Below are 288358 nucleotides of genomic sequence, written 5' to 3' on the forward strand. Positions count from 1 at the left end.
CAAAACTGTAAACAATTGTTGAATAAAACAATTATTATTATTATTACATAACACCTCCAGGGAGTCCAAAGGTGGGATTCAAACCCGCAGCCTTTTGGCTGGAAAGAGAGGATATGCTAATCACTCGGCCAACCAGGCTGGCAGCAATGTATAATGTAGGCATAATTACTATACAGGAAGAAAAGTCACAAAACAGAAAAATGTTCCTACAAAATAACCAGTTTCTAAATAACTTAGGGAATTGAAACAACGTAGATATGAATATAAATTAAATAATACTTTAATAGATATTTCCGATATTTCGGCAATGTCTCATTGCCATTTTCTAAAGGAACTTACAGAAAGGCAGGAGCACACAGGCCCTAACAATACAGTAACTGGAAATGAAGATGTCTTCATTTCCAGTTACTGTATTGTTAGGGCCTGTGTGCTCCTGCCTTTCTGTAAGTTCCTTTAGAAAATGGCAATGAGACATTGCCGAAATATCGGAAATATCTATTAAAGTATTATTTAATTTATATTCGTATCTACGTTGTTTCAATTCCCTAAGTTATTTAGAAATGCATAACCAACATATAAGCCTATCTACGAGAAAATAACCAGTTGTATTTACTTTTGAATGGGATCCACTGGTCGAGTATCCAGCAAGTCAGCAAATCTTTCCTTTCATTCTGCATATTAATATTATCGCATTGCAACTGATGGGAATTCTGTGTTTCTGTGGATTCGTTACAGACCTCTTTCTCTTCAGAAACCAAACACAAACTGTCATTACAAACTCGTTTTGTATTATCACTGTCATCCGAGCTATTTTTCCGTTTAAAGAAGGTACCAATGTCCTTATCCATAGTTGAAATACCATACTTACTCAAATATAACTTGCATCTCTGATTTTACTTTTCGAAAAAAAAATTAAAAAGTTTCGCACATACCTCACACATGAAAAAAAAGCTTAAATATATTCACGTTGGGTGATGGTAACTTGATTGCAGCAGTAAACATGCCATCCCCAACAGCTACTATGCTGCAGAGGCAAGAAAAACAAGCACCAAGCACTTTTATTATATCAGTGAATAAAGTATGAGCAGTCTGTGTAATATATTTCTCAACAAATAGTGCAATTAGAGAGTGCAAACGACACTAATTAATGAATCGCATGTCCCATCATACAGAAACTATGCTGTATAGACTCAAGCAAAACCATATGTTGCACCGGCAAACACAGTATCTAACTAAAAACTATTGTTATTAATTAGATGCGTATGAGTTCGCCTGCCCCAAAGCAGCAATAAAATTCAACCGAACGTGTTAAATTTCGTAAATGTGTTAAAACTAAGAAATATATATATAGTGAATGTTGTTATGGCAGTTTCACATATGGAATTCGGTTGAAGAGAGTTAGTATTTCAACTCAATTGTTGGCTATGCTTTTATCTTTTGGTTGTGCGATCATTTGGTAATACCACACCAATCATATGCAAGTCTTAATAACCTGCTATTTCTGTCTCTTTCATGTTAGGCTTAATTACCGTAAAGGGAGAAAAGTCACAAAACTGAAAAATGTTCCCAGTCCAGTGCATAAAAAAAGTTCCGTGGCAGAGCCCCGACTGAATTTACCCATTGGGGTTTTTTCACCTGGAAACTAAGGTTTTTCGTCCCCCCAGAACAGGCAAACCAGCCCCGTGAACACACATATACACCTACAGACACAGGGCTAACCACCTTATCTTTGGGACAGATACGGTTTGGAAGAGCTGAGGAGAGTCCCGTAAGAGGCCACTAGGCCTAATACATGAAAGGAAGAAGATATATTTTAATAATTGATATTTTCTTTTTTTTCCATACTTTTTTGTGTAATCTGAATTGCAAGCAAAGAGTGCTTTGTGTGGTAAATGTATAGTATTATTATTATGATTATTATTGTATGGGCACCTCCATGGAATCTGGGAGACCCACATTATCTACACAATATCTATCATTTCTCTCCATTAACAAAGCACTCACAACTAACTGGCAACCCATTCCATTTATTCACAACTCTTCAAGCAAAAAATGTAGTCTACACACCCCTACTAACCACACTTTTACTTGTAAAATTCGATTCACTAGAAATTATTTTCTTAACTTTGCATCAACTTTTACAGAGGTCATGAATATTGTATAAAGAAGGATAATGCAATTTAATACTGTGATTGTAAAATTTTGTTACGAATTGTGTATATAAGATATGTTGACACTGTAGTTGTAATAATTTGTGATTGAAAAAAAACATGCAAGTATATGTTGAAACTGTATGCATGTCAAACTGTATATTTCAAGAAGGCAGCCTGGCATTTGATGTGGTTCCAATTTAAAAGAAATAGCTTAGAAACTTTTCTTGTACAATGTAAAGTGCTTTCAATTGTGTTCGAGCTTAACCAAATGCAAGTCTCAAGGACAGTACAACAAAAGGCGGCGGACATCTAAGGATGTCTCGCATTTGGTAAATAAGATTGTTTTTGTGTTCTGTGGGAAACAGAAGTAATCGACAACTTTGAAGGTCACATCCCCTTTTGCATGGGAATATTAGGGGTTCTCAATCTTTAATCCAGGGACAGCAGGAGAAGTATAAGAAATCATCGGGATGAATCAAAGGGTGCAGTCTCCTCTTGTAGTGTCTTGATCCAGCATCATGGATGACGGTCCGTTAGAAGTCCGGAGAGAAGCAGTGGACGCCATGAGGCATCGGAGGGAAAGAGAAGTCGGACCAGCATGCCTTGCCAGTAAGATAGTCTGCCATGTGCATCGGTCACCGAAAGCCGTCGGCTGAATCCCCGGGAGTCCTCCATGATGCGACGCCGTTAAAGGAAAAAAGCCCGCAAATGTTGAGGCCCAGGATGGAAAAGCAGTCAGTGGAACCAGTAAAGAGATAAGAGAGCCAGTTAAGATATATGTGTCAGAGAAGAACTGTGAGTAAAATTTTATGTGTTTGTTTAACATTACAGAAGATAGACCGATAGTCCATGGGACACTTACAAAGTTTAATTGTGATTGTTTGTTCTGGACTAAAAAGCTGAAGATTAATTTGTATAATTTAGATATGTATGAGAAACTTGTTAATTGAAGTATATATTGCATGAACATATTAGTATTGGGATGAGAACATAGATTTTTGTAGGATAGTATTGATGTATGTTTTAATGTGTACAATTATTGAGATATTATAATTCTTAGCCTTAGATTTTTTTAGAAAGAGCCAATTCATTTAAGATACTGTATAATTGCATCGTAGTTAAATAAATATGTTTGTTATGTTAAAAAATGTATATTCACTGATCCTTAATCCAATGCACTGTTTCTAAATAAAAACGAACCTGTGAGCGAAGGTAAATAAGAGTAGCCACAACTGTCCATAAAGCTTCGGATAGATCTTGAGAGATTCTGCTGGTAATCTTAATTATATTTAATACCTATAAAGGGGAATCTTGGTGGCACAGTCATAACATTAAATAAATTTTCCAAGGTTCCCAAGGTATTAGAAAATAGATAACCTGTAGTAATCTATAAAATATAATAATCTACTGATGCCTTTTGTATCCCAAAGTGAGTAAGCAAGGCCATTTAGCCCTAACTAAATTTTTGGCTGTTGAGCAGTTGCATTTTTGATATGTAATATGATGTTAATTTATTTATTTTTGCTATAAAAAAACATATACGGGAATAAAAGCTGATGCCTTTTATTCCCTTATATGGAGTAGGCAAGGTCCTATCTAGCTTTTGGAGAATGCGTGAGCAGGTTAATCTCCAGCAGTAGTCAATTAGCAATAGCTGACCCAAGACTATTGCTAATTATAAGCAACAACCAATGAAGAGACTGGCAAACAAGTGCTTCCATCTCTTGGTACCTAACCCTAACAGGATATGTTAGTCTGAAATAGTATGAGTTCTGCAGTCAATTTTCTTGAATTTACAAGACGAAAAACCTGTTGCTTGTGCAAACTGGTTTTCTACAAGCAAACAAGCAAAGATTGACTAACTTGGGAACCATTCAAAGAAAGGCTTAGAAAAAGTTCCTCCATTCGGCGACTTGATTTAAACTTAAGTCTATCTTCAGGTGGCTTAGCAAAAAGGTTGCAATCGTCACTTTCACTAAGCTATTATGAATAAAAACTTTTCTAACCCCTTTTTTTTTTGCACAGGGGAATATATTTAATTAATATAAACGTCTGGATATGACTAGGCAAAATATAACAAGATGGCAGACTAACTCAAACTTATTCTAATCATAACTAGTATTAATTATATTATAGTATTGAATATTATAATATATTATTATTATTATTCAGGCCTCCATGGAGTCAAAAGACTCATCGTGGGAGGTCCTTCCTAAGAACATAAAGCCTGTCAAGACTCATCGAGGGGAGGTCCCCCCTAAGAAACACAAAGTCTATCATACCACTCCTTAAACTCATTGACCGATCTCGCTCTTACCACTCCACCTTCTTGCTCACAGTTTCCTTTCATAAATTCCAAGGATGGCCTCTTGTCATCACTCCTTCCTGCTGTTCAACCAAGCGAAAGAACTCCCCAGTGTCAACCCTGTAACCACCTCTCAACAGTTTAAAAGTCTCAATCATATCACCTCTCCTTCTATCCACCAAACTCTGCAGTCCACATTCGCTCAGCCGATCCTCATAACCAAAATTGTACAGGCCTGAAACCATCTTTGTACCCTTTCCACAGTTAATTTATCCCCTTCAAATTCTGAGGACCAAATCTGTAAACAATAGTCTAAGTGTGGTCTGATCAGTCTTATACAACAGAATGATAATTCTTTTATCTCTGCTGGTCAGTGTCCTAATTATTGCAGCAATCTTCTGTGTTACCTTCACCACCTTTGCAACATGTCCCCTAAATTTCACGTTTCTATCAATCATCAACCCCAGATCTCTTGTCTCCCCTACTTCCTCGAGTATATCTCCTCCCATAGAGTATGCAGCATCCCATCGATGTTTCCCAAACCTCAAGACCTTACATTTTGCTGCATTAAACTGACACCCCCATTCATTTGTCCATCTATCTAGCTTATTCAAATCCTCTTGCAGGGCTACCACATCTGCACTATTACTACTAATCCTTCTCAGCTTCGCATCATCCGCAAAAAACTGAATATCCCCTTGCAATCCACTGGCAATGTCATTGATATAAAGGTTAAACAATATAGGTCCTAGTACTGAGCCCTGTGGGACCCCACTTGTAACCCTCTGCCTCCTTGAAACTGTTCCACCATACACAACTCTCTGATACCTATCAGACAGCAAATCCTGAATCCAGTTGACCAATCTGACATCCAGACCCATGTGCTGCAACTTAAATATCAGCTTATCATGTGGCACTCTGTCAAATGCCTTCGTAAAGTCTAAGAAAATTGCAGTATATGCCTTTCCCTCATCTAATGTTCTTGTAACTTTATTATAAAAGGCTAGCATATTGCTAAAACAAGAGCACCCTTTCACAAATCCATGTTGACTCTCACAGATAACATTATCCTCATCTGCCCAATGCTGTACACGGTCCCTCACTACTTTCTCCAAGATCTTAGCAACTACTGATGACACACAAACTGGCCTATAATTAGACACTTCCAGTCTGCTACCACCCTTATGCAATGGCACTATCTTACCTTCTTTCCATTTCCTGGGCACCTATCCCGCAGCCAGACTTTCATTGAAAAGCGAGGATAAAGGTACTGTCAGTTCCCTAGCACATTCTCTCAAAACTCGTTGTGAAATACCATCCAGTCCCAAAGCTTTACTGACATCCAGAGTACCCAGTATCTGAAACACACTCTCCTCCTGTACCTCTAAACCTCGAACCTGCCCTATCCCTCTAGCATTAAAACTGACTCCTCTAGGATGAAATACTCCAATAATGTGTTCATTGAAGAATTCTGCTATGTCCTCTGCATCAGTCACTCTATTCCCATTTTTATCCCACAATATCATTCTTCCACAGTCATTTCTCCTCTTACTGGCCACATAGCTAAAAAATTCCCTAGGATTTTCTTTGGATCTTAGGGCCAATCTCCTCTCATATTCCAGTTTCGCTTTCCTTACCACACTAGTCATTCTTCTGGCCTGTCTGATATTCTTCATGCATATTCTCTTCACTTGTCTCCTTATATCTCTTCCATAGCCTCTTTTTTGCATGCAATTCCTGTTTAATATTGTTTGTCATCCGCTTTACTCCAAATTGTGTCCTCTTCTTTACTCGTGGTATTCAACTTACTATTGCTGCTAACAAATATTCTTTCACAATTTCCCACGCACTAATGATATCCCGGCCTTCCAATTCCTCCCTCCATGAAACTTCCCGAAGTTGACGTCTAAGACTATTATAATCACCTGCTTTATAATTCTACATAAGTTCCCGTCTCTTTGATATTCCTGCATGTCTATTCATTTTCCAAGTCAAAACCATATGGTCACTCTCTCCAACTGGTGGGAGAGATGTCATCTCAGTTATTATCAACTCTTCTGATGGTATAACCAAATCCAAAACTCTTGAACCTCTTGTTCCCTCTGTCACATATTGCCTAAGACATTTGTCCCTCAAGAATTCTAGAAATTCCATTCCCCTATTGCTACATGTATCTTCCTCTCTCCAATTTATACTACTGTAGTTAAAAATCTCCCATAACAATCATTCTTCTTGCACTTGCCAAACTTAACTGTCTAAACATCTCCTGGTCCCCATCCTCTGTGCTCCTGGGTCTGTAGGAACACACCACTAAATATCCTGTCTTTCCCACCCCTACCTCACACCATATGCTCTCAAAATCATTTGTCTCACTGCCTTCCAAAGTCTCCACTTTTAGAGGACACAGGTCGTCACTTATCATAAGCAGTACCCCACCACCACGCTTTCCCCTCCTATCCTGCCGAAAAATGCTGTATCCAGTGACTTCTATTCCTGTTATTATATCCTCTTCTGTCAACCACGTCTCAGTGATCCCAATAATTTTTGGCCAGGCTGATGCTATCTGCACCACCAATTCCTCTCCCTTATTCCGGATACTCCTGGCATTAGTATAAAGCATATAAATGCCATTGTTTCTATACCCAGCATTATCCCCTCTTGACTCCACTGGGCTCCGTGTTACCTGATGTCATCTCCCTTCTCCCAAGTATCCATTCCCACAAGAAGCCACCCATGCTATCGTCCTCCCTGGGACACACTGACTCGTTCAGAACAGCAATCTCTCCAGATACCTATGTACTTCCTCATTCAAATGTAAGCAGTCTCTCGCATACAATTCCTCTCTTTCCTCAAACGCACTCCAAGCATCCACATATACCAGTCCTCTCTTGTCACACATTCTAGCTATTATGTCATTCAATATTACTGCTCTTCTGCTCAGCTCGTCATTATCATACCTAGGCAACACGCACACTATTTTTCCCCTCTCTGTCTTCTTCCATACAGCCTGAAGCAAAAATCTCATATCTCTCGCTGCCCAACTTACATTACCACTCAAGTCATTTGTTCCTACCATCACAATCATCTCATCCACCCTTTCACCTCTCTTAATTGCCATAGCCACCCTTTCTATTGTTCCTCCTGGCAAACACTCCTCATGAATCCTATCTTGAACACCACGGATCATTGAGTCACCATACATTATACCTCTTACCATTCCCTCTCTCCTATTGTTTCCATTCTCTCCTCTTCTTTCATTCCCATAGGTCTCTCTCATTCCCTCTCCTCTACTGCTATTCTCTCTTCTAGCATTCCCATACATCTCTCTCATTCCCTTTTTCCTACTGTTTCCATTTTCTCCACCTCTAGCACTTCCATATCCCTCTCTCATTCCGTCTCTCCTACTGTTTCCATCCTCTCGTCTGCTAGCATTCCCATACCTCTCTCTCATTCCCTCTCTTCTACTGTTTCCATTCGCTCCTCTTCTAGCAGCCCCATACCTCTCACTCATACTCCCTAAATTCTCTCTCTCTCCTACTCTGATTCACCTTGCATTTATCTCTTCCATTCTCCTAATCTTATCTTTCATACTTCTGCTCTCATTCACAAGACATTCCACCTCCTCTTTCAGATCATCTATCTCCCTCTGCAGGTCAGTCACTCTTAATCTAAATTCACTCTCCCAAACAAAACCATCCCCTAAACTTTCACAGTCACTCACACCTTCCACACTATCGACTATTATTTTCTCATTCATATATATATTTTTTTCATTCTCTCCTATCACACTACTTGTCTTCCTACATTCATTCCCCGTTCCTGGAGCAACAAAGTCGGATATTGATATTTCTAATGCACTTATTTCCTCCAACTGCCTGCATTTTGCGCACATACGCTCTCTTTCACAAGCCACATATCCAATTCCCGAGACGCATACATGCCACAAAGTCCCTTATGATATTGCTTATAATAGAGTTCTTAAATGGCAGAGGACTTGGCGATACGCCACTTGTGACTGCAGCTGAATCCGCCATCATTCCTTACTCAAAATATATATATCATTATGGAAGTTCTGTTGTAGGCTTTTCCAGATTGCCAAGTAAGACAATACAATAATGGAAGAATTTGAAAGAAAAGAAGTGTAATGTATGGGGGATAGTTAAGAAATATTTGTTGTGAGCAATGGCAAATTGTATACTTCAAGTACCAAAAATAGATTTGGGGTGAAATGGAGAACTTGGAAATTAAAGAGAAATGTGAGATTCAAGCTAGAAAAATGTCCAGTATAGTAAGGAAGAATTTAGGATGCTGGTGGCATAGTAGAGTCGTTTAATGATTACTTTATCAGTGTATTTCATCCCTGAAACATGTTTTATTCCTAGAAGCATGGAGAGGATTAAAGGACTTGGAAGTGATGTATTAATTAATGTTAATTTAAAGTAATTATAATTATTAATTATTCAGTTCTTTGAGAAATTAATTTTCAGGTGAGTTAGATGAAGGTGCAGATAACTGAATATACAGTTACATAGTGCTGTCTAGATGTCAACGACATGCTACTCATTCAAGAATTTGTTAACTGAAAGTGTCTAGAAAGTTTTTTTCACTTGGTTACAGTCAATTATCCTTATCAAGAAATTGTATTCTTGTTTAACTGTTTGCCCAAAAGCAAACAAACATACATATTATACATACAAACAGTCATGCAAATGAGTTTGCATGAGATACTTGTCATACAAACTTTGCTCACACTTAAGTAAAATATTAAACTAGAATATAATTCCTTGGTAAGTGTTACACTTGGATAAAGGATGAAACCAGGAATATAACTTCTTGGCATATTTAATTTATAGTATAACCAAGTGGAAAAATTTTCAACAAATATTACTGAAGCTACTTGTCTGTTGTGGTGCAATCAAGATGAAGCTTCTTTTCACTTGATGCCTAATTAACAAAACCAGCAGATTAACAAAACATGCTTAACAAACTTGAAAAACATAAACTTAAAAACTTAAAAAACATGCTTCTTTCTCATCAGTCAGATGGCAGGTTGAGTCCCCTCTGAAGAAATATTTGTCATCTGGCTCTGTCTATGGTAATTTCTGTTATCTCTCTGAAGCTCAATAATTATGACCTTTCCTTCAAAGACTGTAACAAAGTTCTTTTTTGGTCTGCCTTTTTCCCTTAACATTTGCAGGTATTTTAATTTTAACAATATGTTTTGCTAATTTAGAGAATTATTTGGATATTGGCTGTCTGATAGGTATTAGCAAGTTAAGTATTGGGGAGCAGTATCCCAGAAGAGGAAAGTCACTAGTGGTGTGCCTCATCGGTCTGTTTTTGGGCCACTGCTGTTTAACCTGTATATTAATGATATTGGGGAAGATTTAGATTGGGATATTCAGTTGTTGCAACTTTGCAGATAATGCAAAGTTGCAACAAACTATGAGGAGTAGAGCACATGGTCTGGCCATACAAGAAGACTTGAATAGATTGAGCGAATGAGGTGAATGGGCATGGGAGTGGGGATGCCAATTCAATGTTGTGAAATTGTAAGGTTTTAAAATTTGGGAAACAAAGATGGGATGTAGAATTTATGCTTGGTGGGGATATATATTGTTAGAGGGCAGAGGAAATAAGAGACCTTGGGGTGATGGTGGATAAGGATCTAAAATTCAGAGGACACACTACCAAAATTGTGAGCACAACACAACAAATTCTGAGAACGATGAAGAGGACACTAACACTTGTAGAAGTAAAGAGATTCTGGTTCCATTATATAAGGCCTTGATTAGGCCACATATGGACTACTGTGCACAGATTTAGCCACCTTGTTTTCAAAAGGATGAAGATATGTTGGAAAGGGTCCAGAGGCAACTGACTAAGGTAGTTTCTGATCTCTGGGTTGAATATGAAGAAAGGTTGAGAAGATGCAATTTACAGTCTAGTGGATAAGAAGAAGAGGGACTAATATGATAGAGACATTCAAGTTGGTAAGGGGTCACTATAGGATTAACATTGAAGAGATTTTTCATAAAATGGTGGGAGATCAGGGAAGAACAAGAGGTCATCCCCAGAAGCTGTGTAAAGAGGGTGTGAGCAAGGTAGTGAGAAGCAGGGTTTTTTGCATGGAGAGTTGTGAACGACTGGAATGCCTTGCCTGAGAGTGTGGTGTCTTCAGGACTTCAAGACAGTTGTGTCGGCAGATTTTCTTTCCCATATAGCTCCAAACAAATCTGACAGTTTCACAAATCCAAATGGATTGATAATGCTTGACAGTGTGGTAATTTTACTTTTCATGGTATCATCCAGCACTTTTATTTATTTGGTCTTGTCTTTGAGCAGTGAGCCATACCCATTGTCACTTGAGATATCTAATTTTATTATTGTAGAGAATTTAGTTTCTTATTCAGATTTCTGATTGTCTTCATAAGTATTTTTCCATATCAGTTATGTTGGTCTTGATTTATGAGTTTCCTTTACATTCAATGTCCATGGTTTAGTCATATGTCAATATAAGATGAGTACATTAGTTGAAAACTCCTCCATAATACCATTGGAAGAACAATGGTACGTTGCGTCAATTAATTGGAAAGACCTAAGTTTGATTCTCGTCATGACGAGAGGAATCTTTATATGAGTGTTTTTCAATGGAAGGTGAGTTAGCCAATCTCATACCGAGGTAGCCATGTTTTTTCTCCTGGAAACTTGGGTTTTTCTTCCCGCACAAATCGGCCTTGAGAACACATGCAATTTATAGACAAAAAATACTAATGGTGGTGGGCAGTAGATGATGTTTGTGTAGGTGATGATGGTAGTGGTTCGCTGTGGTTGGCAGATTAAGTGGTGGAGATGGAGAGTTGTAGAGTAGATGCCCTCCCTCGATGAGTCTTTTTACTCCTTGGAGGTGTCACGTAATAATAATAATAATTAAATGAGGGATTTGGTTAACCAAGTGCCAGATAATTGATGTATGTAGAATGTAAAGAATTCCAGCTGCCAACAAGTTAGTGGGCTGGATAAGATTCACAACTTTTTAAGGAACATGAGTAGTTACGGAATGCTTTTCCATTGGGGATATTTGCCAAGCACACTGGTGTCAGAGAGGCACTAGTGGCAGGATATTTTACTGATTATTGAAATTATCACACTATAAAAGGTGCTTCGCTACAATTTTGTCAAGGGCATTAAAAACTTGCCAGCAAAGGTTGGTCGACTGGTAGAGTCTACTTGACTCACTGAGGACTGGCCATTCTCACAGGGTTAACTTCAGCCTGTAAACTGACGTATGTCAGACCTCTGTTCCCTTGGGACACGTGGGAATATGACATTTAAAACTTAGATATGCTGCTGGGAAGCATGCTAAGAGAGATAATGTTACTGATCTCATTGTTTAATGAAACTTGCAATGCTGGAAAAGTCCCAAAGGACAGGAGTAAAATGGAGACATCAAACTATAGACCAGTTATATTACTTTTGTAATTTTTAAGTTTTTTTTAATTTTTTTTTTATAAAATTAATAAGGACTCACATTTGGAAATGGACAGATGAAGGTAACATGGGATCAGCATGCATTTGTGCAGGAGTGCTTTTGATTTGCTAATCTGGTCACCTTTTATAACAAAATAACACAAACAATTGATAAGGTAAGGTGAGGTGAGTGCATATATTGTGATTTTCTAAATTTGTCATGCAGCTATCTGTCAAATACTTTTGCAGAATTGATACAAGTCGAATGGATTTCAGTATTGGGCTAGTGAACTGGATTATAACTGGCTGTCTGACAGACAGAGTATGTATGAGGAAACCGTATCAAGGAGAAGAAAGATTGCAAATGGTTTGCCATAAGGCTAAGTACTGGGATCATTCACAATTTAATGAAACTTTTGTCAATGAAACCATCAGCAAACTGCAGAAATATATTCATTTATTCATAGATGCCACCAAGCTGGAGAGAATTATTAGAATGGTTACAATGTTGTACACTTCAGGATTTTGAATAAGCTTGAATGTTGGGAGAATGAATGAGGATGCCTTTAATTTAAAGACACTAAGTGGAGTTTGAAGTTTGAGACACAGGAAGGTTCTATATATATTCTGCTGGAAGCAGGGGTGCACCAGTAGTATTCGGTGCCTGTGTGCAAAACTTTAGTTGGCGCTCCTATTCCCCCCTCCAATAAAAAAATCACTTTAAAAAAAAGTTTTTTTTTAAGTATTTCCTCCTCTTTGGCACCTTTACTATCCTGGTGCCTGTGTGCATCGCACACATTGCACATATGGCCAGCACGCCCCTGGCTGGAAGAACTATACTGAGGGAAGTAAGGATCTTGGGGCAATAGTAAATAGAAATTTAAAATCCAGGGAACATTTTGTAAAGATGGTTAAGCTGGAGGACTGCTGCAAAAGTGAAAAGGATGTCAGCCAGCAGAGTTAAAGGTGTGGTGGTTCCATTATATGAGGTCCTGTTCAAACATCACTACTCTGTTTCGATCTGAAAATGATGGAGAAACTTTACAGAGGGCTACTTACAGTAATTATTAAAGGTTATGAAAACAGTAGTAAATTTATTTGGAAATTTTAGAAGTTAATCTTTATGTATTTATATATTTTTTAAACATTTCATGTAATATATAGGAGACAATGGTTCTAAAGGTCTGTGACAGGAGAATGTTCAAAAGGGACACATGATTTATTGGTGATCGCTTAGTGCCTGTACTGTCTAATATCCAAAAAAATTGATGATTTTATACTTTTTTTTTTAACTAATCCAATGAAAAATCACAAAATCTATAACACAACAATCCCAAGTGTACGTAAGTGATTAGGGTGAGAGAAGGAATCTGTTGATGTGCTTCTTGAACACCTGAAGATGGAATGGACTGCATACTGATGTGCTGACCAGCAGCATGCATTTATTCTTATATTTTCATATATTTGGAGGAAAGTGGAGAAATGATTGATTATGGCTAAAAAGAAAAGACATAAAACATTACATGCATCCATAGCCTTATAAAAATTTGGTGTCTTCTTGCTTGTACATTATATAAATCCCAACTTCACCAGCTTTAGAAACAACTGTCACATTTGGGGTGGAGCACCAACTCTCTCCTAAGAATGCTTGATATTATGTGTTTGTGCTAGGAAAGGAAGACAGAGTTGGGTTGTTTTAGATTATAAACAGGCAATGCAGTCAGTGTATTCTGTCAGTTAAACTGCACATGCTCTCTAGTTGGTGTGTCTGTATTGTGTGATGAGCAGCAAGAGTTTTAAAAAGAAAAAACACGTACCACTTCTGTATGAAACTAACTCACTTCAGTTGATAAGTCTTTATAAAGGTGTTTTTCATCCTAGATGGGATTTGAATCCAGATCTTTTCACTTGAAGGGGATTTTCATTATTGACTGAGCAATGAGCTCACACATTCCTGAATGCTAACAATGGTAAATTCTTTCTTAACATCTTCATTTTTAACATAACTCTGCAATTAATGCTATCTATTCACTCCTTTAAATATCTCCAATATTTGATCAAGTTTTTTATTTCTACTCCAACTCTCAGATCCATATATTACAATTAGTTTCAACACTGTCTTGTATATACAAATAGTTTAGTGTTTAGGTTAATTTCTCTCTTATTCCACATAAATTTATTCTGTTCAACTCCCTACTATGTCAGCTGTCCTAATTTTGTTCTTTATTTCTATATTTAATTGACCATCTTCATTAAAAATTGAGCCTATATAGCTGAAATATTTTACTTGTTCTATAGGTTCTCCATTCAGAATGAAATTGATATTTTTAGTGTTCCTCCTCTTGTCATAATCTTTGTCTTTTTATTATTGATTTTCACACCAGATTGATTACAGCTGTCATTTGATTCAGTTAGGGAATACTGCAACTTTGTATTGGATTTATTCAGGAGTACAACATCATTTGCACAAAGTAAAGAACTGAGTTGAATATCTCCAATTTTGATATCAGAATTTCCTTCATAACGAGGTTCCATATAGATGATGAATAGCACCGGAGAGGAGATAATGCACATGAGACAAGATGAAGATGCCTGATTTAACATCGAACCATCTTCCTGTACCTCATTCAATTAAAAAAATAATAAAAAAAGCAATGTGGTTATTTTTATTTATTATTATTATATATATATATTTTTTTTTTGAAGAATTCACTATTACTGCTAAAAGTTCAGAAAAGCACAAAAAATAATGAAGCATGCAAGCCCTGTACAAGAGTGTCTCAAAATTCACCCAGTTAAGATTCAACTCTGGCTCACATGTAGGGCCGAGCTGTGCAGTTGTGCAGATTGTGTGCCGCACAAGGGTGCTTGAAGATAGGAGCGCCATTTCACCACGGGAAATAATAAAAAAAAATATATAAATTTTCTTATTCTTGATTTACATTATTTGAAGTGAAACGTTATCAATATTACCACAGATTTCACAGAGTAAGCATCGACTCAGCGAAAATTTTATAAATATTCTCGATTGTTTATTATATTTTTAGTGGAAATTGTTAGTTTAATTCAGACTGTGAATTCATTCTTATGCTGTGCTTCGCCCACTAACGTCGACAGGATGTAGCATAGAGGCAGCCTGCCTCACGGTGCTGCTTAAAAAGGGAACGCACTCGTTCAGCCGTATTACGGCAACAAGATATTTTACAAAAATACAGCATTTAGTTTACCAAATAAAAAAGGCACCATTTCCAATTGACAGTTAAATATGTGCTTATTATATTTTATTAATAAAAAAATTATAGTCATACATACTACAACTAAACATTTCAGAACCCACTTATTAGATACTTACGGAAACAATCCATAAAGTATCATACGATGTGAATTTCATAAACTTTTATTGCCTATATATATATATATATATATATTAAATTATATTATGCATAAATTCTCCTACTCAAATTGCGAGTCTCTATTGCCCCGAATTTCACATTTCAGCGATAACTCGCTCCCTGCAGTAAACAATATGCCATCCCAAACAGCCATTATACTGCAGAAACACGAAACTAATTAGTTTTTATATTGTTACTGGATAAGGTTCACAGACATCATTTGCAGACTGCGTAATATATTTCTCAACAAATAGTGCAATTACAGACAACTGGGAATATAAACACTAACTAATGAATCACATCTTCCCTCCAACAGAAACTGCTATATACAGCAGGTGCAACATATGGTTTTGCTTGACACTACCCCATCGTGTTAAAACTAAGAAATATATAGTGAATGCATTTCAGATATTATGGAAATCGGTTTAAGAGAATTAGCATTTCAATTCAATTGTCAGCTTGTTTTGTTTGGGTTGCACGATCTTTTGTTAATACTGCACCAATCATATGCACTTCTGAATAGCGGCTTTTTCTCTATTATACTGGCCCACAATCGCGCACATCTTTCACTTCTCATTAGTAATTTGTCAAAGATTGTTCATTACATATCTCAAGTCTTATATTACTGGTAATTTTTGCTTGATATAATGGGAAAGAAGATGACTCCATTTGGGTAGATAACTTTGATTGCACACAAGGAAACTGCTCTTGAGGACAGAAGAAGTGATGGAGAATAGAAGCTTCTTGGTAAGTCATACCCATTTTCATTTTTTTTTCTGAAAACTTTAGTTTCCGAAAATTCCCGCATATATCTCACAGCACGATTTTTTAGCTTTAATTTTGGGAAAAAAGTGCGAGTTATAGTCGAGTAAATACAGTAATTTTTTTAGCTTTCAAATTGTTAAGTATGGATCATTGGTTAAAGACTGGATTTATAAAACGCACAAAAGAGAGCAATATAGCAGATATAGAAATAAGCAATTTCACTCCTCTCATTGATGATAAATTATATATATTAAGTAAACATGTATAGTATCTTTATAAATTTTGTTCTATTAAAAATAAATCATATTTTTTTGTTTAAATGTACATCTAAATTCAAATAAAACAGACATTTACAATGAAAATTAAAGAAGGGGGTACACGGATATCTGAAGTTTCAGAAACACTGATCTATCCAAAAATATTTAGTCTGAAACATAGGTGTATATTTCGATGTTCGTTTTCTTAAATTCCGCTTCGAATTTGGATAGACGAAATAGTGCCTATCCAAATATGCAATTCTTACATTTTTTCGACATCATTTCAATTTTGAATGTGAAACATACTGAGTGTATTGTGTATTCTGTGTTCAAGTGACTTTGAACAATTCGACTTTGATTTTAATTGTGTACTTATTTTTGATAGACAAATAAAATTTTAAAGATAATAGTTTATCTACTCTATATTATAAAATGATAAGCTGAAATTGGAAACGGATGTAGGGTGTAACGTTTTTGTGTAGCTTTTTTGTCAAGTTATTTGAAACGTTCTGAAACTCAGGGGCTACCCTGAGTGTCGAGTCTTCAAAATTCGAGTCATTGGAATTCAAGGAGAACCGGTCTACCAGTCCGGAACACGGGGGGTTGGGCACCGTAGGTGTCAGGGGGCAGAGCCCCCTAGTGAGCTATAAAACTCTTTAGATGATCTTTGTTTACACATACTACAATTGGCCCTTTCTTGATACTTTTTTGGTGTATTTTTGCATAATTTCATTTTGTGCGTTACAGTAACAGCATTACTGTGCAGTTGCCTTTTGTTTTATAAAATATATTTATTGTTGTTTAGTAAATTTTTTGTGAATTTGGATTATTATTCACGTAAAGTAATTACATCTATTATATTTTTGCTAAGTTTGAAAATCAGTTAAATTTTCATTTTAGTTAATTATCTTATTTTGAAAACAAAAGATTTTTATGTTATGTTGGGTAGACATCTAGAAAATAAATAATTTTCAATAAGAGATTTATTTATATATTTGTTCTTGTTCTGGTTGGAAGACATTGGGGTTAGGATCCTTTTACTAATTTCTTTAATTATTAAACAATTACCAGAATGTAAAAAATATTAAATAAATATCACTGAGAAATCAATCAGTGGCTAATATCTCTACATGTTAATTTTCAAAAAATACCTAAAATGTAAGCATATTTATTATTCAAAACATCTGAAAAATCAAATTCTGTAATAAAAAAAAAATAGTCAGTCTTGGGCCATTCACTTTAAAAATAATAGTCGGTTAAGGGGTTAAAAAATAAGTTTAAGGGAAAATTTTAGAAATTATTATTTATTTTGGTGGACAACTTTTAATGCTCTTCTTATTTTAAAGTCTAACCAAGTGTGTTAACCCCTAGATGTCAGAAAAAAAGCCAAAGAAGTTATCTGGTACACAAAACAGGAAAAGACAATTGCAACAAGTACAACTGGAACATAAATTGGCTGGATCACTGAATAAATTTTTAACTTCAGGACCACATAAAAAACGAAGAAGAGAAAGTTCTGACGAAGCAAGTACTCCATGTAGCTCTACTACAGAAAAAGAGAGGACACAAGATAACTATGAAGAAACAAATGTTACATGGGAAAATGAAAATGGCCTGACTTGACTGTCTAGCAGAAGAAATATTGGATTCCGATTCAGCGAAACACAAAACTTCAAAGTTTACTTTAAATTTTAATGTTAATGATCCAGGTACTTGGCCGAATCATATAACTACCAAAGTTAGAGATTGTTTATTTGAGCATTGCCTGTGTCAAGTAGTTAATAAAGAATTTCCCAAAGATGAATCTGGCCGCAAGTTTTCTGATTCATACTATTATCGAACTTTAGCAAATGGAGAAAAACTTTTACGAAGTTATTTAGTTTATTCAGAATTGCGAAATTCGGTTTTCTGTTATTATTGCAAAATATTTGGTAATAAAAATTCCCAACTTTCTAACGAATACTAAAAATACATGAGACAAGTTTCGCACACATTAAAAACTGTTCAAAATACAGTGAACTTAAAATGTTATTGATTAAGAAATGCATTATTTATTGCATACAACCAAGATTATACAAAACTGAGAAAAAATATTGGCAATCTGTTATAGAACGGTTAATCTACATAACACAATATTTATCAAGACAGTGTATAGCTTTTAGAGGTTCTTCACAAAAACTTTTCGAAAATGATAATGGCAATTTTTTTAAAGTTAGTAGAAACTGTCGCTAAATTTGATTCGATAATGATAGAACACTTGCATCGCATCACAAAAAAGGAACATTGCTCATTATTTAGGTGATAAAATGCAAAATGCTTAATTTCTGAAGTATAAAACAAAAAATTTTAGAAATGGTTAAAGAGGCGAAATATTATTCATTAATTCTTGATACTACTCCGGATATAAGTCACACAGAACAATTATCTATTGTTATTAGATTTGTTAATCAAAATAAAGATACAAATATAGCAGAAATTCATTAACATTTTTTGGGTTTTCAATCTGTAGAAGATACCACTGGGAAATTGCAAAATTTCCCAGTGGATTATTTTCAATTTATAAAAAATTATTTTAAATTATTGAATATTAACATTTCGGATTTACGCGGCCAAGCTTATGATAACGGTTCTAATATGCGAGGCAAACATAATGTACCGCAGAAAAAAATCATTGAAATAAATTCAAGGGCTTTTTTTATTCCGTGCGCTGCTCATTCATTAAATTTGGTAGTTAATGATGAAGTTAAGATATCCTGTGAAACTGTAAATTTTTTGAGGTAATACAGGAATTATATAATTATTTTTCAATATCTGTGAAGCGTTGGGCTATATTGAAAAAACATATTCGTGTTTTAAATTTGAATCCACTTTCTGCTACTAAGTGGGAAAGTAGAGTAGAGTAGAAGCAATAAAGCCACTTAAAAATAACATCAAGGAAATTTATCAGGCTCTTTTTGATATTATGGAAGATGAAACTAAAGATACTGATTCTAGAGTTCAGGCAGACAACTTAATTTCAAAGATTTATTCGTTTAAATTTATTTGCTCTGTTCATGTTTGGTACGAAATCTTAAGTCTTGTAAATGTTGCAAGCAAAATAATGCAGAATCAGACATTTGATATAGGAAAAATTACAGAAAATCTTGATTATGTTATATAAGAATTAAATACTCGCCAAACAGACCAATATTTTGAAAATATTATTAGAACTGCAAAAGAAGTAGCAAACAATCTGAATATTGATCCTATTTCTCCAGACATTCACTAAAGAACAAAAACAAAAATGTTTGGTTACGAAGCATCAGATGAGACAACATGATCCTAAACAAAATTTTAAAATAAATTTTTTCTTCGCAATTTTAGACACGAATCCAAAGATCAGGTTAAATAAGCCAGGTATGAAATGGTGAATGAAGAGATTAAGCATGCAATGCAGAGAAAAAAAAAGGCATTGTGGAGGCAATTAACATAAGAGGAGTGGTAATAATCAATTCCATGAGGAATACAAAGAACAGGCAAGGAGGATGACTCGGTTAGTAAGGATATCAAAAGTTCAGTATGAGCAGCAGTTAGCTAATGAAGCCAAAAAGAATTCTAGGGAGTTCTTTTGATATGTAGCAAGCAAAAAAAAAAAAAGAAGAATTATTATGGAAGATGACACTGATTGGAGAAAATGGTATAAGGACAACTACTGCGGAAAATAAAGTGGAGATACTCATACTTAATGAGCAGTTCATAAAGGCCTTTCATTCTTGTGAATGTGACATCATGGAGAGATTGAGAGCAGTGGATGATGAGGAGTAGAGACTGACTGTGAGTGAGGAAGAGGTGTATGAGAAATTAAGCAAACTTGATATTGATAAGGCTGTGAGACTTGATGATATATCACGACATATTTTGAAGGAATATGCCAGGGAGTGAGTTGACAACTGCCTTGATATATTTGTTTAATATGGTATTATTTTTGATGACATTTCACACCTATCTTACATTGGGCCAAATTCCAAAGGAGTGGAAGGAAGGAAAGATTGTACTGCTTCATAAAGGAGGTGACAAAATCAAAGCATTAAATTATAGACAAATCTGTTAAAATGTTGGAAAGACTGGTGAGAATCAGGATCCAGAATTGGGTTGACAACAGTGGTATTATCTTTGATGAACAGCATGGATTTGCTGAAGGGAGGTTATGTTTTAGTAATTTATTTATTACAATAAAGTGACAGCAGCATTGGACAGAGCCTCCATAGCTCAGTCAGTCTGGACCACAGGTTCACAAACTTTTTTGGGCCACCGCCCACTTTGCAAGACATAAATTTTGTAATGTCCCCCCCATTATAACAGTTTTCCGCGTTCAAGCCGTTTGATATTTTTGACGTAAATAGCAACTAATGATACATTACTGCTTATGCCGTTAAATTTTTAAAAAGAAGTGGCCAATATGTGCTTCATCTTGAACACAGTTATTGCTATACCGATTTTGGTGAAACGTAGCTCAAATAACATTATGCACAGTTTCATATAATGGTTTAAAGATGAAAATATGGAATACAATTAAGAGATTGCATTGCATCAATTAGAAAAGTGGTTTTATATATTTTATATATATTTTGAAATGAAATATAATGAATATATTTGCTACTGTAAACATAACCTATTATACACACATATATACATGCTCTATTTTCTCATTGACATAGAAAATTGACATCTATTTCTATCTGACATGGTAAATTTTCAATGATTAAATAATTGAAATAGAAAATTGATAAAAAAATTGATCGTGTAAGACGGGCATAAGATGAATTATAATTAATTTTTAAATATATATTATTAATTTCTTCTATAAAGAGCCACCGACCCCTAGACCACCCCCAAATGCTTCTGATCCCGCTATAGCCCCCCCCCTAGAAGGCTTCAGCGCCCACTGGGGGGGGGGGCGGTACTGCCCACTTTGGGAACCTATGTCTAGACGAAGCCCTTTGGTCGGAAAGACCTGGGTTCGATTCCTATCAGTGATGCGAGGAACCTTTATCTGATCTCTTTCGACCAAAAGTGAGTTAGCTGGTCTCATTAATGTGGAGGTAAGGGTTTTTTCACCCAGAAATTTGGGTTTTTCGTCCCCCAGAATAGGCAAACCAGCCCCATGAACACACATGGAGTACAGTCGTGAATACGTCCCAGCCATATGCCGATCCTGAGCCCGGATAAAATTGGGGGGAGAGAAGCAATGGTGAACTACCCTGTAAAGATCTCCCCAGGAATACTTTTTGAGCAATGCCTACAAAGTCACCTATGGTCAGAAACGACTGAAAGGGAAAATCAGTCAGTCAGCATTGGACACGAGAGATGGATACACAGTGGTATACTTAGGCTTTTGATAGATTACCACATGATAAGTTAATAGTCAAACTAGAGTGGATGAGGTTGGATATTAGATTAGTGTATTGGATTGGAGATTGGCTGTCTGATAGGTATCAACAAGTTGTGTATTGGGGAGAAATATACCAGAAGAGGAAAGACACTAGTGATTTGCCTCAGGAGTCTGTTTTAGGAGCACTTCTGTTTGATCTGTATGTTAATGATATTGGAGAAGATTTGAATGGGGATATACAGCTGTTTTCAGATGATGCAAAGTTGGGACAATTATGAGGAGTAGAGCAGATGTTGTGGTCTTACAAGAAGACTTGAATAGACTGAGTGAACGGGCACAGGAGTGAGGATATCAGTTCAATGTTCCAAAATGTAAGATTTTAAAAATTGGAAAACAAAGATGGGATACAGACTTGGTGTGGATATATTGGAGGTGGAGAAATAAGAGATATTTGGGTGGGAGTGGATAAGGATTTGAAATTTAGAGGACATATTGCCAAAATTATGAGAACAGCACAACAAATTCTGACACTGACTTGTAGAAGTAAGGAGATTCTGGTTCCATTGTACAAGGCTCTGATTAGGCCACATATGGACTGCCATGAACAGATTTGGTCACCTGGTTTTCAAAAGAATGAAGAGATGTTGGAGAACCCTCTTTGACATCTCTTCATCAGAGGCAATTGACCAAAATAGTTTCTGATCTCTGGAATGTTGAATATGAAGACAGGCTGATACGATGCAATTTTCAGAGTCTAGTGGATAGAAGAAAGAGGGGTCATATGATAGAAATGTACAAGTTAGTAAGGGATTGTTTATAGGATTGAAGAGGTTTTTCTTAAAATGATGGGAGATTGGAGGAGAACAACAGGTCATCCATGGAAGCTATATAAGGAGGGTGTGAGCAAGGTAGTGAGAAGCAGGTTTTTTGCATGGAGAGTTGTAAATAATTGGAATGCATTGACTGAGAGTGACTATGGTGTCTGCAGAGAATTTGAATGTGTTTAAGGCTCAGTTTGATGATCTGTGTGTGTATGACAAAAAGGACTTGTTAGATGAGACTGTGATTCTATTGGGTCTTAGAATAATAATAGCCCTGTACATGAGTGTTCCAAAATTCAACATTTTCTAGGAGTCCATTCCAGTCAAATACTGGATCCTCCCATATTCAGCTTTTATAAAATTTTTTTGTTCAGATGTAGTGATGCATTCACAGATAAAAGTAGGGTGGAACTGTTTTAATTTCTCTATAGTGACTCCTTGAATTATTGGCTTTCTGAAAGATCTGGTGCAGTTATAACTGATATACCTACCAATAGCAGTTCAAAGAATACCACACCATTTCGTTTGAAAAATTTATTTAATAAATAATTAATACAAAGCTGACAACATAGCTTTGTTGTGTTGACAATATTTCAACTCTAACTTAAATTATATCATTAATCTTTAAAGGTACTTATGGCATAAGTATAAAACAACAAAAACAACATGTAACCATAGTAATAAACTTTAATGAAATGCACAGATATTTCAAAATACTGAAATTAACAGTACACCATCAGTGTGTGGAAACGACAAGCAGATCAGGAATACAGAATTGTTGTATTTACAAGGTAAATACAACAATCGGTTCACTAATTAAAAATGGTTGCCATGTGATATTTTTCTAGCACATAGCAACTATTTTTATCTGGTAAACCTATGGTGGTATTTAACTGGTATTCTTGTTCTATGATCTGCTTGCATCCACACACTAATGTACTGTTAATTTCAATACAAAATATTTGTGCTTTTCATTCAAGTTTATCATGTAATTTTTGCTGTTTTTAAATTATATCATCTCATTATCTTCAAAATGAATTAGAAAATATTTTATGACCAATCTGTGGGCTAATGAACGTAATGCTATTATTATACTTACAGGAATGCTACTATCCTTCAGTGAAATTTAGGACATAAATACAGCACAGGACTAAATAATAAATATCATATTTTGCTCATTTACCATTTGGAACATGTAATTTACACAATTGTTTAGCAGTTCATTAATTTTTAATATTTCCTATGTAATACTAATTAATAATCTTCAACAAGGAACTAAGAAAAAGACAGGATTAAAGCTACCATTATTATTCTAAGAAGCAAACAAGTGACTAAATAAATATTCACCTGCATAATAAACACTTAATTACATAATTTCCATAATATAATAGGATAATCAACTGTAGCAGGAAATTGGCATTTCCAGACCTATGAACTTTTTTTTGGGCTTGCCTGCGAAACAATGAATATTTGGATTCACTGAAATGTGAATTTTCACTGATTCTCTTAAGACAAGAAACAGTATGAATCAGTAAAAAAATTATGAATGTTAAAATAATTGTATAAGAACATCATTGTAACTACTGTATCTTTAACAACAAACCAATTTAAAGAAAATATATTACATTTAAGCTAGTCCCATAATTGTTGTCATGAAAGGAAGTGACCTGCTTTAAAGATGCATCACGTATTCAATTACAAGAAATACTATTCTCATTACACTTTTGTTAAATAAAATATACATGTAGAAACTAATAAGCAGGAAATGTTAACTATAAAATGAAATATTTTTATGTGATTAATCACATAAAATATTTATGTGATTAATCACATAATACAATACATAAATACAATACAGGATACAATACATAAAGTATTGAGTTTTAAATAATAATTATCATTTAGTTTCCTTGAACAACTTCTCTTATTCTTTCGGTATCACCTCTCAGCTTTTCATCATGAGGAGCTATGCGTAAAGCAGCTTTATATTCTTTAAGCCCTACAAAATGACAAATGTTGGATTTCATTTACATGAAATTATTTATTAATTTTAAGATATTCAGAATAATGTTAATCTTAATATTAAGAAATATCAACTAACAGAATAACTTTAAGAGAATTAAAGGAAGGCACCCACAAAGTAAGAAGGCAATGCAAAAGAGGTGCACAACAGAGGAATTATAGAAATCTATGTTGACAGTTTTATTACTGACATTTAGAAGACTGAAACAAGCAAGATCTTACTAAATAATCAGATGAATATAAAATAATATCTATAATAATAAGATAATTTATGCAAGTACTAAGGATCAAGGAAGGAAAGGTAATGGTTGCTGTAGTATTCAACACTACACATGATGATAAATAAATATCCCCCCCCCCATGAATGGGAGCAAATTTCAGGTAAAGTAATATGGACAAATTTCAAAGGAAAAATTAGATAACAAGATTAAGCTGTGACTATGATCCTACAGAAATTCTAGTAAGGAAGCAACAGAATTTCTAAGTCATCAGTGGGCAAGGTGATATAAAGGAAATGCTGGTGCTTGTTGGAGACCTGTAGAATCAAACAGAAATGTTTTGGGAAAATTTTGGAGAAATGGGCAGGGATAATAATAATAATAATGACAAGTATCTGAAAGATTTTTGCTTAGGACATGGACCAGTCATCACTACACATATTCTAATATAGCTGTGTATAAATTCAGATTAAAAGAACACACACAAAACAAAACAAAAAGTCCATATAGTGATTATGTACAGGATAAAAAAAAACACATTTTGAACTGAATCAAAGTCAGACAAATACAGATGTTAATTGAGATATAGAATGAAATATACAAATATTGCTGATGAAAAAGAGATGGCAGTGGAAAGCAACAACAGAACCTAAGTTATTTTTTATGTGAATCATACCTACAAAAGGATGTAAATCTATTATAAATTTATTGTTGTGAGTAGACAGGCTAAGAGTTATTCAGGGAACCCTGCTCTAGAAATAAAATAACTTTTTTTTTTCTCATGTACTTCAGAAGTCTGTTAAGCAGTGTGATAGCATTATACTGTTTTGAAGGAAAATCGTCTACCACCTAAAGTAGAATACATTTCTCTACCTCAGATGAATAAAATCTCAAGAAAACAGTAAATAACTTAATCAGGAAGGCATGTCATGACATTGCTTGCAAAGACAGAAATACTGATTCCAAAGAAAGTTAAGAAGCAATCCAAGAAAAGAAGAAATCACATAAAAGCTTCCTGGTAGTAACTTGCATGTGCTTTGAGGGAATATACAGAAAATTGTAGAAAAGCATAAATTCTGCGTAAAAGTAACTAAACAAAAGTGATGGAAAGATTTTGGGAACTATAAAAGATAAATAATAAAACAAAGGTGGCAAAATATTTTGAAGGCTATTAAAAAAACTTAGAGCTCGAGGAAAGAGTACCACAAAAGGAATCTATCGTACAGTTGGAAGAATGATGAGATAGTGTGCCTCTTGATTACAAAAGACATAGGTTTCATTCTTATCATGAAGAGAGGCATTTTTGTCTTTTTCAATATGGACTTTTTAATTAGCTGATTTCATAAGGCGGTAGCAGGGTTTTTATTCCCAGAAACTTGGGTTTTATTATCTCACAGACATAGGCAAATTCTAGGTCTTTTAGAGCATTTTTCCAAAATGTTTACAATAAATCACCATAGATGCATTTTAAAGTAGCTTGTGACAGAACTCTTCAAATTTTTTCACGTATATAAATTGGTAACAGGGGGAGATAGCAAGGAAACCTATCACTAAAATGCTAGTTATTTTAAATAGCACTATGATGCTGAAATCTCATTACTGCAGCTGAACTCCTTCATTTACTTACAATGTGATATTACTTGAATTAAAGATGCCAAGAAATTATATTCTTGGTTTCAATCTTTATCCAAGTGTAAGCAAACAAAGTCTGCACGTGAAGTATCTTCACAACTGGGCTACCTATATATATACAGAGGTTAATGGCTTCACATCAATTGCCTTAGTATTCCAAAATGCAAGCCACATATCCTTACAGAAATGTATAATGCTGTGCATTATGGGAAGAGCCACTACCCAGACTGGTTTCGACCTTTATTGAGGTCTTCAACCTTGGTATCTCTACTGGGTCTGGCTCCCATTGATGAGACCTCAATAAAGGTCAAAACCAGTTTGGGTAGTGGCCTTCCCATAATGCACAGCATTATACATTTCTATAAGAATATGTGGCTTGCATTTTGGGATACTAAGGCAATTGATGTGAAGTCAATAGCCTCTATATACCAATAGCCCAGTCGTGAAGTTACTTCACGTGCAAACTTTGTTTGCTTACACTTGGATAAAAGGATGCAAACAATAATATAATTTTTGGCATCTTTAACTTATAGCATAATCAAGTGAAAAAACTTTCAGTGTGATACAACTTGGTCTTCTAAAAGAGAGAATCTAAAAAAAAAAAACAATAATAGCTCAGATCACGATATTTCAATCACTACTAGAATATTCACATGCCAAATATACATAAAGCTGATATTCCTCTTTGCCCAATAGTAGATTACATAAGTTCTCTCACTTATCTTCTCTCTAAACATTTATCTAAGCTTCTCAAGAACATCAAACACTCAAAATGCTTTTGGAATCTTTAAGAAAAAACACCTGGATGATATCAAATATAAAAGAAAAGATAATAGTGCTTCTTTGCATGTTTTCTTTCCTTCACCCTTTATTATGAATTGGTCTATCTGAAGACTTATTTTTTTAAGGATGTTTAAGGAATTCTCTGAAGTGATAAGATATTGTGATGTTTAGGTGCCTCTCACTATGTTTAAGTAACTTGTCAGATCTCCATTTTGTTGACATAATGGAGATCTGATAAGTAACTTATCAGATCTCCATTATGTCAACAACCATCAAAAGGCCTTATACACCAATGAACATTTTACACTTAATATGTCAAATGATGCATGTGGCTAGCGTTATTACTAATGCTACATGTTCAAAAAATCTGCTGTTAAAAGTTCTTGGATTTTTTTTTGTATATTCATCTTCCTGAAGAAACTGTTAGTCAGTACACAGTGAAACACATAGAAGCTTTAGTTTATTTTACAATAGATCTGTGAGCAATCTATAGGTAGTTTCTGTTATTTTTTTCCCTACAGCATACTGCCAGTAAAGTGAAACTGACACCATCTGAAAATGATTTCGTTTTTCACTGATGGTAATTTTTGAAAGCATTATTAAACATTATTTTCTGCCATTTTCAATGTTTCACAATTACATTCATTTCATATGAACAAAAATAGCATTTTTTAATAAATGGCATTTTTTGAATGACTAACTAGAATAATGTGCAATTTGATATGATTAAATTTTTGTTACTGTTTTTGTTTTAGGTTAACTCTTCATACTTACTTCTCAGTAAACAGTAATCAGATTGCCATTATAGGTTATTATGTAGAACGAATTTTGATGAAATTCAATATGAAAAAAAAAAAAATTACCTTCTACATAGAGTTCCAACTGACAAAATGCAGTTCCTCTGCGAACATGACACTTAAGTCGTGCAGCTGCATTGGCATCTACTTCAGGTGTTAGTAACTCAAGTGCCTTAAATAAAAAGATATACTTCAGGAAAAAAAAGTATCTGTGAAATGTTAATAAGCATCTACTAAAATATATTTCAGATTATAAATCATAATAAATTAAAATGAATGACTTCAAAAACTGATATGATTAGTACTTTTATGTTACAAACTAACTACTAAGTTCAACTCAGAGAGAAATGTTAAACTATTCCAAAACAATAAAAATTTGAAGATTTAGCAGCCAACTTTTTAAATTGCATTATGATTCCTCAAAATTTTTATATAAATGAATAATCACACATTTATTCTAATAAGTTGATAATGACATGCATTCTATCAAATACTGTAATACGTTTACTGTGATAATACAGTAAATTTAAAGGCCACATAGTCTTCATGTTGACTTATAGACCACATGTTTTAGTTATATAAATTTTAGTTATATATGAGGGCATGAAATTGCAAAAAAAAATATGCCCTAATACACTACACTGCCAAAAGATGTAGATACTGGTCTAGGAAAATAATGCATATAAAATACATTAGTATGCACCATTAATTTTCAACTAAAGTGACATGTGAAGCAGAGCTTAATATAGAGCTAGTACTCCATTTTCAAAAATTTTAAAAAAAAGTAAGAAAAATAAGAAATTTGTACTTTTATAGTTAAGCTTTCAAATACCTTTCTTTACCACTAAAACCTTACCTAAGTTATAATATCTTCAAAATTCAATTTAATTTATTCTTAGTAAATATAAAATCTGCATTATGTTGGCATTTTTGGGCAATGTTTAAACTATAATTCTTGGTATAAGAGTAGAGTGCCAAAAAAGAAAACTTTCCCATAAAAATATTAGGAGTCCAAACATTAAAAGAATAGTAAACTGTTTAAATTTCATAGTTTAATATTCAAAAAAGAAGAGTTTGGTTTTCAAAAACACAGTTAGATATTTACACAAATATTTATTAATTACAGTTCTTAGCCCATGTTTTGAAAGGCAAAGAAGTCGTTTAGAAGAAGATTTCTGAATTAACATTTTTCTGTATTATGTATTAGGGAAAACATGTTCTCAGAGCCTTGGCATTTATTTCTAAAACAATTTTCTCTTTCTTTCTATCATTTATAAACTTAAAAAAGGAAGAATTATCCATTAAGTTACTGACAGAAATGTAGTTTAATAATTAGAAATGAAAATAATATACATTTATCCCAAATATAGTAGTATTAATGCCTTTATATTTTAATAAACTTTTACTTTTCCAGCTTCTGTTATCACACAACTTGCTTATGTGCTTATTTTATTTATTTTATTATTTTTTTTAAATTTTATTTTAAATGCTTTAATGGTGACTTATATCTCACTTGTTTTTAAATTTTTTCATGTTTTAGATTTAATTCCTTTATTTTTCAATATTTTTATAGCACTATGCATTTTAGAATTATATAGGATCAAGCCATCTGGACATAAAAGTTAAATATAAATTATACATATTACTGCAAATAACAAAAAAAAAAAGATGAAGTATTACTTTGGACAATTAGATTACAATGTCTTATCAATTCTTTCTCTGAAAGCTCTCTTAACCCTGAATTACAAACATTCCAATTCTTGTATAAAATAATTAGAAATACTAATTTCCCTTTTTCACTTTTAATATCTGTCTTTCATGTTTTAAAGTATTTCTTTATTCCAATAATCTTGATGATAGCATTTGTGAATTATATCCACACAAAGTGGAGATGTGAAAGAGAAATAGCAGCAATGGTTTTGAGGTGGATAATTATATAAATAATTATGTAAATTATTATTTATATAAATAATTAAATAATGGTTTATTTATGTAAATATATTATTTATATAATAAACCACCCTATTATTTATATAAATAATTATATAAATAATAGGGTGGTGATGAAGAAATGTATAAGCAACTTCGACCAGTGAACAAAGGAAGATTGATCATTATGAATGATTTTAATTATGGCAATATAGATTAGAATAAAGAGACAGCACTGAGGTATAAAGAAAATGAATTTCTTGAAAGACAACTATCTTAGGCAGTATGTAAAGGAGAGCATACAAGGATCAAGAGTCTTAGATCTAATAATTTGTGACCAAATGATTCAAATGTCACCCCCCACCCCACCCCACTCATCAGAGTCACATCTTGTGACTGTGATGAGTGGAGGAGGATCACATTTCCTCCCAGTTGGCAAAAGAGACTATGAAGTGATACCTGAGTGATGGCCAGTCATATGAAGACTGAAGACTACTGTGAGGAAAAGATATATATATGTGGAACTACAAGACTGGTAATTATGAAAAACTTAGGAAGCGACTTGGAGCTATGGCATGGAATGAGAGTCAAGCAGGAAGGAGCTAAATGCTGCATGGAAACTGACCAAAAGATATTTAACAACATCAATGTACGATGTTGTTAAATATCTCGATGTTGTATTCTGAAGGTCAAAAGGCTGAATAAGGTAGACATCGAATAAATGATGGGATTAAGGATTAATCTGGAAGAAGAGGATACTGTGGAGGCAGCACAAGATGAAAAATGGTAACAGTCAATTGCATGAAGAGTATAAAGAGCAGGACAGGAAGGTGACTCAGTTGGTAAGATAATGCTAATGGATGATAATTATTATTATTAAAATTACGGGCAACTCCAAGGAGTCCTTAGACTCATCGAGGAAGGCCCTAAACACCATATCAAGAACAACTATTCGGCATTCGCACAGTATCTATCATACTTTGCTTTGAATTCATTTACAGTCATGGCACCCACAACAAACTCTGGCAGCTTATTCCACTCATTCAACACTCTCCAAGTAAAAAACCTAGTTCTAACACCCTTGCTAACTACACTCTTGCTCAGTTTCCATGGATGGCCCTAGTTCTCCCAATACCAGACCTGTTCTGAAAAATTTTTTCTGAACAGGTCTTAATCTTGTAAAATCCTTCAGTAATTTGAATGTCTCAATCATAGCACTCCTTTTCTGCCTATGAACCAATTTTTGTAACAGAGAGATCTTCAACCTGTTCTCGTAAGGTTCATTCCATAGACCAGCTATCATCTTGGTCACTCGCCTCTGGATCTTCTCTACCTCCTCCCCATCAAGAAGAAACCCAGGGGCCCAGATCTGGCCAAACTAGACAAGATGGGGTCTTATCAAGGCTCGATAAAGAGGAATAATAACTTGCTTATCTCTGCTAGTCAAAGTATTTTTCAGTAACCAAGTGATCTGATGAGCATATTTAGCCACTTTTGCTCTGTGCCCCCTAAACTTCAACTCCCTATCCACCAACACACCTAAATTTCAGGCTTTGTCAACCTCCTGGACTACAGTTCCACCAATGTGATATACTGCTGCTAATTTTTCACCCCAAAATGCATAACCTTACACTTTGCTACATTAAACAGACATTCATTCTCATTAGCTCAGACTGCCGATCTATCCAAATCATCCACCAATTTTTTGACATCATGTGCATTCACTATTGCTCTACCCAACTTTGCGTCATCAGCAAATAAACGAACAGTTCCTCTCAGATCCTTTCCTATATCATTAATGAACAAATTAAATAGCAGTAGTCCAAGAACAGAACCCTGTGGCACACCACTAGTAACAGGCCTTCTTTTGGACTCCACTCCTGAATAAACTACTCTCTGATATCTCACCATCAACCACCCTCCTATCCATCTCATCAACCCTATATCCATCCCCATGTGCTGCAGTTTACTGATTAGAATTCCATGTGGTATCCTATCAAAGGTCTTAGCAAATTCCAGCAGTATCACTGTAAATCCATTACCCTTATTCAGTTCAGCCGTCACTGTATTATAAAACATGAGCAAGTTACTGAGGTATGATTTACCCTTCATGAAACCATGCTATCCTCCATACAGTATCCAATTTTCATCTATCCATTCCTGTATTTTGGTCTTGACTAATATCTCCAAAACTTTGACAACGGTTCCTGATATGCTGATCAGTCGATAATTTGCAACACCTTCTTAGAACCTCCTTTATGCAATGGAACTATCTTCCCCTCTTTCCACCCCCTTGGGACTAATCCAGAGCTGAGACTTAAATTAAACAATATGGTCAAGGGAGCTGACAATTCCTTTGCCACTTCACGTACGACTCGAGCTGGTATACCATCCAATCCCACAGATGTATTTACATTAAGGTTCTGTAATATACTATTCACCTCCATTTCATTCAACTTCAATTCCTGTTTCAGCCATTTGTTCTCTCATTCCTGCAATATCACAGCCTGGATGATATACTCTTGCAAAGTGTTTGCTTAGTAATTCCACTATTTCCAAATCCAAAAAAGATCCAAAGAAAATCCTAGGGAATTTTTTAGCTATGTGGCCAGTAGGAGGAGAAATGACTGTGGAAGAATGATATTGTGGGATAAAAATGGGAATAGAGTGACTGATGCAGAGGACATAGTGGAATTGTTCAATGAACACTTTATTGGAGTATTTCATCCTAGAGGAGTCAGTTTTAATGCTAGAGGGATAGGACTGGTACGAGGTCTGGAGGTACAGGAGGAGAGTGTGTTTCAGATACTGAGTACTCTGGATGTTAGTAAAGCTGTGGGACTGGATGGTATTTCGCCACGAGTTTTGAGAGAATGTGCTAGGGAATTGACAGTACCTTTAACGTGGCTTTTCAATGAAAGTCTGGCTTATGCAAAGGTGCCCAGGGAACGGACGGAAGGTAAGATAGTGCCATTGCATAAGGGTGGTAACAGACTGGAAGTGTCTAATTATAGGCCAGACTGTGTGTCATCAGTAGTTGCTAAGATCTTGGAGAAAGTAGTGAGGGACCGTATACAGCACTGGGCAGATGAGGGTAATGTTATCAGTGAGTGTCAGCATGGATTTGTGCAGGGGGGTGCTCTTGTTTTAGCAATATGCTAGCCTTTTATAATAAAGTTACAAGAACATTAGATGAGGGAAAGGCATATACTGCAATTTTCTTAGACTTGGCGAAGGCATTTGACAGGGTGCCACATGATAAGCTGATAAAAAAGTTGCAGCACATGGGTCTGGATGTCAGATTGGTCAACTGGATTCAGGATTGGCTGTCTGATAGGTATCAGAGAGTTGTGTATGGTGGAGCAGTTTCCAGGAGGCAGAGGGTTACAAGTGGGGTCCCACAGGGCTCAGTACTAGGACCTATATTGTTTAACCTTTATATCAATGACATAGCCAGTGGATTGCAGGGGAATATTCAGTTGTTTGCAGATGATGCGAAGCTGGGAAGGATTATTAGTAATACTGCAGATGTGGTAGCCCTGCAAGAGGATTTAAATAAGCTAGATAGATGGGAAAATGAATGGGGGTGTCAGTTTAATGCAGCAAAATGTGAGGTCTTGAGGTTTGGGAAACATCGATGGGATGCTGCATACTCTATGGGAGGAGTTATACTGAAGGAAGTAGGGGAGACAAGAGATCCGGGGTTGATGATTGATAGAAACCTGAAGTTTAGGGGACATATTGCAAAGGTGGTGAAGGTAACACAGAGGATTGCTGCTATTATGAGAAGGACACTGACCTGCAGAGATAAGAGGGTTATCATTCCATTGTATAAGTCTCTGATCAGACCACACTTGGGCTATTGTTCTCAGATTTGGTCCTCAGGATTTGAAGGGGATAAATTAACTGTGGAAAGGATACAAAGACGGATGACAAAGATGGTTTCAGGACTGTACAAGGATAGTTATGAGGATCGGCTAAGAGAATGTGGACTGCAGAGTTTGGTGGATAGAAGAAGGAGAGGTGATATGATTGAGACTTTTAAACTGTTGAGAGGTGGTTACAGGGTTGACACTGGGGAGTTCTTTCGCTTGGTTGATCAGCGGGAAGGAGTGATGACAAGAGGCCATCCCTGGAAGTTACGAAAGGAAACTGTGAGCAAGAGGGTAAGGAGTGGTTTCTTTGTGTGGAGGGTGGTTGAGCTGTGGAATGCATTGCCTGATGGAGTTGTGGGAGCGAGAACGGTCAGTGAGTTTAAAGAGTGGTATGATAGACTTTGTGTTTCTCAGAGGGGGACCTCCCCTCAGTGAGTCTTGACAGACTTTATGTCTTAGGAAGGACCTCCCTCGATGAGTCTTTTGACTCCTTGGAGGCCTGAATAATAATAATAATAATAATAATTTCAGCTGATTTGGTTACCTCCCTGCCATCGGCATTCCTTAGAATCATTTTGCTGTATACATTTTTTCTTTTGGTTGCCGTATATTGAGAGAACTGTTACTGGATTCATTTCAGCTTGCATTGCTAATTTCTTTTCATAATCTGCTTTTGCTTTTCTTACCATGCTGGTTACTCTTCTGGCCTGTGCTTTGTACTATTCGTGTGCCTGCAGATCACCTTTCTCCTAAAATTTCATCCACAATTGTTTCTTTTTTTTGCCGCTCAAGCTTAATGGTGTTATTCATCCATTTAACTCCCACTTGATTTACACTCCAGACTCTATGTATGCAGTCAGCCATTACCTCCTTCAAATGCTCCTTAACCACTTCTCATGCACTATCAACATCCAGCCCTTGCAGTTTAACATGACATGGCACTGATCCAAACAATCACCTAAGCTTGTCATACTTACCAGCGGAAGCAGGCCTGCATTGCAGGCAGGTGCCACTACAAGGTGGGTGGCGTTTCGAAGTGTTAGTATAAAGTTTCATTCTTTCTTTAAATTTTTGTAAAAGAATTAAGTAATAATAATTAGGTCTTCTTCTTCTTCCTTTCCAGGCTTATAGGCCAAGTGGCCTGTTCAGGCCTCAATTCCATCTTTTTAAGGGTCTTCCTCTGCATCGAGTACCTTTTGGGTGTAATTTAGAATTTGTTTAGGTGTTCTGCTTCTATTCATTCTTAGTATGTGTTCTTTCCATTTTTCTCTATAGCAAATAACTGTTTCATTTAGGGAGGTTGTAATTCCAAGTTTTTTTATGATTTCGCTGCTTTTCATTTTGTCTATTATTGTGACTCCTTCAGTTCTGTGCAGAAATTTCATTTCGGATGATTCAATTCTTCTTTCATCTGCTTTTTTTATTGTCCATATCTCACTACCATAAAGTAAGGTTGGTTTAGTTACTGTATTGCAGATTCTTATTCGTGTGTGTTTTTGTACATAATTGGGTTTAAAAATTTTATTTATAATGCCTGTTACTTTTAAAAAGTTTGATATCTTTGGTTCTATATCAGCTACATTTTCATATGACATTGTGCAACCTAAATATTTGAATGCATTTACTTGCTCTATTATTTTGTTGTTTATTACTATTTTGCTTCTTATTGAATTAGCACCTTTGAAGGCCATGACTGTTGATATTTCCATATCAACAGTCATGTTTTTGTCTGTTGATATTTCCATACCATATGTTTTTATCAGATTATTTAGACTGCATAATGATTTTTGTAGTTCATCTTCATTGTTTCCAAGGATTATTTGGTCATCAGCAAAAAGAAGAGTAGCTAATCTGGTGTTACGGTTTATCTTGAATCCTCCTTCATTAGTCATCTTCCATTCTTTTATGATTTTATCTATGTATATTAGCCGGCCTGGTTGGCCAAGCGGTTAGCGTATCCGCTCTCCAGCCAAAAGGCTGCAGGTTCGAATCCCACCATGGGCACGGATGTTTGTGATTTGTGAATGTACTAGTGGTGGTACTTGGCAGTAGATGGCACGTTGGTGTTAGATAATGAAGGTTGGTGGAGTAGTGAGACGAAAAGTTGTAGAGTAGATGCCCTCCCTCAATGAGTCTTTGGACTCCCTGGAGGTGTGATATAATAATAATAATATATTAAATAAAACCGGTGAGAGAGGGCAACCCTGATGTACTCCTCGATTTATTGGTTTCCAGCTTGATGTTGAATTATTGTACTTCACGGATATTTTATTATCTTGATATATATATTATATAAGGCTCGAAAGAGTTGGTTTGGTAGTTCATATTCTTCTAAGATTTCCCATAGTTTTTCTCTGATAATTTTATCAAATACTTTGGTGTAATCTATAAAAGCAATGTGTGTTTCTATGTTCATTTCTCTGTGTTTTTCAATTAATAATTTTTACGTAAATGCAGAGTCTATGCAAGACCTGCCTTTTCTGAATCCATATTTTGTTCTTCTATTAATTTTGGGTCTACTATACGTTTAAGTTTATATGCTAAGATTTTTGCATATACAGGCAACCCTCGCATAATGCGGTACTTATACAATGCAGTTTCGATATAATGCGGTCTACAAATTGTAGTATCCCTTGTTGAACGTGGTACTTATACAACACGGTTTCTAAATAAGACGGTCTACAAACTGTATAAATCTTTATCTTTTCATATATATTTTTCACCATGCGACTTAAAAATCAAATTTTATCTTTGTTAAATTTGCGTCTGCCTGTATCGCACATGTAGTTATAAGTAGCGAATTTATATTAGGGGAAATACCCTTTAGCACGCATGTACGTCAATTGTTTACCTTATAAAGTGTTTATTGTCGAAAATTGTCTTCGTTTTCTGCTAGAAAAGTGCATTAAAAATCATGTGTGTTAATCTCAAGCTGAGCACTTTATTTTCTGGTGAGTTACATACAATATGTAATGCTTTTTTTTCATGTAAAAAAAATTATTTTTATAGTAATGGCGATGTAGTTGAAAACAAAACGAAATTGATGTGGAAATAGATTTAAATGAGGAGGAACTGGTACAATTAATAGACGATGTTGAACCAAATGGCGGGGAAAGTTCTGCCGAAGATTCTGATTGCGATGAATTCGTTAAAGAATTCTGTTTAAAGAAATTAGCAGGATTGAACTTGACAAGAAAGTTATTTTATGGATAATGACCTCTCAATGGTGTGCTCCTGAAAATTCACGAGACAATTGGATGTTTGTTTAGCTCAGTGTTATGAACTTAATAAAAAAATTGCAGCATAGTGGTAAGCAATGTCTTATTACTGACTTCTTGATAACTAAATCAGCTTAAGTATGCAATGAGAATTATACAAATGATGTCCAAGAGATTTCAAGTGATGACGACGTCCAGCCACTCATAAATAAAGACATGTATGAAATGTTAGTTTTGAAGAGAGTGATGACGATTAAAATATACACTTTATTTTATTTTGCCTGAAACATTTATGCATTATGTGCAATGAAGGTTATGTACAATTTATAATTTTATACTATGTATTTGTTTGTTTATATATATTTTGTTGGATATGTCATTGTTTATATAATCTTAAAAAAAAAAACGATTTCGGAACTTAACCCTACTTTTTCTATGTGATCTAAGTCTTGCATAATGCGATTTCTATAACACGGCATTTCTATGGAACCTAACATCTGCGTTATATGAGGGTCACCTGTACTTTATAACAGGTACTAAGTAAGCTGATTTCATGATAATTGTTACAATCAGATTTGTGTCCTTTTTTGTAGATGGGGATAACTATTGCTTTGGTCCAATCTTGTGGGCATTTTCCTTCTTTCTAGATCATATTATAAAAGTTAATATAAGAGTGAGAATTCAATTCCTGCATATTTGATAAGTTCCAAGTTTATATTGTCTTCTCCTGGAGCCTTTCCTGTTTTGCTTTGGGTTAATGCTTCTGTTAATTCTTCTAAAGTGATGTTTTCAAAGTTATCCGAGATATTTACAAAGGGTAGTTTTCTGTTTTGAATGTTTTCATCACACCATAGATCTTGGTAGTAATTTTGCCATGTTTCTATTTTAATGGTATTAATATCTGCTTTTTCTCTAGTTTCATTGCTTAGATCTTTGAGGATTTTTTTTCTATGCATTAGGTCTTTTGAGCATACAGTCTTTCTCTAATTTTGTTACAAAATTGTTCCATCTGTTTCTGTTTATTCTCCTGCATGCTGCTTTTGCTATTGCTTTTTTTCTGCTGTATTCGATTTTGGATTCTATTGTTTTTAGGTTGAGACAGTTTTTATATGCTTTTTTCTTTTCTTCAATAATGCATTTAATTTCATCATCCCAGTCGTTAAATTTTTCTTTTCCACTTTTTCTCTATTCCTAAACTTTCTTTTGCAGCTTAGGTAAAAAAACTAATAATAATTAGGTTAGTCAATATAATTGCTGCAAATTTACATATTCTGCATAAAAATAGATCAGATTTTCTCCCACTATTGTAATGAATGTGCCTTCTTAGGCAGCAAGCGCACTGCTTCGCTCGGCTCAAAGTAGCCCTGTGCAACGACCCTATTCCATAATGTATTTTCTACAGGACCTTAAAGTCTCATTCTGCTGAAGCGCTAGTAGTCATTTGGCCCGGTTCAACCGGTGCAGAGCATGCAGAACTCTGTGAAATCATCATGTCGCCAATGTAAGTAATTCTAACAATTCTAACCGATTCTAATCATTCTAACCAGGTGTAATGTGATATAGGATTTTAAGATTGACAACGGCCCATATTCATCGGGGGTGGTTTCTATTTTGAAATGAAAACAATAAAATTCAGTGACATTTGCTCTGGTTACTGTTGATAAGTAGTAGATATCATTTACTACCATGCTGATTTCGCCTCTGGAAGTCCTTTTCGGCCCTTGTCAGCAGAATAGGATTTTAAGATTGACAACTGAAACGGTCCATTTCATCCACATGACTCAGAGTATTAAGAATATTATAGATAATTTTGCTAATATCAAAACTAGGAAATTTAAATTTTAATTAATAAAATGTTTTCAAGAACAAATGTGTAATTTAATTTCTTTCTTGTAAATTCTTTCCACATGATTATGACAAAAGTAAAAATAAATAAATAAATTGCCATTTGTTTGGGGGTGCCCATTTCAGCTTTGCAGGTGGGTGACGTCCAGCCTAGAGACGGGCCTGCTTACCAGCCCGGTAATTCCACATGCTTAATTGAAAATTCCACACATTTAGCCCCTTCTCAGGTCAAGACCTTATGATCACTCTAACCCATTAGTAGCAATATGGTCATATTCATAATAGTCAATTTCTCAGATGCAATTACTAGGTCAAGCACTCCCGAACCCCCTAGTATATTCCATTACATGTTGTCTCAGGTAGTTATTCCTTAGTAACTGCATAAAATTCATCTCCTTCCTCCCATTTGTCCTCTCCTCCCTCCAATCAATGTTACCATAGTTGAAATCTCCCATAATAATTACCTGTCCTTCACTCATTGAGTCTATTTGCCTATGCATACCGTCTCCATCATCTATTCCATCGCCTGGTCTATAGCAGTACCCAACTGTAAATTTTGTTCTGCTGACCTCAGTCTCACACCAGATAGCCTCAAATTTGCTATTTTCACTATCCCAAATATGAACTTCTATTCTCTTTGACTGCAGTTCATCGGCTATCATCAATAACACTCATCCCCCCCATTCTTTTCTCTCTGTCTTTCCTGAACACATTATACCCCTCACATTCTATCCCACTAACTATATCATCTTCTCACTTGTTAGCCATGTCTCACTAATGCCAATAACCTGTGGCCAGGAAGAACTAACCAAGGCCAAAAATTTCTCCTCCTTATTCCAAATACTTCTGGCATCAGTGTACATAAAGTGCAGAAGTCCCCTAGCCCCACCCCTATTATGATGCCTTATACTAACTATCCCATTTTGGTTTGTTATCCTTCGTCCTAACTCAAGCATGTTATACACATTCTTAAACTCAACTGCCTCACTGATGTCTGCATGTCCACTTAACAGCATTCCAACCCTCCCTAAAAGCTCTAGTTTCCCTGATTCTGCACATCCACTTTCACTTCATTCAGCAACAATTTTTCCAGTCTCCAAACACCAAATCCATTGAGATGCAAATCATCCTTCTTGTATAAGTCCTTTTGCCCATCAAACTCACTCCACACCACTCCTCCTGCATAACCTACGCATAGTCATTCGCAGTTATGGCCCTCCTTCTCAACTCTACTGTGTCATACTGCAGCAACAGACTATCTTAATTCTCTCACTCTTTCCTTTTGCTAGCGCTAGTAAGTCTTTCAAGTCCTCTCCCATAGCAAATTTTTCACCTTTTAAATCATTCATCCTGGCTACTATAATTTCTTTCACCTCATGCTTGTGCTCTAATAGCCTCACTTACATTATTAATTTTTGCACCGGGAAAGCATGTTTTTGCCAAACTCTCATCTATTACACCTTAACACTCGCTCCTTAATTTTTCTTTCATTCCCGATCATGTTCTCATTTATCTTATCATGCACTTGCTTCTTTTTGTTAGCTGATCCACTCAGTAAACATTTTTGTCATCGCTTCAGCTGCTGCTTCGCCCTATGTATCCCTACTGATGATGGTGGAATAGTAACTGATGCAGAGGACATAGTTGATGTGCTCAGTGAACAATTTATAAGGGTGAGGAAATAGGAGAAGATGGCTTAACTGTGAATGAGCAAAATTTGTTGTGTTCATTTTTTTATGTTGTTTATTAGTAAATAAACCTATAGTATATTTGTACAGTGCATGAGCTAAGGATTGTTTTTTCCATTTTTATCTATTTTATATAGTTTTTTTGTAATTTTTTAATATACAGTGGTATCTCGCTAATCCGAATCTCTTTAGTCCAAACTCTCCAGTAATCTGAACTGCGGTTTGAAAAAAAAAGTTTTAATTATTACGTAGTATTATTTTGTGCACTATTATTTTTAATTAATAATTATTATTTTAACTATTATTATTTATTTTATTATTATTACGGTAGAGTATTTTTTTCATACTGTCAATTGTACGGTTATACTGGAGGACTATTTTGATTTATTGTGTATTCATGTTTGCTTTTTTATACTGTACAGTATGTACTGTATTTTCGGCATGAATCACAAATATACACAAAAAGAGGAAATTCAAAACGTGCATAATTTGGTTAAAAATATAAATCCAGATGTTGAAATTTCACAAACAGATATTGCAGAATGGATTACAGATAGAACCGAAAGTGAATTCGAAATCAAATCAATTGATGAAATTATAAATATGATGCTACAGAATGAATTAGAAGACGACGATGACGATGAAGAACTCGAAGAAAAAAAAGTAAAACATGAAGAGGCAGCTGACAGTTTTAATATGTGTATAGAATGGACTAAGCAGAATGATAAGCCATTGCACAAAATTTTGTTGCTAATGCAGCTCCGAGAAGAAGCATTCGAAAAATGTTTAGCTTCAAAGAAGCAAAAGAAAATCAGGGACTTTTTACAAAGAAATAAAAAAAAACTTTTTTTGTGCTATTTTGTGAAACTTTTTTGTGTTGTGCACAAGAAAGTGATATTTTTTACGTAAATTAAGTTACGTACTGAACTATGCAATTTTATTAAATCAGAATCCTTAACAATACAGGTACATACATAGTCCAGAAATCCTGCTCTAGAGACTAAACATGGAACTTCTTCATGCCTCCAATAAGTGAGGTGGTGGTTTCACACTGGGTGATGAAATTCATCTCCCACCTAAAAACAATCACAAACAGCTATGACCATGGCGGGATTTGAACCTGCAGCCTGTTGGTTGGAGAGTGAGTATGCTAACCACTCAGCCAGCCATACATGATGCAAAATAAGCATGATGTCAATAAAGCAATAGGATTTAATGACATGTCACCATGTATTGTAAAGGAATGTTTGTTCTAGGGAGTTGGCAGCATTGGCATGACTGTTTTAGAAGTCTTACAACAGTACAGGTGCCAAGAGAATAGAAAGAAGGCAAAACTGTTCCAATGTATAAAGGTGGTGAGAACCCTATGACTACAAATTATAGGCCAATCTGTATATCTGGAGTTGTAGTTATGGTACTGGAGAGATTAGTGAGAACTGGGGTGATAACAGCAATATTCTTTGTGATTGTCAGCATGGCTTTGTTAAAGAGAGATCATGTTTTACCAACGTACCAAAGTTAACTCAATCAATGAATAACTTCCTTCCATTGTTGACAAATGTCTTGGACAAGAAAGATGCATACACAGTGGTATACTAGATTTTGCAAAAGCTTTTGATAGATTGCAACACAATGAGCTGTTAAATAAATTGAATGAATGGGACTGGATAACAGACTAGTGTGTTGGATCAGTGACCATCTCTCAGATGGGTATCTGAAAGTTGTATATGTGTGTTGGGGGGGATGCACAGTATTCTGAAAGAGGAAAGTCACTGGTGGTGTGCCACAGGAATCTGTAATAGAGGCATTATTGTTCAACTTGTATGTTATTGTATATTAAACACATCCCAATGTCTCAACTGTTTGCAGATGATGCAAAATTGGAGAGAACAATGCAGACTGAAGCAGATGTGGTTGTCTTATAGTAGAACTTGAATAGATTGTATGAATGGACAGGTAAGCAGAACTATTAGTTCAATGTTGCAAAGTGTAAGGTTTGAAATTTGGTAAGCAACAATGGGATGCAAAGTATACACTTTTTTGGGAAACTTTGAAGGAGGAAGAAGAGATGAGATTTGGTGGACAAGGATCTGAAATACAAAATGATGCAAAATTGGAGAGAACAATGAAGACTGAAGCAGATGTGGTTGTCTTACAGTAGGACTTGAATAGATTGTATGAATGGTATGTTGCAAAGCGTAAGGTTTGAAATTTGGTAGGCAACAATGGGATGCAAAGTATACACTTGTTGGGGAAACTTGAAGAAAGTAGAGGAGATGAGATTTGGGAGTGGTGGTGGAGGACAAGGATCTGAAATTTAGCAGCCACATTGCAGAAGTTGTGAAGTTGTCAGTCATCATATCAGATAATGGCAGTGATGCAGAGGATCTTTCCATACTGAAATAAAGAGGTTATGATTCCATTTTAAAAGGCCTTGATCAGGTCTCATTTGGATTATTGTGCAGATTTGTCATCTTGTTTTCAAGGTGATGAGGATATGTTAGAAAGGATCCAGAGAAGATTCACAAAGGTGGTAACTGGTCTTTTGAATGTGGAGTACAAATTCTGCTTGAGGGAAATGTAATCTGAAAATCCTTGTGACTATGAGAAGCGGGAGGGAACATACAATTGAGACATAAGTTGGTCAAAGGTTGTTACCAGGTTAACATGGAAGAAATATTTTATAGAATGAAAGGGAGAGGTAGAACATGAGATCATCCTTGGAAACTGTATATTTAATGGTTTTAAGGCATGGTTTGATGAGCATTGTGTGTGCGAGTGTGTACCTACTATGATGACTCCATGGAGGTCTGATGTTAATAATAATAATCTGATAAATTTTCCATTAAGATTTGCACATATTGTGATACTGCAAGTGAGTCATAATGAGAAATTTAGTGGAGCAGAAATGAACATCAAAGGTTATCAAGCTTTGCACACTATAGAAAAAAGTTACTGGAATAAAGAAATATTGAAAAAATGAAAAACAGATATTAAAAGTGAAATTATTAGAACAGGTACGCCATCAATTTTCCAGCAGCACACCCTTGGTTCCAAAGCCTTGCCATATTGAAGGTCCCTTTGTCATACACACAGCTCATCTTATTGTGCCTTAAATGCACTCTCAGGCAATGCATTCCAATCATTCACAACTCTTCATGCAAAAAACATGTCTCTCATCCTTTGCTCACACCTTCCATATACAGCTTCCAGGGACGACCTCTTGTTCTCCCCCAGTCTCTGACCATTTTATGAAAACCACTTCAATGTTAATCCTATAACAACTCCTTAACAACTTCCATCATCCTTACCATCATCTACATCTCTATTATATCATCTTTATTCCTCCTATCGACTAAACTCTACAAATTGTATCTTCTCAATCTTTCTTCATACTCAACATTCCAGAGATCAAAAACAATCTTAGTCAATCTCCTCTGGACCCTTTCCAATATCTCTTCATTCTTTCAATAACCAGTGACCAAATCTGTGCACAGCAGTCCATATGTGATCTAATCTAGGCCTTATACAATACAGCCCTACAAATCCATGTTCTCCACATCATTGCTAGACTTTGTTGTGTTGTCCTCACTATTTTGTCAATATGTTCCCTAAATTTTAGATCCTTATCCACCATCACTCCAAGATCTCTTATTTCCTCCACCTCTAACAACATATCCCCACCGAGCATAAACTCTACATCCCATCTTTGTTTTCTAAATTTTACAAACTTACATTTTGCAACACTGAACTGGCATTCCCACTCCTGTATCCATTCATCAGTCTATACAAGTCGTTTTGTAAGGCTACACCATCCACTCTACTCCTCATACTTGTAGTTTTTCCCACCTTTGCATCATCTGCAAGCAATTAAATATACTCATTCAAATATTCTCTAATATCAGTAACATACAGGTTAAACAGCAGTGTCCCTAAAACAGACTCCTGAGGCATACCAATAATGACTTTTCTCTTCAAGGATATTGCTCTCCCTTGTACACAACTTGCTGATACCTATCAGACAATCAATCTCCATCCAATGCACTAGTTTAAAATCCAATCATGTCTACTCTAGTTTGACTATCAACTTATCATGTGGTAATCTATCAAAAGCATTTGCAAAGTCTCGGTATACTACTGTGTATCCAACTCCCACATCCCCAGTGCAACTGTCACCTTATTGTAATAAGTAAATTACTAAAACATGACCTCCCTTTAGCAAATCAGTGCTGTCCATCAAAGATAATACCACTGTTGTCAGCCCAATTCTAGATCCTGGTTCTTTCTATCCTTTCCAACACTTTAACCACAACAGCTGACATTTTAGCCTATAATTTAATGCTTGAGTTCTGTCACCTCCCTTATGAAGTGGTACAATCTTTCCTTCCTTCCATTCATTTAGAATTCGACCCAGTGTAAACTCGTATTAAACAAATATGGTAATTCAGATGTCAACTTCCTGGCACATTCCTTCAAAATATGTGATATATCATCAAGTCCTTATTAATATTAAGTTTGCTTATTTCCCCATATACCTCTTCCTCACTCACAGTCAGTCTCTCTCTCCTTCTCCTCATCTACCTTTCTTCTCAAACTCTGTATGATGTCACGTTCACAAGGATGAAAGACCTTGATGAACTGCTCATTAGATACTACCTCAACTATATCCTCTGCAGCAGTTGTCCTTCTGCTATTTTCTTTATTTAGTGTAATCCTACTACAATCTTTTTTTTTTGGCTCCATTAGCTAATTTCACTCTCTGCAGACTAATGTGATGGGGTACAATATTAGTTGAAATGTACCTCGAAATTATTATGACAATCAAAAAACAATTCTTAATATAACTTCTTGCTTTCCAAAAAGTCATGATCTTGTGTTTAATCACGAATTTTGTGTCTTTTCCTCAGCATTTCATAATCTGCAAATTCATCACCGCTACTTCTGATTTAACATAATCTTTACACTTATATCATTAGCATGTAATTCAATTTATTCAATTTTTAGATTTGAATACAGATCTAAACATTTTTAGAAGTTCTTCAATTTCAGCTTGTATAAGCTCATGTGAATTCTCAGCTGTTGTTACTAGAATGAAGTGACAAAACATATAGTCCTTGTTTGGCTACTTGTAAAGGTTAATGTAAAAATCCCAAAGGAAAAATAGAAGTATCTCAGTTGCATTTCAAGGCAATCAATTTATTAAATATTGCACTCTAATCAAACAAAGTGATATTGTTTAATTTTGATGGTATATATCAGAACACAGAATTATAAGTAAATAATTATCAATATAGCCACTCTCAAACCAATGCTTTGGCTACACTATGTTGATGATGTGCTTGCTATTTGGTCACATGGTCCAGGCACATTGGATACATTTTTAGCACATTTAAATAGCCAACACCCAAAAATCCACTTTACAATGGAACTAGAAGCTAATAACTGTCTGCCCTTCCTGGATACACTAATCACACGTCTTCCAGATGGTTCCTTATCACTCTCAGTTTTTAGAAAACCCACACATACAGGGAGATATTTACACAAACAATCACACCATCACCCTTATCAACAGTATGGTATCTTAAAAATGCTAACCCACAGAGCGAGAGCAATCTGTTCCAATGACAATGCTCTTGCTGCTGAACTGGCTCACTTACACCACATCTTGGCCAATGGCTATAATCCACATAAGATAAACAAAATACTAAATGCTCCTAAGAAACTCCTCCCACTATCCACCATGGAGAACTACAACAAAACAGTTACCATCCCATACATTAAAGGCACATCAGAAAAGATATCTAGAATTCTCAATAAACATCAACTATGCACCGTATTCAGACTATGTGTCAAATTAGCAACTCTCATCCGTTCACCCAAGGATAGCATCCCTCCTTTATCATATTGAGGAGTCTACGAAGTACCCTGATTGTGTGATCAAACTTACTATGGTCAAACAGGAAGAACTGTGGACATCTGCATCAGCAAACATAAAAGATACATCTGGCACCATTGCTATGGCAAGTCGGACCTAGCAGACCATGCTTTGGATACCCCTGCACACAGGATCGACTGGAAGAAAACAAAAGTACTACACAGAAGCTTTTATAAGTCAGAGAGATTGTTCTTAGAAGCAACCAAAGCCTTGGAACATACTCTGAATCTCAACAAATGTGGCTGTATAAATTTGCCTAAGATTTGGGAGACAGTCATCTTAAGACATAACTAGGACCTGCTTTTTTTCTCTCTTTTTCTTTTTAATACAGAAGGTGCCTAAATAGGACTTTAGCCTTTGTGTTGTTGCTACAATTTTTTGTAAACTAGTCCCTTTGTTACACCATGTTGTTGTTGTTGTTGTTGTTGTAGACTCACGTACTGTGACAAACTATGTTTTTGTGCTTTGAAGATGCTGGTTATAACACGAGCAAAATATCAGCAATAAGTCAATAAATAATTATTTATTGATAATTCTGTGTTCTGATATATACCATCAAAATTAAACAACATGTATGACGAACACATAAGCCTTTCTACACATCAGACAAAGTGGATGCTGAGATTTTTTGTGCTTTCCTGATCCCATCCATAAAACACACACACACACACACACACACACACACACACACACACACACACACACACACACACACACACACACACACACACTTATACATGCATATATATGTAGGAATTAAAAAACTATGTAGTTTCTGTTAAATAAATGCTTATGGAAGCAGCTATATAAGGCAGAGACTGCAAAGATTAATGAAGGTGATGATTAATATATAGATTCCATGTTGTACTGTGAATGGATAGAGACCACTACTTGCTGAGTTTTAATAGGATAACAAAGTTCAGTTAATTGAAAATTAATACTAAGGCTATGAGGCAAGTTATTATGCATTATATTTGTCAAATGCATGTTTTTATCATCTGGCATCTGTTTAACAGAAGAAAAGAACTCTACTCACTCTGTAAGTTTTGAGGAAGATGACAGAAATACAGCTACCAGTTGAAATGAAAATTAACTGCAGAAGGATCCATAAAAGAGGCAGAACTAAGCAATTGTACAATAGCACGGAGATTCTGTAAAAGTGTGAATATTAATCAAGTACTCGGTTCAACGGAGAATGATTTTTTAAAGAGATTCTGAAGGCACTTTCAGAAATGGAAATATTCCATAGAGGAAAGATCTGATATTTATTAAAGAGTGAGCAGTTGTTAGAGGTAATGCTTGGAGTAGAAGTCATTTAGGAGATGGTAAGAACAGCTATATATGCACATACTCATACCAAGAGGAGCTCAAGGGTTATTATTATGTTGATAAAAAACTTCATCTTGTATGAGAACAGGTATTATCGGTGATAAGATCAGGCAAATTATTCTTAGGTTTGTCTTTCTTGGAGAATGGTTTGAAGAAGAGCATTCAAGGAATTGGTCAGATATTCTTGAGATCTTGCATTTAATTCTTTCCATCCAAACACGTATACACTGTAAGTACAGTGTATACGTGTTTGGATAAAATATCAAAATTATGGTAACAATTTTTTTAAAATTAAACATGAAAAAATATTGTTTATTATCAATAAAATTATACAGTTTGGTATAATTCAAAATTACTTAAAAATAAAATATATTCTTCTTGTTTTGTTTCATGAATAAATATTGTTTATTATCGATAAAATTATATAGTTTAGTATAATTCAAAATTACTTAAAAATAAAATCCATTCCTTTAATTGTAATTAAAGGAATGGATTTACAATTTTTGGACATTACTTAATTGTAATTACATTAATTGTAAGAACACTACGAACACTCTACTATTGGCACAAACTGCATATAAACAACAGTGGAACTGCACAACGGACAGTGCTACATTACGCTAATAGCTCGCATCTTACTATGACGTGCATATGCTTGCATGCATAGTAATATGACACTGTGGTAAACACAGTGCTGCTTAGTGTCCTTCGCCCTCCTAAGTGCTACAAGATGAATTTTTATTATTTTTTGTACAAAATAAGAGGATTGTTGATGATAAAATTAAATATTACAAGCAGATATAAATAAATTAATAAATATATTTATATATCGAGAAAACTTGGGGGTGTTGCAGTTCTGCAGTGTCTATGCACGAGCCACCCCTGAACAAATGACTATTCATTATGTAATGATAATCAAATAATGAACAAATATATAAAATATAAGAGAAAGTAGAATAGATTCTATACTTTTATTGTATTTCTTTTAAGAAAAAAGGATTGAATATAATTACCTTTGATGTATCCTGAATAACTTTATGTAGATTTCTCAAGTGTAAGTGACAGGCTGAACGATTTGAATAAAGGCTTAAAAAAAAAAAAAATTACTTTATACTTTATTTCACAAAATAAATAGCAAAGTGCAAAACTCCATCCCATGAAGTATATTTACATAAAGCTATATTTATTGAATTAAAGAGAAAAGTACACTCCTTCTTATAATATATATATATATATATATATATTATTATTATTTATTCTCAGACAAAGCTGAGAATATGCTGTGGCCTTCGATCTGGCTATAGCTAACACATGGTTCAAGAAGAGAGTTGGGCATCTGATAACCTATAAGAGCGGGGATAGAATGAGTCAGATTGACTATATTATGTGCCGTAGGAAACATCTGAAGGAGGTGAAAAACTGTAAAGTGATTAATGGAGAAAGTGTAGCAGCACAGCACAGGTTGGTTGTGGTAGACCGTGATATAAAAGGAGAAAAGAAGAATAGACGGAAGTGGTGGGTACAGAGGAGAATAAAGTGGTGAAAATTGGCAGAGGAAGGACCAAGGAATAAGTTTAAAGAAGAGGTATTGAAAGAAATGAAGTTACCAGAGGATGTGGAAGAATGGTGGGACGTTAATAGTCAGAATATTAGAAAAACTGGAGAAGAGGTGCTTGGTATAACATCAGGAAAGGGACCACCTGAGGATAAGGAGGCATGGTGGTGGAATGAGGAGGTGCAGTTAGAGATCAAGGAAAAGAAAGAGGCAAAGAAAAAATGGGACATGACTGGAACTAGAGCCGACAAGGAGGCATATAGATTAGCAAAGAAAAATGCTAAGAGAGCTGTGGCAAGGGTGAAAGCGAGGGCAGTTGATGAGGTTTATGAAGAACTGGAGAGAAACGGTGGCGAAGCTCAGTTGTTGAGAATAGCGAAAGCCAGAGATAAGGCTTCAAAAGACATAACATCAGTCAAGCAGATAAAGGATGCCTCAGGAGTAGTATTACAAGACGAGGACAAAATCAGAGGAAGATGGAAAGAATATTTCCGAAAACTACTAAATGAGGAGAATCCAAGAGACAGGTGCGAGGATGGAGAGGTAAATGAGAGACCGGTGCAAGACACAAGTAGAGAGGAAGTGGTTTGGGTACTGAGAAAAATGAAGAATGGAAAGGCTGTGGGAGCAGACCAGATACCTGGGGAAGTGTGGAAAAGTTTGGGCAGTGAGGGCATGGATATGTTATGGGATCTGATGTGTAAAATAGCCCAACAGGAAAAGATACTAGAGGAATGGAGGAAAACTATTCTCGTCCCAATCTACAAAGGAAGAGGAGATGTTCAAGACTGTGGCAACTATAGAGGAATCAAGCTGATGTCACACACGTTAAAAATATGGGAAAGAGTAATTGAAGCAAGATTACGGCAGGAAACGAAAATTGGTGAGGAGCAGTTTGGATTTATGTGCCAGGAAGAGGGACAACGGATGCAATATTTGCACTAAGGCGATTGATGGAGAAATATAGAGAGATGCAAGTGGATCTGCACATGGTGTTTATAGACCTGGAAAAGGCATACAACAGAGTGGCCAGGCAGGAGGTATGGAGGTGTATGAGGAAGAAGGGGGTGTCGGAGAAGTATGTGAGGTTGGTGAAGGAGATGTATGAGGGAACAGAAACTCAGGTCAGGTCTAGTGTCGGCATGACAGAAGGGTTCCCTATTGTCGTAGGACTACACCAAGGGACAGCTCTGAGCCCCTACCTCTTTGACCTGGTCATGGATGTACTAGTGGAGGATGTCAAGAAGGAGGCACCATGGAGCATGCTGTTTGCCGATGACATTGTTCTATGCGAATCATCCCGAGAGAAGCTTGAAAATACCCTGGAAGAGTGGAGAAAGGCATTGGAGGAGAGCGGCATGAGAATTAACCGGGTGAAGACTGAATATATGTCAACGGGGAGTGACGAGGATACCGTCATACGACTCCAGGGTGAAAGGCTAATTTCAGGGAAGAAATTCAAGTACCTTGGGTCGGTTGTCGAAGGGAATGGTGACCTAGATGAGGAAATACAGCACCGAATAACATGCAGTTGGATGAATTGGAGGAAGATGAGCGGGGTCCTGTGCGACAAGAGAGTGAGTTGTAAGAGGAAAGGAAAGCTCTATAAGATGGTGGTGAGGCCAGCGATGCTCCATGGTGCGGAGACGTGGCCTATAACCAAGGCACAGGAGAGGAAGATGGAGGTAGCAGAGATGCGGATGTTGAGATGGATGAGTGGTGTGACAAAGAAGGACAGGATAAGGAATGACTACATCAGAGGGACGGTTAAGGTGGGACCAATTGGCAAGAAGATACAAGAAAGTAGGCTGAGGTGGTTTGGACATGTTGAGAGGAAGGGTGAGGAGTATGTTGATAAACAAGTGGAGTATATGGAGTTGGAGGAAAGGAGGAAGGCCCAAGCTCAGGTGGAGGGATAAGATGACAGAGGATCTTAGGGAGAAAGGATGGAGTCCGAAGGATGCTCTGGACCGGAGAACTTGGAAGAGGAAGGTTAAAGATTGGTGCGCCGACCCTGTTTAACATGGGATAAGGCAGAGTGAAAGAAGAAGAAGAAGATTCTCAGACAAAGCTGACTTTTCACTGTTCACCTTATTTTCTGATGAAACCAGCAGGAGCTTTATTTAATCAAGTGACAGCATCCAGCTAACTTGATTTCTTTACATGTTTTATCTCTCATTCTCTTCTATTCAATATTCAAGTGGACACATAGTAATGGAGTCATGGGAAGGTGAAGCTTAGAAATCGGATCAGGAGAGGAAGTCCCAATCATTTTCCTACATTCAAAGATCTCCCAGTTATCTATATTTAAATAAATTTAAATTTAACATTTATTTATTCCTTTTATTAATTTATTTTATTTGTTTATTTTTTTATCATATTTTGTATCCTTTCTTGCCTTTCCTACTACATACCAAGTGCTGTTCTTATCTCTCCAACTTCCATTTAGCATTGTGAAATACTTGTTAAAGACTTGAGATTTTTAGCATTATGACACTTCCTCTTTCTTTTCCACTACTTTCATTCTACCTGTTTCACCTGATACTTACCTTACATTCTATCTGATATCACCATCATGCATTTTACCACTTCCATTTATGCTTGAAGTCCTTCCTACATGCATGCATGCCACTACCTGCTACAGCAATTCATTTAATTCTTCTTCGAAATCCCACTCACAAGCAACATCTCATATTCTACTATCTGTTTTAATCAGCACACATTTCTGACAGACTACTCATATTTACCAATGAACACATTACACATTACTTTATCTAAAAATACAACATAGCAATGTTAGTTAATCACTATAAGAGATTTGAGCTTAATTCAGTTTAATTTTATCTAGTGTTTTCTACAAGGTAGTAGGAATATTGGAGATCAGTAAACTTAATCTATGTAAATTATTATTATTTATTTTCAAATGCCTGTTTCGTGTGTCTAATAATATAATACTAGGGGAGAATGTTCTCCTCTAGCATTACATCATCCTGTATTTACGTAATTTCAGTAGAATATATTATTATTGCACCCTTCATGGAGTCGGCAGGCTCATCATGGGAGGTTCATTCAACTGACAATGCATTTATCATACTGAATCTTAAAATCCTTAACACTCCTTGCATTTACAACATATTCTGGTAATGCATTCCATTCACTGATGATTTTCCATGTACAAAAATCTACTCCTCATATTTCTCTTCACCACACTCTTACGTAACTTCCAGGGATGGCCTCTGGTTTTTCCCCTCTTACCTTCCACTCTTTTTATAATCCAATCTAGATTAATCTGATAAAATCCTCTCACTAACTTTAATGTCTCTATCACATCACCTCTATTCCTCCTATCCACCACCAAGCTCTGCAATCCACATTTCCTCAACCTCTTTCCATAGTCAGCATTCCAAAGTCCTGATATTGTTTTAGTCACTCGTCTCTGGATCCTCTCCAATGTTTCCACATCACATTGAAAACCAGGTGACCAAATTTGAGCACAATAGTCCAAGTGTGTCTGACCAGTGCTTTATACAGTGGCACAACCACTTCCTTATCCTTACATGTTAGAGTACTTCATATTATAGCAGTATTACGATGTACAGTCTTTGCAACTTTCAATATGCCGTCTAAACTTCAGTCTGCTGTCAACCATCACTCCTAAATCTCGAATTTCATCCTCTTCCTGCAGTATGGCACTGTCAATAAGTACACAGCCTTACATTTTTGCAATCCAAAATGCAACACATTGCACTTATTAAAATGACGACCCAACTCCTTTGTCCAAGTGAAAACTCTATTCAAATGTTCCTGAAGGGAATTATCAGCGGTACTACTTATAATTCTCCCCAACTTTGCATCATCAGCAAACAACTGAAGATCCCCAGTCAGTCCACAAGATATATCATTTACAAACAAGTTAAACAGCAGGACCCAGGAACACAATCCTGGTGCATGCTACTGGTTACCCTCTTTTTTTTTTTTTGAGAAACTGCTCCATCATACACTACTTGCTGGTATTTCAGAGAGCCAATCTCCAATCCATCTAACCATTATGCTATCTATTCCCATCCTCTGCAGCTTGTACACTAACTTATCATGTAGTAATCTATCAAATGCTTTTGCAATGTCTAAGAATATAGTTGTGTATGATTCTCCCTTATCTAACACACTCATTACCTTATCATAAAATGCAAGTAAATTGCAAAACAAGACCTACCCTTTACAAATCCACATTGACTATCATAAAGAATGCTATACCCATCAACCTAATCCAGTATTCTATTCCTAACCAATCTCAACACCCTGACCACAACTGCAATTATACAGACTAGTCTATAATTGGAAACTTCTCTCCTAGAACCATGCATGTGGAACAGTACCATTTTGCCTTCTTTCCACTCCTTAGAAACCTTACCCACTGCAAGATTTTTATTAAATAGCCAGGTCAAGGGCATTGCTAACTGTTGTGCACACTCCTTAAGAATACGTGGTGATATGTCATCCATTCCTACAGCATTATTAACGTCTAACCCAATCAACACCTGATTGGAAGTGAAAGAATCAGAAGTTATCACTTCTGATTCTTTCACTTCCAATTCTACTAATACTTGGCTCCCTTCTATATATTGCAATGCATCATTTACACCAGCATGATATACACTGGTAAAGTGCTTGTTCAATAATACCACTATATCTTTTGCAACTGTTACTCTGCCGCCATGACTATCCATCAGTGTCAACTAGACAAATTTTTTCTTTCTCTTGCTTGCCATATAGGGAAAAAATTTGCTTGAGTTAACCTTGACCTGACCAGCTAATCTCCTCTCATACTGCACATTTTCTTTCTTTACCATGCTCATCACTTCCTAGCTCGCACTTTATACTATTCATGGATCTGATCACCACCAACTGTCTTGTACCTCCTCCACAGCATTTTTTTTCCCAATACAGCTTGCTTGATTTCACTGTTCATCCATTTCACTCCTACTCTATTTATTCACTTAACCCTTGGTATGCAGTTATACATTGCTTGTGTGTAACTGCATTTCCATGCACTGTCAACATCTTTTCTGCACAACTTATCTGCTTTATACCTCCACATATAATCATTTTTGACAGTAACCTTTTCTTGTTTCACCACTGCCCAAACAAGTACCTCATGATCACTCTCACCAACTGGCAGCAGTGTCAACACCTCATTAACAACTACATCTTGTGAAGTTATCACCAAATCCAAAATATTAATTATTATTATTATTATTATTCAGGCCTCCAAGGAATCAAAAGACTTATCGAGGGAGGTCCTTCCTAAGACATAAAGTCTGTCAAGACTCATCGAGGGGAGGCCCCCCCCCCTGATAAACACAAAGTTTATCATACCACTCTTTAAACTCACTGACCGTTCTCGCTCCCACCACTCCATCAGGAAATACATTCCACGGCTCAACCACCCTCCACACAAAGAAACCACTCCGTACCCTCTTGCACACAGTTTCCTTTCGTAACTTCCAGGGATGGCCTCTTGTCATCACTCCTTCCCGCTGTTCAACCAAGCGAAAGAACTCCCCAGTGTCAACCCTGTAACCACCTCTCAACAGTTTAAAAGTCTCAATCATATCACCTCTCCTTCTTCTATCCACCAAACTCTGCAGTCCACATTCTCTTAGCCGATCCTCATAACTATCCTTGTACAGTCCTGAAACCATCTTTGTCATCCGTCTTTGTATCCTTTCCACAGTTAATTTATCCCCTTCAAATCCTGAGGACCAAATCTGAGAACAATAGCCCAAGTGTGGTCTGATCAGAGACTTATACAACGGAATGATAACCCTCTTATCTCTGCAGGTCAGTGTCCTTCTCATAATAGCAGCAATCCTCTGTGTTACCTTCACCACCTTTGCAATATGTCCCCTAAACTTCAGGTTTCTATCAATCATCAACCCCGGATCTCTTGTCTCCCCTACTTCCTTCAGTATAACTCCTCCCATAGAGTATGCAGCATCCCATCGATGTTTCCCAAACCTCAAGACCTTACATTTTGCTGCATTAAACTGACACCCCCATTCATTTGCCCATCTATCTAGCTTATTTAAATCCTCTTGCAGGGCTACCGCATCTGCACTATTACTAATAATCCTTCCCAGCTTGGCATCATTGGCATCATCCGCAAACAACTGAATATCCCCCTGCAATACACTGGCTATGTCACTGATATAAAGGTTAAACAATATAGGTCCTAGTACTGAGCCCTGTGAGACCCCACTTGTAACCCTCTGCCTCCTGGAAACTGCTCCACCATACACAACTCTCTGATACCTATCAGACAGCCAATCCTGAATCCAGTTGACCAATCTGACATCCAGACCCATGTGCTGCAACTTAAATATCAGCTTATCATGTGGCATCCTGTCAAATGCCTTCGCCAAGTCTAAGAAAATTGCAGTATATGCCTTTCCCTCATCTAATGTTCTTGTAACTTTATTATAAAAGGCTAGCATATTGCTAAAACAAGAGCATCCTTTCACAAATCCATGTTGATTCTCACAGATAACATTACCCTCATCTGCCCAATGCTGTATACGGTCCCTCACTACTTTCTCCAAGATCTTAACAACTACTGATGACACACAGACTGGCCTATAATTAGACACTTCCAGTCTGTTACCACCCTTATGCAATGGCACTATCTTACCTTCCTTCCATTCCCTGGGCACCTTTGCCAAAGCCAGACTTTCATTGAAAAGCCATGTTAAAGGCACCGTCAATTCCCTAGCACATTCTCTCAAAACTCGTGGTGAAATACCATCCAGTCCCACAGCTTTACTGACATCCAGAGTACTCAGTATCTGAAACACACTCTCCTCCAGACCTCAAACCAGTCCTATCCCTCTAGCATTAAAACTGACTCCTCTAGGATGAAATACTCCAATAAAGTGGTCATTGAACAATTCCACTATGTCCTCTGCATCAGTCACTCTATTCCCATTTTTATCCCACAGTATCATTCTTCCACCTTTTCTCCTCCTACTGGCCACATAGCTAAAAAATTCCCTAGGATTTTCTTTGGATCTTAGGGCCAATCTCCTCTCATATTCCAGTTTCGCTTTCCTTACCACACTAGTCACTCTTCTGGCCTGTGTCTTATATTCCTCATGCATCTGTTCACCTGTCTCCTTATATCTCTTCCACAGCCTCTTTTTCGCATGCAATTCCTGTTTAATATTGTTTGTCATCCACTTTACTCCAAATTGCGTCCTCTTCTTCACTCGTGGTATACAACTTACCATTGCTGATAACAAATATTCTTTCACAATTTCCCATGCACTAGTGATATCCCGGCCTTCCAATTCTTCCCTCCATGAAACTTCCCAAAGTTGACGTCTAAGACTATTATAATCACCTGCCTTATAATTCCACATAAGTTCCCGTCTCTTTGATACTCCTGCATGTCTATTCATTTTCCAAGTGAACACCATATGGTCACTCTCTCCAACTGGTGGGAGAGACGTCAACTCAGTTATTATCAACTCTTCTGATGCTATAACCAAATCCAAAACTTTTGAACCTCTTGTTCCCTCTGTTATATGTTGCCTAAGACATTTGTCCCTCAAGAATTCTAGAAATTCCATTCCCCTATTGCTACATGCATCTTCCTCTCTCCAATTTATACTACTGAAGTTAAAATCTCCCATAACAATCATTCTTCTTGCACTTGCCAAACTTAGCTGTCTAAACATCTCCTGGTCCCCATCCTCTGTGCTCCTGGGTCTGTAGCAACACCCCACTTGCCTACCTCTATCTCACACCATATGCTCTCAAAATCATTTGTCTCACTTCCTTCCAAATTCTCCACTCTTAGAGGACATAGGTCATCACTTATCACAAGCAGTACCCCACCACCACGCTTTCCCCTCCTATCCTGATGAAAAATGCTATATCCAGCGACTTCTATTCCTGTTGTTATATCCCCTTCTGTCAACCACGTCTCAGTGATCACAATAATTTTTGGCCAGGCTGATGCTATCTGCGCCACCAATTCCTCTCCCTTATTCCGGATACTCCTGGCATTAGTATAAAGCATATAAATGCCATTGTTTCTATACCCAGCATTATCCCTTCTAGACTCCACTGGGCTCAGTGTTACCTGAAATTGTCTCCCTTCTCCCAAGTATCCATTCCCACAAGAGGCCACCCCTGCTATCATCCTCCCTGGGACACACTGACTCGTTCAGAACAGCAATCTCTCCAGATGCCTACGTCCTTCCTCATTCAAATGTAAACGGTCTCTCGCATACAATTCCTCTCTTTCCTCAAACGCACTCCAAGCATCCACATATACCAGTCCTCTCTTGTCACACATTCTCGTTATTATGCCATTCAATATCACCGCTCTTCTGCTCAGCTCATCATTATCATACCTAGGCAACACGCACACTATTTTTCCTCTCTCTGTCTTCTTCTGTACAGTCTCAAGCAAAAATCTCATATCTCTCGCTGCCCGACTTACATTACCACTCAAGTCATTCGTTCCTACCATCACAATCATCTCATCCACCCTTTCACCTCTCTTAATTGCTATAGCCACCCTTTCTATTGTTCCTCCTGGCAAACACTCCTCACGCATCCTATCTTGAACACCACGGATCATTGAGTCGCCATACATTGTACCTCTTACCATTCCCTCGCTCCTATTGTTTCCATTCTCTCCTCTTCTTTCATTCCCATACCTCTCTCTTCTACTGTTTCCATTCTCTCCTCTTCTAGCACTCCCATACATCTCTCTCATTCCCTCTCTCCTACTGTTTCCATTTTCTCCACTTCTAGCACTTCCATATCCCTCTCTCATTCTGTCTCTCCTACTACTGTTTCCATCCTCTCGTCTTCTAGCATTCCCATACCTCTCTCTCATTCCATCTCTCCTACCGTTTCCATTCTCTCCTCTTCTAGCACTTCCATATCTCTCTCTCATTCTGTCTCTCCTACTGTTTCCATCCTCTCGTCTGCTAGCATTCCCATACCTCTCTCTCATTCCCTCTCTTCTACTGTTTCCATTCGCTCCTCTTCTAGCAGCCCCATACCTCTCACTCATACTCCCTAAATTCTCTCTCTCTCCTACTCTGATTCACCTTGCATTTATCTCTTCCATTCTCCTAATGTTATCTTTCATACTTCTGCTCTCATTCACAAGACATTCCACCTCCTCTTTCAACTCATCTATCTCCCTCTGCAGGTCAGTCACTCTTAATCTAAATTCACTCTCCCAAACAAAACCATCTCCTAAACTTTCACAGTCACTCACACCTTCCACACTATCAACTATTATTTTCTCATTCTCTCCTATCACACTACTTGTCTTCCTAAATTCATTCCCCGTTCCTGGAGCAACAAAGTCGGATATCGATATATCTAATGTACTTATTTCCTCCAACTGCCTGCATTTTGCGCACATACGCTCTCCACTCTCTTTAACAAGCCACATATGTAATTCCCGAGACACGTACATGCTGCAAGTACTGCATGCCACAAAGTCCCTTATGATATTGCTAATAATTGAGTTCTTAAATGGCGGAGGACTTGGCGTTACGCCACTTGCGACTGCTGCTGAATCCACCATCATTCCTTACTGCCGAGTAGCGTAATCTTTAATAATTATTCAATTAATAAATAAGAGGGAAAAAAAGTACAAACATCAGAACATTTAAGTACTAAATATAATTAAATAAAATGAAATATAAAGCCTCCAGTTGCTTCAGTCACATGCTGCTTAAGATGTTTATCTCTCAGAAATTCAATAAACTCACTCTCCTTGTTCCCATACACTATCTCCTCCTTCCATTCTATATTCCTGTAATTAAAGTCTCCCATCAGGATCACTTTCTTTTTACATGCCCAACTAATTTATCTAAACATTTCACAATCAGTATTCTCTGCATTCCCTGGCTTATAATGGAATCCTATCAGACATACCAATCTGTTTATATCGACTTCACACCACACAGATTCAAAATCTGTGCATGTACTATCAGCACAATTCCTCTCAATCATTAACAGCACTCCCCCTCCTCTTTTCACATTCCCATCCTTCTGGAAAATTATATATCCTTCCGTATCTATTCCAGACATCATATCCTCCTCAGACAACCAAGTTTCACTTATTCCAATTACCCTTGGGCATACTGATTCAATCAACGCAACAAACTCAGCTCTCTTGTTTCAAATACTCCTTATGTTTGTGTACAAACATAACAATCCTTGTGTCTTTGAGGCCAGTCTATCAGAATCAACATTCTCTATTTTAGCTGCTATACCACACCTCTCTTTCTCTCCCTTTGGTTTGACCACTCCTATTTCCTTGATCCTGACTCTGATTTCCATTCCTGCCTGTCTTATCCTCACCTTTATGCATTCCATCACCTTGTGCTGTTGCAACTTCTTCAACCTCATATCCATCTTCTTCCTATTGTACAATCTATTTAGTTGTGCTATCCTGCTTCACAAGTAGACTCTGATCATTTACTACATTAACTTCTTGACTGTGTGCCATCTCAGAAAATGATAACCTTTCTAAATGCCAGCACCAAACCCATTCAAATGCAATCCATCAACTTTAAACCATCCCAACTTTCTTTCAAATTCACTCCATAGATTTACAAACTGAACCCCCTTTGATTCACACAACTGAGCCATCTTACTATTCATTATCTGTGCTCTCCTTCTCAATTTGCTATTGTCAACATTCACTATCTGGCAACATGTTAATGGCTTTTCCAACAACGCTATTATCCTTTACCTGCTGCAACAACTTCCACAAGTCTTTCTCGACATTCTTTTTATCCCCAACTAAGTCATTTGTACCTACGACTACCACTAATTTTGATGCCCGTTCTTTCCTTTTATATATACACAACTTGATTTTCAATCATTAAAATTCTAAAAAAAAAAAAGAAAGAAAGAAAAGAAACATACTTGAAAAAAAGTATATTAAAGGATTTTATAAATATAAATATATATGTGGACAGTTAAGTCAGTTATACATAACTGTATATGTGTATAACTTGAAAAGTTTACCAGAGCATCCATTTCTAAAATTATTCTTACAGGTTGATATATATCATAATCTCTTTTACGAAATACAGAGTATTACTGAACTAATTTATGTATGTATTAAAAACTGCAGAAAGCATATTTATACATTTAGTAATTCAAATTATTCAAATATGTAAATAATATAGCTTTATAAACTATACTTACCTATACATATCTGGACACATACTTATAGCTAAATTGTATGCATTTACAGCAGCCTGATAATTACCTTGTGAATAAAACTGACTACAAAAGGAAGAAGATAAGTAATTATACTTAAACATTCCTGCACTATACAAAATTAACATCAGCTGTATATCTAATGTAGTTACATTTTTCTTGTAATAAAAAAATAATAATAATAATTTTTTTTTATTACAAGAAAAATCCCAAATATGATAACATTTATCATATTATTTAACAAGAATATGATAAATATTATTAGTATTATTATCACAAAAACATCTTCATGGAGTCTGAAGGCTCATCATGAGAAACTCGTACTAAAACTGATCACAAAATACCTGTCATACTTCTCACTGTGCTCATTCACTGACAAAGCACTCACAACATTGCTCTGCTACTGTTTGTACTACTATTGTTCTTAATTTTGCATAATCAGAAAATAACTGATTCAAACTGATCAGCAAAAAATATTCTTCAAATAATTTTCTATATCGTTACCATACAAATAAAAAGCAGCAGTCTAAGCAGAGAGCACTAATAAGCAGCACACTGCAAGTTGCCTTTTTAGCCATATCTAACTTTTTTAGAGACTGAGGGAGCAGTTCAATCTCCATTGGTAGCTAATCAGAGATAGCTGGTTAAAGACTATCACTAATTATAAAAAACATCCAGTGAAGAGATGGCAGATATCATAATGTTATTATCAGCCTTTCATTAAGAGATTTAAGTCTAGAAAGAATACATTCCATGAGTTACCAAAATTCATATTTATACCTGGATAGTATAATGTAGCCAAATATGTTTGAAGTCAGTTTTCAGTTTCTGAGGAGAAAACCGAAACAACCACACATAGAAATTTGACCCCACAACCATAGTCCAAGACTGACTAACTCAATGCTAAAAACAACAGGTGAACTATATAATGAGTAATCATCACTGTGGTCACACTGATATCCATAACACATGATTCATCACCCTTAGTATAGCTGGCTTATGTGTATTCACTTATAGTTTATCCTTTCTCTCCTTTATATGCTCCCAAATACTCTTTGGAAAGCATGAAGGAGAGGAAAAAAGATGAGTTTTTAAAATATTATTATTATTATTATTATTAATCCTCCAGGGAGTCCAAAGACTCATCGAGGGAGGGTACCTACTCTACAGCTCTCTGTCTCTGCCACTCAATCCACCAACTACAACAAACCACAACTACCATCATCATCTACACCAATGCCATCTACTGCCCATCATCATCATCACCACCACTAGTATTTTCACAGACAATCACAAACATCCATGCCCATGGCAGGATTCGAACCCCACAGCCTTTTGGCTGGAGAACAGATACGCTGACCAATCGGCCAACCAGGCTGGCATGTAAATGTGTTTGTATTTTCATTATTTTTTTAAAATTTTTATCATTTTTTTATATTTTTACATGCATATTTATACAACGCACACAACAATACTGATGTGTTTAACACTACTAATTAGATAATAATCATACATAAATTTTAACGAAATTATTCATCTACACAATCTACACAAAGTTCCATTATGCCTCTGCGAAACTAGAAAAGACAAATCATTTTGTTATGTATTCTAATTTTTTGAGAAAGAAAGGTTTTTATTTTACTAAAATGCCACATTTCATGATCAATAACTCTGATATGGCACAGAAATTGTGTTAAGAGTCTGAAGTAATCTGAACATGCCTTCTTTCTCTGAAGTTAAGTTTTGAAGAAACTCTTTAGTTCTGGAAGTATTAAGACTAAATCAAGAAGTGGTATACTTTTAACAAGTAGAAGAGCCTGTTATGAGATCACCATCATTCACTGTGTAAAACAGCATCAGAACTTGAAATTGCATGGTCATGAAAATCGACCTAAAATTGCATCCATATTGGTATATATTTGTTCAAGAATTACCTGATAGGAAAACATAACTTCTGAGAAAGAAGGCATGTTCAGATTATAAGTTCAGACTCTTAATACAATTTCTAAACACATGCTTAAAAATTGGGAAGGAGGAGGAGGAGGGAACACAAGTGAGCCTCCTAACCGAACAGAGACCTAATAACTAGGACTGCAGAGCTGGAAGAAAATTTTGCAGCTCCATCTCTGGCTCTTTTAATTTATCAAAATCCTAATTTACTTTTAAACTGTTGAAATTAATAGTGGAATGATGTTTACATTATAGGCTGAAAATATATAGTTAACCCTTTCACGACCATGAGACATATGTGTCCCCCACATAAAATCTTGATTGTGTACGTAAACCAAAAAGATGTCAATGTTTTATTTTCCAGCAAAATGCGTAATATGGAACGTATTTTTGATAATTTTATTACTGGAAACCCTACGTTAGCGCCACCTGTCAAAAGAAAGTTTCACGGCAAATCGTACGTTCAGAGCACGCCATATTCAGAACTTTTCATAAGTGTTTCTGCATAGAATATTGTTTGTTATATGTTTATGGTTTAATATTTTCATTTGATGATAAGTAAATAATAGTATTATTATGTTTTGCAATATGCAATATGTTTTGCATGGGGTGCTTAAGGGTCAAAGCTATATAACTGAGAGGAGACCTCCACATAGCCTTTAAAGGAATGTGGAGAACCGACCAGGACTTCTGAACTAATGTCCAATCCTCACCTTCTCGTGGTGCACTCTGTTGGGTATCTACTTGGATACTGAACGAACGAGGATGGGCTGGCAATTTGGGATTTAGCCGACCAAATTGTATTCTTATTGGTTAAACCAAAATAAAAAATGATGATACAACATGACAAAATTTCATGCCGGCTGGGGTGTCGCCCAGTTAAACAAGGCCCACGTTGTTTTCGCCAGGGAACCAGGGCGAACAGCGAAAAGTCAGCTACTGGAACAAATCTGAAAGCAAACCCCAACTCAACATCACCAGAGTTAAAGATCAGTACTATCAACGTAAGAAGCCTGAATGGCAAAGAAATGGAGCAAGCTGAGGAATTAGATAAGTACCAGATCGACATAATAGGGGTGACTGAAACAAAAAAGACCAAAACTGGTGAACTCTTTCTGAGCAATAAATACAAAATGTTATATTCAGGCAATGACAATCAAGGAAAAGAAGGAGTAGCCATAGTATTCAACACAAAATATGAGGCTAATCTTCTTGAATGGCAGTCAGTCTCAAGTAGAGTAATGTGGGCAAATATGAGAATGGGGAACTGGACAATGAGACTTATTTGTGCCTATGGTCCAACAGAAGGTTCTACTAAGGTAGAAGTGGAGGAATTTTTTGAGGCTTTAGAAAAATCAACTGACACAATGAAAAAGAAAAAGTTTGTCCTTGTTGGGGATCTAAATAGCAGAGTAGGAAATGATTGTGAGACATACAAAAATATTTTGGGAAAATTTGGAGAAAAGAGCAAAGCTAATAATAATGGCAAATATCTGTTGGATTTCTGCTCAGGACATGAACTGGTTATTACTAACACCATGTTCCAACATAAAAATGTGCACAAATTCACATGGAGAGAAGAGGCTAGGAATAAGAAAAGTCTCATTGACTATGTTATTGTTGATGGTGATGTTTTCTCTGTTGCAGGACACCAGAGTGTACAGAGGATTTGAAATTGGAAGTGATCACTATTTAGTCTTGAGCAGGATAAAATTGAATTTCATATTGAAAAGAATAACATGTAAGAAAGTTTTAAAGTGAATAAAAGTTGAGCAGCTCTCAGATGTGAACTGTAGACTAAAATACACAAAGATTATTGAAGAAAAAATGAAAGAGTTTGAGAACAGGAATCAAACCTTGGAGATTCAGTGGCAAACTCTGAAGAAAACATTGATTGATTCTGCCAGAAAGGCATGTGGTGAGGTTGTCTGCAAGGATAAAAAAATCAGAACTCCCTGGTGGACACAGGAAGTTAAAGAGGCAGTGAAGGAAAAGAAGAAAGCATATCAAAAGTTCCTGCCAAATAAGTCAGCTTTTACTCTTACAGAATACAGAAACAAATGTAAGAAAGCTAAACAGTGTGTAAAACTAGCTAAACAAAAGTCATGGGAGGACTTTGGCAATAATATAGAAAATAAATATCAAGAAGGTGGCAAAATATTCTGGAGGTTGTTGAAGAAGCTTAGGAATGGAGGAAAGAGTGCTGTAAAAGGAGTTAGAGATGATAAAGGTGACATGAAAATGGGAGAAAAAGATATCCTTGAGGTATGGAGTAATTACTTTGAAAAACTGTTAAATGAAACAAGCAGTGATGACAGCACAGTGGTAAAAAACACTGACCAGGCATGCAGTCAGGAATACATATCCATACTTGAAGTAGAAAAAGCCATCAAAGGCTTGAAATGTGGAAAGGCAGCAGGAGTAGATGATATTTGACCAGAAATGCTGAAGTATGGTGGTATAAGAGTCTTACAGTGGCTGCACTGCATAGTTCAGAAAGCCTGGACAGAGGGATGAATTCCCAATAATTGGAGTAGAGCTCTCATAGTACCCATATATAAAAAGGGAAATAAAACTGAATGTGAGAATTACAGAGGTATTTCCCTACTGAGTGTTCCTGGCAAGATCTATGCAAGTATACTTGAGAAGCGGTTGAGAAGAATTGTGGAAGAAAAGCTTGGTGAAGAACAAGTTGGATTCAGGCCAAATAGAGGCTGTCAGGATCAGATCTTCACTTTACGACAAATAATCGAGAAAGCATGGGAATATAACAAAGATCTGTATTTAAGTTTTGTCGATTTGGAAAAGGCATATGACAAGGTGCCAAGAGAGAAGCTATTCAATACGCTGCAGTTATATGGTGTCAATGGGGCATTATATCAAGCAATACTTAGTCTTTATTTGAGTTGTAAGTCAGCAGTTAGAATTGAAGGAAGTACAGGAAGATGGTTTAATGTTAAATCTGGTGTGAGACAAGGATGTACATTATCCCCTCTGTTATTCATTATCTATATAGATCACATTATGAAGGAAAGTGGTATTAAACATGATATCAAAATTGGAGATGTTAATTTTGTCAGCGCTTTGCTTTATGCAGATGATGTTATACTTCTAAATAAATCTGCTACAAGTTTGCAAGATTCTCTGACCAAATTGAATAGCTGTTGTAATAGATATGGTATGAAGGTCAGCAATAAAAAGACAAAGACAATGAAAATAGGCAGAATCATTGAAAATGTCAACTGTGTTGTGAATGGAGAACCTGTGGAACAAGTAAAACATTTCAGCTACTTAGGCATGATTTTTAATGAAGATGGTAAATTAAATATGGAAATAGACAACAGAATCAACAAAGCTGGTATGGTAGGAAGTCAATTGAATAAATTCATATGGAATAATAGAAAAATTAGTCGGAACACTAAATTAGCTGTATACAAAACAGTGTTCAAACCAGTTTTAACTTATGGATCTGAGAGCTGGCTCAGAAGTAAAACACTTGACCAAAGACTAGAGACCGCAGATATGAGAGTCCTGAGAAAGATTAGAGGCGTGAACAGATGGCATCAATGGCAATATCATATTAAAAATGAGGATATTAGGAAAGAACTTGACATTGTCAGCATCCAGGAATGCGTTAGCAGAGCTAATCTCAGGTGGTATGGTCACTTAAACAGAATGGGTGAGGAAAGATTAGCAAAACAAGTGTTCTCTGCCAGGTTGGCAGAAAAATGACCCAGAGGAAGACCAAGATATAGGTGGATTGATACAGTACAAAGTGCCTTAGATGATAGAATTATAAGATCTGATAATGTTGGAGTCTTGACAAGTAACAGACTGATTTGGAAGAAAATTGTAGATAGGTAGTTAGTAATGATGTAATTTTTTTCATGTAGCACTATCATATCCTGTACACCCCTTGAGGGTACATGGCAGAATTTGATGATGATGATGTTTTGCAATCAAATTTTGAAATAATATTCCATAAAAACTAGTAAAAACATAAAGGGACACTGTTGTCCCTGTCTATGTAAAGGGATGCATTTTACAAGTAAATTACCTGTTGTTGTAATCTGTGTTTTTTTATTTATTTTACCCACTTTTGTATTTTTTTTGTCTTTTTATGATTACATACATGTCGAGAAAAGGGTGTAAGCAGTTTGAACTGAAAGATAACGAAATTTTGCAGTATTTAGTAGCAGAAAATAGTGATGATGAAGATGCGCTAGAACTCGATGAGGAAGATCAGGTATTTATAACTCAGGATGTGGTTGCAGGGATTTTTATGGTTGAAATTGAAGACCCAGCACAAAATACATTGTAATTATCAGCAACAGAACCTGAAACAGAAAATAGACCGCAAGTAAATGGCTCTACATTCATATGAAAAAAAATACATACTTACCAAACAGCTTTCCTGATGTTGATTATATCTTCAGAGAAGTTCAGATTTGTGGAGACAGAGATGAAGATTCATTATTGACGGCCATTGAAATTTTTTATTTGACTACTAACTTCAAAGATTTAGTTAGAAAAATAAGAGTGGAATCTATAAGGTATGCTGAGCAGAATGGAACACAATACACGCTCGATGATGATGAAATGAAAGCCTATCTCAGTATGAATTTGGTGATGGTTATCATGTTTTGCCATCATTGAGAGATTACTGGTCTATTGATCCAGATATGGGCGTTCCCTACATTGCAAATGTAATGCCTAGAAATTGGTTTGAAAATATCTGCAAAAACGTATACTTTTGCAACAATGAAGACCAACCAGATAGAAATAGCGCTAACTATGACAGAACATATAAAATCAGGCCTGTAATGGATCATCTGAACAGTTCTTTTCAAAAAGCAATGAATAACACCAAAACATAATCCATTGACTAGCATATGATAAAATTCAAGGGGCACAATATTATGAAACAGTATATCAGAAATAAACCTATAAGATGGGGTTTTCAAAATGTGGTGCAGAATTGATGCTAAAATGGGCTATTTGTTTGAATTTGATCTGTACACGGGAAAAAAATCATCAGAAACTGAATATGGGTTAGGCAAATCGATTTTTGTTGATTTATGTACTGTTATGTTTAGTAAAATGTAGTTGAAGCCAATACATAAATGTTAGTAATTTTAATTTATTTGTAACCCTTAACGTCCATTGGGACACATGTGTCCCATGAAATTCTATAAAACCTACGATTTTTTCCTACATAATGATGATGTTTTATATAAAAATGAGACTTTTTGTAGTTATGAGACCATCAGTATTTAAAGTCTCATTTTTAAGTATTTTATGACCAAATATGTATTATTTAAATAGATGATGTTTTATGTTATATAGATACCTAATAAAGTCATTTTAATACCTAAAAACTTTGTATTACTTCATAAGTCCTGGTCCTGAAAGGGTTAATTTGATTTTCAGTTTAATGAACAAAAGGAACAAAAATGAATGAATTATTATTAGTATTATTATTATGTAATACCTCCAAGGAGTCCAAAGACTCATCGAGGGAGGGCACCTACTCTACAACTCTCCGTCTCCACCAATGCACCAACTGCAACTATCATCATCTACACCAATGCCATCTACCGCTGATCACCAACACTATTATTTTCACAGACAATCACAAACATCCATGCCCACGGCGGAATTTGAACCTGCAGCCTTCTGGCTGGAGAGTGGATACGCTAACCACTCTCCAGGATAAAATAAGTTGTTTTCAATTATGAATTGAAAACACTTGTTGTATTACAGAAAAAAATATTGACTTATATTTTCTATATTAAAATATGCAACTTAACTTTAATTCCCTTAAAATTGAATTTTCAAATTTTTAATGTATAGCAACTTTTCTTAAGAACAAGACAGCCTCAAAAAAGTACTCTTTTCATTGATACCCTAAAATCTGATTTAATGATTTTTAGAGCTCAAAATAAATGTTCTCTACTGGCTTGAATATGGAGCAATACAATTACCAGACATTTCTGAAAGAATAAAATGTGCATTAATAACTATCAGGTTTCAACACATATTTTTTTTTATTTATGCTAGATGTATTTTCTCTATATGTTTCACTGTCCATATTGCTAACAGCATCAATCAGGAGTTGCTTAGCAAGTAAAAACCAACAACAAAAATAAATAAACGTTTTTCAACAGCAGTTAATATCTATAAATTGAAAAGATTGAAATGATAGTTTTAATCATGAGTATCATGTATAAATTACTGATTTCCAGATGTCACGAAGGATCATTCCTTGATTTCTATTTAGTGTGCCTTTTTGAGCAAATGACCTCAGAGGACTCCTTGAACAACCTGTTTTCTTCTAAGTAAGGCATGGAGGATGCTTTCCAATTTACTGTGTAATGTTATTTTTAGGATGTACACTACAAGTCCACTTTTTTTCTTCCCTTTGTTTTCAACATTGCCTATATGTTCTTTGTTGCAGATTTCAAAACTTCTCCCACTTTCTTTTGAAAATCACTCTCTGGTTTAGACATTAAAAAAAAAAACAGTAGTAAACAAAAAGAACAAGGAAATGAAAACTATGAAGCATGAGAGCACATGCATGTGTACTGACTTCATGATTATGACTGACCAAGCTAGTTTGAACCACTGATTCTGGCTCTAGGTCCAGCTCCATAGAAATCTCTGGATCCATGACTCCACATATATGCTAATGACAGTTGGCATAAACTGATACTATTTTCTTAGAACTGTAAATTAAAGAAATATGGCACAATATACAACAAGTCTCAAATTAAAATGTCTCAAAATTGGCCAGAGAAGAGCGCTTAAGAATACAACTTTTGGTATCAGAGTTGACTTGGCTTGCAAGTCAATCAATTTACTTAACTATAAAATACTGAAACGCTATTTTTGATGAAGTTAGCATCAGCAATGAAGCACACCCCCAAAACCCCACTAATTACTTCTGCATTAATTTATGTAACATACGGCAGACAATTATTTTACTACTATCTTCCATCCATTGTCAGCTGTAAATTCCTTTAAATCCAGCACTGGAGTGTAACATGACAGGACATTGGTTCTTCTGTCCATTTCAATTTAAAATTTTTTCCAGTTCCTTGATTGTTAGTGACAAGCATTTCTTTGTGTTTTGAGATTGATGGTCTAAAAGCCAGCAAAATCTCAATGACTTAATTTTTATTACTCGAGTCTGCTAGAGGACAACATGAGTATGGCAGGGGATTAGTTTATCTTTCTGTGGTGCAAAAGGTAAAGTGTTTCTTTGAATTTTGTTAATAATATCAACTACATTTTTTTTTTTGTTTTTTTATGAGTGTGATAGAACAAGTTGTTTAGCTAATTGTAAGAAAAAAGTTCGATATTTTGTATTATACTAGATTTGTAAATATGGAGCCAATGCATATAGAACAATAACAGTCAAGATATCTTTGTTAGGAGAGTTTAAGATGAGAGGTTTTTTTGGGTGCAGTATATGTGAAATGTATTCATTATGAAAGGTGAAAGATTTGTGGAAGGAAAATGACAGTAGTGAGTGAATATGTAAGAAATGTTTGAGAGTGCATTCCAGAGTTTTACAGTGAGAGTAAAACACATGATAGAGTGGAGAATACCGACAAAAGGTGGGAAGATGTGTCAGTGTGATTGTTGAAAATGCAGTTGCAGAAAGTCAAGAGAATAAAGAGGAACTGATAGAAGAAACAGTATGCTCATGTGGAGATCCTCACAAAATAAAGCAAAAGACCGAATGATTGCAGAAACATTAGGCAAATGGTAGAGCTGAGAGGAGAAAGAAACAAGAGGTGTAAGGTAGGAAACAGGAAGATATGATAAAGCAAGATCAGGAGAATAAAGAGAAAAAATTTTAGGATGATTCTATGATAAGAGGAGTGCTTAATGAGAGTGTGATTAAATCTTGTTTCCCTGGCCTGCTGCAAAACTTAATATTAGCAGAGCTGTTAGAATGGCAAAGAGGTAAGGTGAAAGAACTGATTGTTTTGGCAGGTTTTAATGAACTGAAAGATCATTTTCAAGTCATTAAAATTTCAGATTATGAAAGATCACTTGGAAGAAGGTGAAAAAGAAGAGTGAGAGCAAAAACTGTGAATCTGCTGTCATGGTATTATAGAGGTAAGTTATGCAGAAGGAATAATATGCTGTTGGTAGACCTAAGCATTGAATTTAATAGATGGAAGAGCATATATAAATGCATTTATAGTTATGCATTTGTCATGAGAAAGCACTGCTCACTGAAAGTGTGGAAGTACAAAATCAAGGAAACTAGAGCAATGGGGGGGGAATGCAGGTAGGGGTGCACGTGTGTTGTGTGTGCAGCCACCCATGAAGTGAGTGTGAGAATAATAAAAAAAAAAAGCCAGATTCTTGTCTCTTATGTGACAAAACTAAATGGAATAGTTAGCAAAGTGTAAAGATAGTTGTTGTGGGCCTTCAGTTTATGTAAACTAATATAGTAGTATCAGGAATGAGGAGAAGTTCTTTGCATTGGTTGGTATAACCTCACCAAAAGTTATAGACATTAGTGAGACTTGGTTGTCAACAGATGATGTAGTTCCAGACATAGGATGTGAGGGTATAGTATTTTTTAAGAGGTGTGAGAGAGAACATGATGAGGGAGGATTAGATGAACTGGCAGCCAAAAAAGAGCAGGAGATCAGGAAGACAGTTGTCTGGCAATCTAATGTGAGATAGAGACCAACAAGATAAAATATGCAATTGGTTGTAGGTATATGCCAGGGGATGCAAGGGAAAATATGGAAGGACAACCAACAACAAATTAGCATGTGAGTGCAGGTTGAGTAATCATTATGAGAGACTTCAACTATAGGGAAAGCTTGAAGGAGGAAAAATCACATGGTGGGAAGGAAATGAAATTTATTCACCTACTAAGAGATAATTATTGTAACAGCATATGATAGAGGAGACTTGGGTTTGAGAGTGCTGGATCTAGTCATAGGATTAGAATATCTAGTCATAACTGAGGTATCCACATTGCCTCCTGACTGGGGAGAGTGACTATGCAGTCTTGACTTGGGAGGTTGCCAAGCATGGAATTTTCAGTTAATAAGGGATATACGCAAAATTATAGGCAGATGATTACAACAAGTTTAGGAGATTCTTATGCAAGAGAATGGTTGTTAGCAGTGCTTGGAAGATGGTCAAGGGATGTCTGAAGAAAGCAATATCATACTGCATATGCTAGGTAAGAAAGATAAATCGTGTAGGAGTTAAATGGATGATCAGTATCACTAAAAAGGAGCCAGAAAAATAAAGAAAATGTTCTGGAAGGTGATCAGAAAACTCATGAGCAGTACAAGACACAGGCCAGGAAAGTGATCAGAATAGTACGAAATCCAAAATCAGATTATGAGAAGAAATTAGTTGAGTAGACCAAAGGAAATCCCAGAGTTCTTTCGCTATATGGCAAATAAAAGGATGAATAACTATGCAAAGATAACATTAATGAGTGTCAAGATGACAGAACCAGACAAAACATTTGAGTTACTGAATGGCCAGTTTGTTACTGCAATATTTTTACCAACAATAGTGAAGATATTGCTGTGACAAAATCAGTTTGTAAAGGTGTTTGACAGGATACCAAGTCTGTTATGCAAATTGGAACAAATAGGATGGATACGAAGCTGATGATATGGATAACAAGAGTAGCTGATGGACAAATACTACAGAATATAGAGGCAGAATCCAGGAGAAAGCAGGTGTGCTGCAAGGCTCTGTGCTTGGACCATTACTGTTTAATTTGTACATAAATGATAACAGGAAATGATTTGAATGGAAATATTACGTTGTTTGCTGACAATGCAAAATTAAGTAGGATGATAGTTAATGAACAGTGTGCTCAAGAGCTTGCAAAATGACTTAAATGGGCTGATAGTGTGGACAAAATATAATGGATACCAGTTTAAATAAATAGACTGACAGTATTATATGTGACACCTACAAGGAGTCCAAGGATTCATCATGGAAGAACAATCTACCCTACTACAACTCACTGTCTCCCTTACTTAATCCTACAACACACAACACTACTATCATCAATACACAACACCATTTACCACCCACTACCACCAGAAGTATATATTGTCCATAAATTGTGTGCATGTTCTCATAGCTGATTTGCCTGCATTTGGGATGAGTTTCTAGGAGATAAAACCCTGCTACTTCTGTATGCCGGCCTGGTTGGCTGAGTGGATAGCATATCCGCTCTCTAGCCAAAAGGCTGTGGGTTCGAATCCCGCAGTGGGCATGAATATTTGTGATTGTCTGCGGAAATACCAGTGGTGGTCAGTGGTAGATAGTGTTGGTATAGTTGCGATCAGTTGGTGATTGAGTGGTGGAGATGAAGTTGTAGAGCAGGTGCCTTCCCTGGATGAGTCCTTTGACTCCCTGGAGGTGTCAAATAATAATAATAGTATGAGATCATCTAACTCATCTTCAATTGAAAAAGCCTACATAAAGATTCCTCTCATCATATGAACCTGACACACATCTGAAAGGAAGTGTGCTGTGAATTATAAGGCACTCAAGAAATATGATGTGATGTCAAGTGCTTCTATACACAAGTAGTCTAGCTGTGAAGACACTTCATATGTAGACTTTTGTTTGCTCAAGCTTGGGTAAAGGATGAAAACAAGAATATAATTTATCAAGTATAATTCATTTAGTCCCAACAAATATATTACACAATCTCAAATTCACTCAGTTTTCTTGATTGAAAATGCATATCTTTACACTTTGCAACAGTGAACTGATAACCATTATTCATTGCTCACAATATGTCTAAATCATCTAGCAGGATCCTTATATTCCTTTTATCAAGTATTGTCATTTCCAATTTCATCAGCAATCATCAGTTAACAACTGATGATTCTAAATTGATGGATATCCTTCTAAATCATTAGTGTAAAAATTAAAAAGCAGTGGTTGATTAATAAAAAAAGACACCCTCTTATCCAGGGAGTAATCCATAGAGTATGATATCCATCCTTTCCCAAAATTTTGGCTGACTTTTCCAGCACCTTAGCTACCACCACTGAGATATTCATTGGTGTATAATTTGTCTCCTCTATCATGGAGACCTTTAGGTAAAAGAATTATCTTGCTCTCTTTCCACACCCTTGGAATGTGCCAGTACTGAGACTTAAACAGCCTGGTCAAGGGGAACTGCCAATTTTCTTGCACCTTCTTGTTATACATGAGCCAATATTCCATTTAATTCCATGGCATATTCATAATCAGGGTTTGACAAATTATGCAAACCCTACTTGCCATGCAAAAAATTTACTTACCCAAGACCCCCCCCCCCAATCCCAGCATTTGTTAATGATGTACCTCAATAAGTCAACAGGAGTTTCATAAAATGATTAATTGTGCCATGCCATAATTGAAGAAGTTATCCTTATTAAGTAAAAATATTCTTGAACAGTCTGCAGTTACTCATTAGCTAGCAAAATCTACTCATCACAGGTGAGTGGTCAAGCATGTTTGTCGAGCCCTATTCATAATATTCTATAAATTATCATATTTATTTTGTTTGTGTGGTGGTGGTGTGATTTAATACCACTGAATCAATAAAATGAACGAATAAACAGAAGAAAAGAGATATCATAAAACTGTATTTTTTATACTACTCACTCTCCTTTATCTTTCAACCACTGTGGATTTCTTTCTTCAGGTTTCAAGTCAGCATACTCTCTCTCCAAAATACGACGCCCTTCTGCTTGATTCTGCAGCCACTGGAAATTTAATATATTTTATGAGAAACTTCATATGGTTTCACTTTTTAATACTCTATTTCAAGTCTATACAGGACTGCACTTTCCTGAAACAAATGCTTTCTAACAACACAGTAAACCAAGCTTAAGTGGATTCAAAATTATAAATTCCAGAATTTGCTATATTCAAAAATGTATAATTATTGCTACATGTATTTGTGTATTCAGCAATGAAAAATATCCATTATACAGACTTACACTAATAGGATGGAAACAACTGTGTATGGAGAAAGGAAACTGCGTTCAAAAATGACACAAGATTAAAAATATATATATATATTGAAATACTTATTTTTTAAATAGGATGTGAAAATGACACAATTTTCAAATTTAAAAATATATATTTTCCATAACATGGTAAGTTCAATAGCCTGTCTTGATCAAGTGACCTGACTTCATATAAATCTAATTAATACTATGAGAGGTTAATTAAAAATACATAAGCCAAATACATGGACAATCTTAATTTTATGAAAAGGATGCATCACTACATAACAAAAATTCTTAAAATGAAAATATTTTCCTCATAACTTTAAATGTAGATGTTTGAATCCACTCCAAATATGGATTAATGTGCACAGATTTGGTCACCTGGTTTTTTAAAAGGATGAAGAGATGTTGGAAAGGATTCAGACACGATTGCCTAAGATGGTTTCTGGTCTGTTGAGTTTGAAGACAGAGGGAATACAATTTGCAGATTTAGTGGATAGGAGGAGGAGATCATAACTGAGACATACAAGTTGGCAAGGAGTTATCAGATTAATGTGGATAAAATTTTTTATAGAATGGGTGGAGACAGGGAGGAGAACAAGAGGGTAATCTCTGGAAGCTGTATATGTGGTCTCCACTCTTGATTGATCAAGTGTTTCATTTCTAACCCAACTCTCAGAACCATAAATTAAAATTCATTTGAACTGTCTTGTAATCAGCTAGCTTAATGTTTTAACTAGTTTCCTCTTTATTCCATGTCAATTTATTCAGTCGACTTCCTATTATGCCAGCTTTGCTAATTCTGTTGTCTATTTCCATATTTAATTTGCTATCTTCACTGAAAATCGTGCTAAATAGTTGAAATGTTTTATTTGTTCTATAGGTTCTCTATTGAGAAGCAGATGATGTTTTCAATGTTTCTGCCTATTTTCATTGTCTTTTTATTGCTGATTTTCATAACAAATTTATTACAGCAGCTATTCAATGATACTGCAAGCTTGTGCTGAATTTATTTAGGAGTATAACACAATCTGTATGAAATAAAGAGCTGAGATTAAAATTTCCAATTTTGATATCTAATTTAATACCAGTTTCCTTAATGTGATCTATATAAATAATAACACTGGAGATAAAGTGCATCCTTGTCTCATACTTGATTTAACATCAAACCAGCTTCCTTGCCATAAGGAAAACCTGTTCAGTTTGAACAGCTTTTCCTTATGGCACTTTATGAAAAGGCACCTTATCACATCCTTTTTGAGATCTACAAAACTTAGATACAGGTCGTTATATTCCTATGATTTCTCAACTATTTGTCTTAAAGTGAAAATCTGATCCCTACAACTTCTATTTGGCCAGAACCCAGATTGTTCTTCTCCAAGCTTCCCTTCCACAATTTTTCTTAGCCTTTACTCAAGGATATGTGCATAAATCTTACAAGGAAGTAGGGAAACTGCTCTGTAATTCTCACATTCGGTTTTATTTCTCTGTTTACAGATGGGTACTATGAGAGCTCCACTTCAACTCATCTGGAATTCAACCCTGAATTATGCAATGTAGCCACTGTAAAACTTTTATACTATTTGATACCATTTGAGCAGTTCTGGTTGAACCTCATCATACATCATCTACTCCAGCTATCTTTCCACATTTCAGGTTTTTGATGACTTTTTTCTACCTCAAGCCTTATTATTATTATTAACATCTAACTTCCATGGAGTCAGAGACTCATTATGGGAGGTACTTAAACTGATTCAGTGTATCTACAGTCACTCAGGCAATGCATTCCACTCGCCAACCATTCCCCACACAAAGAACCCACTCCTCAGGCTTCACCCCCCCATGCACACCGCCTCCAGGGATGACCACTTGCTCTCCCCCCACCTCCCATTATGTGAGAAATTTCTTCCATGTCAACCTGATAACAGCCGCTGACTAACTTATGCCTCAGTCATATTACACCCCCCCCTCCTCCATTCGCGAGGCTTTACAATTTATATTCTTTTAATCTGTCTTCACACTCCACATTCCACCTTTGTGAATCTTCTCTAGACCCTTTCCAACATATCCTCATCACCATGAAAACTCAGTGACCAAATCCCTGTACAACAACCCACATGAGGCCTTATCAAAACCCTATTGGGGAGGGCATGTTGTTTACCACGGGGAGCGAGTTATCGCTCTGGCTTGAAAGTGGTTAAACTTTATTTTTGTGTGCGATGTATATGCAAAACTTAAAATTTTTTTTTTTTGTGAAGTAAAATCAGGGGTGCAAGTGATACGTGAGAGCGAGTTATATTCGAGTAAATATGGTATTTCTGTTTTATTATAAAAAGCAACCACCCTTTTTTTTTCATCTTTCCTTGAGGCATCGTGGGCCACAAGAAATTGCTTTGGGGGCCGCATGCAGCCAAGGGCCACCTGTTTGACACCCCTGCTCTAAATCAATAACATAATTGTGACGTATGAATGTAAGAGTAGATATAATTTTTTTTAGCATGTGTTTCACAAGTGATGTATAAAATTGTAAATTAACAGGTTATTATTATTAAGAAGGTTATTAAACCTTTTTACTATCCGGTGATCCAAAATTATACATTCTTTTTGAATTCAAATTTACAAGGATCCCACTTAACATTTTTTTTACCGAAACCAATAAAGCCACAAACTTAAACACAGAGCAGTTCATAAAAGTTAAAAAGTTTCTAACTTTATAATTACCAACTGATTAAAGAAAAGATTCTAAAATAGTTATAACCAAATTAGCATTTCAATATCAATTTCAGGAAAATACCAATTCAGATTATGCATGGGAATTTCTACTAAAAATTTCAATGATATATTGAAATTTTTTTTTTAGTTTATATAAAATTAACAAATTTATATATTCATATTAGATATATGAAGAGCCAAAGGCTTCAATTCAGCGACATATTACTTGTTTAAGTTAAGGGATATTACATCCCATATCGTTTCTTAGCCGAATAAGAAACTCAAAGAGTTTCATGCCGAATATAGTAGATAGTAGAAACTATATAATCTTCGGCGATTCCAAGCGTAACCAAATACCTGGATACTGCAGCAACTGACTCTTAATGTAGTGCAAGCTGAGGCAACTCATGTCTAAGGTGGAGCAAGCTCCGATCACTATTCTTGATATTTACCCATAATGTGAATTTAGCTCCTAGGAGCTGTATTACTGTTCTACATTATGAGAGAAGGTCACTACCCAGACCAGTTTCAACCTTTTTTGAGGTCTCATCAGTGAGTAGGTAGACCTAGTTAATATCAAGTTTGTAGCGAACAGAACTTACAACCCTTCTATGAGTATTGCCGAGAGGTGTCCTAATAATTATTAGATATATGAAGAGCCAAAGGCTTCAATTCGGCGACATATTACTTGTTTAAGTTAAGGGATATTACATCTCATATAATTTCTTAGCCGAATAAGAAACTCAAAGCAAATATCAAGAATAGTGATCGGAGCTTGCTCCACCTTAGACATGAGTTGCCTCAGCTTGCACTACCTTAAGGGTCAGTTGCTGCAGTATCCAGGTATTTGCTTACACTTGGAATCGCCGAACGTTATATAGTTTCTACTATATTCGGCATGAAACTCTATGAGTTTCTTATTCGGCTAAGAAACAATATGGGATGTAAAATCCCTTAACTTAAACAAGTAATATGTCGCCGAATTGAAGCCTTTGGCTCTTCATATATCTAATAATTATTAGGACACCTCTCGGCAATACTCATAGAAGGGTTGTAAGTTCTGTTCACTACAAACTTGATATTAACTAGGTCTACCTACTCACTGATGAGACCCCAGTGAGGGTGGAAACCGGTGCAGGGCAGATCTGGCTTTGAGAGGCTCCACTTAGAGGTAGGTTTTTGCCTGTCTCTGAGTGGGGCCACCGCTGAGATTATGGCTCTGCTTGGTGGTGGTGGGGTGAGCCTGCCATTGGGTAGAGCCAATGCTGAGAAGTTCTTCTCGGTGACGGGGTGAGCCTGTCATCAAGCGGAACAACGCTGAGTTGGGCGATCTTTCGATCGTCTTATTTTTTAGAGCCTGCTTCATCTATACATAAGGTTGAAACTGGTCTGAGTAGTGACCTTCTCTCATAATGTAGAACAGTAATACAGCTCCTAGGAGCTAAGTTCACATTATGGGTAAATATCAAGAATAGTGATCGGAGCTTGCTCCACCTTAGACATGAGTTGCCTCAGCTTGCACTACCTTAAGGGTCAGTTGCTGCAGTATCCAGGTATTTGCTTACGCTTGGAATTGCCGAACGTTATATAGTTTCTACTATATTCGGCATGAAACTCTTTGAGTTTCTTATTCGGCTAAGAAACAATATGGGATGTAATATCCCTTAACTTAAACAAGTTATATATTCATAGCTTATATAAAATCAGCTATGAATAAGTGATATATCTAGTGTGACTACAGAAAGAATATCTAAAATTCCTATAAAAACTACTAATACTTTTTCTTTAAAAATCTAAAGAACATCTAGTATCACTAAAAACTTAAATAGTATTTTATGCTATAGTACAACAGTAGCCATTTTTAAAACAATCCTAAAACATGGAAGAGCAAAAATAAATATATTTTTAATTGATATTTACAGAATACATAGTAATCTGACATTGAACAGGCAAACCAACCCCATGAACATTTATACTCATAAGATACATATACTTAATCCCACATTGGGTGGGCTCAACCCCCCCCCCCCAAAGGAATGAAGAGAAAGAGGGGGAACCCCAATACAAATAAATAAATAAAATCTGATATTATTTATAGAAAACATGACACCAGGATGTTCACAATTTTAGTAGTCTCATCCATCAAGCTGAAAAGTCAGATAGGATGCAGTAGGATCCACTGGGCAACATAGGTTCTCCAAAAAATATACATTATGCAAAAGCAAGGAGGATTTATAAGAATGCAAGTTTTGACCTGCTATGAGCCAAAAAACAACCAGATTGGAACTGTTCTTCACAGAATGAAAAGCATATCACCTAGAAAATGTGATATGTACTGACAATTTCATTATCCCAGAATATAGTATTATTATTATTATTATTAAGAGAGACCTCCAGGGAGTCAGAGACTCATTGAGGGAGGCCACATACTACACACACCAGCTATCATACTTATTCTTGAATTCATTCACACTGCTTGCACTCACACCATCCAATGGCAATCCATTCCAATCATGCATCACCCTCTGAGAGAAAAATCTAGCCTTCACACCCTTCTTGGCGGCCTTCATTCTCAGCTTCCAATGATGCCCTCTCGTCCTTTCCCCACCCTCCATAAATTGACAAAAGCCATCAATTGAAATCCTGTATGACCCTTTCAGAAGTTTGTAAGTCTCAATCACATCACCCTCTTTCTCCTGTTTGCTAGTGTCTGCTGTCTACAAATTCTCAATATGTCTTCATAATCAGTATTCCACAATCCTGATATCATTTTACTCTCCCCAATATATCAGAATCACAATGGAAACCAGGAGATCAGACCTGCGCATAATAGTCCAATTGAGGTCTTATCAAGGCCTTGTAAAAATAACATCCTTATCTTTACATGTGAATGTTTTTTTCAGCATTGCAATTATCTTTTGAGTTGTATTTGCAATCTTTGCCACATGGCCCCTAAACTTCAACTTCCTATCTACTAACACTCCAAGATCCCTAGCCTCATCAGTTTCTTCGAGCCTAATCCCACCAATATAATACGACATTAGATATCTAATCATGCCGAAGTGAATGACTTTACATTTGCTGACATTGAACTGACACCCCTTTTGCCATGCCCACAATTCCAGCCTATTCAAATCATTCTGCAAAGACTTCATATCTGCAGCATTCCTGATTACCCTACCTATCTTTGCATCATCAGCAAATAACTGTATGTCACTTATCAAATCCTTCCCAATATCATTAATGTACAGATTGAATAACAGTGGACCAAGTACTGATCCTTGTGGTACACCACTTATTACCTTAAACCTTGCAGACTCAGATCCCCCTATACCACTTTTTGATATCTGTCAGTCAGCCATCCTCTTATCCATTCTAATATTGTATAACCCAAACCCATTTTCTCCAATTTATGCAGCAATCTGCCATGCTGTATTCTGTCAAAAGCCTTAGCAAAATCGAAAAGTATCATGGTGTATCCATTCTTCTTGTCTAGTTCAATCAGGGCTGGCACTACCATTTAGGCAAACTAGGCAACCACCTAGGGTGCAAGCCATGAAGGGGTGCAAAACTTCAAGTTATGCTTTATTGATACTTTACTAAAATATCAAAATTAAATAGTGATATATGATTTAGGTATCGATTCTTTTTCCTTATCCCCCACACATCACGCTATTTTACTAAAGTCCATAATTTCTAAAATGAATGCTGATCACCGTGCAACACTAAAAGAAAGGATTGTTACAGAATGTGAGCAAGTTGCTAAAACATGACCTTCCCTTAGTAAACCCATGTTGTTCATTGCAAAGTAGAGATTCACTGTCAACCCATTTCTGAATGCGGGCCCTAATCAATTTTTCCAAAATCTTCAACACCACTCCTGAGATACTAATTAGTCGATAGTTGGATACATTGGTCTTTGCACCACCCTTGTGCAATGGAATTACCATATATTCCTTTAAATGGCCAGTTCAGCTGAACACTCTTTTAGCACACGTGTACTGATATTACATCAGTCCCTATTGCTGAATTCTTATTTAGTTTGTGCAACAGCTCTAATACCTTGGCCTCACACACCTGCATTTCCTCATCTAGTGAAGAGGTAACAGTGAGCTCAATGTTGTGTTCACCAGGTTGATAGCTTTTAACGAAATGGGCACTCATTAATTGAACAACCTCTTCTGCATCTGTAACCCTCACGTCATCTGGATTTAGAAGAGTTATTCTTTCATATTCATTCTTTCTTTTACTTGCAGCATATCGATAGAATTCTTGTGGGGTGTCTTTAGCACTCAGAACCAGTTTCTTTTCATAATCAGACTTTGCTTTCCGTACAACAGTTGTGACTATTTTAGCCTGCTACTTATAATGTTCATAACAGACATCATCCTTAGGCATTCCTTCCACATCGTCCTTTTCTTATGATCTCTTGCTTAATAAGCTTACACATTCATTTGACTCCTACTCTATTTATTCTTCGAACTCTCGGGGACACAATCTGATATCGCATCATTTAAGTATTGTTTAAGTGCTTCCCATGCACTGTCGATATTCTTTCCATCCAGCAACTGATCCCATTCCACTGAACTCAGTATACTCCTCAGTTGGTCATAATTTCCTGCTTTGTAGTTCAGCATGTAACCTTTTCTGAGTGGAACATTCATAAACTTAGTCACTTCGTAAGTGAGTACCGCATGATCACTGTCACCAACTGGAGGCAGAATAGTTGCATCTTTAACTGAAACGCCCTCTGACACTATAATCAAATCTAAAACTCTTTGACCTCGAGTTCCTTCTGTCACACGCTGCTTGAGGAAGTTGTCCCGCAACAGCTCAATAAATGCATTTTCATTCTTCTCATGAGATTCTACTGCTACCCAATCAATATTTGGATAATTAAAGTCTCTCATTATGATTACTCTTTTTGAGCTCATCTTTTCTATTTGGTGATGCATTTCTTTATAACCAGCAACTGATCCACCAGGTCTGTAACAACATCCCACTATGTAATTTGTCTTGTTAGATTCTGCCTTACACCAGATGGCTTCAAACTCACTGCCACATGAAATATTGTTAGTAGTATTACTACATTCATAGGTCTCAACTCTAACTGGATTTAAATTATTATTATTACGGGCAACACCAAGGAGTCCTTAGACCCATCAAGGGAGGCCCTAAACATCATGTCAAGAACAACTATTCAACATCCACAGTATCTATCATACTTTGCCTTGAACTCATTCACAGTCATGGCACCCACAACAGACTCTGGCAGCTTATTCCACTCATTCACCCCTCTACAAGTAAAAAACCTAGTTCTAACACCCTTGCCCAGCTTCCATGGATGACCCCCTAGTCCTCCCACTACCAGTCCAGTTCTGAAAAATATCCTCTGAATTAATCTTATAGAAACCCTTCAGTAATTTGAATGTCTCAATCATATCACCCCTTTTTTGCCTATCAACCAATATTTCTGCAACCCACAAATCTTCAACCTGTTCTCATAAGGTTCATTCCATAGACCTGCTATCATCTTGGTCACTCGCCTCTGGATCCTCTCCACCTCCTCCCCATCAAGAAGAAACTGTTATACCCTGTTATTCTTTCTTACATTTACTTTATTTTATACTGTTAACTTATTTTCCTTATATGTTCTGTGAGCCGTTTACTCTCTACTAAATTCTTTCCCCTTTATTAATAAGCAGTCCTATTGGCCTCTCTATAGTTTAACCACACAACATTCTGAAAGAGTTCACCCGATAAGCATTAACAAAATTTATATTATAACTGCGCCAGCTAATACCTAGGATAGATGGAACTCTTACCCAGGATGGCTCTCTCAGAATGATACACGATGATTAGACTAAAATAAACTTTGTATCTCCGTTCACTAATCTCTTTCATACAGTCATGGCTTGCTTTGTTTATTCATACACGTGGGTTCATCCTGCTAAGTTCGTCAATATTTTATGAGCAGCTGTTTGAATTCATGAATTAAAAACAGGTCAGGCAGGTACTTAAAAGAACGAGTTTAATAAATTTGAGAAATTATACAAGCAAGCATTACTAACATATTATCGGAAATATTCTCAAGTAAGGTCCTAGGTTCAATACTAATTTAACTAAACACACAAATAAACTTGCTTAGACCACTAATATAAGTAACTTAACATTATTTCTTTGGCAACTACCACTCTTTCTACACTCACGTGGTCATTAGTTATATTAATTTACACATTACTATTAGCACATACAGAAATAAACCTGGCCTTTGGGCAGACAATTCTTAAATAAATGGGCTTGAGCCAAATCTTAGACAGTTCTTAAAGTTCCATAATATTAGTCCATTTCACAAATTTTCTTAGGGGATCACATTCTTTTATAACTGGAATTCACAATACAAAAGCCTACTTTACCATCCCTGATTGGATGCTATGTCTTTCTTCTTGCCTTGTCTGGTCATCAAGGCTTCCTCGCTCTGCTTTCCATCTGATTACCTTCGATCAGCTATACGGATAGACTCTCGACAGGAAAGAAAGGATATGGCATGGGAATATCACCAGAATGGACGGCATCTGCTTGGTTCCTCCATCGCATGACAATGCACAGCTATCCTAGTCCAAGGAAATAGCTTGGCCCATTTCAAACGCTGCGACAGATGAACCAATGCCTTCCACCAGCCAGGAACTTCTCCGACGGAGCGGACTGAACTTATGTCCGAGAGAGGTTAGGAACCAGGAACCCAAAAAAAGCCTTGAATGGGGTTTGCATGGCCTTTTTGTTTTCTTTCTCTTCTCGGTGTTTCTCAGCCATCGCGATGCCCGCAAATGCGGTCACGTGGATTTACGTCATTGTATTCAGCTCCCTCTATTACATCGCACGTGCACTTGTTTTGCTCTTCTTGGAAAGCACTTTAGTTTCTCTTTCCAGTAACTACCTTCCCCCCTTTTTGCATGCATAACACAGGACGGTTAAAGGTGATCCTTGAACTCTGGCTCACAGGCTTTGCTACTTTAGTACATGAAATAGGGTTCTTAAGTAGATTTAACAGCTTACATTGATTTCTATATCTGACCCACATGCATTACAGATTATGTCATACAAACATTTTTATACAATTTTGTACAATTTCTTGCTCTTAAATTTGATTTATATACACAAAGTTATCTTTTTAATCTATTGCCAACATTCCACATTCTCTGCCTAAGTTAAATTAAAGTTGTGTCCTGAATAATACGTGTTAAAGCATGTCTTAGTTTATTCAAGACACAACAAAACTCTGGCACCAGATCTGGGCACAGTATTCAAGATGGGGTCTTATCAAGGCTCGATACAGAGGAACAATAACTTGCTTGTCTCTGCTCGTCCAAGTATTCTTCAGTAACCAAGTGATTTGATGAGCTGATTTAGCCACTTTTGCAATGTGCCCCCTAAACTTCAACTCCCTATCCACCAAACACTCCCAAATCCCTGGCCTCGTTAATCTCATGGAGTACAGTTCCACCAATGTGGTATACTGCTGCTAATCTTTTCACCCCAAAATGCATAACCTTACACTTTGCCACATTAAACTGACATCCATTCTCCTTAGCCCAGTCCTCCAATCTATCCAAATCATCCTGCAAAATTTTGACATCATGTGCATTCACTATTGCTCTACCCAACTTTGCATCATCAGCAAGCAAATGAACAGTTCCTCTCAGATCCTTTCCTATATCGTTAATGAACAAATTAAATAGTAGCGGTCAAAGAACAGAATCCTGCGACACACTACTAGTCACAGGTCATCTTTTGGACTCTATTCCTGAATAAACTACTCTCTGATATCTCACCATCAATCACCCTCCTATCCATCTCACCAACCCTATATCCATCCCCATATGCTGCAGTTTACTGATTAGAATTCCATGTGGTATCCTGTCAAAGGCCTTATCAAGGTCCAGCAATATCACTGTAAACCCATTACCCTTATCCAGTTCAGCCGTCGCTGTGTTATAAAACTTGAGCAAGTTACTGAGGCATGATCTACCCTTCACAAAACCATGCTGTCCCCCATACAGTATCCCATTTTCATCTATCCATTCCTGTATTTTTCTCTTGACTACTTTCTCCAAAACCTTGACAACGACTCCTGATATGCTGATCGGTCGGTAATTTGCAACAGCAGTCTTGGAACCTCCCTTATGCAGTGGAACTATTTTCCCATCTTTCCACCCTCTCGGGACTAACCCAGACCCGAGACTCAAATTAGACAAAATTGTCAAGGGTACTGATAATTCTTTAGCCGCTTCACGTAAGACTCAAGCTGGTATACTATCCAATCCCACATATGTATTCACATTAAGGTTTTGTAATATACTATTCACCTCCATTTCATTCACCTCAATTCCAGTATAAGCTATTGGTTCCTTCATTCCTGCAATATCACCACCTGGATGATATACTCTTGCAAAGTGCTTGCTCAGTAATGCCACTATATCAACTGATTCAGTTACCTCCCTACCATCAGCGTTCCTTAAAATCATTCTGCCGTATACATTTTTTTCTTTTACTTGCAGCACATTTGCTTGTACACAGGATGAAAAACCCAAAGGTTTTTCTGATTTCTGGGAGGAAAAAAACCTGCTACCTCCCCTCCATATGAGATTGGCTAACTCACCTTCAACTGAAAAAGTACTTATAAAGATTCCTTTCATCATGATAAGAATTGAACTCAGGCCATTTCCCACTGAAGGGTGCAATGTACCCTCATTCTTCCAAGAATGACGATTATTATTATTAATTTAGATTATTATTATGTTACACCTCTAAGGACTCATCAAGGGAGGGCACTCTACTCTACAACTCACCATCTCCACCAATTAATCTACCAACTACACACAGAAATGATAATACCATCATCATCTACTGCCTACTACCACCACTAATATTTTTTGTCTGTGAACTGCATATGTTTTCAAGCCACGGGATGACGAAAAACCTGGGTTACCAGAAGGAAAAAACCTGCTACCTCTATATGAGATTGTCTATCTCACCTTCAATCAAAAAAATCCACATAAAGATTCCTCTTGTCACTACGAGAATTGAACAGGCCTTTTCCAACTGAAGGGAGCAACTTACAATAATTTTTCCAATTGTGCTATGGACGCACTTAATATTAGTATAAAAATGTTCTTATCAGCATTTTTCAAGGAAATGAAGGGTTTTAATCTTTTACAGCAGAACGAATAATAAATGCATACACACAAACACACACACAAAAATGAATAATGAATTAGCTGTTAATTGCTATAAGCAACTTTTCAAGTTTTGCATTTAATCGGGGGGGGGGGGGGAGAAGCAATCAAAAAGGGGGAGGGTATTTTGTTAACTTAGACAAGAAATTATTATAAGGCATGGCATGATACATTTTTGGACCTAGAATTGACTACCTGTTATGAATCTCTTGACACTATGAAGGTTAGTGTCTCTTGACACCACTATAACTTTTGCAGCAGTCAGTTGATTTGTAAATTTGCTGGTTTAGATTCATATGTAGGAAAGAATTTATACTCAACACTTATACCATTACGCAATGTTTGCATTAATTCAGATGCCAACATCACTTTGAAAAGACTTATATTCAAAAGATCAAAATATACTCTTTTACCTCTTCTTCTTTTTCATACTGTGATTCTCTTGCAGCTGTTGGGAATACTCTAGGTGTAAAAGTTACATCAATGTGACCAGGTGTTCGAGGAGGAGCATAAGATGGTTCTGAGACAGTCTTCTTTGTATGCATAAGTCTATTATTTTGTTTCATGTTGACTTTTTTCCTATGTGCTCTAAAATTTTCAGGACATAAATTATTAGTTTTTTTGTTTTTTAAGTTTTCATCTGAGTGAGTTTTAGTAGATGTTTTTTCATCTCTTGCAATATCATCACATTTCCTGTTAAAAAAAAAAAATCTTAAAATTTTCATATTCACAATCTAAATAATGTGAAACCTGAATTTTACTGTTTTCATAATACTACCTAAAATATACTTAAAACTAAAGAAATGTATGCCATAACTTTAGGAATTAATTTAATAGCTATGAATGTCTGAATGCACAGAAAAAGAAGATCAAAATATATGAATTCTTTCTAAAACAGTAACTACATAAGATGACTAATTCAGACAATAAAGATCAGAAAAACGAAGCAAGCTAGATATTGAATCTTTAATTATACAAGCAGACGAACATCACTTAACAGAGTATGCAGTGTACTGCATACATCATTTTTATAAACTGCAAAAAAATGATAGCTATTTGACAGCTACAAGCCTAATTACGAGTCTCCATAGCTCAAGTCTGTATTGATAATGTCCCTCAGCTGGAAAGACCTGGGTTCAAATCCCATCTGCAATATAAAGAATCTTTATTAGGACTTTTCAAGTGAAGGTGAGTTAGTCTCATACAGAGGTGGCAGGATTTTCCATCCTATAAAACAGGCTAACTGGCCAGAAGGACACATGAAATTTACAACAACAGCAGACAACACAGATAAGATTAACTTCTTTATCATAAACAGCATCAGGTTTTTAAGAAAGTTAAGCAAATTAGACCACTGAGGATGCCTATTGAGCCTAACATGAAAGGCAAAAATGTAATGGGATGCCTAATTACAAAGCAAAGAGGATATCAAAATAAGTAAGATCTTTCTAAATAATAATTAAATAAGATGATTAGTTCAAACAAGAAAGATCATTACAAAAGAGGTTAATATAGGTCAACTGTTAAGTATATTGACCAGAGTCACTTAATGAGCATGCAAAATATACTTTACTGTACACACACATCAATTTTTAAATCGTAAAAAAACCTGCAGAAATTTATAAAATATGAAACCCATGGGAAAATCTAATGGCATCTACTTTCAAAATAATAATAATAATAATTATTATTATATTGAAAGTTGATAATAATAATAATAATAATTATTATTATTATTATTATTATCAACATCAGACCTCCATGGAGTCAATGGAGACTTGTCATGGGAGTTCTCACTCTCACATGCACATCTCATCATACCTTGACTTAAATGCATTCAACTGTCTCTGCATTCACCACACTTTAAGGCAATGTATTCCAATTACCCACCACTTTCCATGCAAAAAAACCCTACTTATCCCCCCCCCCCCCCTTATACAGCTTCCAGAGATGGGCTCTTGTTCTCCACCCATTCTATGAAAAATCACATGCACATTAATCTGGTAATTACCCCTTACCAACTTATATGTCTCAATCATGTCTCCCTTCTGCTTTATATCCACCAGGCTCTACAATTTGCATTCTCTCAATCTGTCCTCATATTCTACATTCCAGAGACCTGAAACAAACTTAGTCAATCATCTCTGAATCTTCTCCAACAACTCATTATCCTTTTGAAAACCAGGTGACAAAATCTTGACAGAGTATTCCATATATGGTCTGATCAAAGCCTTGTACAATGAATTCATAACATCTGCTCTTCTACATGACAGTGTTCTCCACATCATTGCCATAATCTGCTGTGCTATAATCAAAATTTTAGCAAAATCGCCAAATTCTCAGGTCCTTATCCACCATCATCCTTAGATCTTTCATCTCTTCCATCACCTTTAAGATACCCCCCACCAATCTTATACTCTCCATCCTCTTCGCTTTGATTTTGAATTTTTCCTTCCCAAATTTTAAAACCTTACACTTTGCTACATTGATATGACATCCCCACACACTTGCCCATTCATCCAGTCTATTCAAGTCCTCATACAAGGTTACAACATCCATTCTATTCCTCATAGTTTTCTCCAACTTTTCATCATATGCTAATAGCTGTACATCAACAGTCAAGCCCTTTCCAATGTCATTTACATACAAATAGAACAACAATAGCCCTATAAAGACCCTTGAAGCACATCTTTAGTGACATTCCTCTTTTGGAATATCACTCTCACCATACACAACCTGCTGATACCTATCAGACAGCCATGCTTCAATTCAACCCCATCTGTTCCAATTTGACTGCAAGCTTGTCATGTGGCAATCTATCAAGGGATTTTGTAAAATCTAGATATACTACTGTCTATACATTCTTGTCCAATGCACTTGTTACCTTGTTATAATAAGTAAGTTGATTTAAACACGATATTTTCCTTTAGAAAACCCATGCTGTCTATCAAAGAGAATTCTACTGCTGTCAACCCTGATAGCAGCAGAATGCTGACTGCTCTCAAAGCAATCCTGCATTTGCAAGAAATAATGGTGGTTTTATGTAACTCATCTGTAAATGGAAAGAAACATAGCTTCACTCTTTGAGTTATGACAGTTGTTGAGCAGTTTTCAGTAAACTAAGTGGTAATGCTGGGTATAGAAACAATGGCATTTATATGCTTTATACTAATGCCAGGAGTATCCGGAATAAGGGAGAGGAATTGGTGGCACAGATAACATCAGCCTGGCCAAAAATTATTGGGATCACTGAGACATGATTGACAGAAGAGGATATAATAACAGGAATAGAAGTCGCTGGGTACAGCATTTTTCGGCAGGATAGGAGAGGAAAGTGTGGTGGTGGGGTACTGCTTATGATAAGTGACGACCTATTTCCTCTAAGAGTGGAGGCTTTGGAAAGCAGTGAGACAAATGATTTTGAGAGCATATGGTGGAGGTGGGCAAGACAGGATATTTAGTGGGGTGTTGCTACAGACCTAGGAGCACAGAAGATGGAGACCAGGAGATGTTTAGACAGTTAAGTTTGGCAAATGCAAGAAGAATGATTGTTATGGGAGATTTTAACTACAGTAGTATAAATTGGAGAGAGGAAGATGCATGTAGCAATAGGGGAATGGAATTTCTAGAATTCTTGAGGGACAAATGTCTTAGGCAACATGTAACAGAGGGAACAAGAGGTTCAAGAGTTTTGGATTTGGTTATAGCATCAGAAGAGTTGATAATAAATGAGATGACATCTCTCCCACCAGTTGGAGAGAGTAACCATATGGTTTTGACTTGGAAAATGAATAGACATGCAGGAGTATCAAAGAGACGGGAACTTATGTGGAATTATAAAGCAGGTGATTATGATAGTCTTAGACGTCAACTTCGGGAGGTTTCATGGAGGGAGGAATTGGAAGGCCGAGATATCATTAGTGGGAAATCGTGAAAGAATATTTGTTAGCACCAATGGTAAGTTGTATACCACGAGTGAAGAAGAGGACACAATTTGGAGTAAAGTGGATGACAAACAATATTAAACAGGAATTGCATGCAAAAAAGAGGCTATGGAAGAGATATAAGGAGACAGGTGAAGAGAAGATGCATGAATATAAGACACAGAATATAAGACACAGGCCAGAAGAGTGACTAGTGTGATAAGGAAAGTGAAACTGGAATATGAGAAGAGATTGGCCCTAAGATCCAAAGAAAATCCTAGGGAAGTTTTTAGCTATGTGGCCAGTAAGAGGAGAAATGACTGTGGAAGAATGATATTGTGGGATAAAAATGGGAATAGAGTGACTGATGTAGAGGACATAGTGGAATTGTTCAATGAACACTTTATTGGAGTATTTCATCCTAGAGGAGTCAGTTTTAATGCTAGAGGGATAGGGCAGGTTTGAGGTTTAGAGGTACAGGAGGAGAGTGTGTTTCAGATACTGAGTACTCTGGATGTTAGTAAAGCTTTGGGACTGGATGGTATTTCACCACGAGTTTTGAGAGAATGTGCTAGGGAACTGACAGTGCCTTTAACCTGGCTTTTCAATGAAAATCTGGCTGCGGGAAGGGTGCCCAAGGAATGGAAGTAAGGTAAGATAGTGCCATTGCATAAGGGTGGTAGCAGACTGGAAGGGTGGTAGCAGACTAATTATAGGCCAGTTTGTGTGTCATCAGTAGTTGCTAAGATCTTGGAGAAAGTAGTGAGGGATCGTATACAGCATTGGGCAGATGAGGGTAATGTTATCTGTGAGAGTCAACATGGATTTGTGAAAGGGCGCTCTTGTTTTAGCAATATGCTAGCCTTTTATAATAAAGTTACAAGAACATTAGATGAGGGAAAGGCATATACTGCAATTTTCTTAGACTTAGCGAAGGCATTTGACAGGGTGCCACATGATAAACTGATATTTAAGTTGCAGTACCTGGGTCTGGATGTCAGATTGGTCAACTGGATTCAGGATTTGTTGAAAGTTTATTTTTCACTTTATTAGAGTACCACCTTACCCCAGTCCTGAAGATACTTTCAGGTGCAAACTTTGTTTGCGCACACTTGGATAAAGGATTAAACTAAATTTATTATATTGGATTCAAGATTGGCTGTCTGATAGGTATCAGAGAGTTGTGTATGGTGGAGTACTATCAAAGAGGCAGAGGGTTACAAGTGGGGTCCCACAGGGCTCAATACTAGAACCTATATTGTTTAACCTTTATATCAATGACCTTGCCAGTGGATTGCAAGGGGATATTCAGTTGTTTGTGGATGGTGCGAAGCTGGGAAGGATTATTAGTAATGGTGCAGATGTGGTAGCCCTGCAAGAGGATTTGAATAAGCTAGATAGATGAGCAAATGAATGGGGGTGTCAGTTTAATGCAGCAAAATGTGAGGTCTTGAGGTTTGGGAAACATCGATGGGATGCTGCATACTCTATGGGAGGAGTTATACTGGAGGAAGTAGGGGAGACAACAGATCTGGGGTTGATGATTGATAGAAACCTGAAATTTAGGGGACATATTGCAAAGGTGGTGAAGGTAACACAGAGGATTGTTGCAATTATGAGAAGGGCATTGACCTGCAGAGATAAAAGGGTTATCATTCCGTTGTATAAGTCTCTGATCAGACCACACTTAAACTATTGTTCTCAGATTTGGTCCCCAATATTTGAAGGGGATAAATTAACTGTGGAAAGGGTACAAAGACGGATGACGAAGATGGTTTCAGGACTGTACAATTTTGGTTATGAGAATCGGCTGAGGGAATGTGGACTGCAGAGTTTGGTGGATAGAAGGAGAGGTGATATGATTGAGACTTTTAAACTGTTGAGAGGTGGTTACAGGGTTGACACTGGGGAGTTCTTTTGCTTGGTTGAACAGCGGGAAGGAGTGATGACAAGAGGCCATCCCTGGAAGTTACGAAAGGAAATTGTGAGCAAGATAGTGAGGAGTAGTTTCTTTGCATGGAGGGTGGTTGAACCATGGAATGCATTGCCTGATGGAGTGGTGAGAGCGAGAACGGTCAATGAGTTTAAGGAGTGGTATGATAGACTTTGTGTTTCTTAGGGGAGGGAGACCTCCCTTCGATGAGTCTTGACAGACTTTATGTTCTTATGAATGACCTCTCATGACGAGTCTTTTGACTCCATGGAGGCCTGAATAATAATAATAATAATTAGTTTACTGAAAATAAATTTGCTTCCCTAACATAATGTGTAGCAAATAGAGGAGGATCTTATTTACTGTAGGTTTCACATTAAATTTGATTAAGTATGCAAAATGGCTTGATCCACAGGAAAGTTGAATAATAGATATTGAATTTCTGTGTCTATAAAAATAACATTTTTGTAGTTAGTTTGAACTAACAAAACAAAACAAAAATGTTTGCAGTTGTAGTATCTTCATGACTAGACTTTGTATATAGAAGCTAATAAATTCATATCAAGCACATCGAGCAGATGTCCTCCCTCGATGAGTCTTTGGACTCCCTGGAGGTGTGATGTAATAATAATAATAATAATAATAATAATTGCATTGATGATCCATAATGTCAAGGACCACTACACCAGACTAAGGCAATAGATATGAAGTCATTAGTCTCTATATACAAGTAGTCTGGTCATAAAGATACTTAAGGCATAAACTTTGTTTGCATACACTTGGATAAAGGATTAAATGAGAATATAATTTCTTGACAAGTTGAATGAAAAATTTACATTTTCAGAAATAGTGGTGAGGAGATTTTGGATCCTATAAACAACAGAAACTTCATATTATGCTGTCATTTTTTTGAATATTTGTGAATTTGGACTTCAAATGTAATAAAATATTTTCCCATAAAATATGCCTTCTAAAATCTTAGTGTCAAAATCACTTTACATTCGAAGTGTAATGCAGTCACATCACTTTATATTTTTTTAATGAAAATATTGAAAACTAGTCAAAAATTTCTGCTTTGACTTGAAGCAAAACTAGCGAGTATCAATTCATTTTTCATTGGAATATGAGACCCTAAAATTTCACCACCACCCTGAGGTTTTTCAGGAATCAAAATTTCTCTTGACTTATTGGCTGGAATAGAAGCTGAACTGCTTGTCACATGTCAGCAATAATAGAATACCAGAAAATCCGTATCATTCTCTCAATATCCAGATCTTTTCTTAATCAGCTCTCCCTATAGATATTGCAAATCACCCTCTTACCAGCCAATTTCAGCCTTATATCCTATGGCACTACAATGCACTAATTGGATTTCTATGCCACTATTTCTTGGTCTGATTCACTGTCCAACAAATTGTAACTTTTTTTGTTTGTTTTTGTTTTCTTTTCTTTTCCAGCTGTGTATCATTCTTACTCAATTTCTATTGCTGATTTCAAATGTGTTTTTAATTTTTTCCTATCGCACATAGTTTTTGAGAAACAAGTTTATACATTTTTATGATATAAACATTATTAACAATATCATACATGCAAATTGAAAGTCAATTAGAATAACTGTCCTAACACCTTTCGTTTATAAGATGAACCTGGTCTTTCCCATTTCTGTAATCAGCTAACATAGAATGGCTCTACTTCCCCTTATACTTGTCTTCCATCCTCATAATCTGCTGATGAAACCTCTCGCTGTGTTCATGACATATGGACCCGAAATTTTCTGGGGAAAGAGTCCAGATATGAGTCCAGAAAATGTATTTTCAGGGACATCTTGCATCCCATATCATGATATGCTTTGAGCATAGAAGAAATGATTTCTTTGTAATCTAAAGATCTGTGGTTGGCTAAAAAGTTTTCTGCAACTAACTTAAAATGAGTCCATGCATTAGCTTCCTTGTGGTTTAGAACTTGGTTAAACTTGGGATCATTCATTATCAATCTAATTTCTGGCCCAATGAAAATGCCTTCCTTTACTTTTGCATCACTTATTTTTGGAAATATTTCTTTCAAAAACTGAAACCCTGCTTTTTCCTGATTCATTGCTTTCACAAAGTTTTTCATAACTCCGAGTTTGATGTGAAGTGGTGGCAAACAGATTTTTTCTGTCTCTACCAATGGTGCATGTTTAACATTCTTCTCTCCAGGTGTGAAATGTGTATGCAAAGGTCACCATTTAACAACATAATGGTTACGCCTGTTCCTGATCTTCCATTCACATAGAAAGCAACAGTACTTAATACTTGTATCCTATTTGTAACCCAAGCAAAATGGCAACGACTTTAAGATCCGCACAGATGTTCTACCTGTAGGCATCATAATTAATGTTTCCCAGCACTGTTTTCATGTTTTCGTATGTTACCTTCATAGTAATTGAATGGGCTATTGGGATGGATGAATATAAGCCGTAACTGTGAAGAAGAACAGTTTTCAATAAAAAGTCTCCACAATGTTTTTAATGCCATTAGGCTCAAAACATCTATGCACAAAAGGTCAGGGTGTCACTTTCACTGAAATAATGGAAGTACTCACTTTGACGGTGTCTGAAATATGTGACCTTAGATCCTTCAGCTAGGAGATTCCATCTTTGCAGTCAAGATGCTAACAGTTCTGTGCGATCCTTTGTAAGATTATAATCTCTTGCAAGATCATTAATTCTTCTCAGGTGATTAAGTGTGAATCACTGTTTTTGACTCCAAAATCAGTTCTGTGTCAGATATTTCCTCTGTTTCTCCACCATCACTCTCAGAGGCAGCATGTGTTGGGTGTTTCAGTACTGGCACAACAGAATGAGGAACTGGTCGCAAAGCCAATGCAACATTTGAGTATACAAGTGTTTCTTATTTTTTGATGAAAATCCTGAAACTTTTGTAAGGCAGAAATAACAGTGAGTAAAATGATTGGTTGATTCTCTCCAAATCATTAGAACAGTAAATAGCATGCAGGACTTGGTTTCTTTCAATCAAGCCTGCAGATTAACCACACAACTTAAACAACAACACACATGTAGAACCCAACTTTTATCTTGATCACCTACATTTCAACCATTATAATGTTGTAGGCTTCCTTAATTAACTTCATAAATGGTCTCTGCTTCTTCTTTGGGGTGAACTCTATGCACACAGAGCAAAACAAATTAGGAGAAATGACACAATACAAGGCATTTTTCTGTCACAGAGAGAATATGACACAAGCTATATCTGAGACTCACACACCGAATAGACTGTATAACTAATGTGGAACAATGTAATATGTTGTATCACTTTATACAATAATTACATACATATTGCGCCATCTCTTGTTAATTAAGCAAGATTGATGCAATAACTGCAGAATGTGATTGCATCATAACAGACAACAATAGCTCATATAGGGCCTATTGATTTTCTCCAGAATGGTACATGATAGAAAAATTTTAAAAAGATATTTAAAATCAGCACAAAAAACTGATTCAGAAATACCTTTTCTTGCAAAGGAAATGATATGTGGATCAGATATGTGTGTGTCGCTATCAAATGCATCATATGCATCTGACAGCATGAAAACTCCTTTAATCTAACCTGTTCCTTAAAAAGGGAGATAAAAGTCAGCCATAAAACTATCATCCCATTGACCTTATCCACCTTAGAGTATTCCTGAATTAATAGGTAAATCAGATGAGAGGGAATCATCCTTAACACACAGTGAATGACTAGAGAAGAAGCCAGAAATCCACTCACAAAGAGCAGGAGGGAAGAGACCATAAGATGGCAGCTTGATAAAAAGGCTGAAACTCAATCAGATGTCTTGAAAATATATGAAAAGCGACTATATGCGTTGCTCTAAATCTTTCCTAGACACAAGCCAAATTGCACCCTCTCTCTTTTTTTCTAGTATTGCTTACTATCTAGCCAATCCCAGCATAAATATATTCCATCCATCCACTCTTCAGCCTCCAAAAAAACTTGGAATTCTTTTTTTTGATCCAAACAATATTTCTCTTCTACCTGACTCTTAACACTTTATAAATTTCAAATCCACCAATCATAGAATATTGTTCTCACAATTGGAGTGATACACCAAAAACTCTTCCAAATGCTTGATTGTGTCCTGAAGAGGGCTGTTTGCTTAATTAATGCTGCCTGCCTTCCAAATGACTACAACCAACTGCTTTCCCACAGACACTCTGTTTCTGCATTATATAACTTCTGTAGGTATTTTCATAAATGCTGCTGCACTATGCTGGCCACCATCATTCCTCCACTTTCCTCTAATCATATATGAACAATCAATATATGGTCTTAAGTACCAAACTCACAAAACTAACTTCTCATCCTCTTCCTTTGTTCCATACCTTTCTCTCTCTCTATTCTTTGGAACAGTCTTCCTCATACTACTGTCTGCAGTGAATACGATCCCCAGCTCTTCAAGAATCACATTAACTGATTCCTTCCCTTCTTCTCTTTAAGCATATGCCCCCCACACAAAACACTATCATAAGTTTTGAGATCTCTCATGTATGGAATTGATATATATAAAAAAAGAATATTAAAGACAAGTTGCAAGAACAAAGAATGGTGTATAAGCCAAGTGGAAATTGGTGAAAAATGGAAAATCTATCAGTGTTTGTCTTGAAGAACACAAGTCATATATTTACCACCACAATTATTGTTAATCAGGTCTAACTGACCATGTATTTGAACATCTTGCATGGATTCAAATCATCAACAAATTGTGTTGCTTCACCAGAGCAAATACAAACATTATTATTATTTGTTTAAGTTAAGGGATATTACATCCCATATAGTTTCTTAGCCGAATAAGAAACTCAAAGAGTTTCATGCCGAATATAGTAGAAACTATATATAAAGTTTGGCGATTCCAAGCGTAAGCAAATACCTGGATACTGCAGCACTGATCCCCAAGGGTAGTGCAAGCTGGGGCAACTCGTGGTAGAAGTGGAGCAAGCTCCGATCACTATTCTTGATATTTGTCCATAATGTGAACTTAGCTCCTAGGAACTGTATTTTTGTTCACATTATGAGAGAAGGTCACTACCCAGACCGGTTTCGACCTTTATTGAGGTCTCATCAGTGAGTAGCCAGACCTAGTTAATATCAAGTTTGTAGCGAACAGAACTTGTACCCCTTCTACGAGTATTGCCGTGAGGTGCTCTAATAAATTATTAGATATGTGAAGAGCCAAAGGCTTCAATTCGGCGACATATAACTTGTTTAAGTTAAGGGATATTACATCCTATATGGTTTCTTAGCTGAATAAGAAACTCAAAGAGTTTCATGCCGAATATAGTAGAAACTATATATAAAGTTCGGCGATTCCAAGCATAAGCAAATACCTGGATACTGCAGCACTGATCCCAAAGGGTAGTGCAAGCTGGGGAAACTCGTGGTAGAAGTGGAGCAAGCTCCGATCACTATTCTTGATATTTGCCCATAATGTGAACTTAGCTCCTAGGAACTGTATTTTTGTTCACATTATGAGAGAAGGTCACTACCCAGACCAGTTTCGACCTTTATTGAGGTCTCATCAGTGAGTAGCCAGACCTAGTTGCACTACCCTTTGGGATCAGTGCTGCAGTATCCAGGTATTTGCTTACGCTTGGAATCGCCGAACTTTATATATAGTTTCTACTATATTCGACATGAAACTCTTTGAGTTTCTTATTCGGCTAAGAAACTATATGGGATGTAATATCCCTTAACTTAAACAAGTTATATGTTGCCGAATTGAAGCCTTTGGCTCTTCACCTATCTAATAAATTATTATTATTAATATCTGACCTACATAGAGTCAGAAACTCATCATGGGAGGTACACACTATCACACACAAAGTTCACCCAACCCATGCCTTGGGATTCAATGTGTCTACATTCACAACACACTCAGGCAATGCATTTCACTCACCAAACACCCTCCATGCAAAGAACTTTCTTCTCACTCCTCTGCTCACATCCTCCTTATATAGTTTTCAGGATAGCCTGAAAACTACACACACACACACACACAACATCTCTCTCATTCTATGAAAAATTTCTTCCATGTCAACCTAACAATGACTCTAACTAAATTATGTGTCTCAGTCATGTCTCCCACCCAACCCTCCTACTATTCATGAGGTTTTGCAATTTACATTCTTTCAATCTGTCTTCATACTCCACGTTACAAAGACCACTAACCACCCTTTGTGAATCTTCTCTGTACTCTTTCTAACATATCCTCATCACCATGAAAACACAGTGAGCAAATCTGTGCACAATAATTCATATGCAGTTGTATATACAGCTGAAACATAATCTCTTGTGTTGCTTCACCAGATTCTGCATTCTGCACATCAGGGTTCTACACATCATTTCCATTATCCGATGTGACAATATCATAACCTGTGCAATGTGTCCCCTGAATTTCAAGTCCTTGTCCAATACTGCTCCCAGATCTCTCATCTCCTCAATCTCCTTCACAGTTCCCTACCAAGTGTATACTTTGCATCCCATCATTGCTTACCAAATTTCAAAACCTTACATTTTGACACATTAAATTGACAACTCAATGTTGCAATGTTGCACACTTACCTATCCATTCATACAATCTATTCAAGTCCTCCTGTAAAGACATAACATCTGCTTGACTTTGCATTGCTCTCTCCAATTTTCCACCATTTGCAAACAGTTAAATCCCTCCCGATATCATTAATATACAACATGAATATTTGTTGGAATCAGAAGCAGATTAAGAAAATCTTAATAAATATGATCGTATACAAATGCTTAAGATTTGGGAAACAGTAATTCTTAGACCTTCTACTCAAAGACCACTTACTAACACCCACAGGGTTCTCTCCCCCCACACCCACCCACCCACTCTTGAGACTAAGACCTCCAGTCTAACATTTTCACTTATTTTTTGTGTGGTTCGTGTATATTATTACACTTCTTATATAGTATTCTAGATGACGTCACTGTGACAGAGATGAAATATCAAAACCATTAAACTATTGAAAAATAAATGTATTATTTTCATTCTACTAAACTTTAGCATGAGCTCCAACCAGAATCTAAGCCAAAATATCCTCGTACACAGTCTGTTAACTGTGTACGAGGATTGTAAATAAAGTAGTGGCAACATGCGCACAAAACAAATGTAAAATGGTTTATTTATCAAGTCTATATAATTACATCCCTTCAATGTAATCTGCCATGTTCTGCACCTGTTTCCAAATTTGTGGGAGCCACTGGATATCATCAGCAGAGTGTTTTCTGTTGATATCAGTGATAGTGTGACCCACTGCTGCTCAAAGAACCTCTTGTACATTACAAAACCACAAATCTCTAAGAGGTTCTTATTTTATTTTGAGGAACAAGACAAAGTTGCAAGGACTCATATCCAGTGAATACAGAGGATGTTCCAATACTTCCCATTGCCACCTGTCCAACATCTTTATCACCAATTGCAACACACAACATCATGCATTGTTGTGCCAAAAACACAATGGAGAACCTGTGAAAATGGGGTTTCTTTCTCCTTAAAGCCAGACACAAATGGTGCTCCAGAAATTGTCGATAGTACTGTACATTAACAGTTTGCCCTTCGGACACAGAATGATGAAGAATGACACCTTGAATGTTGCAAGCGATTATCAGAATGACTTTTTGCAGGGTTCATGGCAAAGTTTTTTTTTGGACAGGATGATTAAGTCAGAAAATCCAATGAATGGCACCATTCAGGTGCCATTAAAGATGTAACTATTCTGCTGGTGACAGTGATCATGCGGTACTCACTTGCAAAGTGGCTAAGTTTATGAATGTTCCATTCAGAGAAGATTACATGCTGAACTACAAATCAGGACATTATGACCAACTGAGGAGTATACTGGGTTCAGCACAATGATATTGGTTGCGGGATGGGAAGAATATTGGCAGTGCATGGGAAACAACTGAAAAAATTGCTTAAATGATGCAGTATTAGAATGTGCCCAGAGAGTTCAAAGAATAAATAGGGTAAGAGTGAAATGGATGTGCAATCTTATCAAGCAAGAGATCTGTAGGAAAAGGCTGATGTCTGCTATGAAAATTATAAGTAGCAGGCCAGAAGAGCCACAACTGTTGTACAGAAAGCTAAGTCTGAGTATGAAAAGAAACTGTCTCTGCACACTAAAGACAATCCCAATTGTCTTTAGCATTAAAAGAATTCTGTCGTTATGCTGCAAGTAAAAGAAAGAATAACTCTTTTGAATGCAGATGGTGTGAGGGTAACAGATGCAGAAGAGATTGTTCAATAATGTGTCCACTTTGCTAAAATCTATCAACCTGGTGTATAGAACATTGAGCTCGCTGCAACCTCTTCAGTAGATGAAAAAACTGAAGTATATGGAGGAGGAGGTATTAGAGCTGTTGCACAAACTGAATAAGAATTGAGCAATAGGGACTGATGGGATATCAGCATGGATGCTAAAAGTACGTTGAGCTGAACTGGCTATTCCTTTGAGTCTCAGAACAGGGAATATTCAACAGGAACTGAAAGAATGTATGGTAATCTTATTGCATCAGAGTAGTGCAAAGACCAATATATCCAACTATCAACCAATCAGCAATCTCAGGAGGTAAAATTTTTGATGAACTTTTTGCTCACATTCTATAATAATGTTACCATTGAGTTAGATAAGGGGAATGGATACACCATGATACATTTGGATTTTTCTAAAGCTTTTGACAGAATACAGCATGGCAGACTGCTGCATAAATTGGAGAAAATGGGTCTAGGTTTAGAATATTAACATGGATAAGAGGATGGTTGACTGACAGATATCAAAAAATGGTATACGGGGGATGTGAGTCTGCAAGATTTAAGGTGCAGTTGAAGATTCTTCAAGACTTACTGGACATTCTCCTTTCCAGTAAAGCAATACCACTATACCTACGGGCTTCAAGAACTATCTTCATTCCGAAGAAAGAAACTTCAAGCTGTGCATCAGACTTTAGACCTATTACCATCCCCCCTGTAATACTTAGACTCTATCATAAAATCTTAGTTAAACGACTTCAGCAACATATACAGCATGATTATAGACAGAGAGCTTTTGTCCCTTCAGACAAAAGCTCTCGGCACCGCCGTGGGACGATCCCATGGCACATATACTATTTGTGTCTGGCTTTAAGGATGATCCCACGGTATATATATATTCTCGGCACAGCATTGGGACAATCCCACGGCTGTGCCAAGAATATACATCTTCTTTCTTCTCTTCTCTCTGATTCCCGACACCACCTTAAGCCTCTATGGCGTCGCTGGACCTCCAAAAGGCCTTTGATAGCATCTCCTTTCTTGCGCTGTCTATTGTTGGATGTCCAGAACCCTTTCTTTCCTATGTTATGGAGCTATACTTGGGTAGCTTCATCACTATCACTACAGGGTCCCATGTGACTTCTATTCCCGCAGTGTGGGGTGTTCACCGGGGTGATCCTCTATCTCCCCTTTTCTTTAACTGTGTCATAGATGAGTTTCTTCACTCTCTTCCTAGCCATATAGGCTACTCTCTAGGTGCTTCCTCCTTTAATGCTATGGCCTTTCAGCTATAAGCCTACCTTAGTAGAGGCTATTCTCATAGCCTCTACTAAGGTAGGCTTGCAGGAACTCTTTGAGCGGGCAGTTGACTTTTTCTCTATTCGAGGCCTTTCTATTAATGTAGAGAAGTCCTGCTCTTTAGCTCTTGTCCCCTCTGGTCATGACAAGAAGCTTAAGGTCAAGACTACCCTGCACGGGAGGCCGTTGTATGTTTTGACCATCCTGGAAGAGTGGAGATACCTCGGTATCATGTTCACCCCAAAGGGAAGGTCTTCTGTCCCTTCTATCCTAGAAGCTGGGATCACTTCTTTGAGGAAAGTTCCTCTCAAGCCCCAGCAAAGACTGTTTCTCCTTTCCTACTATCTCCTACCTCGCTTTTACCACAAGTTGGTGCTTGGTAGGACATATATCTCGGTACTGTCCTGAATGGACAGGACTATCCATTCAGCCATGAGATCATGGCTCCGACTGCCACCTGACACCCCTACTGCATATTTCCACATGACGGTGAAGAACGGTGGGGGTTCCATCACTTAGATAGCTGATCCCACGCCTGTGGCTGTCCAGAATCACGAAGTTAGAACTATCTTCTTCCCCTATCTGCCAAAAGGCTTTCTATAGTCCATTAATACCTGAATTGAGTCAGCACCCACAGAACATAAGAGACAGGTATCTCTGCTGCACTGTTCTGTAGATAGTGCTCCTTTAAAAAAGTCAGGATGAGGATCAATGCCCTGCCCACTCAAGCCCACACAGCTCGATGGAATAGTGACAACTCAAACTGTAGGGCTGGTTGCCACTACAGTGAGACATTGTCTCATATAGCCCAGTGTTGCTTCCATACCCATGGGGTCTACGTGCAGAGGCATGACGCCGTAGTCTCCATTGTGAACAACTGCTTTAAGAACAAAAGTTGGGAGACTGCGGTGGAACCACATTATAGGACCTCTGCGGGTTTGCGTAAGCCAGACTTAGTGATTAAAAGAGATGGTGATGTTTGGGTAGTTGATGCCCAGGTGGTGGAAACAGGGCACCCACTAGCCTATAGCCATAATAATAAGGTAAACTATTATAAGAATAACCAAGATCTAGTTAGTAAGATACAGGAGGAGCATGGGGCAACTACGAGATTTACCAGTGCCACCATCTCTTTACATGGCGTATGGAGCGCAGATAGCTATAAGGACTTAAAACACCTTGGGTTTATAAAGGATATAAAAGAAGGATATAAAAGTTCTTTCCTCAAGGGACCTATAGGGCACACTGGTAGCATGGAGTTGCCGCCAGAGAATGACCACAATGTTAACTAGAACAGGCATAGGGTAAAACACTTGAAAAGGCTTAGGCCTATATCAAGTCTGGACAAGACGTCTGGACGTGATGTAAGGGTAGTACTGCCCATAACCAGTACAAAGATTAATAAAAAATAAAAAAAATAACTAGTGGTGTACCATAAAGATCAGTGCTTGGTTCACTGTTATTCAATCTGTACATTAATGATATTGGGAAGGATTTGACAAGCGACATACAGCTATTTGCTGATGGGGAAAAAACAGGTAGGGTAATCAGGAATGTTGCTGATATGTAGCACTTGCAGAATGATTTGAATAGGCTGGAATTGTGGGCATGGGAAAATGGGTATCAGTTCAATGTCAGTAAATGTAAAATCATGCACTTTGGTGTGATTAGATATTCAATGTTGTATTATATTGGTGTTATTATGCTAAAAGAAATGGATCAGGCTAGGGATCTTGGAGTGTTAATAGATAGAAAGCTGAAGTTCAGGGGCGACGTGGCAAAGATTGCAAATACAACTCAAAAGATAATTGCGATGCTGAAACGAATATTCACGTGTAAAAATAAGGATGTCATTTTGCCTCTTTACAAGGCCTTAATAAGACCTCACTTGGACTATTGTGCTCAGGTCTGGTCTGCTGGTTTCTGTTGTGATTCTGATATAGTAGAGAGAGAGAGAGAGAGAGAGTGTGCAAAGGAGTATTAAAAATGATATCAGGATTGTGGAATACTGATTATGAAGATAGATTGAGAATTTGTAGACTACAGACACTAGCAAGAAGAAGAAGAAAGAAGGGGTGATATGATTGAAACGTTTGAACTTCTGAAAGGGTCATACAGGATTTCAGTTGATGGAATTTTTCATTTTATGGTGGGTGGAGAAAGGATGAGAGGATATGTTTGGAAGCTGAGAATGAATGCCATCAAGAAAAGGTGTGATCTAGATTTTTCTCTCATAGAGTGGTGTACGATTGGAATGGATTGCCACTGGATGTTGTATGTACATGAATGAATTCAAGAACAAGTATGACAGCTGATGCATGTAGTATGTGACCTCCTCCCTCGATGAGTCCCTGACTTCCTGGAGGTCTCTCTTAATAATAATAATAATAACGTCTTTCCTTCTTCACTTAACTTTAGCACTGCAATTTCTAGTTACTCTTCATCTACAAATCATAAATTAATTTATTTTTGTACTTTGAATTGAAATCCACCTTATATTATCATATATGACATCCACTGTTCTTTCCAAAAGCATGATAAAAATACTTGGGAATATTGGGTTTCCTTGTCTCGTGATTAACTGCATTTTAAACCTCATTCCACAGTATATCTGTTTCTCCCTCTGTGCTTGGTGGTCTTATTTTCCTCAATTCATCAATTAACTTTTTTTGGACCTCAATATCTCCTCGTGTCTTATATAACTCTGAGCAGTATCGTGTCCATCTCTCTTCAATTTCTTCTGAGTTCATCAAGATTTCATCTTTTTCATCTTTTATAATTATGCCTTGTTGTTGATCATCTTAAATACTTCTCTTCTTCTGTATTGTTCTCTTGTTCTATAGAAAATACTACTATTTTCTATAGTATTTATTGATATCCTTGTATTGAAGAGACAAATCAAAAAACATTTTGATTTGTCTCTTCTAACAGTTTTCTTTCCTTCTTTGATTTTGCTCTACACTGTTCTTCCATTTCCACTGAGATCTCCCTTTCCTAATATTAAATGTTATTTTTTGAAAATTATCTTTAATGTCTCCTGAGATCCACTGCTTTTTTGGCTTTTCTGTCGTGGGACTGTTTGTTCCACAGCTGTTCTGAGTGCAGACACTGTTGTGTTGTTTCTATCCTCCAGTTCCTTTTCTGTAATGGATTTCAGTTCTTCCTTGAGCACTTTCCTGTATACTTTTCCATCTAGGATGTAAAGACACCCTTTATCAGGAATTTTCAATAGAAGGTAAGTTAACCAGTCTCATACAGAGGTGGAAGGATTTTTCCTGCCAGAAACTCAAGTTTTTCATTTTGCAAAACAGGTAAACTGGCCAGAAGAACACATGCAAATTATGGACACAACAGACAATGCAGATAGTATTAATCACCCTATGAGCAGTAATCAGGTTTCAAATATACCAAGTTACTTGGCTGTGACAAGTCATTGAACCCTAAACATGAAAAAAGAAGATGGGATGGGATATAAATTCAAAATTATGAATAACAAAAACACATAATTATGTGTTTTTGTTATTCAGAATTATTATTTCAGAGTTATTAATTATAATTAAAAAATGCAGGATCTGTGCAGAGCATCAAAGAACTTAACAGTAACCAATCTAATTACGCTGCTTATGCTTGGAGAAAGTGATCATGTAGTCTTGACCTGGGAGATTGCCAGCAATGCGAAATTTTCCATTAAGAAGGGATTTATTATCATTATTATTACATGATACCTCCAAGGAATTCAAGGACTCATCGAGAGAGGGCACTCTGAAACTCTCCATCTCCACCATTTAATCCACCAACTACATAGAACCACTACTACCATCATCATCTACACACAACACCAACTACTAGCCATCGCCACCACTAATACATTTTGTCTGTAAATTGCACGCACGTCTTCTCAAGGCCAATTTGCCTGTATGAGGAATTAAAAATCTGAGTTTCAGGAGGAAAAAATCCTGTATCCCTGTATGAGATCAGGGATAGCAGGCTAACTCATCTGCAATTGAAAAATTCCATATAAAGATTCCTCTCATCAAGTCCAGAATCGAATGTAGGCCTTTTCCGAAGCAACGTACCATCGTTCTTCCAATTGCACTGTGGAGGCACTTTAAGTGAAATTACAAAGCACGTGATTATGACAAGCTAAGATGTCAGCTTTCATCAGAGCCAAGGTAGAAGAATTTGTAGGGGAGAGATGCTGGTGGGAGGGAATAATATAAAGAAAAAGATGATCAGATGTCCATGAGTAGTACAAGGCATAGGCAAGAAGGGTGGCCTGTATGGTAAGGAAGGTCAAAGCTAATTATGAGAGAAAGCTAGATGATGAGGCTAAAAGAAATCCTAAAGAGTTCTTTCACTACTGAAAAGTAAAGAGAAGGCCATGGAATGAGGACTTGAAAAAATGCTGATTGTAGGGAGGTAGCAGAAGCAAACAGTTGAATTGCCAAGTGATCATTTTGCAAAGGGGGGGTACCATCTAGGTGGTGATATTGCAATGCCAGATATGACATTGACTGAGATGAACAGAGGGTGAAGAAATGGAGGTGCATAGAATATTGCTGAACCTCAATGTGAATATGGACATAGAATTAGACAGCATATCAGCCCAAGTATTACAAGAATGTGCAAAGGAATTATCAGCTCCTGTGACCAAGCTGTTTAATTTCAGCTTGGTCAAAGGTGCTAATGGAGTGGAAAGAGGACAAAACCAGTCCCACCTATATAAAGGAGGCACCAAGACAGAAGTAGCAAAGAAATTGGTAAAAGACAGAATTCAGGACTAGGTGAATAGGAATATGATAGTTTATAAGGGGCAACATGGTTTTGTGAACAGTAGGTCTTGCTTAGTAATTTGCTTACTTTTTATAATATAGTTGGATACAATGGAGTTGAATAAGGGAAATGGCTACTTAGTGATGCTGCAAGACTTCGCAGAGGCATTTGGCAAGATTCCACATAGAACTCTGTTGCATAAATCAGAACAAATGGGAATGGATATGAATCTGGTGATTTGGATTAGAGGGTGGCTGATGGACAGATATCAAAGAGTGGTTCATGGAGGAGGTAAGTCGAGGAGAAGGCAGGTGACTAGTGGTATACCACAGAGCTCAGCACTTGGTCCTCTGTTATTTATACATCAATGATATATGAAATGATTTAATTGGAAATATTCAGTTGTTTGTTGATGATGCAAATCTGGGAAGAGTGATAGTCAGTGAAGATATGAAGAGATCCTGCAGGATGATTTACATACACTGGCAGCATGGACAAAGGTAAATGGCTGCCAGTTTACCATGGACAAGTGTAAGGTGGTAAGAAGAGAAATTGATGAGGCAGGAACTTGGGGGTGACTGTATACAGGGAGTTGAAGTTTAGAGGGCATGCAAAGGTAACCAAAACAGCACATCAGATTACATGGCTGTTGAAGAACATACTAACAATCAGTGATAGAGACATTACTGTTTCTCTTTATAAGGCCACATCTGGACTGTGTGCAGATCTGGTCACCTGGATTCTATGGGGGGGGGGGGGGGGGGGGGAAAGAAGTGGTGGAGAGGATCCAGAGGCAAGTGACAGATTGTGGCAAGTCTAAGGAATGTTCCTATGAGAAGAGATTGAAGGTCTGTGGGCTTTAAAAACTAGCTAATAGACAGAAAAGAGGAGACATGATAGATGCACATCAGTTATTAAAGAGGTTTTACAGGACTGATACTGAAGACTTTTTCCAGTAATGGCAGGAAGAGAGAGAAAACGAGGAGTCACCCCTGGAAACTATGTAAGTGTAGTAAGGCTTGGAGGGTGGTAAAGGGGGGAGAATGGGTTGCCAGAGATAGTTGTGAGCACTTGATCAGTGAATGAGTTCAAGGAGAGGTATTATAAGTATTGTGTGAATAATGGATTCTCCTGCAATGAGTCTTTTGACTCTATGGAGATATCTGTATAATAATAATAATTATTATTATTTCAGGTGTTCTTTTTTTGGATACCGACTACCTAAACTATCAAGCCATGTTTAGGTAGATATCTGACCACCAGATAACAGCAGGACAACACTTCCATGTCATATTTCCTTTACATTTTTGAGATTATGAAAAAAACATTATGAGACCTTACTAGATCATTCTGAGCCAAACAAAACACGTCAATATTAGTAGTTTCTTGCATTTGGGAGAAATATGAACATATAAAACAATCATATGCATTAAAATTTTGAATTTATAAAACTGTTTCATTTACTTAATTCATTTTATACTTTTCTTCTACCTCCCTAATAATTTACATATTTGACTTCATCTGATTGTTGCTTGACAACAGTAATATAATTTTGAAGATGCTAATGCTAAGGAGAAAATATGCTTAACAATTATATTTTACTGAATCAGTGCAAAACTTGTTGCAAGAAATCTTTATATGAACTTTTCAACTAAAGGTGAGTTATCCAGTCTCAATAGAAGGGTTCCCCCCCCTCCAGGAAACTGTCCTCTCCCCCATAAAACAGACAAATCAGTCAGAGAATCCATGTAACTATGAGACATAGAAGACTATGTTATCATGGCATTAATTGCTTAATTAAAACAAATTTCATTACTTGACTGAGACAGGTCATTGAGCTTAACATAGGGGGAGATGGGAAAATAATAACATATCATTTAGGTAAGTAAGAAATTTATCATTTTTGAATTAGAATACTGCAAGGCTTTAAAGATTAATATACTTACTCATCATTTTTAATAGGATTATATGTCATCAGTGATTCTTTCCTGCATGACTTACTTAGTTCATTTATTTTCCATTGCTCCAAATCTGCTGTCAATTGCTGTTGTTCATATTCTTTAAGCTCTTCTATTCTCTTTCGCTCTTGTGCGTCCAACTAAATGTACAATACAATAATTTAATTTGAGAATATCCTTTGTAGAAGCAATAATAATAAAAACTAACCAAATTTTAATGCTTATGACATAACCAAAAAATTTAATGTAGAAATATAGAAAATTTTAATGTTTTTTTTTTTAAAGAATTCTGCAAGTGTTGAAGAATACATGGTTCAGTGTGCCAACATTCCTACTTTTGTTTCGCAATGCACACTGAAATTATTATATCTTCATGTTTTCCATTAGTCTTTCAAGAAAGTTTTTATCCACATGACTAGTAGTCAGCAGTGGCTGAACTCTTCTTACATATCCGCAATGAGTCTTGACTCCATGGAGGCACCTTATATAATAATAATAATACTGCCACTGTGAAAAGAAAAAAAAATGGTATGTATCTATGATAAGTCTTATGACTCTATGGAGGTATTATGGCAGATGCCACAACAATGCTCACTTGACTCCTCATTGTTCTCTCCCAATTTTTTTTGCAAGTGGCATGTTAGTTAATCTTGTATAATTTTCAGTTCTCGTGTTTATATTATTAGTTTGTTCAGAAGTTGAATTATATTGATGGTATATGTGTGATCAGACATTCTCAGGATAAATGAAGTCAGTAATGTGATGTGATTTTTTATTGATTGGAGTTGCATATATGCATTGAGTTAGGTCTAATTTACACATGTATGATGATTACCATTGCATTACTGGTGAATACATAACAATTTTGGGTGCTAGTTGCATTTTTACAACTTGTTATTGGTTAACTTTAAAAAAAAAAAAAAAAAAAAAATTGTTACTAGATTATGAAGATGGAAGCTCAGCAAATCTGTTTGAAAAGGAATCAGCATATCAATGTATTAACTGCTTTTAATGAAAGCGGGAGTTTAGTATGTGAAGGTAAAAGACTTAAAGCACACAAAATAGTGCAGTTCTTTCTTTTATGGCATATTTCTTGAAAACTCGTGTAAACATCCAGTTATTCTCAAAGATAATAAATACACAGATTTAAAGATGATAACAGATTTTATGTACAAGGGTGAAGTGATAGTTTTGCAGGACTGACTTTCTATGCTATTTAGTGCTACTAAAAGTCTGAATGTTCAGATCTGTATAGAGGCTGCACATTGGGATACTTCCAATATTGATATTCAGGTGAAGAGTGAACATGACTCAAGTAACTAGGCCTTGTTACTTGCTGAGGTGCAACCAAAAAAACACAGCACAGAATTACCACTGTTAATTAAGAGGAAAAGAGGAAGACCTCAGAGGAGATATCTTCATGGTTCTAACAATACAGACATAAAGACCAATATATCATCAAAAATAAATGAACTAGACACACCAGAAGATACCAATAGGCCAATAAAGTCATTCACAAGTGAAGGAAGGTCAAAGCTGTCAGGAACTGATGATCCATTAAGTGAGATTTCTGTTTCCTTCAAATATTTCAAATATATATCTTAGTCCAATTCAGAACTTACTTCCATTCTGTGTGCAGAGTTCAATGATGGTAAAAGAACCACAACAAAGTGAAGATAGAATAATAGAAATGAAGGAATCACAAGCGCCGACAACATCTTTTGACAGTTTGCTCCAAGATCCAATGTTACTCTCAGTAATGAATACAGCACCTATTCTTAATGCTGTTGAGTTAATTGAAACTCACCCAAATAACATAGAATCAGGACCATGTTGAGATAGCCAAATATTAGTTCAGTGTTCTGTATCACCTGAATTATCTACTTCTTGTCCAGTTGCACAAAGTGTGATAAAAGATATCAAACCCAGTCTTATCCTCACTCTTATTACCTAGAACTGCAGTTTTGCCTTTTGCCAGTTCTCACATCAAGATAGTAGTAATAGTTCCATGATGATGTCTTAGGATACATCCAGGCCTATTGCTGTAACACCAAATTCAGAAAATACATGATCAGCAGCTTCCACTATAAGATTAGAATGTCACTCAGGAGAAGATACATGAGTCAATTAATCATCCTTGGATATCCTTGTCAGAACATATGTATGAGGTTTGTTGCAGATGCTGCACAACTAAAAATAACCAAAGACATAACATAAAACTACATGAAAATATCAGACATGAATCTTCGTGTTATCATATATTGGATCTGAACATGAAAGCAGAGTTGATGATGATGAGGTAAGAGATGAAGTGCATGCGAAAAGAAATGAAAAGAATTACGAACCTACATGGAAGAATGAAAGAGTAGAGGGAAAGATGGCCATGCGAAAGAAGTAACAAATGATTCGAGGGTGGCTCTATGGAGATTCCATAATTAGAGGTGTGGTGAATGAGAAGGCACATAAGGTTTGTTTTCCTGGTGGTAGAATGAGCAGAATGATTGACGTGTTGGACACGAGAAATAAGAGAGCAAAAGAGTTGTTGGTTGTAGTAGGGATGAATGATTTGGATGGGAACCAGGAAAATGCCAGATTGGATATAAGGAGATTATTAAGGAGAATAAAAGATGACAGTGTAGTAAGAAAGGTAATCAGTGTGTTGCCAAGGTATGATAGTGATGAATTGAGGAGGCGAGCAAAAATTATGAATGATATGTTAGCGCAGTTACGTGAAGAGAAAGGAGTGCATTTTGTGAATGTGTGGGTTGAATTTGAGGGATGGATGGATATAAAGAAGATGGGCTGTATTTAGATGGTTTTGGTGTGAGTCAGTTGAAGAGCTTGTTGCTGGCAGGAGAGGTAATGACTGTAATGAATAGATCAGAGGTGATATGAAAGAGCAAAAATGCAGAGTAGTGAGAAGTATTTGCTTGCTTGCAAATGGAGAGGTGAATGTCATGAATGAAGTAAATGAGAGAGTGGAAGCACAACACAAACAGGGAAACAGGGGGGGGAGGCACTTTATGAAATGTGGATGCTGGATTCAGGGGGATGAGTGAGCAAAAACAGATCGAGATGGTCTGGGATGGGATGAGAGGGAAGAGTTTGAGCATGAAGAAAGTTGTAGAATTGGTGGTAATATAGAGGAGGAAGAGAGCTGGAGAAGGTATTGAAGAGTCACATCGAAGAAGTGATGTTCCCCAAAATTGTTGGTATAAGCGAGACACGGTTAGATGATGATGACATCCTGACTAGAATAGAGATGATATGATATCTTTCGTGAAGGGAGACAGAAGAAAGGGAGGAGGAGTACTGTTGATGGTAGCTGATAAGTTGTGCTCATTTAAGGTGGATTTGTAAGGTGCAAATAGTGGCCATGGCACCTCATTTATAATAACATCATCTGATGAGATGATCAAATTGTTGGTATAAGCGAGACATGGTTAAATGACGATGACATCCTGACAGGAATGTTTCCCTGTTTGTGGTTGTGCTTCCACTCTCTCATTTACTTCATTCATGATATTCACCTCTCCAATTGTAAGCAAGCAAATACCTCTTGCTACCCTGCATTTTTGCTCTTTCATATCACCTCGCATCACCTCAGATCTATTCATTACAGTCATTACCTCTCCTGCAAATAGCTACTTTTGAGGCAGTATGGTGTGAGGTGGAGGTAAACAGCATGAAATATTTAGTTGGGTGCTGCTATAGATCTAGTAATATGGAGGGTAACGAGAAGGAAATGTATAGGCAAATTGGCCTAGCAAGCAAGAAATGAGTGATTATTATGGGCAACTTTAATTTGCTAATATAGACTGTAATCAAGAGACTGCATCTGGGGGCAAAGAAAATGAATTTCTGGAATTTTTGAAAGACAATTACCTTAGGCAGTACGTAACAGAAGGTACACGAGGATCAAGAGTATTGGATTTGATCATCTCATCAGTTGATGTTATTATAAATGAGGTGTCAAATCTTCCACTAGTTGGTGAGAGTGACAACAAGGTGATCACTTGTAGGGTGACCAGTCATTCTGGGACATCAGTTAAAAAGGGATATATGTGGAATTATAAGGTTGGTAATTATGAAAAGCTCAGGAAACAGCTTGCAGTAATAAATTGGAAAGAGGAACTGGATGGACAAGATATCAATGCTGCTTGGGCCCTACTCAAGAACAATTTGGTGGAGGCAATATCAGAATGTATTCCAAAAGATAAGAGGGTAAATAGAGCAGGTGTGAAATGGATGAATCAAGTGATAAGGTATTCAATTATGTAATGCAATCTGGAAGAAGCACAAGATAAGTAGTTATACTTATCTTGCATGGGAAGTACAAAGAACAGGCAAGGAAGGTGGTGTCTTGCTTGATAAGGGTAGCAAAAGTGCAGTATGAGTAGCAGTTACCAAAGTGGCCAAAAAAATCCCAAGTAGTTTTTTTCGATACGTGGCCAGGAGAAGCAAAAATGATTATGGTAGGATGGGATTGATTACTGAAAACAGAGGAATGATAACCGCTGTGGAGGATATAGTTGAGATATTTAATGAGCAGTTTATAAAGGTATTTCATTTTTATGAATGTGAATCATGCACAACTTGAAAACAGTGGGAAAGGAGGAGGAACTGTTAGTAAGTCAACAGGAGGTATATGAGGAATTGAATAGATTTGATGTAAATAAGGCTGTGGGACTTGATGCTATTTCACATGTGTTTTGAAAGGATGTTCCAGAGAGTTAACAACAGCTTTTACATATCTTTTCAACATGAGTCTTGTACTGGGTCAATTTCCAAAGGAGTGGAAAGAAGGTAAAATTGTTCCAATTCATAAGGGAGGCGATAAGAGTAAGACTTTGAATTATGGTAGGATGAGTCAGAGAATCATCGTGGGAGGTCACACTATTGTACACACAATGCTCATCCAACATACACACTATTGCACACAGTGCTCATCCAACTGTGCCTTAAACTGATTCAATGTGTCTACACCCACAACACACTCCGGCAATGCATTCCAATTACCAACTACCCTCCATGCAAAGAACCAACTCCTCACTCCTCTGTTCACATCCTCCTTATACAGTTTCCAGTGATGGCCCCTTGTTCTACTCACTTCTCCCCTTCTATGAAAAATTTCTTCCATGTCGAGCCAATAACAACCCCTGACTAGCTTGTATGTCTCAATCATATTCTCCCTCTTCCTCCTATTTACGAGGCTCTGCAACTTATATTCTCTCAATCTGTTCTCATACTCCACATTCCAAAGACTACTGACTACCTTTGTGAATCTTATCTGGACCCTTTCCAACATATCCTTGTCATCATTAAAACCTGGCAACCAAATCTGAGCACAATAATCCATATGAGGCCTGATCAAGGCCTTCTACAATGGAATCATAACCTCTCTATTTCTGCATGTCAGGGTTCACCGCATAATTGCCATTATCCGATGTGATGTCTTCATAACTTGTGCAATGTGGCCCGTAAATTTCCTTGTCCACCATCACTCCTAGATCTCTCATCTCCTCTACTTCCATTAAAGTTTCTCCACCAAGTGTATACTTTGCATCCCATCATTGCTTACCAAATCTCAAAACCTTACACTTTGCAACATTGAACTGACAGTTCCACCTACCTGCCCAATCATGCAATCTATTCAAGTCCTCTTGTAAGGCAATAACATCCAATTGACTCTGCATTGCTCTCCCCAGTTTTGCATCATCTGCAAACAGCTGGATATCACTAGTTAAACTCAACCCAATATCATTAACATACAAATTGAACAATAATGGCCCCAAAACTGACCCCTGAGACACACTACTGTTACCTTTCTTTTTTGGGATATTACACCCCCCCCACACACACACAACTTTCTGATACTTATCTGACAGCCAGTCACTGATCCAACTCAGATGTCTGTTATCCAATCCCATCTGTTTCAATTTATTTAAGCGCTTATTTTTTGGCAGTCTATCAAAAGCCTTTGCGAAATCTAAGTACACCACTGTACATGCATCTCCCCTGTCCAAGGTATTTGTTACCCTGTTATAGTACATAAGTTAGTGAAACATGATCTCCCCTTAACAAACCCATGCTGATAACCACAGAGAACACTACTGTTATCGACCTATTTCTGTATCCTACTTCTCACCAATCTCTCCAGGACCATCGCCACAACTCCAGATATACAGACCGGCCTATAATTTGAAGCTACAGCCTTATCACCACCTTTATGCAGTGGAACAATTTTACCCTCCTTCCGCTCCCTTGGAACTTGTGCTATTGTAAGACTTATTAAACAGGCATGAAAATGCCACTGCCAATTCCCTGGAACATTTCCTAATTGCATGGTGATATGTCATGAAATCCTATTGCCTTATTGACATCAAGTTTACTTATTTCCTCGAATACCTCTTGCTCACTCACAATTAATCCATCCTCTCCTATGTCCTCTACACTTCAGTTCCTCATGATTCCACCCTGATCAGGAGAAATACTCTTATAAATGCAATCTATTCAAGTCCTCTTGTAAGGCAATAACATCCACTTGACTCTGCATTGCTCTCCCCAGTTTTGCTCTCCCCAGTAAAGGTGTAGAATTTTCAATTAAGACAGGGTACATGTGGAATTATCGGGCTGGAAAGTATGACAAGCTTAGGAGTTTGATTGGTTCAGTGCCATGGCATGTACAACTGCAAGGACTAGAAGTTGATAGTGCATGGGAGGTAGTTAAGAAGTGCTTGCATGAAGCAATGGCTGACTGTATACCTAGAGTCCGAATAATAAATCAAGTAGGGGTTAAATGGATGAATAACACCATTAAGCTTGAGTTGCAAAAAAAGAAACAACTATGGAGGGAATTTAAGGAGAAGGGTGACCGGCAGGCACATGAACGGTATAAAGCACAGGCCAGAAGGGTGACGAGTGTGGTAAGAAAAGCAAAAAAGGATTACGAAAGAACATTGGCCATGCAGGCTAAAGAGAATCCTAAACAGTTTTTTAGATATGTAGCAAGTAAAAGGAAAAATGTACATGGCAGATTGATTTTAAAGAATGCCGATGGTAGGGAGGTAACTGAATCAGTTGAGATAGTTGAGTTACTGAGTGAGCACTTTGCAAAAGTATATCATCCAGGTGGTGACATTGCAGAAACGAATAAATCAGTAGATTATACGGGAATTGTGGTTAATGAAGTGGAGGTGAGTAGTCTATTGCATAACCTCAATGTCAATACATCTGTGGGATTGGATGGTATACCAGCTCGTGTTGTACGAGAAGCAGCTAAAGAATTGTCAGTACCCTTGACCATTTTGTTTAATTTGAGTCTCGGGTCTGGGTTAGTCCCGAGCGGGTGGAAAGAGGGGAAAATAGTTCCACTGCATAAAGGTGGTTCCAAGACTGCTGTAGTAAATTACCGACCGATTAGCATATCAGGAATCATTGTCAAGGTCTTAGAGAAAATAGTCAAGAGGAAAATACAAGATTGGATAGAAGAAAATGGGATACTGTATCGGGGACAGCATGGTTTTGTGAAGGGTAGGTCATGCCTCAGTAACTTGCTCACGTATTATAACACAGTGACGGCTGAACTGGATAAGGGTAATGGGTTTACAGTGATTCTACTGGACCTTGCCAAGGCCTTTGACAGGATTCCACATGGAATTCTAATCAGTAAATTGCAGCATATGGGAATGGACATAGGGTTGGTGAGATGGATAGGAGGGTGGTTGACGGAGAGATATCAGAGAGTGGTTTACTCGGGAGTAGAGTCCACAAGACGGCCTGTGACTAGTGGTGTGCCACAAGGATCTGTTCTTGGACCACTGCTGTTTAATTTGTTCATAAATGATATAGGAAATGATCTGAGAGGAACAGTTCATTTGTTTGCGGATGATGCGAAGTTGGGTAGGGCAATAGTGAATGCAGATGACGTCAAAATTTTGCAGGATGATTTGGATAGATTGGAGGTCTGGGCTAAGGAGAATGGATGTCAGTTTAATGTGGCAAAATGTAAGGTTATGCATTTTGGGGTGAAAAGATTGGCGGCAGTTTACTGCATTGGTGGAACCGTGCTCCAGGAAATTGATGAGGCACTAGATTTAGGAGTGTTGGTAGATAAGGAATTGAAATTTAGGGACACATTGCAAAAGTGACCAAAACAGCTCATCAAATCACTTGGTTGCTGAAGAATACGATGACAAGCAGAGACAAGCAGGTTATTGTTCCTCTGTATCGAGCCTTGATAAGACCCCATCTAGACTACTGTGCTCAGATTTGGTCACCTAGGTTTCTTCTTGATGGGGAGGAGGTGGAGAGGATCCAGAGGCGAGTGACCAAGATGATAGCAGGTCTGTGGAATGAACCGTATGAGAACAGGTTGAGGATTTGTGGGTTGCAAAAATTGGTTGATAGGCAGAGGAGGGGAGATATGATTGAGACATTCAAATTACTGAAGGGTTTCTATAAAATTAATTCAGAAGATATTTTTGAGAACAGGGCTGGTTGTGGGAGGACTAGGGGACATCCATGGAAACTGGGCAAAAGTGTGGTTAGTAAAGGTGTTAGAGCTGGGTTCTTTACTTTTAGAGTAGTGAATGAGTGGAATGCGCTCCCTGAGTCTGTGGTGGAAGCTGTGACAGTGAATGAGTTTAAGGCGAGGTATGATAGATACTGTATGAATGTCAAATAGTTGTGATGAATATGATTTGGGGCCTCCCTCGATGAGTCCAATGACTCCCTGGAGTTGCCCGTAATAATAGTAATAATAATAGTAATAAATTGATCACTGAATACCTCAACAATGTCTTCTGCAGCAGTTACCATTCTACTACTGTCATCCTTTAATTTCATCTTACCATGATCATTCTTCCTTCTACTTGCCACATATCTAAAAACTCTCTAGGGTTTTTCTTTGCCTGATTTGCTCATTTCTGCCATACTCTACTTTTGTTTTGCTTACTAACTGAGTCACTCTCCTGGCTTGTTCTTTATACTCTTCATGTGACTGATTATCACCATTATTCATCTTGTACTTCCTCTAAAAGTACCTTATTTTTCTAGGTTTCATGTCTCCACATTCATCCATTTTACACCTACCTTATTCAGCCTTTTGGCCTTCAGAATACAGTCGTACATTGATGCTGTTATGTATTTCTTTGTCAGTTCCTATGCAGCATTTATATTTATTTCCTTATCACTCAACTCCTCATTCCACATTATAGCTTCAAGCATATCATTAATCACCAGCCTTATAATTCCACATATACCCTTTCCTCACAAAAGTCTGCATATGAAGTAATCACCACAACACAGGTGATTACTTCATTATCACTTCCACCAACTGGAGGAAAATGTGAAACCCCTCTAACAATTACATCCTCTGACAACAGAAAAATACTCTTTGAAAGCCAGCATGGATTTGTTAAAGGAAGATTGTGCTTTAATAATCTGCTTACTTTTTATAATAAAGTGGCAAATGCATTGGATAAGGGTATTACATATACAGTGGTATATTTAGATTTTGCAAATGCATTTGATAAATTGCCACATGACAAGCTGGTAATTAAATTGGAACAGATGAGGCTGAACAGTAGATTAGTTCACTGGATTGGAGATTGGCTGTCTAATAGGTATCAGCGAGTTGTCTAAGAAGGAGCGATATCCCAGAAGAGGAAAGTTACTAGTTAGTGTAGAACAAGGGTCTGTTTTGGGTCAATTGTTGTTTAATTTGTATGTAAATGATATTTGTAGAGGTCTGAATGGTGATATACAGTTGTTTGCAGATGATGTAAAGTTGGGGAAAGCTATCAGGAGTAGAGTGGATGCTGTGGCTTTGCAGGAAGACTTAAATCCACTGGCTGAATGGGTAAATGATGGGGATGTCAATTCAATGTTGCAAAGTGTAAGGTTTTGAAATTTGGGAAGCAGAGATGGGATGTAGAGTATACAATCGGGCAAAATATTTTGGAAGAGGTAGAGGAAATAAGAGATCTGGGAGTGATTGTAGACAATCACTCCCAGACCTTTGTTGTACACCACTATTAATTTTCCTCTTCTGGGATATCACTCCTCCTTAGACAACTCGCTGATAACTATTAGACAGCCAATCTCCAATCCAGTGAACTGACCTAAAACTTTTGGGACATGTTACTAAAACTTTGAGGAGACACAGTGGATAATAGGAATGATGCAGAGGGCACTGACTTGTAGAAGTAAGGATGTTATGATTCCCTTGTATAAAGCTTTGATTAGGCCACATATGGATTACTGTGCACATATTTGGTCACCTGGTTTTCAAAAAGATGAAGATATATTGGAAAAGGTTCAGAGACGATTGACTAAAGTGGTTTCTAGTCTCTGGAATGTTGAGTATGAAGATTGACAAAATGCAATTTGCAGAAATTGGTGGATAGGAGGAGGAGAGGGGATATGATCGAGACATATAAGCTGTTAAGAGGTTATTATCAGATTAATGTTGGGGAGATTTTGCACAGAATGGGTGAAGATAAGAAAGAGGTCATCCCTGGAAATTGTATAACGAGAGTGTGAGCAAGGGGGTGAGGAGCAGGTCTTTTGCATGGAGAGTGGTGAGCGATGAATGCATTGCCCAGGAGTGTGGTGAGTGCAGAGACAGTGAAAATATTTAAGGTGCAGCATGATAAACTGTGTATATAACAGTGAACCTCCCATGATGAGTCTTTAACCCCATGGAGGTTTTTTATAATAATAATAACAGTAATTTTACATAATCTGCAAACAGTTACATATCGCCAGATACCTATCCAATATCATTATATACAAGTTAAACAATAATAGCCTCTGCAGTACACCACTAGCGACTTTCCACTTTAGGGATACTGCACACCCACATATCCACACACCCACAGAGGAAGAAAACACCACTGCATCATGTAATTATTACAGATCAGACTAAATTGTTGCATGGTTATTGTACTTTATATTACCATTTAATAATTTTTGAATATTATATTTTGCTCTCCTTTTTATTTTAAAAGCAATCAATCAAATATCAGTAGATATGCTACATAGGAGGTTTTCCATTGTTGCTAAGTTCCATAGGAGGTTGTCCATTAATATGTAAGTTACACAATATAAGAGATTTCTGTTAGGGGTAAAAATAAATTTAGACTTATCTGAATGAAAATTAACTCCCATTATATTTTATTACTATCATACATATTATAAAAATGCAAAAAATAATAATTTAAATTATTACTGCTGTGAAAAAAAAAAAATTATGAACTTCAATACTGGTCTTTACTGTTTCTTCTTGTCCTGTTTGTATTTCATGCTGTTTCATATATTTTCATGTATTTCATCTGTTTGCATTTCATAAAATACATTAGTCTTTTCCTATTACATCCTTCATATCTTGTAAATGCTTAAATTTTGATTCTGTAATTACAAGCTGAGACGTATAATGGCTTTGTGCAAGTTGAAGCTGCCCTACTTTGCATTTCCTTCTTTGTGACAATATAGCATACTAACCGTATCTTCCATATGGTTTGTTTGAACAAAATTTCACCATTTGGAAAATATTTCAGTACTCAAATATCTGTCATGACATGATCTTCATGTTTTCATCCAGGTCTCAGGGAAGGAATGCTGTTTGTAGATACTTCCTTGAAGTTGGAAAAAATATATGGTTCAGAACTTTTACATCATGAGGGTTTTGTGGCCTGTGACCCCCCAACATTAGCTTTATGCCAAAAATACATGTCATATCACCTTATTCAGTTCATAAATAGTGAAATTATGACACTGTAGTTTTTGTTTATAGTACAGTTTTGAAGCCAAAGCTTTAGGACACAATAGCACAATTTGCAAGTCCATTGTAAGGACTACTGTTTCATTACTTGCACTGTCTTTAGTACTATTCTTTGCTGCATGGGCATCTTCCTTCTTTTTTAGATGTTCATCACAGGCTGCTCTGCTAATAGAGCCAGATTTGAAACTGCAGCATGCATTACCATATCACTGTCTAATCTTTAAAGGTACCTGTGGCATAACTATAAATAATAAATTACACAATAACCATAGTAATTAACTTTAATGAAATAAAGGTACAAATATTTTGTACCTTTATTTCACTGGTTGTCTACACTGATGATGTACTGAAATTAACAGTACATCATCAGTGTAGACAATAAACAGTTCAAAGGAATGGAATAAAAAGTACATAACAGTTTGGTGGATTACTAATTAAAAACTGTTGTAGCATGCTAGAAATTAATATTAATAAAATATTATTAAATTAAAAACTTTGATGGTTGCATAAGATAAGAATCTCCCAAACTTTTGGGAGAGAGAGACAATCATTCCGATTCAAATTTGGCTGATATAAAAGGGCTTTGCAACGTTCTTTGAAAAGGCGTTCATATTTAAACTTGCATTTATGGAGAAGATGAGCTTTATCCCACTGGATATTGTGTTAGTCAGTTTTGATATTGTTTCCCTCTTTACCAATATTCCATTATTTAACACTGTCAATTTACTATATGATGATTACCCTTCGGATAATGCAAAGATTTTTGAATTTGTTATACATTCAGGATATTTCAGCTGGAAAAACAAGATCTATAAACAAGTTGAAGGTACTGCCATGGGTAGCCCTCTGTCTCCACCTTTGGTAAACTATTTTTTGAACCATCTGGAAGACACTTTGTTTTCTCATCCATTCATCCATAACCCTCTCTTTGGTTTTGTTATGTTGATGATGTGTTTACTATTTGGCCACATGCTGAAGAGGAACTTACTACATTCCTACAACAGATAAACAGCCTTTACCCACGCATTCAGTTCACCATGGAAAAAGAAAAGGCTGGTAGTTTACCATTCTTGGGCATCCTTCTTACATGCACAGCCTCTGGTAATTTATCAACCAGTGTTTATCGAAAACCTACCTTTATTGGCAGATACATTCATCAAAATTCTGCTCATCACACCTCTCAAAAAATTGGTGTTATCAAGTCTAATTAATAGAGCACATAAAGTGTGCTCCTCTCCCTCAAGCTTACAACAAGAACTTTTCACTATCAAAAAGTTAATAGAATTTAATGGTTACAACCCTAATCAAATCCAGCAGATAATTGACTCCTATGTTCCAACACCTCAGGATTCTTAAACAGACCACAGGGTTTCAATCCCTTATATTTCTGGCATCTTAGAACCAACCTATTGGCAGAATTTTGAAGAAGTATCATCTCATTCTCACATCTTTTCCTATCAACAAAATTTCTCACTCGTTGCCATCTACAAAAGACAGAGTGGCACCTCTATCATTAGTTGGCATTTACCAGATACCATGTGAATGTAATTTAACATACTTTAGACAAACAGGCCATTCTGTGGAAAAAAAGAATGAAGGAACATCAGTATTATATCGAATACATGAAACCTCAAAAGTCTAGTCTGGCACAACATAGTATTGACGCTAAACACAATATCCAGTGGGCTCGTCTTCTCCATAGATGCAAGTTTAAATATGAAAGCCTTTTCAAAGAAAGTTGCAAAGCCCTTTTACATCGGCCAAATTTGAATCAAATTGATTGTCTCTCTCTCCCAAAAGTTTAGGAGATTCTTATCTTATGCAACCATCAAAGAAATAGGTTTTAAGAATTATTTAATAATATTTTGTTAATATTAATTTCTAGCATGTAGCAACAGTTTTTAATTGGTAATCTACTGACTGTTATGTACTTTGTATTCCATTCCTTTGAACTGTTTGTTGTCTACACTGATGATGTACTGTTAATTTCAATACATCATCAGTGTAGACAACCAATGAAATAAAGGTACAAAATATTTGTACCTTTATTTCATTAAAGTTAATTACTGTGGTTATCATGTAATTTATTATTTATTACCATATCATTGGTCTCTTTTCTTGGCATGTGTATGTCTGTTCTCTCCCCATTTAATATTACTTAAAACAATTGCCTTCCAATCCTCTTCATAAACATTATACATGTGATGGAAAGTTCAAAAAGTTGATTCAACATAGATCTTATTGATTGAAGACCTACAGTAATGGCTGGGAACTTTTGGGAGACATTCTAACCACCTTTTTACATTTTTTGTCTCCTAATTTTTCTACCTTTTCAAATCTTCACTACTGCCTGTTAGTCTCTGTTTTTTTGTTGAGAGCTCATCTCTTCCCATAACTTCTTCACTCTCACTTTCATGGAAGTTTTCTGATTTCTTTACCCACCTCACCTCTTAAAAGAATCCTCACTAATACATAATGTATTAACAATGTCCTGCAGAAAAATGTCATGACCTTCCATTTTCTTATTTTGATCTATTGTTCCTTTCTTCTTACTGGTATTCCTACAGGTGAAACAATTAATTTAATTTAATTATTTTCATTTAAACAATTTAAGTAAAACATTATAATAATTTTTGTTTTTGCATTGTTATTATTTTTTAAGATTCAGGCAGCATCCAACATTGTGGTGTGCAAGTTAGGCATATTCATCAAGATTGTGAGATGAGGTCACAGTCTAGGCTAAAATGAAAAGATAAATAATGAACAAGTAAATTACAATGAAGATTTAATGCTCTTACCTATTATTTATTCTTGCAGTATTAATAACTAGTAGTAAGATGCAAAATGTAAGATAAATATTGGCAATATTCTTCAATGTAGTTCACTATTTTATATCACACATGCACCTCAGAATTCACATCGTTTCAAGGTCTCAAACTTGTCTTGGTCTGCGCCCATTTGGAACAGTTGGAATACCTCCTATTGTTGGTTATCAGCAGACTAGGTTGCACATGCCCCCTATGAAAACCCTCCTATATGGCAGATAACACATAGGTGATATGCTATCATCAGGAAAATACATAAGACTGATAGGGGAATTTCTATTTTCTACTTGAAGAACACAGTTTTTTGTTCACATAAGTTTTCTTCATCATACAAAAGAAGAAAAATTTTGTGTCCATATTGACTTTTCGGCCACATAAGAGGTGGTTTATCACCAACGACGATATACAACGTGCTGAAACCCGTATGCCAACTAGCCATCTATCCAATTAATGGGAAGAACTTATCCATCACCAGAGAAAGGTTCTTCATCTTTAATTGAAAAGCCCTTTAACAGGCCTTTTCAATTAAAGGTGAGTTTTAGATGGTCTCATACAAAGGTGGTTTTTTTTTTACCTCCTAGAAACTCAGATTTCTCATCCTTCAAAACAAGCAAGCTGGTCTCATAAATATAATTTTCACTTAGGGAATGCAGCAGAGGAGTGGCAAGCTAGCTGCATTAATTGCCTAAAATCCCTAATTAGGGGATTCTAACCATCTCAGATGGACAAGAAATGGTTGGATGACAATATAGAAGCATTTCAATTGACCATGAGAATTAGTACCACATATAATAAAAACTGGGGTCCCTGTAGTGAATGTAACTCTAAAATGTTATTCTAAAAGGGTGTAAACTTTAATGTTGTAAGACAAAAAAAAATATTTCTCAGGACAGGGAGAATTTTTTTTCTTACAAGATTAAATGTTACATTTTTTTACAAGATATTTCATTCCATTTTTAGCAATTTTTCAAAGTAATTAGTCCAGACATCCAGAATATCTTTGGTTTTCACCTCCCTTCATCCCTGATTCCTTTAGTGATTCTTTCCTGCATGTCTAAACTTTTTTTTTTTTTTCAACATCCTCCAGAACATCATCTCTATTCTTATCAAACTCTTTCAAACTTTTGTTCAGCTACTTGTACACTGTTTGCTTTATTTTTCTTTCTTTAAGAGCACATGCATACTTACCTCAATACACTTTTTTTACACACTTTCTGCTAGCTGAATTAATCATTGTTTTCTTCAGAGTCTGCCACCAAGTCTCCAAGGTTTGGTTCTTGTTTTCAAACTCTGAATTTTTCTTGAACATTAGCATATTTAAGTTTGCCAGTCTAACTAGCCAATGGTTAGCATATCTATACTCCAGCCAAAAGGCTGTGCATTCAAACCCCAGCTTAGGTATGGGTGCTTGTGATGCTCTTCATTCATACATACATATATACAAATGGGCACTCTTCCAACTGGATCATCATGGGAGAAGTAGACCCAATCCTCCCCCATTAGGGAAGGAGAGACCTTTCTCAGCATTGAGAGAGATCAGACTTACCTCATATTTGAGTATACTATTCACATACAAAAGCTACTTGACTTTCATTCTATTTAAAACTTTCTTATACAATTTCTTTTCAGTATGACATTCAGTTTGATCCTACTCAAGACTAAATTGTGATCATTTCCTATTTCAAATCCTCATGATCATTCTAAAACTTCTTATACAATTTTCTTTTTATGATATTCATTTTTTCCTAATCAAAACTGTATGGTGATCATTTCCTATTTCAAATATTCTATATATTATTATGTCCTGAACCAGCATGAAAATATCACTAGCAACAATGGTGTCATGAGTAACACTTTTCTTATGTCTGTCTTCTCTCCATGTGAATTTGTGCACATCTTTATGTTGGAAAGTGGTGATAGTAATAACTAGTACATGTCTTGAACAGAAATCCAGCAGGTTACTTACTATTATTAGCTTTGTTCTTTTCACCAAACATTTCTGTATGTCTTGTATTCATTTCCTACTCTTCTGTTTAGATCTCTAACAAGGATCTGTTTAGATCTCTAACTTTTCCTTCTTCTCTGTATTGGCTGCCTTTTCTAATGATTTAAAAATTTCTTCCATTTTTCCTAAGCAGAACCTTCTGTGGGAACTATAGGCAACAAGTCTGATAGAGACCTACAAGTTGGTAAGGGGTTGTTATAAGATCAATGGTGGAGAAGTTCTACAGATAATAGTGGGAGATCAGGGGAGAACCAGAGGTCATCCCTCGAAACTGTATAAAGAGGGTGTAAGTAGGGGAGTGAGAGGCAGGTTTTTTTTGTGCAGAGTTGTGAATGATTGGAATGCCTTGCCTGAGAGTGTGGTGTCTGCAAGGAGTTTGAGTGTGTTTAAGGCTCGGTATAATGAGATGTGTGTGTGATAAAAGAACCTCCCAGATGAGTCTTTGACTCCATGAGCTCTTGGGGTAATAATAATAATAATGATAAAGTCTCACTCTCCAATTCTCCATTTTGATGTTCACCCACATCACTCTACTTGATACTGCCTACCATTCAAGAATGTTAATTGTTGAAAATACTATAGGTTCTCCTTCCTTTCCTTGATCACTATTTCTTGAATATAATATCGTGTGTTTGTTACTTAACAGAATCTCACCTGTTTTTTCTTCTTTGTTTCAGTGGCACCAATCATGTCAATGTTGTACTTCTCTAATTCTTCTGCCAGTTTGACTTCTTTTTCAATGATATTTCTTACATTGATGATGCCTATCTTGAGTTGGAGTTTGTTTCTGTAGATGACTTTTCAAAAACAGAAGAGAACTTGTTAATCAAAGCTTCAGCCAGCATGAAATTTCATGATATTTTACTATCATTTTGTTTTGATTTGTTAAGCCAATAATTTTGTTTTGTTAAGCCAATAAGAATACAATTTGGTTGGTTAAATCCCACTTGCCCATTCTCATTCATCTGGTATTCAAGTAAATACCTATTAACAGGGTTCACTATGAGAAGTTGAGAATTGGATGTTAGGTCAAAACTGTTGATTATTTCTTCACATTCATTAATTAGATGAACTCTGTTGTAAAGGCTATCATTAACACAGCTATTTCCATTAATTTTATCTATAATAATAAAAGAGTGAATCTATATGCTTGTGGCAACCATAACTCATTCAAAAAAAAAACCCATCAAAGTCTGGTAGGACAGGGATTTTTAGGAACCTCAAAGAAAGGTTTGAGTCTTTGTAGGCATTTCACTTATTAACTTTTCATTTATTACCCTCTTGTAACTGCATTGCATTCTCTATCTATTGACAATTTTGAACCAGTTTACTGGAAACTTCATTTAGCTGGTACTAAATAAGGTATACCTTTTTTCAATGTATTTAATATAAGCAGAAAAAACAGAGTACTATGTGGTTAGCACAGTCCTACTGAAAATTAATGTATGCAATAAGAATGCCATTTTTTTTTGTGCAAATGCCTATATAAATTCCTTATAGAAGGACCAGCTTTCAGCAGGCACTGGTCAACCAACTGCCATATTTATTATATAGGTTTTATGGTATATGAAACTAAACAAAAGTTCTCTCACCATTCACCATCACAAAAATTGAAAGTATGGAGTGTTAATTCTAAATGGAATTATAAGCTCCTGGTATCACACTAATCTGACAGTGGCACACAACATAGTGAAATGAATGGATGTCTGCATTTGAGAAAGAGAGGCAACCAATTTCAATGTTTCTTCTAAAAAGTATGAAATACAGTTAATACTGTTATATAATGCTATGTTGTTTTGTGCAAATATTACACACGATTATATTGTATCAAAATGTTAGGAAATGAAATTTAATAAAAGGATATTTCACTAAAATTTTGTGACATCAATTGCTAACCTCCATCTGTTTCTCCACCATAAATCTCCTCTTTTCATTTTTTAATTTATTTCTTTCAGATATAATTTCCTCAGTCACCTTCTGAATTTCCTCTAAAGCTTGACTTCTTTGTTGATGCCGAAATGCTTCATCTCCTATAAAGATTTAAGCTGTAATCACTAAAGCTGAAATAATATTTTATATTAAAGTAAACAGTCAGAATATTCAAATAGGATATATCTATTTTCATTCTCTATCTAATCTAAAGTTCACAACTTTATTTCCTTATTTTTTTTTTTTAATTTATGATTACCATTAGAAAAGATAATACTATCTTCACTGTTAGGCATGATTGCAATTTTTGTCCAATTCCATGTCATTTATTTCTCATCCAAGTACTACTGTATCTTAAAAGAAATATGTGGCCCTTTAGCATTTTATTTTCTCCTCAGCTCTTGCAATGATAAGTTGAGAAACCCCATTCCTCGTACACCTAAAATGATGCATATCATAACATTTCACCAAAGATCAGAAGAATTATATTTTATCATCATCATCATCATTATATGAGCAACTCCAGGGAGTCTTGAAGCCTCACGAGAGGCCCACACTAGACATTATTCACACAATGTTTATCATACCTTAAACTCAGTTAAGGAAAGTATGATGAAATAAATTAAAGCAGTAATATGAAATATTCATGAAAACACAATTTCCTTCTCCATCCTAAAGCTTATAACTCTTGTTAAAAAAAATGCATATTTTCTAATAGTTGAGTCTTCTAGTTTGTTGCCAGCTTGATCAAATGGATAGCACTACCCTCTCCAACCAACAAGACATGGGCTCAAATCTTGCTGCAGGCATGGATGTTTGACAATGTGAAATTCACTAGCCAATTTAAAACTACTATTCTGCTTACTGAAAGCCTTAAGAGGCTTGAACCATGCTTGACCTTAGAGTAGGGGAATGAGAGTATCTAACCATTAGCACACAAATGAATAGGATTCACATAAAAAAAAAACTTTTGTCCACTTATGCTGTCATCTCTTCCTCTTCTAAATGTCATATACTATTAGATCACAAAATTATAAAAAAAGGTGACCACCTCCCCCAGATTTTATTATTTTTTTTTTTTCACTCCTGCTACTGCAGGATGACATGAACAAATTCTTCCCTGCCACACTTACAATGCCATCATATCAAGAGTTCTTTACACCAAAAGGTAAGAGGAATCTTATTATTATCATCATCACCATCAGAGTATTTCCTTGGAATATGAAGATTCATCATTAGAGATCCACACTAACCATTATTTATGTAACGCCTATCATACTTCTCATTAATTTCCTTCTCTGTCAAAAGAAACATAACTACCCCCTGATAACCAATTCAACTCATTCATCACTCTCAAGCAAAACAAATCAGCCCTCAAGCCCTTCCTAACTACACTCATACAAAATTTTTCAGGAATTAATGCTTCTTTTTGTTTCTCCTGTCATATACTAAAAATTTTATGCTGCATGTATCCTATAAAATCCCTTTGCTTACTTATATGTTTCACTCATATCCAATCTATTGTGTGTATGAATAAAATTTACACACATTTTGTAACCTGATCTGTAGGCTTACTACTAAGAAGGTAGTTGATGATTATGTCTAAATACAATTTTTTAGTGAAGATGACAAATTTACCCTTTAAGCAGTAAGTTCAAAATATATATCTCAACTTCTATGGCATATAAATATATGGGGAAAAAACATTAGGAAGGTTGTAAGGATTGCAGTATCTTCCTGCAAAAACTCAAAAATTGACATAAATTTATGACTTTACTATAATTAAAATTTGAATGAATATGTATACATTGATACTGTTTCGGGAGCAGAAGCATGGCAACATATATTATTCTGTTTTACTGCTCAAAGAGTTAAATATAAAATAAATAATCAATATAAAATAAAATAAAAAATAAATAAATAAGGCTAGTTATGTCAGATGTCAGAAGGCAGCTGAATAAACTTATATGCAACATGAGAGAGAAGGGGGGAGGGGGGGAGAGAGAGAGAGAGAGAAATCACCCAATAGAAAACCAAGTCAGTTGTACATAAAAGAGTATTCAAACCAATTTTACCTTATTAATCTGAGAACTGGGTTAGAAATAATGCAGCTGATCAATTGGAGACTGCAGATGCAAGAGTTCTGAAGAAAATTAGGTTAGGAAGTGAATATATGGCAATGGAAGAACAATATTAAAATGAAGACATCAGAAAAGAACTTGAAATTGTTAATATTCAAAAATATTATTATTATTATTATTATGTGACACCTCCAAGGAGTCCAAGGACTCATTGAGGGAGGGCACCCACTCTACAACTCTCTGGCTCTACCACTCAATCCATCAACTGCTCATCTACATTAACAGCATCTATTGCCCACAACCACCACTAATATTTTCACAGACAATCACAAACATCCATGCCCATGACAGGATTTGAACCTGCAGCCTTTTGGCTGGAGAGCGGATACGCTAACCTCGGCCAACTAGGCCAGCACATAGGACTAAACCAATATGTAAGGCAAAGCTTGTCTGCGATGGCACTCGCTAAGTAGTAGATGTCTTTCATCACCCTGTGAAATAACACAACCTTGCTTATTAGATATCTGAAGTGGCTGCAGCCATGTTTGATCACTAGAACAAGGTTTCCAGTTTCTGCCCCCCACACACACTTCCCGCATGCAGTGAGAGTGATACCCTCAATGACATACCAATCTCAATGTAGAGGGCCTGGACCCTCTCCCATTCGAGGGTACAGCAGTAAAACAGTTCTGCAAGCTGGCCGCTGGTTAGTACACAGGACTGAACCAAGTAGTGACGAACCTGGAGGCTTCCATCAGCTAGCAAGAAATCCTGCAACTACATATTTTGCCAGTTCGTGACTGGAGGGAGACCAAATATTGTGACTACAGGGGGAATTATCGAGGCCATGTATGGACAGGAGACTGACTCCCTCTGTGTGGGAGGTATGTTTGTGAGTCTGTCACTTCTCATTGCATGTCCCCACTTCCTTTTTATCTCTTCCTCACCAAACACAATGCATCACAACCAATCTCAAAAATTCTCCCACACAAAACAGTTTTAAAAAACCATAAAAAACATCAAAAATTCAATAAAAAAAATCATAAAAGACAACAGAAATCCAACCAAACAACCCACCAACAGTAATTCTTACCAAAAAAAAAAAAAAGTTTCCATATTCACTTCACCAATATCTGTGGCCTAAGCAGCAACATAAACGATGCTGCTTAGGCCACAGTCATCTAAACAGAACTACTATTCCTTTCAAAACCCCCAACTGGCAACCTCAACAGCTATTGTACATTTCAAATGCCCAAACTACACATCACACAGCTCTTTCTGCCAGAAGGATAGCACTTATGCATTAATCAGAACTGACATACTATGCCAGAGACTGCAAATCCTTGAATCCCCACTGTTTGATCTGCTTTGGCTCAAAATTTCTCAACCAAATGAACCTACTTTTTTCATATGCTTTCTCTATCACTCTCCAAACTCTGTCAACTACTCTGACCTCTTCAACTTTCTCTCTCTCTCTCTCTCTCTAAAGCTCAACTTTCTGCAGTCTAAATACCCCAATAGTGAGGTCATCCTTCTTGGAGACTTCAATGTCCACAACTGATATTGGCCCCCCTTCTCCAGTTTCTCTGATCAAGCAAACAGGGATGCTGAGGTGTTCACCATCAGCAATGACTTATCTCAGATCATCCAGACAATCCCCTCCAATTTTCCAACGCACTTGATCTCTTGTCGGTTCTCCTCTTGGAAACTCGGACCACAAACTCATACAAGTCTCTTTTGCCATAGAACAACCTTCACCGACCAGTTCACAGCCTCGTGTCCTTTGGCACTACAAGGGTGCTAACTGGGAGGACCTTCATGACTTCTATTCCTTCTTCCATGGTCTGATTACTGCTTCAATTCTTCTGATCCAAATTCCTGCTCAGACTGAAAACAGGAATGAAGGCTGTCATCCCTTATTCCACCCCAAATTCTCAGCCACCATCCAAGCCTTGGTTCCCAAAAAATTGTGCCAATGCTATAAAAGAAAAAACCTCTGCTTACCACAAATGGCTCAAGACCAAAACTCCAGCTGCCCTCTTTGCCTATACTGCAGCTTGCAATAACTACAAAAAATCATCAAGTCCAAGTCAGACTTTGAAAGGGCGAAATGCTGCAAACTTGCCTCCTGCCCAAATAGCAGTCACTTCTTCTGGTTCCTAGGCCATTGGGCCCACCTTCTGCCCACCCAGGTTTTCATCACTCTCCCATCCCGATGGTACTATAGTCACCTCACCAAAAGACAAGACAAGACCAACTTACTGGCATCACTCTTCTCTTCCAATTCCTGCATTGATGACCTGAGCAAAGTTCCCTCCACTCCACAAAGAATGGCTCAGGTCTCCCACAGTCTTCAACAAAAAAGAAATCTGAAGAATCCTTAATAACCTGAACACAAACAAGGCATGTAGTCCTGATGGTATCCCACCTATTGTGTTAAAAAATTGTGCCCCAGAACTAACACCTATCCTGTATCAACTTTTCAATCTTTTCAATCTATCCTATTCAACTGGCATCTACCTTACAAGTTAGCAGGTAAGAAAGTTGCTGACTTGCAACTTAGATATAGACTATGCATTACTCTGTATATTATTCCATTTACACCATACAATTGTAATATTTAGAAAAGCTTTTCTCTGGGCTTTTTTATATGCCTTTTCCAGCTCTATGAAACTTAAGTACAGATCCTTGTTATATTCCCATGATTTTTCAACTATTTGTCACAAAGTGAAAATCTGATCTTGACAACCTCTATTTGGTTTGAACAGGTTCGATTCTCATCAGTAACGGGAATCGAACTTGTCTTTATCTGGTCTCTTTTGACGAAAGGTGAGTTAGCCAGTCTCATACAGAGGTAGGGTTTTTTTTTTTCCACCTGGAAACTTGGGTGTTTTCATTCCCTAGAACAGGCAAACTGGCCCCATGAACACACACATCTACAGACACAGGACACACCGGGTACATAGAGCCAACCACCTTATCCTCGAGGCAGTTATGGTTGTAAGAATAAGAAACCTTGACACTGTAAAAAGGTAGAAGAGGAGGATTAAGAAAGAAGATCTATCCTACAACATGGAAACAGGTCCACATCCAGCCCATCCCAAAGAATGGTGATAAAAGTCAACCGACGAACTACCATCAAATTGTTCTCATTTCTATTTAATTATGGAGAAGGTCATCAAAAACCAACTCTTGAATCACCTAGAGACATATCAACTAATCAGTGACCAGCAGTATGGATTCTGCCACTTGCAATCTACAGGTGATCTTGCTTTCACCACCTGCCTATAGATTCAGGCCACAGAGAAATTTGGAGAAACTCACATGGTTGTCCTCAACATTTCAAAGGCATTTCACTAAATACCATCCTATGGTCTTCTTTCTGCTCCTTATGGTCTTCTATCTGCCTTCTTCACTCTGCAACTGGATTGCCAACTTTCTCACTGGTCACTCTCTACATGTCATTGTGGATGGTTTACTCTCCTCAGATTTCCTCTTCAATGCAGGAGTACCCCAGAGTCCTATTCTTTCATCCACTCCTCTTCCTCTTGTATATAAATGACCTGCTCTCACAAACTTCCAATCCTATCCACAACTTTGCTGACAACAGGACACTCCATTCCTCCTTTTCATTTGACAAACCTTGTAGTGCTCAAGTATTAGAATCTTCAAGATCTACCACAACCAGGGACCTGAATTCAGATCTTCTAGCTATATCCCAGTGGAGCAAGGACAACCTTGTGAGTTTTGGTGCCACCAAAACTCAGTTCTGTCTGATCTCTCGCAAGAAAGAGCTCGCATTCCCCTTACCTTCCGTAATACTGAGATATCCAAACACGATCAGATTTCTCTTCTTGGACTGACCTGCACCTCTGATCTTTCCTGGCACAACCATATTTCAACTATAGGTTATGCAGCTGCCAAAAAACTTAGTGAACTTTTTCACACAAGACACTACTTCACACCTTCAAGCTGCTAATTCTATACTAAGCCCAAATCTGCCTAGTCATGGAATATTGCACCCATATTTGGGGTGGTGCACCAAAATCCTCTCTAACCTTGCTCGATTCTATCCAGAAGAGGGCAATCCAGTTAATTAACAGACCCTCTCTCACACAAATCCATTTCAATCCCTCTCTCACAGACATTCAGTTTCTGCCTTGTGCCTCTTCTACAGATACTTTCATAGACAGTGCTTTACTGAATTGGCCATTATTATTCCTCCACTCTCCTACAAAATTATTAAAACAAGAGCCACTGCTAACCAACACCTTTTTACAGTCTATCTTGAAACTCACCAAACCAAGTTCACTGCCTCCACTTTCATTCCATCTATTTCTGTCCTTTGGAACAGTCTCTCCCACTCTGCCTTTCCCAAAGATTACAACCCTCAGCTGTTCAAGCAAAATGTGAATAGACTCCTCCTCTCTTCTATTCCTCTTGCTCATACATGCCATTAATGTGCTATAGGTCTTGTGGCCTTTCATGTGTGGATCAGATATTTAAAAAAAAAAACAGAATGAGAGATGAAAGATTGTGCTTGAAGCAAAAATGGCATGAAAAACAGCCATAGGAAAACCAAGCTAAAAGTGAGTATGCAGTTAAGGATATTTTATCATCATCAACTTTTCTCATATGTACCCTCAAGGGATATACAGGCTACTATGACAGTACTACATGATTAAATTTATATTATTATTAATCTCCTATGCAACAATTTTTCTCAATTTAGTCTGTTACTTGTCAGCACAACAATACTGTTATATCTATTATATTTGGGTATTCTAAAACACTTCTGACTGAATCAATCCACCCAGATCTTGGTCTTAGTCTGAGTTTCTTTTCTGCCATCAAACATCTGTTTTGCTAACCTCTCCTATTCTGTTTAAGTAACCATATCCCTTCAGATTAATCCTCCTTACACATTCTTGAATGTTAGCAATGTCAAATTCCTAATATTTTTCATTTTTAATATGATTCTATCATTGATGCCATTTGTTCACTCCCCTAATATTTCTCAGAACTCTCATATCTGCAGTTCTAATATTTGATCAAGTGCTTTATTTCTAACCCAACTTTCAGATCCATAACTTACTAGTTCAATCACTGTCTTGTATACTGGTAGTTTAGCATTTTGGCCAATTTCTCTCTTATTGCATATAAATTTATTCAACTGGCTTCCCAACATACCAACATTGCTTATTCTGGTGTCTATTTCCAAAATTAATTTGCCATATTCACTAAAAACTGTGCCTATATAGCAGAAACATTTTACATATTCTATAGGTTCTAGGTTCTCCTTTGAAAATGCAGCAGAAATGTTCCATGTTCCTTCCTATTTTCATAGTTTTGGACTTTTTATTGATTTTCATACTAACTTTGTTACAGCTGCTATTTAATTTCATTAGAGAATCCTGAAGATTTGCACTAGATGTGTTTTGCTTTACGCATCATCAGCATAAAGCAAAAAGCTTTATGCTGATAATGCTTTATGATATTTAAAATTCTAATATCAGGATTAATCTGCTGACTTGCAACTTAGATATAGACTATGCATTACTCTGTATATTGTTCCATTTACACCATACAATTGTAACATTTAGAAAAGCTTTTCTCTGGGCACTTTTTTGTATGCCTTTTCCAGATCTATGAAACTTAAGTACAGATCCTTATTATATTCCCATGATTTCTCAACTATTTGTCATAAAGTTAAAATCCGATCTTGACCACCTCTATTTGGCTTGAACCCAGCTTGTTCTTTTCCAAGTTCCTCTTCCACAATTTTTCTCATCTTCTTCTCAAATATGCATGCAAAATATGTTATCCAGAACACTTAGTAGAGAAATTCCTCTGTAGTTTCACTTCAGCTTTATTCCCCTTTTTTTTATAGATGAGAACTATGAACAGTGGTGTAGCTAGAACTTTTGCCGCTTGGAGGGGTCCCTGAGTTTTCCGCCCCTCTCAATACACACCAAAAATACTACAAAAAATCAAAACGACATATAGGGAAATAAATTAAAACACTATGTTTATTTTTGAAGTAAAACTTTAATTTCACCATTCAAAAATGTTATTTTTCTTGCTTTTTTGTTAGCAAAATCATCGATGACATTGGCGAAGTCTATTTCATAGTAATGTAGGTAATTCTTAATCAATTTTATTTAAAAAATTCCTCTCACAACTAGCAACACTTATAGCAATTGTGAGGAAAATTCACAGTAGTATTACAATATTTGGAAACGAGTTCTCGAGACTGTATTTTAGAATTAACTGCAAAAGTTCAAAAAGGTTCAGAGTGCTGAACGGGGCGGACTCCCCCCCCCCCAGCTATGCCTCTGACTACGAGGGTGATCTGAAAAGTTCTCGGTCTAACGATGAAAAAACGAATTTATAATTTCAAAATTATTTTTATTTCTCAACATAATCTCCCTTAAGACTAATACATTTATTCCAGCGATGCTCCAGTGCCATTATCCCGTCCCTGTAGTGATTCTCAGTAAGATCTGCAAAATACCCCTCTACAGCTGCAATCACCTCTTCATTCGAAGAAAAACGCTGACTAGCGAGGAAGAGTTTTAGTTTTTGGGAAGAGATAGAAAGAGGGAGTCAAATCTGGGACATAGTGTAGATGTTCCAACAATTCATAGTGCAGATCCCTTAATTTTCCCATTGCCAAAACACTTTGTGGGCAGGTGCACTGTCCTGAGGAAAGATGATTTTTTCTTCTGCAAACTGGGTCTTTTCTGACGAATTTTTTCATCTAGTCTGGTTAAAGGATCGGAATAATATTACCCATATATTGTTTTACCCTTTTCAAGATAATTAATAAACAAAATGCCTTTAGCATCCCAAAACACCGATGCCATGACCTTTCCTGCTGATGAAATCGACTTTGTCTTCTTTGGTGCTGAACAACCAGCCACTGTCCACTGTTTTGACTGCTGTTTGGATTCTGGTATGTAATAGTGAATCTAAATCTCATTCATAGTAATAAATTGATGCACAAAATCAGTTTTCTTCTTGTTAAAATGCTCCAAGATTTTCATGCAAGTGCATCTTTGATCTGCTATGAGCAAGTGCAGCCCATCTTGCACAAAGCTTTTTCCATTTACAATTCTTCATGCAAAATATATCATACACATTCTTTTGAAATCCCAATATTTATCATACACATTCTTTTGAAATCCCAATAGTCTCAGCAATTTCATGCACTTTGACTTGCCAGTCATCCAATACCATATCGTGCACTTGATCAATGATTTCTGGTGTTGTTACACTTTTTGGACGACCTTTACGTGGATCATCTTCAAGGCTGGTACGGCCACGTTTAAACTTGGCAGCCCATTTCTTAATTGTCAAGAATGAAGGAGAAGAGTGCCCATAAACTTTTATGAACTTCGAATGAATTTCTTTTGGCATTAAGCCTTCTTTTACAAAGAATTTTATAACCGCACGATACTCAATTTTATCCATTTCAAGGGATACAGACAACACTTTTGCTTCAGACAGCTGTATAAAACAAACTACTTGATAGAATGACTTGCAATTTCACATGGATGCTTATGACAGATGTACCAACTTAGAAAGAAAAAAAAAATCCTGCTGCTAGTGTTGCCATCTATGATCAAAGCCGACAACTTTTCAGACCACCATCGTATAAGAGCTCTACTCCAATCATCTGGAAATCGACCTTTTGTTCAGGCCCTCAGAATTATGCAATGTAGCCACAGCAAAACTTTTATACCTCCATGTATATGAGCATTTCTGGTCAAATATCATCTACTCCAGGTGCCTTTTTACATTTCAAAATTTTGATGGCTTTTTTTATTCTAGCTCAATTATTAATATGTTATCAATATTTTTAACTATTGTTTTGTCACTGCTTGTTTAGCTTAATAGTTTTTCAAAGTAATTACTCCAGGCTCTAGAATATCCTTATTTTCAGTTTTCATGTCACCATTATCATTTCTGATTCCTTTCACAGTACTGTTTCCTCCATTTCTATACTTTTATATAAAATGAATATCAATGTGATATTCATTTTTATCCTAAGTACAACTAAATGACGATCATTTCCAATTTCAAATTCTCTGTATACTCTTGCTTTCTGAACCAGTATGAAGATACTGCTATCAACAATAACAGTCAATGAAGCTTTATTTTATTTCTTGTGTCATCTCTCCATGTGAACTTGTGCACATCTTTATGTTGGAACATGGTGTCAGTAATGAACAGTCCACATCCTAAGCAGAAATCCATTAGGTACTTCCATTATTATTAGCCTTACCCTTATTTTCCCCAAATTTTGTCAAAACTTTTCTATATGCCTAGTGGAATTCATTTCCTACTCTGCTGTTAAGACCTCCAACAAGAACAACATTATTTTTCATCCACCTGCTCTAATAACAAAAAATTTCTCCATTTCTTCCTTAGGAGAACTTTCTGTGGGACCATAGGCACAGGTATGTTTCATTGTCCATTTTCAAGTTTTGAAGTTTGTCGCCATAACCCTTGAAATTGCCTTCCAATCAAGAAGTTTGTCTTCATGTTTGGTGTTGAATGCTATCACTACCCCTTCCTTTCCTTGATTATTGTTGTCTAATATAACAGCCCATACATATTATTTAGTAGGATCTCAGCTATTTTTGTCTTCTTTGTTTCAGTAACACCAATTATGTCCACATGGTACCTTTCCACTTCTTCTGCAAGTTCAATTTCCTTTTCAAAAAAAAAACCTCTTATGTTGATAATTCCAATCTTCTGATGTTGGGATTGCTCTTCTTTTTCGATGTTAAGTTGGAGTTTGTTTCATTATCTGACATTTCACTAGTCATCCTGGTTCCCTGACAAAAACAAAGAGGGTTTTGTTTAATTGGGCAATGCCCCAGCCAGCATGAAATCTCATCATGTTGTACCATCATGTGTGTTTCTGGTTTAAGCCAACAGAGTACAATTTGGTTGGCTAAGTCAAATTGCCAGCCAATCCTCATTTGTTCAGTACCCAGTGGATACTTACTAATGAGGTAGGTATCCACCAGCTATCCATCATGTGATAGTAAGGATTGGACATTAGGTCCCAAGCCTCATTTGGTTCTCGGCATTCCTTAGAGGCGATGTGGATATCTCCTTCCAGTTAGCTAGCTTTAACTAATAAGAAACCCCAGGGGTGTTTCAGAAGATCGAAATGTAAGACCTAATAAAAAAAACAACCTGACAAACAATAGACCATATAAAAGAACTGTTGACTGTAAACTAATTACAAAAAAGTATGTTGAACAATATATTATCTGGTATACCCACTGAGGTGTACAACATAAAATGATTACGATAATGATGAAATGTAATATATACTCACTCCTATAATAGGAGAAGTTTGGTCTTATCCAGCATGTTATCCTGAAGAACCAAGCCAAAGTGATTTCAACATTATTTAAATCTGAGAGACTTCTGAAGAAACATGCAGGATTCAGTACAATTTAACAGGATCTGGTTGACTCTCTCATTAAGATTGTGAGTGCTAGCCAATTTTGTTAGGTCACACTTTGTTCAGTATGATAGTTTCAATGAATAGTGGAGTTTATAATGTGTGTCATAATATATGTATACAGTTTATTGTACATCCTGAGGATGTCAATAAGAATTGATAAAGCTAATCAGGTTATTAAATTTAATATAGTGAGCTTATTCTGCATAAGGAAAAAACAGTTGAACAGTTGAAAATGGTTACAATTATTTCTTTCAAAATGCAAGGGATTTTATAATTTCAACAGACTGTACTTAATGCTATGATGACAAAATTACTGTTCACAAAAATAGAGTAATTCAATATGGATGTGAGTAATACAATACAACCATTTCAAATCAGCAGTTTTGTATACTGCATTTCAACAATCATAGACAAGCACACATAATGAAATACAGTAATCTCAAAATTAACTAATTGTACTGGGAAATCAATTTGCTAGTCAGATAATTGAGGGTATGGTTAATGAAAGAACAATTACATGGAACTATACCAGAAGGTAGGTGACATATTAACCTGTAAGTGGAGGTTTCTGTGGTTTAGAAGTTTTGTTAAAAGGTAACTGAAAGTTAAAACAACAAAAAAGAGATTAATAGTTCCTACTATACAGTTGTAGCCATCTGACTATTCATAAAATTAAAAATCAGAATGCAGATTCAAAGCAGTGCTGGATTTAAACAGTGCTGGATGATGCCATGTTCTGTTATTCACGTTCATAATGTCCGAGGTCTGACTGAGGTATATTTTTTATTAAAGCTGACCAAACTTGGTGGAGAATTAGTCCTTGATTTTTATTGCATTGTGTTGGTATTTTAAGCACGTTTGCAGCTTCTCTAAATTTCCTTATGTAACAGTTTTTTTCCTATGTATGATATGTTTGTATTCTGCCATAGTACACTGTGGCCGGTGGAAGTGGTATGGAAAGCTAGACCTGATTTTTGTTCTCTTCTGTTTTGTACATCCTTTTGGTGTTCGTTCATGCGAATTTCTCCAGATCTTCCTGTTTGTCCTACATAGCAGATGCCGCAAGAACAATAAATTTTGTAAACACCTGATTTTTTAAAGGATGATGAGGAGGTTTCGGGGGATGTAGAAATCTCAAAATTTTTTCCAGCAGCAGAGAGGCTACTTTGATGTTATATTTGTTAAGTAATTTAGCCATCTTGTCTGTAACATTTTTGATATATGGAAGCGTGATAGTGTTTTTGAAATCTTGTTTCTGAGAGATGCTTGTAGGAGGTGTGTGGAGGATTCTTTTGATAGTCTTGGTTTCATAACCATTCTTTTGAAAGATCTGTGTTAGATATTCTAATTCTTCGTTTCTCTGTTTCTGTGCTAGAAATAATAAAGGTATAATAAAAACCCTAAGGGACAGAGCGTATAACATTTCCAGCACAGAAAAACAGAGAAACAAAGAATTAGAATATCTAACACAGATCTTTCAAAAGAATGGTTATGAAACCAAAACTATCAAAAAAAATCCTCCACACACCTCCTACAAGCATCTCTCAGAAACAAGATTTCAAAAACCCTATCATGCTTCCATATATCAAAAATGTTACAGACAAGATGGCTAAATTACTTAACAAATATAACATCAAAGTAGCCTTTCTGCCGCTGGAAAAAATTTTGAGATTTCTACATCCCCCGAAACTTCCTCATCATCCTTTAAAAAAACCAGGTGTTTACAAAATTTATTGTTCTTGTGACATCTGCTACATAGGACAGACAGGAAGATCTGGAGAAATTCGCATGAACGAACACCAAAAGGATGTACAAAACAGAAGAGAACAAAAATCAGGTCTAGCTTTCCATACCACTTCCACTGGCCACAATTTACTATGGCAGAATACAAAACTGTCGTACATAGAAAAAAAACTGTTACATAAGGAAATTTAAAGAAGCTGCAAACATGCTTAAAATACCAACACAATGCAATAAAAATCAAGGACTAATTCTCCACCAAGTTTGGTCACCTGTAATAAAAAAATATACCTCAGTCAGACCTCGGACATTATGAACGTGAACAACAGAACATGGCATCATCCAGCATTGTTTAAACCCAGCAATGCTTTGAATCTGCATTCTGATTTTTAATTTTATGAATAGTCAGATGGCTACAACTGTATAGTAGGAACTATTAATCTCATTTTTGTTGTTTTAACTTTCAGTTACCTTTTACCCCTGAAGATGTAAGTCAAACGCCTTACGAAACTTGTGGAGTCTTTTCATAGTGTTTTATATAGCTTATTAAAAAAATGTGGTCCAATTACCGGAATATACCATGTGACGTATTAACCTATTATATGGTTGTTTATTTTGAAGGTTGGATAACTGAAAAATCACTGTATATTAAATTTTTTATAGAATGCATTACACAATATACTTTTTTAAGTTAATCCAATTAATAAAATACTTGTATGAATCATATATATTCTTTTATCTAAAGAACACACAAGAGATATGAGGAGCTGCTTGAGGATAAACAAACTTCAACCACAAAACCACAAACAATATTATAATTATAATTATTGTTATCAGACCTGCACATGGTTTCAAGATCTACTGAAACTCTGTACAGGTGTCAAAGTATGAGGTCTCACTGTATATTGTAACTACTCTTATCACAGATAAACAGGAATGCTTACCACTATCAGGGCTACAAAGATCGCCCCAAATTCCTGTTTCCTTCTTCACTAAATGAAAAGTAATCAAATTATCCTCAATTCGTGCAATACTCTGTTCTGCAATAATAGATGATTTTAGAAATGCTTCCCAGATACAGGGAGGATGACTTGCCTGATGAAAATAATCACATTAGATTAATTAAGTTAAAACTCACTTTAACATGCATAAAAACACTATAGTATTTTATTTTACTATAAAATACTTCGCAAATTACTGTATAATATGCTATTCATAAAGAACAAAGATATTCTTAAAAACAATTCAAATGAATATGATTCAATTAATTTTTGAAACAGCTTGCAAGTGCGCGCACGCACGCACACAATTTTTACATTATCTCATAACAGCATATACATGCTGTTATAAGATAATGTAAAAAAGCATAACTAATCTCATGTATACCTGAGCAACTCCACATGTAAGATACAAGATGATATAAAATAGTCTAGAATTAAGGCTCATGTGCTTGTTTAAACTAATTATTAGGTTTAATGGAATGAATACAGCACAGAAGAAATTCATTTCATTAAACCTAATAATGAGTTTAAACTAGCACATAAGTCTTAATACTACAATGTTAATTCTTCATAGAGTAGGCATAGCATGCAAAGCTAAACAATACCTTGATGAGTCTTGACTCCAGGAAGTGTTTGTATAATAACAATAACAATAATAATACAGTAAGTGCAAACTCCCTTTATCCAGGAAATTTAATCAGCTAGCCTTCTTATTTCCTCTGTGCTATATTCATTCCATTAAATCTTTGATAAAGGATAAAAGAATGAAAGGCAATGATAAAGGAATACTAATAAAGTGCACAAAACATGCTTTCCTGAAAACAGAAAAATGAAGCAAATAACTGATGTGTTGGAGAAAAGGAAATACCAGGCATCAAAATTAGCAGTAGTCATGGGCACAAATGACTTAGTTGGGGAGAAAAAAAATGTTGATAGAAACTTGAGGAAGTTGTTGCAGCAGGTAAAGAAGGATAGTGTTGTTGGGAAAGTCATAGGCATGTTGCCCAGATATAATAATAGTGAATTGAGAAGGAGAGCAGAGATAATGAATAGTAAGATGGCTGAGTTGTGTGAGGTAAAGGAGGGAGGGGTTCAATTTGTAAATCTGTGGAGTGAATTTGAAGGGAAGTTGGAATGGTATAAATCTGATGGATTACATTTGAATGGGTTTGGTGTTGGGCATTTAGAAAGGCTATTGTTTTCTGAGAAGGCACAGAGTCAAGAAGTTAATGTAGAAAATGATCCAAGACTACTTTTCTTTTGGTGTTGCACAGTGATTGGCATTCATTTTAGAAATTATGGACTTGACAACCGTGTTATAAATAACTATTTTAATTTCCCGATGTTTCGACCTCCATATTAAGGTCATCAATTAGAGTATATACAAATATACAAGGACAAGCTGAGTTACATTTCACACAGTAAGCTAAAGAAAAATGATTTGATCATCAGTTATTCTACTGGCATGACCGCACTACGCTCATTCCCCAAGAATTTACGGTCTACCAAAGATACACAAACAAAACACACCACTCTGGCCGATAGTCGAAGGTATAGACAGCCTGAATTATCACATAGCCAAGAAATTAGCAGCAACACTCAAGGAGATGGTAGGTCATTTCCCCTCCTATATCAGAAACACACAACACTTCATAAATATAATCAAAGACATTACATTAGAAAAAGATGATTTATTAGTCAGTTTTGACGTCTGCCCTCTTTACGAATTCCCAATCAATGACACAATCATTCTTTTACAGAACAAATTCCCTCTAGATATCACGGAGCTCTTTGAGCATGTGTTATGTTCTGGTTCTTTTGTATGGCAAAATGCTTTCTACCTACAAAAAGAACCACATGGGCTCGCCATTATTCCCCCCCCCCCCACATTGCTAACTTTTATATGGAACATTTTGAGCAACATGCTCTAGATTCCTCTCCTTTAAAACCAAAAGTCTTGCTTAGATACATTGATGTTTTTGCGATCTGGCCCCATTGCTTCTAGACACTAGACACCTTCCTTAGCCACCTAAACAAACAACACAAATGCATACAGTTCACAATTGAGATTGAAAAACAGAACACACTTCTGTTTCTAGATACACTTGTCACACGTCTTCCTTCTGGCAGTCTTTCCTTCACTGTTTACTGGAAACCGACACATACTGGCCAATAAAGCAGTTTTATTCGATATGTTGCAAGTAAAAGAAAAAATGTATATGGCAGAATGATTTTAAAGAATGCTGATGGTAGGGAAGTAACTGAATCAGTTGATATAGTTGAATTACTGAGCGAGCACTTTGCAAGAATATATCATCCAGGTGGTGACATTGCAGAAATGAATGACCCAATGGATTATACGGCAATTGTGATGAATGAAGTGGAGGTGAGTAGTCTATTACAAAATCTCAATGTCAATACATCTGTGGGATTGGATGGTATACCAGCTCGTGTTGTAAGTGAAGCGGCTAAAGAATTGTCAGTGCCCTCGACCATTTTGTTAAATTTGAGTCTCGGGTCTGGGTTAGTCACGAGGGGGTGGAAAGAGGGGAAAATAGTTCCTCTGCATAAAGGAGGTTCCAAGACTGCTGTTGTAAATTACCGACTGATTAACATATCAGGAATCGTTGTCAAGGTCTTGGAGAAATTAGTCAAGAGAAGAATACAGGATTGGATAGATGAAAATAGGATACTGTATGGGGGACAACATGGTTTTGTGAAGGGTAGATCATGTCTCAGTAACTTGCTCACGTTTTATAATACAGTGACAGCTGAACTGGATAAGGTAATGGTTTACAATGATTCTAATGGACCTTGCTAAGGCCTTTGACAGGATACCACATGGAACTCTAATCAGTAAACTGCAGCATATGGGAATGGATAAAGGGTTGGTGAGATGGATAGGAGGGTGGCTGATGGAGAGATATCAGAGAGTGGTTTATTCAGGAGTAGAGTCCAAAAGACGGCTTATGACTAGTGGTGTGTCACAGGGTTCTGTTCTTGGACCACTACTTTTCAATTTGTTCATTAACAATATAAGAAAGGATCTGAGAGGAAGTGTTCACTTGTTTGCTGATGATGCAAAGTTAGGTAGAGCAATAGTGAGATGCACAGGATGTCAAAATTTTGCAAGATGATTTGGATAGTTTGGAGGGCTGGATTAAGGAAAATGGATGTCAATTTAATGTGGCAAAGTGTAAGGTTATACATTTTGGGATGAAAAGATTAGCAGCAGTATATCACATTGGTGGAACTGTACTCCAGGAGATTGATGAGGCCAGGGATTTGGGAGTGTTGGTGGATAGGGAGTTGAAGTTTAGGGGGCACATCGCAAAAGTGGCTAAATCAGCTCATCAAATCATTTGGTTGCTGAAAAATACTTTAACAAGCAGAGACAAACAAGTTATTGTTCCTCTGTATCGAGCCTTGATAAGACCTCATCTAGACTACTGTGCCCAGATATGGATGTCAGGCTTTCTTCTTGATGGGGAGGAGGTGGAGAGGATCCAGAGACGAGTGATCAAGATGATAGCAGGTCTATGGAATGAACCTTATGAGAACAGGTTGAAGATTTGTGGGTTTGCAAAAATTGGTTGATAGGCGGAAAAGGGGTGATATGATTGAGACATCCAAATTACTGAAAGGTTTCTATAAGATTAATCCAGAAGATATTTTTGAGAATAGGACTGGTGGCGGGAGGACAAGGGGCCATACATGGAAGCTGGACAAGAATGTGGTTGGCAGGGGTGTTAGAGCTAGAATTTTTACTTGGAGAGTAGTGAATGAGTGGAATAAGCTGCCAGAGTCTATTGTGGGTGCTATGACTGTGAATGAGTTCAAGGCGAGGTATGATAGATACTGTGTGAATGTCGAATAGTTGTTCTTGACATGATGTTAGGGCCTCCCTCGATGAGTCTGTCGACTCCTTGGAGTTGCCCGGAATAATAATAATAATATACACATAAACCCCTACCACCACCACCACCACCCAACACAAAAACTAGGTGTCATTAATACTCTAAAAAACAGGGCTTTGAAGATCTGCTCCAATGAACAAGAGCAGAAAGATGAATTTAAAGTTATCAGCAATACTTTTCTAAAAAAATGGTTATAGCCAGAACAATATTAACAAAATTCTCTACAAGACCTGAATAAAAAAAAAAAAGATAAACCAGACTACAATAAAACTATAACCATTCCTTACATTAAAGGGACATCAGATAAAATAAACAGAATACCAGAAATACAACCTCAAAGCCACCTTTTAAACCTCCTGCAAAATTAAAAAGCTTACTAAACTCATCCAAAGATCCACTCACTCTGCTGGCCCACCCTGGAGTACACCGTATTTATTGCACCTGAAACCTACCATATATAGGGGAAACAGGATGCACAATTCCAATCAAACAAAAGGAACATAAACGACACATAAAATATAATAACTATGGTGAACCTTTCTGATCATGCCCTGAACACTTTACATAGAATTGACTGGAAAAGCACCAGTTGTTTACATCACACCAAAACATGGTATGAATGAAAATTTAAGGAAGCCTGTGAGATTCTTATCAACCACCCCAATCTGAACAATAATGATGGTCTAAAAATCCCAAGCATGTGGAAGGTACATATTCTACCTACAGAACCTTTCTCCCTAAGAGTTAACTATTAACAGGATTGTAGATAATCCAGAATCCTAAATCTAATATAACAATTGTAATGATAAAAATAGGACATCATTGTTGCTGTAAGAAAACTATATATAAGAAAGAATGTTTCTCTCATATTATCTTAAATAGAATTTAGCTTTGATGTAGTTTCTAAATAAATAATTAATTTGTAATTTTATCTGTGTATATATTTTTTTCCTTTCACTAGAGGCTGTGCCAGTAGAATAACTGGTGATCAAGTCATTGTTTCTTTAGCTTACTGTGTGAAATGTAGCTCAGCTTGTCCTTGTATATTTGTACTAGGGGCTTCTGCCCCCTGGCGCCTACGGTACCCCCCCCCCCCGTGTTCCGGACTGGTAGGCCAGTTCTCCTTGAATTCTGATGACTCGAATTTTGATGACTCAAAAAGGGGGTTCCTCCCCCTGGCACCTACGCCGCCCAACTGTTCCAGACTGGTAGGCCGGTTCTCCTTGAATTCGGATGACTCGCATTTTGAAGACTCGACACCTCCTGAGTTTCAAAACTTTTCAGATAACTTGACAAAAAACTTGACACAAAAACATAAAATGGCTTTCCATTTTATATATATAGGGTAGATATACTCCAGATGATGACCTTAATATGAAGGTTGAAATGTAATGTCAGGAAATTAAAATAGTTATTTATAACAGGGTCGTAAAGTCCATAATTTCTAAAATGGATCCAAGTCTATCTGTGAAACAGGATAGCACAAAAAAATAGATTGTATGATAGGAGGAAGATGGATATGAGGTTGAAGATGTGGTTGCAGCAGCACAAGGTGATGGAATGTATAAAGGTGAGGATGAGACAGTTAGGAATGGAAATCACAGTCAGGATCAGAGAAATGGGAGTAGTCAGACCGAAGAGAGAGGAGTAGTATAGCAGCTAAAATAGAGAATGTTGGTGCTACTAGAATGGCCTCAAACATGCAGTGATTGTTATGTTTATACACAAATGTAAGGAGTATTTAAAACAAGAGAACTGAGTTTGTTGGATTGATTGAGACAGTATGTGCAAAAAAAAATAATTGGAACAAGTGAAACTTGGTTGTCTGAAGAGGATGTGATGTCATGAATAGAGTTAGAAGGATATATAATTTTCCAGAAGGATAGAAATGTGAAAAGAGGAGGAGGGGAGCGCTATTAATGATCGCAGAGGAATTGTGTCTGTAAGTGGAAGTCGGTAGTGCATGCACACATTTTGAACCTGTGTGGTGTGAAGTTAAATTAACCAGGTTAGTATATCTGATGTGATGCTGTTATAGGCCAGGGAATACAGAGAATACTGATTGTGAAATGTTTAGGCAAATTAGTTGGACATGCAAATTAGTTGGTGATCCTGATGGGAGACTTTAATTACACGAATATAGACTGGAAGGAGGAGATAGTGTGTGGGAACAAGGAGAGCAAGTTTGTGGAATTTCTAAGGGATAAGTATATTAAGCAGCATATGACTGAAGCAACTAGAGGCTTTAATGTTTTGGATTTGGTGATAACTTCACAAGATGTAGTTGTTAATGAAGTGTTCACACTGCTGCTGGTTGGTGAGAGTGATCATGAGGTACCTGTTTGGGAAGTGATGAAACGAAAAAAGGTCACTGCCAAAAATGGATACATGTGGAAGTATAAAGCAGGTGAATATAGGAAGCTCTGTAGTCACTTAGCATCAGTACATTGGGTAGATGACCTGCATGGAAAAGATGTTGACAATGCATGGAAACTTACAAGGCAGTATCTGACAAAAGCAATGTATGACTGCATACCAAGGGTTAAGCGAGTAAATAGAGTGGGAGTGAAATGGATGAAGAGCAAAATCAAACAAGCTGTGCTGGAAAGGAAAATGTTATGGAGGAGGTTCAAGAAAGTTGGTAGTGATTAGATCCATGAAGAGTATAAAGTGAAGCTAGAAAGGTGATGAGCATGGTAAAGAAAGAAAAGGTGCAGTATGAGAGGAGATTGGCTGGTCAGGTCAAGGTTAACTCAAGGGAATTTTTCCGTTACAAGGCAAGCAAGAGGAAGAATAACTATGGCAGATTAATGCTTGTGGGTAGTCACGGCAGCAGACTAACAGCTGCAAAGGATATAGTGGAATTATTGAACGAGCACTTTATCAGTGTATATCATACTGGTGGAAATGATCTAGTGCAATATACAGAAGAGAGGCAAGTATTAGGAGAATTGGAAGTGAAAGAAATAGAGGTGCAGCAGATGTTGGTTGGGTAAGATGTGAATAAGGCTGTGGGAATGGATGACACATCACCATGCATTCTTAAGGAATGTGCACCACAGTCGGCTATGCCCTTGACCTGGTTATGGAATGAAAGTCTTGCAGTGGGTAGGGTTCCTAAGAAGTGGAAAGAACGTAAAATAGTACCATTTCACAAGCATGGTTCTAAGACAGAAGTCTCCAACTATAGGCCAGTCTGTGTGACTGCAGTTGTGATCAAGCTGTTGGATAGATTGGTAAAGAATAGCACACAGAATTGGGTTGATAAACATAGCATTGTTTATGATGGTCAGCATGGACTCGTAAAGGGTAGGTCCTGTTTTAGTAATTTACTTGCATTTTATGATAAGGTGACAAGTCCATTAGATAAGGGAGAATCATAATCAGTAATATTTTTGACTTTGACTTTGCAAAGCCGTTTGATAGATTACCACATGATAAGATGGTGTACAAGCTGCAGAGAATGGTATATTGGTTAAATGGATCAGAGATTGGCACTCTGAATGATACCTGCAGGTGGAGCAGTGTCTCAAAAAAGAGGGTAACCAGTGGCATGACCATTGATATTATAACTGCACTTCTGTTCTTGGGCCATTGCTGTTTAACTTGTTTGTAAGCGATATATCATGTTGACTGACTGGGGATCTTCAGTTATTTGCTGATGATGCAAAGTTGGAAGAATTATAAGTAGCACAGCTGATGTTAATTCTCTTCAGGAAGATTTGAATAGCTTTATACTTGGACAAAAGATTGGAGTTGTAGTTTTTATATCAATAAGTGCAAGGTGTTGCATTTTGGAGTGTTGAATAAATTGAATAATGAATGCCAGTTGAATAAATTTATATGCAATAAGAGAGAAATTAGTCAACACACTAAACTAGCAGTATGCAAGACAGTGATGAAACTAGTTTTATGTTATTATTATTATCAACAGACATCCATGGAGTCGAGACTCATCGTGGGAGGTCCCACTCTCACATGCACAACTCATTCGACTTAAATGCATTCACTGTCCCTGCACTCACTACACTCTCAGGCAATGAATTCCAATCACTCACCACATGACATGCAAAAAAAAATCTATTCCTCACCCCCTTGCTCACACCCACCTTATACACCTTCCAGGGATGGGCTCTTGTTCTTTTCCCGTCTCCAGATATTCTATGGAAAAACTCATCCGTGCTAATCTGGTAATTACCTCTTATCAACTTATATGTCTCAATAATGTCTCCCTTCTTCCTTCTATCCACTAGGCTCTGTAATTTGGATTCTCTCAATCTGCCCTCATATTCCACATTTCAGAGACCAGAAACCAACTCAGTCGATCGTCTCAGGACCCTCTCTAATATCCCACCATTATTTTGAAAACCTGGTGACCAAATCTGTGCAGAGTAATCCATATGTCGCCTGATCAAAGTCTTTTTTTTAAATAAAAAATTATGATCAAAGTCTCTTGTACAATGGAATCAAAATATCCTAACTTCTACATGTCAGTATTCCCTGCATTATTCCCATAATCTGCTGTGTCATCCTCACAATTTTAGCAAAATCTCCACAGTGTAATATCACTGATATTACACCACTCCCTCAGACCTAAATCTCACCCCCACATCCTTGACTGTCTTAATCCTTTCTCTCCATAAATTCTTAACTATGATTGCTGACCACCGTGTAACCTTAAAAGAAAGAATCGACATGTGGATTGTCTTTGGATCAGAAAACACATTTTGTAAACAGTTATCGCAGTATATATATTGCACACTTGCTACCAAAAAAACCTTTTATCACATAGTAGCACATAACCTTTTCAAGCATTTCCACAAGGACAGTTCAATCCTTGATGATTTCTTTCATAAGCAGTGGGCATACCATCAATGCATTTGCCAGTCTTCATTTTAGGCAAATTCATATATTTCTTATACTTCCTCTCTCCAGATTGTGTCTTATTATTTCTTAAGCTCAACTTGTAATAAATATCCATGTTTATTTTTTACTGCCAAGAAAATTATTAAATATATATCATTTAGTTTTAGTGTAGTATTTTCATTAAGTTTACATTATTACTCACCTGCTATCAATAATTTTCCTCCAGATTAGTCTGTTATTGTCAGCACTCCATATTGTCATATCCAGCATTTATTTTTATTATTTCATTTTTGTATATCCCCTACATAAGAGGTAAAGAGACCTATAAGCATGCATATCAGTTCCACATGTGGGATGCAGATGAGGACTGAGATAAAAGTTTATTGATTTTTTTTTTTTTTTTTGAAGAGCTGCAAGTTGTTATTGTTTGGGAATACTTCATGAGGAAGGCTGTTCCAGAGGACAGAGGTGGACAGAATAAAAGCGGAAGAGTAGGAACAGGTTTGGTGTGTTTGCAGTTACACAGTAAAGGGATGCAGGGCAGATGCTGCTCTTGTATTAACAGGTGCAACTGAAAGTGAAGGAATGATAGTTGTCAATTCACTGGAGCAGTAACCATGGAAGTATCTCTAGAATAGACAGTGCTGAAACACTCTACATCTGTGAGATAGAGATGAATCTGTAAGAGAGGGATCATCAATGAGACTAATTGCTTGCCTCTGGAGAATATCAAGGATTTTAAGGGAAGTTTTAACTGTACCACCCAAACATGTGAGTAGTATGGGTGGATTTGGGATTTGTATATAAGTTAGGAGTTGATTGGGTGTAAAATATTTTATGGTGTGATGTGTGATTTTATGATGCGATGTGTTTATGCAAGGAGAGACTGGAGCTAAATGTTGGTCCAAGCAGAGAGAGATCACATCTTGTCTGGTGATTTATGTGTTACTGAGAGTAAGGGTAGGTGAGCTGAGATCTCTCTGGCAAGAGAAAAGGCAAGATTGTGTTTTAGTGGCATTAAACATGACAAAGTTGTCATCGCCCCATTGAAGGATAATATGAAGAAAGCACTGGTTGTAGATGATCTTGTAACCTGGGATGCCAGAGTCAAATGAGTAGGATGAGTGGAGAGTAATGTCATCAGCAAAGCTGTGGATAGGATTAGTGGTGATCGTGAGTAGGTCATTTATGAACAAGAGAAAGAGAGTAGGTGATAGGACAGAGTCTTGAGGCACTCCAGCATTGATGGTGAAGCTTGAAGAGAGCCATCAACCATGACTGCAGAGAACAACCAGAGAGAAAGCTGACTATCCAATTACAGAGGGTGACAGGGCGATCAAAGGATGGTAATTTGTTAAGCAGGCCACAATGCCACATGTGGTAAAAGACTTTGGAAATGTCAAAGGTGACAGCACAAGTTTTCTGAACCTTTCCATGGCACATGTTCAGTGGTGGGTGATGTAAGCCATGAGGTCAACTGTTGATCTTGAAAGGCAGAATCCATACTGGTGGTTGTTGATTAATTTGCAGGCCTCTAAGTAGTGGAGGAGTTGGCTATTGATGACTTTCGCCATTATTTTGGAGAGGACTGAGGTGATGGCAATTGGTTGGTAGTTTTGATAGTTGACTTCTCTCATCCTTTTTAGGAATAGGATGGATATGAGATTGCTTCCATGCGTTAGGATAAGTACCAGATATGTATAGTAGATAGAGACAATGCAGGATAGCTTCTGGAGCACAGCAGTTGAGAACAACTGGAGAGATATCATCAGGACTAGAAGACTTTATAGTATTCAAGTTTTTTAATAGTTTCCTTATTTCTTTTTGTCAAAAAACTAAATGGAGGATGCATATGGTGCTTGAATTCCAGCATGGTAGGAAGTGATTCCACTCGGTCATCAATGCAGGAGTTTGAGGAAAAGAGTGACACTAGGAAGTCTGCTTTATCTTTGGTCAGGATGAGAGAAAAGTGGAAGTGCAGGAGATGTATCCAAAGGCCTTAGTGAGAAACTAGAAGGCATGGTGGCTTCCATTTGGACAGGAGGCAAGTTTTTTGCTGTTGGCCTTTATGAAATCAGATTTGGATTTGCTGATGACTGATCTGCCTATGTTGTGTGCTTTGGTGTAGAAAGAGTATGAAGCTGGAGTTCTTGATGTGAGCCACTTGCAGTAAGCTAAATTTTTTCGTTGACTGCTTTGGTACACTTTTGGTTGAACAAGGGCTTGGACAGTGGATGAGGATTATGCCTTGAATTAGAGATGAAGGTCTTCATGCCAGTGAGAATAATTTTTGTAACTCGTTCACAGCAGGTGTTAAGGTCAGATGAGTGGAAACAATAGTCAGACCAAGAAAAGGAGTAGAAATTCTGGAGGTCATTCCAGTTGACTGTTTGTAGTTCCAGTGGATGTGAGGTTGGGAGTGGTACAAGACTCCTTTCTCATTCTATAAGAGAAGAGACTTGTGCAGGATTGTGGTCAGAGTAGCTGAGAGAGGAGAGGTGACTTCTACAATGTATCTGGAAGGGGAAATTGTAGAGGTAACCTCTCCTCTCTCAGCAACTCTGACCACAATCTTGTACAAGTCTCCTCTCTTATAGAATGAGAGAGGAGTCTTGTACCACTCCCAACCTCACATCCACTGGAACTACAAAAGAGCCAACTGGAATGATCTCCAGAATTTCTACTTCTTTTCTTGGTCTGACTATTGTTTCCACTCATCTGACCTTAACACCTGCTGTGAACGAGTTACAAAAATTATTCTCACTGGCCATCTCCAATTCAAGGCATAATCCTCATCCACTGTCCAAGCCCTGGTTCAACCAAAAGTGTACCAAAGCAGTCGAAGAAAAAATTTAGCTTACTGCAAGTGGCTCACTTCAAGAACTCCAGCTTCATACTCTTTCTACACCAAAGCTCTGGTCCAACAAAAAAAGATCCAGAGTATTTGGAGAGTGAAGCGGTTATCAGGAATTCGAGAAAGCAGATATGTACGATTAGTGTTAGGGTCATTACTTATGGCAAAGACTTTGTCTAGCTTGGTCAGTGGTGTTGGAATAGGGGAGCCATTTGGAATTGTGGTCATCCAGGAAGATGACCTCACTATTTGGATAGCTGGATTGTAGATGTTTCATGGAAAGGAATGCAAAGAGGTCAGAATGGTTATCAGTGTTTGGAGACCAGTAAATGCAACAAATGAATGTTACTAAATGGGGCAAGAACCTTGAGCGAGAGAATGTCAAAAGCAGGGGATTTTAAATTAGCTGTTCTCTGGCAGGCTACGTCAGATTTTACAAAGGCATAGGTGCTGCCCTTATGCCAAAAAGAATCATGAAGTACATAGTTTGGACCTGATGTAGTTGCAATCTGGGTTTTGTCAGAAACAGGATGTCTGGTGTGGAAGACTGCAAGTGGTAATGAATGTCATTTATGTTTGTGTTAGAACCACAGATGTTAAGTGGATTTGAAAGAGAGTTTTTAGTGAAGAGATTCTGGCTTGGCTTGTTTGTTGTGTCTGTGATGTGACTTTTTTGATGGGATTGGTTTATGAGGGAGATTCATTTTTGTTGCAGTGTTACTGTCATTGTTTGTAGGATACTTCATAAGTTTAATCATGATTAGCTGGAAAAATATAGTGGGAATGTGCAGTGAGAGAGACAGACTCTTGGAAATAACTTCCATACAGAGCCAGTTTCCAAACCAGTGCGCCTCCCCACCATCACTACTTGGACTCCCTCTCCAGGCATGATCTAGCATAGTATGTGGCAGTGGGATTATGTGCCAGTGGACTTTGACTGGGAAGCCTCCGGACTCTTTACTGACAGGTTCAGGCCTGTGCACTAATTGGCAGCCAGCGTGCAGTACTACCATTTTAACTGATGTACTCTCAAAATGCAGGAGGTTATGGGTCTCAAAGTATGTCTGTCATGGCCTTGAAGAGCATCACCCACACTGCACGGAGAAGAGAGGAGGGAGAACATAAACTGGAATACCTATTCTGTAGACCAAACATGTCATTTGCCACTTCATACCTTCAATAAGCTTGGTGGTGGTATTTCACTGGGTGATGAAGAATATCTACCACCTAATGTCTAGTTGGCATTTCCTTCAACTAGGAAAGTATCCTTTTGCAGCAGGAAAAATGCTTGCTGCAAATGCCAGAATCCCTTTTGTGGAAATGGGTCATACCATGGGAAGGCAGGGTTGACTTGACACAGAGAGGCTATATATATATTGCTCATCCCTTCCCATTATAGGCCCCAGTTTGTCTGCTAAGACATTTCTGATCATTCCACCTGGATCTTGGTCTCCTGCCACTTGGCATCATCAACAACAACAGCAACAACCATGGGTTCAACGCCCGTAGGTGTCTGATGCCATCTTGATAAGATTCTTCCACTGCATTCTATTTTGTGCAAGATGACTCAGTTCGTGTATAGAGTTTCCACACCATTTGATGATGTCATCGTCCTATTCTCTGTTTGATGTTCCTCTTTTGTTCTTTCCTTCAATCATTCGAAAGAGCAATGTTTTTAATTTTCTCTCATCGTTCATTTGACAGATATGGCCAAATGGATGTAGTTTCCTTTTGATTATTTTCTGTATCAGGTTTTCTTTTGGTTGTATTCATCTATAGATGTCCTCATTGAAGTGTTATAGAAAGATCCTCAAGATCTTTCTATAACACTTCCTCTCGAATGCTAATATCCTCCTTTCAGATTCTCTCAGGAGTACCCAGGCCTCACATCCATAGAGCATGCTGCTGAAGATACAGGTTTCCACAATGTGCATCTTTATAGCTCGGATCTTCCATATTTTGTCCATGGCTTTTAAGACAGCTGTTGCTCTGGCTATTCTAATTTTTACCTCTTTTTTGGGGTCCAAGTCATGCATCATGTGGCATCCAAGATATGCGAAGTGTTCAACATTTTGCAGTTGAAGTAACTTCTGCTGTCCAAATATCATTGTTTTAGTTTTTTCAAAATTGACATTTAGTCCATATCTTTTTCTTTCTGTAAATGATTGGAATGCCTTGCAACTGTGCACGAAAAAAACCTGCCTCTCACTCCCCTACTCACACTTTATACGGTTTTCAGGGATGACCTCCGGTTCTCCCCTGATCTACCGGTAATGCAGAAAATCCCGATATGGTTATCGATACAAATGCAATATGTCAAAAAATATCTGGACTGCAGCTCATTTCTGTATTTATTCTGTAATTATTATACATTATTATATATATTATTCATTATATTTATTCTGTAATTATTATACAGGACTTCAACTATGGGAACACAGACTGGAGGAAACACTCTCTCAACCCAGGATTTTAGAGTACTGAATCTAGCAAGAGCATAAGCAGATTTAACCATAATATAGCTAACTTGGTATAACTGGTATAAAATAGTATAACTGATGATGAGTAGGAGACTGATGAGGAGTAGTGACTCTTCCCATAATGCATAGCATTATACATGTCCATAAGAATATGTGCTTTGCATTATGGGATACTAAGGCAAGTGATGTGAAGTCATTAACCTCTATATACAAGTACAAAAACTTTGAACAACAAAAATCAAGTGAGAGGTCTTTCTTTATAATCCCTCCACATTGTGGAGGGATTATAAAGAAAAAGGTGATTAGCATTCCCATGAGCAGGGTCGTCGCCAGATTAGATCGTGCCCTGAGTCAAACAATTAAATATCGCCCCTGATGGATTATAAGACAAAAATATAAGAAAATCTCCAATTGGTGTTTTGTTTTTATTACAAGAGAAACATTAATGCAAAATGATTACATAATAATATTAATTAAATGTTTGCTCTACAGGGATATCGCACAATAAAACTGTTTATAAGCTCTTTTAAATTTAAATTATAAGCTATGTCCATCTCTATTGATATAGTTGCTAGACAACCAATCTTTCTTGGGTTATTGCTGTTCGCAAATAATTTTTAATCAGTTTAAGCTTTGAAAAACTTCTTTCTGCACTTGCTGTGCTAACAAGTAGTGATGCTGCCTGCCACAATATGGCTGAACGAGCGCCCTTATTAAGCCGTGCCGTGCCGTGAGGCAGGCTACCTCTATGCTACACCCTGTTGACGGTACTGCCCATGAGCAATACAAAAGGCAGGCAAGAAGGGCAGCTAGTATGGTTAAAAGAACTAAATCAGATTATGAGAAAATTAAGTGGGCCAAAGAAAATCCTTTAAAGAGTTTTTTGCTATGTAGTAAATAAGAGGAAGAATGATTATAGAAAGATAATGTTAATCAGCGCTGATGGTAGGAAAGTGACAAAAGCAGAAATAGTTGAGATACTAAATGATCATTTTGCAAAAGTGTGTCATTCAGGTGGGAGATACTACTATTGCTGAGATGACAGAGACACACGAGACTAGAGGTAGATGAACTGCAGGTGTTCAGCATATTGAGAATTATTAATGTGAATAGCAGTGGGATTGGATGGCATGTCAGCCTGTGTATCATGAGAATGCACTGAATGGGAGGGCAGTACCTCTGACTAAGCTGTTAAGTTTTGGCTCTGGCAAGGTTTCAAGGAAATGGAAATTTGTAAAATAGTTCCATTACATAAAGGAGGCTCCAAGCAGAAGTACATATTGGAAAAGTTGGTTAAAGGTAAAATTCATGAATGGGTGAATAGGAATACAATACTCCATGGTGGGTAGCATGGCTTTAAAAGGTAGGTCCTGCCTTAGTAATGTACTCTCATTTTATAATCTTAATCTTATTTTTATTCGATAAATTTAATCTTAATTTTATTCATTTCCAATTATCTGATATCTATCATAAAGCCAATTACCAATCCAATAACACTAACCTGATATTTAAGCTCATATGTTGCAACTTAAATATCAGCTTATCATGTGACATCCTGTCAAATACCTTTGCAAAATCCAGTATCTTATTAATGTCAATTAAAATAGGGCAGATGACAGCAATTCAGGAACCCCACTTCAGGCCTCTAATAAGCAGAATGGTTATACTACACTATGCAATGAAAAGCTATTTTCAAGTTAATAATATGGATTTTTCAAAATCTTGTGCAGTGGGATTTAAATCCACAGCCTTTAATAGGTGTCGAAATGCTGATTTTATCCATTCACTCTCCGTCCCTCCCCAAGGACATTAAATGAGTTAAAATCGCAATAAAAATATTTCATAAAAAATTAAAAATAGCAAAATACTGAAATAAACATTTTGTGATCATGTGAAATTTAACTTTATGCTGAATGTGCTAAATTAAATTAGTCAAACAAGGATATGTCAAAAGAAAATAACTGGACAATGCAGATAAGCTTTCTCTTTTCAGCCAGCTCCTAAATACTGTCTTATATTTAAAATGAGAAGGTGGAGGCAAAGAGAAATAGATCTGTTTTCTAGTCTGTATAACTGTGGAGGAAAACATCCTTATGTTTCTCTCAACAGTTGGGAATGTTTAAAAGGTATAATTATTCACCTTCTGAGCCCATATAATAGAGATATTCATGAGGGTAATGTTATCTGTAAGAATCAACATCGATTTGTTAAGGGGCTCTTGCTTTAGAAATATGATTGCCTTTTATAATAAAGTGACAAGAGCAGTTGATGAGGGAAAGGCATATACTGCCTTTTTTTTTTTTTTTGGATTTTGCAAAGGCATTTGACAGGGTGCCACACGATAAGCTGATACTTAAGTTGAAGCACATGGGTTTAGATGTCGGGTTAGTCAACTGGATTCAGGATTGGCTGTCTGATCAGTATCAGAGAGTTGTGTATGGTGGGGCAGTTTCAAAGAGGCAGAAGGTTACAAGTGGGGTACCACAGGGCTCGGTACTGGGACCTGTATTGTTTAACCTTCATATCAATGACATTGTCAATGGATTTCAAGGGGATATTCAGTTGTTTACAGATGATGTGAAGCTGGGAAGGGTTATTAGTAATAGTGCAGATGTGGCAGCCCTGCAAGAGGATTTGAATAAACTAGACAGATGGGCAAATGAATGGGGGTCACTAAGATGAAAAGCCAAACGGCTATTTTTCTGGTGAGGTTGATCAGTTAAGGGGATAAAAATCCCTTATTGTTTTTTCAGCCAATAAGCGAAACTAAGATCGAAAACTATCGTCGGCATGAAATGTTCAGATCGTAGTTTTCGATCTTAGTTTCGCTTACTGGCTGAAAAAACAATAAGGGATTTTTATCCCCTTAACTGAATGGGGTCAGTTTAATGTAAAGCAAAATGTAAAGTCTTGAAGTTTGGGATACATCGATGGGCGGCTGCATACTTGATTGGAGGAGCTGTACTAGAGGAAGTAGGGGGGGGGGAGACAAGAGATCTGGGGATGATGATTGATAGAAAACTGAAATTCAGGGAGCATATTGCAAAGGTGGTGAAGGTAACCCAGAGGATTGCTGGAAAACTGAGAAGGAAGCTGACCTGCAGAGATAAAAGAGTTATGTTATCATTCCATTGTATAAGACCCTGATCAGACCACACTTAGACTATTGTTCTCAAATTTGGTCCCCAGGATTTGAAGGAGATAAGTTAATTATGGAAAGGGTACAGAGGCAGATAACAAAGATGGTTTCAGAACTGTACAATGTTAGTTATGAGGATTGGCTGAGGGAATGTGGACTGCAGAGTTTGGTGGATAGAAGACAGAGAGGTTATATGATTGAGACTTTTAAACTGTGGAGAGGTAGTTACAGGGTTGACACTGGGGAGTTCTTTCACTTGGTGGAATAGCAGGAAGGAGCGATGACAAGGGGCCATCACTGGAAGTTATGAAAGGAAACTGAGCAAGAGGGTGAGGAGTGATTTCTTTGCATGGAGTGTGGTTGAACCATGGAATGCATTGACTGATTGAGTAGTGAGAGCAAGAATGGTCAATAAGTTCAAGTAGTGGTGTGATAGACTTTGTGTTTCCTAGGAAGGACCTCCCACGATGAGTCTCTTGACTCCAGAGGCCTGAACAACAATAATAATAATAATTTATAATAAATTTAGTTTAATCCTTTATCCAAGTGTGAGCAAACAAAGTTTGCGCCTGAAAGTATCTTCAGGACTGGGGTAAGGTGGTACAACACCAGGTAACTCGTTGCAAAGGTGGAGCAAGCTACCAACACTCCTGTCTCAGTATTTCCTATAATGCAAAACACATCTCCTTGCAGATATGTCTAATGTTATGCATTAAGGGAAGGGCCACTACCCAGACTAGTTTCGACCTTTATTGAGGTCTCTTCAGTGGGAGCCAGGCCCAAGTTGAGATACCAGGCAGAAGCATTAGCAGGTCATCTCTACCTATAGGGGTTGCAAAATGGTTTCCACCCTTTTTTAATAAATTACTCTGGATTTAGAGAAAGATGTTGAAAGTTTATTTTTCACTTGGTTAGAGTATAATAAATTTAGTTTAATCCTTTATCCAAGTGTGAGCAAACAAAATTTGCACCTGAAAGTATCTTCAGGACTGGGGTAAGGTCTTGCTCCACCTTTGCAACGAGTTACCCTGGTGTTGTACCACCTTACCCCAGTCCTGAAGATACTTTCAGGCGCAAACTTTGTTTGCTCACACTTGGATAAAGGATTAAACTAAATTTATTATACTCTAACCAAGTGAAAAATAAACTTTCAACATCTATCTCTAAATCCAGAGTAATTTATTAAAAAAGGGTGGCACACCATTTGGCAACCCCTATAGGTAGAGATGACCTGCTAATGCTTCTGCCTGGTATCTCAACTTGGGCCTGGCTCCCACTGAAGAGACCTCAATAAAGGTTGAAACTAGTCTGGGTAGTGGCCCTTCCCTTAATCATAACATTAGACATATCTGCAAGGAGATGTGTTTTGCATTATAGGAGATACTGAGACAGGAGTGTTGGTAGCTTGATCCACCTTTACAATGAGTTACCCTGGTGTTGTACTACCTTACCCCAGTCCTGAAGATACTTTCAGGCGCAAACTTTGTTTGCTCACACTTGGATAAAGGATTAAACTAAATTTATTATACTCTAACCAAGTAAAAAATAAACTTTCAACATAATAATAATTTATAAATGCATTAATTAAATATAATTTTTCCCCCTAAATATCAACCTTATAAGTGGTTGCAAAACCTATAGTACATCATTACCATGGGTCTGCTATGGATTAGATAATTTTGGAATCCTGTTTTATAAACTAAACCTGATAGTGGCCTCACATAGACTATGAAATTCATCTATCACCTAATTTTTTTTTTATGTTGAACCCATTCATGTGTGTGTGTGTGTGTGTGTGTGTGTTAATGACATATTTAAGCAATGAAACTACAGTTTTCCACATCAAAGTGGTGTTAATTTTTTACCCCCCCCCATCCAGCAACATGTTCAAACGTTTGGCTGGCTACAGTGCTATATTATACATAAATAAAATGTGTATATACATAATTTATTTGTTTAAATATAAATCCTACTTGATTAAAAATAAATAAATAAATAAACAGACCTACAGTCTCTCGTGCATGATAATTAGCTTAGACTTAACGGTGTTAATGCATGATAGACTTAGTGTATCATGCATTAGCACTGTGAAGCAGACTAAGGTTACATAATTCATGAACCCTGCTCTATACACTAGATATGGTAATTTTTCAAACCACTTCAAGTTTCTAATAAATAAAGCAGTAATTGCATATTGGGTGATCAAAATCATCTACCACCTAAAGACATTCTTAATGTCTTTAGGAGGTAGATGATTTCAAGTAGTAGTAGTAGTAGATGATTAGGTGGTAGATACCACACTAGATTTTAGATCCACAGCCTGCAGGTTCAAGAGAGAGAGAGAGAGATTTTCCACTGAGCCAAACTAGTAGAGGATTTGTGAACTAATGCAAAATTTCTGATTCGATTCACTTAAGTTATTCTATCCATCTATAATTATTATTTTGTCTGTATATTTTTTCTTCAAAATGGATTGATTTACTAATTCGGTATCAATCAGATTATATTTTATGCAGTCACCATTTCTTCTTTTCTTATGATGAGTAGGTGTTTCTCACAAATTTGGCAAAGTGCTTTACCTTTTCTCACTGATTCCATGCATAACTTCTATTGCTCCCCCACAGAGTGTGTGGAGAGATGGAAAAAGATAGATAGAAGCTTAATGTGATATACCCTCCTGAAGTATTCTGTGCACTAATCAAATTTTCAATCTATCCTTTCTCAGCTCTACTCAGAAAGATGAGAGTTTCCATAATTGCGATGTATTTTTTTGTGAGATGCCTTTGTACTTTTCATTCCCACTATTCAATCCTCATCTTGACTGGGAAGGCCAGATCTCAACATTTATTTATCTGCTTATCTTCAAAAAAAAACAGCCAGAAAGGGAAAATCCTGTAATCACAAAATTCATAATATAAAATACTTACTTGAAAAAAAAAAAAAAAATGACAGTAAGTCTAAATTGGCTATTGCACAATACGTTTGGGCAACAAACGATCACTTTTAGGTACTTTTTTTCTTTCTTTTTTTTTTTTTTTTGGCACATACTACCTTTCATACAAAAATTTACTAACATGATATTTTCTATTAAAACATTCTAAAAAAAGCTATTTTCATTAACGCTTACACCTAATTAAAGTCTGGAGGATATTTTATATTAAAATAATGAACAATTTATTCATAGATAAATACCTTTAGATAGTTAGTAGAACAATATATTGAGGCTTTCTTTTTTGTTACACCTTTAATGGGTACGATTATAGTCAATCCAGTCTCATTTTCGGTCCACTCAACATCCTGTGAGCCAATAATAAGTGGCATTTTTTTTTTTTAATATAAGTTATTATACAGAGTCAATGGCGACAATTTATAGAGAGTAAATTGCAAGCCAATTATGCATCCTCACTAAATTATTTCATCCTTAAATGATATATCGGATAACACTAAAAGGGTTTTCTGATTTTAAGTAAAATCGTGGTCTCTTCTTTGATGCATTATTCCCTATAAATGTAATTCAGGAAGTCCTTAGTATTATAACAAAATGAAAACAAGAGTAGGTTATTTTTTAAAATAAGAGAGCGTCAGTTATACCGTATTTCATTAATTTTATAAATTGATTTCCTTTGTCTTCAGATTAATTTGGAGATATTTTTTCTTGTACACACATTTCAAACTTTTCAATCTTCTTTGATGCATTATTCCCTATAAATTAATTCAGGAAGTCCTTAGTATTATAACAAAATGAAAACAAGAGTAGGTTATTTTTAAAATAAGAGAGCGTCAGTTATACCGTATTTCATTAATTTTATAAATTGATTTCCTTTGTCTTCAGATTAATTTGGAGATATTTTTTCTTGTACACACATTTCAAACAATACGATGATCACCATAGCAACACATAGCCAAGTCCACAGTTTCCCATGACTTCAGGCGCTCAACGAGATAGATTATGGTTGACAACACTTTATTATAGCACAAAAGCGCTAAAACAAAAACTATATACATGCACACAACTAGAAAACAACATAGTTTGAATAACAAGGTTCAAAGTAGTCAGTTCTGGGACGGGGAGGAGACCCACTCTTACTAGGCGCGTTCATCAGATGGCGGATGAAGGAAACCCTAAAGGTGGGGTTTCCGTTCATACCGTCTTAACCTACTAAGCAACTAATGCAATGCCTCGGAGCGACAAGTTTAGAGGGCGGCAAAGACCGGAAAATTGTACCTCAATCTTGTAAACACCTTTATTTTTTGTTTTTAATTTTACATGTTTTCATGAATTCGAAAGCGGCAAAATAGTACCGGCAAATGGGTGATATATACCCAAACAACGGTCATGTCTAAAAGGATTGCTTCGAATAAAGAATAAGAAACCTTGGACAATGGGATCAGTGGGTATTTCACCATTCTGCAGCCCTATCACTTATTCTTGCAGTGACCTCACTTCAAAACCTAATACGAATGTGCTTTACAACGAATCCTAAGCTGCATCAATTGTCACGCAGAATAATCAGAGTCGCGATCAGGACTTGTTGCTGAGGGACCTGTTGAGGTATATTACACTATCCAACAGAGAACACGATTATTGCGAATGAGGGATACATAAGACACAGGATTAACCTCAGAGATAAACTTTACACGGACACAAATGAAATGTCCAAATATATTTCAGATGGGCCTTCATTTTAAAAATTTATGGAATTTACAACCGTGTTAAAAAAAATTTTTTATTATCCCTACGTTTCGTCTTTACATCAAGATCATCATCTGGAGCATACATCAATATACAAGACAAGCTGAGTTACATTATTAACTGTAAGCTAAAGAAACAACGATTTGATCACATGTTATTCTACTGGCATTACATCTAGTGAAAAAAAAATTACATCAAGCTAAATTCTATTTACGATGACAGGAATAAGCATTCTTTCAGATGGTTTCTCAGAAACAATGATGTCCTATTTTTAGTATTACAATTTTTATGTTTGCTTTTAAGATACGGAATTTTCTACAGTCCTGTTTATAGTTTTCTTAGTGAGGAACGTTCCGTGGGTCCAATATATACCTTCCACATGTTTGGGATTTTTAGACCATCGTTATTGTTCAGATTGGGGTGGTTGATAATAATCTCACACGCTTCCTTAAATTTCCGTTCATACCATGTTTTAGTGTGATGTAGACAGATGGTGCTTTTCCAGTCAACTCTGTGTAAGGAATTCAGGGCATGATCAGAAAGGCCAGCTTCACCATAATTATTATATTTAATGTGTCGTTTATGTTCTTTTTGTCTGATAGGAATTGTGTGTCCTGTTTCTCCTATATATGGAATGTTGTAAGTACAATAAATCCGGTATACTCCAGGGTGGGCTTGTGGAGGGAGTGGGTCTTTGGATGAGTTGAGTAAGCTTTTTAATTTTGCAGGACGTTTAAAGGTGGCTTTGAGGTTGTATTTTCTTAGTACTCTGTTTACTTTGTCTGATGTTCCTTTAATGTAGGGATTGGTTATAGTTTTACTGTAGTCTTGGTTTGTCATTTTTTTTTTTTTTTGAAGTTTTTTTAGACAATTTTGTTAATAGTATTTTGGCTGTATCAGTTTTTTTGGAAAGTATTAAAGATAATATTAAATTCGTCTTTCAGCACTCGTTCATTGGAGCAGATCTTCAAATCCTTGTTTTTTAGAGTATTAATGACATCTAGTTTTTGTGTTGGGTGGTGGTAGGAGTTTATGTATATATATTGTCTCGTATGTGTCGGTTTCCGGTAAACAGTGACGGAAAGATTGCCAGAGGGAAGACGTGTGACAAGTGTATCCAGAAACGGAAGTATGTTGTGTTTTTCAATTTCAATTTTTAAAACGGTGTAGGGACAGCAAAATCCTAATATTGCTGTCCCTAATTGCATCAGGCTAAAGAGAAAGTTCACCTCAACAAAAGCGCAACGAATATACCACCGCATGGAGAAAGCACTTCTCAGAGAGCAGATCCAAGCTACCAGAAAGAACCTAGCCGCTACACAAAACCAGCTACTAAAAGATGAAACTGAACTTTCAAGCTACGTAAACGAAGTTATCTGGATGATCCTAGAAAAGATTACAGACAACTCAGCAAACCACATCCTCCAAATAAAGAAAGTAAACCTAATTTTCAAATTCCAAAGACTAAAAGAACGACAAAACCAGCCGCCATATTCAAAGTTCGCCACAGTGAACAACAACAACCAACCAGAAGCAAGAAACGATAGGAGCCACCAACCACCCAAAGGTATTGATAACATAGTCAACCTATCTAACCACGCTCTAAACAAAGACGAAATCTCTATACTTAACAAAGGTTTAAATTTTGCTATAGCACCGAAATCGATAAACAAACTTGAATTTATGTGTAATATTGAAAGAGGCTTAAGATTCATCCCTAATAACATAGCAGACAAAATACGTTTAGAAACTGGCAACATTTTAAATCACAACAAAACAATAACAAGCAACATTACTAAACACGTTAGACACGTTAGAATTAACAACGATAAAATCACTTGAAACAAATCCGAACATAGTAGTAACCAGAGCCGATAAAGGAAATGCCACCGTTATTTTAAACCGTACCACTTACGTAGAAAAAATGAATCTGCTGGTCTCTGACAATAACACATAAAAATTAGTTAACTACAACCCAACCTCCAGAATAAAAAACAAAACAGAGAAACTACTTAAGTCAATTACCACTTGGCCCGAAGATACGGTCAAAAAACTATTTCCTCACTACGCGCACTCCCCAAGAATTTACGGGCTACCGAAAATTCACAAAGAAAACACACCGATAGGATCTATAGTTGAAGGAATTGATAGCCCGACGTATCACTTAGCCAAAAAATTAGCGGCAACACACAAAGAGTTTGTAGGTCATTCCCCCTCCTATATCAAAATCACACAACACTCATAAACACCATCAAAGACATTACATTAGAAAAAATGATTTATTAGTCAGTTTTGACGTCTCTGCCCTCTTCACGAATGACACAACCCTTCTCCTACAGAACAAATTCCCTCCAGCTATCCCGGCGCTCTTTGCGCGTGTATTACGTTCGGGTTATTTTGTATGGCAAAACACCTTCTACTTACAAAAAGAAGGCACAGCCATGGGCTCGCAATTATCCCCGCTCTCCTATTGCTAACTTTCCATGGAACATTTTGAGCAACTTGCATTAGGTTCTTCCCCTTTAAAACCAAAAGTCTGGCTTACATACGTTGACGATGTTTTCGCGATCTGATCCCATGGCCGCCAAACATTAGACACATTCCTTAGCCACCTAAACAAACAACACAAACGCATACAATTCACAATTGAAATTGAAAAACACAACATGCTTCTGTTTCTGGATATACTTGTCACACGTCTTCCCTCTGGCAGTCTTTCCTTCACTGTTTACCGGAAACCGACACATACGGGACAATATATACACATAAACTCCTACCACCACCCAACACAAAAACTAGATGTCATTAATACTCTAAAAAACAAGGATTTGAAGATCTGCTCCAATGAACGAGTGCTGAAAGACGAATTTAATATTATCTTTAATACTTTCCAAAAAAACGGATACAGCCAAAATACTTTGGCTGTATCCGTTTTTTTGGAAAATTAACAAAATTCTCTAAAAAAACTTCAAAAAAAAAAAAAAGACAAACCAAGACTACAGTAAAACTATAACCAATCCCTACATTAAAGGAACATCAGACAAAGTAAACAGAGTACTAAGAAAATACAACCTCAAAGCCACCTTTAAACGTCCTGCAAAATTAAAAAGCTTACTCAACTCATCCAAAGACCCACTCCCTCCACAAGCCCACCCTGGAGTATACCGGATTTATTGTACTTACAACATTCCATATATAGGAGAAACAGGACACACAATTCCTATCAGACAAAAAGAACATAAACGACACATTAAATATAATAATTATGGTAAAGCTGGCCTTTCAGATCATGCCCTGAATTCCTTACACAGAGTTGACTGGAAAAGCACTAGCTGTCTACATTGTACTAAAACATGGTATGATCGGAAATTTAAGGAAGCGTGTGAGATTATTATCAACAAGGCCGGCGGAAGAGGACATGCGATACATGCTGGCGCAGCTACGAAGGGGGTGCCGCAGGCGGGGCACCGTTCATTAGTTCATTTTTAAGAAACAAAATTTTTATCATGAAAACAACAAATTCTTAGAATGATCAAGATTAAAATAAATAAGGCCGGATACACCGAATAAAAATCTAAAAAAATTGTATATTTCCGCCTCTTTGATCAGCCGGCTGTTTACAAGTTTGCAGCGAGAGTAGGCTAAATGCTTGCCTGCAGAGTTGTGTCTACTGCAGTCTATCTAAAGTGAAACGGTGAACGGTTTTTATGTGCAGAAACGAATTTTCGTACAAAATATTTGTTGCTAGTTAACCAGTCATATGGTACGCATATCAGTAGGCTACCGACAGTAGCGCAGTGCAGACTATTATTTCGTCTCTGTGTCGTGTTCTGAAATAATTTCTTGTGGGTATAAAATAGAAATGGAATCAAAAATAAAAAAAAAGTTATCCGGTGCACAAACTCGTAAGCGTCATACTGCGAAGGAAGCAGATGTTAAGAAACAAACTGGGGCTCTTAATAAACTTATTAATATATTAAAATATTCTGATGCAGATTGTAACCAACTCGATACATCAGAAACCAGAGTTGAACACCGTGCACATCATGCAGTTTGTATGAAAACACTATTGCAACTATTGAACAAGATAAAAAGATGCATGATTTAAGTAAAAAACAGTTAGGAGAAGATTTAGTTGTATATAACTATGAAACTAACACATTGTTAGTCTCTGTAAATTTAGAAGATCCAGGTGAATGGGGAAATATTGATGAAAAATTACGAGTTGTTTTAATTGAAATGAGGCCTGTTCAAAAGAAATATATAATATATCCCAGAGATACATATGGTCATAAATTTGGCGACACGTATTAATATAGACCTACCGAATCAAGTAGTCTTGTAGAAGGAAATAACGATTGGAGAATGTAAGTACAACTTTGCATAGACATGAGACTAGTTTAACTCACATGAAAAATTTCTTAAAATGCAAGGAAGTTCATAAAAATTTAAAAAAACAAAACTACTATTGATTGCCAGACTCAATGGAAAAGAAACATTGGACGAGTGGTTTAGAACGCTTGATTGAAATTATAAAATTCCTTGGTAGCCAAAATTTAGCTTTTAGCGGATCATCTGATAAATTATATGAAAGAAATAACGGCAATTTTTTAAATTAGTCGAACTGTTTGCGAAGTTTGATCCCGTTATGGAAAATCATCATGTTGAAAGGAGCCTACAACGAAACAATAGAGTACACTATTTGAGTAAAGACAGTCAAAATGAAATATTGGAAACTTTAAGTAACGCAATCAGGGATACAATTTTATTATCAATTCGAAAATCTGAATATTATTTTATAATTTTAGACTGTAAAACAGAACAAATGACCATTATTATTCGCTTTGTTTCCTGTGACAATGGAATTGTCAAGATCAGGAAAAACTTTTTAGGTTTTGCAGATATATCAGATTCCACAGGACGTGGTTTATGTGCAACAATAATGAACAACTGGAAAAATTGAACATTCCCATTGAAGACATGCGAGGTCAAGGGTATGACAATGGGGCAAATATGAAAGGTAAAAAATGTGGGCTCCAAAATTTGCTTTTGAACAAAAATCCTCGAGCGTTTTAAGTGCTATGTGCTGCTCATACTCTAAATTTAATCATTAACGATGTAGCCAAAGTGAATACAGATACAATTAGATTCTTTGCAATTATTCAAGAAATATACAATTTCTTTTCATTCTCTTACAAACGTTGGGCAATCCTTTAAAAGGATTGCCCAACGTTTGTAAGAGAATAAAATGTCCTTCATGCTGAGTTCGTAAAAAAATTAACATTGAAACAGCCATCAGAAACGCGACGGGAAAGTAAAATTAATGCAATCCGCCCTCAACGATATCAGTCAGGAGAAATCTACGATGCACTTTTTGAAATTTTAAATCATGAAAATTTTAATAAAGAAACTCAGCAGGAAGCACAAACATTATGTGCTAAAATAAAGGACTACAAATTTATTTGCTCTCTTATACCTGGGCATGATTTACTTAACAGAATAAACCCTGTGGGTAAAATGCTTCAAGACAAAAATATGAACATTACACTTGCTTTAGAATCTATCAAAAACTTAAAAATATTCTTACAAGAGTATCGATCAGATACAAATTTTAAAGAAGTTCTAAAACGGCAAAAGAACTGAGTGAAGAGGTGGACGGAGAACAAGAATTTAAAACTGGTATGGAAGTCCGACGACGAAAGAAGAGACCACAATTTGACTGCGAGCTCATGACGAAACGCCACAATCGCCAGAAGATACATTTAGAGTGAATGTGTTTTATACACTTCTAGACGTTGCAATTTGTTCGTTAATAGAACGTTTTGAACAACTAAAAACATATTATGATAATTTCAATTTCTTGTATAGATTACTACAAATTAATAACGAAGATTTATGAAAAAATAGTGACGATTTAGAGATTCTCTTGAAGGACGGCAACAATAAAGACGTAAATGCAATAGAACTATATGACGAGTTACGTCCTTTCCGGGATATTTTTCGGAAGGATAATTTAAATATTCAAAACCTTTTCGATATTCTTAATTTTATGGTGTCCAATAATTTATCTTTCCCTAACTTTTCAATTACTTTAAGAATACTATTAACCTTACCTGTTAGTCTAGCGAGCGGTGAACGTTCCTTTTCCAAGTTGAAATTGATTAAAACCTACTTAAGAACAAATATGTCACAAAAAAAGGCTTGTTAGTTTGGCGTTAATGGTTATTGGAAATGATAGATGTGCGGAATTAGACGTTAAGACCATTATTTCTAATTTTGTGAATATGAAATCAAAAACCCTAAAATTTTAATTAAAAAAATTTCAAGTATATTTATGTAATTTAATTTTTTTTCTGTTATTCTGAAGATGTTATTTTTTTTGAATACTTATATTAAATGTTCTAAGTAATTCTGAACTATTTTCTTATTTTCTCATCTATCTTGAGTTTCTTTTATTTTCCTAAAAGATAGTTCCGCTTATAAAAATTTTTTCAAGTTACTTTTAAATTTTTACAAGTTACTGGCGTTTGCATTCTACAGCGCTTGACTGCACGAAGAAAGGATTTGGTGGTTCAAATCTAGTCGCCGACTAGAGGAAATTTTTCTAAGCCTTTTTTCGACCGGTTTCCGATTTAGTCGATCTCTGGCACTAGCTAGCGGGTTTTTTCTCCCGGAAACTCGGGTTTTTCGTCCCGTAAACTCAAGAAAATCGACCGTCGAACCCACACTATTTTCAGACATTAAAAATATTGTGTTAGGGACCACGAGATGGCAGCACTAGCTTGCCGCCTTCTTCACTGCGTACCGATGAATCAGTGATAGCCTTGGGCCAGCTATCTCTCTGAATGGCTACCAGTGGAGATTGAACTTAAGCCCACTCAGTCTCCAAAAGTTAGATGGGGTAAACGGCCCCGCCTGCTCCCTATACGGGAATGAATAGGCGTTAGCTGATTTTTTTTTCTAAAAATTTAGTAACTTGTAAAATGCAAGAATTTTTAAACCTTAGTTCAAATAAATTTTAACTTTAATTAAAATTCATTATAATTTTGTTAGCGATTCGGGTCGGTGAGAAGGCTATATATAATCAACTATATATAATCCCTGTATCATTATATATTCAACGATTAAAGTGAAGTAAATTTATCAAAATTTGCTTTAACTTTTGAGGATTTTTTGAATATTCAGGTTTTTAACGATTATCCTGCCTGTCAACAACCCCGGTTCGTTACATTTAGGGAACCAATGTGTGGCTGTTCTGTCAAAATATATTTAAGAAATTTCAAATAATTTAAATTTTTATTATCGTAAAAGAACCACACACGCCCAGATCGTTACAGGGGCGCTTAGATAGACATTGCATGCGGGCGACAAAGACCTTAGGTCCGGCTCTGATTATCAACCACCCCAATCTGAACAATATTGATGGTCTAAAAATCCTAAACATATGGAAGGTATATATTCGACCCATGGAACGTTCCTCACTAAGGACAACTATAAACAGAACTGTAGAAAATCCAGCATCTTAAAAGCAAAAATAAGAATTGCAATACTAAAAATAGGACATCATTGTTTCTGAAAGAAAACCATCTGAAAGAACGTTTATTCCTGTCATCGTAAATAGAATTTAGCTTGATGTAATTTTTTTTCCACTAGAGGTCGTGCCAGAAGAATAACATGCGATCAAATCATTGTTTGTTTAGCTTAGCTTACAGTTAATAATGCAACTCAGCTTGTCTTGTATATTGATGTATGTTCCAGATGATGATATTGAGGTAAAGAACGAAACGCCGCGAAAATAAAAAAAAAGTTTTTTTAACACGGTTGCAAATTAAATAATTTTTAAAATGAATGCTGATCATCTTGTAACTCTAAAAGAAAGGATTTCAGTGGGCCCTTGATTGTGGAGAGAGACACATCTAGTCTCTTTAATGAAAATTATAGAGACTAGACGGAATGGAGAAGAGCATTTTAAAAGGCAAGATGGTAAGCTAAGTGTTTACTTAGGTGTAGATATAAAGCACCATATACTACTGAAGAAAAGTGTCTCTTCTTGGTTAAAACTCAGCAAATAACAGGGTACTTTTTAATTAGACTTAATTCTCATCTTGCTAATATGTCAATCGTGGTTGTTTATCTTCAAATTCAGATAGACCCGATTAAAAGAGTAAGGAATTCTATAAAAAAATCTACAGAAGTTTTTGGACTGCCTACCAAAGAGAGAGAGAGATTTTCATTCTAGGAGAATTCAGTGCAAAAGTGGGAAAGAGTTTGACATTTAGGCCTGAGTAGGTGAGTCTGATAGTAAGAATCAGATTCACCTACTCAGGCCTAAATGTCATACTCCTTCCCACTTTTGCACTGAATTCTCCTAGAATGAAAATCTTTTATTTGAAGTACATTATACTTCAAATAAAGAACATCTAACCTTTTTGAAAGTTTCTTCAATAAACATTGTTAATTATACTGACATCTTGTCTCGTAAGATGGGACTGACTTTGAAGGTTTCGATGTCTCAGTCTTACTCTGGCTCTTTCTTGTAGGTAGTTTGTGTCACAGTTTGGTCCTGAACAAGTGTGTCCCAAAGAGCCTGGCAGTGAAACCATAGAAGATAAAATCTCTGTGTGACACAGTTGTTCAGGACCAGACAGTGACACAAACTACCTACATGAAAGAGCGAGAGTAAGACTGAGACACCGAAACCTTCAAAGTCAGTCCCATCTTACGAGACAAGATGTCAGTATAATTAACTATGTTCATTGAAGAAACTTTCAAAAGGTTAGATGTTCTTTAGAGACTGAGGAGAGCACACTTGAAATTCTTTGGAAGAGGGTCAAGATTATAATTCAAGATATAGCCAAGAATCATATAATAATAATAATAATAAAACCAAGAAACAACTAGACCCAATTAAATGACTAAAAGATCCACGTACCCTCAGAATCACATAAATCTGATCAAAAGAACGAGATTGGTTCTCTAATCAAAGAGACACGCGCGGACTGAAGAATAAAAGTGATTACACTGAGAAGTCAGAAAATATGTAAGGCAGGACAATGATAAATATTATGTTAAGAAATATGAAGAGAGAGAGAGTTCCAGATGAGCAGGCCTCGTCACAGTCTCGCTAACTCCCTATGTGGAATAAAATGTGCTACAGGTTTTTTTTTTTCCCAGAAATATTGAAATTTTAACTAAATATATGTAGAGCCAAAGGCTTCAATTATATATCCCTTAACTTAAACAAATTGAAATTTTAGATATGTTATGATGATTTATGGGAACAAAGGGACATAATCGTTAAAATTAACACTGTTCAAAACATTTCAGGGATCAAATTTACTTTAGCGGCTTCAGGAACCACCAAAACACACGCGAAACACTTGACTTGCAGTCCTTGAAAACTAACGTGATCTCTTAAAGTCATGGGATTCCAAATACCTTACTGTTATGGAACAGTACCACACACAAGATAAGAATGCTGCTATCACAAACCAACAATAAATACCCAAACAAACTTATCGTTCCCGTGGACATATCACATTTTATGTAACCCCGAAGATCAAACTGCATGTCCGAAGGTAGGCGTTCATAGCTACTGATCATTAATACTAGTCTCGTTAGAAAAGTTATGTAAGTGATAATAATTTTTAAAACTGATTTTTGGGGGGGGGGGATTTACGGTTATATTTTATCTTCTGTTACTTTATTACAGATTTTTATTTCTTATTTAACAAGAAATACTGATATTTTGTCCACTTTTAGTCAGAAGCAGTTAAAGTAAATTTAATTCCAATTTGGGACACAATCAGTATAGCTGTATGTACTGTTAATGTGATATACAAAAATAAATAAAATATTTGTACCTTTTCACAAACTGTCTGGGCGATTATTACTTTTAAGAAAAATCCTACTTTTTCCAACTCTCTGATACCATTGACGTCTATGGACGGGCTCGCTTGAGCTAAGGAATGAATTCATGTGATTTTATTTAATTTTCGCATGCTTAAGACCTAAAATACAAAATCGACAGAATGACAAATACTGAAAATTACGCTGCAATAAGTGGTATCCAATGGCGCACTCAGCATTTAATCTTGGAGGGGGCCGAGCACTCAAGATTTGATCTTGGGCGGGGGGGGGGGGAGAGCGAGTTAAGTATACGATTTGAGAATACACACTACGCATTGCATACGACCTATGACTGAGCATGTGCAGTGATCGCCAATACATGATACCCATGATATCCTTTGGCCGGCTCGGGCAAACGGGGCAATACTTCGTTCGCTTCGGATTCAACAGTGCCCGTGATTCCCGAGGGCTATAGGGTATTCCCACCTTATGTGACGGCTAATTCATAAGTAGTATACATATAGAGGACACGACAATATAAATAAAAAAAAAATCATTTTAATTAGGAAAATATTTTTGGAAAATTTTCTAGTGTTTTTTCCTTTTTCTTTTTTTTTTTTTGGGGGGGGGGACCTTCCATGGGTGCGCCACTGGTGGTATCCATATGATCAACCTATGTACTGAAAGACTGCAAAACCTATATCACAGCAGTGCAGTCAGATGGTTGAGAAGAAAACCGTCGATGTTTCTTGAACACCTAGAAGTTGTAGTTCGTGGGGTAACAGTGAGGGGAAGGCTGCTATAAAGAACAGATAAACAGAATGAAACAGAGGAGAATGAGGAACAGATTAATTTAGCTTGAAGCTGAATTGTGTATAGTTGGTGGCCAACTGCTACTCTTGTTATAAGCTTAAAAGAAAGTGGATGATGGATGCCAGGCCAGTTTATCAGAACAGTGAATATGAAAATATCTGAGAGTAGGATAAGACAAAAGCAGAACATCATTGAAAAAGAGACTGGAATAAATTTTGTGACCTGAGTAAGCCATTACTTCACTTCTAATTCAGACACTCTTAAGCTACTTATTTCAAAAAGTTGATTTCATACAATCAGATTTACTTAAACTGTGAGATTATCTTCTTATGAGGCTAACATTCATAACACAAACTAGCTCACCATTTCTGACTTCACAGATCAAGTTGAATCATTTGCTATCAGTGATGCAAATTATTTTTTCATTTTATTTTCTTTCTGTACTCTGAATCTTTTCTTAACCAGCTCTCCTTCCAAATGCACTGTAGATGCTTGCTCTTTTCTTAAAAACTGACCATAACATGTTTCCTTTTTTATGGATTGATCTCTTCCCAACTAGGAACAAATGGACCTGATCAACTGGCAGTCAAGCCTTCTAGTCCTTCACTAAGGCTGTGGGTGTAACTTCTGCCCTTTCTTATTTCCACTTCTCATACATTGGGTTGTGCGAGACATCAGGTTTAGTAACATCACTAAACCTGATAAAAGCAGACCTCTTGGCATCAGTCTTTTATTCCAACTCTTGTATAGACAACCAAGGCAACTCACTTCCTACAATATCATAAACAGCTCACAGTATGCCTCTTTGCCTTTGCTTAATTTAATAATAAGGTGAGACACCTTTTGGCAACTTGTATAGGTAAATACGACTTCTCCATTGCTTCCACCTTGGGTTTGGCTCCCACTGACGAGACCTCAATAAAGGTCAAAACTAGTCTGGGTAGTGGCCCTTCCCTTAATGCATAGCATTATACATCTGCAAGGAGATGTGCTTTGCATTATGGGAGATGCTAAGACAAGTAGTGATGAGATCTTGGTCCACCTTTACCACGAGTTGCCTCAGTCCTAAAGATACTTCAGGCGCAAACTTTGTTTACTTACACTTGAATAAAGGATTAAACTAAATTTATTATAAATCCTAGATCTAACTGACCTTAGAATATTGTTCTCCATCTTTGGGATGGTGTACCAGAAACCTCAAGAATTCTTGATTGTGTACAGGAGAGCGCAGTCTATCTTTTAAGTGCTCCCTCTCTCATGTATTCCCTCCTGTCGCTTTCTCATAGGCACTATATATGAATGTGTGGTGAATGAACCTATGTTGCTATCTTACTCGATAGTGCATCACAAGCTGTAGCCTTAGTGCTTTGGCCATAATTCAAAAAAACAGCAGCAGCAGCAAGCTGATGGTATTGGAGGAGTTTACATGGCATATTAGATGCTAGTGACCAGTGGAATGACATGAATCCATAGCTTGATCAGTTTTGATGATGCCCTTTAATTGGAAATACCTTGGTTTAAATCCCATCCAGGACACAAAGAACCTTTATTATAAGGACTTTTCAATTGAGAGTGAGTTAGCCAGTCTCATATAGGATGGGAGGAAGGGGGAAGAAGAGTTGTTCCTTACAGAAACTCAGGTTTTTCATCTCATGAAGCAGGCAAACTGGCCAGAAAAACACGCATCAGTTGAATAACCATAATACACTGGTCTCATAGCTTTTAATTCCTTCATTTGTAATTCTAAATAATAATGATATAACATGGGAATGTTACACCCTAATTTTTTATTTATTATTTGTGAATTCTGCTCATGAAATACTGTAACCTACAGCAAATTAGTATCATGGTTGAACTAGTGTCAAGCAGTATGGGAAATCCTCTGGAAACCAAACACAATACTTTTTCATCCCATATCAGAACCTCCTGTAAGCAAGACTGCAGGTTTACACCAGCAATGAAAAAATCAGGTACTACTATCTTAAGACATTTGCAAACATCCATGGCAAATTGGGATTTGAACCCAAAGCAGGTTGGAGAGTGGAAGTGCTATTTACTCATTCAATCTAGTCAGCATATATATATATATATATATATGTATGTATATGCTGACTAGATAAGTAGAATAAGCTCTTATCACTAATCTTAATATTTACCCTTAATGCAAAGCACATCTCCTGGAGGAGATGTATGATGCTTTGTATTAAATTAAAGGCAAGGGGCCACTACCCAGACCAGTTTCAACCTTTATTGAGGTCTCATCAGTGGGAGCCAGGCTAGAAATACCAAGATTTTAGTAATACAGAGCTTATAAGTATTTTACCAGAACAAGTTACCATAAAGTGTTTTAACCTCATTAAATAAAAATCTCAGGAGGAGATATAAATGTAGAAAGTATTTTACCTTGGGTATAATAAATGTTAAAGATACCAAGCTATTTTAAACCTGGTTTTACTCCATTTCCCAAGTAAGCAAACAGACAAACAAGTCAAGTTTGCACCTGCAAGTGTTGCAAGTCTAGCTGACCCTGCACTTCCCCTCAAAGTTTGTACGTGGAATTTTGAACCACCCTGTGTATATATATATATATATATATATATATATATGTGTGTGTGTGTGTACAAAGTTTTTTTTTAACCTTGGGTATGTTATATATTAAAGATACCAAGCAATATATATATATACAGGGTGGTTCAAAATTCCACGTACAGACTTTGAGGGGAAGTAGAAAACATCAAAAATCAACCATATTCACATAGGAAAGCATGACCGGAAGCGCCACTGGAAGGTATTAACAGGGACACAAAGATACAGAAATAACACAAGGCAATAAGTAGTGTCCTCTCGAGTATTCATCAGTCTGTCCGTTTCCGTTCCTCTGTCATATAACAATACTTGCCGCTCTCCATATGGAGGAATTTTATTCTGACTTAGCATTTAAAATCTTTACTCAGATCTGTCGAATTATTTCATTTTTAGGCAATAATTGAGCTTTGCGTTGTGTATCGAAGGCCGATGCTTGCTCGTCTAGTCAAGGCTACCTTGGCTTGCTCAGTTGTAGGAGCTTACAGGTCCTCGCAGCAGCATTGCGATTTCATGCACGTGCATAGCCATTTCATGTCATCTCACTCTGTTGCTTAAACACAGGCCATATGCAGTCAACGTAGCTCTAGCCAGTGAACTTCAGCAGCCTTTACAAGTGTGCGTGTTGCTTGAGAAAATTAAGTTACAACCAACTTTTTATGACGATGTTATTGATTAGTTCATAAAGAAGAACCGTAGGGTAGAATGTGTATTCAAGTAGTTAAATTGAAAATGATAGAATATCATTTGTAAAATAAATGTTATATTTGTATGATTAAATGTACATAAATTTCTAAATATATATAGTTTTAAATGGTCAGTACAGGTAACCCTCGTATAACGCGGTATTTATACAACGCGGGCTACAAATTGTAGTAACCCTTGTTCAACGGGGTACTTATACACGGTTTTGACAAAAACACAATCTAGAAATTGTAGTAACCCTTTATCTTTTCATATATTTTTTGCCGCGCAACTTAAAAATCAAATTTTATCTTCGTTAAATTTGTGTCTGCCCATATCGAGCAGGTAGTTATAACTAATTTATATTAGGGGAAACACCCTTTAGCATGCATGTACGTCAATTGTATCAAAAATCATAAGTGTGTTATCTCAAGCTGAGCACTTCATTCTCTGGTGAGTTACATACATAATTAATATGTAATGCTTTTTGATGTAAAAATATTATTTTTATAGTAATGGCCACAAATTATATTGAAAGGGAAAAAATGAATATTGAAAAAAAAATTCGTCTCGAAGAAAAAAAAATTAAAATCATGGATCGGTTGAAAAATGGAGAAAAACCAGTTGTTGTAAGGATTTTGAATTTAATGAATCAAGAATTCAAACAATCGAACACAATGAACATAAAATCCGAGAAAGCGTTTATTGCTGGGTCAACAGTAAGTGCAAAGCTCATTGCTCGTGTACCCAATTTTCTAAGAGAAAAATGAAGAAATCTCTAATCTTATTAAACAAAAAAACTCTCAAAGTTTATAAACATTTATAATGCAGAACCAGGTGTTCAATGCTGATGAATCAGGGTTATATTGGAAAAATATGCCAAAACGCACCTATATTTCGAAAAATGAAAGATCAGCTCCTGGATTCAAAGTTTCTAAAGACAGAATTACTCTACTGTTTTGTAGTAATGCATCAGGTGATTACATGACAAAACTAATGTTTATTAACCGATCCTCAAATCCTCATGCTATGAAAGATTAAAATATGCGCTTATTTTTATTTTGCCTAAAACATTTATGCATTACGTGCGATGAAGTTTAATTACAATTTGTAATTTTTATAATTTTATATATGTATTTGTGTCATAGTTTATATGTTTTCTTAACTTACATGAATTACCTGAATTAAATAAAAATCTATTTTTGTTGGATATGTCATTGTTGTTTATATATAATTAAAAAAAAAAAAAACGATTTCGGAACATAACCCTACTTTTTGTATGTGATCTGAGTCTCGCATAACGTGGCATTTCTATGGAACCTAACATCCGCGTTATATGAGGGTTACCTGTAATTCATTATTCTGATAATCAGATTTCAATCACACCTCTCACTCCCTGAATGATAACAAGAGCAAGCGTGAATTTCAAGACCAGCATTTGCCTCTGATTACTGCCACTTTGTCATGTGGCAATCTTTCAAAGACCTTTGCAGTAATTATACCACTGTATGTGTCTTGTCTGATACATTGGTCACCTTGTTCTAATAAGCAGATTGCTAAAACTCATTCTTTCTTTAGAAAACCCAAATGCAATTGATCAAAGAGAATTCTGCTGATGTCAATCCATTCTGAGTTGGTTCCTTACTAATCTCTCCAACATTTTAAGCACAACACACAGGTTGCCTTTACTTCGAAGCCTTAGTCTCATCACCTCCCTTATGAAGTGGAACAGTTTTGTTCTCTTTCCCTTCCTTTGGAACTTGGTCCATCATAACACTTATATTAAACAAATACATCAAAAGTTGTTTTTAACACCCTGGAACATCCCTTCAATCCCTACATCAAGTCACACAATTCCCCATATAACTCCTCCTCACCATCAGTGTAACTTTCCAACAGAAGGACCCTGGCTTTCTGGGTGAACATTCTTACTGTCAAAGGATATCTTTCTAGTTGGAGGAAATGCCAGCTAGACATACCAGGTCATAGATCACTTTCATTGCTGACTGAAGTACTCACTTTGCTCATTCCTAAAATGACTGTACCATGTTTGGTCCCCAGAGCAAGGGGCTCTGGCTTTCCCCTCACTCTTAACACATGTAGTATGAGTGATATCCTTCAAGGGCAAGTCAAACATTCAGAGACCCCACCTCATTTTTGAAGGTATAGCAGTAAAGTAGTTCTACAACCCAACTGCCAAATAGTGCATGGGATTGAACCTAATGGTACCATGATGTTTGGGAGGCTCCCTGATCAGCTAGTGCATAACTTTACATCCATCTGCAATGACATGATGTATGTCATGAGGGAGATTGTGTAACGTGTGCATGACTGAAGCACTGTAAAGCCCACAGGAATGGAGATTGGGAAAAAATCTCCATTCTTGAGAAGGACGGGTTCCATGTCTAAGTATTTATCTCCTTTCACTGCATATCCCCATAGTTTATCTCTGAAACACCACCAGCAGTAAAATACATATAAATGTCAGTATGACATTTATATATATTTCAGAGATCTCCCTCAAAAATTCTCCCCAAATTTTATAACTCGAAATACTTTCCAAAAAAATACCTATAGACATTCAAACTCATTTTGGAGGCCACAAATTACAGCTACAACTATAGTTCAACTCATAGTTAGGTTTAATGGAATGAATGCAGCACATAGAAAGTAACTATGGTCAGTCAGTTCCAGCTGACCATGCCTTGGATACCTTACACAGAACAAAAATGGGAAAAAACGTGAAGGACTTTTCTTAGAATCAACAGCAGATTTAAAAAACAATCTAATCTTAATAAATATGGTTGAGTTAAACTTCCCAAGATTTGGGAAACTAATTCTTAGGCCTCCCATGCAACAGCTAAGGTTACCCAACATCCTTTTTCCACTTATTGTTTTGAATGTTTTTTGTGAGTGCTTTTATAATTTTAAGGTTGTATTCATGATGATCTCACTATGACACCATTAAACTTTAATTGTTTCTCTGTGTTGTATTCATGCTATTATGCCTAATAATGATTTTATTATTATTACATGACACCTCCAGGGAGTCCAAGGGCTCATCGTGGGAGGATACACTGCTCTACTTCGCTAAATACATCTTAATACATCATACATTTTAACTGGCACATAAGCCTAAATACAACCACAGTCCAACTCAACTGTCCAAATTTCATTCTGTATGACACTACAAGGATGATACGCTTTTCTGTGGTCTTATATTCCTTGCAGAGGATGCAAAATCTTGAATCTCCTCTTTTTGACTTTCTCTGGCTTTCTAGCTTAAGGTTTCCTTACCCTGTTATGTGTAATTTATTCACATTTTTTATTCTTGAAGCTTGATAAATTGCAGTCCAACTATCAAACAACGCAAAGCAATCTTCCTTGATAACTTTAACATCTGCATTCCGAACTGCCACCTATTTCCAACTCTACTGGAAGAGAAGCTGAAAAAAACTCTTCCACATTCACTTCACTTCAACACTCTTGGTCTAAATACTAGCTTAACCACCTTACCGGCCATTAAAGATCAAATACGCATCCTCAAAAGCTTTGTATTCATCATAAATTTCAATGTAATATCAATGGTATTAGAATTTTAATATGCACTTCGCATCCATGAAAATGTGGACATATACGTCCTGGCTGGTAACATGGTTAAATGATTGCACCACTCTAGAACTTCATTAACCAGTTCTCCTTCTGGGTACACTGTTGGAAGAACCTCTGGAACTTCTTTTTATTTCCATTTCCAGTAGCATCCAGACACTTGATGTGATTGTGTTATAAAATCATCCATGTTGAAATGGGGGCTTTCATATCCCACTCCATTCAAAATTCTTGGTTAGCATCCAAGTCATGGTTTTTTCAAGAAGTGTACCAATGCAGTCCTTGAAAGAGCTAAATACAGGAAACTCACCTCTTGTGTGAATAGCAATCATGTCTTCTAGTCTCTTGCAAGCATCTCTCTCTCTCTTTCACCCAAATGAAATTTTTACAACAACACTTAAAACTGACATCTAGCATTGCTAAATTGGTAATTGCAAAGAAGGTAATTAAATTGGGATAGGTGTGGTTTGGTAATGATTGGGGATTGCTGATACCTATCAGGCAGTCAATGTTAATGATATTGGGAAAGAAATTGAATGGCAATATGCAATAGTTTGCAGATGATGCAAAGTTGGGAAGAACTGTGAGGAGTAAAGATGTTGTGGTTTTACAAGTAAACTTGAACAGACTGGGTGAGTGATGTTGTCATTTCAGTATTGCAAAAGTGAAATGACAAAACCATTTTACTTTGCATTTGGGAAGCAAAGATGGGATACAGAGTACACATTTAGTGAGGATATTTTAGGAGATAGTGGATAAAGGCCTAAAATTTAAGATAAATATTGCTGATATTGTGAGGACTGCACAGTGGATTATGGAAATTATGTGGAGAATACTGATATGGAGGAGGAGATTATGATTTCATTATACAGAGCAGTGGTGTCCACTAATTTTTACACAAAATCTATTTCTCCACTAAATATCCATCTGTGATTGACTGTTTACCATGTGTTATGCTATCATTATGATGACCACCACTAAATAGCAACTGCATATGGGCATACATTTGTCTTTGTCTTTTTTCATAAATCTTGAATAGTGGGAGTGATTCCACTCCCATTGCAACTGATACTGTTCCATCCAATCCTATGAAATGAGATGCAAAAGAAATGCCAGAATGACAAAGAGCTGGAAAAAAGATAAGACTGTCACCATATAATATACAAGTATTTGCAGATGTCTTGCATCACTTGGTGAAACATGACCTTGCTTATTGAAGCTTCAAATGGCCTAATGCCATATTTGGTCTTCCTCGCTCTCTCTCTCTCTTCTCATTTGTAGTATGTGATACTCTTCAAGAAAATTTTAAATGCACTGTAGGAACCTTCTCTTATTTGAGGATACAGCAGCAAAAATGCCTGGATGGCAGAATGGTAGTATGCAGGGGAGAAACAGTCAAGGTTGCACATAGACAGGAGATGGGGTTCTTTCTGTGGGCTTTGTCTGTGAGTTTTTCTATGTCTCTATTTTGTATTTAACTCTACTTCCCATGTATAATGAGAAAGACAACTTATTAAAATACTGTTTTACTCCATATAACAAAAAAACAAGCATTAAAAATCGAAGCAACACAACAACAACAAAAAAAAAACACCATTGTGGCTTTGTCAGCAATATATTGCTATTGAGGCCACTTGCGGTCATCAAAACCTCTTATTATTCCTAATAGAACCTCAACTGGCTACCTCAGAAACTACTGTGGCAGCTCAAATGGTCAAACTACACTTTGCATACAGTTTCTTCTACCACGAGGGTAGCACTGGTGCATTCATCAGAATTGATATTCCCATATCAGAGAATATGGGATATCTCCCATTGGATATGCTCTGGCTGAGAATTTCCTTTTCAACTCGGTACATTTATTTGCTGTCTCTATTGCTCCCGAAATTCTGATAACCACTCTGGCCTCTTTGTATACCTACAAGATACCTTATTTCTAAAAGTTTGTTCTAAAAATTCCCAAATAGTGAAATCTTCTTCTTTGGGAGACTTCAGTACCCACAACTCAAATCGGCTTCCTTTCTCAAGTTCCACTAATCAAGATGGCAGAGTTGCTAAAGTATTTGCCATTAGCAATGCCTAAACACAGACAGGCTATCTTCCTACCAGAATACCAAACAACTCTCACCATCTTGCTAACACCCTTCACTCTTCTAAGGAAGAGTGAAGGGTGTTAGCACGCTTGCAAATACTCTGTAAATATCAATTCTCTACTTGGTAACTCAGACACAACATGATTCAAGATTCCTTCACTTTAGAACAACCTACACCCAACCATTGTGAGTCTCATGTTCTCTCACACTATAAGGATGCTGAGTGGAACGATAATCCTAACGAATGCAGACCTTCATCTCCCAGTCCATCCTAAATTCCCAACCACTAAATCATTTGGTTCTCCAACAACTGTCCTTCCAAATCAGTCCATGAAAAAAATTCATGGATGGCTTGAGCTAAAACTTCAGCATCACAAAAGTTGCATCTGATGGCCTTGGCTGGGGATCAAACTCAGCCACAGTATAGGCTGAGTTCACACTCAGTCCACACTGCAGCTTGCAACAACTACAAAGAAGAAAAAAAAAAAAATCAATAAATCTCAATCTGATTTTGAAGGACCAAATGCCATAAACTTGCCTCCTGTTCTAATGGCAGTCGAGCCTTGTGGTACAGAAGTTGCATCCAATTTTGTAACATTATCCAATCTATCCTATAGAATGGAAATACATCTGCATTTACATCAAAGAGAAAAATGACAAAAGTCAGCCAACAAACTACTGTCCAATTGCATTTTCTTCGACTCTCTGAATAACTATCCAGAAGGTCAACAGCCAACTTCTACATCACCTGGAGACCCACCAGCTAATTAGTGACCAACAATATGGATTTCAGTACTCTCAATCCACAGTTGATCATCTAGCATTTGCTGCTCACCTCTGGTCAAGCCACGAAAATGTTTGGAGAAACTAACATGCTTGCTCTCAACAATTCTAAGGCATTTGATTGGGTTTGCCACAGAGGGCTGCTCTGCAAACTGCCATCCTATGGTCTGTCTTCAACCTTTTGCAACTGGTTCACCAGTTTCCCATCTAGTTGCTCACTACATTTCATGCCAGATGGTTTCCTCTCCTCAGATTTTCCCACCAGCAGGAGTGCCACAGGGCTCTGTACTTTCACCTACTTTCCCTCCTGCACCTAAGTGACCTGCTCTAATTGACTTCAAACAATATCCAAAGCTCTGCACTCTTTCTTCTCATTTGACAAACTTTGTAGTACCCAGTCAAAAGTCTTAAGATCTTCCAAAAGAAATACCTTAAATTCTGATCTCCTTACTATTCTTCAGTGGGGATGAAGATAATCTTGTGAACTTAAATGCTATCAAAACACAATCCTGTATAATTTCCCACAAGAAAGATTTCACATCACTTCCCTTTACCTTTGACATTGCTCAGATTTGTCTAGATATCTGAGTGTTGTCAAAGATAAAAGAAATGATGCAAGGTGTCTCTTGTAGGAAATTATTTCTTGTGTGGTGATATCATCCTATCACTACACAAGGCACTACTTTTCACTTATACATTTGTGCTAAAACTGTATAAATCTCAAATCTGCCCAAACATGGAATACTTCTTGCACATTCAGGGTGGTGCACCCAAAACCTCACTAGCATCACTGAATGCTATTCAGAAGAAGGCAGTCAGATTAACTGAGGACCCCCCCCCCCACTCTCTCTCTCTCTCACACACACACATAGAATCACTCATTCAGTTTCTGTCCTATGCCTCTTCTACAGGTACTTTGATGGTCAAGCTCTGCTGAATTGGCCACTGAATCGTGACTAGCAGAACAAAAAACCTGCTAGTCAATCAACACTCATTTACCACCCACCTCCAAACTTATCTAACAAACCCCCTCCTCTTTCACTTTATCTGCCTCTGTTCTTTGGAACAGCCTCCCTCACTCTGTCTCCCAAAAATACTATAACCTTCAGCTATTCAAATAACATGCCAACAAATAATTTCTGCTTTCTTCTTATTCTTTTACCCATACTCAGCATGGATGTGTAGTAGATCTTGTGACTTTTCATTTGTGGGTGAGATATATAACTAGCACCATGAGGCAGTTGCCTCTTCCACAACTATTGTGGTATTCCTTGATGAAGTACTATACAATGCACTCATGTAAAAACTTTTGTAAACAAGATATTACTTTAAAAGAAAAATAATCAATTTATGGTTTACAAAATCATGCACTTTTGCTTGCCAGACATACTAACAGTAATCAAGAGAGGCACATCCCTATTTAAATAGTGACAGAAGAGGTGGCAGTTTTAGTTGTTCTGCCAAGTCAGTCAGATGCTAACATGTTCTGATGCTAGAGGTAAAAAATAATTCAGCACAGTTTTAAATTCAATTTTTTGTAAACTGAGGCATTTTAAAATTATATTCTTGTAAATTAGTGTTTTTTTTTAATTCGCTAGACATGGAAAATGCTCCACCTGTTTCCCACTGCATACTAAAATGCCTTAAAAAATTATCACTTCTTTACTATTTTTCTCTGTAAGAAATGAAATGAATAAATAAATATGAAAATGCAGATAAAAATAAACAAACCAAGTTTTCCTGTTATTTATATGTCGATATTATTAATAAATTACATATTAAGAAATGAGCAATAATTCATTTACAATTACAGCACATGGTCTCCTGCTCAGAGCTAATGTACAGGGTGGGTCAGAAGTTTAGTTTTCTAAAACCCCTAACATAAAAAAGTGCAAAAATCAACTAAGTGTTTATGCTTTTATTTATTTTTCATTTAACTTTATGGATTAATGTGCATAGGTCTGGTCACCTGGGTTTCTTGGGAATGAGGAAGTGGTGGAGAGGACTCTATGACAGACCAAGGATTTATGGGTTGCAGACGTTTTTGATAATCAGGAAAGAGGGGATGTAATAAAAATGTAAGTTACTAAAAAGGTTTATAGGATTGATGCAGAGGAAATTTTTCACCACTTGGCTGGAGAAGGACAGAAGAAAGGATCATCCCTGCAAATTGAATAAGTGTGTGACAGATAAGTTAGGCATTAGGAAGTGATTTTTTGCTTGGAGAGTAGTGAATGAATAGAAATGGATTACCAATGTAGAAATGGGTTACCCTTTTCTATTAGACACCTCCAGGGAGTCCAAAGACTCATCGAGGGAGACTGTGCCAACAGCATCGAATGATTGATCCCTTCCAACTACTAACTGCACTCAAACTTGCTTAACTTTTTTTGTGAGCCATTAGTAGCAGAGGCTCTACCAATCAACCAATCTTTGGGTGAAGCTGCATAAAAAAAAATATAAATAAAAACTTATTTCTTTTGATATCACATGACAAAGACTGCCTATTGTAGAATCTATAGTATAACATTTTGATCTTCTCCACTGCAAAATTTTTTGAAACCTTATTAACACAGCCCTAAAATACTTTAACCACTTCTAGCTGAAGAGATGAAAAAAAGCATTTCATCTGAAATTTTATGAGCACGTGTACCCATAAAATTTCTAATCATACTTCTGACAACCTTGATTTTTTTATTATCTAGTAATCTCTCCCAGCAGCAATTTCAAAACTTGGTACCGATTTCTCCTTAAACCTCTCATACAACCATTGTCACTTTTGTATCATATGGCACTAACAGCATCAAAATTTTACTTTTCCTTTCCTTGGCCAGATAACTGCTTTCACTCTTCTGATCCAGCAATTGCTATGACTTCACACTGTAATAATTTTCACTGTTTAGGAGTGTTTTGATTCTTTATTTCATTTTGAATTGCCATCTAAGCCATAATTGTCCAATTAATTCAACCAGCTGTTCCTTTTGTTTGTAATAGCTATAGGTATGCACAGCATCTTAGAGGCTGTGCACACATGTAGTAATAAGAGCTCATTCTCCAAGTGACATATAATAACAAATATTCCATTTAACTTGAATAAAAAAACCATTTTGATATTAACTGGAAAAAATAAAGGTGTCAATTTTAACTGTATGTTATGAAGAAAAATAAACTTTTAAACATTTACAAACTTTATTGGTATCTGTAGCATGCTTTATTATAATAAAGAGAAACAACAATGTGAGCAATGATTGTCACAAGAGTAAACAGATTAGTGCACTTATGAGCAGTGATCTTCAGTATACTAATTCTAAGTGATTTCTTATCGGTATACCACAGCCCAAAACAACTAGCACTCATTTTATACATTGCAAATTACATATTTGTGCATAGAAATTATGTAAACATAAACACAAGCCGACTAGCAAACAGAGGTACTGATGTTTTAGCTGTTAAGGCATGTCATTATATAATTATTTAGAATATGATTAACAGACTATGAAAATGATAAAAATAAATATCTTTAAATTCTCTTTAGCAAACACACAATGGGTAACAAGCAGCTATAATCTGGAAAAAAAAAAAAACTGATTTCATACATCTAAATATTACAAAGCTATTTTATCAATGAAAACAAATTTACTTAGTAAATATTAACAAACTTTACTAAATATGGGAATGATTAAATACAGAATTAATGTTAAGCTAATGAATATACTATTATCACATCAGCAAAACTTAATATTCATTCTCAAAATTACTTCATTGGACAATATGTGCACTCATAGACTATACAAAATATTACAAGTATTTACTGCATTTTAGCCTCAGAGTACATTTCTGGATAAAATATAAAGCGATTAATAATCACTTTTATGATCAAGAATATAAATTAGTTCTTGATAAAGGCAGGAAAAATAACATACAAACTCTAGAAAAGTTCTATAGTGAATGTGGTCCCATAGACTTCCTATTACAGCTTTTTTTTTTTTTTTTTGTGCAACTTGGTCATTTTTTATCACTTAAAAATGTACATAAAGCATAATTTCTATATATATATACAGTGCATGTGAAAAAATGCCTTAAAATTTCTTTTAATGTCCTTCAACTTTTATTATCTCTGTCATTTGCAATAAATCACCTCCTGAACTTTCTTAGCTGTACAAATATTTTGTAACTTTGACATATTTGAGGTATTGAATAATTCTAAATCATTGCATTTCAGGAATTCCATTATTTTTTTCCTCATATACATATTTTTAAATAATAACTTTGATAATAAAGGCACTTAATCCATAAAAAAAGCCAGTATTATGTGATATGGATATTTGATATACTGCATATATAAAAAGAGGAAATTCCTGGTAACTATTTCTGTTTTAATGGATAACAGTATGGACGGCATCTGTTTAAATGCATCAGTAGTTTCAAACAAAATATCAAAAGACAAGCCTTACTATTGTATATACAACAACTGTTATTTTTCTTGAAAGATTCAAAGAATTGACATATTTAATTACATGTTTATATCCAAAAACTAATAATTATCTTTAAAGAGTCATATGGATATATAATTAGTTTACCTTGAACACTTAATTTATAAACAATTTCAGAACAAATACTTAAATTTTAGTGTTACAGCAATTATTCAAATTAAAGGAAACATTCATAATCTTATTTTGAAGTCTTTTAAAATAAATTTCTATACCTCTATAACAACAATGGATTTTTATTGAAACAGCAACTGTAGTTTTAATGCCACCAGTAAAAATGCACAAAATATGATGCATTCTAATGCTGTTGATTTCACTTGCTTAGGATATTAAATTTAATATTATGGGAACAAAATTCTATAATTTCAAAAGATAAAAAAAGCAACAGCTGACATTCAGAAAGTAGCACCCTAAAACAGTGGATTTCAATTCAGAAATTATGTTTGCTATTTTCATCTGTAGTTATGAAAATGTATTTTCTTCATTTTATCATGTATGTATTATTATTATTACTATTCATGACACCTCCATGGAGTCTATTTTAATTATTCTGTTACCACTTCCCACCACATCCTTGCTTTTCCCAAAAATACAGAATTGATATCATTAGTCTAATCCTTTTGTCTGTACCAACATTTTCTTTTTATGCCAAAGCATAAGAAGCATTTATGCTAACAATAAAATTTTTTTTTATAAATATAAAATATATTAAAGAATCCATTTAACCACATCAGACATACTATTTAAATAATAACATTATTTAAATATCTTGTAATTATGTGAGGTACCTTCATGGTGCACTCAGAATGAATATCACCACCTTCTGGTTGAAAAGATATGGATTTTCAAAAATCCATCTAGGATATGAGAAACAAGATTTTAAACAGAAGATAAACTAATTTCATATGTAGGCGAAGGGTATCCTCTTGGAAACTAATTTTTTTTTCTTCTCCTACAGATCTTAGAGCATGCATTGATAGCCATGGAAGATTAGGTGATTAGGATTTATCATTCTGTCAGAGCATAAAATTTAGGTTTAAGGAATGCCAGTTATTTGGTTATAACAGGGCCTAACACATTAATAGAAGATGGGAATGGAACAATTACATTAGTATTATTGTATATTAAATTTTCATTTAGACTGCCTTGCTTGAATATTTAGTTTGGGCTCTGAGGTTGCTCCTTTCTATTTTTTTATATATTTTAAAAATAGTTTCAGTTCATTTTTGTAAAAAAAAAAAAAATGTATAGAAATAGTAAAAAGATCTCAGCTTTTTTATTTTTTTAAAAAATGTATTTGTATTTCGAGACTTTGGTTCATTGTCTAATGTATGGAAATTTTAAAAAAAAATCTGTATCATGTGCATTATGCTAAAATGCTTTGATATTTAGTATATTGGTAAGCATTCTCTCAATACATGTGATGACAACATATTTCAGTGAAATTATTATTGCAGTGATACACATACATATATAAGTAACAAGAAATTGCTGATCACAGTGCTTATAATGTAGTTTGATGAACCGAGCATAATGAGTGTTATTGCTCTAGTTGCAGCTACACTGTACTGAACAGTAGACAAAATTACACATGTATTCAAAAAATATTTTTTAAGCATTATTAATATTTCATAAATATATATCACATAATTAATGATATTCATCCTTAAATTTTTGCTAGACAAAACTGAATTGAAAATGTATTCTGAAGTAGTTTTTTTTTTCCCCAATTTAACATTTATACAACTATGATTCCAACATTTACAGAATGATAACATCTGTCTGTGTGAAAAACTTAGTCATTTATGTAACAAAAATTATTTGCATAATTCATCAATTTCTGAAGAATTTACAATGCTTTAAGAAAAGAAATATAACATTAAAAAAAAATCAGCTAACACCTTTTTGGTCCCATATAGGGAGTAGGCGAGGCCATTTTAGCCCTATCTAACTTTTGGAGACTGAGTGGGCAGTTCAATCTCCACTGGTAGCTCCTGTGCTTAGCTGGCCCATGAAGAAGGCAGCTAGCGAATGCTGCCATCTTGTGGTTTCTAACACAATATCTTTAATGTCTGAAAATAGGATGGGTTTGATGGCCAATTTTCTTGGGTTTACAGGATGAAAAACCCGAGTTTCTGGGAGAAAAAACCCACTTGCCCATGCTAGAGATCGACTAACTCGGGAACCGGTCAAAAAAAAGGCTTAGAAAAATGTTCCTCCAGTCAGCGACTAAACCGATCTTATAAGTCTTCCTTTGTGCGGTCAAGCATCATAGAGTGCAAATGTCACTTCTACATGGCCCCTTTATCAATTATATTTGGGTGATGTGTGTGTAGATGATGGACAGAGTCGTAGTGTGTAGATAGTGACATGTATAGATGGAGGACTGAACAGTGTAAATAGTGGTTGTATAATAATAAAGTTTATTATTACTTTATAAAAATAAAGTAATAATAAACTAGTATTTCATTATATGCATCAATAATTTCATTAGAAGTTAACAAAGAGCTACAAACATAACAAGATACCACTGCCATCCTGTACTGTTAAATATAGGATAATACCAAACTCAACTGACAGTTGAGAATAGCAAAATTTGCTGTGGTGTGTGTGTGTTAATCACACACATACAGTAATCTCGCAATCGATCAACCAATTTCTAGTACAGCACCACGTAACTGAACCTTCATTTAAATGCTTCAATTATCTAACAAGCAAATTGCTTTCCAACTATGGTCAACTAACTGAAGGATTTATATATAATGTAATTCAAATTATAATAAAAATAAAATAATAATAAAATTAATAATAAATTCCAATTGGGTGAGTTGAGATTAGTAACTAATGTCAAATAACCCGAATTAAGTTACCAAATTATTAATGATCAAAGAACCTAGGAGGCCTAAATTATTATATTTCACCTATGTAATTTAAATTTGAGTCCTTACGTATTTGTAGAGTTGTGAATGATTGGAATGCTTTGCCTGAGAGTGTGGTGTCTGCAGAGAATTTGAGTGTGTTTAAAGTGTATTATGATGAGCTGTGTATGATAAAAGGACCTCCTAGATGAGTCTTTGACTCCATGGGGGGTCTTGGGTAATAATAATAATATTGATATTTCATTTAGCATGTAATGAATCAAATTCCTGCTAACTACTGTAAATAGGCTGTTAAATTTAGGTCGGAGATAATATGATTCCTAAAGCTCGAATTAGTCTTGGCAAAGTTTTGCTGTCCAAAGATGGCAAAAAATGATGTTTTGCTGCTTCCTGAAATCTGCTTTCATATAATATTTTGGTCTGCAAATGCAGGTGCTTTTCTATATGCAATGCATGGTCTGATAATTCTGATGTTTGTATCCATTTAGATACTTTGTGGCTTGTGACTAGAACAGCACTTGCATATTATTACAGTGGGATTCCCAGATTATTTAACCCTTAGCTTATCCATAATACTGAAAGTGTCTGGGCTACCAACTCATGAGTGGGATTGACAAAAAAGATCTCAAGGACTTAAGCATACTTGCTATCAGAATTGCAGGCTTATTATTTTTTCTCTTGAAATCAAAACTGGAGTACATTAATTAAATCCACTTATGAAAGTCACCAGTTATGGAAGTTATGTATATATATTTATTCCTTAGTTATGAACATAACTAGAACTGCAGTTATTACAAATTTAGATGACCATAAATCCAATGTAATAATTCTACGATTCTGAATTCTTTGGTCATTAATAGTTAGTAATGTAACTCAGATTATTCAATTATATATAATTTGCAAAATTATACAGAACTGATTAACACAAAATGCCACGGAACTGGTATCTGAAGTGACCTATTGTCCTGCACTTTAGTATCATTCCTGTTTTTACAGGTGATAACAACGTAGTTCTTTGTTATATTTTGAAGGTGTCATCAACATAGATGACAAACACATTAATTATGTTTATATAGTTATATTTATTCTCTCAAAGCATTGTGGATTCTCCAAGAATTTAGAATTATGTCTGATGAATATTCAACCACACTTAAACAAAAAAATTAGTTGCATTAATTTCCATAATGTTAATCTAATGTTATGATATCAACTGAAGAATTCTCATAGTTAAATCAATCACGATACATCCAGTGAAAAAATCTTTAACCCATGCTTGGAGTTAATGTCGCAAATTCTAAAATTCAGTAAGATTAGAAAGTTACATGCTAAATGGGATACAGAATTCTGTCTTCAAAAGTTGACTGATGAAAGTGGGAAATAAATATTAGGATTTGGAATTACTTAACAAATAAAGCATATCTTGAGAAAATTTGCTACTTATATAATTTTTTATTTTTAAAGATACATATGACATATAAATCTATTGTTTTATGTCCCCAAAACATTTGCACTATGTATAATAAGACAGAAGAAAATTCACAGCACAGCCCAGAAAATTTCCTAATGCTGCAGTTCTTGTTTTTATATATATTTTTTTATATGCAATTTAAATTTATCGCAAAATATATAAACTGTGAAGAAATATATATATAGTGCACATAACAGAAATATTAAAATCAGTGCTTAAGTAATCAAACTACATTTATTCTTCTTTGCTATATAAATATATTTATTCCTCTCAAGAAACAGTTTAATTATGTGAGAATTCTCTTATTGCTTTAATGATGCTTAAACAAAATATTCATAAAAAAAGTATTTTTCCAAATAAATTTCACTCCCCCCCACAAATATTAGGGATCTAAACATGTTTAAAAGGATCCCAAAAACATCTATGTAGAACTTCCTTCAGCTTACGACCAACAATAAAACTATCGTTACCAGTAAAATATGTATATCTGCTTTACAAATCAGTATGCATTTGTGAAAACGAAAGCACCAGTGAAATAACAACTTATTTATATTTCAATAATAAATAATAACATAAGTTATTTTATTTATTTTTTTATGATAATTCCAAACACAAAAGGCTGATAAACCTATGCAACACTAGTACTGATTAATAGGCTGAGGCTGTGATGAAAGAATAATACTAACACTGAATCTGAATATTTTCTGGTGTTCAATAATGACAAAACTAAGTTTCAGGAAATGTATGAGAAGGAAAGGTGCTCTAAAAATGGACTAGAGTGGAACAAATTAAGAGGAAGTTAGTTTAATAAGTTTGGAAACTATGAAGTTGTTACGGGTGTTGTAATGGTTTAAAAAGAATCCTTGAATTATGGATGATGATTTAGAAAAGTAGTACCCATGAAAATATCTATAACCATGCAGCAGATCCTTGAATTTTATTGGGCTACGGATATTTTGTTATTAAAGGCCTCCATGGAGTCATAAGACTCATTATGATTGGTTCATTTTAAGAATGCACAAATCAAACCATCTTCAGAGCACAAAAGCACCTGTCATAAAACAAAGCACTACAGTTAAGTAACTAGTGGATACAATTCAAACTGTAACAGAAAAAAAGTGAGAGGGGAAAGAGAGTACCTTTGGATATGTAGATATAGCCTTTAGCTTATGGTTGAAAGTGGTCTTAGCATGACAGTCTACCAAATTTTGGATAAATTAATGCAGCCATAATTAAGATGAGGAGAAATACATCATTGCTGATTCCAAAAATAACTCTTTGGGACTTATAAACTTATAATGGTCTGTGTGGTGAGTAAGAAGTAGCACCTCCCCCTCGCCTTTTTTTTTTTTTTTTTCATTTCTATTTATTTTATTTTTACATAGAGTGGTGAGAGTACAGACAGTGAATGAGTTTAAGAAATGTTATGATAAACTGTGTTGTCTAAGATGGACCTCTTACAATGAGTTTTGACTCCATGGAGGGCCTGAATAATATGTAGTACTATGAATAATATGTAGTTGTGGTTGTCTTGCTTTTGTAACAAAGTTTGTGTTGTGTGCTCTGAAGATGCTGGATATAATACCAGCAAAATATTAGCTTCTAAGTTAATAAATAGTTATTTTCTTATCTATCTGTGTTCGTATCGTACTGTGAAATCTATTACAGTACTGTTTTATGTAATATGTAGTACTGTTTTCTTCCATTTATGTTCAAGCCATTAGCATTCAGACCTTCACGGTGTTAAAAGAATCATCATGGGATGTGTACCTCCCACGATGAGTCTCTGACTCCGTGGAGGTCGGATGTTAATAATGTCCACACTCACATAAAAAAAAGATTATTGAACCGTGCCTTAAACCCATTCACGGTTTCCACTCTCACCATGCCCTGCAAAGAACCTGCTCCTCATACCCTCCTTATAATTGTTAATGTTTATCTTATATTTGTTAATGACTCTATCTGTCCAAAATAAACTAAATTGCAGGCACATGGCACTTTATTTAGTACTGGATATGTCAAAGGATCAAGTTTATCTTTAGGAGTCATTTAATAGGATGTTTACAGTTCTTAAGGAGTACTAGTTTAATATGTGATTAAATGGTGGTATGAAGAGTATATTTAGGCAGCACTGGCTATTTTTTTCAAACATAATGGAGGAAAATAATAGTTCTATGTAGAAGCTGTTACAAATTTGAGATGATATGAGAGAGACACATAGAAGAGACAGGATACGACAGATATACAAGTTGAAGAATTTTATAGGCTTTTGCTATGAGAAAGAGATTGAATACAAGTGTGGTTAACAATATCACAAAGGCTAGATTTTGTCCAAGGAAAATGGCAAGTAACTGTAATGAGTGGAAGTGATGAATACATTATGAGCAAACAAATTTAAACAGCAGTATGATAGGTGTTGTGTAGATTGAGTGGGTCACCTATGATGAATAATTTGAACTACCAGTTTAATAGTCATCTTTAACAGAAATATCTTAGAATAAAATAAATATACTATAGTATACTGAAATAATGTCTTCAAGTAGATTATCTACAGTGATAAACTTATACATGCTTCTGTAGTGATGATGTCCTTTGGTTGGAAAGAGAGAGGAAAAAAATACTTATGAGCTCCTCAATTAAAGGTAGGTCAACTGGTCTTATGTAGATTGTAGGGTTTTTTTTCTTTACAGAAGCTTATAAGGCTAACTTTGCACTACAAAACAGATAAAATGATCTGGGAATACAGAATTAACAGATCTAGCTTTCCAATAGATTTTTTTAGTTCTATATATAAAGAAAAAATTTTTCAGCTCATGCTAATAATAGACTACATGAAAAATTTTTCTACTTATTTTTTTTATGGTATAGAACATAAAAATGTTTCAGTGATATAAGTTGAAAGTTAAACAGAAGTTGAACAAGTCTTTTCTATAATAATAACCTGCTTGAAAAATAAGTAATATAATATAAGGTACAAACAAGTCCATTAAAATATGCCACACTTCACATATACTTTTATAATTGTATGCATATATACACATTTATTAATGTACCTAAAAAATATTCAGTGATTTATATATGAACATTTAAAAACTTTCTTCCGAGTTAATGTAATTAATAAAATTACGAAGACTAAGATTAAGAACATTTACTGAGTGCTTGAAATTATTTGGATAGTTAAAACAGCATAGTTTAAAAAAAATTTCAGAATAAAGGATAAATATTATATTATTATATTTATTAGTATTATCATATGGGCATCTCCATGGAGTCAGAAAACTCATTGCAGGAGAGTCACACTAACCATTATTCACAATACTTTACTTATCACAATACTCTCCTTCAACTCATTCACTGTTAGGGCATTCACAACTACCCTGGCAATTCATTCCAGTCATTTGCCACTCTACAAGCAAAAAATCTAGTCTGCACACCCTTACCGCCCATAATCTCACACAATTTTCAGGGGAAAGTGACTCCTAGTTCTCTTTCTGCACATCATGCACTGAAAAATTTATTCTGTGATGTGAGTGAGACTTAAACTGTTGAGAGATAGTTACAGGATTGACACTGGGGGAGTTCTTTTGCTTGGTGGAACAGGGGGAAGGAGTGAGGACAAGGAGCCATCTCTGGAAGTTATGAAAGGAAGCTGTGAGCTAGAGGATGAGGAGTGGTTTCTTTGCATGGAAGGTGATTGAACTTTGGAATGCATTGTCTGACAGAGTGGTGAGAGCACGAATGGTCAGTAAGTTCAAGGAGTGGTATGACAGACTGTGTTTTCTAGGAAGGACCTCCCACAATGAGTCTTTTGACTCCATGAAGGCTAAATCATAATAATAATCTTATAGAACCCCTTTGGTTTCTATCAGAATTCTTAAAGGGATTTTAAAAGAGATGCATGTGGGAAGGGAGAAACCAAGGGAACATCCCTTAAAGTTTAGTAATATGTGGTTAGCAAAGGTCTGAGTCAGATTTTTCTCAATGCTAATGGTGAACAAACAGTGAATTGTTGCCAATGAACAAATTTAAGGAAAGGTATTATCACGTGTTGTGTGGGATGAGTTGATCTCCATGTGTCCTACAGGCTTCCTGGAGATATTCATGCAGTAACAATAAATGTGTAATGAACAGAAAATTAATAAAAGAATATAAAAAAGTATTAGTCCTTGTTAGCATGTGCCTACCATATATCAGAAATTTCAAGTATCCTTCAATTCTTAAATGAAGATGAAAATTAGCACTTTGAAATTCCTTTAGCCTCAAGCCTAATATCAAATATACTTGGTATAATCAAAAAGTGATTGCTATGAACTTATTTTAAATTATGTAGATAAGTTACAATTTAAATCACTACCATGTCTTATCATTCAGAATATTAGTATTATATTTGAACTAAAAGTAGTTTCAATGTTTTTCGGTATCAAAGTAATGATTGTAAAGATTTAGATAAATTTTTTTTTTTTTCCAAGTATATTGCAGATTTATAGTCAGATGCCTAAATGGATAAGGTATCTGATTTCGGATCAAAAGATTGGTTCAAGTTCTGTAGTGGATAATAATTATTGAAATCTTTTTAAACAGAACTTTAATAAATGCAAATATAGCTATAGGATATCAGCTAGCATATTATGAGATGCAAGGGAATTGGCAGCTCCTCTGACCAAGTTCTTTAAGTTTTATCATTGGGAAAGGTGCCAAGAAGTGGGAAACAGAGCAAAATAGTTCTGTTGTAAAGGAAGCACCAAAACCGAGGTAACAGTTACACACTAGCCAGCATCTCAGGAATAGTGGTTAACATATTGAGGAAGTTGATAAAATACAGAATTCAGGAATGGATAGACAAGAAAATGATACCTGTAGGGAGCAACATGGTTTTGTGCAAGTCTTCCTGCAGTATCTCTATATCATCTTCACTGATGACATAAAACTGGAAAGAGCAATCAGTAAAAATGATAGTAGGAGAACTTGCCAGTTTAGCAAGCCAAAATATAACATCATGCACTTTGGGAAGATATCACAGGCTGCTTACTACATTGATGGAACTGAACTACAGGAAATTGATGAGGCTACAGTTTCCTAATAAGGAGATGAAGTTTAGAGGGCATATTACAAAGATAGCTGAAACAGCTCATCACATTACTTTGATATTAAAGAACACTCTAATAAGAGGATAGGGAAGTCATTATTCATCCTTAGATTTCAATAAGGTTTATCTGAATTGCTGTACACAGTTCTGGTCACCTAGATTTCTTGTGGATGAAGAATGGTGCAAAGGATCCAGAGAAAAATGACTAAGATTAGAACAGGTCTATGGAATGTTCCCTATGAGGAAAGATTGAAAGCCTTTGGGTTACAAAGGCTAGTTTGGTAAGGAAAACAAAGCATATGATAGAAACATATCCTATAAAGGAGTTTTATAGGATTGACACAGATGACTTTTTCAATGCACGGCAGGAAGTGAGCGAACAAGGGAGTCACCCCTGGAAATTATGTAAGGGTGTGGTTGACAGTGGTGCAAAGATTAGATTTTTTGCTTGGAAGGTGGTGAATAGATGATTGGGTTGCTCAAGTTGGCTGTGAGTGGTGAACGAGTTAAAGGAAGTGGTATGATAGGAATTCTGTGAATAATGGTTATTAAAGGATTCCCGTGATGAGTCCATGAGATTCCCATGAGTTCTTGATGCCCAAGAAAATAATAATAATATATATATATAATAAAAATTGTTTTTGTAATAGCTAATGATTACAACTTCTGGGCAATAAAAATGTGAGTGACCACTACTTTTGACATTTTAAATCAGAGGAAAGTATGGCAGTTTCAGATGCTAATAATGAGTCAGTTCTCCAGTGCCGTAACGAGGGCGTGGTGAAAGAGTTTGGCGCAACTTTGTTTGGGGCGCAAAATGTAAAAAATAAAAATAAATAAATAGATTAAAGTCCACTATTTTATATTGTATTTTTAAATTTCGGCAATATGCCGCTTTAGACACAAATTCTGCAACACACTGCAACTCATTTTGATGGGGTTAATAGTAAGTATTTAACATATTGCATTTAGTAAAATTTAACTTGTTACATTTAAATTTTTCAAAATTTTTGTCATTTTTGGGTTGGGGGGGGCAAGTTAGACACTTGCCATAGGCGCTTCATACCCTCGTTACTGTACTGCAGTTCTCTATTAAATTCTTAAAGTAAACAAAAAAAATTAAAACAAAAACTTAAAATAGCTGAAAAAAATATTCTTTTTTTTTCATCTAGCATCTGTTCAAAAGAACAGATGCTAGATGCTATCGCCTTTTTAATTTTTTAAACAACAAATCCAAGTTATACAAAGATCACCTTAATATGTAAATACATTTCTTTAGTAAGTAATTTGTTGTATCAAGTGTTAGGTAGCATACTACTATTACTAACCACCACCATGTAACTATTATATAACACCTGCCTCTATAATGTTATGGATACAATAGATGTTACCCAAATATTTAAGTTATTTGTTAAATTTATTCTTGATTTTATAAAATAGGGTATCATTATTTATTGAGGAAAAACTCAACAACTAATAAATAATTATCTATAAATTTATGAGTTAAAAATGTTTTAGTGCATTTCACTTTATTTATCAAGAATGGTATGTAAATATTACTGTAGTATTTTTTCACTATGGACATCATACTTTGTGTGCTGTTTTTACTCTGGTGATTTTATGTTAGCAGTCAGTGTTCTTAAACAGTCTCAAATATTTTTAAATGCATCTTAATTTTAAAAACTGATGTGCATCTAAAAACCTACAACTGCTCCACTGGCTCTCAATTTATGTGAGTTGCATAAGTTTAGATGATTTGCTACATACTTGTTTTTTCTTCCTTTTGTCATAAAAATACTAAGAAATTGAAGTTGATAAATGTACTCTAGTTTATATGACTGACAATTACTTTTTTGTAGAAATCTAAGAGCTGTGTTTACATACAAATAACAGAGGAAATGTTGAACTGAATGTTTTACATCATGATTACACTATTTACATTATGTTCAAGTCTTCTCTATCTATGACCTAAATGAGGAACATTTTTAAAATATATTTAATTTGCATGCAAAATCTTAAAAGGAAATATATGACCAATCTACATATAATTTTACAATGATTATGATGACTCAAATACGTGCTATTGTACTGAATTATGCATAATTATTAACAAGGACTAACTCAAGTATATCCCTGAGTAATGTATAAAAAAATGTTTTTTAAATTTACTGTATGCTTATAATTTTTTATTAATGACTGCAGTTAACAGAATTACGTTTAATAAAACAAATGAATTTTGTTGCTGATATAGTTAAGAAAATGCTAATATGTTTTTATATTTCTGAAAAATTAGTATGTAAATGTTCTCAATTTCAGAATATCTCTTTTCTTTCAAAGCACAAATATTTCCTATGAAAGGATAATGATTTTTTTACATATGAGAGACGATTACAACTGTTCAGGTTTTAAGTTTGAAAGTTTACTGTATAAGCTATTATTCCAAAATAAAAAAGCATCAAGCATTAAATGTAAATATATTTTATATATCTACCATTCATTTTCCATTTAGTAGTAAAAGGAGTAAAGGTGTCAAGTTAAAGTACAGCTCTTTTGAACTATGAAGAAAGTGCAAAATTTGTATTTCTAGTGTTCAAAACATTACATAATAAAAATCAGTAATGACATATTCCCAGAAATGGTTAACATTCAACAATAAGGCATGCATGCACACACATGTCTAAAAATATATATAAACTGAAAGATACTGAAATTTTTGTAAAATGTGGTACAGATACTGGATACTTGTATTCTGTTAACTTGTTGTTTATATCTTACAAGACTACTATACAACATGATGCTGGTATTGTTTTCTTGTATTGTTTTCTATGCTTAAATAAAGGGTTATTAAATCTACAATCATTCTTTCTGTTAGTTTTCATTTCATTTTTTTTTTTATTAATCTAAAATAATATTAGCGTACTGTAAGATAAATTATGAGACTGGATGTATTTGGATATGATGTAAAGTCGATTCAATTATGGCATCCTTTACTAAATTAAATTTAGTAATGTTGAAATCAGAATGTAATACAAATAATACGTTTAAAGTCTCATCTGTGATGCATTAGATCACCGAGAGAGAGAGAGAGAGAGACTGCTAAATGTAAACAAAAATGAAGGTAAATATAATCAACAATTTTAATTAGGAATATCACTGGCTTATTCTAATCATTGTTAAAACAGTCATATCTCACTATAGCAAAACACTTTTATAACAAACAGTCACTATAACAAACTACTGAAAAGTCCCGAACAAAACCTTACCCCATAGGCACAATACTATTCTAAAGAAAATCGATTATAGCAGGCTATTTGGTCCCTATGAGTTCACTATAGCGAGAGTTGACTGTGCTAGAAAATAAAACTTTTTTTTTTACTGTAGGATAGTTACCTTTAAAGCAACATCCCCCTTGTAGTTAACTTACCCAGTTTCATTAAACCTTAATAAAATAATGTACTTTAATATTAGCGTCATCTTCATTTTCATCCGAAAATGGAATGTATAAAAGCATACAACAACAGGAAGGGATTCCTATTACTACAGTCACGTGGTTTCTTGCAATGTAAAGAATACCCTGAGGGATAACATACTGGCTGATAACTCTTTTTTTTTTTCTTTCAAAAACAACATTTCTTCAGCATGTACGTATAAGATATTCAAAAATCACAACAATAAGAAGCAAAATATACAAGGAGGTTTAGCACCAATAGAATTCAATTATATGCAACTTTCATTATTAGAAGATTCATCTCTTGAAGAGTGTGGAATGCACATTTTAACTAGATAACTGAGGACTCAAACGGACGTCATTAAAACTTAACTTGCTGCATAGGCAGTAGAACACAGGATGACATGGAGTGTACAGCTGTGGCAATAAAAATAGGATGAACTGTTATAAAACAATGATATGGTCATGTAATTATCACATGATAATTTTTGTCAAATATTGCATTTCAATAATTCTAGTTACCAGAAATTATATCTAAATAAAAAAAAAATATAGGAATGCTCTATTTAGTGTTACACTTCTTTAACTCCCAGAAGGCGGGCAGCTGAATCAGCAGACTCAAGCATTTCATCAATTATTTTTGAATCGTGAATGTCCAAAAGCCTTTGAATCAAATCTGTATCATCGGCATCTTTATGTGCAGTTTCTTTATTACTAGATGAAACAGATGTTCTGAGGTCAACAGAACCATCTGCTGTGCCATGATGAGATTTTGAAGAAGACCCGAGGGTGCTTTTACTGGGAAGGAGATACAAGAGAGAGTTCTTAACCTGTTTCTTTGGATATGACTTTTTTAGATCTGTTAATTTTTCCTTTTTATTTATTAATGAAAAATTAAGCTGACTAGCTTCCTGGGAACAACAATTTTGAGATAGATTTTCCTGACTGTTTGAATGGGAATCCTTTAAATGTATTTCCATATGTTTTTGTAAATCAGAAGAAGAATGTAAATACTGGAAGCAAATAACACATATAATACTTGAATTGAGCATATCATTTTGCAATACGGAATCGGGATTGGTGTTAACATCAAGTTTATCCTGTTCATCTTCAGGTATCAAATTTACATCAAAGCTTCCAATTTCAGCAATCTGAGGATTTATAAGATGTTGGTTCTTTAAATGATCTAAACAATGCTGTCTATTTGTAAAAGTGTCATTGCATATGTGACACTGATAAATAAGACTGGAATGCTCTTCTGTATGGGAACCAAGTTCTTTAGCACTGCCAAAACTTTTGTCACAGCTCTGACAAAAAAATCGATAAAACTGTTCTGAATGTTGTTCTCCGTTTTCAGAAAGGTCTGGATTTTGCGAAAAATCTGATATGTTATCTGAATCGGTCTCAGCAAGTTCTAAAAGTTCAATTTCACTCATTTTTGAACTCCTTCCAATAAAACGCTTTGCCCAATGTTTCAAATAATAATGCTTTTTCAAATTTCCTTGGGTCGAAAAAGTGCTGCTTGGACACAAATTACATTTGTAAGGCCTTTCAGGAACACTGCGAGTAGTTGTATCTCCATTACGGCCATGTTTGCGCACTAAGTGTCTTTCACAGTTTGATTTTGTGGTAAACCAAATGGGACACCTTGGACACTTAAAAGGTTTTTGTCCAGTATGTGTTAAAATATGCCGACGAAGAGAACTTGACCACGGAAACTTCCTTGAGCAAAATGGACAAAAGACACTGTTTGGAGATTCAGTGTATGAACTTCGTTTTTTACTATTACTACCAGTAACAGTATTGCTGCTAGGGAAAGCCTCGTTGTTACAATCAGAAATTGTGTTATCATTACTTGCATTTCTTGTTGTGTTATTTGATTCTGAATCTCCTGCTGTTAAATACTGCTTGAATTCTTGGGAATTTGCTGTATGTATAACTGAAGAAACACTAGCTAAATCAGCCAGAGTCTCTGGTTCTTCACCATCACTGCTGAAATTAGATGCAACAAGTTGTTCTGGACTATTGTCTGGATTGGGTTCAGAAGTATTTTTAATTTTTTCACTCTTGTGACTGAGATCAACTGACTGATAGCTGGAGACAGGAATTTCTTCTTTATCTAATGAATGTTGCATATATGCTAGTTGTACAGGATTTTCTAATGAGGTGTCAAGGGGTCTTTCATTACCTTGTGCAAATTGAGAACTAACTTTGCTACTGAGAACTTCCCTAAGTGCATCTCTAGTTTTACTGGATAGTGTTTGTATGCTAGGTTTTTGTACAGCAGGTGTAAGTGAAGGTATGAAATTACGACTACGAGTTGGTCTTGCAAATTCAGGATGTTTTCGCTTAATATGTCTTTCCATATTTGATTTTAAAGTAAACCTTGCAGAACAATATATACATACAAATGGTCGATGATGAGGAGAAAGCCTGTCATTTACAAATTTAAATGTCATTTTGTATGCATCATGCTTGTTTTCAGAGGAGGAGGAGGCTGCAACTAAAGTTAGTTTATTTGTACTATCCTGTGATACATTTTCTCTTAATTCTGCATGACAGTTAGAAGACTTATTTGACAAGTCTAAAAAATGAGCATCTGTTGAAGGAGGTCTTGAAATAGTATAGATACTAGCTGGTTTTGACTGCATTCTTAATATTCCAGGAGTGGAAGATTTCATACTCAAATCTATGGCATGAACAGCTAAATCTAATGGTTCTTCTTGAAGAATATTTGATTGAGCAAGACTAACTAAACCCTGAACTGCACTATCAATGTCTTCAGAATTAGTAAAATTATGATTTTCATCTGTTTTAAATTTTTCTTGAGGTTTTAGAGTTAAATTTAAAGGCTCAGAAGAATTATTATTACTGTCAAAAGAACTTTTTGGAGGACTTTCGTCTGTTAATATAAGTGATTCCTGATCTGATACATCACTTTGTACATTGGGTGATACTGCATTTCTGATTTTATCTTTCATATCAGGATGTTGTTTCAAAACATGTCTGATGCAATTATTTTTTGTTGAAAATCCCAGTTTGCAAATATTACAGCAGAATGGCTTTCTGTTGCAACTATTATGTAAAGATCGAAGATGGTGTCTGAGTACTCTGTTGAATTTAAAATCCACACTGCAGTATTTGCATACAGTCTCAGTACTATTTACTTCAGATGGAAGGATATCTGAAGTTTTCTGTTCCATATTTGGATTATATTGCATAGAACTTCTTATTTCTTGTTTTGAAAGTTTTTTGTGCCTCTTTCTTACATGGCGCTCACAGTTGGCTTTAGTAGTGAAGGCATATTTGCAGATAGCACACTGAAAAGGTCTTTCACCATTATGTGTTCTCAGGTGGCGTATCAAGGTACTCTTATCTAGACTTTTATAAGAACACATGTGGCAAGAATAGGTGGCACCTCCTTGAGTGTGGGATCGGTTATGTCGTTTAAGTGCATTAGCACTTCGGAATGACTGCTTACAAACTTGACAGAAAAATTCACCATTTTCATCATTTGAACGGCTACCATCGACTTCATCGGAATCTGTTCCTTTGTTAGAACGATGATTAGAGTCATCTTTGGACGGAGTTTCTGGGCTGGCATTAGCTGAATCTGCAACAAGAGGTGATTCTGGCAAGAATGATGATGTAGATGAAGTTCTTTGTATTGGAGATGATGGGGATACTACTGAAGGAGAAGAATTAATATTAGGTATAACAGGGGTTTTAGAAGTTAGGGAGATAATTGACTGTATATCTGCAAAATCACTGCTTGAAGTTTCTGATTCTAGTCGCTTTACAACTTTTTCATGCTTTCCATGTATAAAATAAGAAAAATTTTCAAAGTTTTCTTCCCTAGGTTTGTTTGGTTGCAGTCTTGACAGCAGTGTATATTGTGATGACTTGGTTTGTAGTTCAAGTAATGCCAGAAAATCTTCTTTCTTTGATTGAAGTTCTCCATTAGCTTTAACTTCTTGTACTTTACCCTCATTCTGCGAACAGTGTTCTGCAGATCGATGTTTTAATTGGTGCACCTGAAGGAATGCTGGTGCTTGAAAATCACAGCTGCAGCTTGGACAGTATGTTCCTATTTTATCAGTATGTACAACCTTGTGTAGATGCAGAGCACTTCCACAAGGAAATGCTTTCAGGCACCTTGGACATTCAAAATTATGAAAGGCACTACTTGGACGTCTACTGTTGTGCTCACAGAATGACTTAGCAATTAAAGAAAACTTTTCGGCTGAAAATTCTACAAATGCTAATTCTTTGAAACCAGCTGGTGTTGATTCAGTTGGGGCAGTGTCAAAACTTTCCTCTTTTACACGATTGCATTTATGTGTTGTAAACTCTGAATAATTACTTAAAATTTCTCCACATTTCTGACAACGTATTGGATCATTAGGATGGGTTTCCATGTGTGTCTGAAGGCCATAGTTACAGAGGAATGTTTTACCACAGACAGGACAATGCAACTGATCTTGTTCTTCTGAAAAACTTTCTGACTTCTTTGTTAATGATGTGTTATCAAAAGTTAAGCTCAACTTACGTTTTACAGAATTCTTTGGCTTATTTTCTTTTATTCTAATGGTTTCACTGGTATCATCACTTTCACTATGTGTGCGCATATGTCGATGCATATTCCCATTTGTTGTAAATGCCATGTCACATAACTTGCATTTGAAAGGCCTCTCACCAGAATGCACAAGCATGTGTCGATCCAAGGAGCTTGCTGAACTCAGTGTTTTACCACAAAGAACACAAGTGTGAGATTGACTGCTTGGATGATACTGTTTAATGTGAACTGTTAAGAACTGAGGAGATTCTACTTCCTTTTCACAGATTGGGCATATGTGGGAGGATTCCAGCTGAGCTTGAGTAGCTTCATTCTAAGAACAAAAAAGCAAAAGAAAAAATAACTCAAATTAAGATGTATTTCAGATAAAAGACAGGCTATATTAGATATATACCAATAGTAATACTAATATATAAAATCCACTTCATTATGGTGAACAAACAATCCATGGCCATGGTTTTTATTATGTATATTTTTAAATCTCTAATATTATATATATATATATATATATATATATATATATATATATATATATATATACACACAGGGTGTTCGGGATAAATTTGACAGTTTCGTAAGGAAAAAGAAAATCTTCTTTGTATCTATTAAATTTAATGAATTGACAAAAAAACATTACAGGCAGAGTTAATTACAATACTATCAACAAGATTTACTCAAAATAACCACCATTAGCATCGATCACAGCTTCAATTCTGCTGCGGAACCTCGAACAAGCTGATGCTACAGTCTCCCTGGGAAGGGCCGCAAAAACTGTTTTAATTTTATCCATTAACTGGGCTTTTGTATTACTGGAAGTGCGATTGGTGTCTTTTTCAACTGCACCCCATACAAAATAATCCATGGGGTTAAGGTCTGGGGAGTTTGGAGGCCAAACATTTGGACTGGTGAAGTCGTAGAAATTTTCAGACAACCATTTTTGACTTTTCCCAGAGGTGTGGCAAGGGGCCGAATCCTGCTGCCATACATACGGCCTACCATTGGCTACCCTTGTTATCCAGGGCTTGACTACAGTTAGCAACTCCACGAACAAAGCCCGAATTCCAATGTCAGGGTTCTTCAACACCTGTTCCTGCAGATTTGCGAGGAATTCTGCTGTACGAATGCAATCAGATCGTCTGCTAGGGATCTTTCTTCTTGCTACATCCTCGTAGTCACCATTGCAAGTCTCTAGTTCATGCCTGATTGTTTTTACTGTATTCAGGGAGCATTGGGCAGCAGTCGTAATATCCTTATTTTGATGGCGGGCACGAATCATCATGATACAAGTTATTCTCTTCCATGATTCAGGTGGGTTCCAGCTATCCATCCTTTCTGACATCTTGTATATGAATGAAGAAGGGTCCAAACTTTTAAATGAAGAGAAGTGTGTGTTAATACATGTAACTTACGGAAAAATATAATTAATTATAAATATGTCAAATTTATCCCGAACACCCTGTATATATATATATTTTTTTTTTATTTTAAAAAACATAGATTTAATGACTAAATGATGGAATAAATATATATTCCATCATTGGCTTTAACAGGCACTTAAGCGCCCATAGCCTTCCAGGTATCCTTGGATTTCCTAACCATAATATGAGGATAAGGCGGTTTTCCCTATGCCTACAAGTATTCTTGTCTATAAATTGCATGTATTCTACTGGCCAGTTTGCCTGTTCTGAGGGACGAAAACCCGAAGTTTTCTGGAGACCCCCCCTCCCCCTCTATGAGACCAGCTAACTCACCTTTAGTCGAAAGAGACCAGATAAGGATTCCTCACGTCACTGAAGATCCTTTCCAAACAAAGGGCTTCATCTATACCGACTGAACTATGGAGACTCTCTCTTTCATATATATATATATATATATATATATATATATATATATTTTTTTTTTTTTGTACAATGTGGCTCTGATTTCATGTACTATCTAAATTTTATGAATTTGTTTGTTCTCTAATGATAATAACACACTGAGCATTTTCAAACATTGTGATGTTTAGAATCTACTAATTCTTAACAAAGCTATTTTTCATTAATGTGCCTGTCTGTAGCAGGTGTGACACCTTTTGGCTACTTGTATATGGAAATATGACTCTTGCATTACTTCAACCTTCTGGATCACCATTTTAATCATCTTATGCTTTTTGGTTCGATCAAGTATTTGACTGTATATATGTAAAGTTTTTTATATTTTAGTAAGTACTATAATTCAGAAAACTTTTAAGTGCAAATTTTTTGCTTCTTATGCTGGTAGATCGATTTGATCCACGGGATATTTATATTGGGTTCTAAGCACCACCTCTCAAACTTTATTCTAACAAGATTATTACTACTTATTAAACATGACAAAACCTCTAAATGAAGAGATTAAACATGACAAAACCTCCATATTCGAAGAGGTATACAGAGAATTTCTAAGATTAGGAAAATTACTGAGCGACAACTGGCCAGGGAAAGTAAAGCTGTTCGATACATTCCCCTCCCCCCCTACAGCAGTCACAGATGACAGGATGGATGATTTAAATAACGAAAGTATGCTGACACAATCAGAATTAGGACACTCCACAAATCTAGAGGATGCTGCATCCCAAGATAGCATTCAGCAGTCTTTGGAAACCAACACAGAATTCCAAATTGTCAAAAAGAAGAGGAAAATCTCCTCTACTGTAGACGCACCCAAAACAGTAGAGATAGAACTAGATAATGAACCTAAAGAAAGGGTACCTGCAGTTGTCTTAAGGGCCAAAGAGCACTGGACCTCCGTTACATCTCTGCACTGAAATTTTCAAATATCACCTTCACGAACGCTACAAACACGGAAGATCTCCAATTTAGCCCAATTAAAGTCGGCCGAATGCAGGGAGTTGATAAAACACCCTACCCTCTAATTCTAGTGGAAATAAGTAAAGACCAAAAACACATATACAATCTCCAGACCATCTGTGATCTAGTCATAAAAGTAGAGGCATTAAAGCATAAAGCAATGTCACAGATTCCAAAAATTTGGGCACGCACAACAATGCTGCAAGGCTGAATTTTGTTGCGTGAAATGTGGTGGCAAACATGCAACAAATGAATGCCAAAAACCCTGCACACAACCAGCAAAGTGTGCAAATTGTGGGCTCACACCCTGCAAACTATAGGGGCTGCATAGCATTTCCTCAAAACCAAAAGACACAACTCAAAACCAGCAAACCTATACAAGAATGTACGTCCTCCCATCAATCCACAATCTCCACAACAGGTGGAAGATTGTATGCTGAAGTTACAAGACCAACCTACCTAAAAGACCCAAAACCAAACCAATCACAGCAAACCAAGAAACCTATCCTACTGAACATAACAAATCACATAGGTGAAATGCTTGCTGAACTCTGGCAAACCAACCCAACTCAAGAAGCCAAGGATATCATCTTAAGGCATACACAGTCACTCCTTGTTGAAATCCTTAATGGATAAACCTAATAGAAAACCTAAATCACTACAGATTGTTAGCTGGAATGCAAACGGTCTATCCAACAAATTACAGGATTTTGCAGCAGAAACCCAAGCAGACATCATCCTCATAAATGAATCACATCTTCGTCCAAGTGACAAGATCAGAATTAACAGTTATAGCACTTACTGTACAGACAGATCCTATGCCAGAGGAGGCACCACCATCTTTGTCAAAAGAAACATAAAACATAATTCAATAGCTGAACCCCAAATAGAACATATGGAAACCACGGGATTTGAAATATATATGGACAACACAAGCAGCAGCATCAGGATATATGCAGCCTACAACTCCCCAAATAAAAAACTCCTTGAATCTGACTTAGATGTGATACTAAATACAAGCAGAGCAGTGATCATAGCTGGAGATTTTAATGCCAAACATTCAGTCTGGAATAGCAGAAACTCAAATATCAACAGAAGAATACTCAACTCTTATACCACCTCATGAAATATAACAGTGATAGGACCCACTACGGAGCAACCGGACGTCCTGATGTATTAAAAAACATAGCGCACAGCTATCAAATACAAGCAGTCAACGACTTAAGTTCTGATCACAACCCCATCATGTTACAACTAGGCACCATACAAGATCTAACGGAAAACACCACCACATTTATAAACTGGAAACAACTTCCCTCAGCCTTCCAGGAAAACCTTGGCCCAGTGCCACATATGACATCCACTGAAGATATAGAAAAAGCAGTGAAAACTCTTGAAAAACAACTACTGACAGTGATAACACAGGTAACAAATATAACCAAATGTACATCACCAAACTCCCAGAGGATATAAAACGTCTTATCCAAGAGAAAAACAGATTAAGAAGACAATATCAGGGAACAATATCAGGAATCATTGTCAAGGTCTTAGAGAAATTAGTCAAGAAAAGAATACAGGATTGGATAGATGAAAATGGGATATTGTATGGGGGACAACATGGTTTTGTGAAGGGTAGATCACGCCTCAGTAACTTGCTCACGTTTTATAACACAGTGACGGCTGAATTGGATAGAGGTAATGGGTTTACAGTAATACTACTGGACCTTGCCAAGGCTTTTGATAGGATACCACATAGAACCCTAATCAGTAAACTGGAGCAGATGGGGATAGATATAGGGTTGGTGAGATGGATAGGAGGGCAGTTGAAGGAGAGATACCAGAGAGTGGTTTATTCAGGAGTGGAGTCTAAAAGACGGCTTGTGACTAGTGGAGTGCCACAGGGCTCTGTTCTTGGACCACTGCTTTTCAATTTGTTCATCAGTGATATAGGAAAGGATTTGAGAGGAAGTGTTCACTTGTTTGCTGATGATGCAAAGTTGGGTAGAGCAATTATGAGTGCACAGGATGTCAAAATTTTACAGGATGATTTGGATAGTTTGGAGGACTGGGCTAGGAAAAATGGATGTCAATTTAATGTGCCAAAGTGTAAGGTTATGCACTTTGGGGTGAAAAGAATAGCAGCAGTATATCGCATTGGTGGAACCATACTCCAGGAGATTGATGAGGCCAGGGATTTGGGAGTGTTGGTGGATAGGGAATTGAAGTTTAGGGCGGCACATTGCAAAAGTGACTAAAACAGCTCACCAAATCACTTGGCTTCTGAAAAATACTTTATCATGAAGAGACAAACAAGTTGTTGTTCCTGTGTATCGAGCCTTGATCAGACCCCATCTGGACTACTGTGCCCAGTTATGGGCACCAGGGTTTCTTCATGATGGGGAGGAAGTGGAGAGGATCCAGAGATGAGTGACCAAGATGATAGCAGGTCTGTGGAATGAACCTTATGAGAATAGGTTGAAGATTTGTGGGTTGCAGAAATTGGTCGATAGGCGAAGTAGGGGTGATATGATTGAGACATTCAAATTACTGAAGGGTTTCTATAAGATTGATCCAGAAGATATTTTTGAAAATATGACTGGTGGTGGGAGGACTAGGGGCCCATGAATGGAAGCTGGGCAAGAGCATGGTTGACAAGGGTGTTAGAGCTAGGTTTTTTACTTGGAGAGTAGTGAATGAGTGGAATAAGCTTCCAGAGTCTGTTGTGGGTGCTACGACCGTGAATGAGTTCAAGGCAAGGTATGATAGATACTGTGTGAATGTCGAATAGTTGTTCTTGACATGATGTTAGGGGCCTCCCTCGATGAGTCTGTCGACTCCTTGGAGTTGCCCAGAACAATAATAATAATAATAATAACAATGGATCCAGTGGATAAACAAGCAGTTAATAGAGCACAAACCAGGTTCGGTATGCCCTAAAGCAGGCATGGGCAACCTTTCCTAGTTTGGGGGCCAGATTATCATTCTGTTTCCGAGTCAAGGACCAGACCAAATTATTAAATAAAATAAATTAATATTAAATGAATTAAAACAAGTTGCTACTTCATATTTCATTTATTTATAATATAATGCTTTGGTATAAAACTCTACATAAATTTTATAATATAATGAACGACATAACAATTTAATGTGAAGATTGGCCTTGTACTTCAACTACGAGACTATCAATATTGACGTTAATATTACTTAAGGATAATCGCATAGAATTTGAGGTTTTCGTCCGTTATTCTTGTCCGAATTTTTGATTTATTGTATTTCATCCTCGAAAAAACTGTTCACACACATATGTGCTGCCGAATAGACAAATGATTTTTCTTGAAATGGCGCATAAATTTGTATATTTTTCTTCCGCCAAATAAAATTTATAAAATCCATCAAAGCAAATGTTGTTAAATTGTGATTTTAGCACTAAATCCGCCTGAAGCTCAATAAGTTCCATCTATAAGTTTTCTGGCACATTATTTACATCAGCTCCATCGGATGAGCAAATATAGCGAATGTGGAGTCTTTGTTTTTGAAGTCGGCAAACCTTGTATCAAATTGCTCTATTAGTGCCTTCAGTTCATCTCCATAACAATTATAAGGGATATTTTTATGAGTTGCTAGAGTAGGAAAATGATAACAATTTTTAGCTCTTATCTGACTTTCCAACAATCTTAGTTTATTACAAAAAGCTTTGACATGTTCATGCAGTTCATGAACCAGTTGTCCTTGTTTTTGCAATTTAAGATTCAGTTTGGTTAGGTATCCAGTGACATCTACAAGGAATGCCAAATCACACACCCACTCATCATCTTTTACTTGGTTAATTGCATTTCCTTTTATGTCCATAAAATCTGCAATGTCTTGTCTCAGATCATAAAATAGTTTTAACATTTTACCTTTACTCAACCACCTCACTACACAATAAAAAGACACATCTTCATAATCCGAAAATAGGTCTGCCAAATACTTAAATTGGCGGTGATTAAGTGCACGTGACTTAATAAAGTTAATACTGGCTACTACAACTTCCATAACATTTGTGAATTTAATCGATTTTGCACACAGATTTTGTTGGTGGATAAAATGCAGTGAAAATTTGTTAAATTTTCCAGATGGATCTGTAGTTCTATTGCTCTTTCATGAACTATTCCAATAAATCCCTTCTGTGCACCAACCATTGCAGGGGCTCCATCAATGCATATGCCAGATAGTGAACTCCATTTAAGCCCAAATCTCTCGAAGACTGTGTTGACTGTTCCAAATATATAATCAGCGGTAGTTGTTCCTTTTAATGGCCGAAGCGCCAATAGTTCTTCTGTGATGTTGAAATCCGCATCAACTCCTCGAATAAATATTGCTAGTTGTACTATATCGGAGGCATTAGTGCTGTCAGCCAAAGCAACTGAAAATGCTTCCAATCTAGCAGTCTTTTCTTTTAAACTTTTTTTGATATCATCAGCCATAATTTCTATTCATCAGACAACAGTACGTCTCGACAAACGAATATTCTCAAAGTCTTTTTTCTTTTCAGGACTTATTATACTTGCAACATCCAGCAGACATTCTTTGATAAATTCTCCTTCACCAAATGACTTAGAATGCTTAGCGATTTTTTCACTCACCACAAAGCTGGCTTTGACAATGCTGTGGTGCTGCGTTCTTTGCTTGTTGAACATTTGCTGCTGGGTATCCAAGTTCTTCTTCAACTTCTACATTTCATCTTTTCATAGTTCTCCATCAATTTTTGGGTGATCCGCATGTCTCGAAGTAAAGTGTCTCTTCAAGTTGTATTCTTTGTTGGCAGATACGGATTCGTTGCCCAGCAAACATACAGGCAAACCTTTATTCAGAATAAAATAATAATCCTCCATCCAGTTGTCTTGAAATTGAGGATTCTCTGCATCTACTTTTCTTTTTTTTTTTGCAATAACCCCTGACATTGTCCCAAATTTATAAGCGATATTCAGAACCGTCAAACAAAACGGTCTTCTACACTGCAGGCACTGAACAGAACACAACATCAACGCAGGCACTGAACAGAACACAACATTAACGCAGGCACTGAACAAAGCACAACACCAACGCAAGTACCGAACTTGGTTGTGCAAAACATTGTTTTGCGCAAGTCATATGACGTCAGCTTAATGTGAGCTAGTAGAACACACCATATTTTCTCCCACCATGAATCAGACAAACTTCGCTGAAATAGATTAGGGCCGGATCGAAAGAAGTAGAGGGCCAGATCCAGCCATGGGTTGCCCATATGTGCCCTAAAGGATCACCGTAACCAACTTTGGAATAACAAAATACACCAATTAAACACAGAGGATCAGACATTATGGAGAATGATGAGATCACTTCATTCAAAGCGTTATACACTTCCTCCAATCCAAGGTGAATATAGAGTCACCTACAAAGATGAGGAAAAAGCAGAAGCATTTGCAGACAGCTTAGAAAAACAATGCAGCCCCACTTATATCAACACAGATATAAACTTCCTAAGAAAAATCCACACCCAAGTGCATAAAATAACTCAAAACGCCTCATTCCAAGCCAACAACAAATCCATGTCACCAACAGAAATATATGAGATCGTAAGAAAACTAAATAACAAAAAGGCTCTGGGTCCGGATGGAATAACAAATAAGGTGCTCAATTTGCTCCCCCACATAGGGGGTTATGCATCTGGTAGCCATCACTAATGCAATCCTTCTGCTGAATTATTTCCCAGAGCGATGGAAACTTGCTGAAGTTTTACTAATTCCAAAACCTGGAAAAAATACACAGTTTCCTGAAACTTATAGACCGATCAGCCTTCTATCATGTGTAGGTAAGATAGCCGAACAGGCTATACTCACACGGGTTCAAGAGGCAGCAGATATCAACCATGTCATTCAAGATAAGCAATTCGGCTTTAGGAAATATCACTCCGCAACACTACAAATTTACAGAGTTGTCAAATATATCACTCAAGAGTATGAATGGCACCAACACTCTGGCGCAGTCTTCCTGGACATCACACAAGCATTTAATAGAATAAGGCATTATGGTCTAATTTTTAAGCTACACCAAGTTAGAATCCCATTACCACTAATTCTACTCATCAAATCCTACCTAAATAAATAACAGAAAATTTAAAATAAAACTCAATGGGATCAGATCCACAGAGAGGAGAATCACGGCTGGAGTCCCCCAAGGTTCTCTGCTATCTCCCCTACTCTTCTGCATATACATGGCAGATCTCCCCAAATTGTCCCCATCTATCACTGCTCTCTATCCTGATGACACAGATCCCTCGATCTACATCTGGCCACAAACAAGCTACAGAGAAGTCAATGAATTGGAGAATTGGTACACCAAATGACGTATCGCAATCAACTCAGGAAAAAGCTCTGCAGTACTTTTCATCAGGCGTAAAGCAGAACCGAATACAAGCATAAAAATGTTTGGTAAAATCATCCCTTGGTACAATCCTACTAAATATCTGGGAGTTCATCTTGATAAATGCCTAAATTTCAAGACACACATAGATAGTGTTGCCACTAAAGCAAGTCAGACCAGCACAGGTATATCCACTTTTGAATAGGAACAACTTCCTAAGCATAAGCAACAAAATTCTCCTCTACAAATCAATGATCAGACCGCAACTAACTTACGCATCTCCAACCTGGGGACACAGCTAAAAGAAACATCAACATATTACAGATGATCCAGAACAAATGCCTAAGAATGACATTTAATGCCCTTTAGTTCATCAGAATGCAGTTGCAGGAGTTAGAATAGGTGATGATTTGGGGAAATGGTTTAAAATAAGCAGAGGTACTAGACAGGGAGACCCAATATCACCAAGCATTATCATCGCACATTTAGAAAGAGCAATGGACAAACTGAAGGAAGATGCCAAAGGAATATCCGTACACTGAATGAGAATTAACAATCTGAGATTTGCAGATGACGTTGTTATTATTGAAGAAGATGAAAGAGAACTACAAAAAGCACTGAAACTGTTAAACGAGGAAGGGAAGAGATTTGGACTTGTTATGAACTTGGAAAAAACAAAGACAATGGTATTTGGTGAGAAGAACATGAAACAAAAGATACAAGTGGATAGAACTGATATAAAAAATGTAGAACAATTCACATATTTGGGAAGTAAACTGACATATGACTTGGACTGTAAAAAAGAAATAAAGATCAGGATTGCAAAGGGAAGAATAAATCTGAAGGCCATGGATAACATCTGGAAAAGTAAAGTGATCAAACAAAACTAAGAGTATTAGAAATATGCATCTTCAGCGGTGTACTGTATGGATCTGAAACGTGGGTAATAAATAAGGAATCAAGAAAAAGAATTTTGGCATTTGAAAGAACTTGTTACAGGAAAATTCTAAGAATAGGATGGGTACAGAAAATCACCAATGAAGAGCTCTATCAGAAGATACAACCAAAACAGAATCTAATACAGAAGATTATAAAATGGAAGCTGCAATTATTTGGACACATCTGTAGAATGATTGAGGACCGGAAGATACAGACATTTATGTTTGGTATTTTGGATGGTTTAAACAGAAGAGGTAGACCATACAGAGAATGGATAGATGATATAAAAGACTGGTGTGGAATGGGTGTATAAAAACTGCGACAGTGTGCACTAGTCAAAGAAAGGTGGAAGAAGATAGTGAAGCAGGCATCGGACATCAACGGGCAGGGAGCCCATGGTTCGTGATGATGATGAATTCATCAGATACCTCCAGTTACACCAAGAAGCCAATCTTCCAGATATCAAGACCTACATGATAGGCATTGCAGAGAAATTCTTCACAATCAAGATAATCACCCAAATCAGCTAATTCGACAGGCAGCAGATTACAAACCCTCAGATCACTTCAAACATAGAAGACTGAAATCCTCCATTGCAAGGAGAAAGCTGATACAGCCTACAATGCTCACAATGAGTGGGTAAATTACCCACAATAATCCCATCATCCACAAACTAAAATGCAGATGAAGGGATGAAGAGTCAAGGACTTAGTCCATCAACCAAAGAAGTTCCAAGTTCCTTCTGGGTCTGCCACTGATGAGACCTCAATAAGTTCCAAGAAGGAACTTGGCTCAGTGACCCTGACCCAAGTTTCTTCTGGGTCAGGGTCACTACCCAGACTGGTTTTGACCAGTCTGGGTAGTGACCCTTCCCATAATGCATAGTATTATACCTTAAGGAGATGTACTTTGCATTTTGGGATACTAAGGCAAGCAGCCTCCAAATGCAAGTTACCCAGTCGTGAAGTTACTTCATGTGCAAACTTTATCTTGGTTTACACTTTATCCAAGTGTAAACAAACTTTGTTTGTTTACACTTGGATAAAGGATTAAACCAAGAATATAATTTCTTGGCATCTTTAACTTATACTACTACTACTCTCTAAGCAAAAAATTTACTCAGGCTCTTGTACTAAATTTGTACTAAATTTATAACACATTTTTTGTGTAACATAATTTATTAGTATTCTGACAAATTTATGTCAATGTTTGGCTGTATCATGAAAATTTCTTCATATACAGGTAAAATTGTAGTTCATCCTTAGCTTTTGGCCACCAGTGTACATTGGCACTATCTTAGACTTCTTATATCTCTTCCATAACCTCTTTTTCACCTGCAGTTCCTGTTTGATACTGTTTGTCATCCACTTTACATCAATTGTGTTCTCCTTTTCACTTGCAGTATACAACTTGCTGTTGTTGCTAAATATTCCTTCACCAGACCCTAAGCACTGATGATATCTTATCCTTCCAATTCCTTCATGGAGCTGCCCCAAGCTGATTTCTAAGATTATTATAATCACCAGCCTTATAATTCCACATACATTTCTTTCTCTTTGATACTCCTGCATGTCTATTCATCTTCCAAGTCACATGGTCACTCTCTTTCTCTCTCTCTCTCTCTCTCTCTCCCTCCCTCCCTCCCTCCCTCCAAGGGGGGGGGGTGAGGAAGAGATGGCATCTTAGTTATACAGTACTCCACCCCCCATTATTTGCGGGGGATAAGTTCCAAGACCCCCATACACACACACACACGGATACCTGAAACCCACAGATAGTACCGAACCCTATATATACTTATGTTTTTTCCTATACATACATACATACATACCTATGATAAAGTTTAATTTATAAATAGGCACAGTAAGAGATTCACAACAATAACTACAATAATAAAATGAGTAATTATAACAGTATACTGCAATAAAAGTTATATGAATTTGAATGGAATCTTAGCAACCTCAGCGTATGTTTTTTATTATTATTATTATTTATTTATTTATTATTTTATCAAGTCGAGAACTTTCACCTTTTCATTTAAAAGGAAGCGTTTTATGGCTTCTCTTTGGCATAACCGAATTGCCAGCATTTTGCAACTCTTGCACTTTGGGGACATTATTAAGTAAAATAAGAGTTACTTGAAACAAGCACTGCGATAGTCGATCTGATAACCAAAACAGCTACTAAGTGACTAACGGGCAGGTAGTGTATACAGTAAGCGTGGATACACGTTCTGGGCAGGATGGTGTGAGATTTCATCATATTACTTAGAACAGTGTGCAATTTAAAACTTATAAACTGTTTATTACTAAAAGAAAGAGCCATAAGGCTTCATTTTAGTGACGTAAAATTACATAAGCCAAGTGGATACCAGATCCAACATTATTTCAAAGCCAAATGTTTGTAGAAACTATGAAAGTTACGCACTAAAGTAGTGCATAGTGCAAGCTAAGGCAACTCGGAAATGCTGAGGAATATATTCTCATAAGTGCTCAGGTCAACTTATGAGCCTTTCATAGTTTCAACAAACATTCGGCTTTGAAATAATGTTGGATCTGGTATCCAGTTTGCCTATGTAATTATAAATTGTTTATTTTTAGAATTTTTCATTCAATATTTTCAGACAGGTTAACCGCAGATATGGGGGGGGGACGGTAATTAGATATTCTGATGCTATGACCAAATCCAAAACTTTGAACCTCATGTTCCTTCTACTACATTTTGCCTAAGACATTTGTCCCTCCAGAATTCCTGAAATGTTTTTCTTCCCAATTTATACTACTGTAGTTAAAATTTCCCATAACAATCATTCCTTTTGCACTCGCCAAACTCCTCTGCCAAAACATCTCCTGCTCTTCACCTCTATGATAGGTATAGGAACAATGATAGTACCTTGGCGATTCTTTATTATCTGGAATAAAGGAGATCAATTGGTGTTGCTAATAGCCTCAGCCTGTCCAAAGATTATTGGAATCGCTGAGGTATGGTTGACGAAAGATGATATACTGACAGGAATAGAAGTAGGTACAGGATAGGAAGGGCAAATGCAGCGATGGAATACTGCTTATGATAAGTGATGAGTAAATGTCATAGCTATAAGCTATGACATTTCACTAAATATCCTGAAATATCCTAATTAGTGCTGCTGCTATTCAAATCCTCCACTCTGAGAGGACACAACTCATCACTTATCATAAGCAGTATTCCATCGCTGCATTTGCCCTTCCTATCCTGTACCTACTTCTATTCCTGTCAGTATATCATCTTTCGTCAACCATACCTCAGTGATTCCAATAATCTTTGGACAGGCTGAGGCTATTAGCAACACCAATTGATCTCCTTTATTCCAGATAATAAAGAACCGCCAAGGTACTATCATTGTTCCTATACCTATCATTATAACTATAAATTCACACATATGCCACAGTAATGAAATTTTTAATAATTTGTAAATATTTTGTCTTAAGTATCATAAGACATCATCAGTACAGTTATTAAACAGCAATAGGAATTACATTAAAAAAAAACACATTAGTGTGCATGCTTACATTGGAATCCCTTTATTACAGTAGCATGTTTAATGATTAAAAACTATTGGGCTGTAATTAAATTAAATAAAAATATAACTGATAAATTTATTTTATACAATTGAGGATAGCAATTTCCCAGACTTTTGGGATAGTGAGACACTCATTATGGTTAAGATTAGGTCTGTGATGTAAGGCTTCAGCACTTTCTTTATACAAACACTCATGTTTATAAATGGATCTATGTAGTAGCTTGGTGTATTGCCATTGGATCCTGTTTGGCGTTTTCAATTCCATGTTGCATGAGACTAGATTTGTGAGGTTCGATAAGATGGATGTGGTCTTGATGTTCAGAGATGTGTTTATTTTCAGATCTTCCTGTTTGTCCATAGTAAGCCAAGTTACAAGAACATAGCATTTTGTATACGGCAGATAGCATCAGTGCAGGGGCGAATGCTGGTCTTGAAATTCACGTTTGCTCTTGTTATTATTCAGAGAATGAGAGGTGTGATTGAAATCTGATTAGCAGAATAATGAATTACTGACCATTTAAAACTATATATTTAGAAATGTATGTACATTTAATGATACAAATACAACATTTATTTTACAAATGATATTCTATCTTTTTCAATTTAGCTACTTGAATACAAATTCTACCCTACGGTTCTTCTTTATGAACTGATCAATAACATCGTCATAAAAAGTTGGTTGTAACTTAATTTTCCCAAGCAACATGTACACTTGTGAAGCTGGCTGAAACTCACTAGCTAGAGCTACTTTGACTGCGTATGGCCGGTCAGCATGAAATCACAGTGCTGCAGCGAGGACCTGGAAGCTCCCACAACCGAGGAAGCCAAGGTAGCTTTGACTAGACGAGCAAGCATCGGCCTTCGATACACAACGCAAAACTCAATTATTGCTGCGCAAGCTTAAGACGTCTTCTGTCTACAAAAATAAAAGCCTAAATGGAATGCTTATAAATGCATGCATTTATTAACAAATAAATATTACTTCTTTCTCAAGTAATGAGCTTGCACAGCAAGCATGGAGAATTCGCCCTGCATCAGTGGTGAGAGTTTGTATTTCTTCATAATTTTTGGCAAACATTTAGAGATACCTTTGATATATGGTATAGGAGTCCTATGGGTTTCCTGTCTGGGTTGATGTGTAGGAAAGTGGCTAATAATTTTGGGGTTGTTATTGGATTATATCCATTTAGCAAGGCTGTATCTTTAATAATTTCCAATTTTTGTTTTAAAGATTCTTCAGAGGTACAAAATTTGTGTGCTCTGGATAACCAAAGATTTTATGATGCCGTATTTTTGAGATGGATGGTAAGCCAATATATTATGGATATATCGACCTGTAAAAGTTGGTTTTCGACAGACAGAAGTGGAAATGGAACCATTTTGTTTATGTTGGATATGTACATCGAGGAAGGAAATACCTTGTGATGATTCTTTTTCTAGTGTGAATTGATGTGAGGATGTAGGTTTTTGATATTATCTAGAAATTAGTAAAGTTCTTGTTCCATGTGACTCCAGACTTCAAAGACATCATCAACATATCATAGCCATATTGTTGGTTTTGGTTCAAGAGCGAAAATTCTATCTTCCAGGTGTTCAAGAAAAAAGTTGGCCAAGTAGGTGATAATGGTGAGCCCATTGCTGTTTCTTCCTCTTGCAAATCTGGTCTTGTATAACATGGAGTTGAAAATGCCAACCACAGGATCCAGTGGCAACACACCAAGTTACTACATAGATCCATATATAAACATGAGCGTTTGTATAACGAGTGCTGAAGCCTTACATCACAGACCCAACCTTAACTGTAATGACTGTCTCACTATCCTAAAAGTCTGAAAAATTGTTATCCTCAACTGTATAAAATAAATTTATCACTTATATTTTAATTTAATTACAGCCCAATAATTTTTAATTTCTGTCCTCTTCTCCTTAAACATGCTACTGTATACATAGAGGGATTCCAATGAAAGCATGTGCACTAATGTGTTTTTTTGAATGTAATTCCTATTGTTGTTTAATAACGAAGGTGAGTTAGCCGATCTCATATGGAGGTAGCAGGGTTTTTTCTCCCGGAAACTCGGGTTTTTCATCCCGCATACATACAAATCGGCCCTTCAGAACACACGCAATTTACAGACAAAAATTACTAGTTGTGGTGGTGTTGGAAGTGAGAGGTAGATGGTGTTGATGGAGATGATTCGTAGTAGAGGTTAGGTGTAGAGACAGTTGTAGATGTCCTCCCACGATGAGTCTTCGGACTCCTTGGAGGTATCAGGAATAATAATAATAATAATAATAATAATAACTGTACTGATGATGTCTTATGATTCTTAAGACGAAATATTTACATATTATTAAAAAGTTAATTACTGTGGCATATGTGTGAATTTATAGTTATATAGAGAAACTTGTGGAGTATTCATAAGAAAAACCTATCATTATCCCCTCCAAACTCCACTGGATTCAGCATTACATGATGTATTCCTCTTCTCCTATTCCCATAAGAGGTCATCCCTGTTACCATCCACCCTGATAATTCTAGTTTCCCTGCATAAACACACTGACTTGTTCAGAGAACAACATTCTCTCCAGATGCCTATGTCAGCAAGCCATCTCTCGTATACAGTTCCTTTCTGTCCTCAAATGCTCTCCATGCATCCACATAATCCAAGTCTCTCTCTTTTTACCCATTATGGCTATGACACTATTCATCATTAATGCTCTTCTCCCTGCTCTGTGATCTTTCACCTCACTTAACTGCCTTAGTCTATGTATCGTTCCTCCAGATAGACACTCATCTGGCATCCTATCTTGCACACCATAGATCATCAATTCACCATACATCCAACCACTTACTACTCTGTTTCTTCCTTCCTCACCTGTTATATATGACTGATATTATATATTACCAATGGATTGCATATGAATGGATTTGGAGTTAAGCATGTGGAGAAAGTGTTGTCTGGAAAAAGCACAAAATCAGAGAACTTTGGGCTATTTGGAGGAGGGAGATGCAAACGAGCATGTGTACAGGCATTCTTGAGGTGAGTAAGCGTGAGAATTAGCATAATAAAAGAATAATGAATTTACTTTCTAGGTTGCAAATCTCGATGGGATAATAATTAAAAGATGCAGGGTAATTTTGGAGACCCAAAAGGTATGTTATTTTAGAGTTACAATCAATGCAGCTAAGGCCATAGTGCCAGCATATTATCTTCCTTTAAATGTGTATATTCTTTTGACAGTTTACCTGTTTTATGGGATGAAAAACTTAAAAAGTTCCTAGAAGGAAAAACCCTGTTACCTCCATATTAAATTGGCTAACTCACCTTCAGTAAAAAGTCCTCATAAAGGATATTCATGACCTATGTGGGATTTGAATCTAGGTTTTGGCAATCAAAGAAAATTATGAAAATTTACTTAACTACAGTCTCTAAACTTAAGGGTATTATTGGCCAGGCATAGTGAGGAGCTTTTGGCACTAGCTAATTTGACTTATTTGCCAAATTTGTTAATTAACTTATTTGTTAATTTGCCAAAGATTGTAGGCATTAGTTGAGATAGATGATGGATAAGGATATAATTATAGAGATAGAATATAAGAGGCATTTTTCTGGGAGGAGTGAGAGTACAGGGCAGGAGGAGGGGTGCTGCTAATGATAGGAGAACTGCAACAATGGGAACTAAAGTACAGCAAGAAGAAAGGATCAATAGGAGGAAGGTGAAATATTGGCTTAATAATCTAATTATCCAAATAAATTTAATTAGCTAATTATCTCTAGATGTATGTTTTCTCCACTAAAACCAACAAGACCCTTTTAGTAACTTAAATGTTTCTATCATATCCACTCTTTTCTGCCTACCAACTAACTTTTGTAACCCACAAACTCTCATCATTTGAAGCATCCTACAGACTATTCATTATCTTGTCACTCGCCTCTGGATCCTCTCAACCACTTCATCATTACCAAGATACCCAAGTGACCAGACCTGAGCACAGCAATGCAGATGTAGCCACATAAAGGCCTTACAAAGAGGAATGATCAAATTCCTTATCTCTTTTTGCTAGTGTTAACCAAATAATCCTATGAGCTTCATTGGCCACCTTAGCTATATGTCCTCTGTACTTCAACTCCATCTACCAACACAGTTAAATCCTTAGCTTCTTCAATTTCCTACAGTACAATTTTATCCATGTGGTACATAGCTTGTAATCTTTTCTTCCCAAAATGCATAAGTTTACACTTTTCTACATTAAATCGCATCCATTATCTTTTGCCCAAACTGTCAGCCCTTATCCATTAGATATTAGACATTTAGTGGAAACAAATGAAAGTGTGCAAAAGAATAGAATGAAAGAAAAAGGATAAATTAGGTGATGAGCGATTCGAGAATAGCATAGTATGGAGATTCCGTGGTTAGAGGATTGGTTAATGAGAGAGTCCATACGGTTTGTATCTGAGAGAGAGAGAATGAGCAAGAAAATTCATGCTTTGGACATGAGGAGAAAACGAACAAGAGAATTAATGGTAGTTGTGTGCCCAAGTAATTTAAGTGGGCATAAGGTGAATATAAGGACAAATATCAGGAGGTTATTGAGAAGAGTGAAAGCACACACTGACAGCCTTTCCCAGTATAGTGGGAAAGGCTGTCAGCGTATTGCTGATTTATGACAATCATGAGTTGAGATAGAGAGTCAGAATCGTGAATGGAATACTAGCAGAACTGTGTGAGGAGAGGGGAGTGCAGTTCGTGCATGTATGGCATGTGCACGATGATCAGCACATTTATTTGAGTGATGAATGGAATTATACAGATGTGATGAATTGCATTTGAATGGTTTCAGAGTGAGTACACTGGAGAAAGCATTGCTAGATGGAAGTGGAATGTGTGATGCAAGCAAGAGATCAGAAGTAAGAAAAGTAAGTAGGAGAAACGGGAATAGTAGTGAATGTATGAAAGTGAAATATCAGGAGAGTGGTATTGAAGAGTCAGAAGTGCTTGGTAATGGAAACAACAGTAGTGTGAGAGATAAAGAGAAAATAGTAATGCAAGAGGAACAGAGAAAGTGGGGGGAAGAGGGGGGTGGAAAGGGAGACATGGCATAGGGAGAGTGGATGTTGGAAGTAGCAGTGAATGTATGTATGGGAGATGATCAGCACAGAAATGGAAGAGATCAGGATGTGAGAGGGGAAGTTGAGACTGAGCAAATATGTGTGGTGAATGGTGATAAAGATGATTGGACAAGGGCAGGTGCAGTGGGAAAATCGCAACCAACAAGTGGCTTGGGTAGGATTGGTTATAGACCTAGTGAACTGCTGTTTATTTACAAATGCCAGAGGTATCAGAATATGAGAGACACAATGGTTTCACTGACTGAATTTATTGTGGCCCCAAAATCATTGGAATAAGTGAAACATGGTTGAATGAAGATGATATCCTAATGGGAATTGAAATAGAAGGATACAGTGTTTTTCTGCAAGGATAAAAAGGACACAAAATAAGTGGGAGTGCTGCTGATGATAGCAGGGGAATTATTTCCATATAAGGTAGACAAAGAAGAGGGAAACAGTGGCAATGGTTATGAGGCAGTGTGGTGTGAGGTGGAGGTTGACAGGAAGACATATTTAGTTGGATGTTGCTATAGACCAGGGAATGTAGAGGTTAGTGATGAAGAAATGTATAAACAACTTGGATTAGTGAACAAAGGAAGGATAATTATTGTGGTCAATTTTAATTATGGCAGTACAGATTGGAACGAAGAGATAGCATTTGGGAATAAGAAAAATGAATTTCTTGAGAGACAACTATCTCAGGCAGCACGTAAAGGAAGGCACATGAGGCTCGAGAGCAGATATTTGATCATTCTGATCTGAATGACCAATCTGATCATTTCATCAGAGGCTGTAATTGTGAGTGAGATTTCACACTTTCCTCCAGCTGGTGAGAGTGATCATGAAATGATCACTTCGGTTGTGGCTAGCCATATGCAGACATCTGTGAGGAAAGGATATATGTGGAAGCACAAGGCTGGTATTTATGACAAGCTTAGGACACAGCTTGGAGTTACAGCATGGGATTAGGAGTTCAGCTGTAAGGAAATAAATGCTGCTTGGGAACTGACAAAGAAATACATACGAGATGGAATCAAAAAGTTTCAAGACTAGTTTTGTAACACGCCAACAGATGGCAGCACGCAGCACACAGCTCCATGCACAGTCACAGGGAGCACCGACCTTCATAAGTCAGTGTGCCAAAAAACATTGTCCTGTGTGCATCGGGAGCTGTGCAACTGGTGCTATTCTGACCACATGCATTACCACGTCCGCGATTTCATCATGGACAGCACGTTAGAACAAAGAGTGAATGTGAAATTTTGCGTGAAACTGGGAAAATCTGCCACAGAGATGTTTGACGTGATTTGGCAAGTTCATGGTGATGCTGCAATGAGTCGTTCGAGGTGTTTTAAGTGGCATGCGTGCTTCAAGAGCAGAAGAACATCACTGGAAGACAACGAGAGATCAGGAAGACCTTCAACGTGCTCAATCCCCGAAAATATCAAATCATTCGGCAACTAGTGCATGAGGATCGTCGGAGAACACTCCGCAACATTGCTGCCATTGTTGGTGGGTCATACGGAACAGTCCAGGCAATCCTCACGTATGATTTGAACATGTGCCATGTTGCTGCCAAGTTTGTCCCCAGGCTGCTGACCCAGGAGCAGAAGGAACACCGTGTCGAAGTCTGCCAAGAACTCCGTCAGCATGCTGTGGATGACCCGTCCTTCATGTCGAGTATCATTACCAGTGACGAACCTTGGGTGTAAGGGTATGACCCTGAGATGAAGCAACAGTCTTCACAGTGGAAGAGCCCATCATCTCCATGACTGAAAAAGGCGAGGCAGGTCCGCAGCTCGACCAAGTGCATGCTCATTGTCTTTTTCGACATTCAGCATTGCGCATCGAGAATTCGTCCCCAGGGGCCAGACCATCAATAGCGAGTTCTACTGCCAAGTTTTATGGCGTCTGAGGGAGGACATTCAACGAAAGCGACTGGATCTGTGGTGTGCGAAAAACTGGATGCTCCACAACAACAATGCACCCTGTCACCGAGCTCTCCTCACACGTGAGTTTCTCGCCGGAAACAACATGATCTCACTTCTGCACCTACCCCACTTGCCAGATTTGGCTTCTGCAGACTTTGCCCTCTTCACAAAGATGAAGATCCAGCTCAAAGGTCGCCATTTTGACACCGTTGCAGAGATCCAGCGCAAATCGCAGAAGGTGCTTGACATGCTTTGAAAAGAAGACGACTAGGACACATTCCAGAAGAGACAGGAATGCTGGGAACACTGTATTGCTATGCAAGGGGACTATTTTGAAGGTGATAGGGTGTAAACATAGATAAATAAAGTAATTTCTCATAAACAGAGCTAGTCTCAAAACTTTTAATACCACCTCGTAATTTCTTTCTATTTCTGATAAAGAAATACATCCTTTCTTTCGTGCTTACACGGTGATTAGAATACATTATCAAAAATTATGGAGACAGCTACCGTGTTAGAACAAAACTTTAGTTTAATATAAACCAAAATGAATACTCGACGTTTCGGCCATCATATCAAGGTCATCATCTGGAGCGTAAACATATATACAAAGAAACAAGATGCACTACAATTTACTTGGTTGCTACATTTACTGACCAACCGTTACAACAATTATCGGCCTGACCTCTGGTGAGGAAAAAACGTTTTTAAGCGTTTATATTTATATCTATCTATCTATCTATATATATATATATATACAAAAACATGTTGCTCTCCAGCCCAATTTAATTTTGTAACCTAATAGATAATAATAATAATAGGACTCTAGCTTTGATGTAGTAAAGGGTTTTTTTCCCCTCACCAGAGGTCAGGCCAATAATTGTTGTAATGATTGGTCAGCAACTTTAGCAAACCATGTAGATTGTAGTGCAGCTTGTTTCTTTGTATACTGTATATATGTGTGTATGCTCCAGATGATGACCTTGATATGAAAGTCTAAACATAGAGTGTTTATTTTGGTTTATATTAAACTAAAGTTTTGCTCTAACACGGTAGTTGTCTCCATAATTTTTGATAACATAACAGCATCAGTGTGTGAATATATTCTAAAGATCAAAAGGCTGAATAAGGTAGGAGTAAAATGAATGCATGAGACGCTTAAGCATGAAATCTGGAAGAAGAAGAAGAAGATGGCATTTTTGGAGGTAGTACAAGATGAATAATGGTAACAATCAGTTACATTTAGAGTATAAAGAACAAGCCAGGAGAGTGACTCAGTAAGGACAGCAAAAGTGCAGTATGAGTAGAAATTGGTAAATCAGGAAAAGAAAAACCCTAGAGAGTTTTTTTTTTTTTAGATATGTGCCAAGTCGAAGGAAGAACAATTATGGTAAGATGATGTTAAAGGATGAAAATGGTAGAATTATAACTGTTATAGAAGACATTGTTGAGGTATTCAGAAATCAATTTATAATTTCATCCTCATCAGGTGAAATCATTCGAAACTTAAGTGTAGAGGACATAGGAGAGGATGGCTTAATTGTGAGTGAGCAGGAGGTATTTGAAGAGATAAATAACCTTGATGTCAATAAGGCGATGGATTTGATGACATATCACCATGCATCTTAAGGAAATGTTCCAGGGAACTGGCAGCAGTATTGGCATGCGTTTAATAAGAGTCTTACAACAGCACAAGCAGAGCCGGCTTAACATGGTAAGCAGGCAATGTGTCGCATTGGGGCACCTTCTTCAAGGGGGGGGGGGGCTGAAGTGAGTAGAAAAAATAAAATAAAAACACATTTTAATTATTATTATTATTATTATTATTATTATTCAGGCCTCCATGGAGTCGAAAGACTCATCGTGGGAGGTCCTTCCTAAGAACATAAAGTCTGTCAAGACTCATCGAGGGGAGGTCCCTCCCTAAGAAACACAAAGTCTATCCTACCACTCCTTAAACTCATTGACCGTTCTCGCTCTCACCACTCCACTCATACATTCCACGGTTCAACCACCCTCCATGTAAAGAAACCACTTAACATTTATTAATGTGGATAATATATTGTAATAAATACTGTGACTTTCAATAACATTTAGCAAAAACTACAAGTTGGTTTTTGCTATATGTGGTATAGAGCTGGTGGAAGCATTAAATAAACTGGGCGCTCATCTGGGACATCGTGTTACAGGGGACACCTTACACTACTGACTTTGGAAAATGGATAGCAGGCATTTATTACATTACCATGATAGCATTTATTAAATGCACTATGAGCGGTGAGCAGAATTCACTCAGCTGCTCATCCAGATTCAGAAGCCTCAGTTTTTTTTTGGGGGGGGGATTTATTATTTTGCTACTAGCAGTCAACGATTTGTACTAGAAATACCAAATAAAAGTTTCTGTTATTATTTTGTGAACATTCATTTGATTGTAAAGTCGTATTTTATTTTGTAGCTTTATTTTGATACCTTCAAGGAGTCAAAGAACTTATTGCAGAAAGATGTTCCACTCTACACCTCACAGTTTACACACAATACTATTCACACACACACACAGAGAGAGTGCCAGCTACTGCCCCACTGATAGCATTTTTGATGCAAAATGTTGTGTTCTCTGGCTAATCTACCTGTATATGGATAAAAAAATCCAAGTTTCCAGGAGAGGGGGGGAACCTTTCTATCTCTGTATGAGATTGGTAGTTTGGCTAACTTCTTCAATCGAAAAGTCCCAAGTAAGTTTCTTGTCATGACAAGAAACTAACTCACATCTTTCCAGTCAAGGGGCACAATCTTCCAAGTGCACTATGGAGGCACTTTAAAAAAAGAGTTGGATATAAAAAAGTTGTATACCAAGTTTTGAAGATATCAGAATAATCCATAAGGTTTACCTTAGTCTTTTTTTCTTGCTTCACCTCTACAGAAGTTTCCACCTTTTCAGTTGTTTTGTCTGTGTTTATTGGTTCATCAGATGAAGCACAGGAAATTCCCTATAAGAGAAATAAAAAAGCCATTGATTCATTTTAGAATTTTAGTTATCCTGGTTTAGTTTAGTTTCATTTTAGTTATCCTAGAATTTTAGTAAGCCAGTTTGTGTTTCATCAGTAGTTGTAAAGATCTTGGAGAAATTAGTAAGGGACCATATACAGCATTGGGAAGATGAGGGTAATGTTATCTGTGAGAGTCAATAGGGATTTGTTAAGGGGTGCTCTTGTTTAGTAATATGATTGTCTTTTATAATAAAGTGACAAGAGCAGTTGATGAGGGAAAGACATATACTGTCATTTTTTTTGGATTTTGCAAAGGCATTTGACAGGGTGCCACACGATAAGCTGATATTTGAGTTGCAGCTCATGGATTTAGATGTTGGGTTAGTCAAATGGATTCAGGATTGGCTGTTTGATAGGTATCAGAGAGTTGTGTATGGTGGAGCAGTTTCAAGGAGGCAGAGGGTTACAAGTGGGGTCCTGCAGGGCTCAGTACTGGGACCTGTATTGTTTAACCTTCATATCAATGACATTGTCAATGGATTGCAGGGGGATATTCAGTTGTTTGCAGATGATGTGAAGCTGAGAAGGGTTATTAGTAATAGTGTGGATGTGGCAGCCCTGCAAGAGGATTTGAATAAACTAGATAGATGAGCAAATGAATGGGGGGGTTATCAGTTTAATGCAGCGAAATGTAAAGTCTTGAAGTTTGGGATACACTGATGGGAGGCTGCATATTTGATTGGAGGAGCTGTACTGGAGCAAGTAGGGGAAACAAGAGATTTGGGGGTGATGATTGATAGAAACCTGAAATTCATGGAACATATTGCAAAGGTGGTGAAGGTAACCTGAGAAGGATGCTGACCTGCAGAGATAAAAGAGTTATCATTCCATTGTATAAGACCCTGATCAGACCACACTTAGACTATTGTTCTCAAATTTGGTCCCCAGGATTTGAAGGAGATAAGTTAACTGTGGAAAGGGTACAGAGGCAGATAACAAAGATGGTTTCAGAACTGTACAGTGTTAGTTACGAGGATTGGCTGAGGGAATGTGGACTTCAGAGTTTAGTGGATAGAAGACGGAGAGGTGATATGATTGAGACTTTTAAACTGTTGAGAGGTAGTTACAGGGTTGACACTGGGGAGTTCTTTCACTTGGTGGAACAGCAGGAAGGAGCGATGACAAGGGGCCATCCCTGGAAGTTATGAAAGGAAACTGAGCAAGAGGGTGAGGAGTGATTTCTTTGCATGGAGTGTAGTTGAACCATGGAATGCATTGCCTGATAGAGTGGTGAGAGCAAGAACGGTCAATGAGTTCAAGGAGTGGTATGATAAACTTTGCGTTTCCTAGGAAGGACCTCCCAGATGAAAAAAAGGATTAAACGAGAATATAATTTTTTAAGTATTTGAGAAATGATTTCAAAAATCCTCAAGTAGTACCTAGTGCCTTTATTTAAAGATAAATGATCTCGTCTTTCCCTTCCTGTCATGTACTAAGTTCCCTGTGATTACCATCTCTTCTACTTTGCACAAACTGGATACACTGAGGAGAAACAAGCTACAAAAACACCAATCATATATCACTGATAATAAATCAGAGAAATCTGGTCTAGCACAGCATTTGACCGACAATGATTATAGAACATTCTTCTTGTCTAGTCCTCTGATGCTGCTTAAATTTTAATATTTATTTACAGAGTGCCGAAGTCCTACTACCTCACCATATTAAAAAAATCTGGGAAAGCCTCATTCTTATTGGCCATCAATAGTTTTGTCTTTGTGTATCAATTTACTAAATCTCGTTGTTCATTATATCATCATACAGCTCATTATTTTTTTTAAAAAAATCTACTGTTAATGTTTTACCTTGTTCACACTAGGCTACCACTGAATATGAATCAAGTTGAAATATTTGGCAAATGAAGTCAAATAATATTATTATTTGACACCTCCAGGGAGTCTAAAGACTCATTGAGGAAGATTGTGCTAACAGCATCGAACGATTGGTACCCCTTCCAACTACTAACCGTGCTCAAACTTACTTAACTGAGCCATTAGAAGCAGAGGCTCTACCAATTGACCAACCTTTGCCGGCGTGTCTATGTGTACAAAGCCTTCATCATTATGGGGCCATATGTTTAAAACATTAACTTCCTTTCTGTCTATTTCCACATTCAATGTTATCTCCCAAGCATTCCATAATCACCTGCCTTGTACTTCTACATACATACATACATACATACATACATACATACATACATACATATACATATATATATATATATATATCCTCAGAACTGGCGCTAGGGTCTTTGTCGCCTGCATGCAATGTCTATCTAAGCACCCTTGTAATGATCCGGGCGTGTGTGGTTCTTTTATGATAATAAAAATTTAAATTATTTGAAATTTCTTAAATAAATTTTGACAGAACAGCCACACGTTGGTTCGCTAAATTTAACGAATCGGGGTTATTGACTAGGCAGGATAATCGTTAAAAACCCGAATATTCAAAAAATTCTCAAAAGTTAAAGCAAATTTTGATAAAGCCACTTCACTTTAGTCGTTGAATATAATGATACAGGGATTATAGCCTTCTCACCGACCCGAATCGCTAACAAAATTAAAATGAATTTTAATTAAAGTTAAAACATTTTTACAAGTTACTAAATTCTTAGTAACTTGTAAAAATATTTTAATAATTTTTATAAGCGGAACTATCTTTTAGAAAAATAAAAGAAACTCAAGATAGATGAGAAAATAAGAAAAGAATTCAGAAATAATTGGAACATTTAATATAAGTATTCAAAAAATAACATCTTTACAACATAACAGAAAATAAATTAAATTACATAAATATAATAGAAATTTTTAAATTAAAATTTTAGGGTTTTTGATTTCATATTCACAAAATAAGAAATAATGATATTAATGTCTAATTCTGCACATATATCATTTTCAATAGCGCCAAAACTTTTAACGCCAAACTAACAAGCTTTTTTGTGACATACTTGTTCTTAAGTAGGTTTTAATCAATTTCAACTTGGAAAAGGAACATTCACTGCTCGCTACACTAACAGGTAATATTAATAGTATTCTTAAAGCATTTGAAAAGTTAGGGAAAGATAAATTATTGGACACAGTAAAATTAAGAATATTGAAAGGGTTTTGAATATTTAAATTATCCTTCCGAAAAATATCCTGGAAAGCACATAATTCGTCATATAGTTCTATTGCATTTACGTCTTTATTGTCGCCATCCTTCAAGAGAATCTCTAAATCGTCACAATTTTTTCGTAAATCTTCGTTATTAATTTGTAGTAATCTATACAAGAAATTGAAATTATCATAATATGTTTTTGGCTGTTCAAAACGTTCTATTAACGAACACATTGCGACGTCTAGAAGTGTATAAAACACATTCACTCTAAATTTATCTTCTGGTGATTGTGGAGTTTTGTCACGATGCTCGTAGTCAAATTGTAGTATCTATTTTCGTCATCGAACTTCCGCACCAGTTTTAAATTCTTGTTCTCCATCCACCTCTTCACTCAGTTCTTTTGCCGTTTTAGAACTTCTTTAAAATTTGTATCTGATCGATACTCTTGTAAGAATATTTTTAAGTTTTTGATAGATTCTAAAGCAAGTGTAATGTTCATATTTTTGTCATGAAGCATTTTACTCACAGAGTTTATTCTGCTAAGTAAATCATGCCCAGTTATAAGAGAGCAAATACATTTGTAGTCTTTTATTTTAGCACATAATGTTTGTGCTTCATGCTGAGTTTCTTTATTAAAATTTTCATTATTTAAAATTTCAAAAAGTGCATCGTAAATTTCTCGTAACTGATATCGTAAACGGCGGATTGCATTAATTTTACTTTCCCATCGCGTTTCTAATGGCTGTTTCAATGTTAATTTTTTTTACCAACTCAGCATGAAGGACATTTCATTCTCTTACAAACGTTGGCAATCCTTTTAAAGGATTGCCCAACGTTTGTAAGAGAATGAAAAGAAATTGTATATTTCTTGAATAATTGCAAAGAAACTAATTGTATCTACATTCACTTTGGCTGCATCGTTAATGATTAAATTTAGAGTATGAGCAGCACATGGCACGTAAAAAGCTCGAGGAGTTCTGTTTAAAAGCAAATTTTGGAGCCCATATTTTTTCCCTTTCATATCTGCCCCATGGTCATACCCTTGACCTCGCATGTCTTCAATGGGAATGTTCCATTTTTCCAGTTGTTCCATTATTGTTGCACATAAACCACGTCCTGTGGAATCTGATATATCTGCAAAACCTAAAAAATTTTCCCTGATCTTGACAATTCCATCGTCACAGGAAAAAAGCGAATATTAATGGTCATTTGTTCTGTTTTACTTACATCCAGTGTGTAGTCAAAAATTATGGAATAATATTTAGATTTTCGAATTGATAATAAAATTGTATCCCTGATTGCGTTACTTAAAGTTTCCAATATTTCATTTGACTGTCTTTACTCAAATAGTGTGCTCTATTGTTTCGTTGTAAGGTCCTTTCAACGTGATTTTCCATAACGGGATCAAACTTCGTAAACAGTTCGACTAATTTTAAAAAATTGCCATTATTCCTTTTATATAATTTATATGATCCGCAAAAAGCTAAATGTTGGCTACCAAGGAATTTTATAATTTCAATCAAGCGTTCTAAAACACTCGTCCAATGTTTCTTTTCCATTGAGTCTGGTTATCAATAGTAGTTTCGTTTTTTAAATTGTTATACTTCCTTCCATCTTAAGAAATTTTTCATGCAAGTTAAACTAGTCTCATGTCTATGCAAAGTTGTACTTACATTTCTCCAATCGTTATAACCTTCTACAAGATTCAGTAGGTGCGAAAGGTTTGCAACACAAGCAAAAAAACAGAATTTAAAGTTTCGGAATAAATGAGCCATGTTCTTGGCATGAGCTCCCTGTTTTCTATTTTTCTATTATAATACGTGTCGCCAAATTTACGGCCATATGTATCTCTGGGATATATTATATTTTTATTTTGAACAGGCCCCATTTCAATTAAAAATTAAAATAAAAATTTCAATTTTTAAAATTTCATCAATATTTCCCCATTCACTTGGATCTTCTAAATTTACAGAGACTAACAATGTGTTAGTCTCTGTAAATTTGATCAACTACAACCAAATCTTCTCCTAACTGTTTTTCACTTAAATCCTGCGTCTTGTTATCTTGTTCAATAGTTGCAAACTGGATGATATGCACGGTTCTTCAACCCTGATTTCTGATGTATCGAGTTGGTTACAATCTGCATCAGAATATTTTAATATTTTAACAAATTTATTAAAAGCCCCAGTTTGTATCTTAAATTCTGCTTCTTTCGCAGCATGACCCTTATGATTTTGTGCACTGGATAACTTTTTTTAATTTTTGATTCCATTTCTATTTTATACCCTCAAGAAATTATTACACAACACGACACAGAGATGAAATAATAGTCTGCACTGTGCTACTGTCAGTAGCCTACTGAGATGCGCACCATATGACTGGTTAACTAGCAACAAATGTTTTGTACAAAAATTCGTTTCTGCACATAAAAATAGTTCACCGTTTCACTTTAGAAAGACTGCACTAGACACAACATTCTGTTGACAAACATTTAGCTTGCTCTCACTGCAAAATTGTAAACAGCTGGCTGATCAAAGAGGTGGCAATATACAATTTTTTAAAATTTTTATTCGGTGTATCCGGCCTTATTTATTTTAATATTGATCATTCTGAGAATTTTTTGTTTTTATGATAAAAATGTTGTTTCTTAAAAATGAACTTATGAACAGTGCCTCGGCGGCAGCGCCCACTTTGCAGCGGCGCCTGCATGCCCTATATATCCTTTCCCCACAGAAACTTTCATAGGCTAACCTATGCAGTTACACCCTCCAGGTACAACTGTATAGTCACTTTCATGAACTGGAGGCAGATTTGAAACCTTGTTCATAATAAGAACTTCTGAGAGAATGATAAAATCTAAGATTCTCAAGTCCTAGTGTATCCTCTGTTGCATAACATGCAACCAGGGCCAGCGTTAACATTTAGGCAAACCAACTGCCTAGAGCAGTACTTCCCAAACTGCTGGATGTTAGCCCCCCCCGGAAAATATTCACGCCCCCCCCTAAAAATATCGTAATATAGACATATATTATTCTTATATTTATTGTATTTATATTCAATACAAACATACACAGTGAATATTGCAAAAATCAAATGCAAATATTACATTTATAGCATCTTACATACACATTTGACATGGCGCATTATCTCATTGTTATTGTACATTTGCAGGACAAGCACATGAAACGTAAAACGATTAGTAATAAAGAAAGAATTAAAAACATAAAAGAAGTTTACTAACAATTTAATGTGATGGATGTGTTTCATTACTACCACACCAATATCAGGTGAAATATTTGAAACTGCAATTCTTAGATTTCTGCTTTGAAATGAAACTTATTATTATTATTACCCCCAAGGCCTCATGGAGTCAAAGACTCATCTGGGAGGTCCCTTTATCACACACACAGCTCATCATACTGTGTCTTAAACACACTCAAACTCCTTGCAGACACCACACTCTCAGGAAGGGCATTCCAATCATTTACAACTTTGCATGAAAAAAACCTGCCTCTCACTCCCCTACTCACACCCTCTTTATATGGTTTCCAGGGATGACCTGGTTCTCCCCTGATCGCCCACTATTTTCTGTAGAACTACTCCAACATTGATCCTATAACAATCCCTTACCAACTTGTAGGTCTCTATCATATCTCCCCTCTTCCTCCTGTCCACCAGACTCTGCAAATTACATCTTCTTAATCTTTCCTCATACTCAACATTCCAGAGGTCAGAAACTACCTTAGTCAGTCGCCTTTGGACCCTTTCCAACATTTCTTCATCCTTCTGAAAACCAGGTGACCAAATCTGGGCACAACTTATATGAATGACATATAACACACAACACAACTTATATAGGCAACTTATATGAATGAGCATATATTTACTAATATTCATTAAGCGGTGAAATACATAGGAAGCAAAATTTGTGAACCCACACCAATCTGCGATTGTTTTAAAATATAAAAAATAACAAAAAAGAAATAATAAGTAATAAAAATTAAATATGTTTCTTTTAAAATAAGAAAAATCTACTTAGTCTTAAAATCTTTTCAATTTTTCAATTTGTTTTCATTATTTCACAGCCTTCCCCCCCCTTAACAAAGCCTACTGCCCCCAAGGGGGCCGCGGTCCACAGTTTGGGAAGCACTGGCCTAGGGCACAAGCCATGAAGGGGTGCAAAACTTTCAAAATTGAAGGCAAGAAAAATTAAAATTCAATTTTCATATATTATACATATTGTATATTACTTTGTATATTATTAATAAAGCATGCCAAAATAATTTTTATTTTTTATATTTAAAATTTCATTTTAAAAAACATCCAACTTGTGAAATAAGGGACGCACTTGTAAATTTGCCTAGGGCGCAAAATAACCTGGCACCGACAGTGCATGCAACAATGTTATATTAATGCAAGGTGATTAATGGAGTTTGCTGTAGCCATCTATTGACATAATAGTTATGTGCATGTGTAACTATAAGGCAAAAAGGCTGTTAAGAGTATTGGAATTAACTGATGATTCTATTTATCTATCCACAGTGAACTGCAATCTAATAAGCATAGAAATGTTAAATAAAATATATTTATTAACCTTTTCTTTTGATCCTTTTAACCCTTCTTTTTTCTTTCTGAGAATTGTATCTTGTACCATAGTAGTTTTATTATTTATTTCTTCAGGACTATCATGAGTTACTGATCCATTCTTTCTTCTTAACAGTCTCTTACTCTCATGATCTGGTAGAGATTTCAAAACCTTGACCTTTTCAGATGTATTAGTTTCCTCATGATCAAGGTTCTTTTCAACTGGTGATGAATCTGAAACAAAATATATGAATTTAAATAACAATCACTAATGCAAATATATGATGTTCATCTGATTTTTAATACAGGTCATTATCAAAAATATATAAGTAATTTTTGCAGTTCCCATGACTAATGTTTTCTCGTAGAAAGGCTTGACATTGGTTAAACATGCTTATTAAATAATTTAAGGAATTTACAATGTATACAGGATATAAATTAAATTAAACTTCCAATCTATATTTCCAATATTTCGGCAACGTCATGTTGCCATCTTCGCAGGAACTTAAAATAAAGACATATGCACGCAGGCACTACACACAGTAAATGAGGACGAAGCAGGAAGCCATTGTTTCTCCTAAAAGTCCTGATGGTGTCCCCTAGCGGGCTATGTAGGTATTATTGGCTGTTGGGCCGAAGGTCTTCTGATGCAAGTCTTCCAAATTTGGGGCAGTCTCTATGCAACCAAATTTGCTGAGGTTTGGACTGTTTCTTAGGGCTGAGGCCGATTCCATGAATAGCCTTTCAAATTTGAATTTACTACTGTGTATTACCATGGCTTTCTTCCACCATATTCTGTGGCGTGTATCCAGAGCATGGTCTGCAAGACCAGCGTGGCTGTACTGGTGAAACCGGATGTAGTCCTTGCGTTCTGAAATTCTGATATTCGCTATCCTGCCAGTTTGGCCAAAGTAGGACAGCTTACAGCTGCAAGGGACCTGGTAAACACCAGGTAGGTCTAGGGGAAGTGGTTGGTCTTTAGTGGAGCAGATAAGGAATGCCAATTTTCTATATGGTCTGTAACACGAGGTCAAGTCATGTTTTTTTAGGATTTTGGTAATTTTTTCCGAGGTGCCTCGGATATAGGGAATGGTAATGGATTTAGAGTAATCCATGTTGTGAAGGGGGGGGGGTGTTACTAGTTTCAATATTTTTTAGATTTTTTTGGGGAGAGTAGCCATTGGCTGAGAAAGTGTTGAGGATGTGGTTTAGTTCTGTGGTTAGGGCATTGTCATTTGAATGTACAGATAAGTTTAATCCTGTTGTGTAGTGTCTTAATAACTCCATATTGCTGTGAGGCGGGGTGGTGGGATTGTTGGTGAATGTATCTGCCTGTATGGGTGGATTTTTTATAAACTGAGAAAACCAAGGTTCCATCAGGCTGGCGGGTGACTAGTGTGTCTAAGAAGGGGAGGCTGTTGTTTTTCTTTTTTTCCAGGGTGAACTTGATTCTGGGGTGTTGGTTGTTTAAGTGTGTTAAGAATGAGACGAGTGTATCAGAGCCATGTGACCAAATAGTGAACACATCATCAATGTAGCGAAGCCATGTGGTTTGGTTTTTTGTGGGGCAGAGTTTAAGGCTTTCTCTTCAAAAGTCTCCATAAAAAAGTTGGCCAAGGGCAGGGAGAATGGTGAACCCATAGCTGTCCCCCTCTGTTTGTAGAATTTTCCTTGCCAAACGAAATAACCCGAGTTCATTGTGAACTGAAATAGGGCTGAGATATCGGGAGGAAATTTAGCTTGGATTAGCTCTAAGGTTTCTTTGAGTGGGACATTTGTGAATAAGGAGGAGACGTAAAAACTGACCATTATGTCAGTATGTTGGGGTGTAAGGTTTTCTGTGCTGGCTTTGAAGCGGGCTGAGTTTTTTTTTTTATGTGTGATGGTGTGTTGCCAGTATAGATAAATATATAGATAATATAGATAAATATAAATATAGATTTAAGTTTAATTTAATTTATATCCTGTGTACATTGTAAATTCCTTAAATTATTTAATAACCATGACTAATGTGTTTATCATTTAATTATATTTAACTAGTTATTTAATTATTACTGTTATTATTCTTGGATTTCCACTGAGTATCCATTTTCACAACCTTTCTTCTATATCTCCTCGAACATTCTCTAATTTATATCTATCATTAACTACTTCTTCCCTTATAACTAAATTAACTTACCTTCCCTGATCCTTGTAGCTAATATTTCATAGCCAGGATATTATCTTAGTTACTCACCTTAGAACCTTCTCTGGTACCCAAATTCTATGCAGAATAATCAAGACAGTGTATGCACAAAATCTTTCTCATAGTGAAACAAATAAAATTCCTTATTATTTGTTGAAATCCTTCTCATTATTGCCATAATTATTTCTGTTATTTCACCATTTTTGAGCAGTGAGTTAAAAATACATATATCACTTCCAATGGTGTATAAATATATAAATATATGAAAAAAAAAATTGTTGGTTGAAAAGCTTCCTAAAAGATTTTTTTAATTTAATTTATGTAGCTCCCACCCACAAAAGATTTTTTTCTGTAAACATATAGCACATTTGTACTTTGGATAGGCTAAAGATTGTTTTCTATTTAATTTATTTATTAATGTTATATTTGTCTTTCACCTAGTCTGGAAACATTCCTCTAGAGATCAAAACATAGAACTTTTTTAAGCAGCCTGAGGCCTCCAATAAGCAGGGCAGTGCAGCGTTTCTGTGCAAAAACTCAAAAGTCAATATAAAATTAAGGATTTACTAAAGTAATTAAAATTTGATGAACATACAGGGTGTCCCAAAATTCACGCAAGAAGTAATTTTGATAGAAAACACAGGTTTTTAATTAAAAATTGTAATTTCTTATTGATTCATAAAGTATGCAGTATAGGGTTATGCATGGAATAGTATATCGGGTAAATGGCCTCCACGGCTTTGCTGGCACATACGCACTCTTTTGTCGAAATTTTCCATGACCGTTTTGCATAAATGTGGCTGAATTTCGTTGATACAGCGCTCAATTTCCTCCTTCGAGGCATGGGTGGTCGTGGGCTTGTTGGCATAAACCTTACACTTCAAAAAAAAACCAAAGAAAAAAGTCCAACGGCGTTAAGTCACATGATCTGGACGGCCAATTCTGATCACCAAAACGAGAAATTACACGACCAGGAAATGACTCATGCAGTAATTGAATTGTTTCTCGGGTTGTATGGCATGTGGCACCATCTTGTTGAAACCACATGTCGTCCACATCCATATCTTGCAATTTAGGCACAAAAAACTGGATTATCATGTCGCGATAGCGAGCACCATTAACTGTTATTGCCTTATTAGCCGCATTTTCGAAGAAGAATGGACCGATGATGCCTCCAGCCCAAAATCCGCACCAAACAGTGACACGTTGTGGATGCATTTGTTTCTCAACAATCATTCGTGGATTTTCTGAACCCCAAATGCAAAAATTTTGTCGATTAACGAAGCCATAAAGATGAAAATGAGCCTCATCGCTGAAGATGATTTTTGTTCGAAAAATAAGCATCCACTTGTTGTTGTTCAATAATCCATTCAACGAACTCTCTTCGCTGTGTGTGGTCATTTTTAATAACCCTGAACTGTCAGCTGCCACGCTGTACTTTTTTTCTCGTTGGCAACACTTTACCGCACAAATGGCGCTAAATTTAAATCTTGCGTGAATTTTGGGACACCCTGTATGTATGTATGTATATATATATATATATATATATATATATATACACACATACACAGGTTTATATATATATATACATACACAGGTATAAAATGTATGTATATATATATATATATATACATATATATATATATATACATATACATACACACACACAACTTTGAAAGACATCAGTTGACCCCCCCCCCATGGGCAAGGTGCATTGTGCCATGTAATGAGTCACACAATGGAGGAATATGATACTCCCAAGTTAGTGCAATTATATCCAGGCAAAATGGCTATGAGAAGGGAACTGATGAAGTTTGAAACAGGCATTGTGATAGGATGCTATGTTACAGGCCTATCTGTTCAGCAAATTGTTGACAAACTGGGCCATCCCAGGTCAACAATCAGTGATACCATACTGAGATAAAGTGCAGGAAGTCAACTGCAAGTACTACCAACAGTGGATGACCACCACACTCAACAAATATGACTGCATAAGGTACTACAAAGGATAATACATAAAAACTGCCATTTGTCAGCGGACAAATGCCAGGGTTCTGGGCATCGACTAGAATCTGCATAAAAAATTCAGAACCAAGGCTCACAACATGCGTTTCCATGGTATCATGTATATGTTACTGTAAGAGCAAAAAGTGGTAAATCCTAGCATTTACCATAGTGGGTGGTAAAGGGCCGTGAAATGCTTGTAAATGCTTCCACATTTTGGGCTTTTACCAAACCATTTACCGAAATGGTTTGGTAAAACCATTTACCAACACCAATTGGTAAAAGTCCGTTTTGTTTACATTATAATAATTTACCTTTGTCAATTGAAATTTGAAACATAATGTCCAGAATAACATTAAACATAACTGCTTTATTATTTAAAAAAAAAAAATCAGCTAACACCTTTTTATTCCCATATAGGGAGTAGGCGAGACCGTTTTAGCCCTGTCTAACTTTTGGAGACTGAGTGGGCAGTTCAATCTCCACTGGTACCCAATCAGAGATGGCTGGCCCAAGGCTATCACTACTTAAGCAGCACGCAGTGAAGAGAGGCAGCTCAGTAAGTGCCGCCATCTCGTGGTCCATAACGTTAACACAATATATTTAATGTCTGAAATAATGTGGGTCCCATGGTCAATTTTCTTGAGTTTACAGGACAAAAAAAAATGACAGGAGAAAAAACCAACTTGCCCATGCCAGAGATTGACTAACTTGGGAACCAGTCGAAAAAAGGCTTAGAAAAATTTCCTCTAGTCGCTAATCGAAAGCAAATCTTCCTTTGTGCGGTTAATGTATTATAAGAAAATGTTCATGAAATAAAAGTAACTTATTAATCACCTTCAACATTATCAAATTATAATTAAACTTCTAATTATATATTGGGTTTTATCCTTTATCCAAGTGTTAGCAAACAAAGTTTGCACCTGAAGTACTTTCAGGACTGGGGCAACTTGTGGTAAAGGTGGTATAAATTCTCATCACTTACCTTAGTATCTCCCATAATGCAAAGCACATCTCCTTGAAGACATGTATAATGCTATGCATTAAGGGAAGGGCCACTACTCAGACCGGTTTTGACCTTTATTGAGGTGCTGTTTAAGTAAAGATCTCTCTAAAAATTAGGTGGTCTCTCACACCACTCCCTACGAGTGACCATCCAACTCAGCAGTGGTTCCACTCAGTGACAGGCTTATCCCCACCACCAAGCAGAGCCATAATCTCAACAGTGGCCCCACTCAGAGACAAGCAAAAACCTACCCCCAAGCACAGCCATAATCTCAGTGGTGGCCCCACTCAGAGACAGAAAACCTACTCCAAGCAGAACCTCTCACATCTCAGGGAAAGCAACCACTTCTGCGCAAAAGCACATCAGTGGGAGTCAGACCCAGAGGTGGTGATACTAAGGTGGAAGTAATGGAGAAGTCATATTTACTTATACGAGTTGCCAAAGGGTGTCGCACCCTATTATTAGAATTCTCTGGATTAGAGATAAGTTTATGGAAGTTTTTTTCACTTGGCTATGCTACTAATTATATATTGGGTTTTATCCTTTATCCAAGCATTAGCAAACAAAGTTTGTGCCTGAAGTACTTTCAGGACTTATACCACCTTTACCACGAGTTTCCCCATCCTGAAAGTACTTCAGGCGCAAACTTTGTTTGCTAACACTTGGATAAAGGATAAAACCCAATATATAATTAGTAGCATAGCCAAGTGAAAAAAACTTCCATAAACTTATCTCTAATCCAGAGAATTCTAATAATAGGGTGCGACACCCTTTGGCAACTCGTATAAGTAAATATGACTTCTCCATTACTTCCACCTTAGTATCACCACCACCTCTGGGTCGAGCTCTCACTGATGAGACCTCAAAGGTTGAAACCGGTCTGGGTAATGGCCCTTCTCTTAATGCATAGCATTACACATGTCTGCAAGGAGATGTGCTTTGCATTATGGGAGATACTAAGGCAAGTGATGAGAACTTATACCACCTTTACCACTAGTTGCCCCAGTCCTGAAAGTACTTCAGGCACAAACTTTGTTTGCTAACACTTGGATAAAGGATAAAATCCAATATATAATTAGTAGCATAGCCAAGTGAAAAAAACTTCCATAAACTTATCTCTAATCCAGAGAATTCTAATAATAGGGTGCGACACCCTTTGGCAACTCGTATAAGTAAATATGACTTCTCCATTACTTCCACCTTAGTATCACCACCACCTCTGGGTCGAGCTCTCACTGATGAGACCTCAAAGGTTGAAACCGGTCTGGGTAATGGCCCTTCTCTTAATGCATAGCATTACACATGTCTGCAAGGAGATGTGCTTTGCATTATGGGAGATACTAAGGCAAGTGATGAGAACTTATACCACCTTTACCACTAGTTGCCCCAGTCCTGAAAGTACTTCAGGCACAAACTTTGTTTGCTAACACTTGGATAAGGGATAAAATCCAATATATAATTAGTAGCATAGCCAAGTGAAAAAAAATTCCATGAACATAATTAAACTTATTTGTTACACCAAGGTTGACTGTTGTAACATTTGAAGTTACAAAGTAAATTGGCTGATTTACACAAACGCATCTTTGAACAGTTGCATTTTTGGAATCCTTGTCCACCAACTAAAGAAAGCTTTTTTACCACTTCACATATATTTCTTCCTTACCGACTTATTCGATGCTTAAAAATTTTTCTTAGCACAAGGTAAATTGATTATAACCTTCTGATTCACTATGTCTTCATTTTTATGAAGGGAATAAAAAAAAAGGTAAATAAAAAAACTTAAAATATATTAGCACAATATCACTTTTTTATGAAGGAAATTAAAAAAATGTAAAATATATTAGCAGAAAAACAAACTGATTCTAGATCGTAGCCACTCACACCCACCTATACTGGGGATTTTACCAATTGGTGGTGGTAAATGCCAGCATTTACCAAAATGGTTTGGTAAAAGCCTGAAATGGAAGCATTTGCAAGCATTTTTTGGACTTTTACCATCTCTCTATGGTAAATTCTAGGATTTATCACTTTTTGGGCTTTTACAGTAACATATATACATGCTACTTTACTGCTCAAACATTCTCATCGTGTCTTAGAAGACACGATGAGATCTACAGTATCATCTGCAGTGGTGCAATAGCATGCACAGTGGGATGTGGAAGCTTGGAAAGCTATGTTATAATGCGATGAATCATGCTACACCCTCTACCAAGCAGATGCCCAGTGAATGTCTCTTACCAGAGTGTGTAATCCCCAACTATGAAATTCTGAGATCTGAGATGGTGGTGTGATGGTATAGTCCTCTTGTTCCTGGTTTGACCTCAGACTTCTGTTTGTGGTGCTGCAAACAATGAACTCTGAGAGATTTCTCAACATTTTATACAATGTAATGTTTCCTACTTTGCGGCGTTTCTACAGAATTGACCATTCTCTTTCAGCAAGACAATGTCATAAGGCTGCTGCTGTAACTGCAGTTTGCAGACATGAACATCACTGCATGTGACTGGCCTCCACAGAGCCCTAATCTCAACTCTACTGAGCATCTGTGGGATGAACTGGAGTGCTGGGTGAGGTCAAGGGACATCCCCCCCCCCAGCAGCCCAGGACCTCATTACATACCTACAGGAAGAATGGTCCAAAATTTCCATTGAATACTATCCTGCAATTGTGAAAAGTAATGCCAGAAGGATTCTGCAGTCATTGCAGCGAAAGGAGATCGTACATCTTATTAAAGTGGGTGCCATGGCTGTTTGTTCCTCACACTCTATTACTATTATTACGGGCAACTCCAGGGAGTCATTGGACTCATCGAGGGAGGCCCCAAATCATATTCATCACAACTATTTGACATTCATACAGTATCTATCATACCTCGCCTTAAACTCATTCACTGTCACAGCATCCACCACAGACTCAGGGAGCGCATTCCACTCATTCACTACTCTAAAAGTAAAGAACCCAGCTCTAACACCTTTACTAACCACACTTTTGCCCAGTTTCCATGGATGTCCCCTAGTCCTCCCAAAACCAGCCCTGCTGTGGATACATAATACACTTATTTTCAAGTAGTGTATATATCAATGCTATTTTGGGACATGGTGTCACATATATGTTACTTTACTGCTCAAACATTCTCATTGTGTATTCTAAGTTTTAAATCCTTTTCCATTATCACCTTTAAATCTTTTTCTAATTTCTTGCTTTGGTTTAGGTTTTAATGATGCAATGACAACTAAGGTTATACTGCACCAATACATTTTAGCAGTACATAAGGTAATAAATACATACTAAATACGTATTACCATAATCTGCCTGAGCGTACAGGGATAAGGAAGATTATGAATATGATTAAAATAGTGACAGTTCTCATTGACAAAATGAGGATGGTCATTAAAGCATCAATGATAGTTAATCCAGTACCATGCAATTCACACACAGGCATGTCATCACCTCCCAACACGAAAGAGTGTATAAGATGTGTATGGCCTATGTGGAGCCAAGCAAAAACAACTTCCTCTTTATGGATTCTTCATATAATAGGCTGCCACAGGGAGAAAAGTTTCTCTCTTATGATCTGCCCCAGATGTTTCTGCAGTAGACTTTTTTGTCTCTAGGGAGCTCTGCAAATCTGTATACATAATACACCTTTGGTAGTATTGCAGTCTTATATTATTCACAGCTCAGCAGTGAAGTTGTTACATTCCATGGGATCTCAGCAGATATCATGCTGTCTGGGGAAGACTGCAGATGATCAGATCCTGTTAGACGATTAGAGCCTATGACAATATGTAGCTTGCTGCTATCTTTCATCACCCAAAGCATAAAACTTTCTACATGGAAACACTGAATTAGCAGACATTGTTTTATCTGTCCACAGTACTGGATTCTTCAACATTTTTTTTTTATATCACTCGTTCTAAATTTGCATCATCAGAAAAATGACTGGGCATCTGTCTTCAAACCATTTACTGAAGTAAATGAAGTGCACTGGAAATCTTGAAGGTTAAATAAAGGTGCAAAGTACACAACAGAGTAAAAAAACAAAAAAATCAGATTCTTCACATGAGGAGAGATGAATGCACTGATATGGAAGGAATTTAAGATAAGGTATGATAAGCATTATGATACAGTGGTTATAACCATGGTGAGTCTCACAATTCCAATGAAGCATGATAATATATTTTTATGTGCATCCTACTAACAAAAGGTTTAAAACTTATCGTAAGTTAGTGCTGTGGAAGGCCTAAGGACCCTGCTATACCAAACATGGTCTTTATTATTATTTTTTTTAAATTTATTTGCAGACCACTTCAGGTCATTAGTAAGTATGGTAGTCTCACACTGGATTAAGAAGACCATCTACTAGCTTAACACATTTACTAAAATTCATGCTAGTGAGATTCAGATCCATATCAGTATTGACTGAGAGCAGAGACACTATCCACTAAGCCAATAAACCAATCTAGCAAACTAAAAATCAGTAATTATTCATAATCATCTACTCTGCAGTTTCATGCATACATCCTTCTTGATAAAAAGTTCCCTGCCTTGCCACCTCTCAAATCAGTACTTGTATGATTACTTTTACCAACAAGGAAAATGGAAGATGATCCGTTGAAACTTATGAAATTCACTTTCCTTGTTCTATGTGCACCCCCACCTCCCAATCCATATTTTCAAATTAAAATCACTGATCAAACTCTACTTCCTATTCAACCACTTCATCATCATTTCTATTCATGCCAAGATTAGATCTGGGGATTAGGAGGTTGTGGAGAGGATACAGAGAGGAGTGACCAAGCTGAGGGCAGGTCTGTAGAATGTTCCCTATGATTGAGGGTGTGTAGGTTGCAGAGTTTAGCTGACAGGCAGAGGAGGAGGATATGATAGAAACTACTATCATATTACTAAAGGAATACTATAAGATTGACACAGAAGAAATTTTTCAATACATGGGGAGTAGGGGGGGGGGAACAAGAGGGTCATACGTGGAAGCTGTCTAAAAGCATGGTTAGTAAGGTAATATTTTACCCAAGTGTAAGCAAACAAAGTTTGCTTACACTTGGGTGTAAAAGATTTACACTTGGGTGTAAAAGATTAATCTTTTACACCCAAGGTGTAAAATTTTAATCTTTTACACTTGGGTGTAAAAGATTAAAACAAGAATATAATTTCTTGTCTATTATAATTTATTCTTCATAAGTATTTTAATAAAAAAAGTGTTGTTGTTTTTTTTTGAAATATCATAAAATATAAATGTTTTACCTGCTTCTAAATAAAAAAAAAAAATTAAATATTTGCAAATCATGAACATTCACATTCCACCAAATACTATTTAAAAGTTAAATGAAAAAAACAACAACCTGGAAATCTGTTATAGCGCCTTGCATGTACAGAGGAGATATAAATAACATATTATTCACTGGTTCAGCATGTTGTTAAACCACTGAGGATTTCTGGATGAATTTAGTATTGCATTCATTAAAAAGAAAGGTAGATTTGATGAAATATAATTTTTCTTTTAGTAAGGCATTTGTAGCAAGGCATGACCCCCAGACAAGTAAACATTGGAGAAATCATGATCCATTTATCTTCTGCTTTTATCTCTGTGTTCCTATCAATCACCTTGACTGCTTCTTGTCTGTTCTACACTATATTGTGTGTGTGTATATATATATATATATATATATATATATATATATATATATATATATATATGTGTGTGTGTGTGTTAAAGATACCAAGCTATTTTAAACCTGGTTTTTTAATTTTTCTAATTCTAATTTTAATACTTTCTACGCACACACACATACATATATATATATTTTTATATATACACAATATAATATATAGTGTAGAACAGACAAGAAGCAGTCAGGTTAGGTGATTGACAGGAACACAGAGAAAAGCAGAAGATAAATGGATCATGATTTCTCCAATGTTTACTTTTGGGGGTCATGCCTTGCCACAAATGCCTTACTAAAAGAAAAATTATATTTCATCAAATCTACTTTTCTTTTTAATGAATGCAATATTAAATTCATCCAGAAATCCTCAATGGTTTAACAACATGCTGAACCAGTGAATAATATATTATTTAATTTATTATTATCAGTAAGTCGGCTTATATTCTTTGATTTTCACTAAATTATTTCAGGAAATTACAACGTACTAGGATATACATTAAAATAAATTTTAATATATTTCTATATTTCGGCAACGTCACGCTGCCATTTTCATGAGACTTCCTCAAATTTGGGAAACCTACATCAGAAGACCTTCAGCCCAATTGCCCAAGAATACCAACATCGCCCACTAGAGGGCACCATCAGGACTTTAGGAGAAATATTAGCTTCATTCTTCTTACTCATTTATTGTTTGTGCTGTGCCTGCGTGCACATATCTTGTACCTAAGTTCTTGAAAATGGCAGCGCGACGTTGCCGAAATATAGAAATATATTAAAATTTATTTTAATGTATATCCTAGTAGGTTGTAATTTCCTGAAATAATTTAGTGAAAATGCATAACCAACGTCTAAGCCTTTCCACGAGAATTATATTCTTTGATGTTTGGAGATAAACAATGCTTAAAGAATTGTTAATTATATTTTACTTATTCTCTTTAGAGATTGTTAACCTCCAAAAGTTAATCATGCCTGTTTACTGTTTAACCATGTTTCAATAGTAGGTATAATGAGCAAATTCAGAATGCATTTCAAGGGAGGCGGGGGTGAATGTAATGTAACAAAATTTCTTCAAATGTACTTTCTTTGAAGAATGTTACAAAAATGTCCACAAATATATATATAAATACCTATATTTTCCTGCATTTTGGTGCTTTTTACTTCATTTTTTGGAGGTGCTACTGTTGTTGAAGTTGAAGATCCATTTGTCTTCTGCCTTTTTCTCCATGCTCCTGTCAATCTTTTACCTTTTTCATCCTGCTTGCAAACTTCTTTCCCCTTTCTTCTAAGATTAATTCTTTTTAAATTTTGAATCTTATTGCTTCTGGTCTGTTTAACCACTCTGGAAGCAGCTCGTTTTGGTGGAGGTCCTAATATTCATCAAACAGTAGTTTTAATTATTTGATATATATATATATATTCCCAAAATAGCATAAACAATCTTTTAAAAGTAAGATCAACTACTTAACCAAAACAGAATCTAAAAAAAAAGAGGAAGGAAAGATCTTGAATATACTTTTGCATTATTTGTTATATTGATATACATTTAATCAGAATGTTAATTTTTTTCAATTCAACTTATGTTAATGGTACTTCTAATCATGTGCTAAGCCTGTGGATCAGAACACAGCATACCTTTATCAATTATTTAAATTAAGGGTATATTAAATCCCACATTATTTCAAAGCTGAATAAGAACCTCAAAGATGGAAATCCAAGAGTTTCATGCCAAATATATAGCAAACTATATAAGTTTCGACGGATTAGAGCGTAAGCTAAAACACATGGTTCAATACTAGGGCAACTCGTAGCAAAGGTGGGCAAAGTTCTGATCACTATTCTTAGTATTTCCCATAACGTAAAACATATCTCCTAGGACAGTGGTGTTCAACCTTTTTTACTACGCGAGCTACTTTTCTATAAAAAGTTATTCGGTGATCTACTCTCTTACATTCCCCCAACCTGATATCTGATTACGCATAAATAAACAACTAAAAAAAATACACTACTAAAAACTTTGTGTATTTAAAAATTTATTTATCACTTTAATTATTTTAATACAACAAAAAAAAAATATTGGAATAAAATATTTATTTCTCCATTTTGGAAAACCAAAGTTAGAAAAAACAACAGATTGATTACAAACTCACAAGTTACAGGAAATGCTGGTTGATTTAAAAAAAAAAAAAAAGTTAATGTGAAATTTGGCATTGTTTGGACCTCGCAATATTTTCACAGTCAAGTTGATATACACGACAGAATTTTTCGTGCAATATCAGTTATTGGGAATTTTTCATGTGCATACTTCCAAATGACTTCATTGTTTGTTGATTTTAAATGTAAACTATTCTGAATGTTTATTATCTCAAGTTCTACTTCAGCTTGGTTTATATCAAATCAAACAGCCCACTAATTTTATTTGAAATTTCTGTGATGTTCAAGTTTTCTTGAAATAGATTATTGATAAAAGATACAGTCATTTCAGTTTTATTAAAATCTTTAAATCTTGAATTTATTTCTTCCTCAACTAATTCTTTTCACGAATAAATTATTTAAATCATAGCGAAGCATTTCTTGATTTTGTTCAAAAAACTTTAATAAATATGGGAGATGTCTAAATTCGGGTCATTTATATTTTTCTTTAATAAAAGTAAGTATTGTTGGAAAGTTTTTATTGAACTTAACATGTCAATTAAATTTTTATCTCTACCTTGTAAGTCTAAATTTAAATTGCTTAATTTCGTACAGAAATCTACTAAAAATGATAAGTGTAACAACCATCTATTATCACTCAATTGTGGATAAATATCTCCTTTTTCATCAAGAAAAAATTTTATATCGTTAATTAATACAAGAAATCTTTCTAAAAATTGACTTCTGCTGAGCCAGCAAACATTATTGTACAACAGAAGTTCCCTATCATCATCTGCCTGTAATTTAAATATATTATCATCATCTGCCTGTAATTTAAATAACTGCCGTTGCAGGGCTTTTCCTTGAACAGAATTTACAATTTTAAATGTAATATCCAAAACATCTTTTGTGTTTAATCTTTTACTACACAGTACTTGGTAGTGAATAATACAGTGGTACATTAAAAAATCTGGAATATTTGTCATCGTTTTTACATAATGAAATGAAGCCTGATTTATTACCTATCATTGCAGGAGCACCATCAGTAGTAATAGACACAAGTTTAAAATAAAATTAGTTTAATCCTTTATCCAAGTGTGAGCAAACAAAGTTTGCGCCTGAAGTATCTTCAGGACTAGGGTAAAGTGATACAACACCAGGGCAACTCGTTGCAAAGGTGGAGAAAGCTACCAACACTCCTAACTCAGTATCTCCTATAATGCAAAACACATCTCCTTGCGGATATGTCTAATGTTATGCATTAAAGGAAGGGCCACTACCCAGACTAGTTTCGACCTTTATTGAGGTCTCTTCAGTGGGAGCCAGGCCCTAGTGGAAATAGCGGAAATTTTATTATACTCTAACCAAGTGAAAAAATAAACTTTCAACATCTTTCTCTAAATCCAGAGTAATTTATTAAAAAAGGGTGGCACACCATTTGGCAACTCCTATAGGTAGAGATGACCTGCTAATGCTTCTGTCTGGTATTTCCACTATTTCCACTAGGGCCTGGCTCCCGCTGAAGAGACCTCAATAAAGGTCGAAACTAGTCTGGGTAGTGGCCCTTCCTTTAATGCATAACATTAGACATATCCGCAAGGAGATGTGTTTTGCATTATAGGAGATACTGAGTTAGGAGTGTTGGTAGCTTTCTCCACCTTTGCAACGAGTTGCCCTGGTGTTGTATCACTTTACCCTAGTCCTGAAGATACTTCAGGCGCAAACTTTGTTTGCTCACACTTGGATAAAGGATTAAACTAATTTTATTATACTCTAACCAAGTGAAAAAATAAACTTTCAACAAGTTTAAAAAGCGGAAGTTTGTGTTGTTTCACAAATTCATCAAATGCCAAAAAAATGTCTTCTCCCCTAGTCCTTCCCAATAATGGCATAATTTTCAAAATAATTTTCAAAAGTTCTTCTTTACTTGAATAATCTTGAAATACCATTAACTGAGCAATATCAGTGAAGTCGTTTGATTCACCAAATTGTAATGAAAACACAAACACTGGTAAATGTCTGAGTTTAACCTGGCCTGGAAACTTTTCTCTGGCAATTGGAACTCTTCCTTTCAGCAATTTGAAACCTTATCTGCGGCCTAGAAGTAGTCTCTCTCTCTCTCTCTAGTGACATCTCGAACCGAGAAGCTCCTCTCTTAAGCAACGTGGATCCGGGTAGGCTCTCTGACGGTGACTCTGGACTGGGCAGCCTCCTCTCTGACAGCAATTCTGGAACCGGGACCTCTTCTGCTTGCTTCAGTCCCTTTTTATTAGGCCTCCTCTGAGACCTGGCATGAAGTTTGGCAACCCCCAAAGAATCGGTATGAGTCTTTCATCTTATGTTTCAAGTTCGGCAAGCCTTTTGTTCTCCTCCGCTTTCTTTTGATTGTAAGTTGCCGGCCATCAGAAAGTTGTTTGAACTCTTTCTGACTGACATCAGGGATGTTTACACTTAGAACATACAAATTTCAATAACAATCTTTCTAATGCTGCCATGTACAGCTTCGGCAACAAAAACATTGCCCTTTTTTTAACACTCTGACATATTCTCATTAAAGTAGTATATACAGTTAGCTTCAAAAGAGTTATTTACAAAAACATCTAATACAAACTATACCAAGACAAACAAAGTTTATTTTTTTATTTTTTTTACAATATTCACATGGGACTTAACCTAAGTAAAAAATCGATGTAATGTGCATTGGAATATTTAAGCTACAATCGAGTTTTTACACTTTGCTTATAATCGTATTCACTCGGCTCTCTGGTTGACTTCCACTGATCCAAATTAATTCATTTACCCGGACTTATAAGAACATTATTTATTTTTTGTTAAAATTGTTAAATCAGTAAACAATAGCAATACACTTAAAGTGAGTTAAAAATAATACAAAATAATGATAAATAAAATATTATGTTTTCAGTTTTAATTAAATTTGTAAGGAGGAATACACAAGAGATCGACCAAAAATCACTCTGCGATTGACGGGTTGAACACCCCTGTCCTAGGAGATGTATGATGTTGTACATTATGGTGGAAGATCACTACCCAGACTGGTTTCGCCCTTTATTGAGGTCTCATCAGTGAGTAGGTAGACCAGATAATACTGAGATTATAGTGAAGAGAACTTATATACTTTGCTACACGAGTTGTCAAAAAGGTGACCAATAAATTACTGAAATAAAGAGCCACTAGGCTTCACTTCGGCGATCTCCTAGGAGATATGTTTTACATTATGGGAAATACTAAGAATAGCGATCAGAACTATACCAACCTTTGCTACGAGTTGCCCTGGTATTGAACCATGTGTTTTAGCTTACGCTGCAATCCGCCGAAACTTTTATAGTTTGCTATATTCGGCATGAAACGCTTGGATTTCTATCTTTGAGTTTCTTATTCGGCTTTGAAATAATGTGGGATTTAATATCCCCTTAATTTAAATAATTTTACATCGCCAAAGCGAAGCCTAGTAGCTCTTTATTTCAGTAATACCTTTATCAAATTGTACAGTATTTTTAGAATATTGAATCAGTACACTCATTATACATTTATTTAAAAGAACATTAACAAAAGATTTATATATATATAACCTATGTGGAAAAAAGTGTCTGGATACCCCATTCTGTAACAAAAATGGAACGTTGCAATAGATCACATGTGCCAGAATTCCTTTAAAACTGCAGATGAGCTCCTCAGACATCGTACAGTACTGTATATCATCTACTCATGAGACATGGCCACATGTGTTGAGCTTACTGACTTCCAATGAGGTGTTATTATAGGTTCCATATCAGTAACCTGCCCGTGCATGCTGCAATTGCCGAAAAATTGCAATGCCCATAGTCAATTGTTCAAGATGTTATTAGTAAATGGAAATGTGAGAGACTTATGACTACCAGGAAACATTCAGGAAAGCGATGTAAATTGACAGAAAGGGACAAGAGAGCTCTGAAACATGCTGTCTGTGAGTGCCATCATTCCTTTGCAGAAATCATCACCAAGGAATTACAGGACTCAACAGGATTGAGTGTGTACAAAGACTGCCTGTAAAGAACTGCACAAGTTAAATTTCCATGGCAGAGCTGCTGCATAAAAGCCATTAATAACTCATATGAATAAGCAACTTGCTTGGTGCAAAGAACATTGTCGATGGACCCTAGACCAGTGGAAATTAGTAGTATGGAGTAACAAATCACGCTACACTGTTTTTAAATCTGATGGTCATTGTGTGGCATATGCCAGGTGGATGGTATCTGCCAGCATGTGACATCCCAAATGGTAAATTGGTGGTGGTAGTGTCATGTGTCATAGTCTGGGGATGTTTCTCATGGTATGGACTCAGACCATTGGTGGTTGCAGATGGAAACATGAATGCCATGAACTACAGGACATTTTAGATAATTAATGCCACAATGCCTACACTTTACCAGTTTTACAGAGACAAGCCAGTTTTGTTTCAGCACGACCACACGCCAAGCCATAAAGCATGCTCTATTTCAAAATGATTTAAGGATATGGGTATACAGAATTTGGAGTGGTCAGCTGAAAGCCACGACCTTAATCCTATAGAGGTCTTTTGGAACTTGAATGTCAGATTCGGGTTAGAACGACATGTCCAACTTCTATGTCTGAACTAACCATTGCTTTGCAAGAGGAATGGAAAAATATACCTACAACTAGTTACCAGCATCTCATTGAAAGTGAAATTATCATTGTGTCAAGAAGAGTGCACAATGTAACTGGCCAAAGGTAGGCCAACTCCTTATTGATTTTGCAATAAATGCAGTATTGTCTAAACAGCACTGGTGTCCAGACACTTTTTTCCACATAGTGTGTGTGTGTGTGTGTGTGTGTGTTATATTACTGGGGCACAACTAGAACACATTACGTATAAACAAGAAACAAACACATTGGCAAAACTTGGCTTTAATTCTCATCATAACAAGAGGAATCTTTATGTGGGCTTTTTCAGAGGAAGGTGAATTAACCAGTCTCCTACTGAGGTAACAAGGTTTTCTCCTGGAAACCTCAGATTTTTTATTTCATTAAAACAAGCAAATTAGCCAGAAAAAATATACTGTACAATTAAAATATAGAAATATTACAATGAGTACTATGCAGGTGGTGGATTGTGCAGTATAGTGTCGAGTTTCCTCCCATGGTGAGTCCTAGTATTCCACAGAAGTGTCAATCATATATTACAGCTGCATATAATAAAATTCAAAAATAATTATGTTATCATTAGCAAGACAAGTAGGGCAAAAGTGGGGCAGAATGAATGTAATGCAATGGTAGTAAATAATTTAGAACTGACAGCAAAAAGGTAAAAGAAAAAAAAAAAGTAATGATCCAGGGAACAAATAAAGAGTGGCGATGAAGTTCATATGGTAGATGTGAAAATTATTAAGGATGTTTGCATTGAGAAGGATATGAGCAAATTAATGAGGTTGAGGAATAAACTAAAGGTGGATACAGAGTGTGATAGGATAGTTGGAGAAGAGATTGTCTGTTGAAAGTGAAATAAAAGAGGCACCTGAGGAAGAACAAGAAAAAGAGATGAAGGTTGATTGATAGCAACAGAATGTTGGAAGTACAGTGTTTTGTGGGGATTTCATTTCAGAAATCATTTTTTCCATAGTTGAAATAAATGATTTATGAGGAAGTGTCATGGAAGTAGCATGGTATTTACAAAGTGGAGAATGTGAGGTAGCTGTATGTTGCAGGTATGATAGCATACCACAGCAGAGAACTGAGAAGGGTGATGATTATGAATAGTATGAATGTGCAAGAAGACAGACCTTCATATGTGGATATATAGATATATTTGAAGATAGGAGACTGTTTGTTGGAGACATTCAGAATCTGAGCGATTAACAGTGAAGCTGGGTAAACAGCTGCTGAAATGAGGATTAAGAAAGGATCCAGTGCAGAAATGAAAATCTGACAGTGTGAATGTGAGTATCAGGATAGGTAGAAGGTTAATGATGGTGGCATGTGAGATAAAGATGCAATGTGGATTGTCAGTGAAATTATAAAATGAACAATTAGAGGAAAAAGGGTAAACTCAATTATCAATTATAAAAACTTTAATTAATAACTACCTATATTTCTGCAATGTTATATTGCTATCTTCAGGGATCACAAAACAATGATATGTGCTTACAGGCACTCAGAATAAGCAAATGAGACTGAAGAAAGACAACTGAAGTCAGTCATAGAAAGATCTAAACAATTGTTCTACCTACTTCCCTATAGAATATGATCCCACTAGCACCCAAATCAGAACACTCCATCCTTAAGAAGGTTACCTCTTGGCCTGTGGAAGCGACAAACAGACTAAAACCTTTTAACTCTAGATTCCTCCCCCCCCTTGGATATATGGACTACCAAAAATCCATAAGCAAAATGTACCATTATGTCCCAATGTAGATGCCACTGATTCCCTCAGATACAAATTAGCCAAAGTTCTCACACAGTATACTGGCAACACACCTTCATACATAAAAAACTCAGCCCACTTAAAAGCCAGTATAGAAAATCTCTCACTCCAACACACTAACATAATGGTCAGTTTTGATGTCTCCTCCTTATTCACCAATGTCCCACTCAAAGATACCTTTGACCTCATCCAAGCCAAATTTCCTCCCAATATTTCAACCCTATTTTAGTTCATTCACCATGAACTCAGGCTATTTCGTTTGCAGTTCCATCAAAATTTAAAAAAAAAATAAAAATATAAACATATTTACATGCCTGCCTGGTTGGCCGAGTGGTTAGCATATCCGCTCTCCAACCAAAAGGCTGCGGGTTCGAATCCCGCCGTGGGCATGGATGTTTGTGATTGTCTGTGAAAATAATAGTGGTGATGGTGGACAGTAGATGGCATTGGTGTAGATGAGGTCGAGTGGTGGAGACGGAGAGTTGTAGAGTAGGTGCTCTCCCTCAATGCGTCTTAGGACTCCCTGGAGGTGTCAAATAATAATAATAATAAACACTTTATATATTCACCATGTGTATGTGGAATTTCTCAACATATGGATTCTACATAAGATGGTGGTATCTGAATCTCCTTCAAATGCAGACACTTCAAAACTTCCTACATTCTCAAAAAGACAGTGTTCCTTTCCAAAAATATCCTAGTGTCTATAAGATCCCCTGTTCCTGTAGCGAAATTTACGTAAGTCAGACTGGTAAAAGTTGAGAAATTTGCAAAAGTGCAAATTTCTCAACTTTTGAGAAAATTGTTTTCTCAAAACTCACAGAAAAACACAAAAATGGACTGGTCATAGCTGAAATGTCTTATCTCTAAGATCACTTTCTGTCCTGTTTCTTTAAGAAATCTAGTGAGGTTATAAATCAAAATAATCACCTGATGCTTCAACCTTCATATGAAGGTCATCATCCGAAGTATACGTATATTTAAAAAGAGACAAGCTATGCTACAATACACATGGTATGCTAAAGTCACACTAATTTGGTTAATCATTAACACTATTGGCCTGGTCTCCGGTGGAAAAAAAACTACTACATCAAAGCTAGAGTCCTGTTATCTGTTTCACTAGAAACTAATAGCTAGATTAACAAAAGTTAGGTTCAAGGTTACTCACAAATAAATTACAACAAAACCAGTATTGATGTTAATGGCAGCCAATATATGAAATAAGTGTTAAAATTCTTAAAGTTCTAATGTGAGGGTTGCACCTTAGTTCTACAAGTATGCACAGGCATACTTGTAGAACTAAGGTGCGAGTAGTAGGTGAAGAGTAGAATTGGAGATGAAGAGATTCATTTTAAAAGCAAGAATCATTTCAGTTATTTGTCAGAGAAAGAAGACAAATTACAGAGGTCAATTTCACTTGCCATTTTAATGCAGGATGTGAGGTTATCCAAGGGGGAGTTCATTTAATATATAAATGAAGTTTTTATGAGATTATGGTTTGGGCTATGAAGAAAACAATTGACATTAACAGTATACTTGGAAGAAGAATTATTAAGAAAAGGGTAAGAATGTTTGGACAGCAATGAAAATTATCTAGTATCCTGGTGCCTAAGTGGATTTGCATTAGGCCATTACTGATATAAAAACTTCAGTATCTCTACCAGGTTAGTCAGTTGTAAACCTTAAAGCCTGCAGTGAAGATGATCTCAATTTGGTAGCTGAACTGCAGAAATGCATTGCTCAATAATGCATTAGTGTTTCCTTTCTAAAAATACTAGGAATATCAGGAATAAGGGGAATGAATTGGTGGCATTGATAGCCTCAGCCTGTGTAAAGATTATTGGAATCAGTGAAATATTGTTGACAAAAGATTATGTCCTGACAGGAAGTAGAAGTGTATGGCATATTTTGGAATAGGGAGAGTAAATGGAATAGTGGAGTATTACTTATGATAAATGATGAATTGTGGAGTAGAGAATGTGGAAGGCAATGGTACTGATGATTTTGAGTGTGTGAAGCAGAGGTGGACAGAATATTTGTTTGGGGTGTTGGTATAGGTCAGAAAACACAGGATGAGCAAGCAGTGTTAAGGCAGGTTAGAGATTTTAACTATATCAATGTAAATTGGGCAGAGGAAACAGGATACAGTAGTAAGGAAACTTAATTTCTGGAATTCTTGAGGAACAAATGTCTTGCAAAACATGTAGTAGAGGGGACAAATATAGTTTTAATGTTCTTCAAGAAGAATGTTAACAGATCTAACCACTCGACCGGCCTGGCTGGCTGGCTGAGTGGTTAGCATATCTGCTCTGCAGCCAAAAGGTTGCAGATTCAAATCCCACCATGGGCATGGATGTTTGTGATTGTCTGTGAAAAACTAGTGGTGGTGGTTGGCAGTAGATGGCGTTGGTGGATTGAGTGGTGGAGAGAGCTGTAGAGCAGGTGCCCTCCCTCGATGAGTCTATGGACTCCCTGGAGGTGTCAAATAATAATAATAATAATAATAATAATATATATAGCAAGATCTACCAATCTGTCCAAAGTAGGCTAGTTTGCAGGCACAAGAAACTTGATACACTCCAGGATGCAAGAGGATGAAGTTGATCATTAAGAGAATGGATGAAGATTGCTAGCTGGATGTCTGCTTTGAAAGTGGCATGGAGATTATATTTGTGGAGAACTTCAGTTACCTTTTCAAATGAGCAAGCAGTGTTAAAGCAGGTTAGAGATTTTAACTATAGCAATGTAAATTGGGCAGACGAAACAGGATACAGTAGTAAGAAAACTTAATTTCTGGAATTAACATTCTTCCGAAAATAGATACATGTGGAAGTATAAAGCAGGTGATTATGGGAAACTCTGTAGTCAGTTAGCATCAGTATGTTGGGTAGATGAGCTGAGCGGAAAAAATATTGACTGGAAACTCACAAGGCAGTATCTGACAAAAGAAATGTATGACTGCATACCAAGGGTTAAGCGAGTAAATAGAGTGGAAGTGAAATGGATGAAGAGCAAAATCAAGCAAGCTGTGCTGGAAAGGAAAAATGTTATGGAGGAGGTTCAAGATAGTTAGTGGTGATTAGATCCATGAAGAGTATAAAGTGCAGGCTAGAAAGGTGACAAGCATGGTAAAGAAAGAAAATGTACAGTATGAGAGGAGTAAGGCTGGTCAGTTAACCTGGTCAGGCCAAGGTTAACTGAGGGGAATTTTTCCGCTACATGGCAAGCAAGAGGAAGAACAATTATGGCAGACTAACACTGGTGGATAGTCATGGCAGCAGAATAACAGCTGCAAAGGATATAGTGGAATTATTTAATGAGCACTTTATCAGTATATCATGCTGGTATAAATGATCTGGTACAATATATAGAAGAGAGGCAAGTATTAGGAGAATTGGAAGTGAAAGAAACAGAGGTGTATCAGATGTGGGTTGGGTTAGATGCGAATAAGGCTGTGGGAATGGATGACATATCACCACGTATTCTTAAGGAAAGTGCACCACAGTTGGTTATGCCCTTGACCTGGTTATTTAATGAAAGTCTTGCAGTGGGTAGGGTTCCTAAGGAGTGGAAAGAAAGCAAAATAGTACCCCTCCACAAGCATGGTTCTAAGGCAGAAGTCTTCAACTATAGGCCAGTCTGTATAACTGCAGTTGTGGTCAAGGTGTTGGAGAGATTGGTTCGGAATAGAATACTGGATTGAGTTGACGGACATAGCATTTTTATGATGGTCAGCATGGATTTGTAAAGGGCAGGTCCTGTTTTAGTAATTTATTGCGTTTTATGATAAGGTGATGAGTGTGTTAGATAAGGGAGAATCATATACAGTGATATTCTTAGACTTTGCGAAAGCATTTGATAGATTACCACATGATAAGTTGGTGAACAAGCTGCAGAGGATGGGAATAAATAGATGGAACAATGATTGGCTCTCTGAATGATACCAGCAGGTTGTGTATGATAGAGCAGTGTCTCAAAAAAGAAGGGTAACCAGTGGCGTGCTCCAGGGTTCTGTTCTTGGTCCTCTGCTGTTTAACTTGTTTGTAAACGATATACAGTATATCATGTAGACTGACTGGGGATCTTCAGTTATTTGCTGATGATGTAAATTTGGGAAGAATTATAAGTAGCACTGCAGATGCTGAATCCCTTCAGGAAGATTTGAATAGACGTTTGACTTGGACAAAGGAATGGACTGGTAGTTTTGCTATCGATAAGTGCAAAGTGTTGCATTTTGGAGTGCAGAAAATATAGTACACAGCCTTATATATCGATGGTGCCATACTGCAAGAAGTGGATGAGATTAGAGATTTGGGAGTGATGGTTGACAGTAGACTGAAGTTTAGAGGGCATATTGCTAGTGTTGCAAAGGTTGCACATCATAGTGCTGCTATGATAAGAACTACTCTAATATTCGAGGATAAGGAAGTGGTTGTGCCACTGTATAAGGCACTGGTCAGACCACACTTGGACTATTGTGCTCAGATCTGGTCACCTGGTTTTCAATGTGATGTGGACACATTGGAGAGGGTACAGAGATGAGTGACTAAGACAATATCAGAGTTTGGAATGCTGGCTATGGAGAGAAGTTGAAATGTGGATTGCAGAGTTTGGTGGATAAGAGGAAGAGAGGTGATATGATAGAGATGTTTAAGTTTGTGAGAGGATTTTATCAGTTAATCCAGAGGGGATTATAAAAAGAGTAGAAGGTGAGAGGGGAAGAACCAGAGGTCATTCCTGGAAGTTATGTAAAAGTGTGGTGAAGGAGGGTGTGAGGAGTAGATTGTTTACATAGCAAATTGTCAGTGAATGGAATGCATTACCAGAATTGTTGTTAATGCAAGGAGTGTTAAGGATTTTAAGATTCTTATATGATAAATATGTTGTGAGTTGAATAAACCTCCCACAATGAGTATGTCGACTCTATGGAGGGTGTAATAATACTAATAATTTACCATGAATGAGGAATGGAAATAGTATTACTATGACCTTGCATGTTGGTTGCAGGAGGAAGAGAGAGCAATACAATATTTTATTTTATATTTTTATAAGGGCAGTAGCTACTGGCTTAAAAAAAAGTTGAGAAACTGCCAAAGTTCAGTGGTGAAAGATGTTTTTCGAAAAAATAGCCCTCCCTCTTTATGTGTGTATTTAGATGCATGACGGTGTGATTACTTATATAAGTATCTTCCAATGTATGTGTGTATGAGTCTATGAACAGAAAGAGATAATGAACCATTTGGTAGTTGTGCATCCAGGAATGAAAAACAGTTTAGTTGCTTGTTCTGAAGTGTATTTTTTGGATGTTTGCTGTTTAAGTGAACTAAAAACGTATGTAATGTGTCTGGGTCACGAGGCCAAATAAATACCACATTATCTACATAACGCAGCCAAACTGTTAGTTTATGTAGCTGTACTGAGCGATTGGTTTTCTAGAAATTCAATATGAAATTTGGCTGGGAGGGGGGGGGAGACTGCAGTTCCATCTAGCTGCTTGTATATTTTAATTTCCACGGAAAACAACCTGAATAGTTGGATGTGAATAATTCAAATATGTCAGATGGAAAATATGGCTTAATAAGGCCAAGGGTCTCTCTGTCAGTGGTGTGTAGTGATAAACAATGAAGTAATATCACGGCTGACCATGATGTAACAGGTTAAGATTTAATTTAATTTTTAAATCAAGGTTTTAAAGTGAATAGAAATTTTAATAAAAGAGGGAAAGTTCCTGTGAGGTGATTTTTGATTACTACTTGGACAGTTTGTAGGCAGGATAGTCTGTGCTGTTAACTAATGAAAGGGGAAGGGGATTTGATTTGATTTGTGAATTTTTGGAAACCTATATATCTGAGATGGTATTGACATGGTAAGGTTTTAGCATGTCATACCATCTCAGATATGTGGGTAGTTTATTTAGGCCAAGATGTAGCTTCTTAAAATAATTTGTACACTTCTTTTTGAAATCTGATTGGTAGAGAAGTCTGAAAGATGTCATACCATCTCAGATATGTGGGTTGTTTATTTAGGCCAAGATGTAGCTTCTTAAAATAATTTGTACACTTCTTTTTGAAATCTGATTGGTAGAGAAGTCTGACTGACTGACTGATTTCCCCCCTTTGAGTCATTTATGACCATAAGTAACTTTGTAGGCTTTGCCCACAAAGTATTCCTGGTGAGATTTTTTACAGGGTAGTTCACCATTGCTTTCCTCAACCCCCAATTTTATCTGGGCTCGGGACCGGCATATGGCTGGGAAGTATTCATGACTGTAATCCATGTGTGTTCACAAGGCTGGTTTGCCTGTTATGGGGGACGAGAAACCTGAGTTTTTAGGTGAAAAAAATCCCTACCTCCATATGAGACTGGCTAACGTACCTTTAGTTGAAAGAGACCAACATAAAGTCATATTCCCATCAGTTCTTCATATCACTGACAGGATTCGAACCCAGGTCTTTCCAACCAAAGGGCTTCGTCTATACTGACTGAGCTACGGAGGCTCTTAGAGAAGTCTAAGAAGATTATAACAGAAAAATTAGCACTCTGATCCATAATTTTTAGAAAATTAGTAAGAACTAATATGGAATTTACAGATGAAGGTAATATTGTTTATGGAGGAAAATCAGTACGAGGTTAAATAGAAGTGAAATGAATAGCATTTCCTTTGTTTATGATTTTTTGTTGTACTAATTTTTTTAAGGATAATCGCTAGGTGGAGTGTTGCTCTCTCGAGCTTTGGATTTGGTAAAAATTCTGACCATGACCAAATGAATATTATTATTATTATTATTATTATTTTGACACCTCCAGGGAGTCCAAAGACTCATCGAGGGAGAGTGTGCCGACAGCATCGAACGATTGGCCCCCTTCCAACTACTAACCGCGCTCAAACTTACTTAACTGAGCCATTAGTAGCAGAGGCTCTACCAATCGACCTGTGGGAAACAGATTGTAGATACTACATTTGATGCCAGTCATAATTTCTAGAACAGATACTTGGCTAGGAGTAATGGTAAAATGATGTTCTCTTCTGAGGGCAGTGACAGTGTCTTCTTAAGTGGTTGCATCAAGAATTCACTACTATGTGATTTTTTTTTTTTTAATCCAGCCTCTAGAGGGCACCATGTTAGTTTCTTTTTAGTTACAATCTGAACCATCTCTTTGACAATTTAATTGAGGTGTTGTGTGTTAACCACAGTTATTTGTGTTCTGAAGAAGCTAGGTAGAAATCCAGCAAAATATTAGTAGGTCCAATACATTATTTTCCTCTGGTGTTGTTTATACTATGAAGCACTGTTATGCATAACTTGCTATGCTAAACTGCCTAAATGTTTCCAGCCTATAACTTTCTGTATACCCCAGTCTGCCCTTGTATCATACACTTTCAACATCATACATGCCTTTTCCTCCTGGTACTCATTCTATACAGAGAGCACAAATCATCTGCTATCATAAGCAACACTCCACCACCCAATTTTCTCTCTCTTCTATTCTCCTGCAATATGCTGCACCCTTCAACTTCCATTTCTGTCAGAATGTCTTTAATAATAGACAGTCATGTTTAAACTTGTAGATGTTTTTTTTATTTATACTAGATGTATTTCCTCAACATGTTTCACTGCCTATATGGATAACACATAAGACAGTGAAATAGGTTATCTATTATGAAGCAAATCGACTCAAAGTGAATCACATACAAATGGATGTCTGTCTTCTGTCAACGACATTTCATCCATACTAATAATCTTCAGACAGTCTACATCTATCAAAACCAAAAAACTCATTTTCCTGGCATATGTATCAGAAAAATCAGGACATTGACAGTAATTCATTACTGCTCTTCCCAGTCTCCTTTTTGCTGTGTGACTATCAATCTCCCAACATCCAAACTCCACATAAGGCACTGTTACCTTCCATTTTGGTGACTAGTTTTCCTGCCTATTTCCTTGCTACTCAACCTGTGTATTTATTTCCTCAGAGAACATCAACCTCTCCAAATATTTGCGTTCTTCTCTGTTCAGATGCAATCCATACAGCTGTTCTGTCATCAAATGCACTTGAAAAATCTACATACTCCAAACTTCACTCTCTCTCCAATATTAATACCATGGCAACATATTTTTTCTTACACATTTTCCTATTTGCTCTTAAATCTTTTGCTACCTCATCCACACTATCTCTCAGATCATTTATACTACTTATCAGCAGCACATTTTGACTTGTCTTCATTGGCACAGTATCAAATAAACAAACAAAGTGGGCAAGCATTACTCTAACATTCTATTATGCATACCAAAATCATTGAATTTCCACATATTATACTTTTCATAGCCTCATTAATGTATTCCCCTTAGACTAGCATCCCTCACTCACTTTCCTCTTCTCACCTTTCTTATATTACTCTTCCACTATTTTCCTTGTTCTCGCACTCAACTTTCTCTTGCTTCACCCTTATCAGCTAACCTTCTTTCAAGCTTCCAATCTCTTCCTGAAACTTCATCCTTGTGCCTTCTACTTCATTTATAATCTCTATTTTCTCTCTCTAAAAATCCTACTCTCACTTCACATTCATCACACCCACAATATTTATCCTTTATCTTACTAGCCACCATTAAATCTACAATTTATCCACATTCTCCTTGTCTTCAGTTATGCTGTTTGTGTCTCGCTTTGCTGGCACTCATTCATTTCCACAACACCATCCTCACTATTGCTAAAACTGGAAATACTGCCACTCACATCTCTCAGCACTTCTCACTATTTATATTATAGCATATGTGTATTTGGACATATACACAAATATATTCCCATTTCTCATTTGCCACATTTATAAGTGATAGAAGTACACATGATACTAAGTAAGGTTATGAAATCTATGGTATTTTGTCTAAAATATAACCCTTGAATGGTGGAGATCAGGTAACAGTGATTCCCACAACAAACATATGGCAGATGGCGTGACAGAGATATGTGTACATATAACAATAAAAAAAAATGTCACAAAACAGATTTTGCACAAGTAAAAGGTGATGGGAAAATAAGTCATTCTAGAAGATGCATCAGAGTACTATGAATGGAGAGAGTAAAGAGTAATTTTTTGCATAAAGAATGGAATGTTTTACTACAAAGATGCTGGTTAATATAAATATTCCAGACTGAGCATGACTCTCCAGAAGCTAAAAAGTATGCAGCAATAACGAAATGGAATGCAAACTGCATTGTTTTTTTTATTTTATTTTATGCTTTTATGTCAAGATAAATGCTGGATATATTTATAACTAGGTGCATAAAAGGTGCCTTTACCCAATGAAAATATGGGGAATAGTAAATAATCACTAGATCTGGGCTCTACCTATCCTTGCTCTTGCCTCTCTGATTTAGGATTGGAAATGTAACACATCTGAATATATCTAATATATTCTGCTATGATATGTATAACAATTTAAAATTAAATACTAAAAATAACTATGAATATTTAACTGTTCATTTATATGGATCAAGCATAATTCAATCGACTGATTTTACTATTCATGAATAAACATGAATAGAGTAAAGAGTTTTTTTGGGAAAAAATTGCTCCCAGCTCCATCTAACTTCTGCTCTGCATGAAAAAGGCTTAAGAAAGAGCCTTTTGTTATTAAATTTGAATTTCAGGTAACTGGAATGTGTATGAATAATTCACTCTCAGAGAACCATATCAGACTACTCTTATTACAAGAATCATTATGGAAAAATTTGACTTGCCATAACTACATCAGTTCTAAATGGAATATTACCAGCCACAACTTATTCAGAGGTATACAACAGGACAACACAGCACACCAAATTCAAATTGTTAAGCACAAAGGGTGGAACAGATTATGTCATTAACCTGGCTGTTCAATGAAATTCTTGCAATGTGGCAAGTTCCTGGAGAGTCAAACGAGGGTATGATAGTGCCATTGCATAAAGGTGGTAAAATGGAGCTATAGGCCAGTTTGTATTTCTTCTTTGGTTAAGATTTTGGAGAAATTGGTAAGAACTTGTATACAGAATTGGGCAGATGAGGGCAATATTATTAATCTAAGCCAGCATGGATTTGTTAGGATATGCTCTTCTTTTAATAATCTGGTTGCCATTTACAATAGAGTAACAAGAGCAATGGATAAAGGTAAGGCATACACCATCATACAACATGGGTTCATTATGAACAGCTACTTAATTTTTGAAAATGTAAATTTCCCTCTGAAATTTATCATTACCATAACAGCAGCCACAATAATTGTACTAATTATTATAAGCAATGTCAGTAAAGTAACTTCTTTTTAAATTGAAGCCAACTATCTGCTTCCTCAAAACCTGGCTCACTTTTATGTTTTCTTTTAAGATAATAAATACCTATTTAACTTAAATGGATTTATTTATTTAAAATATGCTTCCATCTATTCATTGAACATCATCAGATGCTGTATGGTTACTCAGATGCTCAGTAATGTGACATACCAGTCATTGCCAAGTGGTTCTGTAGTGTGCTTTTCTGGAGGCTTCAACTCTCTGAAGATCAGTCACTCCAGACATACCATCCATCCATCTTATTGACAGTCTACCCTTCCTCTTTTTCCAGGAATTTTACCTTCTATTACTGTTTTGAGAAGTTCTCCTTCCATCTTTTCAATGAGTGCAAAGTATTTCAACTTCCTTCTGTTAATATCGTTAGGGAGCCTTAAACTTCTACTGATCCTTTCTAGCACCCATCCGTTTGTCCACCTTTCAGTATATGATATCCTCAACAGCCTCCTGTAACACCACATCTCAAAAGTAGCTATCCTTTCCATATCAGACTTCTTTAGGCTCCAAGTCTTACATCCATAAGTCACTGCTAGAAAAATTTTGGATGCTAGCTGCATCCAAAATCTGCAACTTTTTCCTGTGGAGATACATCCATCCTTCCAGATTTTAGACAAGTCTCTGACTGTTGCTTTAGTCATTCCTAATCTTCTTCTGACATCTTCTGAAGAGAAATTCTTCGCATTAATAATAGATCCCAGGTACTCAAACTTGTTGACTTCCTCAATTCTTTCTCCATTAAGGTACACTTATTTCTCAGGAGATTTCCTGCCTGTATTTACTTTGAGAAACATAATCTTTGTCTTGCTTGGATTGTGCTGAAGTCTCCTGTTCAGATCAATCAGCAGAGAGGTATCATCAGTAGGTATGCTGATGATACTTCAGATTAATGATCAATCTACCACCTATCCTAATTCCTGTCTTAAGCTTATCTAATGCTATATGCATGATGTCCTCATCATAGATATTAAAACAGGTGAGGAGAAAGCAGGCATCCTTGCCTAACTCCCTTTCCAAACTGAAGCCAATCAGTTAATCCAACACCCATAAATTAAAGATGCCAATAAATTATATTCTTGGTTTAATTCTTTATCCAAGTGTAAGCAAACAAAGTTTGAACCTGAAGTAATTCAGGGCTGGGCAACTCATATATAGAGGCTAATGACTTCACATCACTTGCCTTAGTATCCCATAATGCAAAGCACATATCCTTATGGACATGTATGATGCTATGCATTATGGGAAGGATCACTACTCAGACCGGTTTCAACTTTCATGAGGTCAAAATGAAAGATGAGACTTCAATAAAGGTCTCAACAAAGGTGACATCATTTATTTATATTATAACCAAGTGGAAAAACTTCCAACAATAATCCAACACCTGTTCTTACCATGGATTCTTACTCACAAGTTAGCTATCAACCTGATTGTGTGCAGAGGAAAACCCCAGAGAAACATGAGTGTAATGCAGTAGATGGAATCATTTGCTCTGTGGCCAATAAAAGCAGTGAATTTTTATATCCGTGAGTGAGAATAATGTGATTCTATCACTGTTGGTTAATGAAATATAATTCTGTCAGATGTTCTCTACATAAAAGATCTAGTATATAAATTATAAATGCTCATAAAAGTATTATTATGTGGGCACCAGGGAGTCAGAGATTCACTGAGGGAGAGTCCTGGAGAGTGTACTTCCTTGGTACACTATTATAAAAACATTTACCGAAGATGTGCTCACAACGTCCATAAAAAGACTTGGATTATCATCTTCCAGGGATGACCTTGAGTCCCCATCTGCCATGAGTTGCAAAATTTTCTCTGTATTTACTTGTAAGTTTTTTTTTTTTTACTAAGTAAAAATATTTTTCAACCACATCTGCTCTCCTCCTATTTTATAAATTGAAGGCCATACTTCTTTAGTCTGTCTTAATATAAAAAGTTCCACATAATTTCAGATATGACTTTGGTTAGCAGATTCTGGATCTGCTAACCAAAGGAGGGTGACCCCCCCCACTGGTCACCCTCCCTCATTCACTTAGATTCAGCTTCTTCATATATCACATTTTAATCACTCTCATTTAGCCACTCTCCAATCCATACCACAAACTGTTTTGCATAACCATCCATTTCAGTTTGTATAATAAATCTTCAGTGTGCAATTATGTCAAATACCTTGCAAAATCTAAAAGAATTGTGGTGTGTGTGTGTGTGTGTGTGTTCATGTTCAAATTTCCACAGCTGTTCCTATGATTTATGTTGAAGTTTCTGGAACAGGAAACTATATAGACACAGAGCCAGAAGACTCATTGCAGGAGGTACTTCCTAGGAAACACAAGTCTATCAAGACTCAATGTGGGAGGTCTCTCCCAGGAAACACAAAGTCTATCATACCACTCCTTAACCTCATTGACTGTTCTCGCTCTCACCACTCTATCAGTGGTTCTATCAGTCAATATTCCCTCAGCCGATCCTCATAACTAACACTGTACAATCCTGAAACTGTCTTTGTTATCCACCTCTGTACCTTTTCCACAGTTAATTTATCCCCTTGAACTCCTGGGGACCAAATATGAGAACAATAGTCTAAGTGTGGTCTGATCAAGGTCTTACACAATGGAATGATAACTCTTTTATCTCTGCAGGTCAGCATCCTTCTCATTATTACAGCAATCCTTTGTGTTACCTTCACCACCTTTGCAACATGTCCCTTGAATTTCAGGTTTCTATCAATCATCAACCCCAGATTTCTTGTCTCCCCTACTTCTTCCAGTATATTTCCTACAATAGAGTATGCAGCGTCCCATCGATGTGTCCCAAACCTCAAGACCTTCCATTTTGCTGCATTAAACCGATACCCCCATTCATTTTCCCATCTGTCTAGCTTATTCAAATCTTCTTGCATGACTACCACATCTGCACAATTACTAATAACCCTTCCCAGCTTCACATCATCCACAAACAACTGAACATGCCCTTGCAATCCACTGACAATGTCATTGATATAAAGGTTAAACAATATAGGTCCCGGTACTGAGCCCTGTGGGACCCCACTTGTAACCCTCTGCCTCCTTGAAACTGTCCCACCATGCACAACTCTCTGATACCTATCGGACAGCCAATCCTGAATCCAGTTGACCAACCTGACATCAAAACCTATGTGCTGCAACTTAAATATCAGCTTATCATGTGGCACCCTGTCAAATGCCTTCGCTAAATCCAAGAAAATGGCAGTATATGCCTTTCCCTCATCTACTGCTCTTGTAACTTTATTATAAAAGACTAGCATATTACTAAAACAAGAGCGCTCCCTCACAAATCCATGTTGACTCTCACAGATAACATTACCCTCATCGGCCCAATGTTGTATATGGTCCCTAACTAATTTCTCCAAGATCTTAACAACTACTGATGACACACAAACTGGCCTATAATTAGACACTTCCAGTCTGCTACCACCCTTATGCAATGGCACTATCTTAACCTTCCTTCAATTCCCTGGGCACCTTTCCTGTACCTAGACTTTCATTGAAAAGCCAGGTCAAAGGAGCTGTCAGTTCCTTAGCACATTCTCTCAAAACTCGTGGTGAAATACCATCCAGTTCCACAGCTTTACTGACATCCAGAGTACTCAGTATTTGAAACACATTCTCTTCCTGCACCTCTAAACCTCGAACCTGCCCCATCTCTCTAGTATTAAAATTTACTCCTCCACGATGAATTACACCATTAAATTGTCCATTGAACAATTCCACTACGTCCTCTGCATCAGTCACTCTATTCCCATTTTTATCCCACAATCATTTCTCCTCCTACTGGCCACATAGCTAAAAAATTCTCTAGGATTTTCTTCGGATCTTAGGGCCAAACTCTTCTCATATTCCAGTTTCACCTTCCTTACCATACTAGTCATTCTCCTGGCCTGTGTCTTATATTCTTCATGCATCTGCTCTTCACCTGTCTCCTTATGCAGCTCCTGTTTAATATTGTTTGTCATCCAATTTACTCCAAATTGTGTCCTCTTCTTCACTTGTGGAATTTTTTTATTATTATTATTACCACCCCAAGACCTCATGGAGTCAAAGACTCATCTGGGAGGTCCTTTTATCACACACACAGCTCATCATATCGTGTTTTAAACACATTCAAACTCTTTGCAGACACCACATTCTCAGGCAAGGCATTCCAATCATTCACAACTCTGCACGAAAAAAACCTGCCTCTCACTCCCCTACTCACACCCTCTTTATACAGTTTCCAGGGATGACCTCTGGTTCTCCCCGATCTCCCACTATTTTCTGTAGAACTTCTCCAGCATTGATCCTATAACAACCCCTTAATAACTTATAGGTCTCTATCTATCTCCCCTCTTCCTCCTGTCCACCAGACTCTGCAAGTTGCATCTTCTCAAGAAGATGCAACTTGCAGAGGTCAGAAACTACCTTAGTCAGTCTCCTTTGGACCCTTTCCAACATCTCTTCATCCTTCTGAAAAACCCAGTGACCAAATCTGGGCACAATAGTCCATGTGTGGTCTAATCAAAGCCTTATACAACGGAACAAGAATCTCCCTACTTCTACATGTCAGTGTCCTCCACATCATTCCCAGAAGCTTTTGTGTTGCCTTCACAATTTTGGTGATGTGTCCTAAATTTGAGATCCTTATCCACTATCACCCCCAGATCTCTTATTTCCTCAACCTCCAACAATATATTCTCACCAAGCATAAATTCTGCATCCCATCTTTGTTTTCCAAATTTTAAAATCTTACATTTTACAACATTGAACTAACATCCCCATTTCCGTGCCCAATCACTCAATCTATTCAAGTCTTCCTGTAAGGCCACAACATCTTCACTACACTTCATGGTTCATTCTGACTTTGCATCATCTGCAAACAACTGAATATCTCCATCCAAATCTTCACCTATATCATTAATATACAAGTTAAACAGCAATGGACCTAAAACAGATCACTAAGGCACTCCACTAGTGACTACTATAGTAAGGAATACAGCTTACTATTGCTGCTAACAAATATTCCTTCACAATTTCCCAAGCACTAATGATTATCCTGCCTTCCAATTCCTCCCTCCATGAAACTCCCCCAAGTTGATGTCTAAGACTATTGTAATCACCTGCCTTATAATTCCACATATATTCCCGTCTCTATGATACTCCTGCATGTCTATTCATCTTCCAAGTCAAAACCACATGGTCACTCTCTCCAACTGGTGGGAGAGATGTCATTAGAAGTTAACAATACACACTCAGTAGAGATACAAAACAAAACGACTCTAGTAGCCAGGCTTATACGTTGGTCATACATAACTGGTAATTAGTTTACGGAATTAACACCGCATATAAAGTATATTAATTAAAGATAACTTTAATAATTAACTTCTATATTTCGGCAACGTCACGCTGCCAAAGACTAACCACTTCCCCTAGACCTACCTATATAGGTAGGTCTAGGGGAAGTAGGACAATATAAGTAGGACAATTTGCAGCTGCAAATTGTCCTACTTTGGCCAAACAGGCAGAACAACAAATATCAGGATTTCAGAACACAAAGACTACATCCGGTTTCACCAGTACAGCCGCTCTGGGCTGGCAGACCATGCCTTAGATACCCACCATAGAATTCGTTGGAAGAAAACAAAAATAATACACCGCAGCAAGTTTAAATACGAATAGATTATTCAAAGAATCTTCAGCAGCTCTAAAAAACGTTCCTAACCTCAACAAATTTGGGTGCATGAAACAACCCAAATTTGGGAGACCTACATTTTGAGAACTTCAGCCCAACTGCCAAGATAACCAAATTAGCCCGCCAGAGGGCACCATTAGGACTTTAGGAACAATATTAGTTTCTTGCTTTCTTCCTCATTTACTTTTGTTGGTGCCTGCGTGCACATACCATATTTTTATGTTCCTGAAGATGGCAGCGTGACGTTGCCGAAATATAGAAGTTATTTATTAAAGTAATCTTTAATTAATATACTTTATATGCGTTGTTAATTCCGTAAACTAATTACCAAAACAAAATGACCTGGATAACAAGTCATGCATGGGGTCAACAGTGGCACTCTATGTGGTGATTCTTGTTGTTATTAACAATGATGGATAGATAGGCAGTGTGCCAAAATCTATTCAAGATCATACTGTCAGTTCTGTTGCAGTTACCTGGATTCTGTAGAACTTGAGCTGCTTCCAGAAATAGTCTCTCCAATTTAAACTTGGATTTGTGAAGTAGCTTGGCTTTCTTCCATCTGATGAAGTGTCTTTCTCCATCAGATGGATTTCTCCAAGGCATGTTGTGAGAGTCCTCTTTTTGGTTGTCCATTCTGGATAGATTTTTTATGTTCCTTTTTCCTGACCAAAGTAGTTCACCCTGACTTTCTTAAATACTGAGTTCTACACTGGAAGGAGATGCTATCGATGCCTGGCAAGTAGAGAGGGTCATGGTAATCCTTGATTTGTCATAGGAAGGTAAATACTTTGCTTAGAAATTTGTATACTGATTCAATGATGTTTCAGGAGAGAGCCCAGTTTATCTGTTGTACCTTTGATGTAAGCTAAAGATATGATGTATGTATAGTCTGGTTTGCTGTTCTTTTTTAAAGAAGTTTGGAAAGTTTTTTTTTTGTTGTTGTTGTTGTATCCATTTTGTTAAAATGGCACGAGTGGAGCCTGTTGTTCCAGGTGCAGGCTGGTCCTGAGGACAAAATTCTCTCTTCCTGAGGGCTAATATTTTGATAGGTCCATGTTTCTTGGCAGGATGATGATGTGAAGGTATGTAGGCATCTGCCTGTGTGTGTGTGTGTGGGGGGGGGGGGGCTTACAGTAAACTGAACACATAATTGACCGATTTGCTTGCCTTGTAACTAAAGTATCCAAGAATCTTGAGTCCCTTCCTTTTCCTCTTCCAGGATGATATTGGCTGAGGAAATGTAAAAAGTTAGAGTGCCTCTGGGCCATGAAGCCAAATTGCGCATTATATAGACATTTGCCATTTGGCTGCATGTCTATATAACTCAACCATACTTTGGGGGGGGGGGAATTAACTGTCGAAGATTTTCAAATGATTCCATGTATAAGTTGGCAATAGAGATGAAAGTGGGAGCCCACTGCTAACACCTTCAATTTATTTAAATGGCTAGTTGTTCCAGCGAAAATACCCCGATTTGAGCATTGCTTAAAGAGTTTGCAATTGTGTGAGAGAGAGAGAGAAAGTTTGGAAAGGAGAACTAGTGCATCGCAAACTGATAGCTAGTTTACAGGTGGGACAAATGAGACTACAGGTCTGTGGCCCTCATGTAGCCCACATATAATCCTGGTCTTTGCAGATAATGGTGCATCCATTCCCCTTATCCAACTCCCCTGTCACTCAGTTGTAAAATGTGAAGAGATTGGTAAAACAACACCTGCCTTTAACAAAGCCATGCTGTCTTCTATTAAAGATCAAATTGTTATCTATCCACTTCTGGATGCAATTTCTCAACAGCCTCTCTAATACCTTAATAATTGTTCCATAGATACAAACTGATCTACGATCAGTTCGTATCCATCCATAAAGTTTGCATGTGAACTTTCTTCATGACTAGGCTACTTGCATATTATTATTATTATTATTATTACATGACACCTCCAGAGAGTCCTAAGACTCATCGAGGGAGAGCACCTATTCTACATCTCTTTGTCTCTGTCATCATCTACACTAGCACCATCTACTGCCTACCACCATCACTAGTATTTTCACAGACAATCACAAACATCCATGCCCATGGTGGGATACGAACCCATGGCCTTTTGGCTGGAGAGCGGATATGCTAACCGCTCAGCCAACCAGGCTGGCTATATAGAGATATATAGAAGCTAATGACTTTGCATTATTTGCCTTAGTATTCCATAATGCAAAGCACACAAATATTTGGGTGTGTATAATGCTCTGCATTATGGGAAGGTGGATAGGTTTTGCCCTTTATTTGAGATACTGTTAAGGTGTGTTTGTGGGGGGGGGGTTGCCTCTCTCTCCAAAAAACTCTGAGTAATCTTCACGATCACACTAAATCTCAGATCAGGTATGACCCTAAAGGATCACTCCTGATCTGAATTAAAGCGTGGGTGCACCTATCCAAAAACTCTAGAGTGATCTACAAGATTTCTCTAAATCTCACCGAGTAACACTAAAGGATCACTATTAAACTCTTCACTCCTGATATGAATTACCCTGGGACATGAAATTCAGCAGTGGCTCCACTCAGTGAGAGAAGAAGCTGCCACAGAGCAGAGTAGCCAGGGAGGAAATCCTCATCTGACGAACATTATTAATGTCATCAGTGGGAGCCAGATCCAGAAGAGATACCAAAGTTGAAGTAATGCAGAAGTCATATATATGTCATATATATAGGATATACATGATGCCTACATTACTTCGACCTTGGTATCTCTTCTGGGTCTGGCTCCCACTGATGTGGATCTTCTGAGGTGGTCTCGACTGCTGCATTCATTGGAAACTTGCCTATTCTTTGGCATCTATTGACATGGTCTTTGTCGGGACTGCTTGGTGGTAGAGCGAGCCTGTCACTGAGTAGAGCCACTGCTGAGTATCTTTTTGAGTGATGGAGATTGAATGAGTTAAATGATCCTTCGAGTCACTCATTGAGGTTGAACAATCCCCTAGTTTTGGAGAAGGTCTGCACTTAAACAATTTTCTACAAATGTGAAGCCTGCTGAAGTGGTTTTCATTACTGCATTCCATTAGACGCCTGCTTGTGGTATTGCTTCTGCTGATGAGCCCTTTATCAGGACTCTTCACTGGATGCCTTGTCCTGGAGATGAGCAGTCCTGGCTTGTGGAGGTTGATACTTGGCTTAGTGGTGGGTTTTTGCCTGCAACTGGATGAAGCTTCTACAGGTTTTGATAGTGTAACCACTGCTGAGATTAATAGAGTGTAATGAGTTATAAGATCCTTAAGGTTATTCACTGAGGTTAGAGGGATATGAAGGATTGCCTATATTTTGTAGATCCTTTAATGATATAAAGATCAAAACCAGTCTTGGCAGTGGCCATTCCCATAATGCATAGCATTACACGTGTGTGTAATGAAAGGACGTGTGCTTTGCATTATGGGATACTGAATGCATCAATTCTAGCTCCACTTTTGTAAAATGTAATTATTTTGCCTTTCTCCCACTCATTAGAAATCATGATTTTATACGTTAAGAGTCAAGTTACACAATCAGGTTATGGCCAGCTAATTCTGTGACACATGCACTGATATCCCATTCAAACCTACCAGGGCCAGCTCTACCGACGGTGCAAGACGTGCATTTGCATGGGGCAGCAAGTTTTTTTGGGGCGGCACAGTTGGCATAGACTATATGAAAAATAAGGGAGAAGGGACGGCAAAATATGCTACTGCATGGGAAGGCAAAATTCCTAGGGGCGGCCCTGAAACCTACTGCCATGTTTACATGGCTGTAGGTTTCAGGGCTGCCCTGCAATATTTTAACACTCTTCCACCTCTGTCTTTTCATTTGGATCCATTTCAGCTCTCAATGATTGGGTCTATGAAGAAAATGTATGTTACAAAAGTGATTACTTAATAACTCAGCTATTTCCAGTGCATTCAACATTTCACTGCTATCTATATTTACTTAGACTTACTTACTCATTCTTACTTTTACTTGCAACACGGTGAAACAATTTCTCTCTGATTTCATTTAGGATAGTTCAGTTACCTTCTTTTCATAGTCTGATTTTACCCTTCCTCATGTTAAATGTGATGAGCAGTCATATGAACAGTACCAAGAACAGACTAGGCAAATGATAACATGACTGCTCAATTGTAGGGGGGGATGAATAAAACTTTAGTTTTATTCATCCCCCCTACAATTAATGAGTTTGTATAATAACCTCCAGTGTGGAATTCTGTCAGATGCCTTGGCAAAATCTAAAAGAATCATGGTAAATATCTATTCCATCATTCTCTTGACTTCTGACTCTGAGAATGCAGTCACTTATGCACTACTAATTCCTCTACAGTATAGTTTCTCATATCATGAGAGCTACAATCTGCCCTCACAGTTTTATCATTTATTCCCAATACATGCATGCAGCATGAGTGAACATACACAATAACCTACAACCAACCTGATGAGAATTCAGAGAACTCTTAAAACATGACATTATCACTAATCTTAATAGACACACTCAAGCACTCATTAATCCCCCTTCCCATACTACAATTTCTCGTCCTCTCATGGGACTAACTTATGACCCAATTATATCTTCTGAGACTATCCCTGAAGCCCCGTCATGCATCCCACCACCATTTACCACACTCAGAAACCCACTGTCCATATCTTGGTTTCCTGCCTAGACAAACTCTTTTCTCCACTGTCACTCAAATGCCAACCGTCTTCAACAAATAGTTCTCTCACTCTCAAATTTATTCCAGAAATCAACACAGACAAGATCTCTCTTCCTACACATCCTTGCTATTGTACTATTCATAATCATTGCCCATCTCCTCAGCTTCCTGTTATCTACCTGGGCAATGTACACTTCCTCTTCTCTAGATAGCTTCAGTCACTGCTAATTGTCCTACCTCTCAAACACATCTTCAGCACCTGTTCAGATTTTATATTCTTGGCAAAACAAGGATGTAAAACACTATTCTTTTTTCTCTCCTGATATTTACATTCCAAACTTCAACTTCTCATTTATTGGCATCATTTTCTCTTCTAGTTTCAACAGCCAGCCTCTCCTAATTGGCATGGATTATTCTGTACCAACATTAATTCACTCTTCAGGCAACTCATTTCCAATAGTATGGAGCCTAGATCTTTTGTATGATCTAGTGCTGAAGTTGTGTCCCTTACATCACAAACAACTCATTCTTCACAAAAGTCATTTAGAGGTAAGGTCTAGTTATTGTCTGAATTTCACCAAATGTATAGAATCTAAATGTGGAAGTGAAGGAAATAGCAATTTCCTTCACTTTCACTTCAAGTCTTTGGAGCATGTCAGAAAAAATCACTATCAGATATTTTTATGCAGCTTAGTTGCACACATCTGCCATTGGCTAGTTGTTTAGACAACTAACCAATGACAGGTATGTATGCATGAGAGAGAAGAGAGATTCATGTAGTAAGGATCACATTAAAGTAGAGCCTGGCCATGTGTGTGATGACTAAATTTGTGCATAGAATTTGTAGTCTTGGTTTCTTATGAATATGGGAGTGATGGAGGTCAGAGATAAGTGACAAACATCATGCTGGGTCTGTGGGATAACATATGAGGACATAAGTTACTAAAAAGATTTTATATTGTTGATGTAGAATAAATTTTTCAACATAAGACAAGAGGGGAAAGAAAAGGGAGGGTTTCATCCCTGAAAATCATCTAAGAACAGTTAGCAAGCTTGCTTAGAGAGTGGTGAATGAATGAAATGAGATGCGAGAGGTAGTTTTGAGTGCTTTGCTAGAGAATGAGTTTAAGGACAGGTATAATAGGAATTCTATGGATAATGGTTAGGATAATGGCTTCCTGTGATGAATTTGTGGACTTGGAGATGCCCATATAATAATAATAGTACCTGTGCACAGTTTAAAACCACAAAATTAGATAGGGCATCACATACTATGTATTATGCCAGGAGATATTTCATTGAACAATTTAAATGCATTCTCATTGTCTCTGTGAAGACCATGGGAATTTGAATTCAAAAATTCAAATTAGTTGAATTTTTAAATGACATTAATGCTTTTTCCTTGGTTGAAACTTACTCAACATTTGGACCATTTATTTCCAAAATTTTATAGGTCTGTCCCTTTCTCTAAAATTTTGGGAGTCCTTGGATCCCATATCTCTTTCGAACTATCCCTATAAAAGGTAGATTAAAAAATGAAAATATTTTTCACCAATGTTTCAAATTTAATTAAAAAACATTTACTCCTAGGATTGGGATCCAGTCCCCTGTAGTACTGTGTAAAGGGGGGGGGGGGAGTTCTAGATACAGCAAAATTAATCTTTCCTAGCTTAGAATTAAGGGAAGGATGGGGAAAGAAAAAGTTAGCAACTATGATACTTACTTAATGCACCAAGATATGAATAATAATAAAAAAGAGTGAATTCAAATATTTAATGATAGTGACATGTCAAGAGTGATGACAAGAGGTCATCCCTGGAAGTTACGAAAGGAAACTGTGAGCAAGAGGGTAAGGAGTAGTTTCTTTGTGTGGAGGGTGGTTGAGCCGTGGAATGCATTGCCTGATGGAGTGGTGGGAGCGAGAACGGTCAGTGAGTTTAAAGAGTGGTATGATAGATTTTGTGTTTCTCAGGGGGAGACCTCCCCTCGATGAGTCTTGACAGACTTTATGTCTTAGGAAGGACCTCCCTCGATGAGTCTTTTGACTCCTTGGAGGCCTGAATAATAATAATAATAATGTCATATTTAAAAAAAAATAAAAAAAGACTAGAAATATTTTCGTATACATCTTAAATGCATTATTGTAATAACTCATAATTCTTAGTAAAATTATGTCACAAGGCATTGAATCGGCATGAAATCAAATTTTATTAAGATATAGTTTTCAAACAATGGAATCCAGTTGTTTATGGGCATACAATCTGGCTTAAGTTTACCAACACTAGGTTGATGGGAAAATAACTGATTCATTTTTTTTTTTTTTTTTTTTTTTTTTTTGCAGGGAGCATTTTTTATATAATAATTATTAAATCGGTAATTATACATACTCCAAGTTAGTGCGATGGCAATTGTGATAATTCGGGTAATTATTTATTAAGAATATTTTTTTTTTCCCCATTTGGTTGGATAATTAATATGACCAAACAGAACTGACCTCCAAACTGAAGACAAAAGACGCCTGTCAACAATATGAGGATCAACAAGCAACACAGTTCCCTACATGAAATTACGATAATAAAACAAGGGACTTAATCTAGTTGTATAGAACAAAACTATAACCATTTTTAAAGTAGCAAACTTTTTATTATTACTTGGTCTTTAAAACTATCTTCTGAATTTTTTGGAATTGTCCTGTACTTCCTGACAAAATTTCGAAGAATTTTGGATTAAAAAGAAGAAAGAAAAAATTAAGAATCGATGCTCGCACCTCGAGGTGGCTTGTCTATAATATACTGGGGTGGTACGAGAACCATAGTTTGAAATATTCTGGACGTGATCAGTGGGGTCTAATCCGTACAGTTACCCTTTTCGGTAGACGTGAGGAATGGCTTCTGAAATGCAAAATGTGATTTACATAACCTATTTTGAAAAATAATAGGTCGAGAAAACACACACCTTGCATGAAAAAATGAATTGCTTTGTATTACGACCTTTGCTATGTATACTTTGAAAATAATGTTTTAAATGGACATATATACTAGTATGTGTCACCACGGGTTAGTTTTATATAACACTTAAACGGACTAATTGAAACGAATTAAATATAATTTGAATTTAAGTTTTAATATAACTTATTCATTTTTGAAAGGTTCTAAAACATTACGGCAGGAAATAATAGCACATAGCAAAAGAAAAAGTTAAAAACCATAAGAATGATCTGGAATGGAGAACAGATTTTTTTTTTTTTTTTTTTGTATTTTGAAGAATATCAGTTAATTCAAATGCCAAGTTAATTCAAATGTTTAGATGTATATTATATAACCGACATTTACTTACTAATAAAAAAAAAACTAACTCATTAAGACAAAATTTAATATTCAGATATAAAAATTTTTAAAAATGCCAAGATAAGTTTCATATATGAACCACTACAATTAAAAGATATACTCAAAATGCAATGAACACGATACGCTAGTTTTCCAGGATTATTTAGTAACAATCTCAAATCGACCGGAAATTCCTGCACCGAAGAAATATCAATACATACAACAAGACCAAAGCAATCTGCTTCTGCACTGTAACATTTAATTTCTTAAACAGTTTCCATTTGTTGCCATTATTACTGTGATACTTTTGCTCAATTGGTTCTTAATTATAATAGCCGCTATGATCAATACAGAGTTATCAGAATGTGAAAGGATATAAAATAAAATAACGATACCTCGACTTCGGGAAATTAATTAGCTCAAAAAACAGGTGGGCTTTCCAGTCACGTGAGAAACAATTTAATTTTCAAATTAATTATCGATGACGATGGAACCAAACGCATATTTTGCCAAAAATATAACTTAAAAAAAAAAAAATTACTATGGATCAGTAGGAATTTAGTCATTTAAGTCGAGTTGTGATATATTTAAGTCATAATTATATCAACCTTCGCATTTAGTTGCGAAGGTTGATATAATTTACACATACACAACGTTACTGTTTAAGAAAAAAAAAAAAATGTTAGGAGTTAGTCAAAAAGAAAAAAAAGACTAGTGAATCTAATGCTGTGTGGGTAGGATGATAAGATGACAGAATAACGAAGAAACTGGCACATTAAAAGTTACTATTCCACATTTTAGATGAAATTTGCATGCATTCTTAAGTCAACGTTCCCAAATACATCCAAAAACCGCGGCCCAGATTAATGAAAATATCTTTCAGCATTAAATCCACGGCATGGATTTAATGCTGAAAGAAATACTAAACTCATATTAAAAAAATCTCAATTTAGGCTAAAAATATATTGCTTAACGGAAGATAAAAGAAATATTCAACTACGGTTTAAAATAATAAAAAGTTTTAAAGTCTAGTAATTAGAGTATTAAGATGCTAATACAGATAGCATCTTTCGCATTCAGAATTTGCAAATTCATTGGTAATTTCGTGTATATATATATATATATATATATATATACATATATATATATATACACACACACCATTAATCCTAAGTAAATCTACAATAGTTCAATATAAGGTGGCTGGAAGAATATCTACTCCACCTTATCATTCTTCAGAATAATCAAGTGGGAAATAGTAATTTGTTGCTGCCGATTATTTTACAAAAAAAATATTTGAGAACAGAATACACATTTCTAACTACAATTGTGCAATCAAATTCGTTATCTAAAACTTGGCCTACAACATTCAAGCTCTTGACAAAGATGCGATATCAGCTCTGAGGTATCTGAAACCACACCTTTGGCTTCTCTCGGCTGACGTAAAAGTGCGACCCGATACTCTGAGCAATAATCTTACTGCTATCATCTTACCTATAGAAAATCAAAGGAAGCTTCAGAAAAGCTGAAAAGGTACAATCACTGCATAGGAAGAGATGAAGCCGTGCTAGTAGGATAGAGGGTACGGACAGAGGGATAACGTGCAACTGCTGAAACTTTTACACCTGAGTCACTAAAACTAGACACGCAGACACACAGTAGCATGTCCGGTTGCCATAGCAACCATCCTGTACACAGAACTCGGTGAGGCCACTGGCTTCAGCGGCAGTCGCCAGATGCAGCAGATCACTGGGATACCACGATCAATGGGATGGCTTACCTGAACTGGCTTTCGATAATGTAGAGTCTACGGTCGAGCTGTTCCTCTGCCCCTGGTGCTGTTCGCGCGATAGACATACACAGCAGCGGGACTATTAGAAGTAAACCCTTTGACACTAACCGCGTTTTGGAGATTTTTTTTTAATGCACTCTTGTTACGAAACTGGTACATTACCAAGGACGACACGACAGAATTCCATTACTTGACACACACGTAAAAAAAGGGTCGCCACGGATACAACAAGCATGACAAAGTCAGATTACATTTATAAGTCGTTCGCCTGTGTTACTCCCCCCCCCCCCCTTAATTTTCTATATACAGTATTAAACTGCATTGTAAAAATTCCAAACCAATTTTATTTGCAATATTCTCCATATATCAAAAACTTGAAGATGCAAACTGAATTTTACTGAATATTATCTAGTAATTCAGTTTACATTTTCTTTAACCACTTGTTTTTAACAGGTGATTATTATTCAGTAATAACAACAGAAACTTATGTTAAATTTTAATCATTTATAAACAACTACAGGAATTTTTCCTGTTTCCAGAAACAATGAAATAAATAGGGTTCAGAGAGCCATAAAAAACACCAAAAGAACTTGTGTAATAAGTAGCTTGAAAAGGTACTAATTGAAATTACGGCAGAAGCGACCAAGGCTATGATACCTGTATATTATATCAATGCTGATATGATATACAGGTGTCTGCTGAAGGGCCCTGAACTGTTTAACGGATAAAAAGCCCTTCGCCTCCATGCGCAATAGGCTAAATCAGCTTCAGTTTCAGAATGAAAATTTGAAGGAAGAAGGTTACAAATTACTTTCAGAATAGGTTGACAGGTGGAAGATAGGCGAAGAGACGTTAATTAATTTCAGGGCTGGTTGCTAACTTGATTATACGAGGGGGGGGGGTCTGGAAAGTTCTGATAAAACCTAGAACAAAAATTATATTAAAGCAACTGATATAACCACATACTAGTTATGAAGGTGACTTGTGTTCTTATATCCTCGTATGTTTTTTTTTTCTTGTGGTTTATATCACAGTTGCTTTAATATCATTTTTGTACTAGGTTTTAGCAGTCTTACACTGATATAAATTTGCAATACTGATTTAAAACACCGATGTTACAAAAAAATCTTTTATTTTGTGACATCAGTATTACAATTTTTTTTTCGAATGGTATGTCAACTAACTTTTGAATTATTAATAAATTATTTTCATCCTTCATCTTTCAACTGGAGCACAAAGAATCTTTTACTGCAGACGCGCTTACTTTGTTAAGCATCTTTTACTAAGGAAGCCTTATACTACTGCTTGTCTATATACATTAATCCTATAGACGAGAAATTATATTATTGTCTTAATCCTTGACTCAAAAATGAGCAAACGATAGTTTGCACATGAAGTATCTTCACTCATATCTCATAATACACAGCACACTTCCTTTCGCGCATGTGACTCTTCCCACAGTGACTTCCAATATGGGGATGTAATGCATAGCTTCCAATAATGTATTACTATTGCTAATCACTATGGAAAGAATAACCTTTCCCCATAATGCATATAAAATTACTGTCAAAAGGAAGTGTTGTGCATTATGGGATACCAGGACGATCTAATGTGAAGTCATCCGCCTCTGTAGTATCTTCACAACAAGTAGCCTTGTCGTATCTTTACGAGCAAACTATTATTTGCTCACGCCTAGGTAAAACATTTAAACAAGATATAATATCTAATATAATTTACTTTGAACATATAATATCTAATATAATTTACTTTGTAACCAAGTTAAAAAAAAAAATTACAACAAAGGTTTAGTAGCAGAATAACCTATAAGCACGTTTCTCCGAATGTGGTGTCTTTGAGGATTTATAATTTCGAGAAGCATTAATTAAAACTTTCACTTTACGATAAGTTCCAATATGATATGGTAAATAACTCTCGTATATTTGCAATCGTTCTGCAGTAACATGACACACATTGAGTCCCCACTAAAAATAAAAGTATTTCGCCTTCCTACCCTTCCGGCATCCTCTGCCGAATATCAGTCCTGGTTCTGTAAGCTTTATTTATACATTATTTGTTTTAGATATACGAAAGGAGAATGGGAAGTAGTGGAGACATGTATTTGCAACCTCTAATGGATTTCAGGAGTCTCCTCTAGTTGGAAGGTTACAACATGTGTGCCTTCGAATGTCGTTCAGGACTTGTCCACTGAAACAGAGGTAGCAGTTTCATACGGAAATGGAAACCAAAGTTTTTCGCCCACAAAAACAGGTAATCAAATAACTTAATATAGTGGCCTTATGGTTTGGGTTGCCTCAGATAACTTCAACTAACCATGAGCTATCTCCAAAATTTCTTCCCCTCATATATAATACATATATTACAACTCCATTCCATTTAAAGAATGATATTTATGAATATTCACAAGGGCTGGGTCTATCCCTTTTGAAACAAAAACGTCGGTGTTGAACAAATCCTTCATTTTTTTAAAGAGGTAAACTTTACAGAGCCCATGTTAAGAGAATATGGCGGATACTCCCATGTTTCATAGTTTCTATTCAGAAATACTTTACAGGATTTCACCCAAGCTTGGTGATCATGCAACAATACAAGCATTGTATCCGAGAAATATTTCCATCTCTACTTGCAAAACTGTTCAAGTTAAGGATAGTGGCGAAATAAAGCGAACTATAGTACTCTCTCTCTCTCTCTCACACACACACAGAAAAACAACAGGCTTTTCTGAACTTTTTGTAGGAGTTTTTTTCGTCGCAGATCTCTCTCTGAGCCCTACTCACTGCTCTAACGTTTCAGTTCCGATTCGAAGGACTGATAATATTATCTCATCTACTGTAATCTTGATCATGATTTCTAATTCAATTTTAATCACTGAGTTCTGTGTTCCATTGGATGATTGTGGTGGCTAGAGAAAAAAAGCACTTTTTTTTTCATTTTTTGTTCTGCGACGCTATTTCAATTTTCCCTCTAGGATGAATTCCTCATGAGTCCAATCGCATGCTAGCCATAATGTTCTAGACCACTAACTAGATTCACTTATACATCCAACTCAGTCATTTAAGAATACGATGGAAATACCATTATGGTATTTCCACCATTTTCTCAAATTTGCCAAATACTACATCTCGGTATCTTCTAACATTTTTACCAATCACTAATATAGCTCGTTTAACACCTCAGATTTCCAGACTAGTTTCTAACGAAGCTTTCTAAGAGAATAAAGACGTATATTACTAAGTCAGTGCGCAGTTGAGCGGAGAGAGTGCGTTGAGTTGTTTCGAATTATGTCTGAAACAATTAAGGCTATGAAACCAGTGTATTATATCTATTCTTCTGACAGGTTTGTCCGTTTTTCGGGATGAAAATTCTGAGTTATTGAGAGAAAATACAAGGAAAAAAATAATGAGAAAGTGGTTGGAGTGAGTCAGAGAATCTGTCATTGATTGCCTTCTGCTAAGCATCGAGCATTTTAGGAAGGTGTCTTTGTTACACAGCCCCAAGTGGGATAACAGTATTCTAAGGTTGGACGAATTTAGAATTTACATAGTATTAAAAGTTTTACAGGTGAAAGGTAGTATCTTAAACGTAAAGGACAGCGGAACCTACGGATGTGATGTGTTTGTTCTGGAAAAAGAAAAGTAGAGCAAGCAGCCCAAAATGAAAAATCATTGTCTGATAAATACGTTAAATACGGCACTAAAAGTCGCAGTGTTGACTATGATAATTAATCAAATAAGCAATGTTCTGAATTCAACTACCTTTGTGCAGTATCTGAGTTAAAGGACACTATGGCTTAGTGGACGCAGCTTTTGAAATTATCAGTATGTGCTGTATATATATATATATATATATATACACAGGGTGTTCGGGATAAATTTGACATATTTATAATTAATTATATTTTTCCGTAAGTTACATGTATTAACACACACTTCTCTTCATTTAAAAGTTTGGACCCTTCTTCATTCATATACAAGATGTCAGAAAGGATGGATAGCTGGAACCCACCTGAATCATGGAAGAGAATAACTTGTATTATGATGATTCGTGCCCGCCATCAAAATAAGGATATTACGACTGCTGCCCAATGCTCCCTGAATACAGTAAAAACAATCAGGCATGAACTAGAGACTTGCAATGGTGACTACGAGGATGTAGCAAGAAGAAAGATCCCTAGCAGACGATCTGATTGCGTTCGTACAGCAGAATTCCTCGCAAATCAGCAGGAACAGGTGTTGAAGAACCCTGGCATTGGAATTCGGGCTTTGTTCGTGGAGTTGCTAACTGTAGTCAAGCCCTGGATAACAAGGGTAGCCAATGGTAGGCCGTATGTATGGCAGCAGGATTCGGCCCCTTGCCACACCTCTGGGAAAAGTCAAAAATGGTTGTCTGAAAATTTCTACGACTTCACCAGTCCAAATGTTTGGCCTCCAAACTCCCCAGACCTTAACCCCATGGATTATTTTGTATGGGGCGCAGTTGAAAAAGACACCAATCGCACTTCCAGTAATACAAAAGCCCAGTTAATGGATAAAATTAAAACAGTTTTTGCGGCCCTTCCCAGGGAGACTGTAGCATCAGCTTGTTCGAGGTTCCGAAGCAGAATTGAAGCTGTGATCGATGCTAATGGTGGTTATTTTGAGTAAATCTTGTTGATAGTATTGTAATTAACTCTGCCTGTAATGTTTTTTTGTCAATTCATTAAATTTAATAGATACAAAGAAGATTTTCTTTTTCCTTACGAAACTGTCAAATTTATCCCGAACACCCTGTATATATATATATATATATATATGAAAAGTAAACGTGATTTAAAAAAAAAAAAATCCCACACAGAATGAAAGGGCTTAAATCTAATTAGCTTCCTTCGCTTTGTGAGGCTGATTTTATTTTGTATTGCGTACTATGAATATTCGAAAAGGCTATCAGTTTGTGCGAAAAACGATTCGAGTTTCTCGATGAAAAAACACCTACTTTTCTAGACTTGAAACCCTACCTTAATATCGGAATCCTTTCTGTACTCGGAATAGAAACATGCATTGAGATTTCCCGCTGCTCTGGCATATTCATTATTGATTGGACGAATGTAAAAGGTGAAGATATTTTGGGAAGTCAAGATTTCGAACCTTTATTGTTAACCCAGATAGCAATGGATCTTCATCCAAGAAAAACTGTAATAACAGTTCCAAGATCTGGCTTGACGTTTTTTGTTTTTTTTCCCCCTCACCTTAGTCGATAGTCATTATCGACTAAGCTGACAAAAATCTTGAAATCAAAGCCATTAATGACTTGCAAAAAAACTTTTTCTGTTTCAACACGATATTTATAACGTTGGGTTAAATAGAAAAGTAGTGAACTGGATTGGTAGAGATCAGTGTTTCGGATATTCGAGCCGTGCTTCATTTGTGCATCTGTCAATTGCCAATGTTCTACAAGAATTGATCATACTTTCTAATTCATTTTTGATCACTGAGTCCTGTGTTCCATTGGATGGAATAAACCATCCAACTAACAAACCAGAGTTGACAGGTAAAGTTCTATCTCAACCACCTGAAATACTGCAGTTTTTGATCTCCTTTACTGTTTAAACGTTGAGCTTGCTTTGAGGATACAGAATGTTTGCTGCTACAAGATTTTTTTTTATAACCAGCTTTTAGAAAAAAAATAATAATTACTCTCTA

At 36.3% G+C, this 288358-nt stretch overlaps 2 protein-coding genes across 3 annotated transcripts; both read right to left on the minus strand.

Annotated features, from left to right (window-relative positions):
* Window positions 1–23173: 23173 nt before the first annotated feature.
* Dnaaf4 (Dynein axonemal assembly factor 4) lies at window positions 23174–162645 on the minus strand. 2 transcript variants are annotated; one of them, XM_090397907.1, is made up of 10 exons: window positions 162053–162645; window positions 141548–141698; window positions 127263–127396; window positions 108740–108891; window positions 86951–87230; window positions 74240–74340; window positions 60608–60688; window positions 48819–48891; window positions 28053–28158; window positions 23174–24533 (listed from the first exon to the last, which is right to left on the minus strand). In XM_090397907.1, exons 1-10 carry the CDS (start codon window positions 162179–162181, stop codon window positions 24436–24438), a joined length of 1305 nt encoding a protein of 434 aa, XP_090254033.1. In that variant the 5' UTR covers window positions 162182–162645; the 3' UTR covers window positions 23174–24435. The 2 variants fall into 2 exon arrangements, with proteins under 2 accessions (XP_090254033.1, XP_090254034.1); XM_090397908.1 differs by lacking the exon at window positions 60608–60688.
* Window positions 162646–201910: 39265 nt separating this feature from the next.
* Window positions 201911–273512, minus strand: LOC150103181 (uncharacterized). The gene is made up of 6 exons (XM_090398121.1): window positions 273353–273512; window positions 249406–249645; window positions 237407–237630; window positions 229558–229656; window positions 203549–206227; window positions 201911–203404 (listed from the first exon to the last, which is right to left on the minus strand). The coding sequence occupies exons 1-6, from the start codon at window positions 273510–273512 to the stop codon at window positions 201911–201913; spliced, it is 4896 nt and encodes a 1631-aa protein (XP_090254247.1).
* Window positions 273513–288358: the final 14846 nt, after the last annotated feature.

This window comes from Typopeltis vanoorti, chromosome 9 (genome assembly GCF_054136105.1).
Source record: "Typopeltis vanoorti isolate ZY-2024b chromosome 9, IOZ_Tvanoo_1.0, whole genome shotgun sequence".
In the NCBI taxonomy this organism is placed as follows: Eukaryota; Metazoa; Arthropoda; class Arachnida; order Uropygi; family Thelyphonidae; genus Typopeltis; species Typopeltis vanoorti.

Coding starts and splice junctions, on each gene's coding strand:
- Dnaaf4 (XM_090397907.1), bottom strand. CDS start 162,181: ATGCCACTTATTATTGGCTCACAGGATGTTGAGTGGACCGAAAATGAG. Junction 48,892..60,607: donor ATGTGTCCAGATATGTATAG/GTAAGTATAGTT, acceptor TTTTTTTTTAAG/CCTTTATTCAAATCGTTCAG. Junction 24,534..28,052: donor GTTGGAACTCTATGTAGAAG/GTAATTTTTTTT, acceptor GTCATTTTGTAG/GGCTTAAAGAATATAAAGCT.
- LOC150103181 (XM_090398121.1), bottom strand. CDS start 273,512: ATGGACAACCAAAAAGAGGACTCTCACAACATGCCTTGGAGAAATCCA. Junction 237,631..249,405: donor CAAAATGCAGGAAAATATAG/GTATTTATATAT, acceptor ATTTTGTTTCAG/ATTCATCACCAGTTGAAAAG. Junction 206,228..229,557: donor AGCAAGAAAAAAAGACTAAG/GTAAACCTTATG, acceptor TTTTGTTCTTAG/AATGAAGCTACTCAAGCTCA.